The following is a 238,151-nucleotide window of genomic DNA, read 5'->3' on the forward strand; positions in this document are numbered from 1 at the left end:
ACCGTTCCTCAGTATGTGTGTGTGTGTGTGTGTGGTGTGTGTGTGTGTGTGTGTGTGTGTGTGTGGTGTGTTTTTCAAAGTGTTTGTATGTGGGTGTGTGACATTCTGCTCTCTAATCTTGTGTGTGTGTGTGTGTGTGTGTTGGCTAGCAGTCTCTCCCCAGAGAGGGACGGGGGGGGGCAACAGCAAAATGGCTACCCAGGAATAGCACGCTGTGCCCTGGGCGACACTCTGGGGTCACCTGGGTGGAGATGTGGAGGATAAGGAAAAAGGAGGAGATGAGGGGAGAAGGGAAGGCAGAATAGAGGAGGAAGAACTAGAGAGGATGAGAGGAGCCAGTTGAGGGTATATGTCAAACATCCATCCATTTTCTCAGGGGCAGTCAGGTCGCGGTGGCAGCAGGCTAACCTAGGTAGTCCAGGACCATTTTCCAGGTCCTCCAGGGGGATCCCAACCCAGCTGAGCATTATATTCTAGGTCTACCTCGGGTTCCCTACCGGTTGAACATGCCTGGAAAACCTCCAGTGGAAGCATATACAGTCTATGAGTGGAAGCCATCCAGGAGGCATCCTGATGAGGTGCCCAAACCACCTCAACTGGCCTCTTTCAACTCTAACCTGTTTCTAAGGGTTAGCTCATTACAGAGATGAGGAGGATATTCAACTTGTATTTGTGATCTCATTCTTTCTGTCACTACCCAAAGCTCATTGCCATAGGTGAGGGTCAGAACATAGATCGGTCCAGTACAATGCCCTGTGGGGCACGGGTCTAGGTGTGTCTACCCTTGGCTCATGGATTGGCATATGTCAAACATACAAAACCTAATCAAAAAAGAGAGGTTAGCATATGTATATAAGTTAGTATGTTGGAACATGTACACACACATAAAGTACATACGTACAGACAGTGTCTTCAGAAAGTAGTCAAATGTCCTCATTTTTTGCACACTTAATTGTGTTGATTTAATTTTGACAGACTACAACCAAAAATCTATAATGAAATAGTGAAAACTGAGCTTTTCACATCATGTTGACTGGGGACACACATATGATGGTTTCTTTCAACCCAAACATCTGGTCTCACGTGACCATAGAGAAACTAAGAATAATGACCAAAACTAAAGTAAGAGTGGGCTTGGCACATTACTTTTATTGCTTGGAAATCTAAGTTTTTTTAATGAATGATGAAAAAAATTACTTTGTGTCCATTTTACTTGATTTTATTATTAGATAATTCTTTGAAACCATATTACATAATGTGTAGTAAATGTAAATGTTTTCTACTGGTTATCAGCAGAGAGGATAATTCAGCCACTGCTGAGTGTCTTTGTCATGACTCTCTCTCTCTCTCTCTCTGTCTGTCTGTCTGTCTGTCTGTCTGTCTGTCTGTCTGTCTGTCTGTCTGTCTGTCTGTCTGTGTGTGTGTGTGTGTGTGTGTGTGTGCGCGCGCATATGTGTGTCAGTCAGTCACTGAAGTTAATAGTTGTTACATCACATCATTAATCACAGCAGCACTCCCTCCAAAAATGTGTTGACTTGTTCTCATGGTGGTTAATTCCAACACACCCACACACATACATACACACACACACACACACACACACACACACACACACACACACACTGCCTTAATCTTTCATAACCTTTCCCCTGATTTTCACTGTCTTGCTCCTTGTATTCTTTTGTTATAAATCAAGTTTATGATTGTTATGAATATTATTATTTTTAGGCTTTGGAACAAACCACTTGGTCTTCCTGCAAATGGAGTCAAAGGGTTGAAAAGTGAAATAAATTTCTTGACCCTGTTAACATTAGGGTTTTTGAAATAAAAGTCTTTATGCATTATATTTCTAAAAAAAAAAAAAAAAATACAAGATATTTTTTTCTCAGTACAAAGCCTATAAGTCCTCAAAATGTCTAAAATATGCAGAATAACACTCAAAAGGTCAAAAAACAAAACAATGTGGTAGCTGCTGCCTTTACAATACAAAAGTATGGTTAGAGGTAAAGATATACTCTCAATTTTGAGGCGCTCTGTAAATTTCATGTTGGTCTTTTTGATTTTGGTGTTTGTTGTTATAGAGGTAACATGCCAGTAGCACTTGAAAGGTCAGAAGGTCATGAGAAGTCCATCAGCCTTTTGATTAAGAAGTCCATCAACCTTTTGATTAAGAATATTGACTTTTTGGGAGTTTTTGGGAGTAGTTTTCAATTTAACAGTGATACATGGAAGGATGGACTGACTGACAGTGTCAGTGTTTGACCAAACTTCATTGACACTGGAGATAAAAATGTCTCTTGTATCTCCACTAAGCTATTTATATTGCTTGCTTTCTTAAAATACTACAAATGTCTGAAAAGCCAAAGCTTTCAAATGCATTAAGATATGTTGCGTGCCTTAATTGGAGGGCATGGCATATTTTGGGGACAGTAATTCAATATGTATCCTGTTTGCTTTACTAAAAACAGCTGGACTTCATCTCTTTAAATGTTAATTTGCTTGAGTCATTTTCTGATTCTTTCCGTCTATATTTTCACCAGCTGTGGTGTGTCACAAACAAGCTTTTATTGTCATCTTTCAATTTTTATTACAGCTTTCAAATTTGTCTTAATCTAAGTGCCACAACGCTTTAGAGAGGGTTCAAGAAGCCTTTTTATGTGGATATCCAAAAGCCAAACAATTTCAAGAACATTTGCTCCCAGTGTTGTGCTGTGACCTTTGACCCCCTTATCTTGGTTGCTATAACAATAATAATCAATAATCATTATGAAGAAATTGATGCTCCCTCTGCTGTTAATGTAAGAGAGAGACACACTAGAATCAGAATGTGATATGGAGTGTAGTACAGACTGTTGGCCACTAGGTGGAGCTGAGAGATCATACTCTTGTCTTACAGATGCAGAAGAATTTATCAGTCTTTTTCACCTTTTCTTCCTTTTTCTTCTCTTCTTTTCTCCTTTTCTTTTCCTTGCTTCTTCCCCCCCCAGATGGACCAGTTGTCAGATGAGGAGGTGGAGGTCAGGGAGGAAGAGGAGGAGGAGGAGGAGGACAGCGATAAGGAGGACCAGGATCTGGATAAGATGTTTGGAGCCTGGCTGGGAGAGCTGGACAAACTCACACAGGTACACACACGTGGATATCCCAAGCTGATGTGCAAAAAAAAGATATAGAATATAAGCATGTGTTTATCGTAGATTTTAACCGCACCTTACCTGATCCCTGCCTGTCACAGAAGAATATAGAATACTTGTGAAGTTGTGAAGCTCTTCCACACTAAAAAAAGTAATGGATTAGTCAAAATGAAGATTGATTTCTTTATTATAAAACTAATCAACACATTGATTGGTAATGGAAATGTTAGTTGAAGCCCTTATTTTGTAAACTAAATTAAAAACTTTTATCCTCTGTACATATCAAGTGAAAGACATGTCAGGCAGATCTCTGCATTGTACACTGGTGTCTTGTGCTTCCATAGAGAATTATTGAACTGCATGCAGGAGTTTAAAAAAACAAAGCTTTGTATTCATACATTTGCATACATACCACACATTCACTGTTGATTTTTCTGTGTCCATTCAGAGTCTAGATGACGGTCGCCCAGAGCAATCTCCGCAGCAGAAAGCTCCCCTCAGACAGGAGACCAACATGGCCAACTTCTCCTACAGATTCTCCATCTACAACATCAATGGTCAGACACAAACAAATACACATACATGAAAACACACACACACTTTAATTCCATAGTGATTTGATCATTTTATCTCATACCCTGGTATCTCTATCTGCAGAGGCACTGAATCAGGGGGAGAATGTGGATCTGGACGCTCTGATGGCTGATCTCTGCTCTATCGAACAGGAACTCAGCACAATCAACACAAAACCTAACAGTGCTGGCGGCATGGCTCGCCTGGGGCTGACTGACACCAAGGTACACACACACACACACGCATGCACACAAATATCGGTGCAAAACAACAATGAAGGAATCAACATTTGATGTTGAATATAACAAAAGTTAAACTTGGACTTGTTTTCTCAGTAAAATTTTTACTCTTTTTTTGTTGTTGTTCAGAAAAGCTTTGTTTTTTGGAAATATCATCTGTGTGAGTCACTCTTTCTGTTCGTCTCCAGGTTCGTCAAAAGCCTCCAGCAGGGCGCAGTGGCAGGCAACAGCCAGCAGGCAGCGGTGGTGGTGGTGGTGGTAGTAGCAGCAGCAACAGTGTTAGCGGTGGGGGGGGCAGCAGCGGGGCAAGCAGTAGCAGCAGCAGCACCAGGGCGTCGCCGGCTGGCACTATCAGAGCTCCCACCGGGCATCATGGGAGACCGGCACTGGCCTCTAACTTCAGTCTGGATGACATCACCTCCCAGCTGGAGAAGGTGTGTACAAGTGTGGGAATTTATTTTTGAACAAATAAAAGCCAAAATAAATAATCTGAGTAAAATCTGTGGACATACTATATACTGTGTCATTATACAGTAGTGTCAAGGTATTTGTACAACTTATATTCTCCAATTTGTAAAGACAGCAGTGATTGGCCTAATGGGTGCCGCATAAAAAGAAGTCAAATTACAGAGTAATCTGAAGTAGCCAAACAGGCTCACAAAAGTCTGGACAAATTCAAGATAAAAGGGACAGAAACACAGTATGCTCTCTTGATACAGCAAACCAATAGAAATAGGTCAGAGTGACCTGGAGGCAGAGTCTTGTGTGGTCCTCAGCAAAGAAGGAAACTTGTTTCACTGTTTTTGTGGTTGAACAATAGATTTCCTCCCAAATGTGGGGTCAGAATCATGCTGCAGCCTTTTGGAGAAAACAGTGGCATATTGAAACATTGCAGTGTTCCAAACAGTCATCTAAGCACCAAGGGCCAACATGTGCCCAGTTAAACACATTTCAAAACCAATTCTGTCGCTATTCACTGAGTGAGGAGGATTCAAATACATGGAGTTATACAGTTACCACCAAGGTCTTACAACAAGGCCTTCAATATACTGCAGTTTTTATTATAATAGAAATTAAACTGGTATACACATAAACATGGCAGCATATGCTGGGTCTTGGTAACACTGAACACAACCTAGAAGTGCAGGCTGCTCAAGTATTGGATGGATGGATTATGAGACAATGGTTATGATCCCCTCCCATCTTCTGTCCTCTATTTCTGCTACCCCCAGGCGTCTCTCAGTATGGACGAAGCTGCACGTCAAACGTCCTCCCACTCTCTCAGCTCCGCCTCCACCTATACATCAGCCACGATGCGGCGGCCCGGATCCTCTCAGCGTCAGCATCGACGTACAGGATCAGTTGGCACAGTCAGCGAACATGAGGTAGACTACGCTTCAATCAAATCTTTTAAATGTCAAGTTTAGTTACTGTACATCGCCCAAAATCACAAGTCTGACACAGAGAGCTTCAAAAAAGCCTCTATCCACTGACCCTTGATTTGTTGGACAAAACGTAATTGTATTTCAACTATGCACAAAACAAGTCAATATTTTGAGCTTATCAACTTAACATCACTAATTTCTAAAGTCTCCATCAGACTTTTGGTGTTTCCAGGTTTCTAACCCACAATGTCTCTTTTTCTTGTTGCACCACTTCAGGTGCACTCAATTGTCCACTCCTCACGCTCCTCCGTCACCTCTGCATCGGGGGTCTCTGTTAACTCTGCTTCATCCATGGATTCACTGGACAGTGTTCTCCGCTCCAGTGAATTGGATGGTCAGCAGTCCTCAGTTCAAGCTGAAGGAGGAAGCCAAGGTCATCACAGCACAGAGGTATGAGCCAAATCAGTGAATGAATGATTTGTGTGTTTGGCTGAGCCTCATCTTAAGGGAATTAAACATTTCCAGGACTGGCACTATAGTGGAAGTCAACTGAAGAAAACATCTATAACAAACACATCAGCAAAAATCCGTGTCTATATGTATCTTAGAAAACTTAGAAACATACGTTTTTCCCAATAGAGGTTACTGCTTTCTGTATCTGTCCTCTACCTCGACTTAGACTCAGTTTACAGTATATTAGGTACACCAAAAGCTAAACGATTCAACAGCTCCACAAAAAGCAGCTGAATATAGAATCTACTAACTATCCCACAGCTTCATGGAGCAAACACACTTAATGCGTGTTGTTGCATTTCTCAACAAGATATATCCGTTAACCTGATAGCCAGAAACATTAACTTGCTAGCAGATGCTGTGGGTATTGATCTTAAGTAGTCATTAAACACAAAAAACCTGAGATGGATTGACAGAAACAGGCAGAACTAACAATAAGTCTCCTTCAGATAGAAATAATCCTGCTAATGTTGACCTAAGACTGCCATCGCAACAATATACGTCAATGCTAATTTAATTGTCAGGCTTTTAGCAGCAAGACTGATGGTGCTTTAGCTGGATCTACCTTACTAACACCTGTCCGTTGGCTGGGATTATGCTGAGTCTGCTATCGTTTCAAGCAGATTATGGAGAAATTATGTGCAGCAGCTGGTAGCTGCATTTAAAACATGGGGAAAATTATTAGCATACATAAAGTTTTAGAATAGGTGATGCAAAGGGAAAGAAGGTAAAGGACCATGTGCTTTACATTTTGCATCAGAAATCCATCACAGTGAGCTATTGTCCAAGTGATGTCTTGTGGGGTTGTAATGCAGTGCATACATTTTAAAATCAATCAGCATTTCACAATCAGAAAATTATGTAACATCTCAAATTTCCAAAGAGAGATATCATCAACTTTTAGGGTCTTTTCTTAGGTCTCTATCTTTCCCACACATTACTTGACCAATACTTTTTATCTGTAAATCAGTCATGTTGTTTCCCAGAGCTACAAATCAAGAGCAGGATTTCTCCAACAGTTCATCCCTCCTTGCTCTTGAGTTTTTTTTTTTTATAGTCTAGGTTGTTTTAGCAGCAGTGGTTTGTGTTGGTGCTGACAGTTTCTGCTGCTTCAGGCTGTGTCCTTGCTTCTTTTATGATCAAAACTGCTCAGTTTTTCTGTTCCATAATAGACTGAAAAGAAAAGTGTGGTCATAATCTCGCCTGAATCACCTACGTAGTCAGATGTGAGCGATTCACAGCCGTGCCAGCAAAATGTGAACAGGATAGAAGGCCAAAAAGAGCTCCTAAACCTCATAAAGATTGGATTTTGCCATGCATTTTTACATTTCACAAGGCTTTTTTCAGCCTCAATCCCTCTTTTATTTCTGACCCTGGGGGCTGCTGAGGGAATTTAACCCCAAACCTTGTCATTGTTAGTGCCATGCTCAACTGAAAAAAAGACACCCAATGAGCTGCATTACCAACACAAACCCTGTTCAGTGAGCAGGAAACTGGGTTAGCGCTCTAATTCTCCAGTGCATGCACAGATAATACGGCAAATCTGAGAGACCAGCATTGGAGAGAAGGGGAGAGAGAGGAGGAGTGAAGGAATGAATAAAATTAGAATAATGAGATGAGAGGCCAGAGTGAGTCAGCAAATGACTATAGATGATAAAGGAATTAAAGGATGATGGGAACTAAAGGGCGGACACAGAAAGAAGCAAAGAGTGATGCTTATAAAAGGAAAAGAAAGAGAGCAACAGAGAAGGAGAGAGGAAACAAAAAGAGGAGGATAAGATGTGCTGTGTTTTCACTCAGTGCTGCTCCCTTGAGTCCTGCTCATTAGAAACTGGACTGCTGCAGTTTGAATCACGCTCACCCTGAGTTTCTATTAAGGGCAGTAAAAATAACAAAGTTTTAGGTCTCACTAAATCCCCATTGAATTGTTATGGGACTCAGCTGCCCCTCCCATAAAGGAGGGATAATATATAAAGGATAAAGTGGCACCCAGTATCCTCTGCCTTTTAAAATAATGCTGTGGGATCTCATCCAACTCTCAGTAAGAAGGCAACTGAGTGTATTTCTCATGTAGCTTTTTCTTTAGGGTGAGACACTTGTTAATCAAGCAGCCTCTTTTAATGGAATGGAATAGAGTAATGGAATAGAGATTTTAAATGAGGAACTCCTTCAATTAAGCCTGCAGATGCCCCTACTGCAAACACATCCTGTGCTATTTTCCTGAGAAGTGTCTGTGGGTGTACGAAGCTAATGATGTAATCACAACTCCTCTTGTTGGTGTTTTGCAAGGTACCTTTGTTGCAGGTTGTAGCACCTAATCCACCCACCTAACCTGTAATCTAATTCTAGTCTGTGGCTGGTAACAGCAGTAACTTTAAGCATTAAAGTAGTATGATTTATTATAATTATATTTATGCAGATCTTAAATGAGTTGTTTTTGAATTGATAGCCATCCATCCATGCATCCATTTTTTTTCTGTTGCTTACTTAGGGCATGATTAAAGATATTATTAGGAGTTATTGCCATTTATGTAAATATAAATAAGACTTATTTTCTTACTTTGACCAGTGTGACTGTGAAACAGGTATTAAATTCCACTCTACATGGTTTTAAAAATGCCTTAAAAACTCTTAAATTTAATTTGAACCCTACCAACTACAGCATGTTGGCAAATAAATGAAAATGTATTTGTTTTTCAACAAGAACAGGCTCCACAAGTCCACGATTTGAAGCAAAATATGTGCACATCTCAACATAAAGGTAAATAAGATACAGCAGATACTGAATTTTGACTGCACACAAAGTGTAATCTCTAGTCCATTAGTTAGGCTTATTTACACAGATTGAACATTGCTAACCACAAAGATGCATACAAAGAGTCGTCCAATGTACAGTTGCATATAGCAGCTCTCTCTCCTTGATTACTGTGTCCTAGAGGGGAACTCACACACATGCACACACACACGTACACTTGGATGTGGTTGGTCAGGGAAAAGCTGGTTGTAATTGTGTGTGTGTGTGTGTGTGTGTGTGTGTGTGTGTGTGTATTTGTACATGTATGTGTGATTGACCTAAATATTATTTTTAATCTGTGGTTATCATGAGAGAACTAATGCTTTCTATAAAATGGTTTCTAGTGATTGAAGCGCACACAACATTCTCAGGATTAATAAACATGAGAACAGATAGTGTGTTAGTGTCTGAAAATCAGATGTAATTTATGTTTGTCTTTTTTTTTCTTTTTTTCACAACACTAAATGGATGTCAGATTTCAACAATATCTCTCTGATGACATTAAATTAAACAGTCAATGGAATATGTAATTTGAGAAAGTGGATATTTTTATTCCAAAATAAAAATACAGCTAAATATACGGGTGTATCAGAAATTTGATCCGTAAAGCAAACTGGAATTGGATTCTATAAAAAGACTCAAATCTACTGGACTTCAGTCTGCTGAGTAGGAATCTGCTAAAGATGAACCGGTGACTCACGGAACTGCTGCATGTGCATGTACTGTGTATAGGATTATATAAAGCTCTCTGAGCCACAGATTTGGCCTGTGTCTGTCTGTGGAGTTCACATTGTCAGTAAATATGAGTAATGTAGTAAATAATTTAGCAAATAAATAATTAATTAAAATCTGTCTGGTACCCTGTTGGCCTGGAGTTGGAATCCTGTTTGTGTACGCCTGGTTAGCTCTCCACTCCACCAAAAAAGCCGAAAGCAGTAGTGACTCTATACTTGTTTATACTTGAATTACTTAACCTTTATTTCCCAAAGAAATATAAACAGGGCTCCAGTTCACTTTAGTTTTCAGTTTGAAGCATAATGAGACTTCAGACTTCCCTTGGTAACCCTAACCTATATCCCCACTGGATTTATCAGCATGCATTTTATTACGTAAACGGCATAATTTGACGCTGAGTGACAGCGGCACCCTTGATTCTCAAGGCACCCCAGCTGCCATTTTGGGAACCACTGGTTTAGGGTAGTGCCTTCCAGGTATCTCCACCAGTTAAATTGAAGTTTAATAACAGAAAATGTCTCATCAAACATAAAGGTCAGTTTTGGTGTCATTCCCTCAAAAGACTGCAGACACCCTTTTAGAAATGTTATTTTAGATCAACATTCAACCACTGTACAGGGAGAAGAGAGTAGAAAAGGTATTGAGAGCAATTTCTATTCCTACAAGAACAGAAAGTATGCAGAATGTAGTGCAGCAGCTTCACAAAGCTAGGTTTGAAGCAAGTGGCAAGCATCACAATGCATGGTAAAATAGTTTTGATAATGGCCACTGGATCCCAAGAAAAAATATCTAAAGATGATTACAAAACCTGACACTTCTTCAGTCAAATGTTTAATTTAATTTAAAAGAAGTGTGTTTGAGAACATGTTTGCTTTGATAAAATTATCACATCTAGCTGTGGTGGTTGCCCTTTGTGTGTCCAATCTCAGCTCCACCCAGGTTCCATCCCTTTTGGTCAAATTAGGTTTTCGAGATCCAGTATGGCAGCAAGCACTGAAACCATATTTCAGGCTTTGAAAAGTCCCTTCAGAGACCTCTGGGTGACACACAGATTAGATGAAGCTAGATCAGAGAGGTCACAGATCTGATGGAAGTTTTAGATTTCAAATTTGAGTTACCTTTTCCTCTCTAGAATGAGCAGGTTAATTGAAGTTGAAAAATAAAATTAAAGCAGCGCATCACAAAATAACTGCTTGAGTGTGTAAAACATCACAGACTGATGATAAACAGCAGTCTTACAGGATCAGATTGATTTTCTGCCTGAGGAGCCTTCCTGATCTTACTTGAATATTTGAATATAATATATTTGAATATAAGCTTTAAGCTTTATATGATTGTTTAGTTAATGTGTCTTAACATTTCCTTTCCCAGTCTACCTACTGTATACAATTGCTGTAAAGTGTTTATTATGTGTACAGCTCTTTGCAGGTTTCATTCCAACTACTTTACCAATGATGCTGATGTTTTTCTGCTGCTGACCTCTGCTTCATCACACAGCTTTCTGCTAAACTGTCAACTCCAATCAATCAAAACAGCCAATTAACTTACTGGGACTCTCTCTCTCTCTCTCTCTCTTTCTTTAAAGCACTCCTATCTGGACAGGGAAACCTCTCTGATTCTGAGAAACATAGCAGGAAAACCTACCCACCTGCTGACCAAGGTGACACCCCATTCTATACTGCATGCCCCCCTCCCCACATCTCTTGCATGACAACATTCCCCTTTGTGCATGCATGGTCTTTAACTTTGGACGACGTAGCAATGGTCATGGCCACCACGCATTGCCTACTCCTCCTCTTTCCACATTTATGTTTTTACCCTCTTCCCCTCTGTAGTATTGAAGACAGGTCAGTTGTGTGTGTGGTCATGTTATGCGCCATGAGTGTCCTGCTTGGCTGCAGTATACTGCTGTATATTCCCAAAGCTTTACAGAGGCTGCAATACACTTGGGTGTCCCCAAGTTCCTTAAATTTCAATTTAAAATATGGACATATAATACTTTATAGTTTTATATTTATTAATAAGAAATTAAGAACCAGCAATGTTTTACCTTACCAGTTTTGGAGGGGGTATTTGTAAGTTTTGCTATCGCTAAATAGTCAACAGCTGTTTACTTACCCACTGAGAAAAAACATTGTAAGTTCAGCATCAGACTTTATTCCTTTACTCACCAAGAGCTGTCTCTAGCTGTGGAAAGCAATGACAATCTATCAGCTTCTAGTTGTATCACTTCTTTTTTTCTACTCAAGTTAGTATGCTGCCAGCTAGCCCTGGCCCAGCCCACCTGTCTTGTTACTTTCCGATAGCAACTCACTGTAGTGTCCAGACTGTGCTGAAGATACATTGCAAAGCACAGAGTGTTGCCATCAGCAGTTCATTATAATGGATTTTACAATTAGTAAAGTTACTCAAAAAAAGGACAAAGATATACTGGCACACCTGATATTTGTTAGCTGATGTCTCTATTTCACCTCAGCTTGCTCATGATTGTGGCTTTAAAGTAAAACTGAAAGCTTCAAAGAACTGCCACCGTGCCTTGATCCCTTTTTGGAATAACTTTACTCTGATGTGTCAATGATTGATGTGTTGAATGACAATGACATAAATGAAGATTTGGAAAATATGAACACATAATAATCAAGCTTGTCGTCAAACAGTGGAAAAGACCATCAATTGACTGCCATTACAAGTTGAGTCTCCATTCTGTAAAGCTTTGTGAGTAATGGCCATTACTGTGTTCACCTGTGCATTTGTGGGGAGAAAATATTCCTTGTCTAAGCAGCGGTATGTGTCACTTCACAATACCGTTCTTGCACCTTACACAGCACCTCTTTGGTTCTTTCTCTCTCCGGTTTGCTGTTGAAGTTTGTTACATTGACGACAGAGTTTGATTTGTTATCAGTCAAATCTGCAGTCTGAAAGCAAAGGTCATTTTTGCCTTTATTCTGTGAAGTTTTGATTCATTGAATGTTAAGAAAAGGCATGAATGAAAGTAAGCTGCTTCTGAGTGCATGTGTATCGTGTGAGATATCTGATGGTTTGATTGCTGTCATGTGCTGGTGGAGGACAGGACTGAAGAGTCTTTCAAAGATGCAGTCACACAGGAGTCTTTTGTAAATGCAGAAGCGAGTATTTACCAAAAGTTATGCCTGTATGCCTGCAGTCACAGTGGTCTTGCCCCTAATTGGGCTTTAGAGAGATAAGGTGCCAGTGACGGAAGGCACCAGACTCCAAACAGACAAAGTAGTTTCAGCAATATGCAAAACAGTCACTTTGCAAACAGTAAAGCTGCTAAAAGCCTTCCTGTGTGATTGTGCTGTAAGACTGCTTCAGCAACCTGTACTGAAATGTCTGGGACTGCTAGGATTCCATACACATGTTAAAGAAAGCACAGGTAAGTGAGACAGTTCACGCTTCTGTGTCTATTATTTAAAAAAATACAAAAAAGTTAGCGTGTTATTAGATAGAGAAATTATGCACCAATTCTCTGCCTTTGTTCTTTTTCTGTGATGTCAAGCCATGAGTCCTGGTCTGTTCTACTTTTTTTTCTTTTGTTTTTTTGCCCTTTTTATCCCTGAAGGGACATGTAGCTGCCTGGATATCAGATACATAGTAGTAGCTGCCAATTAATTCTTCTATCAGTTCTCCCAAGAATCTTAAGTTAAGTTCAGAGCATGCAGGTATAACCTTAGAAGAAGTTGTTAAGCAGCCTTGGTCAGGTTCTGTTGGGTAAGGAGTGCTTGGAGCTCAGCCAGTTGCAGTAATGGAGCTTAGTAGATGAGCTTGGTGATAGCTAACACTGATCAATACAGATAATGGGACTAGCTACTACTCTAATTGTTGTTGTTGTTGTTGTTCAGCCCAGATCAGGATGCTGGTGGGAATTGGCCTTTTCTGGTTGCAGAAATTGCTAATAAATAACATGACAAATAAATCAAATCACATCTATCATCATCACATATCTGACATCTAAAACAGTTTGTTGTGTGTACCATTTGTTTAGTATTTCTGACATACATAATATACATGTATGTCCTTGGAGAGGAGCATGGATCTTGATAATATGTGACTGTAATGTTAGAGTCTCTGCTGCAGTTAAGCTAAAGCTGTAGGCTTCTTAATGGCTAAGGGCAAAGTTTTATTTATCTTAGTGTGTGCAGGGGTGGGGCATTAGATAGAGAGTAAGTACGGAGGCTTTCTTCTGATTGGATCAGCAATGTCATGATTTGATTGGATGATGAGGCAGATAAGACAGTTTTATTGGATGTTAGAGGAATGTGCCAGATCCGCAGGGATAATCTTCTTTGGTGCACAGAGGGGGTGAATCCCTGTAGCATTATATACACCCACGTGCACACTCACACACACACACACACATACACACTCAGAGCAGCCGGCTGGCAATGGGCCATCTCATTTGGACTTCTTGGCTTTGGCTGTCTTTATAATGGCAGCACGCAGACATATAAATCTGCTCCAAGTCTCCACAATTCATCAATTTGAAAAAAAAAAAAAAGAATATTTTCCTAAACGTCAGGTGGTCAAATTGAGTTTTGAACCCCAGTGGGATACCCTTTTAAAGCTTGTAATTTGACCCAGTGTAGTAGACATCCCTGATTTATCAAAAGGTACTCTGTGGACTTTTTCCCGCTAATGCATCATCGTATCAGAGAGTATTGGAGTTCTAGACAGTCTTAGCCCAGTGGATCAAAATTAAGTAAATATAGTCAGATTAATGTTTCACTTTTAAGATCCATTCATCTCAGAGCAGCTGCCATTGGCTTCAAATCCAGCTTTTACTGCTGTGGATTTAAACCAAGCCGAAATAACCCATCTCATCGTCTTTCAGTGTCTCCTTCCTGCAGTTATTCTGACTCCACTGATTTGTGAGTTGCATCTTGCAAAAAGTGATTTTTGTTTTAATTTATGGTCCCAGATTAGAGGGGGTGGGGCCGCAGTGAGCCCTGAGATTCCCAGGCAGATTACGAGCTCTGGGGCCAGTCTAATTCATGCAGCAGTGATTAGGCTGAGGGTGTAATCATCTGCACTCATTAGAGTGCAATTTGTGTGTGTGTGTGTGTGTGTGTGTGTGTGTGTGTGTGTGTGTGTGTGTGTGTGTGTGTGTGCGTGTGTGTGGGTGTGTGTATGCGTGTGTGTGTGTGTGTGTGTGTGTGTGTGTGTGTGTGTGTAAAAAATAAATGTAGCCACTGTATGAGAAGATGTTTGCATGCAATAGTGTGTGTGTAGTTCTACATATAGACAGTCTTTCTGTGTCAGTGTTACAGTGCCGCAGCAATAACTGCAATTCACCCACACACTTTCTCTTGCACACACACACACACACACACACACACACACTCACACTCACACACTCATACACACACTTCTGGCCTACTTCTGCTGCTTCCATATAAGTCACATCACTCGGCTCTGTTTATGAGCCTACAGCAGCCAAGGAGGGACACATTCCTTATGACTTCAAAGGCAGCGAGATCTTTCCTGGGCAGAAGCTAATTTTAGTGGCTCTATAATGTAGGTCAACTGAATATCTATGAGATGGAGAAAAAACATTTTCACTGCAAGCTGCAGATGAAGTTGACGACAGCGGTAGGAGGCAAAGAAAGCTCTCTGTCGATTGTAGCAGGTGGAACTAGAAAACTGCTGAAAAAATGGTTTCTCTCTGATTTTATATCCAAATGAAAATGTAACGAGATGTCATATAAGAGCATTACAGACCAAAACAAGCCAGTAAGGACAGAGTTGGGGTAAATTAATGGATACATTTATGGACTTTTAGTAGATAAACACCAGTTAATTAACTAGATTACGTGTTGCGATGCAAATAAAAAAGTCAAAACATCATACGCATTCGGAATTCACAGACCCTGAAAATTAAAAAAATCAACGTAAAATATTGCAATTCAATTCAATTTTATTTATATAGCGCTGACTCACAACAAAAGTCATCTTAAGGCACTTTATTATTTTATTATCTAACCTCTTGTAAACACAATGATGGGTGAAGCTCTTGGCAAGTGACCATCACAACCACCTGGTTCCAGCCAGAAATCATGTGCAGTGGCAGAGAAACTTACAAATTACCCATTTAAATGTCCACTCAAGCTTCTGCTAAAGAGACAAAAACTGATGTGTGTAAGTACTGGAAGGAAAATAATAAAAAATATATAGCCATAATAACTATTAGAAACCATGTCTTGTTTTAAGGTTGGATTTTTAGATTTTTCAAAATCACCAAGATTCATATGAATAATACTAATATGATAATACTGATCCAGAGTTACCTTACAGTCACAAAGTACCCTGCATTTTAATATGTGGAAATCAATCAAAATGTGATGATGAAGATAATGTGAACTGACACATCAGGCATGTAACATTCTGTTGATGATGAATGAATACTAAAACACACTTTAATGACAACTGACACATAGTCAGTTAGCATTAAAGCGCTAATACTAATGGCCGCACATGGAACACTTAAATAGATGGTGTTAAAAAATACTGCTAATTTTGTCTGACATACACACTATAAGATGCTAACACCAACATTTTTGTAGGCTTAACATTTTTTAGTGACTTTTATCCCACAGTTACACTTTTAGTTCAAATGTTAAAAGGCACTAATGGATAATGTAGGCACTAATGGATAATGTATTATATAATATATTTTGTCAGATTTAATCCCCTGTGCTACTTTTTGTCATCTCCGCATTAGTTTTCGCTGTATTTTAAGCTCAAATAGGTGTTATATAAGTCTAGGTCTGTGCATTGCTATTACTTTAACAGTTGAAAATAATTTAAAATTTTCGTAATATCAAATGGGTTTTTGCGACCACACGTATTGTAACCTGCCAGTGCCCATTCAATTTATTTTTACTGTCTTTTCAGTTTCCCCATGTGCTAGCAGCCATAAATGCTAATGGAAATACACAATTTTTATATAATATTTAATTGTAATTTACATACAATATTTATACACTGCACTAGTTTTCATAAAACACTATTTTATTTTAAGGTTTACTACTAACAAAATTACTCATAGTGTAGCATTTTACCTGGCTAAAATGCAATCTGCTGATATAATGTAATTCTAAAATGTATGCATCTTAGCCACATTTCTGTCTTCAAACCCATTTTAAATCTGTAACATCACATTTTTGACAGTATTGAACACTTTATTTTACAGGTCTGTTCTTTCCTGATTTCCTGATTACAGGAGTTATTAGTCTCCACATATGGGGAATCGTGTGTTTGTAGACGTATTTCACATGTGTAGCTCACCTGCTATTGTCTTATCCTAGCATTTACAAATAATTTGAAGTGTACCAAATCATCACCCTGTTTAACCTATAATTAGTACAGATAAAATAAGCATTACCACAACACTTTGTTATATTGTAGAAGTTACTGCTTTCAACCACATGAATGCCATGTAATTAAAATTGAAGTTTTCATATGTTGTCTGCCTATAGTTTTGTTAAATATCATCACTGATTTGTATCATTTTTAAAAATTATTTTTTCTGCATTGTGATACCTTGACAATTCATGGCTTTTAATACCTCAGTAAGTCAGACTGGTGTGTGTGTGTGTGTGTGTGTTTGTTTGTTTGTTTGTTTGTGTGTATTTCAGGGGGTTTGGGGGGGTTCTGATTAGGAGATTGGCTTCTTGTGTAAGCTGACCGGCTAAAGTGGAGCACCTCTGCTAGGGCATACACAGACACTCATGTGCAGTGACTGGAAAGATCTCCCAAAACTGGCGGCATACTAAGAGAGTGTTTGAGAGAGAGAGAGAGAGAGAGAGAGAGCGAGAGGGAGAGAGAGAAAGAGAGAGCGAGAGAACGAGAACGAGAGAGAACGAATGTAGTGAGAGTGCGATCAGGGCAAAACGCTGAGAAAAACAAATCAGATAAGAGAAGAGGAAAGACATGAAGAATTGCATTGCAGGGAGAGCGAGAGAGAAATGGAGAGTCCGCGAGGGGGGGGCATGAGAGCCTGAGATAAAGAGATCAGTGCCTCTGCATGTAAGTTGGTTACGCCCCTCCCCCCAACCTCATCCGTCTCTTCCTCATCCATCACCTCCTCCTTTCATTCCCTCTATCTCGCTCTTCCAGGGAGGATGTGACAGGACAAGGTAGCATCTTTCATTTTGATTTTTCTAGCTAGGCAGGGGGATTGAGTCAGTAAATCAGTCAGTCAGTCAGTCAGTCAGTCTGGAAGTAAACCAAACAGTCAGCTGTTTCACTGACCAGGCGATCAGTTAGTCTGCTAGTCAGTCAGTAGAGTTCCTGTTTAATTAGTGAGTAAATCTGGCTCTCAGTCGAGGCAGTCTGTAAATCAGTCAATAACTAGATTAGTAAACCCTGCAGCTCAGTCACAGTGTAAACAGTCAGTTGCTCATTATTTCTACTAAATTTCCTATCATCATTCTTGCACTATTTACATGTGCTTGTGTTTCTACCCTTATTTTTGCTTGCAGATCTTGTGTTTGTGTCTGCGCTCTGCTCTAGTGAAATCAGGGCTATCTGACTACTTCTGCTCCTTCATTCACCATCCAAGGTTGACAAACGGGGTGTTTGTACTGAACCAAAGAGATAGAAGCCGGGACTACAGATCGGAGCATTTCATCTAAGAGTTGTGGCAAAACAGACCGCACTATTTCACATCTCCATCCATCTTCTAGATTGTTGGTTGCAGTGGCAGAGAAGCACTGGCATACCTTCCAGTCAGTGTGTGTATTTGGGAAATTTGGATAATCCTCCACAGAGACAATAACTATCTACTAACATGTAGCATCCGAGCGTTAATCCGGTCTCATTCTCCTGCAGCCACAATAATACAGAGACAATGATGATGATGATGATGATGATTATGAAGAAGAGGAGGAGGAGAGGCAGGTTTTCTGTTGCAAACCATGTCTGATGATTCCTCACACTTTGGGGTCCTTGGGCAGTGCATGTTTGTCTTGTTGGGACTAACCCCCGGCTGCTGCTTTCACATCTGCTCATCTTCACCATTCTTTCACCCTGTCAGGAAACTTGTAGTATACGATAAAAATTCTACTGGAAGAAGCCTTATTAGGCAGGAGTAATGTGTTAGGACAAATTGTGCAAATGCAGCGGAGGACTAGTAATACTTTGTTTGTTGTGCTTTGCTGATAAAAACGCCGGGATTTTCTGGAGACGTCTTGTTTTCTTTTTTGTTTTTTTAATACATGATTCAGTAGTTTTTATTTGATACACAGACACAGAATCGCTGGCTGTTTGAGAAAAATCAACTAAAAATAAACATGAATTCCTGTTGGAGGAATCAGGTAGGTGAGAGGACCAGTGGATTTTAATGAGCATGTGTGTCCTTAATACAGACTGAGATGGAATGAGTGTTGAAGAAATGTGTCTGCCAATGCTATTGAGTTTATACTGGCTGACAGGTGTATAATTTCTGTTGTTGTTGTCACTGTGTGTGTGTGCAGGAGGAGCAGGCTGCCAAGCTGAAGGCAGAGAATATCCGAGTTGCCCTGGAGAAGATAAAGGAGGCCCAGGTGAAGAAGGTAAGTCTGATTCACATGCATACACACATGTAAAAAAAGCTAGACATTAAAGAAATATGTGCTCAGTATATTTGTGTGTGTGCAGGATGCGTGTTGGACTATTTGTATATGAGTCTATGGCTGGCACGTGTCCAGCAGACCCAGTTTTCTGGGTCAGGTCAGTGTTACTCCACATTGAAAGCTCTGGTCAATAACAGCTGGGGTCAACATGCGCTCTCAGAACGCACGCTCTCAGAGCACTCATCATAATGATCATCGCAAGTTAAATCCCAATCTCATAGAGGGAGGGAGAGACTGGATTGACAATCTGGATTTACTACTCACACAGACAGAAATCCAGCTACCTGTGTGTGTGTGTGTGTGTGTGTGTGGTGTGCACATGCACTTGTGTATGTGTGTTTCTTAAGTCTAATCATCTGTGTGTTGATCCTGCACAAAGCTCCAAAAAAGTGACAGTGGATCAGTTTCTGACTCACACACACACAAAAAAAGACTACATATTTATGGTCTTGTGAACAATAAAATAATTAAAATACTATAATAACTGATTACTGAATTACTGAGCAACAATGGGGTACCTGGCAACCTGCTACAACGTAATCCAATGGACAATTGTCCATGTCAAAGTATGTCCACTAAAGTACTTGTTTTGGCCACTGAGAAGCTCAGATTGCTGATATGTCTTTTTATTAAAGAGTATTAAAGAGTAAGATCCTTTGTGTTTAACCAGGAAAAGAAAAAAATATATATATCACTATCAGTAATTTTACCAATGAGTACACAGGACCTGCTGATCTGTCCCTATCAACCATTTACACCTGAAAACATGGGGAAAATAAGGCCCAGGTTCAAAAATACCAGTTACCTTTTAAATATTAGCAGCCAAATAATGCATATGTGAAAAAAACATGGATACACAATTTCTCATTCATAAGCCAGTATTTATAACAACAGAATATGCTAAGTTACATATACCAGAGGGGGTCCTATGTATCCATACACGCATGTCGTGATATAGTAATGGAATGCATGTATACTGAAATGTATCATTATGCATTCTTACTATATGGCTCAGTGCACAAGCTTTGGTTCGGTAGTTCAGCACAACTGAAAGAAATATGATCATCCACTTATGACCAATCTGTAGTCTGTTTCTCTCTGAATAGGTGAAAGTAATGCAGTCTATTTCATGCTCTATGCTCTGGAAGCTGTTTTTCTACAGTGATGTCTTTTAGACATCAGGTTGCTCCAATTAATCTGATGAGAAACCAACAATAAAATTGTCTTGTCTGAAGCTGATTATTGTAAAACAGGTAGAAAAAGTGGCTAAAACAACCAGAATCAAGAATGTGATATAGAGGTGTCAGAACTTGATATTATCAGTGTAAAAATATCATCCTCTCTCTCTTTCCTCCATAGTTGGTGATTCGTGTTCATTTGTCAGACGAGAGCTCAAAGACCATGATGGTGGACGAGAGGCAGACAGTCAGACAGGTATGACCCCACTTTTCCTTACTTAAAATAGAATTAAAAAAGTTGTCATGTACATGTGTTATAATGTAAATTATGAAATAAAAAATGGTTTTGTTACATTTGTAATGTAATATGGGTTGGGATTGACTGTGGGGTGTTGTGGTTCCATCTTTCCATAATGCAATACAAGATTATGGACATTTATATTGTGGTTTTTGGTCATGGTTTCATAATTGTTACACCCCTAAATAGTTGTAGTATCAGTGGGAGTTGTACTAGCAGCACCGTTATTAGCTCTGGTGGAAGTAGTAATCATGTTGTTAGCAGTACTGCCATTAGAAATAGTAGTGTCATAACAGTAGTGGCATTATCAGTAGTAGTAATAGCATCGTCAACAGTAGAAGTGCTGAGTCGAGTCTCCTGTTCTTCAGGTTCTGGACAGTCTGCTGGAAAAATCCCACTGTGGCTACAGTCCAGACTGGTCGCTGGTGGAAACCATCAATGAGCTGCAGATGGGTCAGTGCACACAGACGCACACACACACACACACAAACACACACACACACAAAAATATAGTAGCTCAGTTCGGTCTCAAGTGAACTGACAGTGGTGTTAATGGCAGCAAAGCACTGTTACAGTATATAATACTCCATCCAGCCATCCATTATCTATACCACTTATCCGTTAAGAGTCACGGAGGGGCTGGAGCCTATTCCAGCTGTCATTGGGTGAGAGGCGGGGTATACCCTGTACGGATCGCCAGTCCATCGCAGGGCTAACATATATAGACAAACAACCATTCACACTCACATTCACACCTATGGGCAATTTAGAGTCACCAATTAACCTAACCTGCATGTCTTTGGACTGTGGGAGGAAGCCGGAGTACCCACGCAGGCACAGGGAGAACATGCAAACTCCGCACAGAGTGTTTTTGCTTATTTTACTTTCTCATATATGACAGTAAAATGAATAGCTTTAGGCTAGGGACAGTACATTAAAGACATCATAGTGGGCTTTGTAACAGCATTTTTATAAATATACTATTCAATTAATGGAGACAATAATTGGCAGATTAATCCAGTACGAAAATAATAGAGGTTACTTGTAGACCTATATGATACCATTTACTACACCATACATGAGAATAGTATATAATATGATTAAGTAATGATACTTGTGTGATTGTGTTTGCATAGAAATATACAATAAATATAATATAGCTTATAATGTAAAAAAAAAAAACCACACATTGTATTTATATATTAACTACAACATTTTAAGATAATAAAATTGCAATAAAATATAGTATGGAATAAAACATTTAGCTATCAGTCACTACTGTCATAGAAGCTATGCAGCAGTTGCAGCAACTCTCCTGTAAATACAACAGTCAAGATCTCTGTATTATTGATTTAAAACATATTGCACACTGCCAACAATTTCATGCTTAGTTTTACATGAGTGGTAAGACAATGTATGGCAGAAAAGACATTAAGTTAGTAATTAATGTCTGTTTTGTGGTATAATTAGATTAGCTATTTTCCTCTTACTCTAAATTCCTTGAATACTAATAAATTTAACACTTAATAATCTGAAACAAGTCTTATGCATAACATATACTAACAAAACATAACAAAATATACAAAAAATATACATAACAAAACTATCATACCTAACTTAAGAGAATATTGATGTATTGGATTTATGCTTTGGAAATGTCGTGACTTCTGTGTTTCATTGTCTATTGCTTTACGTGTTGACATTTTTACAGATGTTACTTAGCAACAGATTTAAGTCATTTGTAATAGCTTATACTGCAAATACTGTCGCAGTACTGCAGCTACTTCTGTAGAGCCTGTTGGGTGACACAATCTGATATCCAATTCCTGATATCCAGGTGTATAAGTGTGTGTGCGTTGAAGGAAGAACAGTGTGAGACAAAGCAAACACACACAGACGCACACCTCCCTTGGGGGGTGAGTGTATTTGTCAGCACACACTGTACTACGAGCTTCAGCTCCACTTAACACTCTTTGACATGCACATACACACAGTCTTTATATGTGGGTCCAGTACAGCGATGCGTGTGATCTAACCTACATCTTCAGGGCCTCTGCTCAACAGCCAGTCAGCATGGTTATGAAAGAGAGAGAGAGAGAGAGAGAGAGAGGAGGTAGAGTGAAGCTTGTTCTGCCACGTTCGATGCAGTCAAACCTAAAGCTTTCCTCATTTACACAAATCTACTCCACGTGAGTTTCTAAAACCTGGATTCATCAGGATTCCCAGGAATCCAGCCAGGATTCGGCCTTAGGAAGATTTAAATCAGCCCTTGTGTTAATTAAGGGAATCACTAGTCTCTGTAGCGGAGGGGGATGGGGTAAACAGCAAACCCTACACATACAAACACACCAGCAGCACCAGCACCCTGCTGAGTGCCCTTTGGCAAGAGACTGACTTCCTGTCAGATCCTAACCTCTGACCTGCTTAGCCTACAGGAAATAACAGAGTAGTAAATAGTAATTGTTTTCCTTATTATTATTATTATTATTAGTAGTAGTAGTAGTAGTAGTAGTAGTAGTAATTTTGCTGTTAAAATACTAAATAAAAAAGTTAGTATTGATTTTACTATTATAAATTTTTGTTTCCTGTGCATGCCAAAATAAATAGAAACACATTAATCATAGAAAGGATGTTATGTAACTAGGATGTTATGTTGATTGATTACTGATTTATTAAGCACGTAGGGCTACAATGAGCAATACTTATTATTATTAGTGATTAATCGTTCTGCCTGTAAAACGTCATACTTAAGAATGAAAAATACTCTGGATAATTTTCCACAGTGCAACAAGATGCCTTCAAATGGCTTGTTTCGTTTAACCAACAGTCCAAAACCCAAAAACATTCAGTTTACAATCATGTGGCAAAGAAAAGCATCAATTCCTCACATCTGAGAAGCTGAAACCAGCAAATGTTTGTTGTTTTTCCTTAAGAAAACAATTGCAAGCATTATCAAATAACTGGTAATTAATCTGGCAATTAGTTACAATCTTGACTATTTGTTGCAGCTTTATACCTGCAGTGGAAGACTATACTGGTTTAATATTGTGATTGATTGATTGTGATACTGTAACTGACATTGCGCTGTCTTGGATCTTTGCTTAATTCACAAAACTCTATATGGTGCTTAAATGAACAATAATGAAAACTGGAAATAATTCTTAGTGCTGCTCATCTGCTGTGAAGAGCTACTTTATTACTTACCACATGCTTATTTCATTCACAAAATAACTGGTTGTCTGTCATTACTATAGCTATCTCATTGATTGCTTTTAAAGCTGTAACTATTGTGTCATGCAAACTACAGAGAGGATATAGTGTTTTTGAAGTTTGGCTGGTATTGTTTTTAGTATGCGAAAGCAACCAACCAGGCAACACAGTTCACAGTGTCAGTGGAACCACATTATACTGGCTAAATACATCTGGCCCCAAATAAAAAAAGAGACAGGCACTTTTTGTTAATGAGGTCAACACAGTAGTCCACAAATTCAATGTGGGTCACAGCTTGACATGGTTGTGTCCATTTCGGTCCTCATGGGAAAACATCTGAAAGCCAGTGGAAGGCAGCTGGCGTGTGAGACATTGAGTTTAAAAAGGAGAAAGAGAGGGAATGAGGGCAGGTTGCCTCTATAGAGCAGTAGAGAGGAAGAGAGGAGCGCAGGGTTTTGAGGTCCCTGCAGTAACAGTCTTCTTAATCCCCCCCCCCCACAAATTTACAAAACACTGTGCAAGTCAAGTCAAACACCAAGCCACAGTAAGAAATCTCTAATAAGCTTCAAATTCTTATGAAGTTAGAAAATGTGAGGCAATTTACTTTTTGGATGTATTCAGGTGGTGTTGGTGCAGTGTTTTGTTGCTGTGGGTGGAGACTTCATAGGAACTCCTAATGGCATTAATGGTTACTGCCGTATCTCATGCCAGACAACATAACAAATTAGAGGAAAACCATCTCTAACTCAAGGACACAGAATAACCTTCTCATATTATCCTGGAGACCTGGGGTTGAGATTATTATTTTAAAATATTCTAATACAAATCTGTAATTGATAGAATACTTGCTATATCCACTTATTTTTTCTGTTGAATTGTAAAATCTAACTTGACAGAACCCTGGACATGCACACTCACTGATATTTATCGCCATTCTCTTTGGTCGAGGTAAAATAATAAACAGGTTGTTGAGTCTGAGAGCAATGCTGATATCCAAAGTAAAAAATATCAAGCTGATTGATTTTTCCACTGAATTGTAAACTAAAACTAAAAAAAACTAAAAATACTACTGAAAGTAAACTAAAATATCTAATTCAACCTGTGCAGAGCGGATCTTTGAGGATCATGAGAACCTGGTGGAGAACCTGCTGAACTGGACCAGAGACAGCCAAAACCGCCTGATGTTCACAGAACGCATCGAGAAGTATGCTTTGTTCAAAAACCCCCAGGTGAGATGAACACACACATATAACACACAAGAAGGTTCATCAAATGGCAACTTGTATAACTAAAACTACATAGATGTGTTTTCATATATTACTGACCAGTGACCTGTCTGCCTACTTCTTCGTTTCTCACTCCTGCTTCCTATCTGCTGCAGAACTATTTGTTGGGGCGGAAGGAGACATGTGAGATGGCAGAGAGAAACAAAGAAGCTCTGTTAGAGGTTAGTTTTCTCCTCTTTAACACCACTGCTTCCTAAATTGTGTCTTCACACAGAAATTTTCTACAAAAGTTTACATCTCACAGTCTTGTGAAAGGAAACCTGGGTTCAGTAACAGTCTGACATGATACACTTTCAGAGTGGATGAGCATACCAGTTATGGAGATACTGGGTTGTCTGTTTGATTCATACATAAAGCATTTGGCCTTGCATCAACTATTACTGTCATGCACTGTCATGGCACTGGATGGACAGAAGCTGATGGTGAATGTTAGTTTTACAGTGCTGTTAATGAATCCAAATTTATTTTCCCAATTTATTTTATATACGTCAAACAGCAGAATCTGGTTCCCTTAAAGCAAAATTTTACTATTTTACCTTAAATAGCTTCAGGATCATTTTGGTAATACACTGACTTGTTATAGGGAAAATGGTGTCTCTGTCATTCCCACTCTGAACCCCAAATGCCTGTTCTTGCACCATGTAACATTGGTGAATGGGTACGATCTCAATCGGACCCAGGCAAGAATAATGATAAACTGTAGATCAGTTAAAAAGACTTAAAAGTCATTAAAAACCAGAGATCATCTCTGATATCCAGTGATGACACTAGCATGAGGGATATACACCATTCGGCCATTTTTCAGTTCAGTGAGTGGGACTACACAGTCAGAACTCCAGTCAAGCGATTGATAGGCTTTGCTTTCTGTACATGAAAACCACTTAACTGCTCCAACTCAGAGCTTAACAGAATGAATTACCCCTCATAGTGTTGCTTTAATTTCACAAAAAGTACTTCACCGCTTCTGCGTGTTTTTTGGGTAGCATTTAATGTATTGCATTTTTCTGTCACTCGCTAGATATCTATCCAGAAATATTGTTATAAATGTGAGAACAGCAGCAAAATGAAACTATCTGAGTTAACCTGAATTAGAAGAAGAAACAAAAAGCAAATAAGGTTAATTGGGTAAATTGAACACCAACAACTATGTTTTCTCTCTCTGTATGTATGTCAGGAGTGTTTTGGTGGCAGCTCAGTGTCTGTCCCTGAGATGGAGGGAGTGTTGTGGTTGAAAGAGGATGGGAAAAAGTCATGGAAGAAACGCTACTTCTTGCTAAGGGCCTCTGGCATCTACTACGTCCCAAAGGGCAAGGCTAAGGTGTGTGTAATGAAAAGAAGACAACAAATGGAATTTATTTAATATAATGTTTGTTTGTTTTTCAATCATAAAACGATACTTGAAACTCAATGTGTGTGTTTGCATAGGCATCCAGAGACCTGGTGTGTTTTCTCCAGTTGGATCATGTTAATGTCTATCATGGCCAGGACTACAAGAGCAAGTATAAGGCTCCTACAGACTACTGTATGGTGCTGAAGGTACATTTACACACAAACACATACACATAAACCCACAAGTGTGATGAGGTTTGGGATAGACCACTACCTACTACTGTGATATGTGGCACTGTTGTCTTGCAGTGCCACCTAGTGGTATGATGGTATATCATTTCAAAGAAAATACAGACACTATAACATCAGATAGAATAATTATACTCTTGTTTAAGGTATTAATAATACAGTAATTCCATTACTATTAGCAGTAGTAGTTAAATGACTAGTAAACATTACTATTATACTGTAAAGTAATACATAGTGTATGTGTGTATAGCACCCTCAAATCCAGAAGAAGTCGCAGTACATCAAGTACCTCTGCTGTGATGATGTCAGAACCCTCCAGCAATGGATCAACAGCATTCGCATCGCCAAGGTAATAACTTGTCCTAATTGGGTTTGAAAAGTTGGGGGTTTAAATCCTAAATAGTTAGCTGAGTTTAACCTGCAGGAATTTCTGAAGGCTGGTGTAACATGTTTTGCTGTGATAGAGGAAATGGTTCACTATGAGTGGAAACAAGTTCATAGTGTCTCCCAACGTCTTTACTGCAGAAATGAACAAGGGAGAAAATCTGTCGACTCACCAAGAATTACATTTGTCATAAATGATGAGCTCAAAAAGACAAAAAGATGCAAACTGTCTTGGCCTGACGCAAGAGAGCATTTTTTACACTTTGAGAGAAAAGGCTTCAGTGATGAGGACTCTGCTCTCCCTAGACTATTGGTGTATCAGGGAAACTTTTGCAATTGGACGAAACAGTTTTTCCTATCCTCAAAAGAATTTTTCTCAAAAAGAGATATTGGAAAAAGGGGGTCATTTTGTAATCTGGGTCATCCAGTAATCGGGCTAATGCAGTAAATCCTTGCAGAATCAGTCCGCTTCAATCCAGCTAATGTATTTGTTGTTGTTTTCATGTTGCCTGTCTGTCCATCAGTATGGGAAGCAGTTGTACATCAATTTCCAGGAGGCAATGAGAAGGACAGAGGCAGCCTACGATTGGTCTTCCCTTTCATCTTCATCTATCAAATCAGGATCCAGCTCCTCAAGCCTTCCAGGTTTGTCTGTCCTCCTTGGCTGTAGAAATCTAACAGTTGATTAATCAATTAATTAATTTGAGAGAAAATTAGTTGACAGCTATTTTGATAATAGGTTAGTTGTTTTAGTCCATTCTCAAGCAAAAACATTAAACATTTAATAACAACAACCTCTGAAATACAATCTCTGTTTGTTTATACCTCAGAGTCCCAGTCCAACCACTCCAGCCAATCAGACAGTGGCGTTTCAGAGATGACATCAGCGGGCCACACCCGCTCCCAGAGTGTCGTCAGCTCCATCTTCTCTGATGCCTGGAGGAGAGGAACGCAAGGAGAGGTGTGAAAACACACACACACACATCCTGTCCTTTTCTGTCATTGACTCATTTACCTGTGGACTACGTTTCCCATATTTCCCCTCTGCTTTCCTGCCAGCGGTCAAAGGTGAAGGGACGTATGCCAGTCCCTCTTTGTGCAGGAGGAGGAGGGAGTGGAGGTTAGACAGGAAGTGATGTAACAGGCATGTTAACAGTTTGGCTGCAGCCTTTAAAATACTGACTGCTCTTTTGTTGGCTCTTTGAAGTGACCTTCGTTTAAACCAGTTTACATCAGTTCCACTGCTCTACTTTAATTTTAATTATTAAAGTTATTAATTTTATTACATGCCTTATAGTAACTGCACATTTAGGCCACTTGATGGTAAAGATGTTTTGTGTGATGATTTGTGAGATCTAGCAGGCATTATAAATTTGCTTTTCTTTAAAATTTTCAGATCCTGTTCAATTCTATCTAATTTGATATGGAAAGACATTAAATCTCAATTTTCATCCTTGGACAAAGGACTGCTGTTTTAACCTCCAGTGGTTAAATATATTTGCTAGCATTTTGAGCACTGTCCCAATCCTTTAGAAGCTAAAAAAATACAGAAAATACAAATTAGAAAGCTACTGAATGGTTGACTATATCTCTCGTGTTGCTCTTTACTTGGTTACAGCTACCAATGTCAAATACTTGTGGTTGTTGGTCACCAGAGGCTCAGAATCAAAATCGTCATTAAGATTATTGCATGTAGTGGATATGTACATCAAGTGTAATTTCATGTCGTGACAAGTTTGAGGTGAATTTATAATACACATGTGAGCTGTCTGGTGTACTCTCTACTGGATTCCTGTTTTTAAATGGCTGCAGCTGAACTGTTGATTTGTTCTAACCATGTGGTGTGATGGAATGTCCTAACCAACAAATAATGCAACAAAAACAGACACAGTTCAGCCTAAAACTAGTTTATGACCAGACTGACACAATTAGGAACATTTGTGACATTTTAGACACAGTTTTAACCAGATTATGAACTTATAAACCAGTCTGATAGAGGCTGCTCTGTCACATAGCATCACAGTTGCAGCTCAGGTCTATTTAACAGTTAAACTGATACAGCAATAGGGCTTAAGAGAGAGTTCGAGACAACACTGGTTTAAATCTGTCCTAAACCTAACAAACAAGCTAAGCTAATGAGTTTGAATCAGTTCAGAATATTTTTGACGAAATTTTAAACTACTTAAGTATTGGCTTTATGTATTAGAAAATAAAAAGATAGATAGGCTGACCTTAGCTAATTTACCTCTAGTAAAATCAGTCCTCAAAGTGTTAATGGTAGGACATCAGAATGCTGTCAGTGGGTGGGAAAGCTCTGATTGTAATTGGCCTTATTCAGTCTTGCGATGTGTTTGGAGTTTCAATGGTTGTGTTCTCAGACTGCACTGGTTTGTTGTTGAGTTCTTGCATCTTGTCTAGGGACAGGGTTCGATAGCATTTTGTTGAATCTGAATCTATTTCAAATTCCTTATCAAATCTTTTCAGGTAGTTTGTTTTCAAGTAGATTGTTTCATTTAATTTATCAAAAATGCCACAAGTCCTTATTTTAAAGCAACAGAATGTAACTTTGCTGAGCAACAGTGGCTTCTGCAGTCGAGTGGTAATTCATTCTGCTGTATATTCCTCATGATTCCCAGCTTCAGGAGTCAGAAGTCCTGTAATAAACACACCAAACTGTTTAGGATTGTTGATATCTAGATAAGTGTCCTCGCTGTATATTGGAGATTAATGCTGATTTTAATGGCTTAAAAGTCTTTTTAACTGATCTACAGTTTGGCATCACTCTTTAACTTGCTGGGCATGATACCAACATTTTTTAGCTGCTGACTATCACACAGTCACCGGCACCAAAATGAAACAGGCTATCGAAACCAGTCTCTAATCTTGTCATGGATTATTTGGTTGTCAGAAACATTGACAACAGTAGAGTTGTTTATTGCTTGTTGTAATGTTGCCTCTCTTTCTCTCTTTTGTCATCCTTTTCTCTTGTGGTGTCTTTACCACCTTCCCCTCTTTCTCTCCCTAATTCTCTGCTCCTTCCTCTCACGGTTTCACCCCTTCCTTGTCCTGTGTTTCTTGTTCTTTTCTCCTTCCTCTCTTGCCAGATGATGAAGATCGACCCTATCAGTAGGCCTATCCCTGTCCAGATACCTACCCTCTCCCCTCAGCCCCTCCCTCTCTCTCAGCCTCAGACCCCGCCCTCCCGGACAAGCTACACTGATGGCCTTGTCCCATCTGAGGATTCCTCCCCATCACCGCCCTCGCCTCCTCCACCACCACCTCCTCCCCCTGTTGCAAGTGTGGCCCATCAGCCAACACCTACCTCCTCATATGTCAAGTACAGCACACTGGCACGCCTGCAGAGCCAGAACCAGTCCAGGACACAGCTGCCAGGAGCCACACCACCTGCCCTTCCCATCCAGTCCACCAAACCAAACTACAATACCCTCCCAGCTGCCTACAGCACCTCTCCTCCTTTACCACCATCTCCTCCCCCTCCTCCTCCACCCACAGCACCAGCTCCAGGCTCAGCCATGGCTGCATTGAAATTTGGTCCACCAAGCCCTTCTGCTCTCCCTCCACCACCACCACTGGAGGACGAGATGGAGGAGCCCTCCTACCTCCCACCACCTCCACCGGAGAGCCTGGAGGCCAATGGGTTGCCACCTCCTCCCCCTCCAGAGTCCATCCCCAACTCCTGCCCTCAACTCTCCAACACTGGCCTCCAGCAGTTCCTGGCACAGAAGTTTCCCAACATGGTGTACGACTTCAGCCCAGCACTGGACGATGATAATTCTCCTCCTCCCCCACTTCCAGCTGAGCTTTCTCCTCCTGCCTCCCTGCAAGCTCTCCGGCCTCTGTCCCCAAGTGCACCTCCCCCTGCACCACCCAAAACCTTTACTGGTGTTTTTCCCCCTCAAACTGCTCCCAAACCTTCGGGTCCATCTTCCCTTCCAATTGCCCTCTCACCTGTGTCACCAACACCACCCCACAGCAGCCATGGGCCAGTTAGAAAGCAGCAAAGTTTCTCAACAGGACATTCCCCAAATCAGCCGCCTCCCACTCTGCCAAAGCAGCACAGCCTCTCCTCCAAAAACCTTGCCCTCTCTCCTTCCTCCTCTTCTTCTGTCTCCATTGTGGCCGCTACCTCCTCTTTGGTCAAACAGATTGTCAATCAGTTCCCAGGAAACGCTGCCCCCTCCTCTCTGCCTGCCTCCAACTCCATGGAAGGATCTAAGTTCACTGCACCACAGTCTCCTCCGGCAGTCAAGGCCAAACCAAAGTGGCAGCCAGGAGGCATTGTGGCTCCACAGTCCCCAGAGTTCCCCCCGCCTCCTCCTGACAGCTCCCTAGGAGATTTTCCTCCTCCTCCATCATCCTCCTCCAAGACAGGCTCCCCTATAAAGAAGTCGCCTTCCACCTCGTCCACAGGATCCACTAAGCGAGGGCCTCCACCGACCCCACAGAGAGCTTCCTCCATCCGATCTAGTTCAGGTGAGACCCAAGATGAGAGGCCAAAGAAAGTGGAGAGCCTAGTCAACAAATTTGGTCAAGCTCCTCAGACGGGTACCTCATCCAGCTCCTCCTCAGCAACTGGGTCTCCCTCAAAAGATTCCTCTACACTTCCTACTCCACTCCCTAAGCCAGGGAAGCTGAACTTAGCAAACCTCCCATTGGCACTCCAGGGGCTGCAAACAGGCCAGCACCATCAGCCCTCTGACTTCCCATCCCCTCCTCCCCCACCTCCCCCCTCCCAGCCTCCTCACCTCGATTCATCCCCTGACTACTTCCCACCTCCGCCCAGTGACTCTGAACTATTCCCTCCTCCTCCTCACCCGTCAGAGTTCCATCACCCCCCTAAGGTCGCTGTGGTGAACCCCCAGCCTCAGATGCAGCCACATCAACAGCCGGCAACCTCCTCCTTGACGTCGTCGTCATGGAAACACAGCTCGCTGAAAAAGGGGGCAGTCCCCCCTCCAACACTGAATCGGCGAACCAGTAACTCCACCCAGTATGACAATACAACTTCAATGCCCCTCTCTCCGCCTCCACTGTCTCAAACACCACCTCCTTCCTTGTCCTCTTACTCTTCCTCCTCCTCTCCTGCCCCCCCCACCTCCCCAAAATCAGCAGGGCCGGGCTCCCTGGCACTAAAGCCTCACTTCCTTGAAGACCTTAACCGAACCCTTAAGAGGAAGTCAGTGTCTCGCCATGGCTCACTCACCTCTTCCCACCTCATCCCCTCCTCTAAGATGGAGCCTGTGGGCACCATGGACGACATGGCGCTCCTTCCGCCACCCCCTCCGGAGCTCCTGCAGCAGCAGCAGCAGCAGCAGGGGATCCGAGGACACTCCCACACTTTGTCTCGCCACCACACACACTCTCACTCCACCAAACATGCCAACATCTCAGGCTATGCAACACTGCGGCGAGGCCCACCTCCCGCTCCTCCAAAAAGGGACCAAAGCACCAAACTGACCAGTGAGTGGTAGGAAATAAGGACAGTGGGTGGAGCCTAAAAAATTGAACTATTTAGGTCTCATCGTTCCTGCAGAGAAGAAATAATCAATGTCTGTCTTGACTTGTCCGTCTCTCCTCATCCTAAACCATCCACCCTTGGATCTCCGAGCAAGTACCAAGCCGTGTTTCCTACTCTTAATATCAGATTATGATTGTTCCTATTATCCTCATTATTACTATCATTACCAATAGATGTTTAATCCAATGACATGAGTAAAAATATATATATGTATATATATCTGTATACAAGCAAGCCAGAAAAATCCCCTATCAAGCTTTTTTCACAATGTCTGTGCAGCTTTGCATTGAAATATACAAAAGACAAGACTTGAACGACAATGGCAACAGAGACACTTTGCTGCAAAATAACTGGTACTGCATGGAGCCGTGGCAATGGAAGTAAAGTTACCGAAGAATGGAAGGAGGGATTAATGGAAGGATGCGAAAGTGAGATGGTGTGTATAGAAATGTTGGGGGGAGGTGGGGGGAGCAGGGCACTCTTAGAAGGAGCATTGCCATTTATTTCAAACATTTTTTGTGTGTGTTTTTATATAAGATTATTTAATACTGGAAAGATATTGTTATTATAATTATTTTAAGTTTTTATGAAGTGTCAGAAGAGAATGAGTTTGACTGGACATTGGTCTCTATTCTCAAAATATGATGAAATATTGATGTGGTTGCCAAACTAGCATACAGCTTGTTGCACAGAGTTTATATTTACATAATTTGATCTAAGCATATTTCTTGCTGATTGGTTGGTGACTCCTAAGAGAGAAGACTTGATGCTTAAATGCACACTGATTTAACAGATACTTTTTGTAAGTCAGCTAAAAGGAAACAGAACCTCCGCTAGTGTGAGCTCAGCCTCAGCACATAAGTCAGCAAATTCAAACAAATTTCTACCATTTCATCACCGACTTGATTAACAGACTGTTCCATTAATTTATCAGTAAGTCAGTCAACTTTGCAATTAATGCTTGATAGCTTGCAGACCAAGCAGCTAGTTGGCCATAATGAACTCTGTCTGAAAGAAGGTTATCATCAGTTTGCTAGTTAATAAATCAATCACTTGTTTGTCATCTTAATGAGTGGTCAGTCACTTTGCTTGTTAGTTATAAAAGGTGAGTCCACTTAACACCTTTAGTGACCAGAGTAGCCCTAGGGAACAAGTGCCTGAAACACAAAAACACTCAACCTGCACACATTTGTGTGGTAACATTATATCCAGCAACTTTACCGCCAATGATGCCACTCGTGAGGTTTTGAAATTTTGAAGCCTGGCACTGAGGTTTACCATTCACACACTGCCATCTTGGTCAGGTACTGATAAAAAAAAAAGACCTTAATTTAGAGCAAACCTAGGAAGAGCTGATGTTGGACAATGAGCAGCAGTTAACATGGGTGAGAGCAATAGGCTTAGACATCATGTCAGTCAAAAGAAAATACCCCTCTTCATCACGACAGCTCATATCAGAACAGGTTGAGGTACAATTTTTAACCAACACTGCCTCTCTAGCACCCCTCAGGCACTATGGCAGACTACAGTGCCCATGCCCAGAGGCCTCCTATTAAATTCTTTACATTTGCAACTAGGGCTGCAACTAACAATTATTTTCATCATCAATTAATCTACAGATTATTCTATCTATCTATCAATCATGCATTTTGTCTATAAAATGTCTATGAAAAAACTATGAAACTAGGCACAATTTCCCACAGCCCACCATCACACCTTCAGGTGTCATTTTGTTTGACCAGTAGTCCAAAAATAATTAATTTACATGTTTTAGAATTACTGCAGCTATTTTTTTCCAAGCAAAAATTCACTGGTTATAACATTATAGTATCTCTAATGTTTACTTTTTGTTTGTTTGTTGTTTTTTTGTTTTGTTTAGTTTTTTATCAACCTTTGGATTTTAGACTCTTGATTGGACAAAATAATTTTTATCATTATTTTTTAAATATGCCCATTCAGATTTTTTTTCACCATTTTCTTACATTACTGACATTACACTAAAGTGCTTCAAGATTCCCACACACAAAAAATAAATGAATAAATAAATATTTTTTAAAAATAGTGCCAGGAGGCAGTTGCAAGCACTCCAAAAGCAGTGGCTCTTGCTTGATGGATACAACCTGAGTCACTTTGGGAATGAGCTAGTTAGCTAGTACATCAGTAAATAATTTCAGATGCCTGAGTCTGTTTTTTGCAACATGTTTGAAAAATGTTGTCTTAGTCAAAAAAGTAGTCACATTAATCAGTTTATCTCAGTTTATATAGCCATTCAGATCCCAGTCAGTTTAGTAGTCTTCTTCTCTAACCAAGTATACTTCCACAATCTTATGCAGAAACATGGTCTGAAATAACTGTGTCTAGATCAGCTGATAAAGGCTCTATCATTTCCTTGTCAGTTTTTTTTACATTTTATGTGCAGCTGAACCTAGATCTGTCACCTTTTTTTTCTTCCCTTGCAGTCACTAGCTTCAAAATTGTCTGCATAACACATCACCACCACCACTGCAACAGCACATATGCCAAAAATGTAATATTGCTGCCCTGTTTTTTGGGTTTTTTTTTTTAAATGTGCAATCAGTTCCGTTTTTGAAGTACTTAATTTTAATGTGTAATTCTGATAAAATTATTTCAATTTGTTTTTACATCAAACTTGTCTGTTTTATGATATTGTTGGAAGGGAGAATTCATCCAAGAGAAGTACTTCCTATGCTCACTGCCCTGCAGGAAAATAATCACAAGGCCTACATCATGGTGTATTTCAGTGACACTCACGAACAACATACAGTTTAAAACTGATCAATGTCAATGAAATGTCTTTTGCTCAAGGACACCCAGCGGAGCACATGTCTGTTATTGGTGTCAAACCTGCTGTTGCATTTAAAATAAATGAGGAAAATGAGTCAAACTGAAGTTCAGATTCTAGAGTTTTTACACAAGTCAAATTTATTCTCAGGCCTTGAAAATTGGGGGATCTGAGTGAAGTTTGGAGGATGGATATTCAGGTATGTTTGAGTCATTGTGAACTGTTTTTAAACTTTATGTTATGTCTGATGTTTCATGCAGTGGCACTACCTAGCCCCCTGACAGCATACTTTACATCATGTTAAACCAAAAATATCACACTAGTCAACACTCTCAGTGAATCTGAAAGTATTACTACCTCAAAATATTTTTTTTTTTGAGGTAGCGTCTTAAACAAATTGGAGTTGTCTATGATGTGTGTGGCTTTCAAGTAGTTTAAAGTGTGGGAAAATTGTCACAACTGACAGCAAAGGTGGAAAATGGGCTCCACCTACTTTTAAAACTCTACATTACAACTTGTGAACTCTGAAGAGAGAGAAACTCCGAAAAATAAAAAGGTCAGAAAACTCTGACCTTATCATTTTTCGGAAAATTGGTTTCCATCCCTCACATAAAGATTTGTGTGAGGCACCAGATAAACAGGAGTATCTCCTGTTGTCTTGCCCAGATGCTTATGAGAAATAAAATGTTCAAACCAAGACCAATGTTTAACACAGCAGAGTGTTTTTACAAATCAAGTACAGAGGCAGCAGCGCCCTCTGCTGATGAAAGACAGGGACTGAAAAGCTTACGGCACCTGGTATTCCCGGGTGGTCTCCCATCCAAGTACTAACCTGGCCTGACCTTAGCTACCGAGATCAGGCGGGCTTTTTTTTTTTTTTTTAAGTTATCAAGAATACAAGAGTAATGATCAATTTACAGTATTTACAAGCAATCACATGCAAAACCACACACAAAAAAGGAAGTTTGATAACTTACACATCAAAACCCAGAAAACATAACTATATAGACAGGCCTCACATCTTCCAAAACAAAAACAAACCCATTTAAAGTCAAGAGCTAAAATTAAACCCACCCTTATCATCAACACAAATAAGCCCACACCCATCAACAAAAAACTTTTCCTTACTTACAAAAACTATCCTTACTCAAATATTTAAACATTAAATAAACATCCCTCCTCAGCAACAACTCAAACAACACACACACATCCACCCTCTTCAAAACAGGTTTCTTCTTGGCCATATTGCATACCTGGCATGACTAAAAACAAAACAGATCAAATAATATTTACATCCTTCCTTTCTCCTCACATACCAAAAAATAACATTTTTTTCCAGTCTCTTCCAGTAAAATCTATCTTCCAAGATTCTCCTGAATTGTACAGTCTCCCCTTCAGTCACATTTACCCAGCTCCTGGGCAGACTTTTTTGATATTTTCAAAAGCATTTTCAACTGTGATCCTATCTACCTTGTCATGCACTCACCACACTATCATAAATAGCCCTGGCTGGTAGAAAACCAGGTACATATTCATAAACTATATCCTTAATCTCTCTTATTCCAGCTAATATGAACAATCTGTTATAGAGCATCTTCCCATTCCCTTTTATCTGTGGGTTCAGAAATGGTGGTTGGTTCAGTTCCGTTTTTTTTTTTCATTCGTTCATATTTTATGATAAATCAATAACAATATCAATATCAATAAAGTCTACCCAGGCACTAAATACCTCTTGATATAAAACTGGTATCTTTTCCACCATGTTTTTCTTCATCCCCATAAACAAACAATTTTCCCCACATACCTCACTTTTATACAAAAAATCTTTTTTTTTTAAAACTGTCTCATTTTCCAAAAATGTAATGCTTGTTTTATTTTATTTAGAATACCTGATGAGGTAGCATCTATAGCTTCTTTAGCTTTCACTCCAATATGCACCCCAGATTTTAATGAAATCTGTGCTGTGTCTATGTCCTCCACACACATCAGCTCTGTTTTTTCAATGTTTACTTTAGCTCCAGATGCTTTTCTATATATTTCAATGTTTCATGATTCTTTTGATCCTGTCCATGTTTCTTACTGTGAAAGTTGTGTCATCTGCAAACTGATGAATCACACTATTTACACCTTTTGAAATTTGAAAGCTTATTATTTCATAATTGTTTTTTTACTAGTGCTGCAAGCGGCTCAACTGATATTGAATAAAGTAAAGCAGACAGAGGACATCCTTGTCTAACTGATCTTTCTATAGGAAAAACATCAGTGAGTGATCCATTCATTTTTATACAGCTTTTTGCATCGTCATATAGAAGCATTATCCAATTCACTATTCTGTTACCAAACCCATATTTTTTTCCATTACCTGTTTCAAAAACCTATGCTCTATCAAAAACTTTATTCAAATCTAAACTCAACACTAACTAGAGATAGACCAATATGGTTTTTTCAGGGCCGAAAGCAATACCGATTATTAGTAGTCAAGGAGGCGGATAACCGTTATTTGGAGCCAATATTCATTTGCAGTAAAAGTGAAAATACTGGCATCAAAATTTTGAATTATACAAACTCCAACCCTTAACTTCATTTAAATGCTTTTAAGCATATGTTTATTAAACAGCTTTTCAGATCTGCAACATGTTAAAGCCTTTTTTTTTATCTTAGTCAATAGACATCTTTGTTTTAAAATTCTAACAAAAAGTGCAGGGAGCTCCCAGGCTCAGCAGCATGTCTTATAAAGTTAAATGAAAACTTAAACAATAGCTCCATAAAGTTTTCCATTAAGCAATATTAACCGAGAGCGCCTCGGTCCTGGCCGCATCGACTGTCGTGCTCAAATGACGTTAAAGCACACCCTCGAATATAATATTGCGATTATACAACTATTACCAACAAAATAAAATGTGTAATCAAAATCTGTTCATGTTGAAGAGCAATTTCCTCTCAAAATTAAAAGGTTTTGGCGAGTGTTTTTCCCGTTTCCGTGGAAATACATGGGGTCTAACTATTAACTGGAACACAATCAGTCACGTCAGTGAACTCCTATTTGTAATGGAACCGAGTTTACCACTACGGCAAATAATCAGACCCTTAGTAACGACCTAGCAACAGAAATGATTTTCTAGTCCCAGATGAGCGAACTCTGAGCTGACATTAATGCTTTATCGAGGTCTTGGAATTGACCGGACCAAATCAATAGCCTACTGCACAAATAAATGTTACTTTTACTAACCACGTTATAACAAAGACGCTGCATTTATTTACTCACACATATGTAGCTTCTGCAACTGCAATCTTTTACATGAATTTTAAGTTATAGCGCCGTGTCACCGACACAGCTGATGGAGAAAGCCGATGCGCTTTGCTCAAATGACGTTAAAGGACACCCTCGAGTGTAATCTTGCGATTATAGAACTATTACCAACAAAGTGAAATGTATATGGCGGAGTAATATTTTTAGTGATGAGTAAGGTGTGCTGTCATGCTGATTTGAGCACATTCTAAATGTCTTCCTGACCAATCAGATTGCTCGGTCGAAACTACTTGTATAATTTACAGAGGTAACTTTGCAGTGTAACTTTTCTGATTGCTGAAAGTGACATGAAATAAAATAGAAGAACAAAACAGAGCGTGAAACCGAGCCCGACCCTGCTTACCTTCCGATCAGATCAGGCGTGCAATATTTACAAACAATCACACAAACGCATACACAAAAATGAAAAAGCTGAAATTAAGCCCACCCTTATCGTCAACATATATAAGCCCACACCCATTACAAAAACCTTGACCTTAACATTAAATAAACATCCTCAGACTTGAGTCCACTTGACTCCCAAACCGCCCCCGCAGGTGTTTGCACTCACTGTACTCAATTATCAAGTAGCAGCAGTGCAGCTTTCACAGAAGCAACTTCCCAGCGTCTAGTGACATGACACAAAACGGAATGAAGCACAGGCTGCAAAATCGTGTGCTTTTACTATGGGTCAACTGCAGAGGCAGCAGCGCCCTCTGTTGATGAAAAGTGGGGATAAAAAACTTACAGCATATAGACTATAAAGCACCTGAGAGTCTAAGGCAGTCTCCCAAGTATTAACCAGGCCTGACCCTTTAACCTCCAAGTCTGTAGGCCGAAATCAGGCGTGTTCAGGGTAGTATGGCCGTAGACAACAACATACATGTAAGCACTTGGCAGCAAAATACAGCTTTAGGCATGTTCTCAAAATACCTATGGCTGTTCATTAACAGTTGCTCCAATCAATCATATTGAGAAACCATGAGAAGCCTTTAGCGTGTTTTTCCAATAGTTGCTGTTGCAAAGGAATTGACAAAAAAAAAAAAAAAATGCTGTCAATATTGCTTCCAACCTACCTGCAGTTGAGAGAGGGGGAGTTGGATTGTGCTGGTGTATGCACAATGACCATTTCAAGGGTAACTTATGTTGCTGTTTATGTCACTAACGTTTTTCTTTGTTGTGTTGGACATTGTACCCCTGAAACTGAACAACTATACATAGCAACAATAGCTAAGGCTGGCTAACGAGTTGCAGGGTGCAACTGTGGCACAGAGGCTACAATGTGTCTTCTCTTGTGCTATTAATACATTTGTTTGTCATCAGAAAAAAAAGCAAAAATACTCAGTATACCCAGTACTTTTATAGCACCATCTCATATGAAGGCAGTTCAATGTGCTTTACATACATTTAAAATACAAAAATGCAAGTGGTGCCTCAAACTCCAGGAAGTACAAAAAAATTCTTCACACATTATCGTCGTCATCATCATCAAACATCATTACATCAAGACTGTCTATGTCTTAACCTCCTGGTGAAATTGCTTTAACATTTAAACATTTAGCACTGTCAAAGTTGACAGTACCCTGTGTTCATTTTGTCTCATGCAAATGTACATAGAGATAATTTAGATAAAGTTTAATAAATGACTTTTCCTCCATCTGATTACTGGCAGTTTGCTGCATTGTACAGATTCACTGACTGTGTGGTATGTCTGGATTTTACTCATTAATACACTGTGTAATTAGAATTCTGAATTAAAAGGCTGTCCACGTGTATTATCACACTATCTTTAACAGCAAGTTTCTTGTCAATTGCTGGCAGTTTATTAGTAAATTTAATCTCTAAGACTAACACTGTCTGACATTCTTCTCTTCCTCTCCGATGAGTGCAGACCTTTCCCACCAAAAGTGAAGATGATCAAGTGTCTCTACCTAATGGAGAGTCAGGATTAACATGAGGAGGTGTGTTCCTCATTGTACTCTTAGTGTGTGAATCAAGCAAAAGCACCAAATATTTAGTGGTGTCTGCTTCTCTGATTTGAGAATTTCTCTTTTTAATATTGTTGCAAAGTAAATATCTTTACGTGTTGGTTGCCGTTCCAACAAAACAAGCACTTTATAGGTGTCACCTAGATGGGATTAAAAGTTTGACGTTGAACCACGTCCTGTTCTGCAGGCTGCAAACAAGCAACAGAAAGAGCTAACAATAGACAAAGGAGATGTACAGTGCGTGACCAAACCAACTGTTAGGTATTTAATAAGGAAGAAAGAAGCAGGAAGAGTAAATAATAATAAAATGGAAACGTTTATTTTCTCACTCCCTTTAATGATGTTATGATCACACCAGCTGTTGAACAAAAATGGTTAAGTTCTATCTTGTCATGTCTGCATCTTTCTGCAGAGAAAGATGCAGAGATGACAAACCCAGAATAAAGGTAGACTACATTTTAAAAACACCCATTTCTTGCCAGATGTAAAAACAGTAACAGGTTTAGTGACAGTAAATCAAACCCTCTATCATCCACATATTCAATGTGTATCAGTTTGGGGATAAAGTTATAGGAGAAAGGAGAAACCGACAAATGTGGATCTGGTGTAGAAATCTATTGATTGTGACTGCTCTGCTCCCTTCACACTTTCTTCACTTTGTTGCCTGCAGACAGGAGTCCAGCTTTGGGCTCTGCCCTCTCCAGGCTCTGGTTGCTGTTGTGGATGTCCCGCTCTTTTTCCAACAGCGGCACACAGGTGCATCCCACAGCGACAGAGATGTAGATCTCGGTGTATGAGTGTCGGCCACCGAGGCAGGAGCCCGTTCTCTTCAGGATGACGGAGGGAGCATAGACTGGAGTGCTGTGGTACTGGTCACTGTCCTCGCCGTACGGTCCAATCAGGCAGCCTTTACACAGGCAGTAAGCCTCTGGGATGTTGCGGGGATACCTGGTCGGGTCGTACGTGATCCTGCAAAGATGCATTCAACACATGCATTATTCATTTTGCAGAAACAGAGTTTCTATTCTTTAAGCTGATTTCTGCCTCTTATGCCATAATTACAGGTCAAGCACACATGAACACAATAAAATGTGTCTGGTGTGATCATCAATTCACTAAAGGGAGTGGGAAAATAAATGTCTACTAGGCATTGGAGGCATTGTGTCTACCAGATGAGACCAGTAGCCTTTACATAGCCAGAGCTGCTACCTGACATTAGCAGCTGACAGTATTCTTCACTGTGTGCAACTCTACTTCACACAGTAACAGAGCCACAGCAATGGGGCTGAACCAGGATTTGAACCAGTCTCCCCGGTCGACCTTGCAGCCACAAACAAACCCACTGAGCTAAGAGGCCCCTTCGCACTCACTGCCTCTCTCTATGGAGCTGGAACAGTGACATTAAAATTTTGACACTGAAAATAAAATTTTGCATAGAAAACAAAACCTGAACTGAAAAAGAAAACACTGGCATTGAAATATCTGTATTGGGAAAAGTTGTTTTGGCTCTGAAACAAGTACTGGCATTGATAAAAGGAGCAAGGAGCACACAATCTACATATTGAGAAATCTAAAGGAAAATGGGGTCTTCTTGTTTGTTTGTTTGTTTTTTTTAAAGGCAGTCAAAGCATTTTCTAGTAGAATTTATAGAAAGTAGAATTTATCTTATAATTTATTTTTTATTTTCAAGTTTCATTTGTCTTGGAACAGGACTCTTTATCTAAGGTTTAGATTGATCCTAACCCTTCCACATTGATAAGCACCAAATGACCTATGCAAAACAACAGAACAAAGGTATGTATACAATATGCTGACTAATCTATTTTCTGTTTTTCTTTTCTGCACCACCTTATAATGTACAGTACTGTGCAAAAGTTTGAGGCACTTTTTATGTTTTTACTTTTATCCTTCATCAGTTCCATCAGGGAGGTGTCTAATCAGTCCCAGATTAATTCTGCAGCAGGAAATGAAACCAAACACACAGTCAGCATCATAAAGGACTATTCTCAGAGACAAGAAGAACAAGGAGTCCTGCAGTAGATGATCTGACCCCCACAGAGCCCTGATCTCAACATCATGTAAGTACAGGTGTACTGAGGAGAACTGAAGGTGTTTTAAAGCCAAAGTGGGGAGGGCGCTCATAGGAAATACTGATCTGATTTAGGTTCCATCTATTCAGATCATTCCTTGATTGAAATAATCTTAAAAATACACCAGGAAGCCACTAGATGATCAGCACTGAGGGCCACGTCATTCGGGAGGGCATCCAGTCAGCTTTTGTGTCTGGGCTTGCTTCTGTCTTTTCTACTTACTACACCTTCAGTCTTCACTATCAGCATGCTTACATCCTTCAGCTGGTACTGTGCTCACATTTTGAGGACCTTGTGCTTCTTGAGTTTCATCTCACAAGTCACAGACAAGCTGCCCAAAACACCTGATTACTGGAAGCTTTTCTGACACTAATCAAGGTGAAATATACAGTCTCTTTCTCTGCTCTGCTCCATTTTCTTGAGAAAATCATCACTGAGTTTACGTATTGCATGGTTTCACAGGTGACAATGTGTGTATGCGCTATTTATTAGTTTGTCGTTTAATAATTGCCATTTGTTTATTTTTCTTTTGCTTGTGTAGCTTATTTTGATTAGTATTAATCTGCTTTATTATTTTTTTTTATCAGTGTAACATGTGAAATAACACTATGGGCAACTCCACACATACAACTGTGTTAGCAGGTACAGGACCAGCACGCACTAGGGAGGGCTTATGATTTTTTTGCCAGCACAAGGCAGGTTTCTTTTGTTTGTTGTCTTGAAATGGATAAATGAACCAGCAAAACTACAGATGTTGTCAGACAATGGACTTCCTTAGCCTGCGTACATAACGTGCCTATGGTGCATCAGCAGCTCTTTGATTTTGATTTCAAATTTAGATTTTTGACAAAAAGCCACCACTATGTGTAATTCCCAAAAAAGATTATAAAATGTAACATCACCTACAGCTAATATAGTAAAGGACAATCTCTTGTGAAAATACAAATGAACAGTAAACCTTTCACAAGTATTTTACTATAAATGTAGAAAAATAACATCTTACTGCCTTTTTTACAAGTAGCAGTACACTTTCAGTAACAGCAAGATGCTGTTAATTTTACAGAAACATAATAGTATCACTGCTGTTTTTTGAGGGAAAAATCTTTAACAGCGTCCTGTCAAGCTATGTATTATATCATCCCATTTTGCAAAACACCAATTTGTGACTTCATATACAAAGCAAACATTTCTGATGTTTGTGTTTTTCAGGTATAGCTATTTGAGGCTGTATGATATTTTGATTCAAGAGATCTGTCATTCAACACTGACCTGACCAGGAGTCCTTTCAAAGGCCCCTGAAAGTGTTACAATAACCTTGGTGGAGTTAAAACTCAGCTCTGTGCCAGTAATTCCACCTGTTAAAGTTTAAATACACACTAAAGACTGTTAATAATAATAATAATAATAATAATAATAATAATAATAATAATAATAATAATAACACTGTGTTATTTGTGTCTCCACAGCTCAACAAGTTATGGAAACATTTTCATGACAAAATACCATGAGATGAACGTTTGTTGAATGATTGAAATACAAGTTGCAACATAGATATTTTATTTATTTTTTAATTGAAGTTGGGTTTTTTTTAAGTTGCAGCCTCACACAATAATAATGGAGTGAAATAAATGTGTAATTTGTACAAGCATTATAATGTAAAATACTATTCCCTTTATGTTCCACCTGCTCTCACCTGTAGGCCCAGGGGGAGATGCTGAGCAGGTTGACTGGGAGGCGGGTCTTGCCGTCGGTCGGCGACCGTGCAGTGGTTGGGCAGGTAAGGTTCCGTTTGTCCTGCGGCTCCAGCTGCAGGGCGTGATGGAAAGCGCTCATCACTCCGACCGAGAGCCGCCCGAACATCTGCTCCAGGATCTCTTCCGGCAGGTCCAGGCATGACCGGGTCCTGGTGGCCTTCTTTCGTACCCGCCCTGCCCCGGCCGGCCAGCCCAACAGCAGCACAGTCAGGTGCAGCAGCAGCAGGACGCTGATCCGACGCGGCATCGCTGTGCGTTTCTTGGTTTGGTGTTGTGCTCACGCGCGTATCTAAGAGAAGTTTCCCCACGTGCTGTCGTTTCCTTTCTTAAAAGATGACAAGTAGATTATCAAGATACAAGTGACCTTTGGTAATGATGCGGATTTTACAGCTTTCTTTCCTCTGTTATAATCCAGTAAAATGTTGTAAAGCCAGCGGCAGGCAAGCAGTCCATAGTCCTGGCGTGGAAACCGAGGCACAGGCGCGCTGCCAGGGAAACTGCGGAAACATTTTGGCACCACACGTCCACAGCGTCGCCAGGAGCAATAATTGCCCTGGAATTAAAAATTATTACAGCGTTGGGAGTTTTACACCTGCTGCGTTCTGTTAAAGACGAGAAAATGCCACCAAGAGCGTTTTTCTGTTACGTTTCTCCAGCGATGTGTGGGTAAAATCTGATGGTAGTTGTTTGTGCGCGCAGGGACAGTGTGATCCACCATCCAGAACAAAATTGAATCAAACTTAAGTACTAGATAAATCTTAAACTTCTAGCCCCGGTAATAAAGAGCTCAGCCTTTGTGAGAGCAGCTCCTGACGGGAGTGGGAGGTCCAGACTGTTGGCTGTGTGTGCTCTGCTGCTGGATCCTGGCGTCACACTAGAGTCTACTTCATTTAAAGATAAACTGGATCCAGCTATGTCCAGTCTCTTATGTCAGCTCTGGTTTCATACAGAAATGTCAAGGTCGAACAATCACAAATAGAGACAAATCATTTCTAACAGCTATAAAACGCATTTCTGTGTTTTTCTCTATTTCCATTCCCCCTGTCACTTACTATGATGTGTTCTGTGAATTTATGTCATTAAGATTTATGTGAGGTAAAAGTTTAAAATTATATTATACTCATAAAAAGCCAGTTAAAGCTTAATTCACTACAGTTTGCTCTCCACCAAATCCTCGGTTTGGTCTGCTGCCTTGCAGAGGAAAAGGTCACATTAATAACTAAGACTGTCAATGTGCTGTCAGTAAGAGACAGCATGGTTTGTGTTTTATCTGAAGGTCATTGTGCTCTGAATGAAACATTTTCTCTTGAATAGATGAAAGATTTTCTTTTTTAATTATATAATGAACCACAAGGAAATGAACAAACAAGAAAAAATAAATATTATACAACAAAAAATAGTACAAAATACAAAAAGTAATGACCAACATGGCCTGCAATGGATGTATTACGTATGTTTGGTATGTTGTGTTGATGGATTTTCCAGAAGGTTCCCAGGCTCACACATGGAAACATACAGTGCAGTCAAAAAATATTAGGACAGTGATATGTTTTTCATTGTTTTGGCTCTGTGCTTCAACACTGAATTTATAATGAAAAGGGGACACTGGGGTACAAATGCAGACTTTCAGCCTTTTTGGCAAGTCTTGCCATTTGTTTTGGGTGAACTGCACAGGCCTTGTAACCCATTTACTCTTGGTTGGAACAGTGTGTCCATTAAGGTCTATTATTTCCACACACTTCATCCAAAATGAATGCAAGCACCCTCAAAGCAACGCTATGTAATATTTGCTCTGCAGCCACAAATGGTAATTAGCGCAGGACACTGGCACATTAAATTGTGCTGGACTCTTAATGGTTAAAGGTACTGGAGGCAGCATACCCCTAGAAACTAACCGGTCATATAAAGACAACAAAGCCTATCAATTGCTTGACCAGAGCGCTGACTGCATAGTCCAATTCACTGAGGTAAAACACCCATGACCCATGATTCCCAGCTTCAGGAGCAGGAAGTGCTGTCGCTGTAACAAACACACCAAACTCTGTTTATAATTGTTGACATTTTCAAAGTTTTCTCTCTGGATATCAGAGAACACTGTTTTTTAATGAATTCTAAGTGTTTTTAGCTGATCTTTTGGCGCAGGGCCTGATTCCAACAATTTAAGCCACTGACCATCACTCAGTTAGGCACTTTACCAAAGTTACATAGTGCAGTCAGATGATTTTCTTAAAGTTTAAATAACAGTAATTTTTTAATTGCAGATTACTGTGCTGTGAGTTAAACAAAGCTGTCCAAATATTTACAGACTGCACTGTAACCAAATTCTTGTAGAATGTTTCACCATTCATTCCTCTGCTAAATGGATATGTATAAATATTTACCATTGAAAAATTAGCAGTATGCCTATCTGTTTTTCATGTAAAGTGACTCAGATTTAGGGAAAAGTTGACCAATCTGACAGAGGTAAAGACATTCGACTCCTGGACAACTGCTGATGTAAACAGTGAAGGAATAACAGTCACTGAACCTTCATTGATTACCATGAAAAATAAAGTCTTTATCCTGTAACATTTACATTTTTAGCTGAAGAGCTGGGTTTAAAATAATTTGGTTTCATGGAGAAGCTTTGCGCTCTGGCCTTTCAGAGGTGACAAAGAGGTGACAAATCAGGCTCAGCAGCTGGTGAGGCAGAGGGTGGAAGAGCCTACTCTGGCAGCAGGTCGTCTCCCAGCTCTTCATCTGCGAAGTCGTCATCCTCCGTGCGCCGCTTGGCCCCCGTCTTTGGTCTCTCCATCTGAGGCCCCAGTGGGTCCATGTAGGATGCATCTACACACAAGAGGAACAGAAGATTTACTCATTATGAAATGTCCTGGGCCCTATTTTTCAATAAGTTTAGAGTGTTTCTACAAACTCTCTTAAATCTCTACACGTGTTTTCCAAAGCAGTGTTTAAGAGTGGCAGTGGAAGAAGTTTTCAAATTAAAAATTAAAAAACACCTAACCATAAAAATGCTCAGTTACAAGTAAAAGTTCTGATTTTAAATTTTTAAGTGTAAGTACAGAAGTTGCAACAAAATATACTTAAAGTATCAAAAGAATGACTGCTGCAGAATGACTGCTGTCAGCATTATTATTGCATTTATACCACATTAATATGTAAGTGGTTCTTAGATGTTGAAGTTAGTTTTTAGTTAGTTGATTACAGAGGTGAAGAGAGACACAGAGAAAATAGGTTTTCCTCACCTAGTTCTTTTGGGCTGCTGGCCTCGTAGGGCTCACTGGAGGCAGGAAGTGACCTCATCTTGGCGCTCAGCCGCTCCCCCTTAGTGCTGTTGCTGCTGTGGCTGCTGTCTGCAGAAAACACACACACACACATACTTGAATTTAGAAAACCAGTCATAATATGAATCAGCTGCTCTGACACAGTTAAAAGTTATAAATGCACCTCAAAGCTCGACCAATTTATATACAGGTATTTCAAACTTTCAAAATTCCAAAACTCCAGCTTCTAAACCTTATTAACTAATTTTAACACACTGTACTATACTCCAAAAACTATGCCATGCAATCATTCCGCAGGAGACTATTCCTCCTCAAAGTTATATCACAATCTATCCAGTAATAGCTGACCCCGTGACCCTGTGTTATCTGTCATACACTTACGCACATTTCCAAAGCTTTTGTGGTTCTGGCTATGTTTAGATTGCTTTTATTATATGACAAAGTTAAATGTGGTATGAGAACCGTCCATGACTCAACAATTTCAAACCCAACTGGATAAAGTCAAAGCAGCATAGAGATCAAACTGAAAGTAAGCTTGTTTTTCCTCACTTTCTGAAGAGTCAACATGATAAAGATGTGAGACTTTCATTTCACAGAGTCAGTTACAAAATGTGTGTGTGTGTGTGTGTGTGTGTGTGTGAGTGTGTGGGGTGCGGGTGGGGGTGGTGATGATGCATTGAAGTGAAGTGATTTTAAACCTTTTAATATGTAAAAGTTGACACTGGTACATTGTTACAAACTGTTTGAAGCCTCTCCCTATTTACTACATAGTGCACTATATTTACTGTCTGACGTTTTATTTGAGTGTTATTTGAATCCCGAGAGTGCAAATTAATCCACATACTGTGCCCTCAAAAATTTGTGTACATGGCATGTATGCTACCTTCTACTAACAATGCACAATGCAATGTGCTGCCTTTTACCGATGCAAAATGATGATGATAAGTAAGTGTCCAAAATTAAACTACTGCATGCCAATTATATAGGGACCAATGAATAAGAGAACAAGGGGATGATTTTGGACACAGCCATAGCCTCCACTCATGGACAAAATATTGATTAAATGCTTATCAAATACCTTCCATTAACCAAAATGCAACTTGTTCAATCCCTGCAACAGTCTTGCATCCTTCTACAGTGCCCTTTAACAAGACACGGAGTAACAGCAGTGCTCTTCACAAGATATAATGAGTATGCTGGAGAATGTGTTTATGTTTAAGGCTCAGATGACAGACTGACAAAGTGCTCTAGAGAGCTGAAGGACAGACATGATTACAGACAGCAGCGGCACATCTGGCTGCCAGGTAGCCTTGGAAACTGACGAAAGCAGTGGCACAAATCTGAAAAACAGGAAGGAGAGGGAGGCCCGAAGTCCCACCTTCCCTCACAGTCTGAAAACATCTCACACAAGGCCTCACAAACTGCTGGCAAGCTCAAACCTACTGGAAAACTGACTTTTTTCCTTTCTCTTTTCTCAGTGGTATTTCTCTTTTATAACACACAACTGGGAGACATGGAAAAGAAGGATGACACGACAGGTTGAAAACCAGTCCTAAAATTAATTGTTTGCAACAGTTTCCACAATTAAATTGCAATGAATAAGTTTTATATGCCTCCACAGCAAGAACGGCCAAAATATTTCTGAGAGAGGCTGATAGGGATGTTGATCAGTATCGATGAGTCAACGTTCTGGCTTTTGCAATTCACTTTCCTGCTTAAAATTATTTGGAAAAACCTTTGTAAGATTACATGAACATAAAAAAGGATTAGAAGAAGCCTTCAAAAACCCAACCCTAAACTTAATGAGTTCATTTATTTGTAGTGTGAATAAGATCACAAAAATACTAAAGGGAAAACAGGATCGTGCATGTTGACACTACTTTCTCTTTGCCCTGCGACAGTGGTTTGACCAGATTCACACCAAAGAATGACGCAGGTTCGGATGGGTGAGAAAATTAATCTTAGGGCTCGCAAGGGCGTGCGCGCACACACTCACACACATACACACACACAATATACAGTGCTGCAAATATGCAGACTTTACAGAAAAGAGGGAAAACTCTCAGGTGCACTAGAGGTTTCTCTTTCTCTCTGAAAGAGGTTTGGGCGATCCCTCCCTCCTCCTCTGTGGGAGCACCCACTGCAAATACTCACCGCAGTCCGACATCACAGCTGCCTGTCAGAAGATTTTTGGACCAGGTTCATGTGTTTTGACCTGTAACACTATAGTTAGGTTTCTTATCTTGTGTGTTTCCCTTGGGAAAACTGTTCTGAGTCTGTTTTCAATTCAAATGGTTTCAAGTAGTAAAAGGTTTTGCTTTAATTTCTTTCATAGTACAACTGAGCAAATAAAGTACTCCTATATATTATAATACTGGAATAAAGCAAGGGAAGTGTTTTTTTCTAATATTTGCAATAATTATTGCAATATAGTCACAACATTATGTAATATCCATTAAAGCTTAAGTTTTCAATGTCAATTCTTATGGAAAGTAACACGTCAAAGATTCTAGTGTTTCTGCAGTGACACAAAGTAGTCACAATTAAAACTGTATGTATGGCAGGACCAAAAAAAATATGAAGAATCATCATCATAACATAACATCTTATTTTCAAAGACCTCGTAAAGATAAATACAAATTCTGTTTTATTCTTGAGAAGTTGGTTGTTCAAATGTTTGACACTCTCTGAAAGGGCAACACTGAGAAATGACTGAAATGAAACTAGTGAGTTCTACTTTTCAACTGTAAGGCTCTTCATCTAATTCTCTTGTGAAGTGGCTATAAGCGTAAATCTTCTAACTCAGTGGGTTTCACTTCATCATTCATCATTTTTGAGTAACAATCTTACATACCTTTCCCTGAGTCCAACAGTGGACTGAGTTGTTTAGACTCAGATTGAGATACTGGGCAGCAAAGAGCAAGCAGAGTGAGAATACAGATGAAGATTGGAAGAGCCAGAGAAACAGACAACAATAAAGATTAAAGAGTTGGAATGAAAATCATTGTACACAGACAGAGAAGAAGAGGTAATAAGTCTGCCGTATGCAATGAGAGATCTATTTGGATCTTACAACCTTCCCTCTCTCACCTGCTTTGACATCCTCTGATATGCCTTAGGAAAGTAAAAAAGAGAGTTTGGGGTTTAGTTAAACAACTTAAAACTGTCATAACCAATATTCAGGGATATGAAAGACTGAACACATATGGCAATGCTGAAAAACCTCCAGTAACTGTTTGTCTTAACAGATTCAGTCACAGTTTTGGCACTACAAAACTATTAGGACAATAAAAACACACAAGTTTGAGGTTTTCTGATCTATATATATATATATATATATTTATATATATATATATATATATATATAGAGAGAGAGAGAGAGAGAGAGAGAGAGAGAGAGAGAGACGTTTAGCTGCACAGCAGAGCAAAGCTGGGCCTTGTTACACTTTTTGGCAGCTGTCTACCTTGTCTGGATTTTGTTTGAAATTTGTTGATGAGCCAGCTTTCCAGTGTTGGAGCCAGTCTAGAGTATGTGTCTGTATTTGTTGTGGATGTGTAGTGAAGGAGTGCTAAAATTGTGCAAGTTTGTCTTCTCAGGTGTCTGCTGTGACCTGAAGCTGTCAGTGTCGTCAGAGCTCCTAAAAAGTCTTGGCTACACTGTCACTCCACTTTCACCATTATGCATCTCAACTTACTGTTTTAACTTATTAGAAAAGAAAGCTAAAGGATCTGGCTTTTATAATTTGAGGAGAAGAGAAAGAGTTTGGCCAGGGAGATTTAGAAAGAAATATGCCTCATCTGTGTTGCTCATATAAATCATGGGTCTACCTGCATCCTGAAGCTAACATGCACTAGCAGTAGTAATATTGGTCTGTATCACATTTCCAGGGGCCTAAAAGTCCTACTCAAACATCCTTTTCCATGTGGAGACACAATGAAATTATCTCCCAGTTGTTTTATGGCACTTTAACCAAAATGACTGTTCTGAAACAGCATCTGTAAAGCCTTGTGTTACTACATAAAATACAAAGACAAGATGTAGGAAATCAATCAACCGAGGTGGACTGTAAATCTGACCTGTAACTGTGTCTGACCCCTTTGGGATTAGAGGTGGGATTTGGATGTATAGCTGTGCCTTCCCAACAGCTTCTTTTATGGACTTAAAAATGATAAAGGATTTTTGTAAGAGAACACAACTATAGCCTTTTTACTCTACTCAGGACTCAATGTGATGTATAGAGGTATACCCATAGTGCTGGCCTTCTTAGGAGAGGTGAGGACAGGTGTGGAGATGCCTAATGACCAGCAGCATGTATGAAACAACAGATAGAAGAGAAAGTGGTGACATACATCAACAAAAAGCACTTATAATGAGGATGAGCTAAACAGCATTGATTACAAAGCCTAATTAAAACCACCCTTACATTAAATAAATTACCTTAATCTTATTGACTGGGCGTGTTTGTCAAGAAATAGACAAACCAAAAATAAAACATTGGTTTAACACAAGCAGCTACACAAAAGCTCTGCTTAATTTATGATTTCAGATTTCTTATCTGATCAAAGATTAAAAGGATACGATCATTTATTACCAACATCTGATTCTGGCAGAACTTTGTGCTACAGACACATTTAAATTTGTTCTAAAGTACCAAGGTTTGGAACACAGCCCTACCTATACTCACAATACAGTATATGCACTCATGCTGATGTTACAGACTCTGGATATACAATAAGGTGTTACAAAAAGGTAAATGTTATATTAGAGGGTTTCTACACACCTCTCCCAGATGTTAATTTAATTTCATGATTTTGTTTTGTTTTGTTTGATATTACAGGTCTTAAAAACATACTAAGTGTGGAAATAGCTGTTTTAGACAATGTGCTCCACACCTTAGCACAGCAGAAAATCTTACATGTTACCATAACTGACTCACCAGCACTCCCAGCGCTGCCCTCTCTGCCTTCTCTCCGACCTCTACCACTGCCCTCTCGCCCCGACTTCACCCTCTGCAGGTGGAGAGAAAGAGAGAGAGGAGGGGTAAATTAACAATACAAGGAAAAAATCATTCTAAAGGGTATTTGACTTCAGATTTTTAAAAATTATGTCTTTAACATATGCGGTTTTTCAATCAGTTTAGGTTTTACCAAATGAAAGACATTTCATGCAAGTCTGTTGGATTCTGGTGACATGTTTTTCCAGTGCTGAGCCTGTGCTGCTATTTGTTTCTCTCTCTATTCATCTCTCCTTCTGTGTCTCATAAAGTCATAAGTCAGTTTTACTGCCATGAAAACTATTTTTGAAACCAATAAAATCTAACAAAAAGTTAACCATAAACATTTAAATAAAAATAGTTTGACATTAACATATGAAAAGTGAGTGTGAATATCACACATAATCAAGTCTATTTCCAATTTGTGATGAATAAATTACAGAGGGAGACTAAATTAAAAAGTAATAAAAACAAGGATAGGGGAATTACCATGAAAAAATAATACACTTAACATAAACACAGCATCAGAGAGAATGGTGTTTTAACCTTCTTCCTATATTACTTTTTGGTTCTAATCATTCTCTCATTCATCACTTCATAAACTGCAGATATATTAGTAGGATCAGTTGTTTTTCACTGTCATTCAGTTTGGAGAATTTGGGGATTAATGCGTCAACCCTCTGGCTCTGTCTGTCTCTCTGTAGAAATGTTTCTCTGGTCCTGCAGTGTCTTGGGACTGATTTAAGAGCAGCTGGTTGCGATTTGACAAAGTCATCCATCTCATCAGTTCCTGGCTCTGATGAATATCTCCACAGGACCAAGGCACACGGCACTGTTGCTCTGAGTCTTCTTGAAAACTTGACTGAACCCAGACCACCGCCTGTTCTGTGTGATCACAGGCCTGTCATCTATTTTGAGTGTGAACCTTAAAGTCTGGGAGCCACCACAGATAGTTACAGCATATTATGATAGCATGTAAATCCTTGAGATGGCCAAAAACATATTTTGTAAGGTCACAGTGACCTTGACCTGTGACCTTTAACTGAATCAGTCATCCTTAAGTACTAATAGACATCTGTGCCATCCATCTATCCATCCAACCATTATCTATACTGCTTATCTGTTAAGGGTCGCAGAGGGACTGGAGCCTATCCCAGCAGTCATTGGGATAGAGGCGGGGTACACCCTGTATGGATCGCCAGTCCATCGCAGGGCCAACACATATAGACAAACAACCATTCACACTCACATTCACACCTACGGGCAATTTAGAGTCACCAATTAACCTAACCCGCATGTCTTTGGACTGTGGGAGGAAGCCGGAGTACCCATGCAGGCACAGGGAGAACATGCAAACTCCACACAGAAAAGCCCCAGGCTCGAACCAGGACTCAAACCTTCTTGCTGTGAGGCGACAGTGCTAATCACTGCACCACCGTGCTGCCCACAGCTGTGGCAGATGTAATGAAATTCCCTCCAGGCGTTCCTAAGATTTCATGTTCACAGGCAGCTGTGTGTTCATGGCTGTGGCTCAGGAGGTAGAATGGTGGTGGTTCGATCCTCAGCTCCCCCAGTCCAAGTGCCGAAGTATCCTTGGGCAAGATACTGATTGTCCAAGATGCTGGTTGCCCCAGATTGCCCCCAATGTAGCATCGTAGAGTGAATGTGTGTGTATGTATCTGTACGTATGTGCTATATGAACGTGTGTGTGAATGGGTGAATGTGACCTGTAGCGTAGCGTGAAGCTTTGATATGGTTGATACAACTAGAAAAGTGCTGTGTAAGTGCAGTCCATTTACAAGAATGGCACAGAGGTCACCTTGACCTTTGACTGATGAAATTCTTAACAGTTTTTTCTTGTTAACATTTGTGCCAAATCTGAAGAAATTCCCTCAAGGTGTTTTTGAGATATCATGGTCAAAAGAATGGGATGGACGAACAACCTAAAACATAATGCTCCTGGCCAAGGCTGTCGCCGGAGCTGAGGCATAAAAAGACGATCTCTGGTTCTGTTGCAACTGTTAATTATGAGTCTGACAGTGTTACAGAAGAGAACTAAAGAGGATGTTAGTTTGGAGCATATTCAAGCCAATCTTATAGGATAAGATTCAGTGTATACAGATCAACATCACAAATGTCTAAACAACTCAGATGTAAGCAAACAGTTCTTGCCAGTCTAGGAACATATGCATATGTCTACTGTTATTCTAAGTTTAGACAGGAAAATGCATGCTTCATTACCACCATTTGAAAAGCAATAACCATCCTGACTGGCTATAATAAAACCAGGAATTACCATCCAGATGCTTCAGGTGATACCGAACAATCCAAACAACTCCATGTAGCATCAGACCTGTGAATAATTCTCTGCACACAACAACTGCTTTAAATGACTCAGCATTAGTAGCAGCCAGGTGTTAAACAGCTGTAAAGCATCTGCTCTCCTCTCAACATGGTTTGATTCATGGAAAATCAACACAAGAGAAAAACAGCTGTTTTCATGCATTTCTGGAGCCATAGTGACCACTGTCCAACTTCATGGCAGCAGGACTCATGTATTTTTTTCAATCAGCACATTCTTGTCCAGGAAAAGACGACCGGATGCCAAGAAGTTGGTGAGGAAAAGGTTATTAATGAAGGCTCACGAAGGGTCTGTAATATATGACTGCAGAACATGCAGGTCATTTATGAAGCTACATAATGCTAATATTCAGATATGTATTAACTGATTTCGCATTATATCATGAAACTAGGCAGCTTATATAAGGTTAGTGTATTTAAGTAAATCCACTAGAGGTGTTTTAAGTTACACATTAAACACTTTTTTTTGATGTCTCTGGATCCTTAAATGGTAATCCAGATTAGGTCTCAATGTTGAGAGCAATACCAAGAGATCTACTGCCAATTAAGCACTGTGGGCAGCTCTGTGACATCCTCTTCATTGGAGGATATACCTGTTCTCTGATCTCCTTCATCTTCTCCACCTTCTTCAGCTTGGTGGCGTATTCCTGGACTTCCTTCAATCCCATGTCTGTGCATAGCCTCACCAAGAAACGCAGACCTGAACACAAACAAACATAGTGTTTCTATTTTCTTCACACAGATCAGTGGGCTATGTTCTGTGGAAAACTGTGTAACAAACAAGATGAATTACATTCCACATTTTCTGGAAACTTGTGGTGGATGTCTTTATATGTTTCCAGAGCTTTTTGGTAGTTTCCTGTAGAGAAAAAAAGAAAAGGATCTATGTTCACAACTTTAGGTGAATGCATTGCAATCAGTGAAGACAAAACTTAATTTCACTGGATCATAATCTCTGGGAGTCTACTTTTATATGATCTGGTTTTCAGTATCAAAACTGACACAGAACAGGCAGTTCCATATAATTTTTGCAGTGCCTTGAAAAACAGAATTATTCTCACCACTTCTTCTGTAGCAGCTTGCCACCATTAGCTGCCACTTCACCTGGGTTGGTCTGAGAAACACAGCAGGAAGACATCCACTCAGTATGAACACAAAACCCCACAGTAAACATGTTTAGAATTTTAAAAATGAATTCTGAATTCAGCTGGAAGGTAATCAAAATCAAATCATTTGAACTCTTTGTTCAAGTAAAACTACTTCCAGATGAGAACAGGCTTTATGGTTGATAAAAGAATACTAACACAACAATCAAAACAAGATGAAATAAACAACATCATTATTTAATTTAAAAAAGTGTAGAAATAACATCATTTCCCAAATATTTCTCAAGATGATGGAGCAACTCTGGGGGCTTGACTTTGCCAAAAAATACTCTCAGATTTTTTTGGCATTATGTTGAATATGATCTGCCCCCAGAGGGGCTTGACTTTTCCAAAAAATACTCTCAGATTTTTTTGGCATTATGCTGAATATGATCTGCCAGATGCTGAAATTATCATCAGTTTTTCACAGATCTGTTTGGTTTGTTACTTATCATGCATTTATCTTCTAAAGTACAATACTAATTACTTACTGTATCAGTGTGGCTCTTTCAAAGTACTGAATGGCCTTTTCACAGAACTGAGTCTCAATGTAGTATGCCCCGAGCCACTCAATCACATCGATGTTAGAGGGGAAGTACCTGAAGGACTTGACAGCAACACAACACAACAACATTAGCACTTACATTGGCCTTTTCCACTACAGGAACCCACCAATCTGAAACTAATCCTGTACCCGCTGTGCTGTGCTGTGCTTATAGGAAGCTCCAGGTTACAGGTCACTAAATTCCTGTAGCTGAAGAGGCTTGATAGGTAATGAGTGCTAAAATGTTAAATTAATCAATTACTGCATAGAGAGAAGAATTCTCGTACCTCATAGTAGTACTGGAAAGCCTGGGACTTGTCCCCCTCACCATCATGCAGCTCTCCAAGTTTGGCCAGTGCCTGGGGGTCAGTGGGAGTTACACTGATGACCTGCATCAACCACTCAATTGCTTGTTGGGGATCCTCCAGAAGCTCATAGCTGATACCAGTGTGTCAAGGATCAACAGATCCTCTCATTTGGACAGTTCAAGATGCAGATTTGAATCCCTAAATAAACATCTTCTCAGCAACAACCACTGAGGTACAATTATTTGAAACAGTTAAATCTCATGACACACAGACAAGCACATTCACAAACGCATAAAAAACGACATCTCTTATTAGTAGGATACAGATGGGCCAGCTGGTACATGACTTGGGCACTGTTCCTTAGAATGGCATGGAGCTTCAGGAAGCAGTCCAGAGCCTCCTCTAGACGATTAAGTTTCTTATAGGTTAAACCTGGCACAAGTGGAAGGGGGCAAAAACTGTTAATCAACTTTTAGTCTATGGCAACTGCTTTCAAGCAGCTTTAACTGATATTTTAACAATAACAATGTATAAAAAGACAGTCTGCAAACAAGGTGTCAGTTTTGAAAGGGGTCTTTTGTAGTGATGCTGTCTAGTCAACAACTTTACTGTTTTAGTCTACTCACAGTTCTCACAGTTTTTGGTTACAACATGTAAATAGCTCTAAAAAATAGCTAAAAAGCCGTAAAACCCTCTGTGCAAAAAGTTGCTCCTCTGTTTTTCCTTACGTATCACACTTATACACTAATACACAGTCATCAAATGTGCGCTGTTTTCACAACCCTATTTCTTTCATATTCTTTTCCACTGATCTAAATGCAGAAGTCACACCAGCCAGTTGGGCAGTCTTTGCGATTGTACTGCTAAATCATTATTGCAGGTGTTACCCAGGTTGTAGAGGGCCTCAGTGCAGGAAGAATCATTCCTCAGTGCTTCTTTGTAGAACTCTGCAGCCTTTTCATAGTCCTGTTTGATGAACACAGTATTGCCCTTGTTGATAAGTGCTGCTGGATTGTAGCGATCAGCAGTCATGGCGAGATCAGCGTATCGGTCAGCCTGGTCATAGTCCTTCTCCTGTTACAGGGTAAAGATCAGAGGAAGTATCTACTGGAAGCAGGTTGATACAGAGGATAGAGACAATGATTCAGTTATCTTTAAAACTGAACTGGATGGTCTAATTTTAAGTGACCTTGACAACAAACACATTCTGTACTGAAGTGTCCTTGTTCAAGTGTCCTTGAACAATCTCAAAGCAACAGTATTTCATTTCCTGAAAGAAAACCAAGCCTGTATTTTTTTCTTTATGCTTGCGATGTTTAAAAATCTTACCAGGAAGTAGAGGAAAGAAAGGTTGGTGGCTGCAGCACTCTTCACTCTGCTGTCCTTCTTTTCAAATGTTTTCAGCGTCTCAACTGCCTGATGAAATATTAAAAGTCATCAGGACAACATTTTACACTGGTTTTCCTCTCGTTTATTACTACAATACTGTACGGACTATGGTGAAAGCCAATCTCCCCAGTATGTAACACACATACAAACATAAAAACCAATGTTCTTGTACATTTTGAATTTAAAAACTGCAAACATTTTCTGGATGCTTATTTATTCTAAGTTTTATTGGTTAAATAAATATTTTTCCAATAAGAAAATATCAGAATATGTCAAATATGTAATTATTTGTACTGGAAAACTAACCAAATCAGTGTATGAATCACAATAAACACAAAGTAACTCCAATTATTAACTCTAAAATTATTTTGATAATTCAAATAATGTGCACCTGAGGGTTACTTCCAGCATTGTGCATGCTGGAAGTAACCCATGTAAGTTCATGACTTTCTCAAAAAGTTAAAAAAAAAAAAATCAGAATTTTTGACTTGCATAGTAATGACCTTTTCCCCCAGAAATCACCTTCACATATAACTGGTTGTTAGGCCAAAGTAAGTGCATTATTTACTGGGGATATATTTGTTTATGTATTTGTTATCATTTTGACAACCACCAGCTATGCTACAGCTGCACTGATGCTGCAGCTTACACTACCACCACCACTGTCAGCAGACAGTCTAAAAGCACCACACATGCATTAGGTGTACACCCTATGAGTACAAGACAGTTGGCTGCTGCAGTTATAATACTGTAACTGGGGACATATTCGAGCTGCACAGTGGCATCAGTTCTCTAATCTTAGCCAAAGCGCAGCTCCACTGGCACAGCTGCAGTTCCTTGAGAGCTCACTGGTATATTATCAGTTACAATTTCCTTTCTGCCCCCAGATTTTCCAAACTGGTCTGCAGGTTTTAAACTAATAACTGCTTCTCCAGTTCCTCTTGTCAGTGCTGTTATTTGGAAAAGGCATGCTTAAGTTGTAACATGGTATGGAAAAAACAAAACAACACAATCTAAATGCAAGCATGGAAACAGAAGTCACACATACCTCAGCCTTAGGCATGCAGATGGGAAGGAAACAAAACAAAAGCAAGAGAGAATGGAGGGCAATGAGAGGGGGAAAATTTGAGTCTGACGCTGCTCTGCTGAAACAGTCTTAGTAGGAGAAAACTGACATACATAAACAGCGTTGACCAATAACTGTATGCAACAATGTTGTTTAAAAAAAAAAAAAAAAACTTAAGGAAAAATAATATAAAAGCCAACAAAGACCATATGTTCACAGGGAAATACCACTCACTTAATGAATTTATAAATGTAACTACTACTCTGACAGAAATTGTATTTTTTCAGGTTCAAAATTCATAAAACAATCACGATAGTAAGTATAAAAACAAATATGCTCTGTGTGCAAAGACAGCCCTTAATGTGACTGGATTATATTTAATAATCACATCTGAGATTACTGAGATTTTAGTTTTAAGCATTCACATGAGATGTCTGGTTTGCACTTCTGGCTTCATACTGGGAAAAATGTGCATGAAATACCAAATCAGTTACACTGTGGGAAATATAAGCAAGATTTGGCTCCGAGTTAGCCAACTATAATAGCCAACTGGGCAGGCTACAAAGCATTATTATTAAGTTTGTAGTTTACCTTCCTCTGCTCCTGTTGTGGCCCCTAACTGCCACAGACCAAGGAAGTGAGATCCCAAAACTGAGTGGTATTTCCTTTTATGCTTTTGAGACACACACACTCAATCACCTGGTTGAAGTCCTTCTGTCTGAGATAAGTGATGGCTTTGTTGATCTCTAGATCATTGGCAAGTTCAACATACTGAGAACTCTTAACCATGTCCACACACCTGAAAAAAGAACCATACATGCACAGTATAATATTTTATGTATGATATCACATAATTTGATTCTTGCTGCTTTGCTGATTGTGGCTGATTATGTTCATTTGATCTATTTGATATATTGACAGGTGAGCAACCAGCTTTTGATGGTTTTACTCAATTCCTACAAAGGGGAAAAGGAAACTTGCGCTGCTAGTTTAAAAAATACACATTTACCACAACAGCAACCAATCAAAAATAGCTAAACAAACAAACAATTCTTGTTTCTGATTCAGTCACAGTAGCAGTCTGACAGGAGCAAATCTGCTGTTTTCACACTTTGCTCTGAGATTTGAAGCTTCATCTGCAAAACTGCAAGCTGCTATCGCTTTTAGTGACTCAAAATTCTGCAAAAGAGATCTGTAAGCTATGTACACTTATCATTATTGTTCTCATTTGTGAAAACTGGGTTGGAAATCCATGCCACTTTTAAATCTTTAAAGAATTTTGACTTAGCATCTGAAACAGCATTTCAGCAAAAAGCATTTTTGAGTCTTTCCAAGGAGTGTCATTGAGCTGAACTCCTCTTGTATATTGTATGCCCTCTGGTGTTAACAATGTAAGATGGAAATAAAAGCACTACAGTAACAAACCAGTCAAATCCAGTAGCAAAAGAAGTCTCAACAGCCGGAGCGATGAGCTTGGCTGCAGTCATGATGTACTTCTCAGCCAGGATTTTTCTATGTATACAACACAGGGGAGAGAACAGGACAAGAATATCAGGAAATGAACAGTACAAAGCCATATATCAACACAATGATTTGTATTAAAAATGTAATATGCTGGTGTTTTGACATAGAAGATGACATGTCAGTGGTTTGATGTGGCCATATATCTGTCCATATATGGCCAACCACATGATTCTTTTTTGTGTGTTGTTTTAGATTTTTCTTACAGATCTCTCTCCATTTGGTGAAGCTTGTCGTTCTTAATGGCCTCAGTGACCATATTTGAACTGGTGTCATCCTGAAAGAATCAACAGGATAAGGTTTAATTTAGGATGTTGAGCATCATTTTCACCAACACTTCATTGTCACTATTAGTATTTCATATATGGTCTGTTGTGACAACTACAAAAGAAAGGAATACTTTTTAAAATCAGATGAACTGACATTTGAAAATCACACTTTTGATAGAAAATCATCTAATCAGCAATTGTGAAAGGGGGGATGTTTAGATGAATAAAAATGCCAAACCCATGGAACATGAAATAAATGAAAATGTATAGACATATCTGATCAGAAAAAATGTTATGTATTTTTTTAAATTAATTATAAGTACAAGAAGCATTTTCATGCAAACATTATCTATTATCTATTGCCAATTGTTAGAACTAGGGATGTAACGGTATCGTCAATTTCATGATAACGCAGTAACAGAAGTGTCTTGATACTGCTGTGGACCTGGACGGTAACAAACAATAGGTTCCGGGCAAAACTGTAGTTTTATTACAGCCGCAGTGGAGAAAGGTGATGGGAAATGAGAAATAGAGAGACCACTGCTCCATGCGTGCCCATCAGCCTTCGCGCTCTGCTTGTTCCCTCTTCAAATCTATTCATCTTGTACAGTGAAGCTGGCAGATGCCAGTGTTGGAGGCAAGGGAGAACAGAGTTGGGGAGAGAGAGAAAGCCTTTGAAACTGTGGATCCTCCAGACCTAGATCTTAGATCTGACATGTGGACATGTGGACGCATTTCTGTTTCTCACGAAATGAGAGTGGGGAAAAGGTGACAGATAAAAAAAAAAAAAAAAACTATATGCAAACACTGCCAGACTGCGGTTACCTACATGTTGGGGAATATGACTGACTGTTTTTGCACTTTATTATTCAACTGTTCTTTGTACTATAAATTTAATTCCCTATTCATTGTTCAATAAACAGATTTTTTTCCAAGTCTTCATTTGCCTTTTTTTAAATATTGCAATAAATATAATATTATGGACTTGTTACAGAGGTATTATCATATTGTGAGATTCTGATATCGTTACATCCATAGTTAGAATGCTTCAACAATGACTAAATAGTGATCCTTAGGCAGTGCAGTTCAGAAATCTGACACTTTGCACCAGAGAGAAAGATGGGCAAAGAAAATTAACATTCACACACAGTACGTACACACACACACACACACACACACACACACACACACACACACACACACACACACACACACACACACACACAAACACACACACACACACACACACACACAAGGGTGGATGACCTATTGACTAAATGCTATAAGTCTGTGTTTATTTATAAGTGTACTTATATTACTGAAACCCACATTAGATGGGATGTACTTGTCTTCATCATCAATGCCCAAAGGAACTGAAATGAGCTTCTGAAAGGCCTTCTTCATCCTCTCCCTATCACCGATGGCATAGTAGCACAGGATGAGGTTGAAGCCTGTCTTGATGTTGGGGCTCTCGCTCATAATGTGTTCAAAAGACGTTATGGCATCTGAGTACTGGCCCATACGGACAAACACCACGCCAATATTCTGCATGATCTTGATCCTCATTTCCTTGTGAGCATTGGAGATCTGATCTAGTGCCATTCTGTAGAATTTGATGGCTTTGGGGTAGTTTTTCTGTTTGAAATAGATGTTGGCCATGTTGACTTTCAGTCTGCCTGGAGAAACAGCACAGATGGAGATTGAGGGAAAACTAGTACAACTGATACAACAAACAATACATACAGTCAAATTATTTGCCAAACATTTGGCACTATTTCAGCCATTGATGGTGGAGACACAAGAACACACTGACATAAAAACACTAACTATTGATTAAGACAGACAGCTTGTAGCAAGAATGCTGGAGACTCAGTTCCAGACATGTTTACACTTCTCATAAAAGGCTAAAATCTGGCTGTTTATATCTTTGTTCAGTATGCTAATATTAGATGCTTGTTGTGGTTATCAATCTTTTTTTGTTTTCCAATGTTTTTCTTATTCCTACCCATGTGCTATAGTTTACAAGACAATATATATACACACACACAATATCAAAACTATTTTAGTTGTTAAGGATATTGTTACCATGACTATTTGTACTTCAGTGTCTCACTGTTGGACCAGAATCACATCTGTAATGAGTGTGAAGCTGAGAATTCTGCTCACCTGCATTACTGAACATCTTGTTCTTCACAATGACCTGGTAACTGTTTAGGGCCTCTGGGTACATTTCATTGTTCTCATATTGGTTGGCAAGGTTAAGCAAAACCTAGTAATGACAGAAATATATCATATCAGTATTTCTAAGTTAAATTTAAAAAAAAATACAGGCAACAAAGTCAGGAACTCACTCATAGCCAACAGGACTCAGCTCACAGAGTTAGTTTCTGAGGATCAAACCCTGCCAGATGAAAAAAACTAACCAGTAGCTCACCTAGTTAAGCACATACCATTATGGTTGAATTCTTACCATGGCAGCCCTTTCCTGCATGGCATCCCCTGTCTCTCTTCCCTGCCTTTTCTGTCTCCCTACACTGTTCACTGTCAATAAAGGCTGAGACATACAATAACTGCAGTAAGTAATGTACTTTGCATTCCTGAATGCATTTGAGTGGCTAAAGTTTCTTGTTCATGTTGGTAATCACCAAAATTTTGACACAATTAAATATTTCAAGCATTATAATTGGGTTTAATAGCAGGAAACGTTTGCTCTACATAAACCAGCCACAGCAAAAAAAAAAAAAAAGTTTCAATGTCAGTCACCCAGAGTCAAATAGTAACAGCTTCTCTCTAAAACTCACTAAAAGACCAGCAAATAGTGTCGGTCGATACTGTACAAGACAGGTGGCATTTTACATGAGATGTGCTAGGAAAACTCTGTCTCTCTCTTACTTGTACTAAGCCACCACATTTTGGAAACAATAGGAAATCACTGGTTGAAAAAGAAGGCAACAACAACAATCACAAGCCGGGCTTAAAGAGCGGGTTTTCCAAAGATGGTACATAACCCTTAGACATGTAATTTCAAAGTATAAGAAGTAAATGCTCCATCAATTCATTTCCAGACACTGGAATAACTACTGCATATATATACAGCAGCCTTACTTACTGAGTAGGTGAGGTCTAAATTGATGTGGTCCGCATTGCCAGACTGTTCCCTCTGCCTCACCAGTGCTCTCTCCTTCCTCCCTGCCTCTTTGGCTTTTTCAAGAGCCTGTAGAAACACACCACAATCAGAGCTAACACACGACCACAAACCCACACGCACAAATAGTAGTAGTGATACCAACATTAATGTCCAAAATGAACAATACCACAAAAAAGTAAAATGTGTCCATGGCTGATAAATACTGTTTATCGGCTAACACTGACAAGTCACTAGAGATAGTGTTTGAATGTTTCTGTTATAATGGATTTCAGGTGCACTTCATGATGAATTACAAATGCAATCTGCTTTAATACTGTTCTAATTCAGTAAGTTATTGCATACATGAAAAGGCACTGGAAATTAACTTTAGGTATTTTGGCCATCCACCTTTGTTTAGGATTACTGACAGATGAGCCAAAGATGAGCCAAAAGCTTTAGTACAGTGCTGATTTTGAAAGAAGAGGCCTCTCATGATACACTTTAACCTGATACTTAATCCAGTGCGCTAGACTTTAGAACTGAAGCAATGAAAAGTTAATCACCATTCACTGCCTAACTTGGAGGCCCTTCTCTCCAAATCCAAGGTGCCACTTTTACTAAATACTTTGTTAAACAACTACAGAGTCTGACCAGTTGTAAAGATCCCATGCTGTGTGCCATGCAGCTCTCTTCTATCAGGTCATTAACTTTCTTCTCCAGGATCTTGATCTTTTCCTCAGGCCTGCAAGACCACAGACACAGAAATACAATCTGTGATAATGTTGTTTGAAAGCCTGAAGCTTTCTCCATCTGTGTCAAAAGGCATGGCTGTTTAGTCAGCCAGTTTAGTTTGTGACATGTACAGTATATCAGGGCAGACACATGCATAAATATGCTGGATTTATTCATAATAACAATTATACCTAATGAAGATTTTAACAGATTCTTTCCAGCACCCACTGAAAATGAGAAACCAGTTTAAAAAGTGACAACTCACGTGTCCTCATTCTTTGCTTCAAGTGGAGGTGCAGGGCCTTTGGACTGGCCAAGGGGGTCAAAGGTAGAGCCTACATAAATAAAAAAATAAAATTAGACAGTTACAGTTTGTCCTTATAGATCATTTAATAGATAATTCATACAAATGGAAGGAGTAAAAATCCTTAGGTTTTTGAACAATAGAGGAAATAAAGTAAGTCTTTCTAACTATAGAATCGCAAGCTAATGCCTGATCATACAGTAATCAAACACACATGTAAACTAAAACTCACCACGGGTCAGGGAGGAGGTGTAACCTGCTGCTCTAACAGCAGTCATTGGTCGGGTAGCTCCATCCTGTAACAAATTAAAACAAAACACAATACAATATATAGTGGTAGCTTAAAACCTATAACAAAACCTATGTTGGTCAAATTAAAATCACATTACACACATTACTCACTGAGTAAGTGAGATTAAGTACCATGAACTAATGCACAATAAAAACTATGCAGAACCTTAAATGCACACTTGAGCTGTCACACCCTCTCACCTGCACAGCTCCAGTCATGGGTCTGCCCACTGAAGAGGTCATAGGGATCCGAGACTTCATGAAACAACAAATATAAGATAAGTGAGAATGATTTTAGTTGTTTAGCATGTTTACCTGACAGTATCTTTTATCATGCAAATATGAGATAAAAACATGTTCAAAGATAAGGTTCGGGGCTACAACTAAAGATTATTTCCCTTATCAAAAAATCTGCCAATTGTTTTCTTGATTAATCAGTGAATTGTTTTGTTTATAAAATGTCTAAAAATAGTGAAAACCCCCATTATAATTTTAAACAGCTAATGGTGACATATTCAAATAACTTCTATTATTATTCTTCTATTCAATCAACAGTCCAGAATCAGATTTGTTTTTTTGTTTTTTTAAATCACACATGACAACAAAAGATATCAAATCCTCATTTTTGAGAAGTTGGACCCAGTGAATATTTGGCATTATTGCTAGAAACATTATCATTATTATTATTAATAATAATAATAATAATAATAACTATACAACACTATATTAAGGTGTTCCTAGTCTCTCTCCCACAACCCCACACACACCCCCCCTTTCTCTCTTCTCAACCCATCCAGTCGAGTCCAGTTCTGTCGCAGGTGTCCTTCTGTTAAAAGGGAGTTTTTCCTGTCCTCTCTTGCCAATTGCTTGGTCATGGTGGGAACTGTAAGGTTTCTCTCTATAATATTGTATGGTCTGACCTTATTCCATTAAGTGCCTTGAAATAACGATAATTATTCTGTGCAACAGAGGTGCTTTGTTGCTCACTAATTAATTATCTAATAATGTTTTAACAACAGAACTCATACTTTGAATAAAGTGATGAGAGCAACTGTTACTTTGAGGTGCTGATTCAAAAATGTTTTACTTTTTACAATATTACTAGAGCTGCACGTGTTTTCATTTTTCAAAATCAAGTCTAGTTCAAAACTGGAAAATTTCATTGTACTTACTCCAAAGGAAGAAACTAAAGGCCGAGCTCCAATGGCAGTGCCAGGGAATTTAGCAGTCATCTGACAAATTGAAGACATGACATTTTTAAATGAGTATTAACAAATGAGTCCCCCCCCTCCCACTCACTCACTCACTCACACACACACACAAATACACTCGGCACTCACCGGGGGTCTTCTTCCATGACTCGTCCTCACTGCTTGCTGGAAGCCAACATCATTCTCCAACTCCTTGAAATCAGTTAATAATAATATTTACTCCTTATTCTTCACACTCTTATTGTCCAGTGCAGGACTATACTTCGTCAACGCACACGCAAATTAATCACTTTCATCTGCTGTTTCTAGCTCGTGCTGTATTTAGCATTAATTACATTAAAGCTAGTTACTTGAGAGCAAACGCCTTTGAGCTAGGTAATGTAGCATAGTTGCTAACTCACCTCGGAGTCAAATGTTGGATTATAGTCGTTGTAACCCGAATAAAGATCATCCTCCTCCAGAGCTAGATGCACATTTTCCATTTCTCTTTTCCCGGAGAGGCGGTGTAACGAAACACTCATAAATATGAAAAAATAAACACTTATCTACACAAGATAACAGCAAAAGACAGTTTGTTGTCGTTTCAGGGATTCAATCCCACAATTAACAGCGGCATAGGGCGGGGCAATTTGCTTCCTGAGCTTCTGATTGGTTATTCACGCGTCAGTCATCATCTAACGTCAACATAATTGGCTGAAGCCGATTTCGTCCGTTGCCGGGATACAAAGTGTTCGTTTTTTTGTTTATACCTTCTCCAGCACTGGGTACTTTGGACCCTCTAGGTTGCCGTACCGGGGTGGTAACGTGACTCCAGAGGGGCACTGCAACTAGTTTTAATAGAAATACCTCAACGTTAGTTGGATCTAAAGTCTTATTATCTGAAAAATGAGTTCCTCTGACACTAAGAGCATCACTGTAATCGGCAGGTGGGTAAGGAAATGTAGTTATGTATATTCCCTCCCATGCTTTATGTTCGTTGTGAAAAGTATTCAAGGAGCTGTCATGGAAGTTACATATAAATGTCGTTTATGACTGCGTTTGCAAATTTAAATTTATCGTTGGTGGTTTTGCATATAATTTTAGTTAAGTGCATTGTTGTACTACTCTGTGATATCTTGGCAACCGTCCTGTACTTTATATGGATACGTTGCAGATTTTCTTTCACTGATTTGTCTTTGCAAGAGCCTATGTGTAAGCTTACATTTTAACCTGCTGCCTGCACCCTGTTCATTATTTATACACACTTTGCAGTCCTCTGATGTAACCTCGCTTATATCTGAAAAGTAAATACTAAATGTCACATGCAAAATTCTCAATAGTATGCAGTACAGCGACAGATACTAAATTTCCACTGCAGGACTTTGTAGACCTAAGCTTGGAAAAATCTGTGAATGCAAAAACCCGTGATGGGTTTAAGACAAGAGGGCAGGAAAAAGAAGGAACCTGAAATCAGCAAGTTTTTCAGTGGCTTAAAGGGGCTGTGTGGGCAACAAGCAGACTGTGATTCAAACCTCACGGAAAGCAATTCTTTACCACTGTTGAGGTGTCAGTTTACACTGATAAACTTAACTCATAACTCAACTTAACTCATATAAGATGCAAGACGCCTTTACTGAGTAGCTGACCTCTCACATTCCTTGAATGACTGTAGTATTGTTCATATTTTGAATTGTTCAGTGAGATATCTGTCTAATCGTAAGACAGTACAGAGGAAAGTTGACGTCCTCTGTTTGTGATTTTTTTCATGCCTGTTTCAGTGGGCTGATAGGCCGCTCCTGGGCTATGGTGTTTGCCAGTGGAGGCTACAGGGTGAAGATCTATGACAACCAGCCAGGACAGGCTGCTAAGGCCATCACAGAGATCAGGTCAGTCCTGCTGCACAACGCTGCAGTCTTTGTCCAGCATAAACATTATGTAATCTTCATTAATGTAATATTCACTCCACTCCACTCCAAGTTAAATATATTATATTATCATCATCTTTCCTCTTGATGCAATGGGCCTGTTAAGTCCATCTGGGCTATACCAAGAAACCTGACTTGTCTGGAACTTGCTTTGCTTTTGCCTTCTGTCCAGCTCATCTCAAACCAGCTCCATCATCACTGTCTTGATGTAGGATGAAGCCCCAACCAACCAGTCTGTCAGCCTTTGTTACTTGCCCTTTTCACTCTGATGGCAATATACAGTACTACTTTCTGCAGTACAGTATAATATGCATCAGAGGGTTGTGTTTGTTCCAACACCACCTTTGTACAGACACATGGTTTGTAAGTAATCAATAAAAATTGAAGCACATGTAGAAATTGTTTGCATTAACTTTCAAGGCCTCATTTATATACTTAGTCTTATTGACCTGAAATAATCTTATATGTTTAATCAGGTGTATACTGTACAAGGTACACCTGGTTACAGAGAAACTTACAAGTTGGTCCTGTCACAGTGACTTTTAGTAATATGACTCAGCAGTAGGTCAGATACTGATAGCTGTGGGGGCGTCCCCATAGCAGAATGGTTGGGGCACGTACCACATGGGCCTAAGTGCTCTAAGCAGCTGGTCCCTGGATCCTCTCCCGGTCTGGCTTGATCTTTACTGCATGTCATTCCCCCACTTTCTCTTCCTGTCTCCTCTCCACTGTCCTGTCAATAAAGGCGAAAAAAGCCCACCCCACCCCCCCAAAAAAAAGATACTGATACTGATAGATGTTGCCAGGTTGGTGTTTATGCTGGTCAGATTTATATGTACTCACAACTTGTTTTCCAAATATTTAAACTTTCCTAACAGCTTCACTGTCCATGAGGTATGGCTGCAACATAAAGGGAACATTAACAAAATGTATAAACTAGCCTCACAATTCACCCTGTTCAAAATCTAACCTGTTCTTCCTTCTAGTGCCTATGAGGAGACACATGCATTGCATTCTGTGCACACTGCATGATCAGTGGCTTCCTCTCACTATAGAAACACATGAACAAACACAAGTTCAAGCTTAAAAACTGATGACGAGTCATAGCTGGTTAAACATTACTTTGGAATGACAAAGGACTTTTTGCAAAAGCACTACAGCCTTACTTTGGAAAATATTGTCAGGAAAAAGAAGCAAATTATTCAAAAGAACGTAAGCCCTTGTATTGATTAAACAAACACAAACTCTACACCAGTATCTCATTAATTTGACTTATTTGTCATGTCAATAGCCAGTCTGCTGCTGTTTCTGCTACTGTCTACAGATGAGAAGATTGACCACATGGACAGTAGAGGGTGTCATTGTACTAGACTTTCCACCTCCAAATTGTGAAGCCTTACAATATCTGCATGTGGCAGCAATTATCATGGCAACCAATTAGTTTTGGTTTGTATTTCTGGGGGAAACAATTACACCTCTACCCACGAACCAACTTTTCTAAGAAATATACCCCAAAGGCCTCTGGCACAATCGCTCAGTCTGTTTACACAACTAAGATTATGCTTTTCTTACACCACACACATCTGCATTTATATTTTATTTTTATATTTTGGTAATGATTCCTTAGATACTGAAATAGTCATGTCACAAAACATCATGTCTTATGTTAAGTCTTTGCAGAAAGCATGTGGGTGAGTGTTAACTGTCTCTCTCACTCTGTCGACTCAGGAAGCAGTTGGAGGAGCTGGAGGAAGCCCACATGCTCAGAGGAGAGCTCACCGCCATGCAGCAGCTCACTCTGCTGAGCAGTTACGATGACCTGGCTCAGGCACTGGAGGGAGCCTTCTTTGTCCAGGTAACACACAGGCCTGCTCTCAGCACCAAAACACGTGCCATTCTGTCTGTCTGTCCCCCATGCTGAAATCAAAGGGAACTGCAGGTACATGGGTAACTTTGGTAAGATTACAGTTATCTCAGTACTGTGTGTTATGGAATTTTCTGAATTACACTGATTATCCTCAAGGGGGTGCAACATCATCAGTTCATTTGAGTTGTATGACACCTCAAAGACCACTGATCATATTTTGAATAAAGCTCAACATACATCACAGATAAGTTCAGGCATTTTGCAAAGTGATACCAGTTGGTTCAGAAGTGGTTACTCCTTCATTCTGTGGGAAAATTAAATATTTAGGGCTATATTTCCTCTTTGTCTTTATCAACTAATACTCATTGTGGGTCAGCAGTGAGAAATGTCAGTTTTAAAGTTAAGAATTTATGAATGCAGATTCATAGATGTGGATTTAATGAGCAAAATTTAAAGGTAAACTCAAATTTTTCAGTTATTTACTATAAAGTGCTGCGTGTTATTTAAGATACAGAGCAACTGTTTACTGTAGTCATTATGATTTTTAACTGCACGTCTCTTAATTTATAAAGTGTTAAATTAATTTTCTTTGAACCCTGCTTTCAAAAACTATGTTCATGAGATTCACCTTTGTCAGTCAGTTTTGTTTTCTAACCAAACTATAGTCACGTTTCATGAGTCATTTTATGAGCTGCCTGTTATGTACAAACAAAAGTTTCCTTTGGGTAAAAAACAGGTACTGCCTTACTGTTGAAATCATTACATGACGTTTAAACACCAAGTCACCCATCTTGTTTTTGCCACGCTAAGAACACAAACACAAATCAACATGTTTATCTTAACTCAATCATGTATAACACAACCGCTTAAAATAAAACACAAAGATAACTTTTTGTGTCTCATATGCCATACACCATGACTCTGCTAAAGCAGACAATGGTGCTCTTCATCTCATAGCACAGAGAGATGGGTAGGGCCAAGATAAATCAATATCTGAGTTCACACTAACACCGAACAATAGAGGATTTTTTTAGACACATAGAAAAAACAGGTAGATTATTAGATTACAGAGTTAATATGTTCAGATAGTCAGCCCCGCGTTTTCCGATAGCCTGATGCCACCTGACGCAACTGCATGCATACAGTACCACCCACATTTTAGCATTCATGAAATGTTTAAAATGAATTATACAGTATAATAAAAATAGACAATAAAAATGTAACAAATTATACACTTTAAGAAAAGGATATGATGTATGTTTGTATAAAAAGTCTGATTTGAACTTGTAATGTTTTTGTTGGAACAGAAACGCTCTTATATATTCAGTGAGTGTGGCATCATGTCATACATATACAAGCTTTCTTCAGGTATGCTTGCTCAGCCAGTTATTGCAGTTCTACACAGCAGATTAACTCTCCACCACTGCTTTTGATGGCCACTCCTTTCCGGCAGTCTGTCAGGGCAGACCTGAAAAAAAAAAAACGGCTAAACCTGAGGTGGATGGTTAAAGATTTTGAAACTGGTTGTAACCAGTTTCAAAAATGTGAACTGTGAAGCCATGGGTAATAGTTTGGTCATCTCTGCTGTGATGTGTTGTTGAAGAAAGTTTGACAACAAAGTGTGAAAGGATTACAGAAAAAGCGTGTTTTCTTACTCAACTCAAGAGGTATTTATTTATACAGATAATTTTGTTTCCTCAGGTTTTGAGATAGAAGTCAATTTGGTCTTCTAAATATTTGTCAGAGTACATTTTTTAAGCAAAAAAGTGTACAAAGTTAAGGGATTGTTTCACCCAAATTATAGGGAAACATTTCTTACTCACTTTAGTGGTATTTATCACTACTGAAAGTTTTGGTTTTATTTATCAGAGTGCATTCTCTCAAGCCAAGGGCAATACAGTAGTTTGAGCAAGACACAAAAGTTGTAAGTTATTGCTGTGATGATAAAAGTTTCCATCTTCACTGTGATGATTTACTGATTCAGAAATGCCCACGGTGTACCCTGGAGATATAATATTATAATTGTTGTTTTCATATTCAAGTAAGTTTGATGTATTTATTCTGCTACAGAAAATGAAATGTTGACAATTGTGCTTTTCTCTCAATGACTTCACAACCCATTTTCTGTTTTCCAGGAGTGTGTATTTGAGCAGCTTGAGGTCAAGCAAAGTGTCTTCCAGGACATAGAGTGCCTTGTGGGAAAAGATGTCATCCTGAGCAGCTCCACCTCCTGTCTGGTGCCAAGCAATGTCTTCTCTAAGGTTCAGAACAGGAGTCGCTGCCTCGTCTCCCATCCGGTTAGTGTGACTACAGTCCTGCTGCCTGCAGGTAGTTTAAAAGGGATTTCAGTCTAATAAACTACAAAGCAGGGAAGCCTATTTGTCAATTCCCCAATCATGTATTTACAGGTATCCCACACTTATCGTAGTGGTTTCCCCTTATTCATCTGTCCTGCATTAGAACTGCAGTGTCCACAGAAGTGAGCTTTCAGGTGATGTGGCCCATCTACTGTAAAGCACTTGAGCAGCAAATACCTGCTTACATTTCAGAAAATAACAGTCAAACATCCATCAACAGTTTACCTACACCTGAAGGGACATGCTTTTGATGACAACAATTTTCATGTTTTAGATAGGGAGGACAAGTAGTTTGAAAGAGGAAAGAAAGAGGCCACCTACATCAAAGCAGAGAAACCTCTCATCAGAGGAGGAGGTCTACAACACCATTTATCCTCTACCTACAATACTGTCCTTTCTTTTCCCAAGAATTTTAAGAACCATTCACACTTAGACTCATGTGACTCCAAGTCCTAATGAACCAAGTGACATCAGTGACCTTGATAAAGACCACACAGAGGCTAAATACCTGGTTCTATTTCACCAGTAAGTCAGAACTAAAGAGGCTTCTAAAGAGGCTTCTGGGTTGAGAGGTGAAATGTCTTCAGGTATCTATAACCAAGTCCAGTTGCCCTAGATTCAACTTTTGTTGGATGGGAAAGTGTTGCTTCTACAGTCTGAAGCATGTCCATATTATATCATATATTATATATTATATTATAATATTTGCATGAGTATATCAGATGGGTTGTCCTCAACATTTTAAATATATGATAGACGTCAGTTGTCAATCTCAAAAGGTGACTGATATTTTATAAGCTTTCTGGCACTCAGTGCATTAACATACATAATCCACAATGTTAAAATTACAGTTTTAGCTACCTGTCACCACCAAGCTTAAAACAGGATTAGTTGTTCATCCTCAGGTGAACTACTCTGTTCTTTTCCATCAATACTTCTGTTGTAGATGAGGACACTGACAAAAAGAAGTATATGGTGTACTGTAAGTACAGTGTTGTGTGGTATATTCGTCTTCTGTATCCATTCTGTTAGTAGACATAAATACTCACATAAGACAGTTATCACAGCACTTTTACCCTGTCAGAAGACGACAGGGTGACAAGATGACAAAATAAAATCAATCGTTTAGAACAGTTGGTGGTCCGGTCAGTTAATGCTGATGCTGAGGCTTGGTTTAGTAATACCTTGGTCTGTCTAAATACTTTGTCCAAAAGATGATGGATACACAACTTCATTATCTTTTGGCAAACAAATGGTTTTAAGATTATACAAATTCAATAACACATTACAATATGTAATAACTCCATCATGTCATCTCTACTTACATTATTTTACCGGATACAGAGGTCTTATTTAATATTACTAAACTGTAGGTGAAGAAAATGTATGTAGTCCAAATGCCCCAAAAGGCCCCCTGGTGGACTGTACTGCAGCCTGGTCTGGTATTTGAAAAAAAGCCTTATGGTGGAAAATTTAATGCAATAACTTTAATATATCTACATACCAGCCTTCAAGTTCTTTGTAGACACATGTCACTTAACTGAATAAACACCATTTAGTACCCACAGGATGATGTGTGATTATTCTGTGCTCCCCAGGTAAACCCACCCTACTATGTCAAACTGGTGGAGCTGATACCTCACCCAGAGACAGAAGCAACTGTTATGGACACCACCCATGCTGTAATGACTAAGGTAAAGATCGCAGATTACACAAGCCTGGACTGTCAACTACTGGTGTGTCAGAACATGCAGGAGAGATTCAAAAGACAAGTCAATATCTGAGATGGAGGCATCTGGTAAATAAGGAACCAGAACTGTAAAGGTCTGTAATGTGATTAAAAGAGTCCTATTACATACTGAAACTTCAATGAAAGGTGGAGAGGACTCGAGTATGTGGTTTGTTTAATGGTGGTAAGAATCTTAGCTCGCAGACCCTTGCACAATGTCCATTTATACCACAATTCATATCAAAGTATTACATTTTCCTTTGGGTGGAAGGCACATTTTACTGTGTTTTCACTCTTGCCATTCTTCCTGTGTGTCTTTCTTCTCCTATTAATTCTTTTAAATAAAAGAACCGTTTTTTAAACAACAGGGCGAATAATAACCCAGCCTTAAGAAAATACTTGAAAATACAGAATCACAAGTGTTGTCTTTTTGAAGCTTCGTGTGACTGATTTCTCTTGATTCAGGTTGGCCAAGCACCTGTCCGCCTGAAGAGAGAGATCGATGGGTTTGCTCTCAACAGAGTCCAGGCAGCCATTATCGCAGAGTCCTGGAGGTTGGTCCAGGTCAGTGTCTGCGTGGCCAGTGAGGCCAATTATTGCACTTCTTTTCCTCTGATACTGGTGTGCAATTTGAATCTGTTTGCATCTACTAGCAGGACTTCTATATATTTTTTTTTCCTTTTGGACATTGTATTTACTCTTATTTGATATGACATTAACACCACTTCAGGTTATGGGGTAGAGTATGAGTTATTATACTGCCCTACAAAGCCCAAGTGTACATATTTGGTCAGAATTTGGTTAGGAGGATTAGAATTCCATTTTTCTGACCTCTAATTTACCATATAAAAATAATGCCTTAGAAATGTGCAATTTTAGTGAGAATAGCATGTAAAAAACAGTTACTGTGAAATAAGCAATAAAACCAACAGTTCTGCCACAGAAAGGATAGCCAACTGCAGCTGAGAGCCACTACGGCCACTTTAGCCCTAGCTAATTTAACTTTTTCTCCCCTGGGCTCTCTAATTGAAACATATATCATTCTATGATTGGGCATTTTTGTTATTCAGTTAATTAATTCCAGTATTTTTTTAACCTGGGTCTTACTAACCAATCAGGGCAGTAGTATCATGTTCTGCTGGGAAAAATTACGGTTTATGTCAATGGCGTCTGGTAGCAATATATAGCAATGTTCCTGGTCAAACAAAAATGAACCTTTAATAAAAAGGTCTATCTCTATATCCATAATGTTGTGAGACACATAATAATCTAAGCCTGTCAGTGGCAAAAACAGGCACTTAAGTGGATGTATTTTGACACTCAAAAATATAGAGTTACTACTGGGATTCCCCTTTAACCCACATCTCTTCAATTCATGTGATTTGGTGTAGTTAAGTTGCCAAAAAATGCATACAATGAATGCATTACAAACCTTCTATCTGTTACTCAGTTTTTCAGCCAGCCTAGAAACATTAAACTCTTTTTCTCGTTTTCGCTGTTTGTGTGATTATTGCCCTCTGTAGGGCAGTTTATTGAAAAGAAATTTTACTTCCAGTTTGGTCCCTCTCTACCATGACAGTAAAAAAGGAGTCGTTTTAGAGTTGAAATTACTTATTGAGAGTAAGACCAGAGTGATGTTTTTTATTTGACTATTTCTATATTTGTCACTGCACCAACTCCTTAGTTTTTTGCTGTATGTCAGTATATAGTGTGAAAATTTTGTCATTACGCCTGTTAGTATTAGGTGCACAAGAGTATATGTGTGCAACTGTGCATGTTTGTTTTTATTTCTGAACAAGAGCTCCTCAGTCTCAGTGAGGCTTTGTGTTGCTGAGTAGAGCTGCTGATGGTTTTGTAATAGAGGCAGAAAAGAGGAAGCCCCTTGTCAGCTCACCTTTGCTATGATCTCTGTGGTCCCCTTCCAAAAAGGCACAGAATGAGAGTAAATGAGCTTTAGCCTCTGATGACAGGCACTATTACACGATCACTCATGGAAGAAATGGTCAGGACGATGAGTGTGATGACAGTTGTGACCTGAACTGAACTCACATGAAGACTTTAATTTCATTGTGATTCAGGCTTGAAATACCACTGATATCAGAATTTTTGTTTTTGTATTTTGGCATATTTTTGACATTTAATAGACTAATCAAATAAGCAATTCATCAGTGAAACAATCAGAAGATCACATGACAATCACATAATTGTTAGTGAAAATCTTTGCAGTACTAGTTCTTCTGGAGTCAAAGAACATTATGCCACAGGTGGTGCAGTACTGCCCATGACTATTAAATATTTAAAGACACATCAAAAATAAAACTTGTTCAGATCAAAAGTCTTAAGATGAACTAATAACCTAAATAATTACCAATAATGTCAATGCCCGTAATCAGTTTTTCAGAGAAGGTGTTAATGGTGGATATCTGAATAAGGAATAAATCTCTTCAAACAAAACTCTTACTGTCCTTACTGTTGACTAGATTACAAGATAATTAAAGCTGTAATGAATTAGCTCTGCCCTCTGTGGGGATAAATTACCACTGTATGTTAGAGCAAATCCCATCTCTCATTCCACAGGCTATAATAATCCTAAAGAAGGGCTTTGACTGATGTCTCTCTCTGTTTTTCTCTCCCTCATTATTCCATCTCTTTTCTCTGTCAGAGAAGTGTACCAAAGAGCAGCCCTTTCTCAGCTCAATCAGCTCATTGTGTCCTTGTCACTGACCATCCTGTACTTCTAAGTTACAGTGTTTAACTGTATCAGATGGACAATGACTGTGACCCCTCTCTCTCTCTCTCACACACACACACACACACACACACATAAAAGGTAGCAACTATAGGTAGCAACAAAACTAATTAACATAACAGCAAAACAAAGACTTGGGAAATAAAATTGTTCATGACGCAGCATGGGAGGGTGGCACGCAAGCAGCAACAAAACTGTGGGTGTGACACTCAATACATGATGTTGTCAGTTATTTCAACAGTCAAGGTTGGTCCACTGAACTAACCAAAGCAGAGTCAAATCGGATAGATCTGTGCATGACAGACTTTAGTTGTTTGGATAATCACATTTTGATTTAGAATCGTGGGGCACTATAAGGGTTGTCTAATAACTTTTTGACCTAGAAACACCAAAAATCTATTCCAAGTTATATCATGTGACTTTACACTCAAATGATTTTTTACACTGGAGAGAATTTTCTACAGTATTAATGAAGGATGAAGGCATGAAGGGAAATATCCTCTACTATACACCAAGAGTATGGTTGATCCATCACATGCATTTACGCTTCATGGAAAATAATTTGATTGATTGGCATGACTATGCTTGTTTCTTGTGATTGTTCCCATCAGACTCTTCCTCATTTTTCCCACAATTTAAACAAAGAACATAATAATCTATGCAAGATTGAGTCACCTTTTTAAAACCGGGCAACACTTAATCTGCCCATTGCTATCTGTATTTTACTTAGCAATGTATCAAAATGTTTAATAAGTTGCTTACAGATTTTACCCTTTTACCCCAGTTGGTGTTCTTATAGTGTCTGTGGCTTTAAAGCACAGTGATGATGACAATGCTCTGTGATACCATAGACATTTAAATTGAGAGTACGTTTTCATATGTAATAATTGATTTTGAAAATAACAAACAAATTCCATATTTAAATATGAAGTTCAGCTCTTCACTTTTACTACTAAGAACATGTCACATGTCAGTGCTTCCTTGTAAATGCAATTTCACAAAAAATCTATTACTGTCTTACTAAAGTACTGTATTTCTTATGGCACAAAATTTTCTATAGTAAAATAAAATTAGCAGCACAACTATAATAAGAAAAATAACTCCTTTTCTGAGACCATCTGACATTTTAAACAAAAGCGGCTGATGGTTTTAGTGTTGTGACTGGAATTTACACAAACTGTCAGAACAGGCTGGTCCACTGGACTAGCTCTGTTACTGCATCCTCAGGGTTACACCTGCATCTCTATGGCTTGTGTGTCATGTAAGCTTCATTACCTATTTTAAATGTCATGGCATCCATCAGTGACAATCAAATAAATGTCAACTAAATGACTAGTTTAGAAACTCAAAAACAAGCCAGAATTTGAGAGTGCAGTAGCCTCTCATTTATATGTTCGTAAATTTGCAGTACATTACTTATGAACTTTCTCCTGTTTTGTCTGTCACAGTTATTTTACAGCTGCACCTGACATCAGTCAGTTGGGTGAATATGTGGCTTCTTATTTTTAGAATACAGACAATTACCAGAGCATTTAATTGAACAAAGTACAATTTAACATAATAATGCTCACAATAAATAATATGTTTGAGAAAATAAATTAGCTCCATATTTATTAAGACTGTCAGGGAAGTGTTGATTATATGGTCATTTTTAGCCAAAATGGCTCTATAGGTGGCACTGTCCGCCTCTTTTATCCAGACTGAAATATCTCAACAACTATTGGACGGATTGCCATGAAATTTACCGTGAAACATTCATTGTCCTCGGAGGATAAATTCTGCTGAATTTGGTGATCTTCTGACTTCCCATGGCTCCATCATATGGCTGACATTTGTTGTTTCATGTGGATTATCTTTACAATTACTGGATATTAGGAAAGACAGTGTTCTTGCAGGGGATATATTAAAAGCCCTTCTTTGGGTGTATTAGTGAAAATTGAGATCGGTTTCAACCTCAGCAAGCATTTGTCAGGGCAGAAACAGTAAAAACAGATTGTTTACACCTGGTCACGTCCATGTCTACAATTGGGGAAAAAGCAGATTTTTGGGTCAACGGTTGAGGTTAGGGTAAAGGTTGGCCTGACTGTGCTTCTTTCTTTGGATTGTTTGTTTCTCATCAGACTATCCCTAATTTTTTCCTCTATTTAAACATAGAATTAATAATATGTTTAAGATTGAGTCACTACTGATGATCCTTCTTTTGGATTTTAGGGATAAGCAAGTAGTGGTTATCGTAAGTCTCTAGAAAATTAATGCAAATCTATCTAATGCCCCCAAAAAGTGACAGAGATCACTATGCATTATGGAAGTGAAACAGGAATGTGACAGCACTCAAAACGACCACTTACTGAGGCAGACTTTTATTGATTATAGGGATCGTGGGATGACGTGCAGCAAAGGTCCTGAACTTGTCACAGTTTGAACTTTTAAGATTTTTGGAATTTACTGTCCCTCCTTGAGCAACTCTGGATTGCTAATTTCAAGAGGAACTTCTTGGTTCACTGATGAGCTAAGTGGGCCTGCAGTCTGAAAGCATTTGTTGGTTCAGTCAGTGCAGAATGCTGCTGAGAATTAAAGTGCACTTCAAGGAAATGAAGCAGTGTACCTCTCCCTCCTGATTGTGTTCTGGCTGTAACATAGCATCCATGGATCCACCACATGATATTTGTGTCTTCACACAGGCCTGTGGAAGCTCAGGCTCATATCTACATGACATTCCATACTGTCTGTGGATCACTCTCTTGTGAGGCCCCTGTTGAGGAGTATTAACCCTGAGGGCACCCTTAGGTCCTAACCGACAAAAATGCCACATTGCTGTTAAAGTGTTAGACTGCTCTGGAGGGACCTCCACCTGAGTTCATCTCAGAGCATCATGATGACATCAGACTGCTGACGGTAAAGTAGAAATTATGAGGGCCATCCAAATTGCACCCACAAGATTCTTGTCTACAACTTGTCTATGTCAAAAGAATGTACTGTAGTAGAGATGGTCAGTGTTGCCGTGTTTTAACTAATAGCTCAGTTAACAGTAGTGACCGCAGATATGTCTGACCTGTTTTGCATTTAGTTCATAAGCTGTGGAAAAACAGGGTTGTGATATTGTTAATGTAGTGGAATGTGTGGATTTAAATCAGCAGTAATCCAGACCAGTTGTTAGATTTAGATGTTAGTTTCTCACAGATAATTTTCAACTTCAGATATGCTAGAGTTTGGGCACACTTGCAAAGCTTAACAAACAGACAAGACATCTTTACTAAAAATGTCCAGAAAGAAATAATACAAATAATCAAAGTGACAATCACAGACTGCTAAATTAGACAAGTACTGATGTAGACCTGTAGCAAAACAGGCATACCATGACAGACTTGTCATAGTATGCCATAGTATGACACTTAAATGAGGCAGAGCTACTGTATGATGGATGTCAAGAGTTACACCTGTGCCTTTTCTACTCTGAAAGTTAAAACATCTGCCATAAAAAGCTTTCTTAATGTACATCCTTCACAGCCACCCATAAAGCTCCCTGTGTGTGTAAGAATAAGCAACTAGTTTTTGTTATAACTTTATGAGAAAAACCCATGGAAGTTTTTACTTCACAAGAAATCTAAAAGTTTATGGGCTTAGTCCTTACAATTGCATGAACCTGCAGAGAAATCTTTTGTAGTGACATTATAGACAATCTGCTCGCTTCTTATTTGTCTCAGTAAAGGCGGTTTTAGTTTCTTTATCTCTGGCACATGCTTTGTTGAGTTGAGAATTTCTCACAGTTTTTTTTAGAAAATTTTAAGCACCATCTACACAATTTTAACAACAAGGTTAAACCTGTCAGACAGGAATGATCTTTCTGTCTTTTTGGCATGTCCTCTTGTCAAAGTTGTTCAACAGGTAAATCTTGAACTTTTGTCAGTCTTAGTTGTCATAGCTATGTAATAGTATGTGGGCCTAGCTCTAATTGAATCATACTTGGTGTCTAAGGCAACCTGAGCAAAACAAGATTATTCATAACAAGCTGGTATTTCTATTCTAGTCTCTGCTGGAGATAGAGATATGCTGTGAATCTTTATTGCTGCTTGAGCCCAGAGCAGGTGAACCAGACGAACCAAATGACCTGAGCTTCACCCCACTGCTGTGCCATGTGACAAAAATGAAGTGATTTGCACTGTAGATGTCAATTCTCAGAATATACTGGACTAAATTCACATTCCAGTACTTGACTGAAGTCATCTTCCCAGGATGGTTTGCAATTGCCGCAGCAGACTTTACCAAGGATCTAAAAAAATTAACACATACACGATATGTGGGGGTCAACAAAAATACCAGTTATCTCATTTCAAAGTGCTTTTTTCATATTCATGTAAGCTAGTATAAAACAGAGAAATTTACATTCAATACATTCTTTTCAAATGTAACACTTTCACAGGTATATTAGATTGTCACTATGGTTGTCAGTTTGTTTTAGTATATTTCTTGGCTGCATGGGAAACATAAAGAAGCAGATTCAAATTGATGGTAACCTGAGTATGTAGTACTGTATGTACTACAGCCTGTTGAGATCAAGAAACAAGACATCAGCCGTCCTTTCTACACCCATCTACCCACTGCAACCACAGTCTTTCTAATGCTGGTCACTGGGAAATGTCCAGTTCAGCATTCCATTCCCACTGGGAACACTTAACATGTGATCATTCATCTGACATAGAAGCACTCACCAAGTGTTGTAGCATGAAGAGTTGTTGAGTGAGAGAAATTTTTACACATGATCCAATAAACCCCCAAAACAACATAGCTGCCGTATAAGTACTGTGTTATTACTGCTGCCTTTTTTGAAGCCTGTCTGTCTAGTCGTACAGTAGAGTGATGCTATTGTGTGACACGCCTAATGACTACTGATCTATAAAATGTTCATGGGTGATGCATCTGGGTCACATGCCAGAGGAACTGTTTTTAATCATCGTTGATGTCACAGTGAGGTGCAACAGTAGAAAGAGTTCAGTCTTCATATACAATGCCATAATTAAAATGTATTGGGAACAGTTTAGACAAGAATAGATACAGAATCATCTCCTCCTATTCATGACATTATTTTTGATAACACCCTTACTTTACAGCATGCACTTCACACAAGAAGGCAGAAACAGAGTCTTATGGAGATGATGGCGCCTGATTGGGCCTTATCAGTCATGACGTATTATCTTTCACTTCTGTGTTACTTAAACAGTTACAAGTAACAGTTCCACCTTGTCGTTGGTCCAAGTAAGAAAGAAATCTCCAGTCTATCTTTTTACCATTGCTGTTCCTTGTTCATAGTATTTTCTGCAATTCAGTAACAACTGCAGAGTAAGGCAATCTGCTTCCTGTTTACACCAGCAAGCACATGCCTAGTTTCCATGAATGGTCATGTGATGTGCGTTTTCAGGCGTTGGACAGAGATTATTTCTGATACTGAGCTAAAAATGCACACTAGGGTGGATAAGCCTTTGTCAGTTACGAGTGACCAAGCAGCTCTCTGTTCTCTCTTCTAGAACTAGTGTGAACAGTAATCCAAAAAAGATCAAAACATCAATAATGACCTGAAGTTTGGCATTGAGAGTCAAGGCCTGTGATCTTACGGTGGCCTTGTGATCCTTCTTACATAACAGGGACTCTCTCCCACCCCTCAAAACACACACACACACACACACATATGCCAAAAATGGTCTTTGAGTCAGGGCCAGCATTGGAAAGCAGAGTGGCTGAGAAACCAGCTTGTTACCCCCAGTGATTACAGTGGAGAAAAGACCCCACCCACCATCCTGCTTTGCTTAGATAACAGGCCCGTTGTTGGAAGCAGGACCCAAACAAAGACGACCCTGTCCCTCTCCTCTTGTTCACCCTACTCTCTGTATCCGAGGTTTGATTTCTTCTGTGGTCAGCCAGTAGGTATCTCTAACTCAAAGATACCTGAACCACTCCCTCTGTCTCACCTTCCATCCATCTCTCTATCCTCAACCACTCTCCTCCCTGTACTGCCTACATAATCCTGGGGACACAGAATTGGCTGATCAGGGAAACATTATATGGTGGGAGTAGTCTGATGCGATCAAAGGGAATTTGTGCGGTTCCAAAACCCTGGGGGTAAAAAGCCATGACTTTGTTAACTGCCAGGGAAAATCTGTTCTTATGTCTTCATCCTTACGCAAAACAGGAGTTATGTTTGTTTGTTTGTTGGTAGCATCAGTACCATCAAATCTTCCACCCAGGAACATGGGAAAAACTATGTGGAAAACACATGATTGATGACACAGACTTGACCTGTTTCCTGTACTGACAGATAAAGAAAATATTTGTCTTCAAAGCTGCTGCAGAAAGATGTAGTCATACATTTACTGACTGACTGATTTGTCTGTTTTTGTAAGGTATTCAATAAAGTCAGTGAAGTCAGATAAAGTGTCTGTTTGAAACACATTTTTTCTCTCTTACTCTATCAGGGTGGTGTTATCTCAGTCAAGGACATCGACCTGGTGATGTCAGAGGGGCTAGGAATGCGTTACGCCTTCATTGGTCCCATGGAAACAATGCATCTCAATGCGCCTGAAGGTAATGTTCCCAGTTTGGATTTTTTGCTCGCATAAACAGAAGGTCACTACTCGGCACTGTCTGAGAAAATGGTCCACAGCAGCAATGACATCATCATTACTGTCACAATCGTGGCCCCTTCTTCATTTTGGGGAAGAGGTAGTAGTCTGAGGGTGCCAAATCAGGTGAACAGGCTGAGTGTTAGACGAGTTCAGATCCAGAGTTCAGATCTGTTTTACTCATGTCCTTCCACCTTAGGCCACAAACCTTCTTAAGATAGCTCTACATATTATTATCACCTCTTAGAGAACTGAAATCTTGATGAAATAAATGAATGAAGAAATTCATTAATTTACTAAAACATTTGTACTACTTTCTCAACTAAATGAAATAACGAATTCCATATCACCATTACATGACAATTGTTATAACTGTTGTTCTCTTAAAGCTTCATTTGATAACACTAGGCCCTCAGTTATATAAAAACTGTGAGAAAATCCACAGTGACATACTCATACACGTCTCAACACAACATGCATGTACTGTGCAATACTGTGGTGGCGTTCCTGTGTGTGTCAGAGAGAGATACCGAGGGTGAAACTTCAGCGAGATGGAGAATATCAAAGGGGAGTGTGAAACTCAGAGAGCAACACTGACTGTGTACACACACAGAAAAAGGTCGCTCTGGCCGAACAAAGCAGTCTTTTAATGGGTAGTGATGAATGCACTCCCTCACACCAGTAATCCAAAACTCACAGAGCCCACATCACAGCCTTCAAACTAGGTGCCAACTCTGCCTGTAGTTACAGTGCTGAAGCTCTCTACTGATTTTTTTTTTCTGCTCAGGAAACAGTAGTATGATCATGTTCTCAAAAGATTGCTAAGACCGACTCCTGTAGTGACTTCCCATCTTTAAATCATTCCAATCAGATACTGGAGCACCCAGGCTCTCTATTTCTGTCCCTTTTTCTGCTCAGCCTGAATGACTTGGCTTTTGTAAACAATGTATCTGCACAAAGAGCATTATCCTTTACAGAAATAATCCACTGAAAACCCCACTGCCTGTAGTCTTAAATGAAGCTCTGAAATGTTTGTAGCTTGTTTCTTCATGTAACCAGCTTGGATTTCACAGCAGCCACAATGAAATCAAATGGAGACCCCAGCAAAAAAATGTTTGAAAACAATCCAAAACTATGATCCACTTCTCTCCCATCTCTAAATGTATTCTCAATACATCCCAAACACTTGTCATTGGCTTGGTCAGTTGCAACCAACAGAAGCAAAAATTGTTGATGGACTGCAGAAAAGCGGATTATGGACATTTTTATGCCTGTGGCTGGGCTGGAGGCATCATGTTTTCAGCATTTTCGTCCATCTGTCTATCCCATTTTTGTGAATGTGATATCTCAATAATGCCTTGAAGAAATTTCTTGGAACGTGTTCACTTAGACTCAAGGATGAACTGATTAGATTTTAGTGGTCAAAGTGTGACCTCATGCCCACACCATTGTGGTGAATGTGATCTATCAGGAACACAAGGAGATAATTTCATTACTTTTGGCACAAACCGTCATTTGGACTCAAGGATGAACTGATTAGAGTTTGGTGTGTCAAAGGTCAAAGTCACTGTGATCTCACAAAACATGTTTTTGGCTATAACTCAAGAATTAATACATTAATTGTGATAAAATACAGTTAATACCTTTTATTAAATGCCTTCAAAGTCTTCACTGCATATTTTACGAGTCTGGACAGACATGGATATGGACATAAACTGCAACTGGACTGGTTGGAGGAGGCATACAACCATTAGTCAGGAAGTAAGTAAGTGATGAAAGGAGTGAAAGGCCAGTGGAAAAAACGCCTCTGCTTCCACAGGTTAAAACTGAAGCAGAAATCTGTAACTTTCCATTCCTTTTCAGCCTCAGCAGAAATATTTGATAAACGTAAGTTACTGCGAGAAGCTTGAATCATCCACAGCAAAACTTTGAATACAGTGTGTCCCAGAGCCATATGTGATACCGCTTGGCTTGATCCTTGATTCGGATGCATCGAAAAACATGACACAGTAGCAGCAAAAGTGGAATTCCATAGCAAGAAAACAAACAGCTTGTATCTTCCTCCCACACTAAGTCTGGGTTTGGCTGAAGGTAGATGATACTTATCGCACTGCTGTGTCATATATATGTACTGTGTCCCACTATGTTTCAAAATTCAGCTTTAGGACAAAATACAAGATAATATAAAGATATAAATGCAGAGTATTCTAGTATTCTATTCTACATCGTTGTCAGATCTGAATATTTTCATTAAAACAAGAAGATTGAAAACCTTTACAATATTTTTTTCAGTTTGATTGAATAACGTACAAGTGTCACTCTTTTAAATCTTTGGTGTGAAACTTCATTTGAGTGTGAGAAAACAGTTTTAAATGGACATCCTTTAACCTGCCTTAATTAAAGAGCTGGTGTGAAGTAGTAGTTCTCGTCTTTCTGTTTTTTTCAGATTGCTTCACACTGACTCTTTATTACTTCGAAGATTTTGTCCTCACCTTCTGAGTTTCTTATCACAGGAATGTCAACAAACCATACTGCAGTCCCTCTTTATAATATGTTTTATCCTATCATTCATTGCAATGTATACCTGTGCTGCCTCACTGATCATTAGCTGGGTATTTGTCATTTTTCTACATCCCAATTAAGGGACACAGTCACTTATTTGGTTCAGACACACTTGTTTGTGTGCTGGAGGTTGTTAATATAAAGGTGTTGCACCACATTTTACCAGGTTGTCAACTATAAATGGCATAGGCAGCTCAGAACAAAGGCAGTTATCAGCTATTATTCATGTTCTTGATTTCAAATAGGAGAAGAACATTTCATGTACAGAAAACAAAGCCAGTCAGTCATTTGACTGGAGCCCTGACTGCATAGTCCCACTCACTGAACTGAAAGACGACTGATCAGTGTATATTCCTCATGATCCCCACCTTCTGGAAATATACATGCTGTCACTGTAACTCACATGCCTAACTTTATATAACTCTTTATATAATTAATGGCTTCTAAGTCTTTTTAGCTGATCTACAGTTCAGCATTACTCTTGTACTTTCTGGGCCCAATTCCCGCAGTTTAGGCCAATGAATGTCATTCAGCTGGAATCGTACCCTCTCACCAGAGTTACATAGTACAACAGTGGGAATGACAGAGGCACTATTCTCCCTATTACAAGTCATTGTAGCATCAAAATGTTTTTGAAGCTGTTATTTTAAGGTGAAATAGTTATGTAATGTTGCTATACTTGTATTTTGCCCTGAGCAGGAATTTTCAGTGTAAGAGCAAGCAACTTTCTCTGCATCTGTTTGAGGCTATAAGGTGTGTTGTTTGTTACGTTATGTATGTGAACTGTTCTCATTCCTGTCCTCCCACAGGTTTGGAAGACTACATGAAACGATATGGAGAGGGCATAACAAGGGTCTTGAATTCCTTCGGGCCTGTACCAAACTTCTTCGGTGATGGAGCCGAGAGCATTGTTAATGTAAGTGTGACGGCAGCAGAAGAGACCACATATTAATTTATCCAGATCAAAGGCATTTAATCCAAACAGATAATCAGTCAGTCAAATGAAGCGAGTGTTTGTTGATAGCGTCTTTAGTTCTGCATGACTGAAAGTCAAAACTTCCCTCTCAACCGAGCACCCTAAAGCTTGCTCCTCGGTCACATGCTATCACAGGCTGTTAAAATGTTAACCACAGAAGGTCACCATGTGAAGAAACACTGAGCTGGAGCAATAAATAGTTTAAGGTGAATATTCACACGTTCCCTTCGATTGTTTACTTAACCAGTTGTATTCATGCAGCGTCCTGGTTCATGTTCAACAGTTACACTCGAGCACACTCAAGAGCACACTTTTCCTCTGTGACTATAGGTTCAGTAACGGTGATGCATATCAGAACATCCAACAACATTAACTTTAGCCCTCTTAAGCTTTAAAAGTAGTCAGCTTGGATTCCACCGAGTTTAAATTATGGTCCAGAAGATAGTTTTACCCCCGAGAAAAGTCCCTGTTCAGGGGATAGCACTTTCTGAATTTTTCAGGAACATTTAGGTTGGGTCTTGCAGCACTGAATGTCACACCCAGTATTTTTAAAAATCTATAACTAGAAGCATTGTTTTGCTTGTAGTTTGTGACCTAAAATAATCAGGATGAAGCAGGCTGAGAGATTTTACAACTGAGCACATGACCAAGACAGTGACAGGCCTCTGCATGACCTGTTTTTAGCGCAAGCTCATACTTAACCTGTGTGTTAATCAGATGTGTTTACAGCCCTGAAGTGGTGGTTCACTAGTTATCAGGCTATATCAAACTAATGTTACCCAAACGCAAAACATGTGGACAGTCATAGTGTCAAGTAAAAAAACAAACAAACAGATAACTATATGTTCAATTTGGATGTCTGGTATTTTTTTAAAAAATGCAATTGACTGTGTTCTCATTTGTTCTTTTCCAATTCCTGAGAAACTCTGATATGCCCAGAAAGCCTTCAACTCTTTGCCTCCATGTTTCCCTCCATGCTGCCACAGGAGATGTGTGAGCTGATTCCCAGTGACCAGCAGCATCTGTCGGCCAGGAGGGAGAGGAGGGATCAGCTCCTCATGGGTTTAGCAAAGCTTAAGAAGGACCACTGAGATACATGCAGGGCCCAAACTCAAGAAAATGAATGATTATGACTCCTGACTGGGGACATTAAATGAGATCTGTGGCTTGCCACCAATTAAGAAGCAGGGATTCAATTCAAACATTTTTTTCTAATTCTACACATGATTATCTTTTCTCAACTTCATTTCAAGACATTGTGGTAATTAAGAGACTGAATTAAAAGCAGATGTTAAACAACATATGATAGATGATGTTTTGATTAATAAAAACAGTAGAATCGAACATTTATGTAATTTTTCTACTTATTTACTTAATACAAAATGTAATCACTTAAACTATGTAACCTTAGAAAATATTTCTTGAGTACTGTAGTGGTCACTGTTCCCTTCAGCAAAACAAACTGATGAAATGCGTTGCGTTAAATGGCGAGTGACAAATTCCTGAATCTGAGGAAAACAATGAATGGGAACATGTCACGAGTGCTACTTATGCTCACTGTGACTTTTCCGCTCTGCTTCTGTTGCAGATTTTATTTCATAGTCATATCAGGCCAGAGTGACCATCACATGGTCGTACTGTGTGGCCTACATTTATGAAATATGACAAGTCGTACCGCAGTCACAAAAACAAGCATAAACATGTTATTGGTTAAATATGGGTTATGTAGAATATAAGAAAATGTAAATAAGAGCTTTGATAAAAAAAACAGGTGTTTTAAAGTTACCAACATTGTTTTACACTTTCAAAAAATGTCACCACAGTTTTGAGGCCATTATGTTATTATTTAGTGTGTTATTCATAATATGGAAACATGAAATTGGTACTGATTACTTCATCCACTTTAGAATAAATATTGAGTCCAAAAAACTAAATGTCATTGGTGGAAAGCAACTAAGTACATTTACCTACTAAGCACTTATTCTTGAGTATTTCCATTTTCTGATATTTCTCAACAAATCATATTGTATTTTTTACTCTACTAGATACTAGTCTGTGAATTTCACATGCAAATTAATAAAGTATCTATAATCATCTAGTCACTTTTCAGACTAAAAGACAAAAGTAAAGGATCTGAGTATTCCTCCACTATTGTGAAATTAAAAACTAAAATACTCTTACGCTAATCAGAGCTGGATTACAACTGGACAAAGCAGCAACTGCACAGGGATCCCACACCAACAGGGGCCCCTTCTGTTATTCTCAGATGTGTCCAAAATTTGCAGCATCAACTATGATGCATCCTCAGTCTTACATTTTGTAGCCTTCACGGTCAAAATGTAGTTTTAATTGTCTGTCTTACCAAGAGTCAAAAACCCAAATATGTTCACTGTCATAGAAAACTGGGAAACTAGCAAATATCCACATTTGACAGGTTGATACCAGGAAATTTTAGCTAATTAAATAAATAATCAATTATCAGAATTATGGAACTTGAGAGAGAAACAGAGAGAGAGAGTAGTCCTGTTTTTGGAGTCAATCCTCCCATTAATGACTGCCTCCTCCATGGGCGCCTGGCGGGCCCCACCCTCCGTCTGGCCCCGCCCCTCCCTGTCTACAGGAGGAGTGATGAAAAGGTGCGTCTCTCGCTCAGCTTTAAGACGGCTCAAGTCAAACTTCGCCTCCGAAACGATCTAAACTGGTTCTGTGTGGAGAGCGGGGAACTTTCTTCAGATAACAAAACAATAAAGGAATAACTATATTTCTCTTCATGGAAATATTTTGAAATTTTCTGGATAAGCTCTAGAGAGACAGGTGAGTCCTTGATGTCTAAATTCCAGTGCGGTCAGTTTAGATTCGTGAATTCTTAATTTCTTTGCGTAGTTATACAGGCTGCCACTACTTACAGCCTAATATTGATAACAAATGTAGGCCTGTCATGATTACTAATTCCTTGGTCCTACAATTTAGCTTGATTTTTATTTATTTATTTGTTTGTTTGTTTGTTTGTTTGGGAGGGGGTATGTCTTTATGTTTTATTTACGCAAACAAAAAGAGAGATAGTGTACATTTGTGGAATAAAAATCCTTTAATTGATGATTACCTAAAAGCCCTACTTGCCTTAATCTGCCTGCATCTGATTTCTTCTTAAGGGCAGCAAGAATAACGATGAGAGGAAAGATTATCAAGTGTTGGAAGTTAAGATGGTATCACCTTCATTTTGCAAATAGTATAGTGGAACAATGGCACCGGAGTGACCTCTGTAATGCTATGTCAAAACAAGCAATGGCAGGCTAGTGGTGATATAGAGAAAAACAGGTTGTTGAGGGGCTGGGGGACCATGTCTGTAATCTCTCTATATAATATAGACAATAAACAATAACTTTTATCCATAATCTGGCTCCTAAAAACTTACATTCTACTAAATGGTGCCAAAAAAAAGTACAACATAAGAGTCAGGTGACTTTGACGAGTGGCTTTGTAATGCCAAAAATCTATCATAGATCCAGTCTTCTGTGTTTCAGGGTTTTGGTCAGTTTTGTAGAACGGTCAGGTTTGTAGAACTGAATTTAACTCTCTACCACACATTGTTGAAAAACATTTAACTACTAAGAAAGGAATCACAGGACAACAGGCCTCAGAGAGTAAATTTCCCTCACCAACACACTAAATTTAGGATTGTTTTCTAGGCTGTTAACCTTCTGCTGACTTCCTGCCCTCTACAGGTTGTCTGAGCCTCCAGAGTCTTCTTTGTGACAATGAGTTGGGGGGCGCTCTATGCCCAGCTGGGCGGTGTCAACAAGCACTCCACCAGTCTGGGAAAGATTTGGCTTTCTGTCCTTTTCATCTTCCGCATCACTATACTGGTTCTGGCTGCTGAGAGCGTCTGGGGGGATGAACAGTCAGACTTCACATGCAACACACAGCAGCCTGGTTGCAAGAACGTCTGCTACGATCACTTCTTTCCCGTGTCACACATCCGCTTGTGGTGCCTGCAGCTGATATTTGTATCCACACCAGCTCTGCTTGTAGCCATGCATGTCGCCTACAGAAAACGCGGTGATAAGAGGACCATGCTGGCCTCGAACGGCACAGAAAAGATGACGGATACTGACCTGGAGACACTGAAGAAGAGGCGTCTGCCAATCACAGGCCCACTGTGGTGGACCTACACCTGCAGTTTGTTCTTCCGGCTCATCTTTGAGGGTGGGTTCATGTATGCGCTGTACTTTGTCTATGACGGGTTCCAGATGCCCCGGCTGGTGAAGTGCGAGCAGTGGCCCTGCCCCAACAAGGTGGACTGTTTCATCTCCAGGCCAACAGAGAAGACAGTCTTCACAATCTTCATGGTGTCCTCATCAGCCATCTGCATGGTGCTGAATGTGGCTGAGTTGGGTTACCTCATCGTCAAGGCACTGTTGAGGTGCACAGCCAGGTCAAACCAAAGGAAACACCCTTACACCCACACAGACAGTGTGACACGGGATAACGCCCTTCTGCAGAATAAGAAGAATGAGATGCTGCTGTCTTCCTCCACAGATTCATCCAGCAACAAGACCATGTGTTGAAGAGCAGCCATCATCAAATTATCAACTGTAAATCCAACTACCCATAGTGGTCATAGATTGTGCCTACAGTTGGATAATTAGGCTTTTAATGTGAGCATCTACCAGAAATGTCTCATGGGAAGGTGGAGTAGCTTTTAAGCAGATTTTAGACTCTAGGAACTTAAAATTACCACAATAGAAATTAGTAAACAGACAGACAGTGTCATGTGTTGTTGGAGTGGCTACTACCTTCTACATTCATTTGAAGGGAAGTCACTGTATTAATATGCATATTTGCTCTGTATTTCTACATGTGGTTTAAAATTTGCCGTCAGACAGTCACACATTCTTCCCTAATGCAAAGTTATAGACCAGACAACTATTAATACAGTGGATGGTTGATAATGTTGGATGTTGGAGGTTTTAAGTTATTGTTCACAATCTGATGTTTTCTTGAAGGAGTGACTGATCAGGTTTTAACCCAGAGGAAGAATGAGTCTACACTGCCATCTGGTGGTGGGAGTGGAAAATCCTACAAGCACAAACGACCTTCTTCAAAGCCTGAATGAGTTACCAAGTGTTAAAGAAGAGGAGAGAGAGCAAATGAAGTGATGAAAAAGTGAAGGAGGAAAAAAAAAAGGTCTAAGTGCCTTTGCGATTATATTAAGTGTGTAGTTTACGAGAGCTGACATTTGATTTAAAATGTTAAATTCACATTTTACAGTAATTGATGAAAGCAGATGAGTTTTTAATGATCCTGCTGTGTTAAATCAAGTGACTATTTGAAAATTTGTAGTTAAATGACTTGCTATAAATAATAATTGAGATTTTTTCATTTTTGTGTGTTCATAATTACTGAGGTGTTTCGCACAAGATAAGACAATGCTGATAAAGAATTTATATTACATTGTAAAATTTTAGTGGTTTAATAGTTCTGATGCTCTTTGCTGTTCAATCAAATCAGAATGTCTTCCATCTTTTACTTGAACTGAAAGTGTTTGAAAGTGACGTGTTTTCTTTTATGTGAGTAAGAGAGAAATGGCTTAAACATGCTAAGAATGTCTTTAGACTGTACAACATGTTTTTATCAATCAGTCATAAGCCTCCCTGACAAATTATACTGCATTAATGTGAAATATTTTCTTTGAACTGAAATTGCAGAGTTGATCTGGATATCAAAGCTTTAAAAAAAGAAACAAAATGAAATGACAGAGAAATATTAATTCAGAAATACTGAGTGGTGTTAAATCATACAGAACATTATTATTCATTCCAGTCAAGATTCTTGAGTTTTGCCAAGTGATTCACAGATGTGAAAGAATTAACATTTGATTCAATATTTTTGCATTTCATCCTGCTTTTATACACTGATTAGAAGTTGTCCTGCTTAGTCCAGAACTGCTCCTGTGTTATTTTGGACTTGTGTTATTGTCGCGGTGTGTGCTGACCCCAGCTGACTGTATCAACTTTCAGGATGTGCCTTATTTTAGCCACAATACTAATCACTGCTCACCTTCTTAATGTGAGGAACCAGGGCTGAAAGTGAAAATGTTTTTGTCCTCTCTCTATCTCCAGGAATACCTGGGTTGGGCTGAGTCTGGTTAATCACCTTATGTGAACAGAGAATAGCATTTTGACTGGAAAGGGGTACATGAAGCAGTCAGGACAGTTGATTAGATGTGTCAATCCCGAAATTATGAGGAGAAAACTAGACAAACCCTTTATTGATCTGTGGAGTTTTTGAGTGGGTGGAAAAAGTATTGACCAAAGATCAAAAAAAAAAAAAAAAAAAGCCAAGTCATGCATCATCACAGCAACACCCTGGAGGCCTCTGTATGCAGTTTTTGGAGAAAAAAATTTTTTTAAAATATATTTTGTGTGTCAGTTCTGCATTGATGTTTGACCTCTTGTTTTCTGTAAAAGCCTAATGACATTTTGGCCATGTGTGACGGACATTGTGACAAGAGGACGAGCTTGATCATTCCAGTCCCAAGATGTTTTTTTGTTGTGAACATTTTTCTTTTTGGTTTTAGTAGTCTGCTTTTAACAGCACACTGCCTTTTTCAGCAAGAAGAAATTAAATATTTGTGATTGTGTTTTGTAACTAAGATGTTTATTATTACACTCGCACTTTGATTCTTGAAGTCTTCTTGCTCTTTAAGACTTTTTTTTTTTTTAAATAAATTAGTAAAATCAAAGTGTGTGGTTCATTGTTTTGTGTAGGGTATGTCTGTTAGTGTGTTTCACATTGCCTCATACACTGTGATGCCATGCCTCCCTGCAGACACCCTTTGGGTGGGATAATGGGGGATGTTTTTTTTTTTTTTTTTCATTTAATTTTCTGGATGATGCACTGAAATTATAGTCCCCGTGCTTTGCTAAGTTTGTCTTTTTCCCTCACTCTGTTCCTTTTAAACATCAGACATCGGGTTTAATGTAAAATTATGCTTTATCTGGGCAGAGCACAATGCATCTACAGGGTCAAAGTTTATAGTGACCTTGCTTGTTCTATTAAAATATGTTAGTTATTATTATTTTCTAGATTAGAATCTAGAGATTGACTGTTGCGGGAGTTTTAAGCGATCGAGATATTTTCAAGTGGTTTTACTTTGAAGAGGTTCAGAGCTTTCAGATCACTTTTGGAATAAATTGTGGAAAAAGTTTAGGGGAAAGTTTTGGGCACATTTTCGGCGACTTTTGCGTACACAGTGGACTGGGTTTTGGGGAGGTTGGCAGGGGCGTGGTGTGACACCGGACAGGCTGATGACTCTGTGGAATCACTCATGCATGGTCACACAATGTGACAGTCCAGACATGGCTGGAAACGGGAGGCAGCTCCGTTTAACCGAGCCCCATCTCCGACTCCAGGCCGCCTCCAAAAACTAGCAACAACATAACGAAAAAACTTTTTTTCTTTTCGCAAGTGAACGGGCCCGGGACAGGCGGGCAAACAGACAGACAGACCACACGCCTGGAGAAGTTTGTGCATGAATGAGTTTGTGTGGCAGCATTTAAAAAAAGTTTGTTGAACTGTCAGAGAGGCGACAGGTTGCGGGTTTGGGATCAGGGAGACAGAGAGAGAGAGAGAGAGAGAGAGAGAGAGAGAGAGAGAGAGAGAGAGAAGGTCTTTGCAACGGCGGGAGGTCTACGCGCTTTTCAACGCTTTCAGATGATGGCACCATTGATCGCAGATGGATTTGCTTTTCGTGTTTAAGTATGACATCTCCGGTCTAAAGGTATGACGGATAAACAGTGCTGTGAATATTCCCCTGTACTTAAGTGGGAGTAGAGCAAACGAAGAACGGGGATGTTATCAGGTAATTAAGAGTCAGAGACAAAAGCCTGACAAAGCTTGTGGCGCTTAAAGAGAGTCTGGGGACTCTGGCACACTCTGTATTGTCAGCCTGACAGGTTATGGCTTTGTATTTGAACCTGGCTCTGTCTGTTAACATTCACCACCATGCGACATAAATGCCACAAATACCTGTGAAATAGAGAGAAATGTATTCAGAGTTTGCCACTAAAAATTAAATTATCACAAGGTCAAATGATAGGCTACACGATTTTCTGACTCTCTGGATTAAAGTGCTGCAATATACTCAGTTCTTATATTTCACTTATATCTCAAGTACACCGTTTTCTATTTTTGATTATTTACAGCAGTTTTCTTCAAAGACAAGTTTGAGCAAAAGTTATTTGCTTTATCCAGATACATTTCAATTTTTTTTATCAAACATTGTCAGATTTTTTTTTATTATTTTATTGGTTCTCTTGTTTAGATTCACTGGTAGAAAGAAAATGAATTATTATTTGACTAATGTTTTTTCTCTTCCAGGTGTCATACATATTGTGAACCCCAGTCGATGGATTTATTACCTTTAATACAAGAATATTTTAGTAAGTTTCTCCTCTACTGTGTGTGTGTGTGTTTGTGTGTTGAATTTGTTGTATGACTAGTGTTTGTTCAGTGTAAATAACACTGTCTAAAAGATGCAAAGAACAACAACAGGGTAACAACAGGCACACTACCTTCCTCAAAACACATATCACCTTGTCTATCCCATGAGAGAACAAATGAGGCAAAATAATCTGTATCTATGTGCACACATTTCTTTTAAACTATAAAATGTAATTTGCAAAGCCTCTAAACTTAGTACTAAACTTGTGACATCAAATAACAGAAGATTAGTCAAACAAAAAGTAATGACAACACTTTGTACACTTGAGTAATCAAGTAATTTAATGCGCATATTTGCCAAACATCCTCTGGTTTCAGCTTTTCAGATGTGAGAATATACATATTTTCTCTGTGCTGTATCACTGTTTTTGAATACTTTGGGGATTTAGATCATTGGTTGAACAAAACTGAGTTATTTGAAGACATCAGCTTGGACCCTAGTTGTAATATTTATTTTTCTGACATATACACTAAATTATGTGATTAATCTGACAAAAAATAAAAGAGGTTAATTGATCATGAAAGTAACCTCATTTATTAAGTCTCTTCATATTGAAATCTCCACTTAGAGTTTCTAAAGCTTAAAAACAGGTTAAATTTCACCAGATTCTGTCATACAGAGAATATTTTATCATATTATCTTTTGTGATTACTGTAACACCTTCTATTTGCGAGGCTTTCGTATTACAGGTGGACAGAAAGAGAGGAGAAGCAAGGGTGGCATGTATGTGTGTATGTGAGTATTTTTTCTGTGTGCATGTGTGTGTATGTGTGTGTGTGTGTGTGTGTGCATGCGTGCCTGCATGTGCAACACCAGAGCCCCATCTCTACTAAATGCTGTTTTCGAACATTATAATGTTGATCTCAGCACATGCCTGCTGGGCAGTGGAGCGAGCAGGTGAGTGAGAGAGAGAGTGAGAGAAAGAGAGAGAGACAGGCCTGACAGAGAGAGAGAAAGAAAGGGAGAATGAACCAGGGTTCAGTTAAACAGGTGGTCTATACAGTACGCCAGCTGCTAAAAAGCGTCTGTGTTTGAAGCGAATGCAGTGTTTTGAATTGTTATCGATATCCGACGCCTATGTGGCAGTTTTCTATAAACGCTAAGTTCTGCTGGGAGTTTTATGAAAAAGAGCAATATGTCGGATTCTAAGTTGACACCTCCACTCTCATCCATGTCCTTGTGTCTTCTTGTGTGTTAGTATGTGTAGGGTGTGTAACCTTGGGGTAAGGCATGACTCTTTGCAATGACATGTTCAGACTAACTTTGTGTACTTTTAGCTGATTCATAAAAAATTTCCTTAACTCTTTGTCTGTCTCTCCTCTTTTTGTTTTTACGTTCCTCTCTTTTGTCCACTCCAGCCTGTACTTTCTCCATAGGCTAGAAATCTTGAAGCATGGGCGACTGGAGCTTTCTGGGGCGGCTGTTGGAGAACGCTCAGGAGCACTCAACAGTCATTGGCAAAGTCTGGCTGACAGTCCTCTTCATCTTCAGGATCCTGGTGCTGGGGGCCGCGGCTGAGGAGGTCTGGGGTGACGAGCAGTCTGACTTCACCTGCAACACCCAACAGCCTGGTTGCGAGAACGTCTGCTACGACGAGGCCTTCCCTATTTCGCACATCCGCTTCTGGGTGCTGCAGATCATCTTTGTGTCTACGCCAACTCTCATCTACCTGGGCCACGTGCTACACATCGTCCGCATGGAGGAGAAGCGGAAAGAGAAAGAGGAGGAGCTGCGCAAAGCAAACAGGTTCCAAGAGGAGAAAGAACTCCTTTATAGAAATGGTGCAGAAGCTGGAGGAGGTGGCGGCGGCAAGAAGGATAAGCCGCCAATCAGGGACGAGCATGGCAAAATCCGTATTAGAGGTGCATTGCTGCGTACCTATGTGTTCAACATTATTTTCAAGACCCTGTTTGAAGTGGGATTCATTTTGGGCCAGTATTTCCTCTATGGCTTCCAGCTGAGGCCCCTGTACAAGTGTGCACGTTGGCCCTGCCCCAACACCGTTGACTGCTTCATATCGAGGCCTACTGAAAAGACTATTTTTATTATATTTATGCTTGTAGTGGCTTGCGTGTCCCTTTTGCTGAATTTGTTAGAGATCTATCACCTTGGATGGAAGAAAGTTAAACAGGGCATGACAAATGAGTTTGCCCCCGACCATGAGTCGCTGCACCGCGTCGACATTGCGGAGCCTGAGTGTTTGGCCTCTGCCTCCAGAACTGCCCCATCCAGCCTCAGCTACCCTCCCAACTACACAGATGTTACGGCGGGAAGCGGGGCGTTCCTGCCGCCCATGGGGCCAGCAGCCGTGCCCTCAGCAGCAGAGTTCAAGATGGACAACCTCCAGCAGGAGGATTCCCTCCGCCAGCCCTCCCCCTCTTCCCACTACTACATCAGCAACAACAACAACCACAGGCTGGCCACTCAGCAGAACTGGGCCAACCTGGCCACCGAGCAGCAGACTCGGGAGATGAAGGCCACCTCCCCTTCCCCATCCTCCTCTTCCTCCACCAGCACCGACAGTGAACAGCAGCAGCCTGTCGATGCTGCACTGCTCCTTCCCACCAGCAACACCACCAGTAACACCAACATCACCAACACAACCGCCACTGCCGCCTCCAGCAGCAGCAGCCCCGGCAGTGCCTCCAACGCAGGCAGCTGGGGTGGGGGGAAGAGTGAGCAGGAGGAAGGCAACATCACCACCACCACAGTGGAGATGCATGAGCCTCCTGTAACGGTCAGCACAGACCCTCGGCGGCTCAGTCGGGCCAGCAAGAGCAGCAGCATCAGAGCCAGGCCGAACGACCTGGCTGTCTAGAGGGCTGGCTTCTGCCCTTTCATGTCCCTAAACCCTCCCTGACCAACAGCCCACTTCCCTCAACCACACCCCCAAACACAGTGATTCTCAGAGAAATCACACACATGCATAAGAAAAGAAAAAAAGCAAAAAATGACAAAAAAAAGACAAAAAAAAAAAAAAAAACAAAACAAAAGAAGGCAAGGCGACAAGAGACAGGAAAGCAGAATAGCAAAAAACTTTTAGGCAAATGTGAAATGACTTGATCAGCAGGAGTTGTTGATTTAGTGCAATCGGTGAGTTGCAGACTAGTTGCGGCAAGGTTTGTTTTTCTGGATGGTCTTAATTTATGCGCACAAAATGTGATCATGCAGTGCTACAAAATCAGGAAGTTCCTGTCACAGCAGAGGATGGAGCGAAGGACACTGTAATGTTATAATTTTGCATCAAAATGGACTCACCATTATGTTTGTTTTTTTGGGGGGGGGGTATTGTTTATTTTTTTCTTCTTTTTATTGAGACATAAGGACTAATTACTCGATGTGTAGCAAGACACTATGCTTATATCTTGTTTATCATTTTTATCTGGTTTCACAGTCAAATTGGCAGTGCAAACATGCACTGCGTGTTGCACTACATGTTAGCAGCTTCTTCCAGCGTTTGACCTATGACCTGGAAAGGCTGCACCACTTCCTGAATTTAACAAAACAAACAGCTGTTGTGTTACACATAATTCATCCAGAAAGTAATTTTATCAACAAACATTGTATGTATTGTGTTCTTTGTAGTTGTGCATTCCAGGATGTGTAGCCCTACAACTCACCGATTCACTGATAATTTGCATGCCGAAGTTGGCTAGCTTGGTTTTACCCGGCGCTTCCTGCAGCGACAATAAATACTGATGAAGGAATGGATAGGAATGGACTGATATTCGCAGGGTCCTCAGAGTAAACAGACAGACGCAGTGTGGACGGGATATGAGTCAAAACTGCTGATAGAAGTCATCCCTGTGATGCCCAGAATACACCTGGGTCTCTGTGAACACTACACTGTCAATAACACAGATCAAAACGTGCCCACCATACTGTTAGTTTATGAAAGAGGAAAATAGGAACTGTCTCTTACGCCTGCCTCTGTCAGTGTCGCCTTCATTCAACATGTCTGAAAAGAAAAATACTCTCCACAAATGACAAGATACTGCCTTCAAAGATTCACTGATCTGACACAAAAACTATTCTCCTTCAGACAAACAACCTCCCAAAGCTCTTTGGTTTGAGTTGAAACTGCTAATTTTTTATAGTTAGATTTTTGGCAGATATTTTTGCCCTCGAACCCACAACCCCCCATTTTAATCATCACACCAAAGAGCAGGGGATTTAAACAACTTTCACCATCACAGATTTCATGTGCTTCATTGGTTTTATTCTGAAAAGTGCTATTTTTTTAAAAACTGAATTGAATTTTACTCATAAATTGCATAATTGTAGTAGTCAGTTTGTGGTTGCAAAACAGCTACGATTAAATAAAAAGACAAAATGATGTGGCGTTGCGAGTATTGAAACGCCATGGTACAGTCGACCTTGACAGCTTCTACTTTGTTGTGTTCATCTTGATTATTAGAGACTTTTAGAAACCCAAACCTTTAACTGAACTCATCAGCAGTCACAGTCTTCTGTCTGTTGTGTTACTGTGCTGTTTGGTTCATTCACAACCCAGGCACTTGCTTTCAAAAAGCTTTTTTTTTTCCTTTTTTCTTTTTTTTTTTTTTTTTTTTTTTTTTACCTTTACAACAACCTTAATTCACTGTATTATCCTGTGAATTCACCTCTGGGGCAGGGTTGCAAGTACACAGTACCACTGTGTGGAAACTCATTAAGTTGCATTGGACATATTGCACTGACAGGGCATATCAACACAATTAAGTACAAAAACATTTGTGCACAGTATTTTGTAAACAAAAAAACTTATGAGGAGTTAATGTACAGGTTAATACATTGGAATAAGAGCAATGTAAAGTGGTAACAGCTGTTTTTTTTTTTGTTTGTTTTTTTTTCAGGGGGTGGGGGCAGTTACAGAATGATGGTACTGTATGGTGTTAAGAGTATCTGTACTCATATAGGTATAATGTTTCATACTGTATCTTACTTCAGTTGCTTAAATGACATTTAGTGCAAACAGAAATACAAAGAGGAGAATATACACCAACACAACACATAGGTAAAAGCAGCCTTTCCCAATCCATGTTTATTGTTCAAAATGACAAAAAAATCTTTGTTATCTGCATTTGTTTTTGATTCCTAAAGTTTACATTTTAGTAGTTGATAAAGATTTGCACATTTAGGAAAGAAAATTGCTGTTCTACAATGCTAATATTGGTAGTAATAGAGAGAGAGAAATAAAGAGAGAGAGCGTGACATCAAACTACCAATTTCTATGATCCTCAAAGGAAAAAAATGTCTTAAAAACAAAACGCAGTAGCTCTTCACAGAAAAGGCAGTATTAGAAGAATCTGTTATTTATCTCAAGCTCAGATAATGATGAGTTTGAAGATTTAAAAAAAAAAAAAAAACAGAGCGAGAGAGACAAAAAAAAAAAAACAGTTGGGGCATTTTTCTGTGTGTTCACTCAGTATGTTCTCACAGACTGGTCAGGACTCTGGTTAGATGTCATATCAGACCACTCCACTGTTGAGACAATGTTAGCTGGGTTAGCTGGCCCTTCCCTAACCCTGCATACAAAGCCCTGGCAGGATGTTTTGTTCAAAGCCCGTCATCCTCCGTGACTCCTCCAAACTCTCTCCTCTTACATTTCATGCAGAGCATGATTTCTCTGGCTCGTCAGGGAGTAGGAACCATCTCACAATGCTCGGAACAGCAACCTGTTTTCAATGCTGTCTTAAATAAGAGAAGTGCCTTGTGTATGAATGATTCTTTTGTAAGAACAAGTTGATGTAAATGTTCATTTACCTCAAATGTTTACAAAACTGTTACTAAATAAATTTTTTGTACCATATTTGCTGTCTCTGTTTTCACTTCTGCTTTACACACTGATTGAAATTCATTTATTCTCACACACAGACTTTAGACTTAAGTCTTGGACTGGAGCCCCTGTGTTTATTGGTTTTTGAACATACCAAATAACAAGAAACAACAAAATACACAGACGCAGGGGAATATGTGAAATTAGCGTGATTAACATACCTTGAAAAAAAAAAAACCCTAATGAGACCATTCACAAGACAAAACAGAATTGTAAGTCACTTTGTACAGAGAGAGCCCTGCTGAATTTTGTTGATATTCCCCTAGGAATTATGAGCCTATACCTGAGCTTCTCCAATTTAGATGCAGCATAATTTATGAATGCAGATCTTATCTTAAAAGAAACAGACACTCACACAAACTCACATTCAGAACCTGAGATGCAGATGATTACATGGAAAATGTGCAGGGTTCAGGATTGAATCTGGCTGCCTAAAAATGACCTGAAACACTCTAGAAAACAAAGAAAAGAGTAAGTTTAGCCTCTTTAACCATGAGAACTATTGAATGTATTGATTCAACAAGCTTTCAACTTGGTGAGACACATGCAAGGAGCCGCACTGCAAACAATGGTATGCAAGGTTGAACCCATATTTTTGAGTTAAAAGACCAACACCTTACCACTTGACCACAAAAGTATAACTAACTGTCAATTATACAGACATATAATTTCAAATGGTCAATTCAGTAGACAGACAACAAAAGGTCTAGGACATTCTTAAAGAGTTCAGGGTAAATAATAATAGTAATCCACATACCTCATAAAAATCACATCAGAAGATGTGATGTTATGAAGCTGAGTGTGAAAGTTCTATCTCTATCATATACATGGTAATTTGACAAAAAGAAAATTAAATCATGGTCCACTTACAAGCTTTCCTCAGAGCTTTCAATTACATTTCATGGTCTTCATGAGCAGATGGAGTTAGTTCAGTTGTCACAAAGATTTTAAACTTCTTTCTTGTGTCGTCCATTTGAGTAAATGTTTTTATAGAAATGTTTTTATTCCATCAATTGTACGTAAAATTTGTTTATTATGTTTATTTTTTTTTTTAAATATATGTTTTATATTATTGATGCATGTCAACTGCATGTCAATCTGTAGTTCTGATTTTATGCTGTTTTCTTTTTTCTTTTTTTTTAAATATTATTGCTAGCTTCTTTTTTTTTGGCAGCATGTAGTTCCTGTTAATTTCATGTTTGGGCTTCCTGTTTACTCAGGTTTACAAACAATAATGATTATAACTTTTACTTATATAGCACTTTTCTTAACATAGTTACAAAGTGCTTTAACATAGGGCATGAGATTACAGAGACAGTAATAAACTAATACAGTAAAACAGAGAAATAATAAATAAGCAAACAAGCGCGTCCAGAAGATATAGAATCACACAAGTCAGTTAAAAGCCAGCTGTGTTTTTACCTGAAGCTTAAACAAAAATACAGAAGTAGCTGTCCAAACTGCACTGTTGATTTTTGTGCTTCTCAACTAATAAAAACAGGCTCCTTCTATTTGGTTTTCAAAGTTCAGATCTGAATCAACAATGGCTTGGCACTAGTTTTCCATTAATTTCAACTGTCAGGCTGGGGGAGCAAATATTATTATCCCTGTCTTATCCTCTTTAAGCTGGAGAAAGTTACAAGACATCCAACACATCCAGTAGTTATACGCTTCCCACATCAGCATCAGGAGAGCTTCTGAGTGTCTTTGGCATTGTTCTCTTTGTAGACTCTCTCACCTTTGACCCGCCAGCAGCTCACTCCCTCACTCTGCATTCCTACAGCAAATGTCAGAATGTGACACAGAGCCAGAGACGCACAGCCAAACCCACTTCATAACCACATCCAAAAATAATTAAAATAAGACAGGCGTGTCAGTCTCGCACCTGAGAGTCAAACATCTATCACAAACTCAGTCTGCACAGTTGTAAAAACTGAGTGACAATTTACAACACTGTATAATACATGATAGAGGTGGGTGAAATTTACAGCTGCTGAGAAAGTTCATTTTGATCCTTGAGGAAAATGGGCATCAACAACACAACAGCTAAAACAATTCTGTAAACTCATATGCAGACTTAGAGAAATAAGTGGACTGACGAATATAGCCTACCTCTAAGGCTTTTGGACCATTGTAGAGGAATACACCAGATCAATATGAATCTCATATCTGTGTGAGTAGTACCACAATAAACATGAAATATAGTGAAAACAATATACATTCCAACACCTCTAGAGCAGACTAATAGTTATAGTTATATCTAAATGTAAAAACAAAAATATGTGATTCTGATGGGAGTTTCGTGTTGGAGATCTTTCTTGACTACCTTTTGCTTTTGTCAGTTCAAATAAAATTAGCTCCACATACTGTACATATGTTGAAAAATATAAACTCTGACAGACTACCACATCTCTAAAATATATGCAGCTAGTAGTACCTACACAATTAGCGGTAAAATTTAAGTGAATGGGGAGTGGTGATGAGTACAACATACCATTTCTTGCAGTGCAGGGGAGAGGTTCTGGCCCATGGTGAATTCTGGTGTCCTAACAAATTCAAAATAAATGACTTTGCATTACTGGCATGCAAGGCCAGTTTGAGCAGCTCTCCATAATGATTTATTGTGAAACATCCAATTTGACAAGTCATTACTCTTACTGTTATTACCTCCATCTGGTGCTGTGGAAAGAAAAGCTTTATATGAGACTTGAATTGTCAATGATGTTAATCTCAAGCCTGAAAATTAAGTTTTAACTTTAAGGATGACACTACAATATTGGGAAAGCAAGTAAATAATACAAAAAATAATTCAATAGCTTTTTAAAAGGGACTACCAATGGCACAACGCAGCAACTGCGAGTTCAAGCACAACCAAGTTCACATTAAGTTAGTTGTAATAAGTTTGATGCTAACAAAGCAACAATCCCTTTTTTCACCAGGTTTTTCAATGTAAATGAGGCTAATTTTAGGAGTTAAGTTTACATTCCTGAAAGTTTAAATACTAATTTTGACACTCTATTTAACAGTAGACATGAAAAGGTACACCTGCTAATATTCTAATGCTGGCCGGGGCCAATTTTTTCTAGCGGCAGTGACCACTTTAGCTAAGTTAGCTGCTGACTGTTTACAACATTAGATAACCTGTAAAGACAGCACACATTTGATTTTAGCTAACTTTTTTCCCCTTCATTTGACTGTTCTGTGAAGAAAGAGAAGATACCACAAACACCCAATAGGTGAGAAAATTAGATTAAATAGTCTAAACAAAAATTGCATACAGGATATTTGGCATTCAGTCTACCAACAGAGTACAGTACATGAGTGTTGTGCTCTTGGGTCCAGTGGCTGAGGAGTGATGGGAGATAGTTGATCTGTTGGCACGACTGACTGGAGGCCTCAGCCCGTCACTCAGTCAGTTACCATGTTTCCACTGCAGGGCCAAACAGAGCTTCATGCTTTTCATGGACATTTCTATTAAAGCAGCATGTCTCTGATTGACATTTCTCAACATTTTTTTTATCAAAATATTTCCTAAAGTTAGAAAAAAAAAAAAAAAAGAAATCTTTGGTTGAATGAGGTGGACACATTGCTTTTGGTATAGTGGTGGAAATACAGTACAATTACTGCTTTTTAATCCACTACATTTATTTGACAGCTATAGTTCCTTTACCATTCAACAATGAATTGATACATACAAGTTTTTTAGATAAAATCTAATAATATATAACAGCATTTCTGAACTTGATGAACTTAATGCTTTGGGAAAGCAACACACTGGTTTGGTTAGAGAGTTTACAGCTGGTGAGGTCAAAATGTTCAGAGGTCACAAAATAGACCCAGTGAATTCCCTTTTTACAGTTCTTTTTTTTTTTTTAAACCAAACACTGGTCTGTAAATGTAAATTGATCTGATGAAAATGCTTGAATTTCATGATTTGCCATTACATCTCACAAAACACATAACACAACAAAAAGTGTCAAAGTGGCCATGACAAGGTTTTTTTTTTTTATTTTAAACTTTGACACACACACACAGGGGTTTTAAGACATCAGTGGGTGAAGCTCACAGATTTCAGAGATTGAGACAAAAATAACATACAGAAATACACGATGTCTTAATTACTGAAGACACTTGTTTACTTTGTGTTTGCAAGAAATTGCAAATATTAGCTGATAGAAAAGAATAATGATGTGGATTTAATACAGAAGTAAACGCATTATTTCCCAAGGTCATGATAGCGGTTTCACTGGTGGTTGTTTTCCAGTTCGAATCCCGTGGCCCTGTAAAGCCCCACTTGGCCCTGTGGTGGAAAAGCGACTACAGAGAGAGAAGGTCTGCCACTGAGTCACCAGTCTACATCTCAGAGCAGACAGGAGGCTATATTTAGCTTTTAATCACCTAACAAATTCACACTCAGCCCACAGCACAAATACCTCAGGCCCTCTTTATGTATTTCAGGAGTGTGATGAATTTGTTTCTGGGGGGGGCCTGACCGCTGGCTCATGGAGAGATGTTGGTTTGTTTGACAGAAACTTTTCTAATGCAGTGCCAGACTGTTCAACTTCTGACAGCATTTTTAAAAGACCCAATCATGCAACCTCAGGGTTAAAAATGTTTTTATTTATTGAATTACAAATTGAAAAAGAAGAAGGAAGAAGTTCAGTTATTGAAAACTTTGTGAGAAAAGAATGTTTTCACTTTGTAGTTAGTTTAGAGAGAAGTTGGGTATTTCCTTTCATCAGAATCCAATGCCATATCAAGGATTTCAACACTGTGGTCACGAGTCTTAATTCCTTCAATGCACCTCCAACCTCCTTTGAATTTGTTTGGTCACCAAAGGAAAAAAAAAAAAAAAAAATCAAGATTCCTGCTCATTGAGTTTTCTGAAAATTATTTCCCCTGCATGACACTCCTGTCAAGATCCAAAATTCAACACCAGCAGTGGACGAAGTACTTGAGTAGTGTACAGTGTACAAATACTCCAATTTTTCTAAGTATAAATACAGTCAAAGTTTTATTACAGCAAAATAGATAAGAATTAGCATCAAAATATATTTTAAAAACCCTGAAGTAAAAGCACTCATTATGCAGGATGGCCCATTTTAAAATAAAGAATATTATTGTATTACATTTACTGATGCATCACTTTTTTTTCACTAATTCTTTAGATGATAATTAGGCTATTTAAATTTTAAATTTTCTAATTTCAATTACTTTACATAGTGTAAACATACAATAATCATCACAATTATCATCATAATTATGATTGTGATTATTATGATAACAATGCCCTTGTAACTTGAGTCATCATATAAATGTGATGGTGTAAAAATGTAAATATATTCATTACTCTCTACCACTGTTCAAAAACCTCAGGTCATGACAAAAAGTTTAGAGTGTTTTTTTTCCATCTCTTAGTGGTCGTTTTGCATCTCTTCCTGGTTGTTTCTTTGGGTCACTTTTGGTCACTTTGGGTTCTTTTAACTGAGGTCTGTGGCTTTTAAACAGGAAATAGACACCTAACACAGACTGGCATTTTATTTTTTTCGGCAACTCTGGTTGGGAAAATACTAAATCTCTTATTGTTTGGATTCATGAAAATCATGTGTAAACTGAGCGCAGAAAGTCAACTTCGTCTAACTTCAGGTCTTTTAAAACTCCCATATTCACAGAGGAAATGACCTCAGCTGCTGTATGCCCCCTGCCTCCTCTCTTGGATCCAGCATCTATTGGCTTATAGAGAAAACACATAAGCCTCAGTGTTTTTGTTCCATAACAGGAAGCTTGTCAGAAAATTACTTGCGAACCTTAGAAACTGCAGCAGCTAATCAAATAGATCATTACATATTTCAGATATGTTTTCATCATTTAGCATCAAGGGACAGGAAATCCCTCTGAAAGGTTTTTGTTTGACCATGACTTGACAAAAAATATCTTTAAAAAACTGCTCCACTCAACTGCTGTTCACTTAAATAGGCCTTCTCACATGCACTGTGTGGTTATTAGTACTATACATGATGTAATGTTGCACGTTTTGTACAGTGTGCATCATGTGGGGCAGCTTGTTTTGACTGTCTGTCCATAGAAAGAGGGAAGGGCTGCATGGGGAGAAAGAAAAAGCATTATGAGCGTTATGTGAGGAGAGGTCAGCTCTGCAGGGACACCTACAGGTCAGCCAGGGGTATGGATACACAGTGCCCACAATGCACCTGGGGTGACTGCACCTGAGTGCTGAATGCACTGAGAGACATTCATCATGACTCCCTAGAAGTGCTCCCTCAAATATCAACCACTGCAAAGAAATCAAAGCAGAAAATCTCTCCATCATTCCTCTGTCAGTCCTTCGCTGTTTCACCAGAAATCAAACTAAAGCACTAATAAATACTAACACTAATGTTAAAAAAAAGTGTCATTATGAGTGCAGCAGCAGCCCCTCTCTAAACCACAACAACCTTATGTGACCTGTCAGTTGCAGAGTTCACAAACCACAGCGCCAGAAACAGATTAAAGTCAATTTCATTATTCATGTGTTTGATCTTTCTTCATCTCTCCCTCTCTTTAACAGAGGTCAACAGTGCAGTAAAACCACCTAAACTTGGAATTTTTTGAATTTTATTTAGGGAGGATTTTTACACCATGATGTTTGATTCTTAATGCTTTGGTTTCTCCAGTCCTTTAGGAGCTTTCCTTAGACACCATCTTTGCTCTGGGTGTTCAAACAGTTGTTATTAACAGTGATCTAAGCATGTGATGAAGTGCAGTCACATTCTTATGCACTGCTTATAGAAGTTAAAAAATATAATTTTTCATGATATTAGCTTCCACAAAGTTCTTGCACCCTATTTGTAACAACATAGTGTCAAACCTCTAATCTGCCAAGATTATGTTTTCACCCCTGTTTGCTTAATTGTCAGCACAATTACACCAAAACTACCAAACCAATTTGCACCAAACTTGGTGGAGGGATGGGGCACAGGCCAGGGAAGAACCCACAGAATTTTGGTGCAGATCTGGATAAAGGGGCAGATCCGGGAAATAGTGCAAAACAGGGCATTTTTCAACACTTTCTCAGGAAATAATGTCTGGATTTTGATGTAAAAAGACAAGCATGCTTGAGTTCTATGACTTTTTACAATTTGGTGCAGATAAACACTACACAGTAAGATCTCCTGATTTAAAAAAAAAGTGTTTTTAATATTGCTGCTGCTGGACTTTTAATGTGAAAATTCAATCTGTATTTGTTTTCTCAACCTGAGAAGAATGTCATCCCTCTGTTGAAGGGATGGAATATTCTGCAACACCATTTACATTTTACAGGGTAAAGGTCACAACTACAGTTCATTTCATCGTCAAGTCAAGTCTGTAAGAGCTGTTAAACTCTTTAACATCAACTATTACTTTTGAGACACAGTCTGAGGAAGAGGAGGGTAGCTGCTGTCAAAGATATGGGAGAGGGGAATGTGATCCTGGCTTCAAAGGGGAACGTGTGTGTGTGTGTGTCCGACGGGCTGATGTGTCAGCCAGTGGGCGTTTTGGAAAAAGATGAGGTTGGTGACTCTGCGCTGGAGGGATTGTTGCACTCACTGCTTCACCATGGCTCACCAAATAGGGTCAGGCCGTCCTAAATTTAACTTAATCCAAGCCCCCCGCTCCCCCTAACCACCAGTCAGAGCCAAGGTTACACTGTTTGTTGTCTGTGTGTCTGCATTGGGGGTGAGGGGGTGGACAGTTGTTCTCCATCAAATTAAATCCAGATACTGTCATGTTGCAGAAGCTATAACTTCTCTTGCAACAAAGATTGGTGGATGTTTTTGGTGCATTTTGCAACAGCATGTAAGAAAGAACTAAAAGTAAAAGTAACTAAGAGGATGAAAGGAAGGAAAAATATTTGTGTTGCACTTTAACCCACATTCCAGCTGTCCCAGCTAAACTCTTTCCTGTCCTTCAGCCGGTCCTGCACTGTCCATTGAGGCACACAACCTGAGAAATGCAGTTGTCATCCATTCCTGCCCTCTTGTCCTCTGTGCAGCTGTACACTGCATCTACACACACACACACACACACACACACAGCAGCTCTTCCCTCCCCAGTCGCTGTTGTTTTATCATTAAATGGCGACATTAGTTCATATCATGTGATTTGAAGAGGATTCATTGCACATTAGAGGCCCTAATCGCCACCTATAGTCTACCCTGCAGGCCTCGCCCACATGACCCTGCTGAGCGCAGCGCTTTCTTTATGCCCCCTGAAAGAACTGGGGATTGAGCCCAAACAAAAAAAACCCCACGAGGGTGAAAAAATGTTTTTACACCCACCCCGCTCCCTCGTAGGGCTGGCTGTGTGGGTGCACAGGGCCGTTTTAGCTCTAGATCAATGGGACAAGTTACTGGAGTCTGGCCAACTCTGACAGATAGCGCAGAAAGAAAAAAGCTTGCCTCTTCAAAAATTGGGTTTTGTCACCATGTTTTGTAGCTCCAACCCCAGAATCCAGCCCCCCCACACCCCACCCCCAAAAAAAGAGTGAGGTGAAATGGGGTACTGTTTTTCCACTTTTTCCTTAAAGCCTCCAAAAGATTTGAGTTTTCATGCATTACTTCTTCTGTGTGGAGGGTGAGAGGGTGAGGCTGGGGGTGGGAACCAGGAGGTGGGCTGTGCACAGGCTTATGGGAGAACACCTTACATCAAAAGGTCGCAGACGAACCTCTTGTCAGACCTGGGTCCAGACACAGAAGCTAAACAAAGCATCAGCTCATCCTACAGCTACTGATGAGTGTTATAGTTTAACAACATATCTGGTGGTGGCGATGATGGTGGTGCTGATAAATCAAGAGCTCAGGAATAGTCTACTAGTCCCTGGAGAAGAGTTCACAGCTAGTGCATAGCGCCCCCCATTGGGAGAGGCTGGACAATGCTCGTTTTCAGTCAGACTCAAAGGCAGAAGCAGCCTTGTGTCTGGTCATCCATATGTTTTGTCTTCTGTGAAATATCTGCCTTCATTGCAGGACAAATTTGATGACATTCTGTATTTTCTTATTGTCAACAAACCACATGAAAAACCAAAACCAGCAATGACTTTATCAGCAAAGACTTTATCAGCGCTTATTTTTCAAAAACGATTAAAAACACATCAGCGAGCCACGCCTTTGGATTGGGTGTAACACACACAGTGTAATTATTTTGACTCAATCCAATGTACACTGTCGCTAGAGCACCAAATGTGTATTAATCTGCCACTGAAAATAGTACCCAACAAATGCACTGTTTACTCTTGTCTGAGCAACATTTGCTTAAAACTACAGTCACCAGCTGTCTTAGGAAAATACTGTCACATATCACAAATCACAAATTTGCCTCACTTACAGTCTTACAGAATAGTCTGCTATCTTTAGACCCTCAAGTTGGGTAAGAAAAAAAACTCCTTTAATGAAGAAATTAAATTAACTGCCTTGTGGCTGTATGCCTCTGCTAACCAGTCAACTTGCAGTTTACAACCATGTCTTTTCAGATTCATAAAGTATATTAGTGTCACCAATTCAGTGTCTGACAAAATGTGAAATATGCTCACAATCTCCCCTTCTGTTTCTTAGCAATGATGTTGAATAATGGCCACAAGAGTGTTTTTGCAGAACATTATGATGAAGTTGACCTTTAGGATATAAAATGTAATCACATCACCATTTTATCCGATTAGAAATTTCTGTGAAATGTTGTCATAGTTAGCGCATGAATTCTTGAGTTACGGCAAAAAAACCTCCAAAATTTAAGCAGTTCATCCCTGAGTCCAAAAAATTGCCCTAAAGTGAAAAGATTTTAGTGATACCTAAATGTTCACTTTGCTGTGGAGAGTGAATTTCAAAAAGCCCCTGGGACTCTCCAGAATTTACCTCAAGAACCACTCGGCTCTACAGCATTTACAGGCAACTTTATGAACTGCATACAGTACATGTTCCCACCTAGTCCCTGCATGGTGAAGCAACTCATTTTGGTTCCTCTAACCTTTTCCAAAACCACTTCCTGTCCCATGACTCTTAAGCCTCGTCACTCTGGCTCCAGCACTGACCCCTGGGTGTCGACAGGCTATGCCTCCTTCTGCCCTGCTGCCTGTCATTTTCCAGATAACGCTCACCGCCTCAGTGTCATGTCCGCCTGACACCTTGTAAAAATGGGACATGATAGAGATAAAGAAGGTCAGAACACAGTGAAGAGGCCCCCACGTTGTGCCAATGTTAACACGCCATAATAACTTTAATCTGGACACTTACGGGTACTTACATATTTCTATGCCCTGTTTTGTACATTAGAAGAGATGATGCCACTGACCCATGATTATAATTGTTCCTTTAACACCTGCAAGTTTGACATATTACATAAAATAACAGTGGACACGGAGAGGCTTGTTTGTCAAACATCCACAGCTTTCCTTTTCTTTCAGTCTCTTTTATGTGAGTAGTTGTCTTAAGTTAATGAAGTGGAAATGTATGAATATTATCTTGAGTCACATGAGAGAAAATCACATTGGCCAAAAGTATTTGGATGCCCCCTGCACATACACTTTTGTGGTTGTACTGTTAGTCTTGGTTTGGATTAGTTCCAATAAAAGGAAATGTCAATGCTACAGCATACAATGATATTTTAAACAATAGTGTGTTTCCAATTTGTGGCAAGAGTTTTTGCCCCTCTTCCTGTTTCTACAATGATAATACCCCTCTTCACAAAGCCATAAAAATGGTTTGGTGTGGAAGAGGTTTGCTAATAACCTCAACCCCATCCAGCACCTTAGGTATGAACAGAGAAGCTGATTGTGAACCAGGTCTTATCAATAATATCAGTGCTGTACTTCATTTATGCTCTTGTGGCTGAATGAACAAAGCTGCCAAGAACCCAGAATACATTAAAAAATGACACAGGCACCCATGAAAATGTACAAATCTTTAGGCATCTCTCATACTGTTATAGGGTATAAATAAAATATAGTTTCCCATCTTTTCATTGAAAGTCATGTCTGTAAATCCCCTAAAAATATATATGCAGCTTTAAGAATGTTATATGGCTTACAGACATGAATGAGATGCGGTGTGGAAGCCTCACATCACCACTTTGCACTGATTTTCTCACCTTGTTTCAACATGATAACGTTATGTTGCTATAAATAAAGCATGTTCTGTGTATTCACAGATGGTCTCCTCGGGGTTAAGATGATGTCCCTGCTTTTTTAATGCTCGAGGAAGGAAGAAAGAGTCTATTCACCTCCATTATACTGAGTTATCAGCGCAAGTTTCAATCTCAAAATCATGAGAAAAGCACAAAAAGTTCTTCTTCTCAGCTCAAAAGGAGGTAAGACAATACTTTAATAAGGCAATCTGATGCTTTTAAGATTGTGTAAATGGTTTTACTACAGGCAATCAAAACAGTCAATTGTAAAAAGGAGTCTGGTTAGAAAATGAAATCATTTATTTAACATGACCGTATCAGCAGATCAGCCCATACACATAGCATCAGACTCAAGACACAATCACTCACTTTCAGTATTTACAGATAGGCACATTCACATTAGGCATTAAAGCCAGCCACAGCGTCTAATGTAGGTCCAAACCTGTGGCAGGTTTGGTCTGGTCGCTGCCTCTGAGTCCAGCAGGAAAAATCAGCCAGTTTAATGATGGGGTCCTCTGATCCAGGGTCAGTTTAAAGGCTTGGGTTTGGGGGGGGGCTGGGACACTTCAATCAAGATTAATCTCCTTCCAATAAATCCACCACCTTTGTTCATGTAATGTTACACAGCTGTTCTAGACTGTTAAATGCACAGTCAAGTGTACAAAATAACAGAACGCCTGCTTGTCAGATAAAACTCTCAAAGTGTAATCCCTGGCCTTGCTCACCAGTTAATTCCACTTCAGTCAGGAGGAACAGTCACGTAGATTGTAAAGAAAAGACATTTGAAATCTGCAACACTGACTGTGTTCATGGTGGGTTAAACTCAAACATTTGGAGGGTGTTCCTTATATTTTGAGCTCTGGTTGTGGTAGCCAGCTATAAATTTCAGAGTGTTCTCCCCATTTAAATGAAAGTCAAACAACAAACAAGTAGAAAAACAAAATCCTCAAAAATAATCTTTGACTTATTGATTTAAACTCAGTGACACTTTTTCCAATTTATTGAAACAATCAGAATGCAAATTCAAAATGAAACTCAATAAATGAAAAGTAAAAAAGGGGACTTGTATTTAAAAAAAAAACAATGGATAGTGTGACTCAGAAAGAAAACACAAGTTTAGTTCATGGAAAAAAAAAAATTAAATCAACTTAGATGTGCAACCAATTCTTTATTACAATACAAGCTTTGCCTTGCAGTGCTAGCACTCTAAAACAGCTTGGAGGAAGAAGAGGGCACTTATTAACAAGTGCTCTGTTTTTAAACTAAATCAATATTAAGTTTAAAGGAGGCTCAGAATAACTGAGAAAATACCAGGAAATTCCAAACACTGGGACAGAAGCAAAAAGGAAATGTTCAAAAATAGTCTGTTGAGCGCTGATTAATCCACGTCCTTCATGTTTAGCAGGTTCCTGCACAGATAGACACTCTTTAATGGACAAGAGAGAAGCAAAGGTGTAGGACTGCAGCAGGTTTTCAATGAATAACTGTTGAGAAGGAAATGACACCCATAAAAAAAAATCCCAACCCAATCCCAAAAAGGAAACAGTCAAATTAATATAAAGAGAAATAAATATTCAGTCTTTTTTAAAAAAGGCTTCTCAGGAGACGGATTTTCAAGCTGAAGGATTCAGTGGGTGTTTTTTATTTACCCCGAATTACACAGTGTCCCCCTCTGTGTCAACTCCATCTCAAATAACCGCCTTGTTTCAGAGATATTTACACTTCAAAAGCAACCCAATCTGGGCTTAGTACACACATAATGCTACATCGCATGAATGGAGGTTTCCCCTTGTGTCCTAAAAAGAAACGCAGCATGTCGGTAGGTTGCCTTTCCCCCTGCACCACAGTGAGGCAGGCGCGTCTTGACAAGAGACAACACACAAGATTTAGTCCTCTTTTTCTGTCCTGGGATCAGTCCTGACTCCTGCCCTTCTGAGCTGAAGTCTTCTGTGGTGCAACGATTTTTTGCCTGAGAGCAGTACTGACAGAGGAAGAGCAGTGAGCAGGATGATGTGAAGGAATGAAAGCAGCCCAGTTGGTGGAGGTGTGTGATACAGTAGGTCACCCTGACACCCTGAGAGGGAAGAGCCATTCTAGACATGTTGGAGGGTCAGAAATTCCATCTTCATGCAATGCAACAGAAAGGGAAACTGAAGTTTTATAGTCTGGTGGTGTGATAACATACAACATATGGCTATGAAGCAGGCAAAAATAATAATGTCTACATACACTGTGACCTGAGAGTCTGCTGAAAGCAGTGGGAGATTGCACCAAAACAGGAAATGCACGCTTGGATTCGTCCCTTGTTTGGACTTCAATTGAAAAGAATAATGGCATGAATACTAAGACATGAGATGTAATGTGACCATATGGCTCAGCCAGACCAGATTTTCATTAGAAATCGGGTGAGATGCATTTGCTCGGAGTGACAAATTGACCCTTTCACTTTGTGGATTTAAGAGAGGGGCTAGGGCACACTCCCATTTTGCTACACCACAGGGTAAACTTTGGCTGGCAAAATCTGGTTTGACTGGAGCTTAACAACACCCAACCTAACAAGTCTAACAAACTTAATGGCTGTGTGGGTGTGCACGACCTTTAATTCCTAAATTCATTGAACCATTTATTTGTTCAACACAAAAAATTTCCGCTTTTTCTTTCATCCAATTGCAGGAATTTTCAAACCTCATGAGTGAAGCAGCAGTGGATAGAGGTGCATTGTTACATTGCTGTTGGGGTTGTCAAATATGCCACAGACCTGAATATTTCTACCATTTCTAAGCTGTAGAACATTTAGTGTTTAATCATTCATCCACACATAGATTTTAAACATAAAGTGGCACTTGATGCTGTTCTGCCAGATACAGACACAATTTGCAGCTATGTTAGGAACAGTACCTAATGTTGGCCTGAGAAAATCCTATTACCGGTTGTGTTTCTATTTTTCACTGCATTAAAGATGGAATTTCAACCTACCAGCAGGGAATTTCCAACTCTCCAACTGTCCTGTTCTCCTCTGGGTGGTGCTTCTGGTTTTACCCAGACCCCTTTTCCATGCTGTCTCCCTTCCTTATTGATTAAAAAACAAACAAAAAAAAAAATCTGTTCCAAAGAACTCCACACCTTCTTTCCATCCACAGTGATGGCTAGGAGGAAATGAGGCTGGAGAGTTAACAGAAAATAAGTCCACTGGTTTCCCAGCCCTTAGCCTGTGTCTGCTTGGTGCCCCCTTGTAGCCTCCTGGTGGCTGCTAACCTTTGTTAAAGCATGATTCTGTGTTGTTAAAAGCTTTAATATCTGTAAGCTGCTTGTTTCAGCACTATAAGCAAGCTACATCCTTGTTGGAACACGTCAAAATATGATGATGATAACCATTAATACACCTTGTCTTCTACCTGATTTAGCTTTGTCTGACCATATACAAAGACACCTTTATCTCATCCTCATTTTATCCCTGTTAATCCCATCAAGTTCTTCAAATCAGGAGACAAATGTGTCTGTTCCTCCTCTTCTGTTTTATGACTGGAAGGAAAACTTTTGTCCTCTAGCTTCATTAGCTCCTTTTCTTCCCCTGTTGGTGATTAATATCAGCAGAAGTACAAGTCTGGGCCTCTCTTCATTACCACCTCAATCATCCTCTACCTTTTCAGGATCTCTGTTGTGGACGTTCCCTCACCAGGAGGAAACAGCAAGTCAGCGAGGAGGGTAAGGAGATGCTAAGACAGGGGAGGAGCACACATACTATTTGCTAACCTCCTCCTCTGCTGACTGTCCAGGCTCTGCTAACAGAAAGTCCAAGTGACTGCTACTCCCCTCCCACTGCTTCACCCCCATCCTCTTCCTCCTCATCTTCCTCTAGGTGTTGTTTGTCTGTGTAAATGTCCCTGACCAGGAGGACTCTGGTGAGGAGGCTCTCCAAGATCCGCCGCTCCAGCGGCGTGGAGTTGAACCACAGCGGGTCGTCGAGGCTGGAGGCCGGATCCAGCTGAACATAGAAAACGTCTAGACGTTCCCGCAAAGATGTTGGGCTGGAGAAGGGAAATGAGAGAAACAGAACGAAAAAATGAAGAAGAAGAGAGATAAAAGTTGTGTTTGGAGGGGGAGAGGGGGGATGGGGTAAAGGGATTAAAAAAAAGAGGTGGGGGGTGGGCGTGAGGGTGTGATCATCAGGGGAAAATGGAATGAGGGATGGGTGGAGTCAGAAGACAGAGAAAGGTGAAAGCACAGAAAAGGGGAGAAAATGTTCAAGGGGGAAAAGAAAAAATAAGAGGACGGAAACAAGAGGTAGAAAATATATGATTTAAGGATGGAGGAGGAGAGGGAAAGAGAGGGGAGAAAGAGAGAGAGGTGTTTAATCTATTGCTCTGAATTTCTTCTTGAGTAATCAAATGAAGCTTTTGACCACTGAGATTATTTTATGGAAAGTCCTCATCTTTCAATAGTCAACACTGTGGTTCAGGATGTGAACAGCAATGTTATAATCACAGGACTTAGTTTAATTAGAGAAACAAACCAGAGCAACTGAAGACAAACCCTCAAAAATCCTAACTAAAACTTCCTACAGATAAGGAAACAATGAGTAGATAAACCTATAAATTGATTGACAGAAAATAGTCATTGATTAAGCAAAAATGTTAAATATTAACTAGTACCAGCTTCTCTGATCTAAAGATCTTATCTGTTTTCTATCATTGTAAACTGAGTATCTTTGAGTTCTGGACCATTGGCCACACAAAATAAAGAATTTAGAGCCATCATGTTGGGCTCTGGGGAACCTTTGCATCATTTGTTGTCAGTATTTTCAGTTTTAGTAAATTTTTTGGAGCAACAATTAAAAATGTTAGTATTACAGCGAGGAGGTTGGTAGATAAAGTGTGCCAGTAGAGACATTAAACCCACCACTTCGACCTGTAGAGCTCATATAGGTGACACTCATGTTTCTCAACCAGGCAGCGAACAGTGGAGCCTCCCGAATCGTCATCTGGTTCATATTCCTTATCGCCCTCCTCCAACTTGCGCTTCCTCTTCCTAGACTCTGTTTGCACTGAAGGACCAAAACAAAGACAAAAAAAGATTAACATTTTCAAGATTTTAAAATTTTACAGCTTATGTTACAGTAGATTTGCACAGGAAGTAAATGTTGTCAGATCAGAGTTGGATGATGCTGCCTGGCAAATGATCTCATACTGTCAAAATGCATCAGCAGCATGTTCACGTTGCTGTCCGGCCTCACCATGGTGATCCTGAGAGATGGAAGGCACGCGGATGCAGACATTGGTCTCCTTGGTGACAGGATGGACGGTGTCAGGGCCGTAGACGTTGGCAAAGGAGAGGCGGAGATGCTGCTCCACAGTGCGCAGGCCGAAGTATTTGGTGTTCAGGTAAACCAGCGAACGCAGCAGAGCAGCGGGACTCTGCTCCCCGAGCTGCCGACTGCTCCACAGGCTCTGCTCCTGCACTCGGCCCCACAGTGAGCCTGGAGAGAAAATAGCCGGCACTTTAAAATCCATTCCAGCTGGTATTTAGCTGTAAAATAAAGGCCTATGCAATGGAATACCAATTATATGAGACCTAGACCTACAGTTATTAAGTATCTGCTTGTTATTCTGGGTTTTTGAGCAAAAAATTATTATAATAATTTTTAAAAATATAATAAAAGATTATGTACGAGGTTTAAAAAATATTATCCATCAGACTTTTTCTAAAAAGACTAACAAAAAATATCTTAACTCTGATCCTTCATGACATTGATGTGCCATACATCATAGGTAGATCTACTTGGTAATCGTTAAATATTAATTTAATTGACATTTATTTTACACTTTTTATATTCACTTGTTTGGCGGACACTCTTATCCAAACGACTTACAAGTCGGGGTTCAGTGTATTGCCCAAGAGCACTTAAGCACCAACTATGTTTTTTCTTTAGAACTTAAACATAATGAGAGTTTAGGTCGCTTTTAATTACTATCAAATTGGCATTTTCTAGTAATTCAAACAGCTAATTTTTATGAAAATCTGAGCAAAGTTTCAAGGAACTTAGCTGGGAAATATGGGACCTGTAAGATAAAGCATAAGCATCATTTTCTACCTGAATACTTCTTGTCACATAAATCAAGAAAAACATTTGACACCCTGTAAGTGTTTATGCAGTGTCCTCATATGACATTACAGTGCAATCACAACTAGTCAGTATGTGAACAGCAGAAGAGTTATAATCACTGGACACTGCTCATAATGAAGAGCAAACCTATAGGTCATTTAACAGTACTGTGCCACCAGTTGGCGCTAACCAAATACTCTCTAATGGATGATCTTCTTTTCTTCTCCATATCTTTGTAATTACCTTCCTGTTGCAGTTATGACAGCTGGTGATCCAATTTCACCTCTGAATTAGATTTTTTATTCATTTTTTGTTATATGTGTGTACATTGCTGTGGTTGAGGTATTATTAATTGACTGTGTAATAACTTAGATTTGTAGTCAATAAAAAAGTGACAAAATTCAATGTAGCAGTCATTTGGTGCTGGGTAAATGCTCATATCTCTCACCATCAGGAAGCACACTGGGCTGCCAGTCCTTCAGGACCTTGTTCAACTCTTCTCCAAACTGCTGGTAGCACACATCACTAAACAGGTCATCCTTCCGGCCTTTGGCATGAAGATGCTTCAAAAAAATAAAAAATGAATTAAAAAAAAAAAACATACTCACATTTAAGAAAAGGTCAAATGAATGAGGTTGCTTACAGAGATCAAAACTTTTATGTCCTCATATTTAAATGATCATCACTGTTGTCAGGATGTGAACAGCAAAGAGTTATAATCACAGGACATATCTGCACATTTAGATACAACTGCACCAAAGAAAGTTTTTTTTTCTTAAAATATGAGCTTATTGAAAGGATTTTTTTTAAAAAAGGGGTAGCAGTAGCAGATAACAGCAGAGGTTGATTTAACTTTGCACAAACTAATCAAATCTTTATATCTTATTATTTCTTATAAACATATAAGTCAGTCTTACATTTTTCTGTTGGAAAAATCATACTCCAAAGGACTTGAGACAATCCTGTTCTCCACTCCGCAGCCATGCTGCTGCTGCTGCTGCTCACATGTGAGGGCAGGAAGGAAAGAGTGTGCACCAGTAATTTCTGTCCTACTGGAATCACTCACTCTGAACTTAGTTCCTACTAAAATGACTACAGAGGGAATTTCAATAGAACAAAGAAGAAAGTCATCTACTAATTTACTTCATATTAATGTTTGCGTTTTTATATTACAGAAATGCCTTGACTTTGTTTTACTTTATATCTTTAAATATATATATATACTTTAAATATATATCTTTATTTGATACCAACAGTGAGGGGAGAGGGCTCAAACCAGGAACACTGTAATCACATGGTCAGGGTCTACAACCCCTTGGCCAGCAGGAGGCCTAATTCCTTTCTTTTAAAAGTACAAACTGAGCTCATAATAAAGGGGCTCCTGTTCCTCAGTGTGTGCTTACTCAGCATAAATAAAAAACCAGAAAAAAGACTTCTTCCATGATAGATGATTGCTGGGTCCCAAATCCCATGGTGTACTGTTTTTATAATTATTTTGCAAAAATCTCAACATACTGAATCACTTTTTAGGAAAAGATACAAGGGTCATTCAATAAATAAGGTGAATTTTTCGGTATAAGGACTTTTAATACAGATAGAAGCTTACTTTTTTTATTTATTTTTTTTTGTTTTACTTTTTTTTTCACATGGATTTAATTTCTTTTGCAGATTAAAAAAAACTGAGAGTTTTGGCGATTAACAAAGATGGCCGACCAAAAAGCATGCTCCAGGATTGAACAGCGGTCAGTTATCAAGTTTTTGGTTGCTGAAGGGTGCAAACCCGTTGAAATTCATAGAAGAATGTCAACTGTGTATGGTGCCACATGTTTCAGCCAAAAAAATGTCTACAAGTGGGCTAAATTGTTTAAAGAAGTACGGAGCAGTGTTGAGGATGAAGGCAGGCCTGGGAGGCCTACAGAAGTGAGGTCTCCTGAGGTGATCGAATCAGTCAATGACCTCATTCAGTCTGACAGAAGGGTGACAGTGGATGACATTGCAAGGACTTTGAGCTTATCTGTTGGGACAGCACACAAAATTGTCCATGATGACCTTGGCTACTCGAAGGTCAGCTGCCGGTGGGTGCCAAAGATGCTTACTGCAGAGCACAAACGGAGGAGGGTCGAGTTGTCCCAGCAGTGTCTTTCCCGCTATGAGAAGGATGGTGATGAGTTTCTGAAGAAGGTGGTCACATGTGACGAGACATGGGTTTGGCACTATGAGCACGTAGGCTCTCCAGTGAAGAAGAAGTTCAAGTCCCAGCAGTCCACTAGGAAGGTGATGCTCACCGTTTTTTGGGATATGCAAGGCACAATCACCATTTCATTCCTTGAAAAAGGAAGCACTGTGAACAGTGCTAACTACTGTGAACTGCTGAGGCAGGTCAAGAAAGACATAAAGAACAAACGCAGGGGTCATCAGTCAAAAGGAGTCATCTTGCATCATGACAACGCAAGGCCTCACACAGCAGCCCAAACGGTGCAGACCATCAACAAGCTGGGCTGGGAACTGCTCCCTCATCCCCCTTATAGCCCAGACCTTGCCCCTTCAGACTTTCACCTGTTTGGTCCCTTGAAAGCGTTCACGAGAGGCACGAAGTTTGAAAGTGACGATGAAGTCAAAAGTGTTGTGAGCGACTGGCTGAGACATCAGTCCAAAGATTTTTACGCTGAGGGAATACGGAAGCTTGTGCATAGATGGGAAAAGTGTGTGACAGTGCTGGGAGACTACGTTGAAAAATAAAAAAAAGTAAGCTTCTATCTGTATTAGAAGTCCTTATACCGAAAAATTCACCTTATTTATTGAATGACCCTCGTAAGTTTGATGCCAAACTACAACTCACAAAAACTACCTGACAAAGAGACATCAAAATATTTTGTTACTTTTTTGGGAGCCTTTTTTTTTTTTTTTTTTAAATTTACAACTTCACAACTTCTCCATTTCTTTTGTAGGTTGTCCTGTGGGAGAAGAGCATCCATCAGCAGCACACTCAAATACTGACTGCAATCAGAACCTGCCTACTTTCTGGTTTGAGTAGATTTTTCCAGAGAGAAGACACTGCATATTAAGAACCTGTTTAGAATCAGTACATAATATGGAAATGGGATAAAAATCTGCAATTTCATGCCATTGTCATGAGGTTTCATGCAAGCAAAGAAGATGCCTGTCCACTCTGTAGTGAAAGTTTCTGCTTCTAGTGTGTTGTTTTTCAGTCTCGACTTCCCCTTTCATCAAGGGGCAATGAGAAGGGAGTCAAGGTCCTTTTTTAAGCAGTTTACTTGTGTTTATAAAACCTGCATATATGTGCTAATTTTGGTGTAAAGAAAAAAGATATAAGATCCTGTGGCTTGCTGGAAAGGTCAGTGGTGTGTTTTTGGTGTTTTGAGGCTCTGACTTGGTACCAACCTGCTGGATCCCCAAACAGAGGTAGAGGATGCTGTCTGGAGAATAGCGCTCCCCACTGGGCCGGCAGACCTCCCTGACAAACTGGGACAGAGCCACGTTCAGCTCCTCTGAACTCAGTGACAGCAGGTTACTTTTAGACCGGGCTGCAAGACACAGAAACAGGCACCAACTGCTATTAGCAAACACATCCCAAGTGTTTTCAAATATGAACCACGGTAGTAAGTTAATGATCAGGTTTAGCTTACTTGATTTGGAACCGTCCTTTACTTTGGTGTCATCTGATTGGTCAGGAGACAGCGCCCAGCGCTTCCAGGCATTGATGCCATAGCGTGCTTTGAGAGGCAGTGATCGTCCCTCTGAGCATCTGCCTGCTGGATGGGAAGAAGAGGACGATGCTGAATCTGAGCTCTCCTCTACCGCCCGCCTCTTGTTCCCCTGCAACACAAATACACTCGTTACTACATGGTAAATTTAAGTTGGCCAGCACAAGCTTTCTAACTGTTACATGTATATATGTTTTTGTGTGTGTACATACTTGTCTCCTGGGCTGGGGTCTGGGTGCCGACTCCTCCCTCTCCTCTGCCAGGACAGGAGGTAGAGTGAAGGCCATGTCCTCGTCCATTCCCTCCAGGACTGGAACAGGGTCTGAGGCTGACAGAGGAACCAACATCTGTTTAATTACTTTCTTATCTTTTATAAGGTGAAACTGTAAATCAAGTCATGATGGGGAAACAGGTTATTAATTTTTCTCATCTGACACAATGGGGCTGAATGATAATATAGGAAAATATCTAATAGCAATTTTTCTGACAGATACTACGATTGCGATTTGATTTGCAATATAACTTTTGTCAAATCAAACTTCAGTTCAGGATTCACTATATAGTTACAAAACAAACAGTTGCACTACGTTCGCTTGCCTTGTTTGCAGTAACTTTACATTACTGCCTGTGGTGATTTTTCAAATGATTATACATTGAGGGGGAATGACAGGAGATTGATAGGCACACAGAGAGCCTGTAGAGACAGACACAGACAAACTCTATGGGATTTGTGTCAGTAGAAAATACAAAATACAGATACTAGGGATGGGCATTTTAATTGCTTTCTGAAGTCGATTAATCAAGCCAATTTAAGTTGATTAGTTGTCATGTCATTATTAACATGTGCCCTTCACCCAAACCAAAATAATATGTTGAGTCATGTTTTTTGCACTGTAGTGTACAGATGAACTAGCTTTACCTCCCAAGCTCCACTCATCAACAACAGATCTCAGACTAGTTCTCAGCGGTGTCTCTCTCATCTCTGCTGCGAATCTAAAGCCCAGAACCTGAAATGCTCCAGTCACCATCAATGTAACGGCAGGTGACAAAATAATCTGACCTGAAAGCTGTCCATGCATCGGTTGTTATTGCTACTTTCTTGGCTTCAATCAAGTTCTTTTTCAGAGCTGTAGCTGGGTATGGCCTGAAATAATTTAAATTGCCAAAGCTATTTGTTCCTGTCATTTGCTGTCACATGAGTGTTTAGGTACTATAAACCCACAGCGTTTTCTGTAAGCAGATGGCCGAACATTAAAACATTTTCAGCCAACTGAAACTGCTTTATTCAATGAGGTCTCTGTGGATAATTCAGCTCCCAGTAAAAACCTTGATGAACGATGAACACTGAAGGAATCCTAACCTAAAAACAAACTGAGCATATAGAAACAACATGAACTAATTGGTGAGGAACAAGAGAAAAGACACAACAACATCGTCATCCCTTATGTGGCAGGACTGTCGGAGAAATTCAAAAGAATTTTCTCCAAACATAACATCCCGATGCATTTCTGTTAACAGCAGTTAACAGCTTTAACTGTGTCTGTTCTCACAACTAGAATGCAGCTCTCAGCAGACAGGTAGAATTCACCTGACACTAGAGCCGAGAGTATCGGAGTGAGTCACACTGACTGCATTGTGCTGTCGTTCTGCCCTCTGTTTTTCGTTAAGTATCTAACTCCACAATTAGTTTTGTTGCTTTGTTGATTTGGTTGAAACTCTACAGCCTCTCTGTTGCTCCTGCAGTGCTCTGCATGTGAACTCTGAGGCAGCGAAAAAAAATTGGACGACTCGTCCACTGACATTCTGTTGTAAAAATAATGGCAATCTTGGCAATCTGTAACTTCTCTTTATGATGGTATTAATTCAACTTATTTACCAAAAATATCATAAGCATTAAATGCCACTGTTCCTAAGCTTTATCATGATTATTCACAGCTTCATTATTAATACTTGATATAATAATATAACATTTTTCTGCTACTATAGCTGAGTGAACAAATCCAAACCAGAGATTTCACAGCATACAAGAAACATATATAAAAAGAACTGAAATCTAAACAAAGTGTAAAGTAGTAAAAATCTGGCTTTCTCAGTTTAGGGCAATGACACAGCTTAGTTTGTGACAGAGAAAGGCCATAATATCACTGGTCACAGTTGAAGTGCATATGATTATGGCTCAGCAAGGCCAGCTAAAGTGTGCTGTAACAGGCCAGTGGAAAAAATTACTAAGAATAAAAATAATAAAATGTCATATTCTTGGCCTGGTTAACCTACTTCACACTCCTCTTCTGGACAGTACGCCAAACCAAAATTCTCTGCCCTGATAGGGGTGATGACAGCAGGTCCAGAAATAACCAGAGGTAGGAATTTTAATCTCAATTACTGTACTGAATCCATTAAAATCCATGCTGTCAGATGTTGTTACATAAGAGCTACTTCACTACAGAGAATGAATGAGAAGATGCACACACACACACAGAGAGAGAGAAAGAAAGAAAGAAAGAAAGAAAGAAAGAGAGAGAGAGAGAGAGAGAGAGAGAGAGACAGAGAGAGAGAGAGAGAGAGAGAGAGAGACAGAGAGACAGAGAGAGAGACAGAATAAGCACTGGAGACAAATTGACTGATTTGAATTTAGGAGCACTACTTTTCTTACTTGACATTCAAACTTGGGTGGCACCAAATAACTGTGACAAGATGTCTTGAAATTCAAGACAAAGATGTTACCCATTATGAGTGACAAAAGAAATGAGACCAATTTTTTAAAAGAGGTGTGTCAACCTAAGGGGTAGATCTTGACATTAAACAAACAGTCCCACATGTTTGGAAGGTTTGCACCCAAGGTTTCCCAGCAGGGCATTGCCAGGGGCATTACACTGCCTCCAATGGCTTGCCTTCTGACCATAGCGCACTCTGCTATTCTGACTGGTCTTGAATCGCATATGCAGCAAACTGTGGTGCACTGTGTGTTCTGACAACTTTCTATCTTAAGGTTTTAAGCAAGTTGTGTTCCAGTAGCTCTTCTGTGGGACCGGACTGTGAGAATCAATCTTTACTCCCCATGTGCATCAATGAGGTTCCCCATTACCCCATTATCTATATATCCAACCCATTGACATGTGCCATTGTGACACCGTAATCAATGTTTGTTTTGGTTGATCGGTATACATGTACATTAGGTGTTAACCTTGAGGGAAGTCTGCCTCCAGGTCCAGGTCGGGCTCGTACTTGTCCTCCTCCTCTTTCTCCTCCTTTCCCCCTCATCCTGCTTTTTTGCCTCCTTCTTATCCTCCTCCTTCGCCTCCTCTTCTTCAGAGCTGCTACTGGAGGACTCGTCCGCTCCATGCTCCCTCTTCACCAGCTTCACATCTGAAATACACAGGTAGGTGCTCACTGTTATCAGTTGCTGCAAGTTTCTGTGTTAAAGACTGGAAATCTCAAGATTTATCCATCAGCATTCACACCTCTGATCAATAATGTTTATCGAGATATTCAACCCTCTCAGGAGCATACCTGGCTTCTGGTCCTCTGCGATCATCTCAGCCATGGAAAGCAGGTCAGCCTCCAGAGGGTCAGAGGGCACCTTGTTTTTCAGTTCACTGATGGTCTGGACAATCTGCTCTGCCCCTTGCAGGGTGGTGGGCAGGAACACAGGCACAGGAACCTGGACCGGACAGGACATATGGCTTTTTAGTAGGATGTGCACAAATAATCGATTAGTTGATTAATCGACACAGTAAACATAGTCAACATCTATTTTTATTCTTAGTAGTTTTGCTTTCAAAATCTGTTTTGCCTTTTAAAATGGACAGTCCATATGTGACATAGGTCTTACCGGTACAGGCAGAGAGACTGGAGTGGGAGTGACCTGGGAATACATATTCATGGGCATGGGGATGAAGACAGGCACAGGTATGGGTACAGGAACATACTCCCTCTTCACACCATCGTCTACGTCTGTGGATATGCAGAGTCATATTATACATGTAACTCAGTATGTGTAGTAATGAGCCATGACTCATTACTACACATACTGCCACCTGCCCTTTGAAATACTAATAATAATTACAAAGGGCAGGTGGCAGGAATTTTTCTCACCCTCTGCAAAACTGTTAAGCAGGACCAAGGTGAAAGCTTCCCAAAAATACAAAAATATTCCAGTTCCTCTGTCTTACTACAGTCAACTTAAACCACATATAGATATGCTGAGCTTTATCCCTATTCACTGGACCCTGCACAGAATCTCTGATTAAAGTCCAAACTCTGGAAGAAGAATACCTTGTGCACTTTAGTTATAACAGTGACAGAGATTTCAGTGTTCCACAATCAAACAGAAAGTTGGAGTAACTCACATTTACATTGTCCAACTTCCCCTAGACTTGGCATATTTCATACAAGTCCCAGCCTGAAGACATCTACATGCCACTTTTCACTCATTGTTATAGCACCACCTACTGGCAAGAGGACGTGAGCCTTGTGTGATGATCATGATTTAATTTATATAACACTATAACACGTTCTCATTTGACACAGAGCAATATAATACATGTTTGGTGCGTTTTCTAAGGCTACATAACAGACACCGGTGGTGATATAAAATGTGCAATACATCATATCAACTGCCCCACACTCCACACAGAACATGGGTTCTAGTGTGACATTAAGTGTCACACTAGAACCCATGCCATGCATGTAGGTGCGAGGGCCAGATCAATGTTGCTTGCAGCTTTAATTGTAACTTAAGCTGCCGTCAACACTAAGACAGAGGAGACAGACCATGAGTGGATTAAGAAAACCAGACCATGTATGGATATTTCCACAGAATATTCAAAAAGAAAAAAGAAAAAAACACCATATACACCAAGATGCTACATATATACCTGTCTGTAAAAGTTTGCTCTGCATGTGTGGCTTGCAGTAGGTAGCCTTAGTCAGGGTGAGTGGCTTGCAGAGCACTGCCTTGTTCTTGACATCTCTCACCAAACCTCCACTGGCATATGCTACAGTACCCTGGTTTAAGAGCTGTAACACAGAGGAGGAAAAAAACATACTGCTTAATCCTTAATCCTCACAAAGGATCAAATAAAAAAAATAAAAAATTAAAGGATCAATTACTGAATATTCAATTAAAACAAATGATGAGATAGTTTTATAAGGACTGTTTCTGTCTGAAAAAAAACAGAAAATATTATTTGGTTGACAAAATCAACTAATGAACTTAAGCTAACAAAAATATTTCAAAGCAAACTGTATACTGACACCCTTTCCAGATTCTTACTTACCCCAAGTTTGGCCCCTTGCACTTCAAATCCTGTAAAGAGGAATATTATATGTATCACTTCTTTGCCTCATGAAGAAATCTAAGTAACACATGAAGTAACACAGCCTGGAAACTAGACCAATCAGTGCAGCTGGATCTGGCTCCTCTACTATTCAGACAGATTTCCATCCATCTTGAAATAGGCCTAGCCAATCACGTCCATTTATCTAAAATGAATCTGGTTTTGATACAATGACTGACAAAGGAACGCCAAAAGCATTTTTGTTAACAACCAAGATGGCTGTTGCTAATGAGGCGAGGTATGTTGCGACAGTATTACAAACTCAACAGTATATTTTCTCCAAAAGGACAGACAACTGCACTTGCAGCTTTTGGTGAAATAATTTTTTTGCACTATGTCTTGTTCCGATTGGTTGTACGTCTGTCCAACTGCGCCCAGAGGGATTTTGGCTCTGCGACTATTTGATAACGCCACTTTGAAATCAAAAATGAACTGAGAGGTTCAAGACCTATTTGTATATGCAAATTGGTCTGGTGATGCCAGGCTAAAAGTAACAGGCAAGCATAATTTTTCACTATGCTTAAGATAACATTCATTCCCTAATACTTGACTCTCTTTAAGGGTCTTATGACCTCTGTAGGAAGACCTTAGATCCTCCAAATATATAAGCATGCACGCTCACGCTCTCTCTCTCACACACACACACACACACACACACACACACACACACACACACACACACACACACAGTTTGTACCCATACTGGTGTTCTCTGGGCCTTTCTGTGTGACCATGATGGGCTCATTCTGCTGACAGTAGAACTTCAACAGACACTCCTGGTCACAGAAATGCTTCATCTCTGTTCTCCACATCACAGACTCCGTCAGGTTACCCTGCACCTTACAGCAGTCACACCGCGCCGCCTAGTGGACACAAGGAGCCATTTTTAGGAAATTCACAAAATACATACATATTGTCTTTACTTTTTCAACACTGTATGGCAGAGTAAAACACATTTATGATATACTGTGTATGAGCAGACCTTGTAGTACCAGTCATGGAACTTCTTGGCACATGCCTCGCTGCAGAAGTCCCGAGTCATGCCACCTAGCTGCCGGGTCACTGCTCTCTTGCACAGCTGGTTGCAGTGGTTACAGCTGACACACTTCAGACCTAACCGCTTGATGAAATCCTGCTTATATAATAGCTTACAGCCTGGAAAGGGCAACAGATGGAACAAAGGGAAAAAAGAAATAAAGAGAGGGAAAGGAAAAGAAACAGAATGAAAAAGGAAAGGAACAAATGATTATTAAATTGGAGAGTGGTCTCATGTGGAGGAAACAAAGCAAAATCCTGGATAGAAGACCACAGACATACAAACAAGAAAGAATTATGGCAAACAAAAATGGCTAAGCAACTAAATAAATGAAGACAAAACTAGAAACAAAAAGGCATTTAAAAACTATCCAAGACAGCCTACCTGAGATAAGATAAGCCTTTCTGACTACTTAAAAATTACTCATATTTGTCATGCATCCTACAGGAGAGGAGAAGGTGAGGAGATTATTACCCTCGCTGCAGAAAGGTCTCTTGACCCCGGAGAACTTGACTGTCTCATGTAGCGTCTTTTCTTCTTGGCAGTACTCACAAAACGTTACAATGCAGTGTAGTTTCTTGTAGTCCTCACAACACGTCTTACTACAGAATTGGTAGACTTTATCCTGAAGACAGACACATTGGGATAAATGTATTGCATCCACTCAGGGTTTTAAGACTAATTCACGGTATACAGTATTCATGCATGAAAAATATGAAAAAGGACACACTGAAATACCACATCTGAAAAAAATCTGTTTAACCTGACACTTTCTGCCTATGCATCTCAGTCCAACAAACACTGCCTGATTGACAGTCTTGCCTCATAGCAAGGTAGACGAGGGCTGAAACAAATTATTTTTATTATTGGTTAATCCACCATAGGGCTGAATGATTTTGGGAAAATATCGAATTGCGATTTTTCTGACAGATATTTTGATTGGGATTTGTTTTGCGAAAGTCAAGCCTCAGTGCCAGGATTCACTATATACATGTAAAACGTGATAAAGCATTACTATGTAAGATATCATTAAAATATTAACTGCTCTGTGTAATAATCCAAGGATGAGAATGAAAATATATGAATCAAAAATGTATTTATTCCAACAATAAATGGTATAGAACATACACATAATGAACCATAGAACAATTCTCTCAAAACAAACAGTAGCACTACATTCTCTTGTCTTCTTTGCAGTAACTTTACAGAGGTCATACTGCTGCTGGTGGTGATTTTTCGAAAAAAGAAAAATCGTTCAGCCCTATTCTACCACTTGTCTCAATTAACTGATTTACTCATTTGGTCTTATAAAACACAAAAAAATAGTATATAATTTCCCAGAGCCCAAGTGAACATATTCATTAGCTACTACCTTTTACTATCAGAAGTCTAAGAAAATCAGTAAATATTCACATTTCTGCTTTAATAATTACTGTTGATTGACTAATCATTTCAGCTCCATGGCTATCTCAATTTTATTGCTTAATATACTTTACACCTCTATAGAGCATTATTTGTGGAAACTATAAAACATATTAAACTTCCTGCCTGCGATATCTGTATGAAAATTTAAATGACTGTCTCACCTCCCACTCCAGAGTTTCCGGTTTCAAACTGAATGCTCCGCGACAGTAGTTACATTTCAGTTGGACGGTGTTGTTTGTGGTGGAGAGGGGTGTCTGTCCATTGGTGGCTGTTTGAAGAGTAGCATTCTGCAAAAAAAAGGAAGGAGGAAATGGAGGAAATGAAAAACTTCTGCTGTGTTGACTTGTAGCCAGCATGTCTGTTAATATATACTAATACTTAATATTAACATAATTTCCGGACTATTGAGTGCACCTGAATATAAGTCGCACCCACTAAATTTAAAAAGAAAAAAAAAGTATATATATATCTATATCTATATAGATATAGATCTATATATATATAGGCTGCACTTGTCTATAAGCCGCAGGTATTTACACATTCACGCTGCTGTCTCCAACGTCTCACCATCAATTCATTGATGCCAAGCTTACATGCAGCAGCTCTATTTCCTTTTTCAACAGCCAGATCGATTGCCTTTAACTTAAAAGCTGCATCATATGCATTTCTTCATGTGTTTTCCATAATGAGGGTGTGTGCATTAAGCGCAAAATGACTGTTCTGAAGAATTTGGTGTGAGTGCGTTTGATCTAATTCGAACAGTTTCATTGGTCCACTGTGACCTGTTCGGTAATTTCATTGGTCTGATGTGACAAGGCTAAATGTTTTGCTGGCATGAAGTTCGTCAGCCCGTAAAAATCTATAAATTAGCCGCATCATTGTTTAAGCCGCAAGGTTCAAAGCGTGTGAAAAAAGTAGCGGCTTATAGTCCGGAAATTACGGTAAGTATCAGCTAATTAATACAATGACTTATTAATATCTCTAGGCCAAAAACTTGCTTTGCATGTGGATGGTATTATAGGAACTCTAAAACCATGTTAGAGTCATGGCACTTTGGCACTCATGGCACAAAATCTGTGTTCTCATTAATATGCAAATTAATGCAACAAGGTGCTAAAAAACTAATGAGGTCATGGACTCCACTGAGGGAACTGTGGTGGTTTATGTCTGGTTTTGAGCTGCTGTTTTTGATGAAGATGTGTCAGATGGGTGGATGTTAACAGTTAGTCTGGGTTTTTATTCTGACTGTGGGGGCTTTTTTTCACATTTATTTGGAGAGGACAATGGAAAGAGACAGGAAACAGGGAGAGAGAGTAGGGGAATAACATGTAGTAGGGGTCCGGCCGGACCGGGAGTCGACCTGGGGACCAGCTGCTCATGCACTAAGGTCCATGTGGTACATGCCCCAACCATTCGGCTATGAGGGCTATGGGGTTATCTTTTATTGTAAAACATAAATGATATGAGCACTCCCACCTGGAACTTGGTAACACACTGTGAGCTGCAGAAGTTGAGGATGTTTCCCTCTGGCAACGTGGCCTGGTACTGTGGTAATGAATTCCTCTTACAGAAGTGACATGTGGGCTCTGTATCTGCACACACAGACATCAGACATGTAACATCACACAAAATTGCATCTATTATACACACTTTTGGCTAATAACCAAGAGTGAACAAAGAGGTTAAGTGGCACTTTTCTTTGCTGCTTTGTCAAATTAGTAACCAATCATCAGACTGCACAAAACCAACCAACAAACCAACCTAAATACAGGTGCATCTCAAAAAAATAGAATACCGTGGAAAAGTTCATTTTTGTCTGTAATTTAATTCAAAAAGTGTAACTTTCATATATTCTAGGTTCATTAAAGTGAAATATGTCAAGCCTTTTGTTTTAATTTTGATGATTACGGCTTATATCTCATGAAAATCAAAAATACAGTATCTCAAAATATTAGAATATTTCATAAGATCAATCAAAAAGGGTTTATAATGCAGAACTTCTGAAAAGTATGTTCATTTATGCACTGGATACTTGATTAGGGCTCCTTTTGCAGAGAATTACTGCCTCAATGCAGCGTAGCATGGAGGCAACCAGCCTGTGGCACTGCTGGGGTGTTATGGAAACCCAGGTTGCTTTGACAGCGGCCTTCAGCTCATATATGTTGTTGGGTCTAGGGTCTCTCATCCTCCTCTTGACAGTACCCCATGGAGAATCTATGGGGTTCAGGTCAGGCGAGTTGACTGGCCAATCAAGCACAGTAATACCATGGTCAACAAACCAGTTACCGGTAGTTTTGGCACTGTGGGCAGGAAATCAGCATCTCCATAAAGCTCTTCAGCAGACAGAAGCGTGAAGTGCTCTAAGATCGCTTGGTAGACAGCTGCATTGACTTTGGACCTGATAAAACACAGTGGACCAACACCAGCAGATGACATGGCACCCCAAATCATCACTGACTGTGGAAACTTCACACTGGCACTTCAAGCAGCTTGGATTCTGTGCCTCTCCACTCATCCTCTAGACTCTGGGACCTTGATTTCCAAATGATATGCAAAATTTACTTTCATCTGAAAAGAGGACTTTGGACCACTGAGCAACGGTCCAGTGCTTTTCCTCCTTAGCCCAGGTAAGATGCTTCTGATACAGGAGTGGCTTGACACAAGGAATTCAACACTTGTAGACCATTTCATGGACGCATCTATGAGTGGTGGCTCTTGATGCACTGACTCCAGCTTCAGTCCACTCCTCATGAAGCTCACCCAAGTTCTTGAATCGGCCTTGCTTGACAATCTTCTCAAGTCTGCGGTCATCCTTGTTGCTTGTGCACCTTTCCTACCACACTTTTCCCCTCCAGTCCATGAATATGCTTTGGTACAGCACTCTGCGAACAGCCAGCCCTTTCAGCGATGATCTTTTGTGGCTTACCCTCCTTGTGGAGGGTGTTAATGAGAGTCTTCTGGACAGCTGTCAAGTCAGCAGTCTTCCCCATGATTGTGGTTATGTGTACTGAACCAGACTGAGAGATTCATGGTATTTATACTGCATTTACTTTAACTCAAAATGAGATATTCTAATATTTTGAGACACGTTATTTTCTGTTTTTCTTAGCTGTAGACTGTAATTTCAACATTAAAATAAAAAAATGCTTGAAACATTTTAGTTTACATGTTATGAGTCTTGAATATGTACAATTTCCATTTTCTGAATTAACTGACAAAAAACTTTTTCACAATATTCTTTTCTTTTTTTTATATGCACCTGTACATTCAGACAGGGAAATATTTTTCTAAATGCAAACACTAGGTTACTCAGCCCTTATCAGTATTAATGCTCATTATATTTCCATTACTGCTCACTCGCAGCCTAAACTTGTGTCAGTGATATCTCCTAACAGTAAAACGTTTAAAGTCAAAGGTAAATGCTGGATGGTTCTAAGAAAAAAGAAATTTACTATCCCTGACCCTGGAAAGTCTGTGGTTCTGTTTCAAAGTTTGTTAATCCTCTACTCACTGATGAAGGACGTTGACGCCAGCTTGCCCTTGTTCATGCAGTTGACGGAGCAGTAGGAGCCCATGGTGCCGCCTGCTCCGAGGCTGTGGAGCACCTCACCTGTCTTGATCAATGTTTTGCAAGTCAGACAGCTTGCAAGTTTACTGTGGGCCTGGGACAGAGTGGAAAACGTCACATCAAACCACAGGACATTTAAAATTCTGCAGTGAAAATAACATTATATTAAGACACTGATAAAACTAACTGATTAAACGATAACGTTCCAATTCAATTGACAAGGTGCTCCTTTCTATTCTCATTATAGTCCACATAAACACATAAATTGACAGCACCGTAATGACAAGATATCCCAGTATACCATGCACCATGTTGGAGGGACATAAGAAGAGCATCAAAGAGAAATAAAAATAGATTAATACAAATTGTGGATAATCCTCATGGATCCTCTTCATTGGAGTAGAATGTTTTTGTGTGTTTTTTGGGAGAGGTTGTTTCTGACTTTAACAGTGTGATCATGACAATATATGAGTTTTAGCGAAAAGCATAAACGGCACAAATCTGTACTTTAGCCAACAGTCTATATGTTTGTTTTGTAATCCATTTCTCATTACTTGGCCACACAGATTATACTCTCTGGCCTATTATTATCATAGTGACTAACAGCAGTAGCAGCCTTGGAAATCTATTACTGCATTACTCAACATTCACCGTAAGACATGGCATCATTTTCACTTTTATTTATTTAATCCTGCAAGGTCCAATAAGAGAGATGTAATGATATATCCCTAATGAGTGGAAAATAAGATAATTTTCTTCAGTGTGCAAAACTGTAATCACTGAATTGAATTAAAACTAAGATGCATGACCAAATTTAGAATTCCTCTCCTCTCTCCTGCTGCTTAACTGTTTGCCAGTCTTGAGTCTTTGTTTTTTTAAAAATATATATAACAGAGCTGGTCAGAGAACAAATTTAAATGAAGGAGCTTACAGTTTCATTGATCATTCAGCTTTTCATTTAAATTTTACACCACTGAAATAAGACCCCAGTGGTTTCTTTCACTTATTAGTAAAGTGTCCAATAGGTTGGTGTTGCCAAGCAACAAATACAATTCCAACCTCCAATTTCTGGCTAATATTGCTTAGCAGCAGAATTTAGTTGTAACATGTTCAGCAAAAAACGAGTAACAGAATTACTAGAGGTTTAAAAGAGGCCCAGAAGTCTAGTGAGCACCGATCGTCTCTGTATACTCCATACATACCCCACATTTATGGGCAACAATATGTGTCACTAGAAACTGCATTTGAATCATTTACATTTTAATTTGAAAACTAATCTAAATAATATAATTCTAAATTGAATTTAGCGTTATTTTATGGTGAATTCTGTTTATTCATCAGCCATCATCATCTAGCAGCACCTTTACTTTAAAAACCCCATAAATTCAAATAGTGGACCCTAATATGCAAATCCATTTCCAAAGAAGTAAAAACATCCTTTCATTTCTGTTCTAAACAAAACTCTTCATTCGAACAGGCCTTTTGTTTACTGTGCAAACCATTTAGATAGAGCCCTGGTTCATTCATGTTAATTCAAGGACCATTTGCTGTCTCACTTGGATATTTAGTTCCTATTATTAGCACGTCCATTTGTGTGCATGTTTTTTTATATTTTAGGGGAGCGAGTAACAAGGCCAGGTTAATCATTTTATTGTATTTACATTTTAGTTGCTGTGGGGTCAGCTTCCTGGCTGTTAGGAGGAGGAGGGGTCATCACAGCTATATTAATAAAAAAGAAACTTTTACATAAATCAAAGCTTTGGGTGTTAAAACAGAGCTGCGATTTTAAATGGATATGGTTCAATCACATAAATGAATCAATCACAAAAGGTCCAATCAGGCAAATTTAACACAGCTGCGGCCTGTGGTTGTGCCTACAGTACCTGCTTGTACTCCCTGATGCAGTTCTGGCAGCAGAATCGTTTCTGTTGGCCATCGACCAGCAGGAAGTGGTTGGCTGACGCTCGGCTAGGCAGGTAGTCTCCACATTGCTCGCAGCAGTTCATGATCAACCCGTTGGCACGGCGGTAAACGTTGAAACATGCGTCGCTGCAGATCTTATGGGTCACAGTCTTAAAGCTAACCTCATGCCGGATCTTTAGACAGAAAGAAAAAAAATAAAAGGGCCACCAAGGACCTGATTAACAAAATTTCATTTCACACCTCTCCGCAATCTGAGAGCCGTGTACTTATGAAACATTAATTTTAGTGGAGTTCTAGCTTAGTAGGAACAAACTCTTTGGTGGAAATCCACAAAAAGTGAGGCTTCTACACCCCTTGCACGTATTTGTTTGCTATGCTAAAGACTAATTTGTCGTTCAAAGTTGTCACAGGTGTGCAAAATGAATCAACACAGATATAATCTCTGCACACAATACCACTGAAGGACTCGCATCAAACTAGACATCTCACTTCACCACACATCTATGGCAACAGGCAAGGATGACAGCCCATACAACAAACCATAACAGGCTGTAAATTAGAGTCAAATAAAGCTGTAGGAATCAAAAGGAAAAGACATGCGATGCTTTTAAAATTTATACATAAGTATATCACCCATGTTATGTACTTTGCAAATCATTTCAGCAGTTTATCAGGGATAGTGCTGTTGCTTTTTTATGCAAATCAAATCAAGATGGAGACATAAATAATGCACATGATTTTAAGATGTCACAAATGCAGATAGTTGTGGTTGCTAGGTGACAGTAGCACTGGTTAGCTATAAAAGAGAGAGCTAGAAAATACTTTTTTTTAAAAAAAGCTCACAAGTAACTGAATGCTTAGTTCATATAGCTGGTACCATCTCTGGTGTACTAAATTAATTGAACACAACCAACAACTAACTAACTAATAGACCTTTGTGAGGTGAGAGGAACTACTCTCCAGTTTTTGCATGTGGTGGCCATGGAGACTGAGCTCAAGGCCTGCTGAAAATGGGCCCCAAGAAGCCATATTGAAATGGAGGGATGGAGAAAAGAAAGACGGTAAGAAAGAGTGAACGAGAGAACAGTGAAGGAAGGCAGACAAGGAGCAAGACAGAAATAAATATTGAATGAAAGTTACTTGAGGAGGAAGACAATAAAGCAGAGAAAGAGAAAGAGAAACAGACAGTTTAAACATCCAACCCAAAGATGAAAATAATGGAGAGAAGGTGAAGCCTAAAAAGACTAAGAATCTACAGCATGCTGGCACCTCTGAGGTTCCCTCTGTATTGGACTGTATTATACAGAAAGGTGTTTGTAATGTTTTGTGCACCCTGAAGGAATCAGAGTAGACTTCATTACACTGTGTAGGTGTAACTAATACACTGGTGCACTGCCCCTTGACCTGTTTCCTTCCACTCTTACTTTAACTGTTTTTGCCCATTGCTACTCAATTATTCATTCCATTGTCAGGAATAGAGATGCATGCACGTTGCTCTGGTTAAGACTGACAGGTAAAGGGGCTAGAGAGGAGTACATGTTGTTAAGCGTGTCAGACAGACTGACCTCTGTGAGCTTTCCGCAGACAGTACATTTGGTTTTGAGGCCCGATTTGGGTGGGTTTTGCTTGTTTTCATATGCACCTAGGCAGCCTGTGCTGCAGAACTCCTGAAAAGACTCGCTGGAGTCAACCTGGGCCACGATGGTACCCTTCATGTTTGTGATGTCTCTGAAAAACACAAAGACATTGCAGAGTACATAGATTAGCATGTACATCAGTTAGTAAAAAAAAGTAATAGTCACTGTTTTTAAATCACCAAATTCAAATTCAAATGTGCTTTATTGGCATGAAAGTTTCAAAAATAATATTGTCAAATCATTCATCCATTCATCTATCCATCCATTATCTCTACCACTTATCCTTAACGGTTGCGAGGGGGCTAGAGCCAATCCTAGCTGACACTGGGCAAGAGGCAGGATACAGCCTGGACAGATCACCAGTCTATCACAGGGCTGACGTATAGAGACAAGTAACCATTCACACTCACATTCACACCTATGGAAAATTTAGAATCATGTTACCAAGTTTTCAAAATATAATTTAGCCAGGTACAGAATATTGTGTTTAGGACTTGCAAAGATATGAGTTAAACAATTGATAAATGGGACAGACAATTAATTCAAAACTTCTTTGTACTTAACTGAAACTCAAACTGAACCACAGGCATTGTTTATGATTACAATCCCATATGTACATCCTAAACTTAGACCATAAAATGCCTCCCATTTAATGCAACTTTTCAAATGTTTTACATTAAAATAACTTTAAAATAGCTTTGGTTCAGTGAGTGGGACCGCACAGTTTGAGCTATGGTCAAGTGAGTGACAGGCTATACATGAGAATCGCTTGGAGCCCAACAGAATTAACTGCTCGGCAAAAGTAACATTATGTTGCTTTAATGGGCCTTTGGTAGGAGACTCACTTTTTGCACATGGTGCAGCTCTTCTTGGGGGCAGGTTTGTGTGAGAAGGCAGAGAGACAGGTGGTGGAGCAGAACAGGTGTGTGGAGCCTTTACGTTGGTAGGCTGTTTGGCCTTTCTTCAGAGGCTTTTTACAGTTAGCACAGGTCACCTGGAATGAACAAACAACACAACAAGATTTAACTTAAGGGGAGTTTTACAATGTCAATGAGTAATCTAGGACCTTACTCTACAGCATTAGCTGCCAGTAAAAGTAGTACCCTTGTTTAAAGCCCTGCAGGTACACTTTGGTTGTGTAAAACTTTTTCAACCGAGGGTCCAAAGAGACCGTGCACTTCTATACATTTTGCACAACCTCCTCTGTTGGTTCCCTTTCAGCTGAACAAACACATAGCTAATAAGACAAAAAAGGGGCACTGAAAGTAAAAGATGAGAACATGAGAAGAGGAATAAGAAAAAAATAAAACCCAAATTTTCTATTGCACAAACTGCTGTTGCACTCCTCAACACAACTTACCTGCAAAATAGTGTTCATTGGGTCACAAAGGAAATCTCTTATAACTGAAGAAATAAATAAGGTAATGAATAGAGATTATTTATTAAATTCTAATGTTGTTTCAAAATAAAATGAATTTCTGCCTTGTCTGCCATGTTAAATTCATACAGAATTCACTCTACAATGACTTTGCAGCCACCACATGGGTTAATTTGTGACCACTGCAGTCATAGTATTTAATTATCGTGCCACAACTGTTAAGCTGCATTACATTTGAATCTACTCCAATGTTTTGTAGCAGTGTGTGTTTGGGAGAATATTTTATTGCACATATACTTTCAAGTAGAGCATATGAGACACATTTAACAAACAGGATTGCCACTACATGCATTATATGAATATGCAATGCAAAAATACATGCGTTGCATGTACTACTAAGCCCATAATTGTGGATAAAAGTTTAAAATCAAATAAAATTTCTAGTGTGTCTGCCATGTTAATGTCACTGGATCGGGATGAACAGAGTGGATCACCTTGACTGTCCTGGGCTGTGGTTGGGAGCCTGAGGAAGAAGTAGATGAGGAAGACTGGCCTGGAGGTTTGGGCAACGACGTGGCTGGTGACGGAGAGTCCACCCCTGTCTGTTTTTGATTGCGGGGGACTGAAGCTGACTGGGAGATCCACGAATCTGGAAGGAAAGAAATAAATCAAAGTTAACAGTTGTTTCCATCCTATAGGTCTTTGTTTTTGAGTTGACATTTAAAATAGTGAAGGGTAATTTATCAGGACAATTCAGTTTGTCAGTGTCAACCAGGCTCTAGGGCTGTTTTGCATAACTTAGACTAGACCCCTACATTTCAGATAAGGGATCTCTCCAACTATGTGCCAGACGTTGCTATCCAACATGAGCAGCCACTGTGGCTCAATCGGAGTGAATCTCAGAAGCCAGATTCCAAAGTCTTGTGGAAAGCTTTCCCAGAGGAGAAGGAACAAGATCATCAAACAATACAATGTCAGTTGTGGGTGTTCATTTACCTTCAGCCATACAGTTTATTTCATCACATCTCTTAATATGTTATTCATTCCACACCCATGCAGCAGCATTTTCTATACATTGGCTCTACTTGGGAGAGGGAGATTAAAACCTGCCCAGACAGATGACATCACTTGGTTTCAACTTACATTAGCACACCTTGTTTCACTCTTTTCAAATACATTTTTGGTGACACACCTGTCAGAATTCTGTGCCCTACAGCAACTGAGTGGGGAGGAGAGGCCTAGCTAGCATCTACACATAGCCTGCTTGTGAGGCATTTAGGGAACATCAGTAAATTGTAGCTTCTACCAATAGTCTACATGTGAGGTGTTTAGGGGACATCTGTAAATAGCAGTTATACAAAATAACCTGGGTTACACCCAGTGTATGAGTCTCTGCATGCACATGCAGGAAACATTGCCATGACTACCTTAACTTCAGAAATCTGGGCATGTTGCATTCCTTCCTTGATAAGATTTTTCAGAATGATCCATTTGGCATTTTTTGCAGTTAATGGACACATGATGGTATAGCAGCAGATAGAAAATAAAGGGAGAGAGAGGGGTATGACATGTATCAATGGTTCTGAAATCGAACCTGGGGCATAGCAGATATGTGGTATTTGCATTTAGTCATTAGGTTCCTGGGATGCCCCATAACAGAGAATCTTCACCGATCAGATGATAAAATATACAAATACACATTTTTACTACTGTTTCCGAATTCTGGTGACGACCAGGAAGTTGCATCACTCTTGCTGTTACAGCTTCACACTTGTTGCATCTCAAGCCAAATCATGGTTTGCTGATTTTGTGGTTGTAAAGCTGAAAGAAAAGATTCTGTGCAGTGAGAAGCAGCAGCTCAAACTGTGATTCTGATGCTGTGATTCTGATGACTTGAACTGCAGAGACATGAAACTATGATGTATCTGAAAATAATAACCCTTCAGAAGCCAGACTGTGAAAAGAGTACCACTGCAGTCAACAGCACCATCTGGAGCCCATGTGGAGCTAGACAGGAAAATAAAATCGTCTCAGGCCCAGTCCGACTTTATCAAAACACAGACGTCAATCTATGAGGGCTCAGGATTGCCCCACCGTGAAATCAGTAAGTGGCTGATGATCCTGTTGGGAACTTTCTAAGCCCTGCTTGCACACTCTCTATAAGTCTGCAATTCATAGGGTTCTAATGTTAAAAACAAGTATGACAGGAGAGAAGTTGGGAAGAACAAGTTAACAGTGTTTGGTTCTTATGTCTGTCTTATTAAGGTGTGGTTTCACACATGCTTCACATGCAATTGGTCAGTTACCTGAGTTTTCTCTTACTCGTCACCTTTCCTTGGTGGTTTTCACCAGATGTGAACAACAGTGCTGCTTAGTGTTTAGACCCACAGCAAAGAGGGATTGCAGTGAGGTCAGCTGTAGAAAATGATTTATTTAGGTTTAACTATATATGTTTCTGATTTAATTGACCTTTGGATTGAATTATTATGGATGCAGTTAAGTAATTATCTTTTTTTCCATCACACTGCGTTGCCGTGACAGCAATGCATTACAAAGAGCTCTGTCCAGCTCTTTGCAATGCATTGCTGTCACGAGAGCTCTGTCCAGCTCTTTGCAATGCATACATTATTGTGAAAGCCCTGTTATAAAACTCAGTTAAGTGTATATATGGCAAAGAATTCCCATTTCTCCAACATAAATATAGCAGCAGCACAGAGTTTTCAAACCAAAAGCGGCACTGCGTCAAAAAACATAATGGCGTGTTGATCAGAGGTATGAGGTGACAGACAAAACCATCCAGGGAAGAAAGTTGGAGTAATAGATCAAAGAGTTTTAAGGCTTAAGTTTGTTCAAGATAATACATTAATTACCTGCTCTGTTGTGTGTCCCCGTGTCTCCATTCTGTACCAGCTGGCCCATGGGGCCTGAGCCCCGCCCAGGATTGAAGGAGGTTGTTGGTCGACCAGATGGGGTGTCAGGATTTAGGCTGAATGCGTTGCTTATCTGCAGACCATTTTCCTCCACCTGGCCTTCACCTGCCTAGACACGCAAGTTGTTTAGGTTAGGCTTTAACCTTTGTGACAAAACATCAGAAAACAAGGTGATAAGAAACAAAAGATGCAAGTGTGCCGTATGCTATGTATAGTGTAAATCCTGCACTGAATCCAATCTCATCTAACTTAAGTAGCTGCCAGTGCATCTTGGATAAATAAATATTGGCATATAATATCAGCTCTCAGCAGCATCATTACTAAGATACTGTTGTCCACTTTGCCAGGAATAAACCTACTGTGCCAAAGAGAACACCTGCTTTTCACCAATGTTTACCAGCAGAACACATCAGAAAAACCAACTCTCCCTGAAATTAGTTACTTTTTAGTTAACACTGTTAAATGTAAATCAGAGACTGCAACATGAAAAAATAAAATCCCCTCTATTGATTCTCACCGCTGAGACGGCCACTGCTCCTCCCTGAAGCGATGTCACCGAGGTTATCATCAGGTTCATGTCTGCCTGGACATCCACTGAATGTGGTGGAGTATTTACTGCGGAAACAGTGGAGCTTCCTTTCTGGCTACTGGAACCTAATGTGGTGACACTGGCAATCCTGATCTCTGAATCTGGCTCTGTGCTGCTGAGTGCACCTGGTGAGTGGGATACAGAGGAGCCTCCAGGGGGCGCTGGTGAGGTGGAGGAAGTGTCTTTCTGTTCAGAGTCATCCTCATCATCAATGACGATAGGCTCTGCTGCTGTGGTTGGAGGTTTTGGAGGTGCTTCCACCGTGGATGCGCTGGAAGACGCAGGAGGACTGGGGGTCTTGGAAGGCATCGCTGCAGTGGACATATCCATAGATGCCACAGCAGCTGGCACCTCTAGGCAGTCTGTGCTAGGTGTGTCTTGGGTAAGGGTTATGGCAGAAGGCTGGGGAGTCTCCTCCCCTACCAGAACCACATCATCATCATTGTCCTCTGTGCTGCCCTCCTTTGTGACTCCATCTTCCGTTGCCATGGAAACTGCCTCCCCAGCCTCCTCTGAGTGGGGCGTGGTCTGTTGCTGGGGGGAGGGAGTGGCATCCATGGGCTCCACCCGCTCCCCTGCCTCTTCTGCTATGGCAGGGTTTGGCTCTGACTCCCCGTCCATCGCTAAGGCAACAACCTACCAACACAAACAAAAGGCAATTAGGAGACAAATAGGCAAAGCGAGCACTAGTGATTGGTTTTATGATGTCTGACAGATGTACAGGTAGCTCAGGTATCCCCAGAGACAAACTTCCCCCACATGGCCTCCTTGTACCTCATTTCCATTGTTAAAGCTCCCACCTTTTATATGTCTGTGTCATCATTGGCTAATTTTTGGTAATATTTGATGGACAGTTTAGAAAAATCTTACCTCTAGCTGTCCAGCTAGAATATGGGATTTTGGATATTCAGCAAGCTGACCGACCTGTTAAAACATCTACCTAATTTTCAACTGAACATGTCCCAGATAAGAGGCAAAGCTGAAACTCTGATTTGACCAGTTCTGGTCACAGCTGGAGTCAAAATGAATACCTTTATGTGACCATTTCTGCTATATTACTTCAGTTAGGTCATTAAGGTCCATTCAACCTTTAGATTTTTATGGCAACTTACACATGCTACCAAGAGAGAAAAAAGGCTGGTGCTACAAATAGAGAGAGAAAGTGACAGTTATTTCTGAGACATCAAACCTGATAATAATGCTGCAACTAACAATTATTCTCATTATTCTATAGATTAATGTAATTGTTTTGTTATTTCCCAAAACTCAAGGAGATTTACTGAAATTACTTGTTTTACATGACCATCAGTTCAAGGCCAAAATACAGTATCTCCAGTTTACTGTCATATGACAAAAAATAATCTCCTCTCACCTAAGAAGCCAGAATCAGTGAAAATGTGGAATTTTTTGCTTTGAAAAATTACTAAAACCATTAATTAGTTATCAAAACGGCTGCTGATTAATTTTCTGTAATAATTGCAGATCTGAAGGTGGATGTGGAGGGTTTTGTGCTCCAGAGCCAAGCCTTACTTTCTGGTTGTATTTACCACAGGAAAACAATATAAAAGGGGGACAATCAGGGCTCAGCAGATGCAACAGTAGAGGCCATGTCTCCATGGCTGAATGTAGATCCCAAGAACTGCTACATGCCTGCCCAGCAACGGGGGCAACTTTGCTCCTCCTCCTCCTCACATCTCTTCCTCTCATTCTCCTCCTTCTCTCTTTCTGATCTCTGCGCCTCCTTATCCAAATACCCAGCACCCTACTCCTCCTCTCACCTGCCATCTTTCACATCCCACCCGCCCTGCTCCCTACCCCTGTGTGATGCTCCACACAGCTTCTCTCTTGTTGCCCCCAGCAACCAGTGAAGCTACACCTTGGTTGCCGTGGAGACGGTAAGGCCCACCACCACCACCGGGACTTGTTCTGTGTTCTACATCTGGGTGCTGATGAGTTAGCTAACACTATATTTAAATCATTTTTATATCACCTTATGTGATACAGAATTTCTGCTGGGCTCTTCAAATCAAATATAAGACTTTTAAGGACCTTTTTAATACCACATTGAATGCAATTTAGTAGCTGCTTTTCACTATCATACCAGTCAAAGTATTAAGGATATCACTGAAAAGCAGTAGGTAACCTAAGTGAATTAATTTATTAATTATATTATACATGTAACATTTTTCAATAACTCATAATAATATTGTTAATTATTATACATGACCTGAATACGTTTCAGAAAATAGATGAATGAATGGATTAACCAGTTAAAAATAACTTATTTTTTCAAGTCCACATATGATTTTTACGTGCAGTCGGAAGTCTGGAACAAAAAATGTGCCTGCCAGCTTTTGCTAAAATCACAATGAAAAAAATTTCTTTGTATCCAAATTAATCACATCAAAACTAACATTAGTGCCAACGTCAGGCTAGAGAAAATATTTAAGACCTTTGAAAATTACATTTCAGACTTGAGGAAACTAAAATCAATGCTTTTCAAGACCTGACAATACCCTGAATGTAATGCATTTAACAGTGAAGTGTTGTGAGTCTTCTATGTATTTGTAAATTTAAAAAAAAATAATAATAAAGAAATATAATAAAAATGGTGTAGGCTGATTTGGTGCCAGATCACAATCAAATATTATTTACAGCACTTTTGGGGATGTCTGCATTGGGGAAGTCTACATTGATCTGTTTCTGTCAAAATCTCCTTTTCATGTTACACAGCAGTGAGGGTGGCTGAAAGCCACACATCACATCACTGCTGACAGCTGCAGCACAGAAAACACACACACACACACACACACACACACACACACACACACACACACACACACACACACACACACACACACACACACAGAGAGAGAGAGAGAAAACACACAAACAGATATCAGGAGCCCACAGCCACACAATGATCTTTGTAGCTCTATGCTCTTCACTCTGACAGTCACCCAGAACAGGAAGAGCCTGAAAGCACCTGAATGCAGCCTTTAGAGCTATAACAGAGCGCAATCTATGCTACAGAGGAAGCCAGGTTACGGCCTTGACAACACTGTGGCAGCCATTTTGGTCCCAGCACTGTAGGGAACATCTAATAAAAGTCTCAGCACTATAGTGGTACCTGGGTGGGGAAACAGGTAGGTCTTTGAGAGGAAAGAGCGAAGAGATTTTATTTCAATTTCTAGACATGGTAGCTACATGACCAAATGCAAATTCAAATGGGCAGCATGTTGGTTAGAAAGTTCATCCTTTACCCAGAACTTTCCTGATTTAAAGCCCAGTGCCTGACTCCCAATCAGGTGAGCCTGACCTCCCCACAGGACTCAATGAAACATCACATAATTATAAACAGGGACACACATCTTTCTATGACTGTATATTATTTTTGACAACAAGTATCTTGAAATGTTAAAAATTCACAGCTGTCTAAAGCCGACTACAAATGAGATCTGCAGTATCAATCTCTCTGTATTTTCTAGAATAAGAAGTTCCAAAACTTTCAGTGCCTGAAAACTATATTTATTTTCCACTAGTGTTCAATACCAAAGCCCTACTAAAAAATCCTGAGAACAAGTATGCAGAAGAGTGAAAAATATATTAAATGCAGTGGTGACGCTGACTGGAAGACAGTTAATGCTCAGTAATACCACACACTAAACCCTCAAAGGCAAATATTTAGTTGAATGGGCACCTCTAACCGACTCACCAGAAATCAAACATGAAACATTTAACACTTGTATTCACAGCAGGCCACGTAAACAGCAATAAGACACATGGACCAGGACTACTGTGGACCACAATCCACAGTGATGTCACCAACTGTGTTGTTTTCTTCAACCAACAATCAAAAAACCCAAAGATATTCAGTTTACCATCATGTAAAACAAGGAAACACATTGAATCCTGACATTTAAGAACTCAAACCAAGTTTGGTGTTTTCAATTTTAGAAGTGACCAAAATAATTATTTGATTCATCAGAATCACTGCAAAATAGTTCTGTCATTCAAATAATCATTGCAGCTCTGCTCAAGAGCTAAAATACATGTTTGTTGGTATATTAATCATGATTTGTTTTATTAAAGTAAAAAAATCTTTCATAAAAGCATGTTTTGTTCAGAAATGGAGTTAAAATGGAGTTAAATTGATGTGAAATGTCATCTGATTGTGTTCAAGTACTGAGGCCTGAGGCAGGATGCTGTACCAGAGCTGTGTACAGTATGTGTTTGCTGACTGTAAAGATCTACTTGACTGCAAAACTTCAGTGTTTTACTGGAAGAGGAAGAGTTGCTCACAATGACCATGTGACAGGAAGCAATAGCCAACGCAGCATGACATTCAAGATCAATAAGATGTTCTCAACTGTTCAAAAACAGGATGGGATTCCAAACTGTTCTCCAGAGCCAGTAAGTGTGTGTGTGTAATCTAACTTGACTCCTTTAATTTAGAATATATAATACAACCCTATGTCTAGAGACCCCATGTGTTAGGGTCATAACACATCTGTCTGTGACCCTGTGGTTAACTGGTGTCAAAATATTGGGAGAGGACCCAAAGGCATCCTTCTCCATGTGCAACATCTCCCCAAAGCCAAGCTGTGCTGCTGCTGCTGTTGCTGTTGCTGCTGCTACAAACAAAAAAAAAAACCAAATGCATCATAGCTTTTTGGCCTGATATTATACCAACAGAGGGAATCTATGTGGAAAGCAACTCAGTAGAGCTCTGAGGGGGAATAAATAGCCTGGTCTAGACTCAGTTCAGACTGCAATGCAGAGCTATGAGCCAAGCTGCATTCACGTGGATGAGAAGGGAAACGAGTATCCAGCGTTAATGAGCTCTGACATGCAACCTTGCTCCCAACGTCAACACCAGGTGGACAGAGAGGTGGGCTGGCGCTGGGGGTGAGACTGCCTCCGTGCAACAAAACACTCAGCAGGCAAGCTGTTAAGATCAGCGTCTACGCCAAAACAGCCACAACCACAGCCACAGCCACATCATCACCTAACATAGGTGCTCCTCTACCTATCCAACGCTATCGTTGTGCGCATGAAGCCAAGTTGACATCATTTTTGTCCAGCAGGTCACAAGGTAGCGACATGAGAGACATGCAGCTGTTTGCGCCAGTTGCGCAGATAACAAACGTCTAATAACATATTCAAATCAAACGCCTGAGATTATTATGTAAGGCTTATGTCACTGAGAAGTGATGCGTAATGCGCAGCCACCAGAGCATCTCCCAAAGCCAGCTGATGGGCTAAAATTTAGTCCATCCCGGTTACCTGGCAGCTGAATGCAAAACTAAACCCTGACTATTCTGAGCTCCGCACAGCTGATGAGCTGCACTCTGAAATGTTGGAAAATCAGCACACCAAGGACAGCCTGTACCAAGCTTTCAGGGGCCGCTAAAGTCTCCCTGGCCGTGCCCTTGATTATTAACACCGGCTAGAAGCTCGGTCCCATGACGAGGACCACCACAGCACCAAATCCGGTCCAGGCAGGCACCCGATTACCGCCGTGGCTATCACTCGACCTGATCCGAGCTTCTCTTCACTTGTCTGTTTTTTCTTCCTTTCCCAGCAGTAACATTTAACAAACTTGGCTTTGGAGAGCAAGGTCCAAAACTTTAATTCCAATCAAGGACAATAAACAGAACCAGCACTACCTGAGCTGCGCAACTCTTCCATAAATAACCCGGGTGAATGAGGGGGTAGGTTGGCTCCCAAGTTGGGATCCAGAAGAAACGTGGTTCAGGGTGTTCCGTTCCGCTCCGTTCCCACCCCTGCCCTTCCTGGCGCAAACAGCCATTGGATTAGCGGCGGATCGAGGGGAGGAGAGCAGATATAGACTGCGCCATTGTTAAAATATCACAAAAAATGATCACAACTTATTCGCATCAAATGGATACAAATAGACTGAGTGCACACTAGACACTAACTAACACAATCCCTGACGACTGGCAACGTGGGGTTTTACTACACAACCCTCCCACAACCCCACAATGGTCCTCCAGATTATTTCTTGTAGTCGCACAAATGCCAGTGCTGCCACAGCAGCTCCTGGATCCGAATAAAAACCCCGATTTTATGATACCTGTGACGCTGGGGTTTTAATTGGAAAGTTACCCCGCACAGAGTCCACCCTGGCGCAATCAGTGGCAGATATACCCGGCCGCCGCAGGGGGCGCCCTAGCGTTACGTATCACATGAACTGTCTTCATTTGTGTCATGCGGTGGTAAACAACGGGGCTCAAACGGTCCCCCCGCACCGTGTTTGTTTACACGAATCTCCCGGGAGTTATGGTGACCCAAAGCCAGATATAACCCCCGCATTTTTACATACAAGTTACCCCCCCCGCCCCCCTCCTCCTTCCCCAGCGGAAAACAGCACTGCCTGCCGTCCGCCATTAGGGAGCCAACTGAACAATACTGGAGACTAGAGGCGGCAGCGGCCACAGCACACTCACAGAGCAGGAGGCAAATCTGTCCAAATTAACTGCTTATTGGTCCCTAAACATGTCTCCTCGTCCCGGCGTGACCCCCGAGGGAGTCCCTGGGCGTCCGTCTGACGCCCCCCACAAGTTCCCGAAACTTTGACTAATTCGGCGTAAAAGTGGAATATAAAAAAACGTCTGTGAATTTCTCTTACCGGAGGAGAGCTCGAAACGGTGTAGCGCCACTTTTGTGCCTTGACATTAATCCCGGGGAGCGCGTGCGCACAACGTAGAACTTTCCACTTTCCGTCCAAAGATCGTCCATTACAAAGATGACTCACTCCGCACAGTTGCAAAGCAAGCACCTCGACGCCTGCAACGCCAGATATACATACTCAGTAGAAACTCAGTTGTCAGTTTATTTGGTACACCAAGTTCAAATTAATGCAGTCTAATGCAGCCTGTAATATATACTACTTCCATGAAGGTTATGATGTTCCGTTTTTGTTGAAACTGTGGGTGGGTGAAGTCTGTGGTAACGTTGAACTGTTTCACAGTGTGTTGACAGGGATTCTAATTTTGTCCACCCCATTCAAATCAATGGGGATTGGCTAAACAACCGGCACACCTTTTTGTATAAGGTAATACTGTTCAACAGCACCACGAAACCGAGCATCATAAGCATCAGCATTTCAGGATAACTGTTTAGTTAGTTAGCATTAGCTATGGTGTACCTAATAAACTGACAAGTCACGAGATTAATTTATCTGTCTATGCAAACCAGAGTAAGTATTAAGCTATTAATATAATATGTATAATAATATATTAAGCTATTAAAGTATGTGCACTGGAAAATGGTTATCAGCAATCAAGGAAGGGTAACTGAAAGGGCACACCGGGAACAGGCCTCTGGTATTGGGCCAACAACTACAAAAGAAGTAAACCACAAATGATTACAAAACAACCACAAATAGATGAAAATTACAAATAACAAATCACTGCGTTGCTTTTGTTTATTATTTATTTTAAAAGGAAAGTAGAAACAGAGTGAGACCTCACTCATTTACGATCATTTCTGACGGCATCCATTCGTATTTCTTAATTTATTTTATTTATTTATTTTTTTGACCGCGCAAGCGCAGGAGGAGCAATCAGCGGTTGCATGGCTGGCAATTAAAATGCTCCATTAAGATGATTCAGTCTTACCGCTACATATCATATTTACTGTGTAAACTGACTCCAGTTCAGGAGGAAGATGACACACTTTGATCATGAAAGACTTTAAAATGGGCTGCAATGAAGTACACAGCTCGGGTCCAATCAGGAGCAAGGATCCGGGTTGAGAGAGTTCATGTTCTCAGCTCTGTCGGTGCAACATCGGGTTTCATCACGTAATTTCATCCAGACATAGGCAGCAGAAACCAAACGGCTGGGGAAAATAACTAATAATCGCATTAGTGTGTTAGAAAAATGCTGCACACCCCTCAACAACATTACAAGTCCCTGATATCCCACTTAAAAACGCCTTTAAGTGCGATAAGATCGATGTAAGTATTGCAACAGGCCAAATATATATCACAAGAAGAAATATAGAGGGGTTTTGCATCAGGGAAGCAAAAAGTCAATTGAACTGGTGATTACGTCGTTAATATGGCGGATCAGGTGCGTTCAAATGTCACGCTGAAACGTGCAGACCGGATTCACGTCAGGGGGTCGGCAGTGCGGAAAAACGATTTCCATCTCTGCAGCCCCTCGCATAGATTTTAACTGAACTCAAAGATTCAAGGTGGCGATAGGTGGAGAATAGAAGGACGGTTTTATTCCAAACAAGTAAACTACCAGCGTTGCAATCTCGTGTCTGACATTTGCTGTGCCAAAATGTTTCCATACCCAGAACATACACTAAAATGTATTAAATGGATCCAGATTGAAAACGAAATGCAGACTAATCCTTTATCATCCCACCCGTGTTTCTGATTGTGTGGCTACACAGGAGTCTGCTGATTTCATGTTATTTCCAATTTTGTGCTCTGATTAGTGTAAAACAGCTAATACTTAGTCCATATGCCTCTTAATAATACATTTGGTCACCACACAGTTCAGTGCCCTGAATATGTTAATATTTCATTTTGGTAGCATTTTCCAGGTGACGTAATTTCTGATGGTTTTATAAGCTATAATTATATATATATATATATATATATATATATATATATATATATATATATATATATATATATTAAAATCAATGGTTAATAAGTTATTTATTAATGTTTTATAGATACGTTTTACAAACAACTTTTGGGTTGCCAGGTGCAGGTTATCTAGGCCAAATTCCATTTCTAAATTGCTTATTAGCATTTAACATTAGAAATTAAGAAACCCAAGCCCCCCTATTAATATCATACCAACAATTATAACAGCAGGACATGTTAGAAATCTGTGAAACTCTTAGTACTTCTCAGTGATTTACCAACATTTCTAAATGTGCTATTACTCAATATAAATATACTAAATATTAAATAAGTCTGCTCTTGTGGTCAAACAGACCAGATGAGAGGTCTCTTTAAGAGAGTTGTGCTGGAGGAGGATTTTCCACAATCTGGCAACCGAACCCCTTATTAAATTCCAACACTGGTATTTTTTTTAACCCTATTTTCCCATGTTTTTGGGTGTAAATGATTGATAGGAAGAAGTCTTTGGAATTGGTGCAGTACTGCACAAGAACAGTGTACCTGGTCACAGCAAACAGCTGCTGCAGTGTAATCTAATAGGCATCCATGTCAATGTACATCCACTAAAGTGCTCGCTTTAACTGCTGACAGGGCTCAGATTGTTATTATAAGTGTCTGACAACATTATGGATAAGATTCCTACAGATAGACCTTTTTATTAAAGAGTAAGATCCTTTTTCCTTTAATCAGAAACATTGCTGCGTAGCATGAGACTCCATTGACAAAAACAGTAATTTTATCTTTCAGAACACAGGAGCTGCTGGAATATCGATTGCCTCAATCTGTTAGTCTGTTTGTGTTGGTACTTTGTTCCTGCACCGTATTTGTTGGAGCTTAACTCAAACGTCATCTGCTTTCTCTCTCCAAGGGGAGGTGAGACATGTGTAAAAGCCTGTTGAGGGTTTTTATGACCACATTAACCACAGTTTGCACTTTTCTCTTTTTTCAGTAGCAACCCTGTGTGTGACTAAACTAAACCAGTACACAAAATAGTCTCATCTCAAGGTCAATTCATAGTTTTCATGTTTTTGATCATAACACATGAGCTTCATCAGGAAGTGGAATTTGACCAATTGTCATGGAATTACAGATTTTAAAATATATTTATTTTTCTGAGCACTTTGAGGAAAAATCTGAGCCGATCTGGAGCTTTTGATCATGTCACGCGTTCTACGACCAGGCTACTGAGGGAAATCAAGCGATACAACAAAATCTCCAGAACAGGTACAGAATAGATTTTGTAGTAGGAGTGATTCATTTTCTGCCAAGCACCCTAAATGTGGAAAGTAATATAGAAGCATGAGAGATGTTGCAAAGGAACATGTTTTCTTTTACTATGTGCAGTTCAAGAAAAAAAGAATCGTGCCCATATTTGGCAGTTGCACCTTTGACCAGCAGTGCAAGAATTTTTCAACAATCTAAAACTGTCATATTTAAGTAAAAGTATTATCCACAAAACTTACTCAATATTAGTTGTTCTATGGAAGACTGGCCTCTGTGACTGGTGTATTATGACATGTTAATACTGATGCATCAGTGTGTGAGCAGAATTTTAATGTTGTAGCTGCACCAGACAGAGTTCCTTTAATACTTCATGCACAGGAAGTATAGTGGTTTGATCTGAGGGGGAAGTGTGATGATTAATGGTAGAGGCAAGTGGCTTTTAGGTGAAATATTTGATCAATTTGACCTCTTTTGGCCTCAAAATCAAAATCAAAATCAACTCCTGATGGAACTGCTAACAATTCACAGACACCTGAATTGTCTCAAAGGGTCCAACGGTTAGGTATACCAAATTTTAATCAGAAAAGCAACAAACTAGAAAGGCACAGAGCACATACCTCTGCAAAGGTCAAACACTCCTACATGTCTGTGTACCTCTAAAATAGAAAAATTAAATGACATTATATAAATGATTTATACATTATTTGTGTTATCCATTTGCAACTAGATTTACACCAAAATTTAATAACTTCTTCCCTGGCCCATGACCCATCCCTTCACTAAGTTTGGTAAAAATCTGTTCTGTACTTTTTGTTTAATCCTGCTGACAAATAAACAAACAAACAAATCACCATGGGTTGGCTACAACTATCAGTGTTGGGTAAAAGATGCAAAAACTTAGGGGAGTAAAAGTATAAAGCAGAATCAACTGGAAATATTGATGTGAACTATAAGCACCTCAGAACTATACTAAAGTACAGTACTTGAGTAAATCTACTTGGTTACTTTCCACCACTGCCTTCGACTGTTACAGCTTTAAGTCTGTGCACATCTGGATGCTGTAGGTATTCAGCATTCTTTGTTCTACGACTGCTCAAGCTCTGTCATACTGTATCTGGGACCATGAGAAAACAGCAGTTACTAAGTCATGTCACAAATTCTGGACTGGACTCAGATCTGGACTCTTCAGCTCTGTGACATTGTTTGTTTAAATCCATTCCTATGTAGCTCTGTTTTTTTTTTTCTGTTCACCCAGAGCTGCAGCTCACTGGCAGGATTTCCTCCAGGATTTTTTTTACTCAGCGATGGAGGAAGCATTCAGATTGTCTCTACTTAGGTAAAAGTAGCAAAACCACAATTTACAAAGTGAAAGTCCTGTCTGTATAATTAATAAGTATAATTATACTAAGGTAAAAGTACAGACAAGTTCTTAAAAAAATGGCCCCTTTGAGTGTTAAATTATTATAATGTATATTCTTGGTGATACATTTATATAGTATTTTACTTTTGTAGCTGGTCAATGGTTGGGTTCATTTAAACTACTGCCAGGTAGTTTGACACAAATACACCAAACGCAAATGTTTTTATTTGGGCAAATCAAAGTCTACAAGTTATCACATACTCACATACAATGATGACATGCCTCTGTTATAGGTAGGATTTGATCTGGTGACAGGATCTAGGGTCTAAGCCTGGTCGAGGACCCTCATTTTTCTCATTCCCATCTTTCCAACTCTGCTCTGTCCTCTATGGAATAAAGCCTAAAAAAAACCCACTTTGTTTTGACCACCTGGCTTATCACGTATATCAACTTCAACTTTTCCACTGACTTAAAAACTTCCCATGTGACAAACAAGGACAGAGAAACAAGTGTGTGGAAATATATGTACACGTTTTATTTAGGACAGAGAAAACGGCCTCAGGGTAAAGCAGTGACTGGCTGCAGCATCTATGCAAACAACAGTGAGGACACTCATTCTCACATACCGCACATCTACCTGTGGGAAACACTCAGAGCCAAATATTGTCAAAACACTCAAAATAAAGGCGTACATAGGAGTTTTTAGAGGCAAAACAGAAGAACTGAATAGTCTTCAGGAGTGATGGGGATTGGCGAAGTCAGAAAACCACAAGGGTTAAAACTAATAGAATCAAAACAAAATGTTGGTCAACACTTCTCCTCGACAAACAGCCTGTTCACTTTACTCGTAAAGAACCATACTACTATTTTTATCTTGACTACAAACCCAGTGTTGTTCATCACACCAACAGTTTTTGAATGCATGCTTGAAAGTTTCTGATTTCTTAAATTATTTTTCCTTCTTTCCAGGCAGACAAAGACTTCTGTTCATTTCCACGCTGTGTGATAATCAATTAGTAAACTCCTGAAACCCAGCTACATAGGTGAAATCCATCCAATTGCTGTGGTACTGTAATTCGTTTTTGTTGAAGCATCATTGTCAAGGTGGAGTATAACAGTTTAAAGTCCTGGTTGACTTGATAAGTCTGTACAGGGGTAATGATAATATGTCTTTAAACAAAAATCAGTGTCAGATTTAATGTTCACTGTGATGTTTTACACATCTCAAACACATTTCAAGAGTCTACTTTTGATTTTGAACTAATCACTGCATGGAAAAATAGGAAAAAATATATATAAAAAACTATGAAACAAAGCACAGGGATTAGCTGTAATAGCCAAGTATGTAATAAATGAGCTAAAACATACAAAACCTCTGGTTAAGGTCTGATCTGTAGCCATCTTTGGTTTTTACAGATAATCCTCAAACAGCCCCCAGACTTTGCACTTTGTAACAAGACAAATAGGGTAAAAGATGAAAACTATCTAAAGCCAGTTTTCATATTTCTTTGGCTGAGTTTTTAAAGTCCTGCTTCCACTTAATGCCGCCATTGAGTGAAGTAAAATAAGTCAAATTGTTAGGTCAGGGATAAAGTTAGAATATAAATATTTTTACAGTGTCAGCAGGAGGGAAGGTGTCATTGGGCATGATTTCTGGAACATCCATTTCTCCTGTTATGACTAAACTGAGCGTAAAGCTATGACACCAGGTGAGCAAGAAGTGAAGGAGCTCTATAATGACATGACTGATCAGCAAGTGACAGAATCCAAAAAGTGGAGGACTGAGGTTTTCTTAAAGGGAAGGTTCTTGGGAGAACCAGCTGTTTGAGGCACTGAATGTGAACATGCTTCCATTAATTCAGAGGATATTCTGAACAGGTTTTTGTACTAGAATGAATAAACCATAACTTTTAAATCTGTCATCTACTTAAGAAAAACAGCGGCAATTATATTCTCTGCTTGCGAGGACAGTAGTCTAGTTCCTTTTGTAATATCAGCTTGTTGGTAATAACTTTTTAAACAAATAGTACGACTAAGTATATTCCTCCTTAACTTTTCAACTTTGAAAGACAAAAACACAAGAAACTGATGTGAGAACTGTGGATATTAAGGCAGCATGGAGAGCCCCCATCAATTTGAGTTTCTGACTGCAACACAGAAAAAAAACAATAAATTTTCACCAGCACGGCTTCAAAATTTGAAGTTATATTGCTGAGTTCATAGGAAATATCACACAGCTAAAATCAAGGCATGTTCTCACAACATTTGGTATTTATGTCTTACCATAGAGGGGCTCCTTTAATATCAACTATGCTTTTCAATTACCAATGAAAAAGACCATTAGTGAGAAGTGAGTTTTGACTAGGCAGTCCTGCACTGACGAGCTTGGTACAGTGTTCCTGTTAAAAAACCAAAAGCAACAACAACAACAACAACAAAAAAAAGAAACTGCAGCAGTCAGCACGTGACTAAGAAGATTTTCAATTTTGAAACACTTTAACCTTTACAAGCAGGGCGGATGGTCTAAAGTGAAATTTTTAGCCCTTAAATGTAAATTAACATCAGAACTTTTTACTGTACACACTAAATAACTTAACCCACTCCTACAGTGGCAAAAAAGCAACAAAACATTCGCAGTCATCCAATGACTTTATAACTGTATATAAGTATGTATATATTTATATATAGTATGTGAATATGTACATACCAGAAAATATTAACAACAACAGGGAAGGCAAAATTTTCTTCTTTCATAAAAACTCAACATCTCACTTTACAATCAACTCATTTTGGTGTGTTAACTTGTGGAAAAGTGAACAAGACACTGGGCGAGTAAAGGATGCACATGTATTGTGTTTGTGCCCTAGGTGAGTCGAGTCAGTGTCATATCTCGTATATCGCTCTCTTAAAGTGATGTGACCGAGATGGGAAATTATTGGAAAACCTATTTCCCATTTGTTGTCAACATAGCCATACCACATTTGACAACAAATACACATCATAGCTTTAGGAAAGAGTGGCAACAATGATACACAAGTTAGCATACTGATATAAGTCCATTATAAAGTGATGTGTCACCAAAAACGATTTGAGTGGGAGAGCACTAACTTGGTCCAAGATATATGCTAAAAATAGGGGGGAAAAAAGTGATGGGAAACCCCCTCCTTACACACACTTCAAATGCACCCAAAAATCTACACACGTACACACAAGCTACAAACAACACACTCTGACAGAAGGTGGAAGGAGGCACAACCCAGTAGGGTTTCAATCTTGGAAGTTGAGAGAGGATAACGTTTCTGACTACCTCCCTCCACCCGGAAACTGCGTAGCAAAGGTGTCACCAAACAAATGGACGGGCTGCTTGACGTTTACTTGACCTCGCAAGATCCTCGGATTTGTGCTGCATAATGTAGGCCAACACAGAGCTGTGGTCTGGACAGGATTCAAATGTCATCAATGAGCTTCAGTCTTTGGGAATTTGCACTGACGTCAGAGGAAGCCAGCTTTTAATTTCACTTCACGGTGACAAAGATCCAACAGACTCTTCCTCTATTAAAGAACAGTGAGCCTGGCAGAGCATTTCAGCCACTGCTCAGTTATGTGTGGCAGTGTGTATTTGTGTGTTTTGCTGTGTTGGCCAGGCCTTTGACCTATGAGGGGGCATCACTGCAGCTGGACTCTGTACGCACAGATGAGGAGCTTGACCTGAGGAGAGAAGAACATGAGGAAGTAAAACAGATACTATCAAAGAATCCACAGCTGCTTTATTACAACAATAGTTTGACTTGTCTGTATTTCAGTTTTTAAAAGCTTTTACTTTGGCTGGTCCAAACACATAACATTTTCTCTGCTACAGAGAAAACTGTATGTTTGACATTTTTATTTGGAATAAAAATAAGAAATGTTTTGCCAGCAAAACACTGAGGCTGGTGATACTCTATTTCTTAATGCCAACAAACTACATGAATATACAAAAAACTAACAATGATTTCATTCTACTATCAAGTGTTTTCTGTGTATTGGAAGCCTGATATCTTATTCTTCTGAACTCTAATGTTGTCCAAAAACTGTTAGAAACAATCAGTGAAACACTGTTGCACTGGGTGAAATGTTCCTTCATCACCATGACCACACTGTAGTTTATTTTGACTCAATCCCACACGTACTGTCCTGCTGCTGAAAATATTTGTCAGTATGATCAAATGAGAATAATTCAGAGTCCCACTTGAGAGGCACAAGCAGTTTTTTAAGATTCACATCTTCTAGAAGCAAATGGGCTTGGAACTGAGTGCCACAGACAGAGTAGGAAAGTTCGAAAAAACTCTTGGTTTTGGTCTTTTCATTGGGATTTTTTTTTTCTTTGACAAGAAAGAAGAAACAGAGAGCCACCATCATTGACCAGGAAAAATATAAAGCTAAGAGTAGAACCTCAATAGCTGCATATGATTCCTCTTTTAATGGCACATTTCATGTTCAGATAGGTTGAGAATAAAACCTCTGATTTTGTTCAGCAAGATTTTGAGAATATTTCATTCTAGACTGGAAGAAATAATGTTACCTCAGCTATTTGTTTTTTCGCTTTCAGGACATCTCTTTTGCACTGAAACTGTCTTCTAAACAGACAGAGCATGAGTTCAAAGGTTATTTGTGGTAAGCAGCTAATCTTAGAGTGATACTGCAGCCTAAAAACTAAAGAAATATTTGAGACACTCAAGACACTCCAGACTTGAAAGGTCTCCATAAAAACTTTGTAGTTTATTCCTTTGAGTTCACTAAAAGCCCAGAACGGTGCTGTGTTCTGCTACAGGTACAGGTAAAAAGATGAAATACAACCCAGACAGTTTTCTTTTCAGTTATCTGTTGATTACAATACTATGAACTGGGATTTCACAACTCTGAAACTTTACTTTGTGTATATATATATATATATATATATATATACACACACATATATATTGACTACCTTCACAGCTGCTATCTCTGCCCTCGCATTTACTTTGTTGAGCTCACAAACGGCCACTGGTCCCCGGCCCTTCCATTGGTTGAGAGTACTGCTGTATCCTTATTCAGGACACTTCTCTACAATTTAGATTTGACTAAGTACACAGTTTCCTACAGTGCAACTTTCAAGAGCATATAAAAATCCTGACATCACCACAAATACTCTCTAAACCTGCTGACTGCCTGATCCTTTATGCTTCCTTTAAAAGGGTAGAAATGACAACTCTGGTTATTCGGACTGTATGATGACCTGGTTAGTAGCAAAGGCTTTTTACAATAAGTGTGTGTTTAAAACTGTGTGTCACCTTGGCTGTTGGTGCTTCTGCAAGACGAATGAAGAGTCTGTTGATGCCTGGGACTGGACTGAAGGAGTAGATGAAGTGGCTATCCTGAATGTTCAAAGACAAAAATGAGGAAAAACAGGTATATCGTCATTTTGACAAGAGATTTAATCACAAGAGATTTAATCAAAGAAATTCAGTTAACAGTAAAGCTAAAGAACATGCATGCATACAGCAGTTTCATGTGAATCTCTGCAGTAAGTAGTGTAGTAGTTATGTGATGTGAAACCCATGCTGGAAAAAACTCCTTCAGTAACAATGAAAGCTACTTTATGGAAAGGTGCTTACTGTGGATAGCATCCAAATGGAATTTGATATAATGAGAATCTTATGGAATAATAATTTCTATGTTGGCACTTCTGATCTACTACTGTTTTGTATATTTTCTAAACTTTTTTTCCATTTGTATTTTGCCAACCTTTTTTGTTTTTAATTCTTCTAATAAACCTCTTAGTAAATTTAGCTTTTTCTGTGTAATTGAGCAGTGCTGTCCGCTGTTTTTGTTAAGAACTAACCAGGAATATGGGCAGCTGGAACTTGTCGTTGAGCACCACGGCGTGGACGCTGCAAGGTCCGCAAAGTCTGGCTGTGATCTCATTCAAGAAGTTTGCGTGGAAGATGAAGAGTAGGATTCCTGAGCCTGGAAGGGACAGAAGTATGGTGGGAGAGGAGAGGAAGGAATGATAAGGAGGTAGAGAGAGACTTTGGAGTCTTCCACATTGTTTTTGCAGCGTTCAGCAGATTAAATGGAAGACTTGTTAATTTTTATCTCTCCTTCAACACACATTGGCTTTTTAAGAGCACATTGAATGAAATGCAGTATGTTTTGTTTTCCATCTTGTTCATAGGCCTTGTTGTATCATGTTCATAATTGCTCAACAATGACAGAAAAACAGTAGGGACAATAAGTCTACAGTTATTTATTCAGTATCAACAAATAAATATAACAGTAATTATACGTAATATAATTAATCACTTGACTTGACCTGAATCCAGATAAGTTGCAGATAATTCATGAGCTGATTAAACAAATAAAAAAGTTATTTATACAATTGATACTTTATTATTGTCGTTATGAGATGATAAGCTTCCTAGCTACTGTGGCTGGCAGTAATAATAATAAATCAGAAATCGTTAAAAAATGATTAAATAGCCTCTACATGCAAAATCCACTGTAGGTAGGTAGGTAGAATAAAATAAAGGCATCCCCCAGCAGACCATTTATAAAAAGTAGAACTGATACTACTGCCAACAGCAGGCAAAAAAAAAAAGAATTTCAGACCCTTACAAATGAATTGTAAGACTTTTAGTACCTTGTAAAAATATATTTTTCAAAGAGAACTGAATTCAGTCCTTTTTAAGACTTTTCAAGACCTGCAGATAACCTGAAGATAACCTGCCTCCCACAGTGTCATCTGCATATTAAGTCTCTGTGAGATACCAAGCCCAGCGTTGAGAAAACTCAGATGGCTCAATGGCATTGTGATCAGCTCAACATCAGAAAATCTCTCTGTGTGAGATGATAATGTTGTGTATTTAAGAAATGATCTCCAAATTCAGAGACTGCTGTTTTTACCCTCTGGTTGTGGCTGTGACTTGAAGCCAAACTCCATGGAGAAGTCTGGCCCCTCACAAAGCCTGTGGCAGGCCAGAGGGAAGACGGGTTCTAGTAGCACCAGACGGGACTCAAAGTATGCTCGGATGGTGTCCTCTGCCACACTGGACAACCTGTCGGGCAGATAGGTGGACGTAAAAAGAATAGCTCAGTCATCATTACAGGATTAAGAGATGAAGAAGAGCACAACTAATGGACGCATTTACAGAGAGGACTCTCCTTAACTTCTTAGACAGCTGTGTAAATGTGTATATCCAGCAGTAAAACCCAATCCTTTCTCCATTATCAGTGCTGAGTGAAGCTGTAGGTAGCACTCACATGCTGATGTGGTCCTTGATGAGGTCACAGACCATCAGGTTGTTGCTGAGCTTGGCGAAATACATGGCCGTGTTCTTGTGTTTGGACAAGATGTTGCAGTCAGCGCCGTACTCCAGCAGGAGGCGCACCACATCAGCGTTCCCTCTTTTACACGCCTGGAGTGAAAGACAGAAAACCTTAACCAACACAACCTGTGTCCCGCAAACAGATCCTACCACTGTAAAGAGGCCTAAAGGTACATCAAATGTTTTTCTATCACTGCCAGACTCTTCACTTTCTGCAAACACATGAACACTTTTTTGGCTTTGATAGTGACAGTTAAAGTTAGTTAATTAAAAATTTCTGACAGTGCTTGGCTTAGGTGTGAAATGGGTGGGTGGCCTGGGTGACATGACTGAAATCAGTGCTGCTATATTAAAGTATAGTTAAACATTTTGATATAGATATTTGCATCTAAATCTCAGAAAAAAAGCAAATATGCATAAATAATGAACTATTCCTTTGACAATAACTTAAAATAATTAATTTAAACCACACAATACAGTTGTATGCGTGTGAAGTCAAATGACCTTGCCTGTGTAAATATGTAAGTGCTTATTTCTAATGAAGTGAAACCACGTGACACCATCTTACAGTTAAACAGAGCTGTGTGGAGAACCGCAGGTAAGGAACCAGGCCTTGCCTGACCAGAGATTAACCTGTGTGTAGCATATATGGTCATGTCTGGGTTGTGTTCATTGTTCTGTGTCAAACATAAGGTTTGTGTGTGAAATGCAGCACTACCTTCATCAGTGCCGTCTCCCCGCCTAATGTCTGAGCATTGACGTAGGAACCTGCCTCCAGCAGGATAGCAACAGTTGTCAGGAAATTCTGATAGAGAACAGAAATAAAATGAAAGGTGTGGAGAAAAAAACAAAAACAAAAGTGGTACCTGTCTGCATTCGAATCTGCGGTGGTCTCCAGAAATCCTCAATATTATGTTGTAATGAATTATAAAACATTGCATTACCAACACACTGTCTATATTGTTTGTGAATAGTGCATGGGACTATTATTAAAACCTTCAATGATGGAACTTTTTAAACAGTGGCACCCCTTTTTTTCATGTACATTTATTTAGCTCAACAGGAGATATTTGAGTCATCAACATCCATTAATCATTTGCATCTGTGCTTTAACACACGCTTCCCTCCAATCTTCAATGGAATTTCGTATTTCCAAGCTCCTAGTTTACGCTGAGAATTCAGTAGAGATAGTTAGAAATCAATATTAGCCTTTATGTGTGCTGTTTTTTGTGATACATTTGGATTTTTTAATGAATTGAGTTGGCATTCTAGCAGAAATTTAACATACAAAATCAACCACAGCATAGGTGAGGACCCCCTTTTTGGTGAGAGGTTGACTTACCTTTTCAGCAGCGTGCATTAGGGCTGTAGTGCCATTTTTCTGTCGTCCATTCACTCTCACACCCTTCTTTATCAGCAACCTGAGGATGTCGTCTTGCCCCCCTGCTGCTGCCAGCATGCTCAGGGACATACCACTAACATCCTGTGGACAAACAGACAGATACAAAGCTACAGCATCACAGGCGATGGGCATAAAATAACCAGGTACTCATTAACCTGCTGTGGATTGTTAATTAAGTTATTTCCTTTTTGGACCTCAGAGGACACAGTGATGTCTTTCTGCAATCACCTTGTTTTCAGATTAAGTGTGTGGTCAGTGTTAACAACACTGTTGAGTTTGTGATTAGACATTCCTTCTACAATGCCACAATGGGAGACAAAACACACACAAGGTTATAACTTTGTATATCTCAACTAGAGCACTTTTAAAGCTACAGCAAATCAACTATTGTGTTGAGCTATTAGGCAAAGCCTATAAAACATTTAGTCACAGCAATGCCAATTCTAGTCCATCAGTAACAAGGATCGGCGCTGTAACACGGTAAGGTAATTACTATTCATGGTTTAAAAACCTCATAGTTTACAGTTGTGTTTGAGGAAGACTATGTTAAGTTAATCAGCTTCAGATGATTTGTGAATTCCAATTAATTGCTGTATTTAGTGTATTTGAATATTCTTACATTAGTCCTTCAGCAGAAGCTTGTGATACAGTGTGTTGGAGTTTCTTAAGTTGCATAAATGGTGCAAATTAACAATGATGCACAAAATGCCAGAAAGTCTGAACAGGTTAATCACTGATATTAGTGCTACTCCAAATAATCACAATCAATCATTCTGTATTGTCTTTTTTTCCATCCATCCATTATCTAAATCGTTCTTTGTAGGGTTGCTGACACTGGGTAAGAGGCTGGGTGCAACTTAGACAGGAGGTCAGTCTATCACAAGCAGAAATACAAACAAACAACAATATGAGGTACATTTGGTGTGGTTGGATTATCTTTTGACTTTTCCTCATCAAGGCACAAATTTAATCAAAAGGTACAGCCTCACAGAACCACTAGCATGACTGCCGGCTCTTTAGTCTCATTTAATAATCAGCACTACAATTGCAAAGTAAAATCTACCAAACTTAAACTTTTGTATTACAAAAAGTCCAGGGAATCAGATTAAAAGGCAAAACGTTAACAAAAACAAATACACAATGCCTTTTTCATAACAACAACATATTTTTTAAGCCAAGGAGCATTTTATTGTACAAGCAGAAGTTCTAAGTTCCTTACAATACTTGATAAGAAGCATTAACTGAGGGCAAGATAATTACAACAGGATGTAGAGTAACACGCACTGTGTATACAATAGCAATGAAAGAAAGCTATCTACTATAAAAGGAAAAAAACTTTGCTTTGCAACATCAAACAGCAATGGTAGTGTCTGAACGCTCATGTATCATATAGACCTTCCACAGAATTAACTCTCCAAATACAATCTGGAGTGCAACTCTAACTAATGTATATACACAAATACAGATATACCCCTTTCATACTGAAACAACATCAAAGGAAGAAACAGTTTGCCATTGGTGTTGATGATTAAAATGGGTTAACTGACCCAGGTCTTAATTAATGCCTTTGGTATGAAAGGGTGAACACTGGTTATTCTAACGCTGCTACTGAGGATAACACAAAAGCTTTTGTCCCTGACAAATAGCAGCAGTGCTGTCTGAAACTCATAACTATGACTTCTGCTTTGATTACAAAGAAAATTGTGAAAATGGCTGTGGGCTCCATGTCGTTGAACAACAAACAACTAATGATCCAACCAAACAACACATCATCTACAGCTCTTACTGAATACCCAGTGTAAAATAAACACTGCAGTGACCAATTTTTGATAATGAAATGTGACTAAAGCCTGTGAACAGCAGTCTGCTGTCTTTTCTGTTTTTAACCTTCAACAAGGTTTGTATATATATAAGATAAATTCCACCTAAAATGAAATGTGTAATTTTTTTGTAATTACCAAACTGCATTGTTAGTCTAAGGTGATTACTAGGGAAATCTGAATTTAGCTGCTTTCTCATCCACACAGGAGGGAACTAACCTTCTCATCAACTGTCTAATATGCGGTATACTCAAGATTTCTATATTCATCCCTTTATATTTAAAAATGTAAAGGGATGTCATTTTCATTTTTGCTATGCCATGATTAGCAACTCAACAGTAGTCAAGGTCATCTTGCTATGTTGTGTTAGATGCAATGCAATCATAAGAAAAGAATTGCAATCAACCAAAAAATCAAAATAAGGCAAACTGAACTTGGCGACTGGATATTGATGTAACAAACATCCAGAAATAAAAGCTTAAATCAAAGTAAAACAAATGAGACCAATGCAGTGTATTTTATGACAAATTAGAGTACGTCAAGTACAATAAAGTACTAAAACTTTCTATACAGTTGCTGTATAGTGATATAAAAATACAACCAAACCTTTCTGTAGCTTGTTAATAGACATGTAAGAGAAAACAGATATAAATGAAGATAACAAACATTTATCAACACGATCCTCAAAGAAAAATAACATATTTAATATTTAAGTGAGAGGTATGCACACTGAACTCCTACTTCTCTAACATCCACAAGTAAGGTATGTCATTACTGCTGTAGGCTGCATCAGTGGCCATCTACAATATAGGCTACTGGCTAAAGCAAGAATATAGTACACTCGGGCCAGACATTCCAGAATCATGTAACGCAAGTCAATGTAAATCTATCATGTGGGAGGGACTGGTTGCAAGGATTTGCTGGTAAGTTTTTGATCATCAAAATTCATAAAAATGCTACTGAAAACAGTGCAGGGAGAAACATTGATGTCTAAGTAAGTTTTGAAGTAAAGAAGAGTAAAAATCCCTCTGGAAAAGTACTTTACTCAGTGCAGGGAGGGAAATGTCCTGATCAGTCAAAAATTTTCATCCATTGCTTTCACTGTTTTCAATAATTAAATTGTGAAAGTGTGTTTGGATGCCACAGTGGCTACTTACCACAGCCACTGACTGGTGGCAGGTTGCAAATCTTTGCAAAATGAAGTTCACATTTGCTAAATGACCACACATCTAAATTAGAGTAACCTGTGATGATTCAAAAAATTGTCTGTTACATAATTGACTGTTACATACATATGCAATTTAACCATATTAAACATTAATAACTGCTTTTTCTGGGCCAAAACTACAGTACAAACTTAGTTCCATCCATTTAGTGTATATTCATGCAACAGCACACCAATAGCTTGGTCTGGTGGACTTCACTCTGAATACTTAAGGATCTTTTTTAAAAAGTGTGGTTTAAAGAATGGCAGGGCAGTCTGTAAACGTCAAGATCCGTATGGCTACTGAGACCAAGGTTCACTGACAGTACATTTTACAACAATTCACATGTGCTGAACTTTTAAGCCCCATATGAGGCTAAAGCCACAGTCCTCACATACTTCCAAAGTCTCACTGACAACAAATTGTTTTCTAGCATGTCCGTAACAAATATTTACAGGGACAGATAAACAGGACCATCCCAATCTGTGTTTGAATTATGAGTCTCTGGTTCTTGTCTGCCACTTTGTTTGGAGGCAACTACATGGCCTCTTCTTCTCATTGACTGAATTGAGTTATGTACAAAATACTTTACTTCCCTCCATGTCCTGCTATTCAAGGCAGGTTCAGCAGCTAAACATGCATCGCAATCCTTTTTGCCTGGCACTTTGACCAGTTTACAGAAGTCTCCAAGCTGGCGCCTCACCGCTGCCTGTTCCTCCTCACTCCACAGCCTCTTGTTTCTCTTTTGAGGCTTGACAGCTGGAGTGACTCGTTTTCCTACAGTGGCCATGGGTGTACCTTCCTGCACCACTGGTACCCTGTCAGGAACACTGGGTCCATGGATTGTTGGGACAACTTGTGCAGTTGCAAGGGCCCTGGGTGGGCTTGTGGGGTACGCTGGTGTACTTGAATGGTTCAGAGGTGTGAATGAAGAAACAATAGGTCCTACTTCTGTCATTTAGTGGAGCGAATGTGGGGACCATTGGTGCACTTGGAGTATTCAATGATGTGAATGTAGGAATCATTGATGTACTTGGAGCATTCAGTGGACTAAAAGAAGGAATCATGGGTGAATTTGTAGAGTCCTGTGGTGTATACACAGAGGGGGGTGACATAGTTCCAGCACTGCATTGTGTATACGAAGGAGACATTGGCAGAATTTGGTTGTTTTCTGAAGTGTATGCAGGAGACATTAGTGCATTTGTAGTGTTGTGTGGAGTAAATGTAGGAACCACTTGTGTATCAGTAGCATTCAGTGGTGTGAAAGTAGAAATCAATGGTTGACTTGTATGGACCATATCTGTACTAGTGGAACATAAGGATGCATAACTGGAAGTCATCTCTTGGGGGAATGGTGTTGATTCACTCAAGTTTGTTGGTGGTGCCATTGTCATACAACAATTTGAACTTTCTCTCAGGTGGTCTGGATGCACTGTTGTCATAGTACAGACAACGTTTGTATCTTCCAGATTTTTCTTTGTGGTTTGGACTCCAGCTTTAGGACTCTTTGGATTCAAAACATTAACATTCCCTTCAGACTTCTGCTGGTTATTTCTCCTCCGTATTGTCTGTAGTGTGTTGTGTACATAGTTTTTGACATCTGTCCAAGATCTTCCACTAAGATCTGGTTCAGCCGCTATGCAAGCATTGCACTCCTTTTTGCCAGGAACTTTCATATTTGTGATAAATTCACTCAAGTAACGCTTCACTGCAGCTTGCTCCTTCTCACTCCAAGGTCTTCTCTTTAAAGCAGGCTTCTGTACAGTTCCTAAATAATAAAAATGATAAAGAATCATGGTTATTTAAGATAAATAATATCTTCATCCAATTAAGAATACTGTAGTATTTCAATATAAAATGATAATCTTAAATGTAGGCCTCTACAGTTCATTCTTGACCTTGGAAAAAGCAGGATTTTATTTTGTCAGCTGCTGTTTCCAAGACTTTTTGATACAGAAAAACAAACAACAAAGTGTAAGCAGATCTTGAGCAGAGATTGTTTTGTCAACTGTGGTTTCAAACATCAAGAAAGAAGTGCAATCAGAAAATTAGGAAAGTTTGATTGTCTACCATTGCATGACAACTGAGAAAATATCATCTGCTGATGAAGACTGTAATACAGTTGAAAGTTCAAGAACAAACAAGTAAATGAACTTGAATGGAGAATGCTGTTGTTGCCAAATGTTAACTCTGAGAGCAATGGCTATGTGTCATCTGACCTTTGAAAAGTCAAAAGTCAGATGCTGTTTGACTTATGGAGCAAACAGTACTTACCATCTCTTGCAGTGCTAGGTGGATTTGATGGCAGTGTTCGATCCATCTTGAGCAACTGTTTGCTCACTTCCTCCAGCAGTGGTGCATTTTTTGACAGCCTGTAACACTCTTGGCTGCTCTGTCCCACCAGTTTGGCTACTTGATCCAATTCATGTTCACTTAGGCTCATTAGCTGCCAGCAGCAGGCAATTTGCTCCCTTAATGATGAGGACAGTAGTGCTTCTGGGTTTTTAACTCCACATTCCATTGCAGCCCTTCGGAAACAATCCAATCCTCTGATGAAGGATGGACCTTCGGTCCGTGCAAACAGGTATGGATTAATTTTTGACACACCCGCTTGTTCTCGATTTTCAATGAGTAAGGTCGATGGACAAAACCATCCTTTCTGTTAGCAGAACTAGCATGTTCCTTCCATACTGACCTTCTAGTTCCAACCTGGTAAAACTGGCACCAAGGTCGAGCTCCAATTTTGTGCTTTTCCTTATTTGATCTGCAGACAGCACAAAAGTTCCCCTACTCTTTTTGCCAGTGTAAGTTTTCAAGAGCAGTCTACCAATATTACCAACCCTTCCTCTGTTGAACAGACATACATCTGCTAGAGTGGCCTCACTAAGCTTTTTCCATGTTGACAAACTAGGACTTTCTTTCAGCTCCTTCCTGGCTTCATCTTCTTCCCCTGTGATAAACCTGTGGAGTTTTATCAAATCTTCTGTCACAGTTGATTTGTCTACTTCCTCTTTTTTGACGTCTTGCTTTAGAGATAATGCAAGAGCCTTGCGAGAAAAACACTCACTCCATTTTGTATCAAGAAGCTGTATGAACTTCTTCACTTCACTTTCAGTTTCACTGTCCTCTGTCATGCGACTTTCCCCAAAAGCTATTTCTGCAGCTCTTTTCAAAGAGTAGCCAATCTTTGAGACAAGGGAAACGGTTTTAAACTTACTGGAACTGGGATCAAAACCACTAACTTTTTTGGCCCCTTCAACAGCCAGTTCAAATCTGGATGGTAGACATATTTCATGCAAATACTTCACACTCTTGTCAAGCTCATTTACAGCAAGCACAAATCTACCCAGTTCCCTCATCTTTTGTGCAATATAAGCAAACTGAGACTTGTCATGGTCATATTTAGCAGACAAAGCATTGCCATATTTACAGATAAGTGGGTCATTTCTGATATGCCTCGAGATGTCATCTTGATGCATGATGTGGATGATTTCCTCGCAGCCTCCAGTTAAGAACTCTGACATTGGAAGCAGCTGGGAGGCAGCACTGTGAACTCTGCCTTTCTTTGTCCTTTCAGAGGATTTCTGATCTCCCTTTCTAGCCTTACATGACCGCTCGTGTCTCCATAAATCAGTTTTACGATAAAAAGCAAAGCAGTGCTGGCAAGGCAAGAAGTCACGAACAGATATGCTTGGATTTTTTACCTGTTTCTTGGTCACAATTTCACCCTCGCCACTTTTGAGAACATGGCAATTATGCTCATAATCTCCTTTATTGCGAATTTGGTCAAGCAAAGTCTGTCTGACTTTGGAACCTTTGGGAAAGTGTATTGCATGGGCAACATCTGTTTCCTCTGCATGTTTCCTTTCCAAATGCTTTGCAAGCTGGGTGAAAGCCATTTTGCAATATAAACAGAAGTGCTTCTTGCCCGACTCTTTTTTCTCATCATCTGCCGTGCTAGGTGGTGTTTCAAGCACTTTCTTACAGGTCCTCTGACTCGATCGTGTCGGTTCTTTCTTCTCCACAGTTTTCCTGCGGCGCCGCAATTGCCTTTTAGCGATCTCCTTTGTGCCCAATTCAGACAGAACTTGATCCGTACTATCTGAATGACCTGCCACCACATCCTCTGCCCCATCATTTGAGTCATTTGCTTCCTCAGGGGATATCTGTTTGTCAGTTATGCCCTTTTGCTCTGTTTTTTCATTGTCCCTCATCAGCATCCCTTCTTCATTTGTGGTTGGATTCGAATTATCAAAGCACAAACTAATTTCACTTGATAAACCACCTTTTGTGTCATCTGACATCTCATCTTCCTCTGCTTGCTCCTGGTCTTCCTTTCCTTGGCTTTCTTGCTTGGTAGTTGAATCACAAGAAGCGTTTTTGAATTCAGTTATATCCTTCCCACCTTTTTGGATCTTTTCATGTTCCCTCACTGTCACTTGCTCAGTGTTTGTACTGGCAGGGCAGCATGGCATTTGCACGACAACTTTTGTGCCATCCAAACCTTGTTGGATATTCTCTTGTACTCTTGGAGTACCCTCTTCAATTCTTGCACTGTCAAGGTTAGAAGTCAACCTAAGATCATCATTCGAACTTCTCTCTTCAATCAAGCTCCTCTCTCCTTCAAATGACCTCTTCTCACCAATAGTACATGCCTGTAAAAGAACAAGTATACGTAAGACTCATTGCCAAATCAGACCCCAGGAATAATTTGATTAAATGAGCTTAAGACACATACCCATTAGGTAATAAATGCGTGAGGAAAAAGAAAAGCTAAAATTTGGTTTGAATTTCAGTTGTTAAGTGGTGGAGATAAGTCAAACCTATAAGATAAAAAAGGGACTTTTTTTATTGCCTTCTCAAAATCCTTTGCACACATTTCAATTGCTGTTTAACCCATCAGCACCTTGGCAATGCCCCACCAAGATCCAGCCTCATTCAAACAAAAGTCAATGTGATGGCCACACATCACTTTTTAGCCCAAACACCGGTATCAAAAAACCCCTGACACCTCTCAAATCTTCAGTACAAAAACCACATGTGACCCATTCGAGAACAGTTAATGGCTTTATTGGATCAAGCAGCGTTTTGACATTGTAAATGTCTAATCACGTTTATGTAGTCATGGGGTGTTGGATGAAATGCTACATGGAAAAAACAAAATATACACTGAAACTAGACCTACATTCATAGCTTGCAATCAAAACAGATAATAATGTTACTTTTGATGTTAGATACAAAAAAGTCTGGCTTAGCATAGCAGCGTTATGACAGTAAAATATATGAAACTGGTGATTTAACACATGTCTTCAATGTGGCTGTAAAACATCTAACAAGAGTCCAGGACCAGGACTGATAGAAGTGTAAAACATGGGAACACTTTAATGGTGTTCATCCATTAACATGATAAGAATTTTTATTTAAATGTCATATGTGCTTGAACATTTTGGATGGTAAGATAAAAGACAAAAAGGTGCCAAGCACATGATAGTTACTGGTGCATGCGGCACATATTGTGCTATGATCATGACGATGATACATGTTCTGAAAGCATATACATGTACCTGCTTCAAAGGGTTCATCTTGTCCCATTACTTCATGTTTTCAGTGTCTTCCTCCACTGGTTTGTTCACTGCAAGGAAAGATGACACCACCGTCTCTAATGTGCACACATTATAATGAATATTATGATATGATATTATATTATATGAATATATTGGTGAATGAAAAATATAATGTCCAAGCCACTAATGTACAATTATCATTTTAAACACCAAAGTCATACAGGATGGTGGCACACAGATTGGCATGCACAAAGTATATTAACTAGATAACAGGCAAGTGTTTTAATTTGTAGTCTGGCTAAGCTAGAGAAACTCAAATGTAATGCCTAAATTTGACAGACTAAAACTTTCACCTCTTAAAGACAATGTTTATAATGTTAAATATAAATAATGAAATTACAAATATGGCTTGTGCAGTTTTTAAACAGTACAATCACAATTCTAATATAAAAACAATGAAAGGATCAGCCCTATCAACACTGCATTGAAAAGTGTAATGCCACAGTAATATGGTAGACACAATGAGATAGTTTTAATTCATCAAACTGACAACAGAGCAAGGCAGGAAGATCTCTTATGGAATTTTTCTTAGCTTTTTACATTAACTAGAACAATACAATTCAGATTCAACATGGGCAAAATGGTCTTTAATTCACAATATATACTACTTGTTTCTGCTTCATAACACAAAATCAAACAACAGCTGCCCTCTTAGTTTAAATGACTGTCTTGTAAGATATTTACACCATAACAACACAGCTTAACAGATGATATATGTATATTTCCATAAAACTATTAAAAAGCATTTAAGGCCACACTCTTACCTGGGTTCGTTGTAAGAGCAAAGGTGCTTTGGAGCTGTCAAAAAACATCTTGAAGCGATGCATAATCAGTAGATTTCAAACAGTAAAGTCTGTTGATGTAGATCTTGAAGAGAGATTCCTTGGTGCACAGTTGTGAAAAAATTCAGGTTGTTCATTTGTGAACAATGTATGGGTAATGTATGGGATATTCGATCCTTTGAACATACTAGTTTGATTCATTACTGCTATGTAATGTAGCCCTACTGAGCCACTGTCCTAATGTCACCTTAAAAATTTACTGGAAGGGTTGAGAGGTCCTAAATCTAATTAAGTCAAATCACAAAAGAGATTCTGGCATATGAGACAGAAGAATTCTCTACAAGCACCTGTTATGTCACATAACAAACACCACTTTGATATTTCTGAAACTTGAAGATTTAGCTTGAAAAAGCTCAAATAGGTCTGATGAGGAGACATTCCACATGAGACAAAAACAGTCCTTGCCACTGATTATGTCAAATACTTTTCACGTATTTCCAACCATGATGCTTCTCTGTCCGCGAGATTAAGTGTAATTCTAACTTAATGTCAGTTCATGCATTTATAATGTAGAGGACCTGGTCACTTAAGTGTTTAACCTTTTTAACACAGCATAGTTTTACACTGCTCATCCACAAAAATTCTCACTTTTTTCACTTTTTCACTTGTTTTCATACCACACAATCACTCCCACACATACACACTGGGGCAACCAAGGTGCAAGCTTTAGATTGTGTTTTTATCTTGGAACTAAAGTAAAATAAATCTAAGATAAAAAATAATATGGTTTGGGTGAATGATTTTGTTAAATTTACTAAAACAAAACATTTAAAGGATAAAGGATTAAAGGCTAGAACATACCTCTTGGTCCAGATTGTAGTCCTCTTTGGAATTAAGTGCTAATTTTACAGCCATGTAATCTCCACTTTTCACAGCATCCCGCAACTCACCTGAAAGGAACAAAGTAGAGCCAAATGAAGTTTAGAGATCTTGCAATCAAACAGATTTTATAACATATTTGTCTAAAAAAAACATGACATTTTACCTAAAAAATACTGTCAAACAATAAAAACTAAATACAGAACAAAACATAATACTTAAGAGTATGGGCCTATTCTGGACAAAGTCTTAAGTAAAGTTTATAACTGAGCCATTCATTACATTACATCAGAGAAGATAGTGATCTGACAGCTAGAGAGCTTCCCACTGGGACAACACTTCTCACATGCAGAGACTGTATGTATTTTGTATGATACTGTACTGATACACACATTGTATATCATTTTACTGACAGCATGGTTCTAATACAGTCTTTAGCATAGTAACATATTAGCAGCAAAGGTAGCATTAATCTCTTGTTGATAAGCAAACTTTGGCCACACACACACACACACACCTGCTATCCACAGGTTTTCTCCAATGGCAGGCAAAGCTGTTGCCATTCTGGATGCCCATGTGACTACATTAACAATATGGTGTATTGTGGATTGGCTGTGTTAACAGACTGTGTGCAGTGCACAGGCTGGTATGCGTACTGTAATGTAAAGATACTGTATAGTGGACATTTTACAAATTCTAATCCTGTCCCTGTGTTATTTAAAAAAATATATATTAAAACTGATGCCACAATCTCTCTTTTTCTCTACTCAATACTACAATACTGGCTGATTGGCTAAAACGTTAATTATCTAACCAAATATGATGTGGAGCTACTGACTAATTCCACCCATCATATAATGCTACATGAGACTGTTAGCTCCAGGCTTGTTGAAGCAACCAGAATGATATCATTAGATGTGTTTAGAAATTAGTTCGCAAAAACTTTGTTTACATTTCCAAGAGAGTGGCCATGCTCCAATTTATTCCATTTTCCCTTGTCCTCTTACTGATCTAACAACATGAGTAAAGGAGGTGTATGTGGGGGCCAACTACAGGTTGTTGCTACATATTTATGTAGTCATGGCCACAATTCAATTTAAATCCCCCTTGTGACTATACCCAGCCTGCATTAAAGAAGCCAAGGATGCTGTAACTGCTGTCTTACTGGAACAAGGAGATAAGGTTTGAAAAACCTTTCCTGATGTAAGGAAAACCTGTGTTGTTGCTGTGAGGTTTGAGTTTAAATTCCAAAATTCCAAAAACTACTGACATGTTGATGAAGAATCATGTGCCTTTTCAAGTGTCCTTGACCAAATTAGAAAATCACCTATCAACTCCTTGAAAGCTTCTATATAGCAGAAGTAAGTCATCAGACAGAATTCAGCTAATTGTATTAGAAGTAAACAGAAACACTCACTTGGTGACAATGGTGGACCTGACAGGATCTCATCCTCTCCATTCAAATGTTTCTGGAAGTCATCCAGAGTCATCCAGTCCAGGTTGAGGTCCATTCCAAGGCTCAAAGTGGCTTGGCCCTTGTCTATACAACACAAACAATTCAGACAGATGCTTCAGTAGTTGTTACAGACAGAAATCTTGCATACCGAATTGAATCTCTTTGGGAATCTTGCTCACATATGTTTCAATCCACAGTTTTGGTATGAACACTGGGGTCACATGTTAAGATGGCCAAAGAAATCCCACAAATTGACATCTCAACTATGCAGAGGGAACTGTTAGGCATGAAACACCGGTCTGACATCTGGAAGCAGCAAAGATCAGCATTTGTTTAGTGGCCAAACACACACATACCTGATTTGTCAGCGCCCTCTGGTGGGTCCTGGGTGTCCTGATTGTCATCACATGCCATGAAGAGTCTGGGCTCACTGTCCTCTCTCCTCTTCCTCCTGTCATCTGTTGGGGTTCTCCTATCCCAGCTAGGCCTCTCCTCTGGCCTCTCCTTCCGCTCCCGTGAATCCTCTCCAGGTCCTTTGCTTTGCTGTAGTTTCTTCTCCTTCCTTCTCATCACTGTCCAGGCTGAAACCATAACTCTGGCCGGGTCTGGGAACTAAAGAGAGAGCAGACAAGTTGTCATATTTCTTTGTATAGGTGTCATAAAGAGACTAAACAGTTTTTCACCCTCTGTCACAGCTGTAGAAAACATCAGTTTATTTTATGTTCAAGATTGCCATTCCCCATTCCAGATCGGTGTAGTAGTAACATAACATAACAGTCTGTTTGAGACTGTTTGTAAAACTCTCTTATTACCTGTAATAACTGTAGTCTGAAACTGTATGTCAAGGATTTGACTGACACAACTGAACAACTGAAAAAAGAGAGGTGTGATACTTGTGGAGCAACAGTGACTTTAAAAAAAAAAAGAAAAAGAAAAAGTGTGTTCATTCTTCCATTTTTGCAATAACTATTAAGCCCAAGACCACCAACAGCCATTTCCCCTGTTGAGTTGTATTTGAGTTGGATAATGGACCTTTATTTATCGGCAAGCTAATATAACCTATTTCCGCATGATTTTACATGTCTTAATTTAATGCTTAGTGACTTCTAAGTGATCAAGTCATCACAGAACCATTGCTAATAGCTTAACTTGAAGAAGCACTTGTCCTGTTAAATGTACAAATGACTGATTTTAGTAATTTCCAAACACATACAGTACTGTGTAAAAGTTTTAGGCACCTTAAATGTTTTTCCTCTTATCCTTCATCAGTATCATCAGGGAGGTGTCTGATTGGTCCCAGATTAGTTCTGCAGCAGGACATAGTCCAAACACACAGCATCATAAATAACTATCCTCAGAGACAAGAACAACAAGGAGTCCTGCAGTAGATGATCTGACCCCCACAGAGCCCTGATCTCAACATCACAGAGTCAGTCTGGGATTACATGAAGAGACAGAAGACACTGAGACAGCCTGAATCTACAGAGGAACTGAGACAACTTCTCCAAGATGCTGGTACAAACTATCTAGGTACAGGTGCACTGAGGAGAACTGAAGCTGTTTTAAAGGCAGTGGGGGGAGAGGGTAGGGGGTGTTACAGAAAATACTGATCTGATTTAGGTTTTTTTAGGTTTTTTTTATTAATAAAAATTAATCATGGGATTATTTTTGACAGCATCTTCGCTTTACTTTTAGTGTCTAAAACTTTGGCACAGTACTGCATATATTAGGCATTTTAATTACTTTTTGAAGTCAATCAACCAAGCCAATTTAAGTTGATTAGTCTTAACGTCATTATTAACACGTTCTCTCCAACCAAATCAAAATAATATGTTCTCATGTCATGAGTCATGTTTTTTGCACTGTAGTGTACAGAAACTTTACCTCCCAAGCCCCACTCATAAAGAACACACCTCAACAGTGTATATATGATCTGAGCTGAATCTAAAGCACAGAACCTGAATTGTTCATATATAATGAGTGTAACGATTCAATCAACTCACGTTTCGTTACGATACTTGACAAAGGGACCATGATTCGATACACTCATGATACATCTAAGGATACATGAAGAAACAATGAAAACATACTAAGATATTAGAATTCTTATTTATTTCTTCTTAGTATAAACTGCAAAAATAAAATCACTTATCTCAAATCTCTTGTTGCTACAAAACCAAGTTTCTTACAGTGTTTTCCTTATTATAAAACTAAATTCCAGTTTAAATGTAAAAACAAAATCTTTCTTGCAGTCATTCTCTTATTGTGCAGATATATAATATAATATTATATATTATAATAATATAATATATAATATAATGCAATATTTATCTTGTGGTACAATTATGTTTCCATTTATTACAATGATATTTTTTGTGTTGAGTGTTGTGTTGGGGATTGTTTAGCCTAATTATGTTGCTAAGCTAGCAAGTGTTGTCGGTCCATGTACAGTGAGTTTTTCAAAGTAAATCAGCCATAAAAGTCTTTGGTTAGTTCAGTTTAACCTGCAGGAGTTTGTGAAGCTGCTATAACATGTTCTGCTGCCACAGAGGAAACAAATTATTGACAAGTGAAAACAAGTTCACAGCGTCTCCTGACGTCTTTACTAGGGATCGACCGATATGGTTTTTCAGGCCGATACGATTATTAGTAGTCAAGGAGGCCGATAACCGATATTTGGAGCCAATATTCATTTGCAGTAAAAATGGCATAAAAATTTTGAATAATACAAACTCCGGCGCTTAACTTTGTTTAAATGCCTTTAAAATATGTTTATTAAACAGCTTTTCAGATTTGCAACATGTTAAAGGTTTTTTTTTTTTTTATCTTAGACAATAGACAGCTTTGTTTTTTAAATTCTAACAAAAAGTGCAGGGAGCTCCCAGGCTCAGCAGCATGTCTTATAAAGTTAAATTAAAACTTAAACAAATAAATATCTCCCTAAAGTTTTCTATAGCAAATAAAGTTTACCAAAATTTCAATATAACTGAAATGTTATTTTATCTTTCACTTATCTTTGTTTTAAGTCCAAACAAAAAAGTGCAGGGAGCTCCCAGGGTCAGCAGCGTCTCTTATAAGTTAACTGAAATTTTAATTAAATAAATAAATAGCTTCCTGAAGTTTTATAAAGTCAATAAAACAAAGTTAAATAAAATTTGCACAGAAATGTGAATCTCAAATCAATTAGTAGTCCCAATTGAGCACCACCAGATTGTGGTGCAAAAAGCAGAGTTGTTCTGTGTGTGAGCACTGTGCATGCACAGCTTTCACTGCTGATTGGCTGTTGCCATGGCTCTGTGTATAACCAATCAGATGGTGCTGTGGGCGGGACAATGCTGGAGACAGAGTAGTGACTACAGAGAGAGAGGCGCGGCTGCATCAGCGCCAAAATAACCGCGTTTTAAATTGATCTCTCATCGGCCAACGGATTAAAAAAAACGGCTGATGCCGATATGCGTCAAAATGCCGAATATCGGCGCCGATAATCGGCCCGGCCGATAATCAGTCGATCCCTAGTCTTTACTGCAGAAATGAAATGTGGTGTAAATCTGTCAAATAGCCGGGAATCACAACTGCTACAGATAATGAGTCTGAAAAATATTAACTGTCAGAGAAAACAATTATTCAAGAGGAATAAGAGTGATAGAGGGATTAACTCACTAAAATCACTAGTTAGCTGATGAGTGGTCACTAGGAAAGCAAGCAGTCTACAGACATCAAACTGAACAGAATCTGAAGTAGCCAAACACTGTTTCATTGTCAGAGGCTGTGGGAAGATGAGAAAATTGCAGTCCAAACCTATTCACTCTAAGTCTTTTACCAGTGTTATTTCGTATGGCACACAGTATGATCGCTCACAGAAGTGCAAAGGATTACTTCAGGATGCAGCACGCACTTCATCAGTCACATTCGCGATACAGTTTTTCGGTGTCACAATGTGTATTATCACGCGGTGCATCATGTCACGGTGCATTGTTACACCCCCAACATATATATGTGTATATACATATACATATATATATATATATATATATATGTACAAAAAACCTTGATAATATGATATATATGATATCTATGACAAATATATAACAAATACTAACAACAGCAAAATGAGGGCCTTTCATTTGGTTTTAGAGGAGTAGATATTTATGCGCCCAAAAAAATGGGATGTGTCCAAACCACCAATAAAAACCACAATCAATATGAGGCAGTATTGTTCATCTATAGTATTGGTTTGGTAAATTTACAACTATTTACATCATCTGTCATAGCACGACTAAGTCCATTCTCCAGTCCTCCGCCCATCTGCTGGTACTTTAAGACTGTTTTGTTTCTCTTGTTCTTTTCTTCGCCACACATTCAGGGGCATTTCAGCGCTATAGCCAAATCACACTGGTATGTGTGATTTCTAGTGTGCCCTTTTAATTACAAGCACTTCCACATTTGCACTGTGAGCCCACCTTACTATATGGATTTTACCATATAAATATCCGTGCCTTAGCCAATGACTGGACAGCACAAACAGGGCTACCACTACCAACAGCTGACTTATAGCTAGGAAACACTGCCGTTAAGTCCACACACACAATGAGAACAAGGAAAATAGGAGTGCTAAGACTGTACGTTATTCTTCCTTTCATCCCAGCATCAGAGCCTCAGTCACTCTTTGCCTTAGACACACTCATAGAAATGACCTTCAACAACTCTGACCAAGACAACTAGGCTATTAAACTCAACTCTCACTGTGTGTAACCTTTCTCTCTTGCTCTCACCACAGATGCATTGTTGATGCAGGACACACAAGTCTGGATTACACACACATCCAAAGTAGTGAATAAACCAACCTATCTGGCATGTCATGTATTGTTGAAAAGCTTAAAATGTACTCTGTTGGATGACATCTTTGTCAATCAAGTCCAGAAAGGTTTCAGCAAATCCTCTGTGTATATTCTGATTTGCTATTTTAGGCATCTGCTTGCTTGGACATGCATAGCAAGTTTTAAAAATTGATTACTCTATTTAAAAAAAATAAAAAACTAAATAAAAAAACACCCACACACATAACCTTTTGTGGACACCTCCAGCTTCATAACTGCACATTTCACAATGGTTTTAGTTAGCAGATACAGTTTGTAGATACAAGAAAATCTTGTAAAAATTAAAATACATCAGCACCACATATAAATTTCTAATCTGACAGCTTGCAAGTGAGTAACAATTTTAAGAACCCCATGTGTATGATGAACTCCTTTGTTACTGTTACTGAGCAACATGTAAACTAGACCCTGGTGGCCAAATGCCAGGGTGGGGACTGCAGGAAAGAGGCTAAAGATGAAATTACACCTTAACTTTGCTTTCTTTTTTTTCACCTTGTGTAAAAATGCTCTTTCACTGAGTGTGATTTTTCAGTGTTCTGTGTAATGCATACCATCTGACTGCTTAGTCCTCTCTGTCTTCTCAGGCTCTGGTTTCTGAACTGGAGACTCTTTGGAAGTCCTGGGGATCTTCTCAATCTTTCCTATTAGCTAATGTTAGCACAAAAAAGAAAGAGCAACATTGTTAACACCTTGTCATTTTCCAAGAAAGCTGAGCAAACATTCACACTGACTAAGGAAATGAGATGAAAATGAACATGTTGTCAGCATTTGTCACCATGAAATATACTGAAATGGAAATTAAATTTTCATTCTTAAATTTTTATCAGTTCCCCGTCTTAGATTTCACAACCAAGGGATGCACACTTTTCATCTGGAGATCTGCGAAATGTCGCCTTGCCAGTATACCTATTATTACGTTTAACAAAGCTTGGTAAAAGTCAAGCAAATGAGGCCTATATTTAGTATATTTAATTAACAGTTAACTCTGAACAACTGAAAACACAAATCCTGTGGAGGAGCTACACTATTTATCTGGCTGGTTTGGTAAAGAGATGTAGAAGCTTATGTTTTTGTTGAGAAACCTTTTCCACATTGACACACAGAGGTCAGCAATAAAACCATCCATCAAGGTTTATCAGAAAAGCTCAGTGCCATTTATGCACGTAACACAAGTAATTGTGTTGTTACATATATTGGACCAGAGATGTTTATAATAGTGTATGTAGCCCTAACGCTGTACCTTTGTGGGTTTGCTGCTGCTCTTCTCTGGTGGGGGCTGATGAACTGGTTGCCGGCGGGGGGCACGATCCTTGGCCTCACAGTTCAATAGGAACTTCTCAAACAGGTTAGTGGAGCCTGCGGCATCCTTCTGTCCCAACACCTCTTCTTTAACCACCTCGTCCTCCTTAACCTTGTTACTACTAGGTGCTGTAACAGAAGATGACGAGCACGATGATGATGTGGAGGAAGATGGGACTTTGGAGGGAGCTGACAAGCTCTCCTGCCCTTTGCTTTTTGCCTTTTTATGTAGGGTGGAGCTATCACTTGAGTCTGAATGTGGAGCATTCTCCTCCTTGCTTTTAGAGGTGAGGCTCTTTAGTTTTTGGAGGCTGCTTTCTTTCTGGGAAGTGTCTGGCTTTTTGCTCTTTTTGTCATGGATGAGATCCTTAATGCCCTGCAGCTTTACCTCCCACTTTCCCTTCTTTTGTTTGGTCTTATCATCCAAACGTGCCTTTTCTGATGACTTTGTTACAGTTTCTGTCGATGTAGTGTCGTCCATTTGGGACTCTGATGGGCCCTCACTCAGTTCATCTTCTACAGGTGCAACAGCCTCATCTTCAGAGGTTTCAATCTTCCGTTCCTTCTTCACCTTCTTTTTCTTCCCCTCCTCTCCCCTTTCTTTCTTATGCTTTCCTCCCTCTTTTCCCTTTTCCTTTTTGTGTTTTTTGGAGGGAACAGGCTCATCATCATCGTCTTCAGAGTCAACCACTCGCTTTTTTGATTCAGTCTTTTTCTCCCTGGGTGGAGAGGGTGTGGTGGGGGCCCTTTCTTCCTCTTCATCGTCCGTCTCTGGTGCAGGTAGAGGCCTGACCTCCTCCTTCCGTTTGTCTTTCTTCTTCTTCTTTTTGTCCTTTGGAACTGGTACCTCTTCTTCTTCCCGGATCTTTTTCTTTTTCTTCTTCTTGACTGGTGCCTCAGCTGGACGGTCTTTGTCACTGTCACTCTCTGAGTCTGCATCAAACACGTCACTTTTTGTAGGCAGCAGTTTCTAGTAGAACAAACAATGTCACATTTTAAGACCATATATAGTTTTGCTTTCTGACTTAAGTCTGATAGTTAATTCTCTGTGCAAACAAACAGATGCATCTGTTTTATGACCCACAAATACAAACACTGACCACTACGGATCAGATCACATACACTTCAGCAGTGTTTCAACAGAAACACTGAATTATTCATTTTATTGCTATCCAAAGAGACACTGCTGTTCATACTGTAATTACTTTAGAAATTAGTCAATATGATCTTCATATGCAACAGCAAAATAAACTATAACTTCATTCATCTAATTTTGCTCAGAAAATATTTGGTCCACTGCAAATATCTGCAAAATGAATTATTATCTTCAACTTTTACCTTGTTCTTTCTGCACTGTGGAATTGGACAATCTATATCTATATAACTCCAAATTTTTTGACAGCCAAAATACAAGAACCAAAGCACCAACCAAATTACTGTTTTGGTAAATACAGTATCAGTAGCATTCTGTCACAATGACTGTCAGTAAGACTTACCACGCTCTTCTTGGCTTCTGCTTCTTTCTTGGCCTTAGCATCAGCCAAGGACTTCTTAAAAGCTAAAAGGACTTCGCGACAGTCCTCTAAATGGGCCTCTGGCTCCCAAGTGTCATCGTCAGAACAGTAATTCTTCCAGCGGACTCTGTAAAGCACTTCACCCTGAAAACAGAGAGAGATAGTTAACAGTATGAAGTTCAGTTTCACCATGACACCAACCTGACAAGGTGGCTAGTTTTCCAGAGGGTGGCTGCAGACATGCAAACATTAATTAAATTAATAATTGTAATATTTTTGAATTTCCTTTGATTCACTAATTGTATGCATAAACACTGCAGCAAAAATGTAAACATCCACACTTGCAAGGCAACAAAAATACCTGCACCTAGACCATATTAAAGCAGTTATACAAAACAAGCCAAAAATGGGACAACCTAGGAAATGATTGAGAGGTAAAGGGTTTCTGATACACATGTATGATATGAAGTTTAGCAATAAAGTTTGATTTGTCATTGTTTAGTGTGCAGGACCATACCATACCAAACACGAGTACTTAATTGTGCACTTGCAGCGTCAACATCTATTAAAGAATCTAATCAGCTTGATTACAAGATAGTGCAGACTGAGTCTTTTTGTCTGTTGAGAGCCTAAAATGTGTTTACGAGAGTAAGCACATGCATCAAGAGAACAGAGCAATGCTGAAAAGTGTGAAAACAACACAGCTTTTATTGTGAAGTGGCCAGAGGAGAGGTTTCTCTGAATCTATACTATAATTTTTATGTTCCTTAGTCAGGGTATTAGTTTCACACAAAGGAAGCGTTCAGTTGAGGAGCTGCGAATGATTCCTACAGTCTTTATCAAATGACCCACAGTCAAGGTGATGACACAATGACACAACAGACATCTACAGGACATATTTTCTACGATACAGCACATTAGTGCAGTTATCACAATGATTATACTCAGCTTAGGTGCCTTATGTCAAAGATAGATCTAGATTTCTGGTTTTGTGAACCCTCTGCATTCCTGGCATCCTCACTGGCATGTAAACTGTGATTACATTGCATTTTAATTCTGATCTACCACATTAGGTCTGTTCCCATACGATACTATAGTGCACCATCATACAAATACAAATACAAACTCTGTCTCAATAGCTGCATCTTCCTGGAGAAATGCCAGCAGGCCAAGCTTACTTCCTTGCTGTATGTGTTTTCAGTCTCCTCAATATTCCTGAGGTTTTCTACACAGGTGATTCAAACCCAGAGAGGTTCTTTATAGCATGAGGCCAGCAGTAAGCAAAGTGTGTTAATAACTCACTAGAGCCAGTAACTGATTCTCAAGTCTCTCTTCAAAGCAGCTGCTTTTTAATCCACTGTTAGTATGACTTGTCTAAACTCTGTGTTCATGAAGTATGGTGAACAACAACAGCATGCTTAACAATCTTTTAAGTTCTTGTTTCACTTTGTGTCACTAACTGGCTAAGTAGACCCATTTGTTAGTAATTCATTTCTCCTGAGCCATATTCATTTAACAGTACTAGCATCATTTAGTGTATTTTAATTCATATATTATGTAAGACATCTAGAGTTTATTTGTCAAGTGATGCTCCTTTAATTATGCAGTGACAACTGCACTGAAGCTGAAGAGGAGTTTTTTGCCACTGTGAATATGTCCGTCTTAAAAACATGGGATGTGTAAGCTTAACACAGTTTTGTTTAGTTGCAAACAGTGCTCAACTTAAAGCAGTGATCTTTCCTCTTCTGCTTATCCCTGTGTTTTTGTCATTCAAATACACATACTTAAATCCCTAATCCCTTAGATATCCAGCTAAACACAATCATTGCCAAAAGTTTCTCTGGCATAACTTAGTTTTTCCCAATCCTCTCGTCTCATAAATTAACTTCAAAAACTCATGATTTAACCTGATGTAAACAAACACAGTGAATGAAAAGAATCCTTCAAACTTTTTACAAAGTCCTGGTACTCCAGAAACACAAACACCACCCATCAACCCCTCACCTCCGCTCATACACACAAAAGCACTCATCCTCCACAATAACTCACGAGTTATAGTTAATATTCGAGTGTGAAAATGTGGCACCATCTTGTGACAAAGTATGACTTTGTAAACAAAATTTGAGAGGATATAATAAGAGGGATCACTACTAGTCTGAAAAAGAAAGTGGTAATTAACTGTGTCCCGCAATCAGCAGCAGAGTTGAAACATAACAGGTTGTGCACGATACAGTGACAGCGTTTTGGGAGTCCTACAGAAAATGAACTATTAATGACATTACAAACTATAAAATATTAGTTCAGTGTATGTTGTAACATACTCATGGTTTAGGTACGTTATTAAAAAGCTTTATTTAAAAGTATCTTAAATGAAATATTTCTCTGTAAATGCACAGAAAAGTAAAACAGATACGTAAAACAGGTTGGTACTTTCAAATACCGCGGCCACGATGCTACGATAACGTTAGCAGGCGTTAGTAGTAAAATCTCATTGTTTACCGCTGTAACATCTCACCATCCGACCTGATTTAAGGCACAACAGGACAAGCATCATTCCCGTGATTTGTCTAATCAACGTGGCTATGTCGCAGAGCAAAAGCAAATGCGATGAAAAATAGTTGCAAGCTTGCAAAGCGTCCGTCCTTGGCCTCAGCAGGGGAGAGGCGAGCGGACATCATGGGAGAAGTTGTGCAGAAAAACGACGCTATACACGGACGAGCTGTGAGCCACAACAAAAGGGTTACCGCAAAGGACCGAGTGACACGGGAGCAACTATATGCATCAACATGCACTTAAATCAGACTCTAGACTGGTGTTTAATGTTGGGAAAGTGTCTGGACAACACTGTAGGTGGGCTCTGCGTCGTGAGAGTGGAGTGAAAGCAATGCCAGCCATGTTTGCCAAACTAGCCAGGCGGCTACGTTGCAGTTAGCATTTAGCTCGCTTTACCTCTTCAACCCTCATGTCAATGATCCGCTCCACTTCGTATACATCTTCTTCCTCGTCTTGTTCGCTATCCGCAGGCTCTACCTTGTCGGTCTCGGCCGCCATGGCTGCGGGTTGGCGCTGGTTTTACAAAAATGTATCTATTTTTGCGGTGTGTTCACAGAGGCAGGACGCTAACTAACGTAACCGGCCGATAGACCGTAGCAGCACCGCAGCTTGGAGGATTGTACCGAGCGTAGACCAGCTACCGCCCGCTCTCCCCGCGTTGCGTTCACATACTGCCTTTAACCTCGTAATCTAGTACATCTAACTCACGTCTATGACGTTCAGCAGTTTCAAACATTTTTGGTGGAGTCGGCAAAGGTATAAGCGAATGTGTGCTTTGCGATATGCAACATTAATGAAACGGAAAGAACGCAGAAATACGCGATGTTGAGCATTTATAGAGAAATAACATCGTCAGATTATTTTAACTACCTGTAGTATGCCTTTAGAAAAGCTTATTAATAAATATGACAACATACATTTAAAATTGACGAAAATTTTTGACGTGTGGATTCTACCACTACCTTTCTGGGTCGTTATTTTGGCCGTAGAAGGCCAAAATCCCTATGTTAATTAAAGGCAACATGAAGCTACCCTCTGGATTTTACGTAGCAAACATTTGGGAGCAATGAAAATATGGAAAATATACGGCCACAGCAAGATGTTAAAGAATAAAGGTGACGCAAAACATTAGTACATATTTATAATTTAAAAAGCATACTGCATGTTTTTATGTCCTGCACATTGTTGTGTTTAAAAACGTAATAATTACTAAAAAACGAGTTATTTCTCTAATATATCTTAAAAACTACAATGTGAGCAACATATTTTTGGCAGCTGTGACCAATTCTGGTTGTACTTTTTTTTTTTTTTTTTTTACAGGTTTACTTAATCCTCAAATTCAAACAAACCTCAGTAAACTGCAGTTCATCTTGACCTAATTTCCTAACATTTTTTAATTCATAAATCATTTAAATTTACTATGTAAATGACCTTGTAGTCTACAGCAAACAGTCATGTTAACCTCCATAACTTCCATGACAATTTATTAAGCATCATTGTACTGAACACATGCATACAATACATCTATGTAATAAAAAGGCATTTGAAAATATCTCTTAATGAAAATAAACCCCTTCAGGTGACACAAACAGAGGCAAATATTTGCTTCACTCCAAAAATGAAGAAGCTACCTGAAATTAAAATGGCCTTGATGGTGGAAAACCCTCTTTTCAGTGCGACCCTGTGATTCAACATATTAAAATAACAGCGGAAGACATATACATACATAGTTATAAGTCTAAAATATTAATTATTGGCTACACCTAGTGTAGCATGGGACATAAATGCAGGAAAAAGTGCTGTAAAACATTATTCTGAAATAAAAGATTAGGAGTGTGTGTGTGTGTGTGTGTGTCTCTGTATATATGTGTGTATATATATACATATATATATATGATTTTAGTGTGTATGTTTCAAGTTGCAGAATTTGCTTCCTTGCTGTATGTAACAGTATCTGCTATTGTAGCTGTGGTCTTCATTTTGTTCACACTTACCGTTTAGTGTAACTTTAGTTTAAGTCCACAACAGTGCTAAATTTAAAGCAGTTAAAGAAAAGGAAAAGTTAAAAAAAAATGTTAAGGCACATTAAGCCCAATAACATTTTTGAAGCAGTTAAGATAGAGATGAAAACATTGCTCTAGATTAAGCTCAGAGGTCAGGCACGGAAATAAGGTCTCGGGTATCATAGATTTTGTTAAGTTATTACCCCAGTCTTATAAGGTCATTTCAGTATTTTTCCAGATATGTGTCTCAACATCTGCATGGTGTTGTAGCTGTTGGTCTCAGACACCAAAAATGATTTTAAGATCAGCCAGGGAGAGTTTGGTGAGAGTGCTTCCTGTCCCTGACAGCACGTTCTGGGCCAGCTCCTTCTTCTTCACCTGCAGTGTGGAAATCTTCTCCTCTACTGTGTCTTCACACACAAACCTATAGACAAACAAACAAAAGTGTTTATTAACCCACAAACACCAAATTCACCAAACACTAGTGACAAACAAGGGCCCCAACTGCTGTCAGTAAAATTATGTTACAGTGAAAATCCATACAGATTAAGTTTTGTAAAGACTTCATTAGTAGCTGTTCTGTGAACCATTTCACTCAGAGCAAACCTAAGGAAAATGTTGTTCCCCAGATATGTGGATTTATCATTCCACTGTTGCATATATGACATGAAAATTTAAATTTAATTTGTTTTATGTAACTGATGCTGTACTTTGGCACATTTTAGTTGACAGTTAATACTGCAACAATGCCATATTATATATTAATAAATAACAGCATCCACACCCACACTGAATGTCCTGAATTCCCACCTGTGGATGGTGACATCTTTCCTTTGTCCAACTCTGTAGATTCGGTCACAGGCTTGATCTTCCAAGGCTGGATTCCTGTCAAAGTATTCAGGGTTCAGAGGTTAAAAAAATCATTTGTTATATTGTTATACTGAACAAATAAAAGATCTCCTCACTTCATTACTAGCGTTAGGCTTTCCATTGAGATGTTTGTGATCCGTTTGTGACCTAGTCACTGCAAATCAGCAACAAGCAGTAGTATTCTTTTTGATATACTGATGTGTGTGCGGGGGGTTAAAACTGCACTGCACTACGTCGTAAAAAGGTTACAATATCTTAAAATGTTAATTATTGACACAAGAAGAAACAATAATTCAGACAAAAGGCATATTGTATATACAGAAGCTACATCAACCAAGGGGAAAGCAAATGTGTCAGCATCTCTCACCAATGCATATCAATGAGGAAGAGGTGATTCCCACCGATGAGGTTGAGTCCAACTCCTCCAGCACAAAGAGAAACCAACATCACCTTTGAAAGAGAGTCAGAAATATACATCAATGTATATTTACTCACAGTAATTTTGACTTTACATTGGTCAAGGTGTAGTACAAAGTAACAATGTTGAGTGTGAGCAATAAGATAAATTAACCCTTGGGGGTCCCTTCATCTTTTAAAGATTGCCATAGAAATATGTAACAATATATTTCTTCCATTTTTTAAATGAATGCCATTATGAATGTCAGTCCTCACCATACATAACAAATATTTAGTTTTATATAATTATTATTTTCAGAATTTTTTACTCAGTAAACGCAGTTTTAGCAATTAAAGTCTGTTGTGTTTATTTGTTTTTTTTGTTTGTTTTTTTTAAAAACACCAAAAGTTGGGGGCTATTATCTGAGCGTGGAAGTGTCACAAATTAACAGCAACATTGAATTCTGATCAATTTTTATTTTTTGTGCAAAGTCGTTTATAAATAAATTGCTCCACTTGGGTCCCTTGGACACATAAAAATGCTCTTTTATAGATTGCCATTGAAATACTATGCATCAATATATTTTTTAAAATTGTTTTTATGAATTCCATTATTAACTTCAGTACTCACCCTACATAACAAATATTCATAAATTTTCTGAATTTTTAACCCCTTAAATGCCAGTTTCTGTGATAATACCTACATTTTTATAGAGAAAAAGCACACAAAATCAGAAATATTTTCTATATACTGAAAGCAAAGTTGATTTTTAATGGACTAATACTAATACTAATACTAATACTTGCTTTGTTCTAGAAAAAGGAAAAATACAAGTTTACTTGGCCTGTATATGAGAATGTAAAAAATAATGTATAAATAATGTATAAAAATGTATAAAAAAAGATGATATTGCCTGTCACTAGTAGATTTACAGTACATAAAAAAATATCTTCACCTAGTGGAAAACAATAAAATATTAAATTTTGAAGGGATGTTAACACCAGGGAATGGAAAAAAAAAAAAAAAAAAAAAAAGAGATCAAAATGCAATGGTAGTGTATTTAAAAAAGCATTTTGAATGGGAATCAATGGCACAAAAAATGCTGAGGACACAGATTTCTCTATTTAGTTTAAAAGGCATATGAAAAACTAGAAGAAAAAAAAATCATTCAAAAATTCAAATTCACCCCAAAATACACAACATGGCCAAATTTTATGCCATTTGCATCAAGACAGCCAAAGTTATTAAAGTTATTTAAAAAAAAAGGGAGGATTTATCAAGTGACTTAATCCTACTTACAGCCAAATGTAATAGCAACTTTTAAGAGCAACTCTCAAATCTGGGCACTGGCTGAAAATAGATTATAAGCAGACAGCACTATTCACCTCCCTGGAAAATATTTAAAATGTATATCTTTTTTGACAACCCAATGTGCTTAAAGACCATATTATTTTGAGTCAAATTCACATACAGTATGCGTTTGCCTTAATCATGAAAAAAAAAAAAGAGAGAAAAAGAAAAATCAACATTTGGTGTGTTTTTCAACTGATTCTTCAGTGTTTAGGAACATTTCTGTTGTAAACAAACCTTTAACAGCATGTCAGTCAGTTTGTGGTAGTACCTTCCAATCATGTTTTATTTTGGTTCTTGAGTTGTGGGGTGAGATTTACCTGTGGTCCCTTAGGGTTATTGTTGAACTCTTCCACCAGGTCCATACGGTGTTTGGGGTTGACAGTCCCATCGATAACGCCATATCTCAAGCCCATCTGCCGCAGATGAACGGCCACAATGCGCAGCATACTGGTCCACTGGGACACGATCACACTACACATTAACAGAGAGGAGAAAACATGTGGATTACACATAAATGGCAGGATTAAATGATTCTCTTGAGTCACTTGCTATGACTACTTACAGGATATCTGAAAAGATGTTAATGGTTTACAGATCAATGATTATACAGTGCTTTAAAAAGTAATTTATATATACAATTATCACAAATGTTAATATGTATGAAGGAACAGTTTTGTCTGCCGAATGAATGTGCTGAATTGTTGCTGAAAAAAATCCAGTAGAAGACTTGTTTTACCTTTTCTGATCATCACTCTTCTGTCTGATTGCCTTCAGCTCAGACACAATAGCAACAATCTGGAAAATTAAGGCTGAAGAATTAGTTCATCTATAGTTACAATGTGATAAAACACCAGCAGTCATACAGGAAAACAAGTTCACATGTAGCCATTGTCACAAGTTCTGCACTGCTCAGACTACTAAATTCAAGGTCCAGGTACAGCTTGTTTGCAACACAGCAAATAGAACACATGTTGTTTAAATAAGCACTGCGAGGACGTGTGCTTCAATATTCTGATTCAGATTATCCAATATATGCCTTTTCATAGATTTGTCTATATAAACTGTTGTGACCATACACTGTATTGGATTTTATTTTCTTTTGGAGAAGAAGAGATGAGCAGCAGTCTTCTTTTATGCCACAATCTCTGACGCACGTTCATCAGATAGCTGAACCTGTGTCTTTAAGACTCACATGTACTCATGTGCTCACCAACACTCTCTATTGTCTCTCTTCATACTAATGTTTTCTAGTCCTTTCAAAACTGTGTAGTGGGCAGAGAGAGGCTCCTAGAAGCATCCAATGCCTTCAAATAATCAGCAACCTTTATATACTATGTACAGGCATTTTGATCTTGGTGGGCTCTAGTAAGGACATATTCTGGACAATGAGGGGTAATCTTATTACAGCCTCCAGAAGGATCACACTCAGTGTGATGATAATGGTGTAAGGGTGCTGGCTATAGCAGGTTGCCCACCTTGGTGCTGTCACTGGTGTCCTCAAACAGCTGTGAGGGGAAGCGGGTACCATTAAGGGCCACAGTGTCTTTAGGGTCAGGGCCTGATGATGCGGGACTGGAGGAAAGTGACAGAGCATTGAGCTGCTCTTCCAGAGACAAGACGATTCCATCACCCTGCAGCTCTGTGGAGTCTAGAGTCTGAGCAGAGAGTGGAAGACAGAAAGAGAGGAAATCAATGCTTGTGTAAACTATACAGTTAGTCTTTTTGTATGTGTATGTTTATACATGTCTTTTTGATTGAGGACAAAACTGACAAGCCCTCTCAGAGCAGCATGGTGTTTGTATTAGGGATGCGCATGAATAATCAATTAGTTGATTAATTGACATGGTAAACATAGTCAACATCTATTTTTAAAAATTGACAAATTTTTAAATCGTGTGGAGGTGGGAGGAAAGACGTGGAACTAATGTTTATATTTCCGTTTCTGCCGAATGCTTCTTCTCTGCTTCATCTTGCTCTGTATGGTGCATTATGGCGACGAGGGGTGGGGTGTATTGTTTTAGTAGTTTCATGTTCAAAATCAGTTTAATAAGTTGCAATGCAATTCATTTTTTTGGTCACTATCACCTGCCATTACATCAAGGGTGACTGGAACATTTCAGGTTCTGTACTTTACACTCACAGCATACATGAGACACACTGCTGAAAACTAGTCTGAGCTCAGTTGCTGATGAGTGGGGCTTGGGAGGTAAAGTTCATGCATCTGTACACTACAGCGCAAAAAATATGACTCGACATGACAGCATATTATCATTTTCGGTTTGGGTGGAGGGTACATTAATGCTGATGTCACAACTAATTGACTTAAATTGGTTTGATTAATCGACTTAAAAAAGTAATTTAAATGCCCATTCCTAGTTTGTATGTTTACCTTCTTAAGGAGGGACAGGTGACAGCAGCACTGTCGGAGGCGCAGCAACAGGGACAGGATGTGGACAGTGCTGGTTGCCTGTTGTGGCTGCTGGGAGCCTGACATAGCAGGGTTAGACTGCGACATACCAAACTCTTGAGCCACTGGAGAGGGAAGACACACATACTTTTGATACATCGCCATTAGCAACACTAATTACTAACCAAGTTTGACTTAAAAGGCAATATAATCAGGCTTAAAAACTCTTGTATACCAGGAAACATCATTTCATGTGCATATTTGTGACATCAATATATAACTTAGGCATACAATATATCCTATGTCACTCACACACTGCAAATTGTCAACAGGAGTCAAAGAAACAGTAAAGTGAGAGATGTTATTAGCGTCAGCTCAAATTATTCTTTGTGTGATAATTTCTCAACAAAGTACAGTTTACGTGTTAATCTCTTTAATCTAATAATTTCTTTCTGTGCTGAAACTGTCCCATCAGATACCCAGGACTGAGGCACAAATATAAATCACACCTCTGCTTGTTGAGGACTATAAAACAACCAGCTGATATCTCACCTTTGTCAAAGGGATTGGAACTGGATGTGTTCCCCTTGTTCCCATCATTTCCTTCATGTCTCTTCAGGTAGTTCTGCAGAGTGGATCTGGAGGAAAAGGGAAAATCAATATTCTAGTGCCACCATACATATATTATATACATATACATACATATATTTTTTGATTGATCCACTGCATCCAGGGAGACTTAATGTCATTCCACCTCTTTTTGTGCAGTTACACACATTTAGATCTTGGAGATATTGTTAGCATTCTTGCTTTACATCAGAGAGTAGTCTAAAGTGTTAATTATGTCCAGATTTAGCCAGCTGGCCTGGAGAAGCCACGGTCACTTCTCCAACCTTGAAGTCACAATGATTAGTCCTTAGATCATTCCTAGCCACTTTTCACAAGGCAAGGACAGGGAAGATGTTTTCTCATACATTTTGTGTAAAATTAAAAATTGTGCCAAGCTGTTGTGATACCTGGATTGGGCAAAGACCACATCATACACAGCCCGCTCATCCGCAGACAGTCTGAGTCGATGCACCTCGCAGGTCCGATCAGGAAGAGACACCTGAAACATTTAACATTTCACTTCAGACTGGATCAAGAGTGAACGGAGTATCTGCAGGCCATGGGAAATATTCTGACATCAAGACAAAATCAAAGACAGACATTATGGCCTTTGGAATGAACATACTCGATGTGATATTCTCATTAACAGTCCAATGTGTGTGTGTGTGTGTGTGTGTGTGTCTATACCAGTGGTTTTCCTGTGGAGTCCATTTGGTCTTTTGTTCGTCGGAGAAGCAGACTCCTCGTCAGGATGTTCAGCCTCTCTCTGCCTCTCTTAGAGCCGTTGTCTACCTGAGCTTTCCAGAGTTTGTACTCATCAAACGGAGAACAACGCAGAAACCTGAGAGACAGAATGAGTACAGTCTCATTACAATGAAGATGCAATGAAAATGCAATTGTTGTTTCAAAAACCATTTCAGTGCATTATAAGTGGAAACCATTATTTCACTCATCACTGTTTCTGGGTAATGCAAGAAAAATTACTCAGAATAATCCAAAGGGTGTTCATTGTGCTGGTTAATAAATACATATTTCTAAAGTTGAGGCTTTTCTTTCTCCAACTGGTAATTTTGTTCTTCAGTGGAATTAGGAAAGTTGAACTGAGAAACTGAACCAAGAAAAAAAAAAAACAAGATTGTGGTTCAAAGTGAATTTAAGCCTTGCAAAGTCCCTTGCAAATGAATTAATTACATTAACATTTCTTATTTGCTTCATTTTGTGACACTTAACCTGCTTGCATGGTTCCTTTTATTCAATTATATTTTATGAATACATTTTTGCTATTTTATTATGATGTATTTCATCGTCATAAAAAACTTCTGTCAAATCTTTCTTCAACATACTTCAAAGGTAAATAAAAATTATGGTTTGTGAAACAAAATACTAAACACACAAGACTCACATGAAATAAAGTGCCTCCACAAGTGCAGCAGGCAGACAAAACAGAGGAAGACTTTATTTAAAACTTGTATTCACTGTGGATTTGTCTTACTTGAGCAGTGAGTACATGTCCAGCAGGTTGTTCTGGATGGGCGTACCAGTGACCGCCCAGCGAGCGCGAGCCCTCAGGTGACAGACCGCCATGGAGGTCTGTACTTTTGGGTTTTTGATGTTGTGGCCTTCATCAAGAACAATGCGGGCCCAGGCCACCCTCATTAGAGGAGCTGAGTGCAAAGGCTGAGAGGAAAAATGACAAAAGATGAAGTTTACCGATGAAGATGAAGATTTTTGTCCCCATCAATCATTTACACACAGAAACAAGGCCCAGGTTCAAAATGGTGGAGTTATCACTTACATTATTCCTTAAGCTACAGCATTGACACTGATAACTGCTGTAGTGAGAACTGTTGCTGTGTATCGAAAATATATATTACTCACCACATCACTAGAATCCTTAGTGGGTTTGTCAGCCTCCTCCTTCTGGACTGGAATCTCCTTTGAGACCAAACTGTATGTGGTGACCACCACATCATAATCTGCCAGCCTGAGTGACAGACAGACAGCATTTAACTCAGTTTGAAAATAGATGATGAAAATGATGTGGTTTTTGGTCTCCTTGCAGTTATATATTAATTTTAATTCACAAAGAAAACAGAGTGTGACTTCACCAAAAGAGAAAACAACAGCAGCGTGTGTGTGTGTGTGTACAGTTTCCTCACACTTTGGCACTTTTCTCTCGGTTGGGGCCGTGGTACAGGTACACAGTCAGCTTGCCTGTCTTGACATGCCTCTCAATCTCCTTCTTCCAATGGTGAATCAGGGAGGCAGGACAGATGATCAGAGTGCCTTTAGAAACCACAAGGCTGGAGTCTGGATGATGAACAAAAAACAAAGAAAAAAAAATGGTATTATTTAATTTGAATAATAATTGCATGGACAGTACTGAGGTTACCTTGCTGCATTCAATCATACCAACTATAAGAGTGTTTAAAAGGTTCTAGTCACCAGTTTTAGAGATCCATTTCTCCTCTTTCTTCTCATCCTTTTTCTCATCTTCCTCTTTTGCCTTGGTCTTCTTGGTCAGTATGAGAGAAATCATGGTCAGGGTTTTCCCCAGACCCATGTCATCCGCTGAATCCAAAAAAGTAAGAGCAAGAGGAACAAAAGGAAGAAAGATAAAGAAATAACAATTATTAATTAAGTTTCACATCAGCAACGTCTCTTTTCAGAAACAGTTTTCTGGTTACTCTGGATGAGAAAAGAAGCAAAAAACACCAATTTGAAATATTATTCCATCTCTATCCTGCAGCTTCTCATCATGATCTCTTATCAGTCCTCATTGTAACCTCCTCAATAAAAATCACATTAAATGTTGAACATACCTAGAATTCCTCCACAGGGATTCTGGGCTTCTCTCCAGAGCAGCCAGGCCAGAGCTCTCCTTTGATGGGGCAGGAGCGACACCTGACCAACCAATCACAAAACGGTATACATATATATATACTGTATATATGAGTGACACAATGGACCATTCAAAAAGGGCATAGATAATAGATGCTCTGTTTCCATAGCCAATTGTCAAGATAATTTTAAGCAAAAATCCCTGAGAATTTATTTTCAAAATTGCAAATACACTATGGCCAAAAGTATGTTGACACCCAAAGATTAGAAGTGTATATGACTGTTGAACATGTTATTCCAAAGCATTATAGCAACAGACACAGTAGACACAAGTCTGCGGACAGGACTGATGCATCATTGTGTGACATTTGTTCAAAATATAATTAGTGGAGTTAGATATCCTATGCAAAGAACTGATGAAAGACCACGCTAGAGACTAAAGCAAAATGATACCTTGATGCCCTTGGGGTCTGGGGCTTCGGCCTCAGCATCAGGGCAGGATTCCAGGGATTTGTGGAGATGGTCTATAGCCTCGCAGGTGGCATTCTTCACTGCCAAGCAGACGGTCCTCAGTCATCCTGCCACCGTAAAAGCCCTGAACCTGTGGGTTTGCTGAAAACGTGACTGAGGATTAGGGTTTTTGTACAAATTATGAATAAAAGGGGGGAAAGAGAAAATAAATGTAGAGAAAAAAAATGGCAAAATTCCTTTTAAAAATCTTTAAGAATTACAGAAATGTCTTTAAAAACCAAACAGTATCATGGAACTAACAGTGTTCAGCCTACCTCCATACATCTGGGTGTGCCCCTGGCTCAGCTGGAGCCCCAGGGAGCTGCAGGAGGCCTGGCACTGAGCGGGGCCTGGGGCCGGAGGGGCAGGGATCAGGATGGTGCCAACCTGTCTGCTGAATGGGTTGACCTGACTGCTACCTAGACCAGCATCACTGCTGTTATTTCCCTCTTGGGACTCTGGGAGAACAATTTGCACATTACAGTTCCCATGGTCAGACACACACAATGTAACCATAATAATGTATTGTAACTGTGAAGTGAATTCATGTTGTTTATGTTTCTTTTTGTTCTTAGAATTATTTTTATTAATCTTTTTTATCTCTGTGCTTTTATCCATTATTTTCAAATGAGGCTCCTTTATCACCCTGTATTGTTGCGTGTCACGGTATGTAAAATACAGCAAATTCATATGTCATTGTTAGTTAATCAAGTAAATTGAATGATTCCTAATTCATATATGTATATATTTTCTGTTTTAAGAAGGCCATGAATTACATGACAAATGACACACAATCCTGTTCCTTCTGCCTGTACATTTAAAAACTGGGTTTGATGCCTGTGAAAGCTCTAACTAATGACTTTTACAATTACCTGATTAATTAGGAGCTGAAGTGAGTGGCCGAGTGGAATGATTTTTGATTAAAGCAAAGCTTTAAGTGTGGAATGGAGGCGAATCTTTAAAAAACCTATTACGTATGTTTATAGTATTGCAACTGTAAAGTTGGTAAGTTACCTGGTTGAGAAGCAACAGTGAGGCTCAGAGACTCCAGCGCTTCCTCCAGCTCCTTGACCTGAGTCTTCAACCTCTCACCTTTATCTGGCAGAGCTGTCACATTCACCACAGACAGAGTGGCCTTATGAGGAGAAAAAGGATAAACACAGACACAGACAAAATGGATACATAGCAGATATCAAAGGAGAAGCTGTCTCACGTGTTTGAAAGTTAAAGCATTAAGTTAACAATCACTGTTGTCCCACATTTTTTGCTGTTGTGGTCTGGTGTACTACATACTGTAGACTGTCCCTGTTCTACTAAAATATTCCAATAATAAATCAGTACTTCCTGTACTACATTATAGGTGAGTGAGAGAGAAAGATTACACCTCCCTGTCTACAAAGTCAGAGATTGTGTTCTAAGATAGATATAAAACATGAAATATTATTGATGTGCCAGCAATAACAAGATAATGTGGAAAAACGTTGCTTTGCCTTCAACACCTTATCTAACACAGAAAAATTAACAAGTGAATGACATGCCATTACTTGACCTAAATTTAGATAATTTAATCGTACATATAGTACAATACTGCATTTTCTACTTAGCAAACTGCGCCAAAAGGCCTGCCAGTTGGCATGATTAGCTACTCCACAAAACTTTTGCCAAATTTAAGATTTAAAAAGAATGATATTCTGAGATTTCACTGCTCATTTATTATTACTTACTTAAAAGTAATAAAATATTCTCTGTGTGGCTGCTACAGTGACCAGACCAGTTTCCATCAGATTGCAGCAGAGAGGACACAGGACTGAGTTAGATTTGTACCAGAGCCCAAACAGTACACCTGCATGGTTGATATCATCAGATATATATCATCAGCTGATATTAGCTTATCATATATGCTTAGGTTTATATGTGTCAACAAACAAGACATAACAAGAAAATGCACTGAAAATAGGCTGCATTATATGTGGATATCTTGGTCAGAATTCTTTATAATAATACTGGTATTAGCCTCATAAATAAAGTATTTTTCCAGCCCAAGTCTGTACCATAAGTTGCTCATACATGGCATGTATAGCTTTCAAATAGCCAATCAAGACTCTCAGTTAGTCCTTCACTCACCTTTTTCTGTTGAAGCTGAGCAGTGAGCAGACTGTGTAGCCCTCTTGGATCTTCCTGTTGACCTTTCACCTTTGAAGCTGGCTGAAAACCTGGGAAGGTGGTCAGGGTTTTTTGTACAGCAGAAACAGGAGCTTTCTGGGTAGCAGGTTTCACTGACACCAACACTACATCGTCTTCATCGTGTTGGTTTTTGGTTTGAATGGACTCTGAGTGTCTTGGCTTGTTAGATGTGGGACTCCTAGTGTTCACGGAGTCTCTGGGAGCCTGGGTGCTGCTGTTGCTGGGTGCACACTTAGAGGCACTCTCTTTTACAGTGGGGTTAGCTTGTTTCACCAGACAGGTTTCACCAGTAGTTGGTTTCTGGGATGATTCCTTGTGAGGATTCTGTGAGGTTTGTTTGGTTTTCTCAGGATGAACAGCAATGACGCTGGAGGTAGAAATATCTGTTTTTGTTTCCCCCTGCTTGGTGTGGTTGGCTTCAGTCTCGTCCAGCATCTTATCTGTCATTTTTTCCACAATGTTATCTTTGTGACCGTTTCTCTCCTCATCTGAAACTCTTTTCTTTAATTTCATCCCTGGTGGAAGCTGTTTACCTTTGTAAGTATCTGATGAATTCAGCCTCTCTTCTTCCTTTTCTTCCACTCCTGCCCCTAAGCTTTCCATATTTTCCTTCTGATAAGTTTCTTTTACTTCAGCCTTGTGACTTGCCTCGTTGTCCTTCTCCTCTCTTCCCTTCTCATTACCTCCACCACATTGCATCCTTCTACACTCAGAGTCCTTGTCTAGCTTGCCAGGGGCCTTAAAGGGGTTTCGGACAGGCGGAAGGCAGGAGGGCTGTAGCTGTGAGTCCAAAAGAGGGTTTCTCTTTTCTTTGTCTGGCTGCAATGACAGACAAAAACAGACACCTTAGAATGTGCAATGATAAAACATCTGGCAGTGTCAGGACTGAAGAGTTCAAAGTGTTCTCTACAGCTAATGAGTCCAAGATACTGCAGGCGACAAAGGTATTTAAAATATATAAATAAGAATGTGCATGGTGAAATCTGTGACAGGTGCTGTCTTACTGCACTCCAAGGCACGTATCCACACCACCTCTGGCCTCCTTTTTTACCTTCAATACACCGATAGAATAACCTGAAAAAACAAAAACAGAATGAAATTAGAGTCAAAGATTCAAACTGCCCAACAGCCACTGTGTAGTCACCTACTGACTTTCTTTTTGTTCATGTGCCTTTGAGCAAGACATCCAGCTCTTTTCATATTAAGTTGAAGTGGGGTGGCAATTTTAATTTTCAGTACATGATTAAAAGTTAAGTGGGACATTACTGAAACCGCCACATCTAAGAATTAATATATATTCTTACCAGGGAACCTAATGTAAAGCTGTAACAGGAATTAAGTTAAATCATTTGTATCGAACATTATGACTTCAGAAGGAAAACGCTTCCAGTTTTGGACCATGACACAGTCCACCTGCACACCCACCTGTAGCCCTGCTGTTGGTGACTGTAGGTGAGAGCTTGGAGTTCCACCATTGAATCTTCATGATGAAGACAGTGGGATGGTGAGATGCTGGGAGGAAAGGATAATGATGATGTAGATCAAAAACATACATGAATCTGTGCGATTTCACATCACATCAAAAGTGGGAGATGAAATCCAAAATTATGCCACTAAATAACTGGTAGTTTAAACCTAAAATGTTTTGAAAATGGCAATGCTCAGTCCTAACATTCATGAATGACAGTGTGTGCCTAAGAGATAAGACTTTGTCATTTGATCCTGTGAGCAAAACGCAGAATAATGACACTCTAACCAGGTGTCTCAGGTGCTTAGATATAGGAGAATGGTCTCATCAATCTCTTTTGGATTAGTTATCTTTATAAAGAAACATGTAGATTTTTTCACAATAATGAGGATTTATAATGCATGTCACTGTTAATGTGAGTACTAGGAACCACCGTTGCTTTTAAAGTCCTCTTTGAATTCGTCTGACAGGGGATCAGTGAGGAAATATCTGCCTTCAGCGATGTGAATACCTGGCCGGCTGACTGAAACCACAGCCTTGCTTGTCAACGCAGACGTAGAAGCTTTTGCCCTTACTCGGTCCATCTTTCACGCCCGTTTTTAACATACACACACTGCCTGTATGGTGATAGAAAGGACGAGTTATTGAACAAATCATATGCACTTTCTACTCATTGCAAGTTAGTAAGGTTCGGCTGAGCCAAAAGTAAACGAAACTGCATTGTCATGCACACAATAGACAGTGTTTCCAGGAATAAAACATAACTACGACTAATGGAAACTAAACACAATAGCTAACTTTCTGTTTTATAATCTATCTAATAAACGCCATTCATTTGTTGCGACTTACCATGGACATCACAGAAAATCTTTTCCATTTTCCTAACACATTGAGATCAGCTTCAGTTGCTAAAATGTGAACCTCAGTGTTTTCGTATGGACCAATCACAACTGTCAGAAAGCCCATCCGGTGTGTAAATATCAGTATAAACGTTAACGTCCGAATTAGTTAACAAAATCCTTTACGTTACCGGTAAAAGCATAGATATGACACCATATATAGTAATATAGCATAGACTACATAAAAATATCAGCATGCAAAATAAAAATTCAAGGGTACGCCAGATTTTATTAGTTCGATGGCTTTTATTGTGAAATATTTTAGTAAAGTGCAGTTGAGCCGGATATAATTCCTTTTTTTAAACCAAAAATGTTATTTGATTGAAATGTCGCTTTTAATTCTATAAAATATGTAAATGATGCATAATTTAACAATTTCAGTTTATGTTAAACAAAATGATAAATTTAAATAAAACCAGCCAAACCGACGTTTTAAAAGACACTTGAACTACATTGCCCATGATGCAACAACGGGTTTGTCGTCGTGTTTTTTTTTTACTCTCGCGGGCTTTGTTTTGATATGGCGGCAGGCTTCAAAACTTTTGTCTGTTATGCTTCTACAACGCAGGCTATTACTTCAGTAACACCGATTATTCTCCGGCGTTACAGGTAAATTAATTGTGTTTGACACTTTTATTAATGTTGTGGAATATTTGCCTCGTTAACTACAGTGTAACTCCTGCAAAATAAACGCTTTGTGTCTCAAGAAAAACATACCCTGCTTAAATCATTCAAGTATCACTAAGGAAGCCGAGTCTTTTAAATGCATCGAAATCTAACCAGCTAAAACGAACTAAGAGCGCCGTCAAACTGTTAGCTGAATAGCATGATATATACCAGTAATGTTGTCAGTCCGTCAAGGGTTCAATCGTTACCTTTTAAATAAACAGCTGACAATGCTGTTACTGACCAAACAAACACTAATTTAAAACAGACGCTTTGCTGTCCTAACATGCTGCGATGTGGTGTTAACGTTTAACCGGCTGAAGCCAGTCTTATTAAAATAGCTGATGTTACTTCAACACGAACAAGTTACCATATATAGCTTTCTTGGCATCATCTAGACCGTGTTTATTCGCGGTGTGATTAACCCTTAACCTGTCACCATAATCTGTCTTTAAAATCCAGGATTAGCGAGCCCTGCCTGAGACAAGTGCGGTCATCATGTCATCTCCAGCCGGGCTTCAGTACTCCCAGGCAGAGTTCTTGGCCCGGTGGATGCCAAGTAGCAGCAGAGCCGGAGTCATCCTCAACCCCAGTCCGGAGTTGGCCGGGTCCTTGCGGCATATCTCTGCAGTGAGATCGCCGCTGCCGCCCCCGCCTTCGGGGCCAGACGACTCCTTCGCCTCCAACTTCGCCCCTCTGCCCGCGTCCGCGGACAGCAGTTGTCTCGATGTGGATGGATTTACACGGTCGCCAGCAGGAGAGAGGGCTGGGAATGACAGGCCAGTGAACGGTCTCTACTCTGTCCCTACGAGAAATTCACATGGACACTTTGACAGTTTTGATGAAATGGACAAATCACAGGAGCTGCCTGTGATGATGAAGCTAGAACAGGTAAGAACAACACTGCAGAATATTGACAAATTAACTGCTGATTCCTGTATCTAAACCAATATCATGATATATTCAATTGATACCGGGAGATGTTATTTAAAAAAAAATATTGGTTAAGTTCAGTTTAGTTCACTAGTTCAGTTTTAACAGCACAACATATGAAATTAAATGAAAATCGAAACAGCAGCTTATTTATCACTAATGATATCTGCTGATGTGTGGACTTCAGTGCCCAACTCCAGTACACACACACACACACACTCCCCCACACACTCACTTTGACTCTCCTTGCTATTATTAGTATTTTTCCCCTAAGACTATTTATGTTGTCAAGGGCTAAAATAGTGATGGAAGTGTGTGAATGCAAGTCAGTTAGCACACAAGCATGTTGATTTATCAATATGTGCAATGTACAGTTGTGGTGGGCAGCCACAAATAAATTAATCATAAAAACACTGTGGTAATCAAAAACTAGACTGTTTTTGAAATGTCTTTAAACTTACTAAAAATAAACTGACAGAGACACTCTAGATAAGTGAGTCATTTACAGGGCTAATTTAAAAATAATATTGTTTGTGCAGTTGAGGAAATGGCAGCAACACATGCAGGAGCAACTAAAGGCCCATCAGTTGGAGGAGCTGCTTCGCCTCCAGGAAGAACAGCAGAGGCTGCTGGGAATGATGAATGGGTCCCAGCACTGCACAGGAGGTGAAAGAGAAAGAGTAGAGAATAGAATAACTGCAAAGTTGATCATTTGTCTCACTTTCAATATAAAGGAAAGTAAAAAAAAAATGTATGTTGGAGAGAGATGTGCATGTATTTTCAGGGCCGTCAGGAGCAGAATGGGAGGAGAGCTCACTCCATGGAGTCTCTCAAGAGAGAGAGAGTCCATACAGCCCCAACTTAATCTACCATGGGAACCCACAGGGCTCTACCTGTGGCCCTCAACAGGAACAGCAGCTCTCTCGGGCAGGGAGACCAGAGCAGCTACCAAGGGGTCAAAATCATGAAGAGATGGAGGACAAGGCAGAGGGTGAGAAAGCAGGGTTTTTTTCCAAACTAACTGTAAGTTTACGCTGGAATGTGCACAGTTTTTGTATCTGCATTTGGAGTGCAACCATTACAAGTCTAGCCTTAATTTAAATAGATCCACGATAATAACTTAGGTATGGAAATCTCACAGGATGTGTTTTCTACAGGTACATGGGACTCCACAGATGATGACCAGGAACAGAGCAATGCTACAAGCCATTTTCAGGAGCATGATGACACATTAATACCATGTAATGGTGTGGCTTCAACTGAGGACCATGGTAAAAAAGAAGATAAAATCTCACAGGACAGGTACATATGTATTTTTCTATTATAAAACTACATACAGTATTAAAGAGATAAACTAAGCTGGTCATGAAACTGAAACATGTGTGTCTTTTATGTTTATCAGTTTATTTATGTGTTTTCCTTCCTTCCTTCGTGTGTGTGTGTGTGTGTGTGTGTGTGTGTGTGTCTCCTTTCCAGACCTATTAAGCCAGGCATTGGAGGACACAAGCAGACATTTGAGGAGTTGTTGGAGGAACAACTGAGGCTGGAGGAGCAGAAGCTGAAGTCTATGCAGCAACAACAGGTCAGAGAACATAACAAAGATTTCCATACAAAACTGTCAATATTTCCAAAACACAGTGGAGAGCGTTAATGTTTTTGTAAGTGAATATGAGCCATACATTAGATTTATAACAGACTGTAGCTTTGTGTGTTGTTGTTGCTTGGCAGTTTTGAGCAGAAGCACTTCATGCTGGTACTTTCAAGGAAGCTTTGACTTCTGAGGCTTTAGAGTTTTGTCTAAAAAGCAAGTTTTTTAATGCAGTAAACAACCAAATTCACATCATATTCACATTTTGTATCCTCATCTTAACAGAACCAAGGTGGAGCTGAAGGTGTCCAAGCCCCTCCCAAGAGGGCCTTCCTGAAGCGAGGCGAGGGGCTTTCTAGATTTACCAACAATCGCAAAACATCTTTACCAAAAAAGGAGATTAAGAAGGACTCCAAACCACAACCCCAGGCCAGAGTAATCTCCCGCAGCAACTCTGAGCCTGCAGCTATCCAGAAAAGTGGTTCAAATGGCCTCCAGCGACTTCCTGTCCAGCGTAAAACTGCCATACTCAATAAGGAGAACCGACAGAGATGTCTCAATTCGCCATCTCAGGACATCAGATCTGAAAGTAAGACAGCATGGACAAAGGTTTTGGGTAGTCATCAAAGGCAAAACGCTGAAGGACCAGAGTCTATTCAGACTGACCCAGAGGGCAGACAAACAAAACATTGTCAACTGAGGCAAGTACAGGAACAGAATTACAGGACAGTGGGTTTGTCTGCTCAGACTGTGAGGAAGCCTGGGCCTCCCAACATGCAGCCAAACCCTGTAACCAAACAGGTGGGCTTGTTGGGAGTGCCAATGAAGGCTGAAAATTACACAGCTAAAGAGAAAAGTTGTGATTCACAAATGGAATCAGCAGAGGGAAGAACGGGGTCAGAAGGAAGAGGAGAAGCAGACGGAGTTCCTCTGGACTCGTTTGAGTTGTCGTTCCAGGAGAAGCTCCAGCGTTGGGATTGTGACCGGCAGTTGGAAAGCATGGAGCTGGGAGAGTTTGAGCTACTGGAGCAGGCAGCTGAGGAGCTGTCCTTCTCGTCCAACTCTTCCTTTGTCATGAAGGTACTTTGTACAGCTCTTTAGTGATTGCTGTGTTTAAGTCAGAGATATATACTCACACTCGTAACACACTTTTCTTTATTCCAAAACGTAGTGCAGTGCCAAAATGCATTATAAATTACACGCTAGAGCAGCATTATGCCAGCTGTATGTGGTTCAGTGTAAATGTGCAAAGATTGCGTAATGAGGTGTCTTATCTTCAATATAGCATGATCTCCGTGTATTTGACCTGTTGACTATAAAGCCATGTCATTTCAATGACTGTTCTGTGCTTGCAGGTTCTCCACATGGACCAGCATCACCGGCAGCTGCAGGCCGCTCAGGGGTTCCACCACCGACGGCTCTCCTCCACCCCCATCAAGTCGCCTTCCAGAGTTGCACTTCAGAGCAGTGGTGATTTGACGTGTAAAAGCAATTCTGTGACCTCTGAAGCATTTGTGGTGAAGATTAGGGACAATACACTCAAGAACAAAGTGAGCATGGAGGATAAAGGACAGGACAGTGGAGGAGAAGAGAAACACACAAACTCTGATCTTTCATCCTGTGGTGGCTCTGAATTTGATGACCAGGAAGTGGTGGTCAAACCACCTTTGATTCCCAGCACCCTTTGCTTTCCTGCACAGTCTAACCCGCCATATGATAAGCGGTCATATCAGGACGAGGACAGTTGTAGAGATTTGGCTTCAGATGTGACAGAGGATGGTGATGGGGAGAGCAACAGCATCCTCAGCAACACTGATGACTCCACTCTGATAGACGGCAAAGATGGCCAGCAGGGTAGAGTTGTGTTTGATGACGACGACACATGGAATGACCTGGAGGAAACTCCAGTTCACCCATCCAATAACAATAGAGGAGTCAGTCCTGTTGCCGAGGCAACAAACAATGGCGTCTCACCACCGGAGCAGACTTTGTTGAGGAAGCGGGCAGTGAGCAAAGTTGTGGAGCTGCATAAGGGCACAGTCGTTGGTTCAGCCAGTCTAGAGCAAGATCCTCCCCGTCCTCCTGCCTCGCTGCTCATGACAAGGTTATTCCCTGCGCTGAAGCCAAGGGCCCAAAATACACCTCTCCCTCCTCCTGCCACTTCTGTTGCTCCTGAGTCCAAAAAACCAGAGGAAGAGACAGGTGAGACAAACTCTTGTATCAGTACATTTTCATTGTTTTTCAAGGTCTGGTGAGAAATCAAAGATAAGATATTCTGTTGGTTTGCAGTAAGTTATTTCAGTTTTTTGTGTGTGTGTGTGTGTGTTTCCTCGTCCCCAGGCCAGCAGGTCCAATCTAGACAGCTGAGGGAGAGATTGGTTGAGCTGGAAATGGAGATCGAGAGATTTAAGAAGGAGAACGCTGCCCTCACCAAACTCAGACAGCAGAACGAGAAAAATCAGGAAAACCTCAGGTGATATATCCATCTGCACTTAATCTTGTTTAAATATTATTTAAATTACCTTTTGGATCTGATGTACCTACTCAGAGTTAGACTTTTTATTTCCTGCTCTATGCAGTTTTACTGTTTTTCTGTATTTTCCTTCATGCTGTTATATTGAGCTAACTTGTGGCTGCATGATGTGAATAATTTTTTGTTTTTAAATAGCTAACCTGTTTCACATGAATCGCCTGTTTCATGAGTTGTCTGAAATAATCATTGCGGAAGCAATACTATAGATCATAATAGTTTCCTTACATACACTTTGTTGTTGTTTTCATAGAAAAGAGTGTATGGAGTTTGAGCAGAGGAAAGCAGAGGAGCTGGCCAAATTTGAGGAGTACAAAAGAGAGGAAAACAAGAAGCTGCAGAAGGAACGCAAACTGTTTGAAAAGCATGTGTCAGCCGCCAGAGCTATTCCTGACAAGAAGGAACGAGAGGAAATCCAGGTGACGTGCAGATAAAACATGAATTAGGAGCCCACCTGTTGTTAATTTTCCATCCCAGAATAGTTGAGTTTATTTATTTATTTCTCGTAGGGAGTAATGTACTTTACCTGCAAGTCTTTTAAATTGTATTGTACAGCACTGTGCAAACATTTTAGGCACCTTAGATGGTTTTACTCTCTTCCTTCATCAGTACCATCAAGGAGGTGTCTGATCAGTCCCAGATTAATTCTGCAGCAGGGCAAGAAGTCCAAACACACAGTCATCATAAAGAACTGTCCTCAGAGACAAGAAGAACAATAGGAAAATGATCTGATTTTAGATTTTCCTGTCTTCTGCACTTCACATGGGGTTAATTGATAAAAAAGAAATTAATAATCATGGGAATTTTTTTTACAACATCCTCATTTTACCTTTAGTGCTCAAAATGTTTGCACAGTACTCTATGTGTGATACATGTTGTGTTCCAATAAAAACTAATTGATCTGCTCCGCAGCACAAGAAGGACTTATGTGTGAAATCATGAAATATGTGGAACTCTTCAAAACCCCTTTAATTTGTCCTTGTCTTTCCCACCAGGTGTTGAGGCAGCAATTGAGCTCCCTACAGGAGGAGGTGAGGAGGAAGGAGAGTCGCTGGGCCTCCACACACAGCCGGCTGCGGCAGCAGATCGACTCTCTCAACCAGGAGAACAGTTCCCTCCGGGAGGAGGTACCCACCTGTCCCTGACCATTTTACCCCACTTAAATCTGGCATTACAGTGTGATCTGTATCTGGATAAAGGAAAAACACAAGTAAACGCAAGGCAAACACATTGGGATCCGAATGTGATTGGATAGGCCAGAACACATCAAACCATAGCCAGGTGTAATAGCAACCTGTACCGCATGACCCCATTTTAAAGAAAACTGCTGAGGGGTCACCTAACTCAGTTTCTTCCTGCAAGTAGTACAACTGAGATCATTTTATACCAAGCCTAAATGCAGAGGCCGATGATGTCATTATCCAGACAAAGGGTGTGGCCTTAGTGAATCATTGAGAAAGATGCCCATGAGTTTCTGTGCCTCTGCGCATTATGTTTTCAGATTGTCCATCTGTCCATCCCAGTCTCGAGAGCACAGTAACACTACGAGAGAATTTCTGCAAATTTGGTACAAATGCTCAAATGATTAACTGATCAGGTTTTGGTGTTCAAAGGTCAAGGTCATATATATGTGTGTGTGTGTGTGTGTGTGTGTGTGTATATATATGTATATATATATATATATATATACACACACACATAGGTTTTTTTGTTTGTTTTTTTATGTTTTAAGCATGATTTCTCTTTTGATTAAGGTTCGTATGTTGGAGAAGCTCCGCCTCAGTGCCTGGAAGAAAAACCCTGTCAGTGCAGAGAAGGACAAAGAAACAAAAGACACTCCCAGAATATTTGAAAACAATGTTTCCTCTGTGACCAAAGGAGTGAAATTTGCTGTAAGCACATTTATACAATTTTTTACTGGTTATATTCACACTCTCTAGAATGTAGTGTCAATACAGGTTTGTCTCTGGTTAGGATGACATTTTTCAGTTTAATGATATATGATACTTTGATTGAACTGAAATTGAATTAAATATTTTATCTAAAAAATATCTGTGATTATTGCAGTAGGGTCCACAACACTCATTTATGATTTTGTTACCTTTACACATAAAGTAACAAAATGTAATAAAGGAATATGTTTTATTTCTTAAGTGCAAATATATCACCTGAGGTGATTTTTTTTTTCCTCTTTCTCCTGCCCGAGTTTGGCGAGGGCAGAATTCTCTTTGTTAAATCTCTTTATCTCAATCTCCAGCTCAACCAGTCTTCTTTCAATACGTGCGTGGATGCTCTTATAATCTCCTCAGATTTTTTTTTTTCATTTTAGCATTACATTGAAATCACAAGTTTTTTCTCTTTATTTTCAGAGTCCTCTTGACTCTAGAGGAAACAGCAGTGGGCCTCCACAGAGCAGCAGCACTGCAGCAGTTAGTCGAAGGAGCTCCATGGACAGTGGTCAGAGTTCTACAGGTACAGTGAGATTCAATTTAAAGTGAGATTTCTACCATTGGAAAAAAAAGAGATGTATAGATTTATAAGTTCACAAGGGTGCATTTTTAAAGAATAAAATCAGTATAAGTATTGATGGAAATATGCTTTATTATGAATGTATTTCAACCAGCACATTTTTTTCAAAACAGATATACTGTACTTTGTCTCAGATTAAAATCATTTGAGTGTCATTCTCTTTGTTTCACCATTATCAGACTCACATTTGGTTGTTTTGTCCTAAACATTTGACTTTCAAGCAATATTAATTCGATATTTGCATCAATTGTCATTGTCAGTAGGAATGAAGAGCAGCTTGAGAAGGCCAGCAAGGCCAGGCATCTCTTCCTCATCCTCCGTCCTCCTCTTCCTCATTACCTGGCAGGAGGACAGAGGAGAGGTCAACACCTGCAAGCAAGAGCCAGGAACAACCGTCAAACCAAGAACAATCAAACAGCTGCTCTCCGGTAAGAGACATCCTTACTGCTGCTGTCTCTTTTCTGCTATAAAAAATCTATACAAACAAACACCGTGGGTCTTCCTTCGAAATGTCACATACATTTAAGAAGATAAGGTTTTAAAGCTCTGGCTAATTTGTTTGTTTATATAACAGGGACAGCACAATTGAACATTTTCATATAATGTTAAAAAAAAATGTAATGTATATTGGGCATCTAGGGAATTTACAGCGCATGACCATGTTTTACCTCTTATCCTATTCAGAGCTGTGGGCTGTTGGAATCTATCTGGACATTCTGCTGCCTATCACAGGGCCCAGTCACTATGTCCATGATTCAATTTGTATTTTTTACATCTTTTGTTTGTAGAAAAGAGATTCTCTGCCAAAAGAACCAGAGTGCGGTGAGGCTGAAGAGGCAGAATCAGCTCAGGAGGTGATCACACACCCAGATGGGAAGGTGAGAAATTGGAAAGATGTGTCATATTGTACATCACCAGACTGAAATCCCAAGAACTCTGACTGGATGGGAACAACTGGGCAGGAGAGGATTTCAACACCCTTAGACTCCACTGAGCAAACTGCAAAGCTGGAAATCAGTAGAGCTTAATTTGGATCTTAGAGTAAAAAGCTTTCTTGTCAAGAAATCCCATGAAAAGACTAAAAGCAAGAATGTGTCTGTCAGTCTCTCAGTACTTTCTGACTTCACTAGCCTGTCTGTTGCTCCCAGTCCCAGGGTTTTCCTACTATGGCTCACAAATGTATACCTTTGTTAAAAACAAACAAACAAAAAAAAACAGTTAAGCTCTGGCTCTGATCCTTCCAGATAGAGAAGGTTCTGGCAGGTGGTGATCGTGTTATTGTCTTCCCCAATGGGACCAGAAAGGAGGTTTCAGCAGATGGACTGACAGTCAAGGTCACCTTCTTCAACGGAGACACTAAACAGATCATGGCAGACCAGAGAGTGGTGAGATTTTTACCTCACATTACATTAAATTCATGTGGCAGGGGCTTTTGTTCAAAGCAACCTAAAATAACTGTGTTCAACCTCCTACAGTTACATTTTAATATCCTTGAGACTTCAACACAGGAAAATGAGGCAGTTCACACACAGTTAATGAATATTGCATGCTAACATAAATATATGATGCAAGGATTAATGATAATATTGATGTTTATACCTTCTGAGATCAAAGTGATGTGAAAAGAATTTTCTTTGAGAGCTCATAGTTGAAAACATGGGGAGTCTGCTGTGCAATAAGCTAAACATAAGAAGCACCTCTGCCATGATACCATCTGAACTTGTCTACTGTTAACTCTCTTATCATGGATCTGCTCCTTGTGCTTAGATCTACTATTACTCTGACGCCCAGACTACACATATCACCTACCCAGATGGCATGGAGGTCCTGCACTTCCCTAACAACCAGACAGGTGAGGGAAGATGATGTCGATCAAGCAGTAAAATTAACCACCAGACAAAAGCTGCTCAATTTTGGTTGCAAGGAGTCAATATCCACCATTTTTTCCAGATTGTCTGGTGATCTCACCAGTGCATTAATTTGGTTGTGTTGTTACGCCGGAAGATTGTATATTAGGAATGTCCATGTCATGGTGACAATTTTGTCTCTCTATTAAGGAAACTTGTTAGGACACGATGTAGTGGATAAATTTGACACTCTGAATTCAGACAATCAAATAAAATGGCAGAGGGTAAATGTAGTGCACTACATGGTAAATAGGGCTTACTGTGACAGTGGTGGACAGAGAACTCAGATTTTTTTTTTACTGAGATAACAATAGCAATACCACAGTGTAGAAAGACTCTGTTACAAGTAAAAGTCATGCATTGACAGTTTTACCTCAGTACAAAAGTATTAGCATCGAAATATTTGTAAATTACCCCAAATTTTCATAAATGATTAATTGCTTGGTCATTGCTGATTATCTGTTGAATATTTTGTCTATTAATTGTCACAGTTTTAGATTATCATGTATAATATTACGTTATTTTATCTTAATGATGCAGATGGGGCTAATTTTAATTACTTCATATACAGTGTATTGTTGTGTATCTTAATCTACGATAATGAATAATTTATTTGTTGATTATAAATGTGATAATAATATAATATAATAAAAGTACAAAAAAAGTATAAAAAGAAATTACTGTAATAAAGTACAAGTACTTAAGAACAGTACTTAAGTAAATGTGCTTAGTTACATACCTCCACTGGATTTTGACAGTCTAGTTATCTGGTCGCTTTTACATTAATCCAGTTGGCTGGCAAATGGAATGATCACACTGCACTGTATATTATACATGGTCGTCCTTTTTCTCCGCCCCAGAAAAGCATTTCCCAGACGGCCGTAAAGAAATCACCTTCCCAGACCAGACAGTCAAGAACCTGTTCCCAAATGGCAGAGAGGAGAGCGTGCTGACAGATGGAACCATCATACAGGTCAACCCGTAAGTAAAACTACATTACCTATTATTGCAAATTCTAATTCAACCAAACAACCCAGAGGTGACATACTCAAAGTTCTTGTTTTTAGTAACCGAGTCAATATGTATTTTAGCTTTAAAAAAAATACTAAAACAATTATTCAACTATCAAAATAGTTGGATCGACTAATTGATGATAACGCTCTATAAAGGATTACAGTACTTCTTCCACACAATTCCTATAGAGATGTGCTGCTCTCTGCTTGAGCTCTATTTTCTGATCCAGGCTGATGATATAAGTTGGCTTTTTAAAGACTTCAATGCTAAATGTAAATGTGTGCCATCTCTCTCAGGGATGGCACCAAGGAGATCCATTTCAACACAGGCCAGAAGGAGATCCACACAGCCGACTACAAGAGGAGGGAGTATCCAGACGGCACAGTGAAGACTGTCTACACTGATGGCAGGCAGGAAACCCACTACCCCACCGGACGGCTCAGGGTCAAAGACAAAGATGGCAACATCATCCTGGACAACAGGGCGTAGAAACTCTGCGTTGAAAGCAAACTCTAGTCCCAAGGCTCATTTTGGTGCAGCTATAACTTCCAAAGGCAAACTGCAGCAAGTCTCCAACAAATCAGACTTATCACTGGTCGTCCTCATTCACCTCTCCTCAGGGAGGTCAGAGGTCAGCTGTTTGGGGAGGCTTTTCTCTGTTTCAGCTTACTGCATAAAAGAAAAGCTGCCAGCTGGAGTAACATCCAGACATGAGAGTGGTATCAATCTTCTCATTGAACTTTTGGCAAGAAAGCAAGTAAGTGTATTTCCAGAAATATCCCCCAAAATTTCCTTTAATACTTTAACATGCTGCCAAAAGAGGCAAAGCTACAGGTGAATAGTCCACAGAAAATGAATTTGAGGAAGTCATAAGAGAAATATTTGAAATTATTTTTAAAATGTCATTTTAAAGTGAGAAAAGTGAGCCTTCCTCTTGTTTTATGGCAACACACACAGGTTTGATGCTCATATACACCACTGTCCTATTTCCAAAAGTCAATACTCCAGAGAAGCAGCAAGTGTTTTTATTTTCTCAAAAATGGCACGTTCATCTCTCAATGGCAATCTCAGCTGACCTACTGTCACTGTCTGCATGTAGCATCCAGTGTGTGTTGATTGTATCAGGATATTTTTGGCTCACAACTCCACTGACATTCTTGTAAATCTGAATATTTTAACAGCAACTCAGGCTGAGAAATGCTTTCATCAACTCATTGTTTACATTTAGTAGGATTCAGAATAATTAAGTGCTGTATGGAAACAAAATGTTGCCTGTGTAGCAGATTGAAACAGAACAGTTTTAGTGTGCTGTGTGAAGTGTTTGTTTGCAATTATTTTAATTTGTAAAAATGTTAAATATGTATTTAATTTCTTAGCTGACTATATATTTTTTTGTAAAATAAATTTTACCCTCTTTGCTTTGTTAATTGTTAAGATGTTAACTCTGTATCAGGATTCTTCTGATCTAGATAGGAGCTTCAAGTATTTATTTACAAAGAAAACACTGCAGAGTTAGACAGCACTGGAGACTTTAATGATCTGCACCATACAGACACAAGTCTTGTCAAATGACCCAAAAACAAAGTGCCAAGTCAGCAAAACTTAAACTTAACAAAGTTAAAATAAACCACTGCTCTATAACTGCTCAACGCTGTGAAAGTTAAGTCTAATGCTTAAGTTCTGCAACACATTAAAACTAGGAACAGCAGTCAAACAACACAACAGAATGAAATCAAGATGATCGCAACAGGACATCAGTGAGTAAACCTGGGGAAAGATGAGATGAGGAATTTAGCAGTGTTTTAATCAATTAATCTTTACTTTTTGCTAACTTTTTCATTAAAGGAACTATATGTAAGCTTTTGCTATTGCTACATAGTCAATGTTAGCATTAACAGCTGTTTACATTCCAGTTTAAAAGAAATGCTGCAAGTTCAGCAATAAACTTCATTACTTCTCTCATCAAGAGCTGTCTCTAGTGGTGGAAAGCAATGCAATGTTCACTTTCCTTCTACCGAAGTTAGCATGCCAACCAACTACCCCCAGCTGGTCCTGTCTCACTTAACGATAGTGAGTCACTGTAAATGGTAAATGGACTGTACTTATATAGCGCTTTTCTAGTCTTTTCAACCACTCAAAGCTACACATACAGATCACATTCACCCCATTCACACACATTCATACAGCACCTCTATACAATAGTGCTTTCTAGCACAGACACAAACATGACAAACATCGGAGGCAACTTGGGGTTCAGTATCTTGCCCAAGCGGACTGGAGGAGCCAGGAATCGAATCGAATCGAACCACCAACCTTCCGATTGGTGGGCGACTGCTCTACCTCCTGAGCCATAGCCGCCCTGCACTGTAGTATCCAGTCTGCCATGAGTCAAATGTGAGACAGGATAAAGATGTAGCACCGCCCGTGGCAAATGCAGTGATGGCTCAAGGTCTTGGTAAATAAACAGCTGCTAATGCTAAAGTTGGCTATGTAGCAAAAACCTACATACAGTACAGTAATTGGTTTGTGCTTATAATTTCAGAATATAGTGATATATGCCCATCATAATTTCCCAGAACTCAAGGTAATGTTTTCAAATGCCAATTTTGTCCCCATATTTTACACTATACAGAGATTGATAAATAACCTCAATCTTTAATTAATTATTAAATGTTTTTCTGATTCATTTCTGTCAATTGACTAATCAATGAATTGACAATTCAGCACTACTTAGTCTGATAAATATGTGGTCAGGCTAATGTGATGAATTCACCTATACTGTATATAGTCTGGATGCCCTCCAGTCACAATGCATGCAATGTATGAAAAGTGTATGACACTAATGTGATCTTTACCTTTATACCCCTACCATTATAGTCAGAATCATGTTGCAATAACAGAAGTTCACAAACACCTAAACTTGAAGAGTGCTGCCACAATTAAATGTGTTTTTCCGATCTGAAATAAAGCTGAAAACTTACATGAACCTGTGGGTTGTGGAAGTTTGGCTCAGCTCTGCTTCACTCAAGCTCAGCCAGTCCACTCCTCACCAGAGGCAGATGCACCAACTCTCCATCCTCGTTGTACAGCAGCACTGTGAGCTCTGGTTCTCGAGCCTAAACAGACAAAGAGGACTGAAGAAGTCATGCATTATGCAATGAAAAACATCTTTGGTACCAAAAATTAAGACAGTAAATTTGATGTTTACAATTGATTGAAGAATTCAGGCACTTTGACCACTATTAATGTACAAGTTCTTGCATCCAACACCTGACTTATGGTATTGTGCTGTAGCTCTAGAAATGTAAACATTTTGCAAGTTTGACATCTTGATTAATGATTGACATTCATCGTTCTGACACACACGATTAACAGCTGGAACATACTCACTTAACACCTGATCTTTCACAAACTGCTTGATCCAAAATAACAAGGTCTTGATTCACAACTACGACATTAAGGAGTTCAAAATACTGATCTGATCTGCATAAAAACTTAACACAGTTTACCAGGTCCGTAGAGTGAAGAGAGCGCATTAACTATAGCCATTATTAAATGTAAAATAAATTACCTACAGCTGATATAATGATAATAATATGCAATGTTTTTAACATTGGTACCTCCTAATAAAAAATAACATGGCTATCGGAACCCAACCATCTTTATTAATATTCTTCTTAAAGGTCCAGTGTATAACATTTACAGGCATCTACTGACAGATATGTAATATACAAAAATATGTTTTTATTAATGTGTAATCTAAAATCTAAAACTAGTCATTTTTGTGTTTTCTACAGTAGCCCAGAGCAGACAACAAACTGTTATGTTTTTATGTTGATGCTACAGCCTGTCACAGCCTGTTACATATCAGCTATTACCTATAGTTTTTACAGACTGACATCTAAATACAGTGTCTAAATAAACAGTTGGGTGGCTTTGTGTGGTTGTATAATAATTAATATTAATCAAGAGTCATTAGAGGACTAGGGCTAGCTTCCCTGCCATCAGCAGCAGAGCCACTGCCGTCAATGTGCATGCATTTAAAAAAACGCTGATATTTAGTCTAAGACATTTGGTCTGAACATGTGTCCATCTATGATTTTAAAAACACTAAATGACGCTTGTGAGAGCTTTTCTTGTGCTTAATAAGATGTCAGTCTGTCTCCCCTTCTCCTCTGCTCCATGTGTGTGTGAAGGAGCTACACATGCAAAACAGGAGGAGAGGAGATAAACACAGCCATAGATGACAAAAAACACAACAGACACACTGAGCTAAAATGAAATGAGTGCATGTAAATCAGGTAAATAACATAAAGAAAATAATTAGTTTTCTTGACAGAGTAGTTGATGCGGTAGTAGCTATTTTATCACCTGACGGCCACTGCAGACTCAGGGGACAGGTATTCAGTGGACTGCAATCTACATTCTCACCACCAGATGCCAGTAAATCCTACACACTGATCCTTTAAGATTAAGATCTCTTTTTTATGAGAGACCAACACAAGAAAACAAAACAAATGCCAGCCATCCACAAATAAGCAACAAAGACAGTTGAGAAAAATTCATAAAAACATCATTGAAATGATTAAACTCAACAATCAAGCGGAATCTATCCTAAGCACAGAGTTTTAGCTAACATAATGACGGCAATGACTGTGTTTCTCACCACAACAGAGGCTGTAATGCTGCTGTGTAACAGCTCAATCATGTCCATTGCAGCCTTCACGCTCCACACGGGGCTGTAGGGCAGCATGTCTATCTGCCTGTTGACACTTGGAGCCTTGAAGCCGGCAACTTTGACCTTGAGCACCCGCAATGGAAATCTCAGCAGCTCAGCTGGCATCTGACGCAGCCTGACAGAATATCAGAACACATCAAACAATTTTCATGAAAGCGCCAATACATAATTACTAAGATAATCTACAGTCCTCTGAAAAAGAAAGTGCCCTCTTTGAATCGTATGGTTTTACGTATCAGGACATCATTTAATGATCTGGAGCATTCAGGTGTGTTAACAAAATGCCAAGGAGAAACATCATCATCAGCAATGGTCTTAGAGAAGCAATTGTTACTGCCCATCAATCTGAGAAGGGTTATAAGGCCAAGCAATTTGAAGTCCATGGCTCTGCTCCAGTCAGTTGTTTGAATAAAGCTGCTCCTGCAGTGTGTGAAACACATACTTGCTGATTGGCAGAGTGTCGTCAGAGCCAAAATCGACATGTTGGACCAAGATCATGATGGGCTCCATGCTGGTAAACTTCATCAGTTTGGCCCGGTAGTACTGTCCATCACTGTACTCTGCCAGACATGGACCACCTGCAAACCACAAGCAGAAAGTCAGGTCTAACTTACAGAACTCTACACAAACATTTGCAATGCAGATGTTGGCGTCTAGCCAAAGTAATGCCGTTATACAGGTTTCAAATTTCTTCATATATGTGTGGACAAAACCTTCTCCTTCCACAGGATTTCTCTTCACAACAGATGTTTAAATATATGACTATGGGGAGTCAGTGTTGTAGAAAATCCTCATCATGCTGGTATTTCTTAACAGCTTGTTGTAATTTCTTTTGTTATTTGTCAGCTTCATATGTACATTAGTACATGACATAGTGTTGCAATAACTGCAGAGAAAGGAGGTTAATTTTTGAAGGAATATTAAATGAAAGCTAGAGTACTGACCCCCACCCAAATTTCTTTAATATTAAGTAATATATCCAGCTGGTATTAGAACATTGAAATCAAATATGTATATAAATAAATTAAGAATTTGTCACTTGTTAATTTTTTAACATAAATGTAAAGATCAGTGATGCTAATATGTTGACAACAATGCCTGGAAACACAGATGTGAAATGTAACCATGAGGGAAGTTGGTGAGTCCTGGCATATCGCTTATTTCTGCATTGATTCTGGTCAGAGCGCTTTCCAGAGTCTCTCCATCCACCTCCACATCTGCTGATACCTCCAAAGGCCACAGAAACAGCTGCAAGACAGACAGACAGATTAATCTTTTATTGATTTATCATCAGTTTAAACATTAGCTTGATTAATTAAAATTTAATTAATGGATGAAAAATGAAAATACTTGCTTGCTGCCATTGCAGAGCAGTGTGCAATTTGCTCTCAGATGAAACCAGTGATCTGATTTTGTGTATTTGGACGTTATCATTTAGGCTTGGGTACTTTTTACTGTACAGATCTATACTAAACTGCCTTTGTTTTCTTTTGAAAGATCAAGTTAATCTTAAATCATTTAAACAGCATCATCAGCACTTCCTACCTCTGCATGTATATCACAATTTTTTAGTTAGTATCTCTGTGGAGAGTAATTACCTCATTGGGGGTCCACAGGTGCTTGACCTTGACTTGAAACTGCTCTCCTTCCTGTGGCAGGTTTGGGTAGATAAAGGGCCCTAGCACTGGCTCCTCTGGGTCCCTCAGACCCTGTAAACACAGCATCTGCATCAGTCTAGAGATGATGAATGATTTCTTACTCTTACGCTTTACTCTGTATGGAGTTGCAAGAGCAGTAACACATTTATAGGATAAGTATAGCCAGAGAACAAAAAAATTAACGAAAACCTGCACAATTTGCCTCAGCACTATAAGTGTCCTCTTTCACGTTACAATGGATTATTTGGCTCAGTGTCAATACTACAAATGCAATATTTTTGTCTGACTCGCATGTTTTGTTTAATTATTTCCTCTCAATGAACAATTGAGCCAAATAATTCAATCTTAGTTTTAAATTATAGCTACAAATATGGTCCAAGTATGTTACAGTGAGCTGTGACTGTTGTTTAAATAAATTTTCCAGTATTCATTTTAACTAAAATACTTCAGTGTTGATGTCCCAGTCATCCAGGATGGGCGCAGGAGAAATCACTGAGTGTCCCTGCAGAGAAACACAGGTGTTCCCAAGTAAGTTATGGCAGCACCGCTTCATCTTAGGAAACATAAAACTGAAATTAACACACACAAACACCTTCTGTGCTGAGACAGTCTGGTCCATAGAGGCATGTTCATGGTGACACAGGATCTTGCTGAGACTCAGTCCATCCAGAAAGAGCTCCACTGTGAGTGGTACCCTCGGGTCAGTTGGCAGCTCCTATGACACACATACATATAAATACACACTAAAAGTCATCGACTATTTTACTCATCTAGTACTTGACTTCTAAAACCACTAAGATTGCAACTAATGACTGTTTTCATTATCAAATCTGTCCTCCAGAGTCCTTCCCAGAATTCCCAGAACCAAAGAAGACATCTTCAATATGTTTGTTTTGACCAATAAGATAAGACATCATAAACAGCAAATCCTTTCATTTTAGAAGGTGCGAATGTTTGGTATTTTTGCTTGAAAATGACTAATATTTATACAGTTTACTTTCATTTGGTAATTTCAGTCAGGTGTGATACCCTAACAAGGCATTGAGTCTAACTTTACCATAACTTGCATGTTCATGCAGCGGTTCAGTAACACCTCCCTCAGCAAGGCCACCGCATCCCGCTGCCATTTGCCGCCAACCTGAAGAGACAAGAGAGAAATGTAGGAAAGAAAGAAAAGATGAGATGAACATGTGAAAGAGGTTTACTATGAATAGAGGAAGTTTACACCACAGCTTACACCTTAAGTCAGTCCCTGTCATTTCAGCGCATGCAGCCATATTGCAGCTTTTTTAATAATAGTAAAATTGTTTACATATTTATAACACAATTTCCATCTTAAAACACACATCAACACACACACAAACTCTTACAGGGTTGATGCCATGCAGCTGGCAAGACATGCAGAGCTGAGGAACATCATCACACAGCAGCATGGGGTACACATGGACTACTGGGATGTTCTCCACCAGGCCGTAGTCCACATACTGTACCTGGTAACACACAAACACAAATTTGCTTCATGAATATGTAGTTCAGCATATGCTCTGTTAGGTAATAACATCACTTAATTGTGCCATGTTGATGATAACAAACATCAAGGTTTATGTATTCCAAGTTGATTTACTGTGTGTGTCTGTGCAGTAACAGTTATATAAAACTTTAACATCATTAGGCAAAAGCAATACTGGTTAAATGACTGGAGATACCATATATACTCTAGGATAAACATGACACATTATGGCTTGAGTCCATTCACTGTTTATGCAGAATAGCCCAGGCACAATTAGGCCTTTATTTTTGAAAGTAACACTAATAAAAATTTGTCTGTACTGTTGAATTGGTTGGTTACTGGTACTTTAACTGGCCTATGAGCATTACTAGTATGTTAACATGTTTTCTGGACCTTAACATGTCCTGCCCAGCACCTCCAGCAGCTGCCCTCTGTACCACAACATATCAGGTCCAATAACAGCACAGCCCAAGACTGACTTCCAGGTGTAGGGCTTCTGTCTGGGCAGTGTCTTCATGCTCTGCTGAATCCTCTCCCTGAGCTGCTCCAACTGACACTCTGACAGACAGACAGAGAGAGACAGAGAGACAGAGAGACAGACAGACAGACACATCATTACAAGGACATTGTATGATGGAGAGATTATGTTCTGGGTCCAATTTCTATTTCTATAATAAAAGATCAAGTGTGCAAAATGTAAAAAAAATAGGTTAGTCTCAGCATTACAAGTGATGATGTACTCTCATGTGCACCTGCATTCTGTGTTCTGATGTAAATAAGACCATCCTCTCCAATGGCAGATACACTAATCTGGATACGACCGAGGCATGGCAGCTCTGGGGGGTCGTACAACTGAGTCTTCACCTGTTCTACACACATACACATGCACACACAAACAAACAAACAAACAAACACACACACACACACACACACACACACACACACACACACAAACAAACAAAATACAACCAAAGCTATGGATAATAGTACCTGGGTGGTTCATTTGTTATAAACCTCAACTATTTACATAGAATTTACCATAATTTTACTTTATGTCATAGTTATATTCAGTAGATTTTTGAAAAATTCTCTCTTCATGATGTCCCTAAAATAGTATTTCTACTGACATTTTTGTGTTTCTTCTATTCATTTATCTATTGTACTTAAATGTAAGTTTTGCTTTTGTTTTTACTGTTGTTAAATGTGTTGTGATAAAACACATTGAATAAACCTTGCCCTGACTTTATTTGCCTTTTGCTCAGAGTGAATATTATTCTGAACTTAGCTTAGTCCAGAAGGTGTGACAAATTGTCAGCAAGTTTGCCTCATTTGTTTATTCTTTTCATGTACTTTTTGGATGCACATGAAATCCAGGTTGATGAAAACGGTTTCTTGACCAGTGTGTGTGATCACCTTCTCAGCAGACATAATGGTGCGGGGGGCTGGTTTTGGAGGGACTGGAGCGCAGACAGTGGAGGATAGGGAGGGGAGAGGAGTAAGAGAAGGTGCTGGATGATGAGTTTTTTTTTTCATGTCGTCAGAGACATCAGTTTCTTTGTTAACTGGAGGTTGTGAATCAATTTCATTAGGTTTCTCAATGACAGCAGCACTGCAAGAAAACAGAAACACAAAAAAGTTTCCACTAACATTAGACATTTGCTTAGCCACTGTCTGTTGGCTTTAGGTACTGGTTATCAAAAATATAGTGATAAGGTTCTAAAATCTCATACAAATCAGATTCTTGTGACTGACTGCAGAAGCAGCCCAACTGGAGATAATAATGACAGTCAAAAGTAAATATAACATTACAACGTTGTTGCATCTGTACTTTGTAATCTATTCAGAGCATCTGATGTGTTAAGTTTTAGGTTCTTATCCATCATGCATATCATCAGGGATTTATCTAAATTGGGGCGGCACAGTAGTGTCCAGTTTTTTCTGTGTGGAGTTTGCGTGTTCTCCCTGTGCCTGTGCAGGTTCCCTCTCGGTACTCTGGCTTCCTCTCACAGTCCAAAGACATGCAGGTTAGGTTAATTACTGATTCTAAATGTGTGTGAATGTGCGTGTAAATGGTTGTCTGTCTCAATATGTCAGCCCTGTGATAGACATCTTTGAGTCAGAAACAGAGGACACTGAGACAGCCTAAATCCACAGAGGAGCTGTGGCAAGATGTTTGGAACAACTTACCTTCATGCACCTTGGAAAACTGTGTACAAGTCTAGCAATGGGAGCTGGTGCTGTACTGAAGGCAAAGTGTGGTCACACTGATTATTGATTTGATATAGTTTTTTCTATTTACTCCACTCTGTATGAAGTTAACTGATAAATAAAAAAACATTCCTAGAATTATTTTTGAAAGAAAGAAAAAAAAATGAAAATTTGTTGCTTATATCATTAAATATTTGTCAATACAATAATCTGACACTCACACACACACACACACACACACACCACACACACACACAGAGACCTTGCTCATACAGACCTTGGCTTCCTTTCCCTGAGGGCGAGGCCCTCACTGGCCAGAAAGTCTGCAATACTGACAAACTGTCCCATCTTGTTGGAGCAGAACAGACTGACAGGTATTGGACGTTCATCTGTCAACTCCTGGACAACAAGCAAGGAGAGACGGAGACATACTGAAACTAGGTCATTGCAGTAACAAAGAAAAGAGATGCACTGTATATTGGAGAGGAAATAGTAAAATGGATGACTAACTCATAATAAAAAAACAGGTAGAGCACCTCTACAGCTAATGATGTGAAGAACTGATTCATCTACTACTAGATCTACTACATAAACTACTTGTGTATAGATAAGGGAAATGTTTTTGGCACTTGACCAATATGAAGAGGAGAGGGGAATGAGGAGAAAAAAGGTGAAACAAAGACCTTGATGGTCATAACAGCCGAGGCTCCCGTCAGATAGTAGGCGATTACATCACAGGCTGTAGCCGTCCAGGTGGATCGGCCTCCTGCTGGCCTGAAAGATGAGGAACATGATCACCCCCCCAAAAAAACTAAAAATTCAATTCCAGACAAAATTAGCTACTATCCCAGCACCTTATAATGCTTTAAATCACATTCTTCTGAAATTATGAGAGAGATTACAAATTGTGATATACAGTATATCATTACTGTCTACTGTGTAGGGTGTGTGTGTGTGTGTGTGTGTGTGTGTGTGTGTGTATGTGTGTGTGTGTGTCTTTTTCATGGATGGATACATCCTGGATGTGTCCCAGTGTATGACCAAATACAGGGTGTGTGACCGTTTGTGCAACCTTATGCCAGTGAGCGTGCACTCCAGTGCCAGAGAGCCCATCAAAGAGGATGGCAGTGGCCGAAGATTGCTGGTGTGTAGCTTCACCGTGTTGCCATGGTCACAGCGGATCACCTGGTACCAACCAAAAGAGAGACCGGGAGACAGAGTTGCTATCATTTATCAAACAAGCTTACAACCATAGCTATATACAAAATGTAGTCAAGATCAAGCATATTCTCATTTAACAAGAATGCAAATATCAATACTCTGATTTAGTGCCTCTGGATTACTTTAAACCTGATCTTTGGGAGCAACAGCTTTTATACTAGGTACAACAAGTAAGAATTATTATTAAAATTGCAGAAAGGCCAAAAGCGACATCCAAATCGCAGGAGCTTCTTCTTCTCTTTTTTTAATAAAGGTCATGCAAAAATGACCATTCCCACTAAAATCAGGACTCTTCATAGATTATAATATCTGTCAAATAATCACAATGTGATCTTTTTTGCATATCATTCAGCCCTATGTAATACCTCTGCAATGTCACTGGATGTGATGTCAGAGCAGATCTGTCCTCTCTCCCACACCCCATTAATGTGAGCAGCACAGTACATGCCGGCCTTCCACACCATATCTTCGGGCTCTGTATGCACACACTCCTGCTTTACCAGCTCACATATCCTGAAAAACACAGAGAGATATAATCACAGAACTAACACTACAGGCTTGTAACATTACAGGGCCAGGAGGACCTTCCTTTGGCTAGTTCACATGGATTTATGTGGCTGGTAACAACAGTTACTTAGAATAGGGATTATCATCGTTAAAATGACCCTTCCATGTGGCATAAAAAAGCAGCCGTCGTTTCATTGTTCTGCGTTTGTCACTCAAAGTAGTGCATGCTTGCTTGTACAGTTCAAATGTTAGAAACTGAGGTGGTTGTGGTGGTGACCTTGTGAGTGTTTTTTATCTGGCTATCGACTGGAAGAACAATGACTTTTCTGTACCAATATTTAGTTTATTTAAAGAATTTTCAAATCATGGTTTTGCTTTTTAACTGTTAACCTTTTGAGCTGAGAGTTGTACTGGGTGAGCTGGACATAGAAACTACTTGGTGAGTTGACATGGCACACTCTGACTTTCAGGTCTTTAAGTTGAGCAGGGAGCTTTAGCTGAGGCTGAAGCTCCAGTGGCTCCTCATCCTGCTCTCCCATAATGTTTTGGTCCGGGTTTTGGTCCTCTGGGGCTGAACCGACCTCAAGTGGGGGGTCCCATATGGCAGGGTCATCACCAGGGGGCCTGTCATTCTTGGACTTAAATCTGAAGGAGGGAAGGAAAGATTGGGAAAGATAGAAAGGGGCAGTGCAAAGAAAAAGAGGGGAAATTGAGATAATGAACAAAAGAGAAGAGGAGTAACAGCAAGAAGAGCAAGGAAAGACATTATGTTACAATACAGAAGTACACAAAGTGAAAGATGAACTAAAATAAAAGCAGATGCACCTTAATACCACTTATCCATTTTGATACCAATATCCCAATACTGAGTATCTGCAGATTACACTATCAATCAGACACTCAGTCCCTCTCTCTCTTTAATAACTGCTAAGCTGTTGTGAAGATTTGGTTCTTCAACATACAACATGTCTCTTTAATGGTGTAGCCAAGAAATATCAATTTAAAGTCTTAGATTATAAACATCATGGTGACCTTTTTCTCATTAACTCTTAGAAATAGAACTTGTAGAGGACACAGGTAAGTTAGATAAGTCTCACCCCTCTTTGAAGCATGCCAGCTCCTCTTTGACCAGCAGCCCAGCGATGTTGGCTAGTGGCCCATCCAGGCTGCTCTCAAACACTTTGACTGGCAGAGGCTCCGTCTTAGGGACTCTTGCTAGAGGAGTACAAGGAAGAAAATAAAACTGGTGACAACAGTCAGTCCACAAAATGGATTTTACTGACGAGTGCAAAATTAAGCCTAGAAATTTGTTGCTACTCCATTCTCCTGCTGTGTTGTTTATTTATTTGTCCTTAAGCAAAGAAATTCACATATGCAGACAGTACCTGTAGCCACAATAGTGACCAGTTTCTGGTGAGCCAGGCTGATGAATCTGTTGGTGCAAGCATCACTCCAGGTTTTTCCATCCGCAGGAATCACATCTGACAAACAGCAGTGGATTGCCTGGATAGCAGAAGAAACATTTCTTGACTTAACCCAGCATTCTTCAAGAGTCAAAAGTGTGAAAATGTAATAAATTAAATGTGCATATTATTACTTGGACAATGTCAACATTGCACTCTGATGTAGCTTGAAGATGCTTTTGGATGACTAGTTCTTGGGTTTTTCATACAACATGTCCAAAATGTATAGATATTATAGTTTAAAGTTGAGGAAAGTACAGGAAATATGTGGCTGATTTTAACGCCAGTGAATTGTTATTGAAACTGAGCAACTTGATTGCAGATAGCAGAAGATTCTTCCCTGAGGATTTGTGCGCTGTTATTCCAAATTACAGCAGATGTAGATTATGTCCTTTGCCACAAAGGTAAAAAATAAATATCAGTGGATCAATCAATACCGTATTCTCACCTTGGAAGGAAGTGCAAAGAATTCATCCTTGATCTTCCTTAAGTCACTGACTGACAGGATTCTCTTATTGCCAAAGTCTACATACCGCACTTCCACTTTTCTGCCCCCTGGATGACCTACACACACACACACAGACACACACATACACAGAGTAATTTCTGACATACATGCAAGGCACAGTGGAACTGTAGTAGGGTCATGACAGAGCCACTCTGTAACTGTGACAAAACGAAGCTTCAACAAGTGGACATTCCAATAAAACTTTCATGAACTGAGTACATTATACTGTTAAGCAATACCCACTGGTAAACATTTATTCAAACTGTGACATGTACATACATGCACCCTCACCTATGACCTGAGCTCTGTACCACAACTTGTCATCAAAGCGGGCAACGCAGGCCTGTCCTATCACAGGGCAATAGATGGTGAGGTCATCTTCTCCAGCCACTGTTGTCGCATTGTAACAATCCTGAAGCTTGGCTGAGAGTAACAAGGACTCCATGTTGTCGACCTAGTCGGGAATGGGGGGGTGAGTGGAACAGACACAGACACTCCTTAAAATGCTTATCTCTATATTTCCTCCTCTAAGGAACTTTTTTTTTCCTAATGTTAATTCAATTTACATCCATGGCATCTGAGCTTCTTTAAGGATTGTATATATATATATATACAGTACATGTGCATTTACTTCATGTGCATATTTAGTACCAGCTGGATGTAGAAGTCAGCAGCGTTGTTGATGTGGGACACCACAGCATTGAGCTCTGTGTTGATCTTGGGATAGACAGGAGGATAGTACAGCAGGGGCCTTCTTCCCAAAGTCACTGGAGAATAAAACCTGTAAGCAATTTTGAAAGAGCACAGCCAAAGTTAGGCCACTTCAGTAGTAGGGCTTGATATTCAAAAAGTCTAAATTTCATTCTGATGCAATTTAATTCAGTTTGACTATTGACAATTCAAAACAACATTAGGCAATTATCCTAAAATAACAATGTTATTTTAAATTCCAAAATAACATCTTCAGATTCATTTTGATGGTACATTGGCTTATAATAGAGAACGGTGGTTCCCAGGTCCACTATGTCCTGAATGTCTGTTCTCACACTATGTAACTTTGGTGAACAGGTACTGTAGCTCAGCGGTCTCTACAACCATTTTTAAGTTACATTTCAGTGCTTTACTCACACCAATTTGCTCATCAGATTTCTATCTAGTAACTTGCACATGTGTACCTGGCCACTTCAATGAAAACAAGGTACTCTCTGACAGAGATGGGCACATCACTGGATTGGTCCATGGGTGCTTTCCTGAGGTCCACCAACAAAGAGTCTCTGTTCTGACCCAAAGGCCTCATCTCCACTGCTGCAGAGCTAACCACACTGCAGAATTCAACCTGTGCCTCTTTGCTCCAGCCTTTTGTCTGAACACAGACACAGACACACACAGACACACAGACACAGACACAGACACAACACACACACACACACACACACACACACACACACAGTAAACAAAAATAAGTAAAGTAAAAATCAGTTTTAACTGCATTAAGGAGCAAAAATGTGTTGCAAGGCACACCAAATCTAATCAGATTACCTACTTCATAGGAGCACTTGTAGTGTACATTTTATTCTTGAATTACCATGTTCACAAAAAAAACTGTTTCCATCTAATTAAGTTAATTAGCTCATTAATTAATAAAGAATTGAACTTGTTACCACTAACACAGTGTTAAGGGGTGTCCAAATTCATGCAGGAAGTTGCTCCAGAATCGAATCAGATTAGTTACTCCATATGAAGTACTTGTGGTGTGAGTATAAAGTTTCTACTGTACATCGTTATAGAGTTATTGTGTTCAAAAAAATGTGTTTAAAGAGTCACATCAGCATGACAACATAATGCACTGCATACCATGTATTAGGGCTGGGTGATATCGGTCGATATCTATATATCACAATATAAATCAAATCACTATTTCTGTTGAACTTAAAGGTTCCTTTTTACTCTTAAGTGAGATGTATAAGGTCAATTTTAGGGCTGCCTCCTTAATGTCGACTATTTGATGCATCAGTCAGGAAGACCAATTGAGCCAAGAAGGAAGAGAGAAAGAAGAGACAAAGAGACAAAATGGTAGAATGAACTAGCTAACACTATGTCATATTTGTATTTGTATATTGTATTTTCTACTGGGACAAATCCCAAATCAAGTTTTTATCAGCTGTGTCTATCTCTACCGGCTCTCTGTAACTCTCAGTCCTCTGTCATTCAGGGCTGTGTCCCTTGGGGCGTCTTCTTTAGTAATGCTGTTGCTCGATTTTTCATTAACATTTTCTGTTGTCATTTTCTCTTTTATCTCGCACCTACTCCTGACATACTATGCAGTCAAGATTCTCCAGTGCTCCGCTGCTGTAGACTTCCTCCTGCCAGCCAGCTCCCTGCCACCCCGTCTGCCTTTTGTTCTGGTTTTGGTCCGTAATTAAAAGAACCTTCAGTTCCCACTCACCAGTGTGTGTGCGTCTCTGCTTTGGGGTCCTAGACTAAAGAACCTAACAATTCTCATTATCATTGGCTTTTCATATTGTCTGTCAAAACACAGGTGAAATGAGTTCTATCGACGTTATCGACCATGTCTTAAATGTCTATCAAGGAAAAGCTATATCACAATATATATATTGTTTTATCGCCCAGCCCTACCATGTACCAAATCAATGAGTAAACAATGCAACATAAAAAAATACCAAATTTTAAGGAACAATCAACAAATGACAGCTTTTCTCTTTAGATAAATTATTTGGTTAAACACAGATAATGAAGTGGTCTTACCAGGTCATATGGGACCAGGTCCTTGAGGGAACATCTGATGGCCTGAGGAGCAAAGTGCCCCAGCTCCACCTTTACGGCCTCATCCACCTTCCTCAGGTGGTTGTTCACACTCAGTAAAGACTCAGTGGTCCCCTCATCACTGGAAAAGGTGCAAGACAAAAGCATGCTACTAGAATAACTTTGTACAGCATTCTACTGAGTGACAGATACATTTGCAGTTAGTTAGCTAAACATTTATGTTGCACAAACTATATATTCATGTGCATCATCTTTGATGAAATAGTTACTGTTAATTATGGTTGCAACATTCCTGGAATTTTCAAAGGTAAAAACTTTCCATGAGAATTAACAAGAATATATGGGAATTGAATTTAAAAAAAATAAAAAGAAATTGCAAATTAGCCTATAGCAGGGAACTTTAATGTAGCTGGAAAAAAAAATATCTTGCAACATAGTCTCGGTTAAAACAACCAGATTTTATGCAAATTCAGTTGAATTGTCTACCCTGCACTGTGTATTCCTTCATCACATGCACAAGAACATTTCTAGAATCCTGCTCATTACAGCAGGACAAAGCCACACTACTGCATCTGAGCTCACAAACTACATTGAGTCAAATCAGTTTGGATCATATCACTTGAACTCAGTATATTTGATCTGTGCTATTTAAGTTCAATCAGCAAAAAAATAAATTGAAATGTGTTTAAAAAGCAGCTGACTAGCCAGTAAATCAGAGATGCTAAATGTAAGATAGCTAACACCATTTCATTGACAATTTAAGAGCTAGCTATCATGGTACTAGCTCAGCTGTGATGCTGTTCTTCTGCTAGTTTTCTGTTCTCATACAAGACTGTAGATTAGAGTTTATCAGTGATTGAGTGTGTTCATTTATTCATCTAGCCTATTTCTGTTCATTTATCCAGCATCAATTGTAAAACATTTTACAAGTTCACCTTGGAATATTTCCAAAATTCCCAGCTTAACTTCCATGGAAAGTTCTGCAGAGTTCAGGAAATTTTCCACCTTTTGCAACCCTACTGGTAACAAACCAGTCAAAACACAAAGGTGGAAACGGTATTTGATGATGTTCAATAACATAATGGTTTAAATCCTTCAGTTGTCTTCTTTAGCAGGTCTAAATAAGACAAAAATTGACTACTAGAACTACTGCTTGAGCAGTATGTGGAATATATCACTGTAAAATGACCTCTGTGCCTGCCTGAGCTGCTTCAATTTTCAACCTGTGGGAAGCACTGACATTTGTATGCATCCATTTGTGTGTGTACCTCTGTATGGTGATAGTTTTGGTGAGGCCATAGTCAAGGTAGAAGACTCGGATGCTGGCCAGCTGGGTGACTTTGCAGGCTTTAACACCCTCCATGCAGCCATTCTGCAAGATTTCAACCACACTGGCCCTGCACCAGAGTTCCTCCTTCCACTTCACAAAGATCATGGAGCCTGGAGAGGAGCAGAGGACAAAGGCTGAATTACATGTCAAGTATGTTTCACTCCACTCTAAGCAGATGAGTGGCATGTGATACATTCATATTATGATCACAGAGAAATATAGTAAGAAAATAAAGTAATTCTTGTGATGACTCAAACACAGGGTTTTTTTTAAATTTACAACAGAAAGCCAGCAACAACCTAGTCAACCTCTTACAAATTCTTAATCAAGTGCATGCACACCAACTATTTAATCTAACTTCATGATTTTTTGTCTAATTTGCCTAAGTAACAGTAACATTAACCATTCATTGCATACACTTAAACTTATTTCTCCATCATTTTGAGGACACACACCAGTCTCCAGTGTATCATTCGGAAGTGAAGTGGCAACAATCTTTGGAGCAGAGCTGATTGATCCTCTTTGACAGGGTCTCGCTTTCCCTCTTCTCAGCCAGGTAGCGTACATAGAAGTGACTTGGATTCACAATGTGAGTCACCACCACCCACTGAGTGACTAGGAATTAAGGTAAGAGAGGGATGAAAGAGAGAAAAAGCAAAAGCCTAAAACAAAAGAAGTGGTTGTTTAACAATGTGGTTTGTCTAATATTTGTACAATATTCTATGTATAATATTACTGTAACTGTACAATTATACAGTTGTCTCTCCCTACCATTTCTCTTATTGCCAAAAAACTGTTTTTTCCTTCTCCTGTTGCTTCTTGATTTGTCATTAGCCAGCTCAGGGCCAGTGGGTGGGAGAGCTACAGGAAGACACAAAGTGTTTACCAAAAAAATATTACGGCATCTCTTCTACATCCATCATTAGCAATTTATTGTTCTGATTGGATCTGGTATGTAAGTACGATCAAATACACATATGACAAAGCCACATACCATGCTCTTGTCCCTCATCTAAAAACTCCTCAATAATTACATCCGGAGTTGCAACATCTGAACCCGAGCTGTGGCGAGAAAAGCTGGACCTGCGACGAGGCCTGGGGCTTGGAGGAGAGCCTCGTGACGAAGGACTGTTGGCTCCTGTGCTCTCCTTGTCCTGTTTTTGTGGGCTAGGGTGCTTGTTGCGACTGGGTAGGATATAGTTGCTGTTACTGCCCTCTGCACGTTGCCAAGGTGACTTTCTGTTAGAACTGCCCGGCTGGTAGCCTTTGGGTGGAGTGTCGGACAACCTAAAATGGAACAGCAAGAGGACTTTTTTGTGTGTGTTTTAGAACACACCGCCATATGAAGGAAGTCATTCAAAAATATTACATACACATAACATTTTGTGCAATATTCTCAAAAAAGTACATGAATTAACCTGACATATACTATGGGCAGAAGATCCAAAATTACAAGATTTGAGGCAATTACAGGAGAGTGTACCACTTGTACTGGTGTGTAGTATTTTCTTACTCATCAATAATGTTTTTGGCACAACTTCAACTCAAAATATACTTATACCAGATGTGCAAAATTAGATGTGCAAATTTAAGAGCTTCTCCAAAACACAGAGGGCAGCATGAGAAGATATCTGAAAACTAACATGATCTCTCTAGTTCTCAGTAGTGTGTCTCTCATCTGTGCTGCGAGTCTAAAGCACACAATCTGAAATGTTCCAGTCACCATTGATGTAATGGTAAGTGACAGTCCAACATGAGAGCTGTCCATGCATCACTTGTTATTGCTACTTTCTTGGCTTCCATCAGATTCTTTTTCAGAGCTGTAGCTGCATATCGTCTGAAATAATTTAAGCCACCAAAGCCATTTGTTATTTGTCCCTGTCATTTGCTGTAACATGAGCATTTCTGTACTATAAATCCACTGTGTTTTTCGTAAGCACCAGCTGTCCACCGAATGGCTGGACATTAAAACATTCTCACCCGATTACTTTCTTATTTTTCAAGTCACGTCATTGTCACTTTATATAATGTTATAACTCTAATCTTAAACCAGATGAGGATTTTTGTCATCAGACATCTGGATCTTCAGTAATTGGAGCTACAGTCTTTTGCTTGCACCATACAGAACAGGATGCAGCGGAGATGCAGCACTCAGCAGAAACAGTACCAAAAAAATATTACATCTCCTCCCACCTCCACCTGATGAAATATTAGTCAAATAAAAATTAGTTGATTCTTAAAAATAGATGTCGGCTATGTTTACTAATCCATTATTAATGCACATCCCTACCGTATACTCTACTATAATATTTAAAGGTATTTTAGCCATTCCAGTTAATAACTTTCACAAATACCCAAATACCTTGTTCAAAAAGAACCTCAGACATGTTTTATCATGGAACAACACACAACAACAAAATGACCTATAGTAGAAAACTCTGAATATCTGAAACTGTGATATCGGAGATGGCACAGTTGAGAGGAACTCTCCTCGTGGCTATAACCGGAAACTATTGTAAAGATATCTGTAAATAAATTAATTTAGCTGTGTAATAATGTTTTTTGTTGACATAGGGGCTTTTGGCACTTTTCATCCCCAGGCCCAAATTTTTTGGGAGATAATGAAGAACTCACTGCTTTGGGTTGCTGATTTCCATCTTTAGAGACAATGCCAGACTCCGGTTGAGACCTTCTGACTGGAAAACACAGCTTGAAGACAAACATATATGCTCAAATTTGAAAGTAAGTGAGTCAAAGCTTGTCACTAATATTAGTTCTTTCATCTACAACACAAAAATGAAATGAAACAGCATCAATTGCATCAATACCTCAAATGTCTCCTCTATTTTGGCAGTTATTCTGATATTTAACATAATTTGGTTACCTTCTACAGTAGCTGAGAACAGCAGGAAAACTGTTCTTAGAGGTTGTATACAGTTTAGTATCAGAGGTGAAATAATAGAAGATGGGGTATAACATAAAACGTTGCAAATGAACATCAGGCTTACAAACCTCATTCCAGAGTCCATAGTAACACATTGCATATTGAAGGACTGGTTATCCACAGGAGCCTGCAGTGTTTCCAGAACCTATCACCCACACGCGCACGCGCACACACACACACGCACACACACACACACACACACATAAAATTTCCTAGCTTTTTCCTGTTGGTACTTTTATAGTATCTGACTATGCATTGTTTATTCACAAGGACTTACCTGTTTGTATGTACATGTATTAACAGTAAGCATAATATTTCATACCTTATCCAGGGTGCAGTACTGCTCCAGGAAGGGGACACGGAGTACTTCTCTGGCCATCTGCATAGGCGAGGTCCAGGGCCTTCATCCTCTCCTGAACACAACACACTTCTGCTTGGCTGGCGGAGAACTGTGCCTCCATTTTTGTCAGCTGACTCAGTTGCACATCCCTCCTGATGACAAAACATGACTTTAGTCAGAAAAGAGAATATTCAAGAGAATAAAACGGTCTGAGAAAAGTAAGACCTGTGTGCAATCTCTAGTTTCACATCGACAGATAAGACATTTTGCCTGAAGAGAAAATACAAGTTATGGCTATTAAATAACAAGACTGCACTTATGATGATAAAAATATGTGCTTCACAGACACACAGTGTGTGTGTGTGTGTTTTTTTTTTTTAATTAAAGGTTGGGTATTCACGCACAACTGCTGTAAGTTTCCAATAAGTGATGTCTTTAGTTCACTGCTAGCTACTGACTGAAGTGCATGTGTTTTTGCTAAGGCGTCATAAAATTATTAGCTCAAAAGTTGAGCGACGCATTAACTTGAAATTTTTTGATGAAAATGAAGCAGAACCGCAGCCGAATCTTTTCGTACATTGTATGGGGAACACTGCATGGCACGTGCATGTGTGTTTGAATGGCACGAAAGATTTTGTGAAGACAGAGGGGAAGACAGAGGAAGACAATGAACGTCTGGGCACCCTTGCACATCTAAAACTTCTGAAAACATTCAGCAAATTGAACAAATCGTTCAAAATGATCGACGACTCAGTATAAGAGTGATAGTAGAATATGGTCTCCATTGATAAAGAGACAGTTTGGCAAATTTTGCATGAAAATTTGAACATGACAAAACTTTTGTGTGCCAGCTCACACTGCACTCTCAGTAGAGTAGTTTCTGGCCCAAAAACAAATCGCAGTGCTTGATCACCCTCCCTATTCACCTGATCTAGGCACCATGTGACTTTTTCCTTTTTCCTATGATCAAATCTGTGCTCAAAGGAACACATTTGAGTCTTTGTGAGAAATTAAGAAAAGAAAACAGACGTTCTGAGACAACTGCCCAAAGAAGACCTACTGCACTGCTTTGATCAGTGAAAGACCAAAATGCAGCGATGTGTTAATGCAAAAGGGGAGTATGCTAAGGGAGAAAGACATTGAAAAATGTTTATGTTCACTAAAACTGTATTACAGCATTAGTCTTGTTATCTAATAGCCATACTTCATAGAATCTCATGAAACAGCTTTTACTTTTTAAGCATATCTTGACAATTTCTATCCATACCACTTTTGGACAGCATGGAATGCCTTATCTGCAGCTTGCTTGATCTCCATCTCAAGCCGAGCTCTCTCTCTCTTCACCTGTTCTGCCAGACTAGTTGTCAGAGTCTGTACAGATGAAACACAGACATGGAACATTCACTTCTGATTAACTACTTTGTTCTGAAATGTAAGAATGTTTTATCCTGCCCTCAAGTTGTGTGAAGCTTTTTGAATCTAGTGTTCACCTCATGGATTTGTTCCAGCTGGGCAAGATTTTCTGCAGCCTGGACCAATGCCTCCTCCACCGCCCTCTCAATTTTCCCAATATCAGCTGGCTGAATGAAACATACTGAATTTTAACCATTTGAATCTGAATCATTCACATTCAGCCACTATACCATCCCTTCCAATTAACTGAGTTTAAGCAGCCATAACATGCAATCCCAGTGGAAACAAATATACCTGCTCTATATCCTCAGTATTGGAATTAATGTCTGTAGGTGATGATAATTTGTTCCTTCTGCGATTCTTTGATCTGTCACACCGGAGGCTTCAACAGATGTCAACACAAAAGAAAGGAGGATGTAAAAGTATGTGAAAGTAAATATCTACATACGTATCAGAAGGTGTGGTTCAGCTTAATAATCATACCCGTTTCTTACCTTTTTATCCTGTTAATTTTAGCAGTGTAGATGAGGCCAATAATTCTGCTGTCTTCCTGCAGAAAGCACACCCCACCTTCAGGAAGCTTCGACTCAACCTGAAGAGAAAAATACTTTGTTTGTTTGTTTTTGTTTTCTTACCACTTTCTGCCTTGAATTAGATGCAAATCACAGAGGGAAAAAAACACTTTTCTGGATGGATGGCAACCAACCAAATTGGATGGCAAAGACTTCAGCAGTGTTATTCAATTCAATTCAATTCAATTTTATTTATATAGCGCCATATCACAACAAAAGTCATCTCAAGGCACTTTTCATATAGAACAGGTCTAGACCATACTCTTTAAAATAGGTAATTACAGAGAGAGACCCAACAAATCCCACCATGAGCAAGCACTAGGCAACAGTGGCAAGGAAAAACTTCCTTTTAAGAGGCAGAAACCTCAAGCAGAACTGGACTCAGGGTGGGCGGCCATCTGCCTCGACCGGTTGGGTTAAGAAGGAGAGAGAGAGGGGGAGAGGGGGTAGAAAATAGTGAGAGAAGAACATAGTATAACACAGGTCCCATATAAAACATAAGGTGATGCCAATCATACAGCAGTAGTAATGATAGTAAGATATTATGACAGTATCACCGCCCTCACTGTGATATGTTCCTTCAGCAATCACAAAAGTGGATAATATGTCCTGCAACAAGAGGCTGCTTCTTAAGTTTGACTGTTTTTGTCATCTACAAATTCAGGATCATCATCATTTATAATGGATATTCAGTTTCAGATTTACAAGACCACAGGCCAGATTTACAATATAGCTTCATATTGCTCCTTTTTTCCAAATTATGAGAAACATGGAATGAGCCTGAATGAATTTAAAGCATGAAGCCGTTATATTTACCTTGATCAATACTTGAGTCATGCCACTCTCACAGCAAGTCAAGTTAATTTATATACAGTTTTACATAAAACACTACTTTAGATGTAACAGTAACATCGCTGGGCATTTCACCTCACACTCTGGACATCTAATGACACTGTCGCACTGAATGGACTGCAGACAACATGTGCAGTAGATGTGGCCACATAAAAGCACACGCGGAAGGTTGCCATCAACTTCATCCTCTGAAAAAGAAAACAAAAATCCAAAAATAATATTCAATATAATTTTCTAATTCAAACCTATGATTCAAGTCAGCTCCTTTACATTACGTTATTGTTAAACTGTAAATAATTTCTGTAAATGGTGATAACCTGTACAGGTAAATTGTATTATTTATAGATTACAATTTTAGTTAATTTAAAAAGTTCAAATATTAGTTGATAACATATAACAGACAACAACAAAGCAGCAGACAGCAGAGATGTGGGGGAGGGGTAATGACTAGAAGGTACAACAATTGATCAGCAGAAAAATCGACTTTTCGACTTTTAGATTTAATGTGTATGTACAGTTAACACCTTTAGATTTTAGTGCCCCTGCAATGACATTTGAAGTCTTCACCTTAGACTCTCGACAATTTTGATTATTTCTCACCATTTACTGGAATTTTAGACACTAATGAAAAAACTGATGTGCAGATAGACTGATGATGAAAACAACGGCTAATTGCAGCTTTATTAATGAAAACCTCTGCGAGTTTAAACAACCTGTTTGTTGTTGCTATAAATCTTTCTGTGATAAGCTAAAATATCGGAAAATATGTCGCCGCAATGGCTTTGGCGCGACCTTTACAATCGGTGCGGTCTATCAATTTAAGATTAACTTAGCTTAGCTTAAACAGAGGAAACCAAAGCCTCGAGACCTTGAAAGGTGAATAATCATCTAATAAATTGTATTCGTCACGTTGTAATGTCAACGCTAGGATTAATTATATATATTCCGTCACAGACAAACACCTGCCAGCATACCATTTGTAAAATTAACTAGCTGCAGGTAGCTCGCTAGCTAACACTTTTCACCTTTAGCCGTCGATGATTTCATTTACCATAAAACAATGAACATTTAACTGTAAAACTGGGGGGTGTAAACATCCTACCAGGTAGAGTGAAGGCCTCTCCACATAATTTACAAATAACAGAGTTAGGGTTGTCCCCTCTGTCCATCGTTATTTCTTTGTAAAAATGTTTTTCTTTCTTATTTTGGCTCGAACGGTAAGGCGCAATCTTGTTCACGTGACCACTCAGGTGTGTTGCGTTCAGGGCCCCCGGAGAACATCCATGGACAATGAAGAATAATTAGGTTTCATGTTTTGATATTTCTTGTCCATACAGTCCACGGTCTTGTCTTATTGTATTAGGTAAAATTTTCTATGTAGAAATAGCCTCTAGTTTATAATATTTTTGTGTAGTTTATCCGATATAATATGAGAGTGGAAGTCTGCAAAGAAGTCAAGGGTAACTCATAAAGACTTATTTCCACTGAAATCCTATATGTGAATAAAAATAAAATGAAAAACAACACTGGGTGAGTCCAGATACCTTGGCTTATCTTAGCTACTACCATCAAATTCATACAACAAGGTGCATCATCAACAATAACAGCAAACTACCAGAAAGAATTAAACATCAAATACAAATTAAAAGCACCCATCACATATTTATTTTTCAGTACCTATTGCAAAATAATTTAATAATTTAATTTGTGTAATTTGTTATTTTTTCTGTGGACACTTGAGGGCGCCAAAGACTAAAGCAAACACACAGGAGATGATGGGTTCACAAAGGCCAGGTGAAAAATACAGCTTAGAGCTCTTCATATGTTCAAATATACACTTCTATATTCTTTTTTCCCCATCTCCTTGATAATTTGATGTGAGAAAGTCTAAAATGAATAACTATGCATCCCAGGCATCATATTCTGCACTACTGAACATCACCACTTGATGGAAATATGCAGTTTTGAACATTACAGGTATGGTTATTTTGGAAGATTTGATCTAAAAAGAATAATTATGCATCCCAGGCATCATATTCTGCACTACTGAACATCACCACTTGTTGGAAATATGCAGTTTTGAATGTTACAAGTATGGTTATTTTGGAAGATTTTATGTATGCAAGTAAATTTCATTTAGTACCAGTGTGAGATACAGATGAAACAGTGTGAGATGCATAATTTTAACTTATTGTTTCCACTTACTTGTATGTTCTTTATTGTTTTACTGTTTTATTATCTTCCCCCTCTTGTTATGTATAACAATATACATTCCCAATGCATTCATGTGTTGTATGATAATTTCTTTTGTTTCATTCTGAACCAATTGCAAGGCTCCGCAGCAGACCTAATGGCAGTATGTTGGTCCTCTCTTCCATCTGAGCGCAGCTGCCAGCAGCACCTCTGCCTGGGGACAATGGCTAGCCATCCAGTGAAGCAGCAGTAACTGGGAGTGACAGCCAATGGAGAGCAGGGAGGCACAGACATCAGATGGCAAAGGTAAATCATCTAGTATGCAACATGGCCAAAACTTTAACCTTCAC

General features: G+C 39.4%; 12 protein-coding genes across 31 annotated transcripts in view; 5 read left to right on the forward strand and 7 right to left on the reverse strand.

Moving 5' to 3' along the window:
* The window catches only part of raph1a (Ras association (RalGDS/AF-6) and pleckstrin homology domains 1a), a 119,559-nt gene extending 82,061 nt beyond the window's left edge, over positions 1-37,498 (forward strand). For 2 of the 12 annotated variants that reach the window (XM_051068654.1, XM_051068512.1), the window contains 18 exons: positions 2,988-3,122; positions 3,580-3,688; positions 3,789-3,928; positions 4,132-4,377; positions 5,176-5,328; positions 5,605-5,778; positions 10,956-11,030; positions 18,862-18,939; positions 20,359-20,433; positions 20,844-20,928; positions 24,793-24,914; positions 25,067-25,132; positions 26,146-26,289; positions 26,397-26,507; positions 26,800-26,898; positions 27,458-27,578; positions 27,764-27,894; positions 30,038-37,498. In XM_051068654.1, coding sequence (XP_050924611.1) covers positions 2,988-3,122; positions 3,580-3,688; positions 3,789-3,928; positions 4,132-4,377; positions 5,176-5,328; positions 5,605-5,778; positions 10,956-11,030; positions 18,862-18,939; positions 20,359-20,433; positions 20,844-20,928; positions 24,793-24,914; positions 25,067-25,132; positions 26,146-26,289; positions 26,397-26,507; positions 26,800-26,898; positions 27,458-27,578; positions 27,764-27,894; positions 30,038-32,425 — 4,452 coding nt within the window. In that variant the 3' untranslated portion in view covers positions 32,426-37,498. The remainder of the gene's footprint in view (positions 1-2,987; positions 3,123-3,579; positions 3,689-3,788; positions 3,929-4,131; positions 4,378-5,175; positions 5,329-5,604; positions 5,779-10,955; positions 11,031-18,861; positions 18,940-20,358; positions 20,434-20,843; positions 20,929-24,792; positions 24,915-25,066; positions 25,133-26,145; positions 26,290-26,396; positions 26,508-26,799; positions 26,899-27,457; positions 27,579-27,763; positions 27,895-30,037) is intronic. The other 10 variants (XM_051068678.1, XM_051068554.1, XM_051068571.1 and 7 more) reach the window with 8 other exon arrangements.
* A 3,347-nt stretch (positions 37,499-40,845) lies between these two features.
* Positions 40,846-45,231, reverse strand: il17d (interleukin 17d). Its single transcript, XM_018696412.2, has 2 exons — positions 44,336-45,231; positions 40,846-41,521 (listed from the first exon to the last, which is right to left on the reverse strand). The coding sequence occupies exons 1-2, from the start codon at positions 44,641-44,643 to the stop codon at positions 41,194-41,196; spliced, it is 636 nt and encodes a 211-aa protein (XP_018551928.1). The 5' UTR covers positions 44,644-45,231; the 3' UTR covers positions 40,846-41,193.
* A 482-nt stretch (positions 45,232-45,713) lies between these two features.
* Positions 45,714-67,566, reverse strand: ift88 (intraflagellar transport 88 homolog). Of its 8 annotated transcripts, XM_018696392.2 has the most exons (28): positions 67,341-67,566; positions 67,069-67,131; positions 66,901-66,960; positions 65,930-65,983; positions 65,670-65,733; positions 65,399-65,468; positions 65,053-65,143; positions 64,384-64,488; positions 63,745-63,828; positions 63,441-63,543; positions 62,604-62,950; positions 61,212-61,282; positions 60,910-60,996; positions 60,184-60,283; positions 58,359-58,445; positions 57,917-58,103; positions 57,353-57,461; positions 57,009-57,159; positions 56,669-56,784; positions 56,094-56,146; positions 55,826-55,891; positions 55,626-55,732; positions 52,615-52,687; positions 51,925-51,972; positions 50,768-50,791; positions 50,532-50,582; positions 47,639-47,746; positions 45,714-47,222 (listed from the first exon to the last, which is right to left on the reverse strand). In XM_018696392.2, exons 1-28 carry the CDS (start codon positions 67,458-67,460, stop codon positions 47,101-47,103), a joined length of 2,721 nt encoding a protein of 906 aa, XP_018551908.1. In that variant the 5' UTR covers positions 67,461-67,566; the 3' UTR covers positions 45,714-47,100. The 8 variants fall into 8 exon arrangements, with proteins under 8 accessions (XP_018551908.1, XP_050924887.1, XP_050924908.1 ...); XM_051068930.1 differs by lacking the exon at positions 51,925-51,972; XM_051068951.1 differs by lacking the exon at positions 50,532-50,582.
* Positions 67,567-67,696: 130 nt separating this feature from the next.
* cryl1 (crystallin, lambda 1) lies at positions 67,697-89,041 on the forward strand. The gene is made up of 9 exons (XM_018696404.2): positions 67,697-67,865; positions 68,697-68,804; positions 70,572-70,698; positions 72,846-73,007; positions 74,666-74,761; positions 75,262-75,360; positions 84,013-84,121; positions 87,531-87,637; positions 88,684-89,041. The coding sequence occupies exons 1-9, from the start codon at positions 67,825-67,827 to the stop codon at positions 88,786-88,788; spliced, it is 954 nt and encodes a 317-aa protein (XP_018551920.1). The 5' UTR covers positions 67,697-67,824; the 3' UTR covers positions 88,789-89,041.
* A 923-nt stretch (positions 89,042-89,964) lies between these two features.
* gjb8 (gap junction protein beta 8) lies at positions 89,965-94,439 on the forward strand. The gene is made up of 2 exons (XM_018696405.2): positions 89,965-90,511; positions 91,423-94,439. Exon 2 carries the CDS (start codon positions 91,456-91,458, stop codon positions 92,263-92,265), a length of 810 nt encoding a protein of 269 aa, XP_018551921.1. The 5' UTR covers positions 89,965-90,511; positions 91,423-91,455; the 3' UTR covers positions 92,266-94,439.
* Positions 94,440-97,569: 3,130 nt separating this feature from the next.
* gja3 (gap junction protein, alpha 3) lies at positions 97,570-99,140 on the forward strand. The gene has a single exon (XM_018696388.2). It carries the CDS (start codon positions 97,597-97,599, stop codon positions 99,019-99,021), a length of 1,425 nt encoding a protein of 474 aa, XP_018551904.1. The 5' UTR covers positions 97,570-97,596; the 3' UTR covers positions 99,022-99,140.
* A 14,327-nt stretch (positions 99,141-113,467) lies between these two features.
* Positions 113,468-149,598, reverse strand: zmym2 (zinc finger, MYM-type 2). The gene is given in 26 exon segments (XM_018696390.2): positions 113,468-117,218; positions 118,090-118,234; positions 118,424-118,666; positions 119,742-119,856; positions 122,696-122,838; positions 122,941-123,130; positions 123,231-123,346; positions 126,203-126,277; positions 126,280-126,384; positions 126,529-126,679; positions 126,851-126,972; positions 127,896-128,037; positions 128,298-128,326; positions 129,055-129,220; positions 129,340-129,512; positions 129,868-130,018; positions 130,980-131,105; positions 132,295-132,410; positions 134,330-134,480; positions 136,270-136,482; positions 137,875-138,037; positions 138,792-138,940; positions 139,819-139,973; positions 142,195-142,363; positions 142,772-143,479; positions 149,496-149,598. Coding segments are annotated over 25 exon segments (4,224 nt in total). The 5' UTR covers positions 143,465-143,479; positions 149,496-149,598; the 3' UTR covers positions 113,468-116,995.
* A 5,012-nt stretch (positions 149,599-154,610) lies between these two features.
* Positions 154,611-185,530, reverse strand: mphosph8 (M-phase phosphoprotein 8). The gene is given in 15 exon segments (XM_018696407.2): positions 154,611-157,806; positions 159,408-159,491; positions 159,959-160,083; positions 161,020-161,171; positions 161,377-161,531; positions 162,160-162,246; positions 162,784-162,924; positions 173,136-173,224; positions 174,571-174,693; positions 174,966-175,176; positions 175,178-175,221; positions 180,038-180,134; positions 180,727-181,755; positions 182,282-182,443; positions 185,249-185,530. Coding segments are annotated over 15 exon segments (2,643 nt in total). The 5' UTR covers positions 185,351-185,530; the 3' UTR covers positions 154,611-157,764.
* LOC108897028 (uncharacterized) lies at positions 163,560-172,366 on the reverse strand. Of its 2 annotated transcripts, XM_018696406.2 has the most exons (4): positions 172,257-172,366; positions 171,433-171,500; positions 168,143-170,523; positions 163,560-167,636 (listed from the first exon to the last, which is right to left on the reverse strand). In XM_018696406.2, exons 2-3 carry the CDS (start codon positions 171,448-171,450, stop codon positions 168,493-168,495), a joined length of 2,049 nt encoding a protein of 682 aa, XP_018551922.1. In that variant the 5' UTR covers positions 171,451-171,500; positions 172,257-172,366; the 3' UTR covers positions 163,560-167,636; positions 168,143-168,492. The 2 variants fall into 2 exon arrangements, with proteins under 2 accessions (XP_018551922.1, XP_050925032.1); XM_051069075.1 differs by having other exon boundaries at positions 171,433-172,266.
* Positions 185,531-186,319: 789 nt separating the features above from the next.
* Positions 186,320-200,487, reverse strand: ttf2 (transcription termination factor, RNA polymerase II). The gene is given in 24 exon segments (XM_018696413.2): positions 186,320-187,279; positions 187,666-187,740; positions 188,093-188,175; positions 189,793-189,946; positions 190,212-190,270; positions 190,951-191,130; positions 191,865-192,007; positions 192,435-192,520; positions 192,899-192,990; positions 193,179-193,332; positions 193,984-194,168; positions 194,370-194,475; positions 194,651-194,801; positions 194,937-195,062; positions 195,314-195,395; positions 195,786-195,890; positions 195,892-195,944; positions 196,118-196,300; positions 196,857-196,977; positions 197,967-198,845; positions 199,031-199,100; positions 199,452-199,538; positions 200,006-200,111; positions 200,344-200,487. Coding segments are annotated over 24 exon segments (3,453 nt in total). The 5' UTR covers positions 200,372-200,487; the 3' UTR covers positions 186,320-187,134.
* A 387-nt stretch (positions 200,488-200,874) lies between these two features.
* Positions 200,875-212,987, forward strand: LOC108897037 (centromere protein J-like). Its single transcript, XM_018696414.2, is given in 20 exon segments — positions 200,875-201,002; positions 201,522-201,950; positions 202,532-202,658; positions 202,777-202,983; positions 203,150-203,294; positions 203,469-203,574; positions 203,866-204,660; positions 204,936-205,782; positions 205,921-206,053; positions 206,364-206,529; positions 207,106-207,237; positions 207,865-208,002; positions 208,480-208,582; positions 208,903-208,949; positions 208,951-209,067; positions 209,428-209,517; positions 209,884-210,024; positions 210,407-210,491; positions 211,407-211,527; positions 211,857-212,987. Coding segments are annotated over 19 exon segments (4,086 nt in total). The 5' UTR covers positions 200,875-201,002; positions 201,522-201,557; the 3' UTR covers positions 212,050-212,987.
* A 57-nt stretch (positions 212,988-213,044) lies between these two features.
* rnf17 (ring finger protein 17) lies at positions 213,045-236,842 on the reverse strand. The gene is given in 41 exon segments (XM_051069122.1): positions 213,045-213,327; positions 214,542-214,676; positions 216,227-216,413; positions 216,741-216,876; positions 217,423-217,546; positions 217,897-218,007; positions 218,402-218,458; positions 218,549-218,671; positions 219,014-219,094; positions 219,327-219,446; positions 219,860-219,871; positions 219,873-220,024; positions 220,219-220,330; positions 220,880-221,075; positions 221,952-222,073; positions 222,358-222,448; positions 222,747-222,859; positions 223,261-223,408; positions 223,793-224,047; positions 224,500-224,617; positions 224,788-224,905; positions 225,314-225,429; positions 225,665-225,827; positions 226,025-226,154; positions 226,549-226,736; positions 228,140-228,278; positions 229,426-229,597; positions 229,943-229,961; positions 229,963-230,102; positions 230,259-230,348; positions 230,482-230,774; positions 232,122-232,196; positions 232,500-232,576; positions 232,754-232,816; positions 232,818-232,923; positions 234,039-234,142; positions 234,262-234,351; positions 234,479-234,566; positions 234,679-234,776; positions 235,684-235,796; positions 236,711-236,842. Coding segments are annotated over 40 exon segments (4,803 nt in total). The 5' UTR covers positions 236,778-236,842; the 3' UTR covers positions 213,045-213,327; positions 214,542-214,580.
* Between the last annotated feature and the right edge of the window lie 1,309 nt (positions 236,843-238,151).

Source organism: Lates calcarifer, linkage group LG1, assembly GCF_001640805.2.
Source record: "Lates calcarifer isolate ASB-BC8 linkage group LG1, TLL_Latcal_v3, whole genome shotgun sequence".
NCBI classification, from domain to species: domain Eukaryota; kingdom Metazoa; phylum Chordata; class Actinopteri; family Centropomidae; genus Lates; species Lates calcarifer.

Excerpts from the sequence above, each read along its gene's own strand:
- gjb8 (XM_018696405.2), top strand. The coding sequence starts at position 91,456 with ATGAGTTGGGGGGCGCTCTATGCCCAGCTGGGCGGTGTCAACAAGCAC.
- gja3 (XM_018696388.2), top strand. The coding sequence starts at position 97,597 with ATGGGCGACTGGAGCTTTCTGGGGCGGCTGTTGGAGAACGCTCAGGAG.
- cryl1 (XM_018696404.2), top strand. The coding sequence starts at position 67,825 with ATGAGTTCCTCTGACACTAAGAGCATCACTGTAATCGGCAG. Across the intron at positions 68,805-70,571 it reads AAGGCCATCACAGAGATCAG|GAAGCAGTTGGAGGAGCTGG; the intron begins GTCAGTCCTGCT and ends CTGTCGACTCAG. Across the intron at positions 75,361-84,012 it reads AGTCCTGGAGGTTGGTCCAG|GGTGGTGTTATCTCAGTCAA; the intron begins GTCAGTGTCTGC and ends TTACTCTATCAG.
- ift88 (XM_018696392.2), bottom strand. The coding sequence starts at position 67,460 with ATGAGTGTTTCGTTACACCGCCTCTCCGGGAAAAGAGAAATGGAAAAT. Across the intron at positions 55,892-56,093 it reads AAGCTGCTACAGAAGAAGTG|GAAACTACCAAAAAGCTCTG; the intron begins GTGAGAATAATT and ends TTTTCTCTACAG. Across the intron at positions 50,792-51,924 it reads TAAGAAGGCCAGCACTATGG|GCATATCAGAGGATGTCAAA; the intron begins GTATACCTCTAT and ends TACTTTCCTAAG.
- il17d (XM_018696412.2), bottom strand. The coding sequence starts at position 44,643 with ATGCCGCGTCGGATCAGCGTCCTGCTGCTGCTGCACCTGACTGTGCTG. Across the intron at positions 41,522-44,335 it reads ATCTCCCCCTGGGCCTACAG|GATCACGTACGACCCGACCA; the intron begins GTGAGAGCAGGT and ends GCATCTTTGCAG.